Source organism: Carassius gibelio, chromosome B18 (genome assembly GCF_023724105.1).
Source record: "Carassius gibelio isolate Cgi1373 ecotype wild population from Czech Republic chromosome B18, carGib1.2-hapl.c, whole genome shotgun sequence".
NCBI classification, from domain to species: domain Eukaryota; kingdom Metazoa; phylum Chordata; class Actinopteri; order Cypriniformes; family Cyprinidae; genus Carassius; species Carassius gibelio.
The window spans coordinates 10,899,470-11,176,239 of record NC_068413.1 but is presented as its reverse complement, the minus strand read 5'-3'; the positions used below and the strand labels follow the sequence as shown (position 1 = coordinate 11,176,239).

The 276,770-nt window shown below is 37.9% G+C and overlaps 3 protein-coding genes and 1 long non-coding RNA gene across 38 annotated transcripts; 1 reads left to right on the top strand and 3 right to left on the bottom strand.

Annotated features, from left to right (window-relative positions):
- Positions 1-46,759: 46,759 nt before the first annotated feature.
- LOC127977039 (multiple C2 and transmembrane domain-containing protein 2-like) lies at positions 46,760-93,688 on the bottom strand. The gene is made up of 23 exons (XM_052581693.1): positions 92,985-93,688; positions 89,972-90,700; positions 88,362-88,412; positions 88,111-88,222; positions 82,400-82,542; positions 81,810-81,886; positions 81,572-81,683; positions 81,440-81,475; positions 77,911-78,081; positions 77,107-77,237; positions 76,165-76,351; positions 75,878-75,971; positions 75,650-75,752; positions 75,464-75,566; positions 75,268-75,369; positions 75,091-75,165; positions 74,705-74,824; positions 60,750-60,869; positions 58,677-58,718; positions 52,492-52,601; positions 51,868-51,977; positions 50,287-50,384; positions 46,760-47,418 (listed from the first exon to the last, which is right to left on the bottom strand). The coding sequence occupies exons 2-23, from the start codon at positions 90,641-90,643 to the stop codon at positions 47,350-47,352; spliced, it is 2,838 nt and encodes a 945-aa protein (XP_052437653.1). The 5' UTR covers positions 90,644-90,700; positions 92,985-93,688; the 3' UTR covers positions 46,760-47,349.
- Positions 93,689-94,109: 421 nt separating this feature from the next.
- LOC127977042 (myocyte-specific enhancer factor 2A-like) lies at positions 94,110-191,452 on the bottom strand. Of its 18 annotated transcripts, none has more exons than XM_052581700.1 (12): positions 191,149-191,452; positions 183,969-184,112; positions 157,281-157,501; positions 143,731-143,934; positions 116,636-116,767; positions 116,436-116,570; positions 114,193-114,418; positions 104,021-104,208; positions 101,595-101,624; positions 99,712-99,838; positions 99,347-99,470; positions 94,110-98,350 (listed from the first exon to the last, which is right to left on the bottom strand). In XM_052581700.1, the coding sequence occupies exons 3-12, from the start codon at positions 157,332-157,334 to the stop codon at positions 98,014-98,016; spliced, it is 1,557 nt and encodes a 518-aa protein (XP_052437660.1). In that variant the 5' UTR covers positions 157,335-157,501; positions 183,969-184,112; positions 191,149-191,452; the 3' UTR covers positions 94,110-98,013. The 18 variants fall into 18 exon arrangements, with proteins under 18 accessions (XP_052437660.1, XP_052437665.1, XP_052437666.1 ...); XM_052581705.1 differs by having other exon boundaries at positions 101,595-101,621; XM_052581706.1 differs by having other exon boundaries at positions 104,021-104,205.
- A 493-nt stretch (positions 191,453-191,945) lies between these two features.
- LOC127977056 (uncharacterized) lies at positions 191,946-194,880 on the top strand. 11 transcript variants are annotated; one of them, XR_008158087.1, is made up of 5 exons: positions 191,946-192,151; positions 193,465-193,529; positions 193,743-193,930; positions 194,022-194,114; positions 194,669-194,880. It is a non-coding gene; the product is annotated as an uncharacterized LOC127977056 (long non-coding RNA). The 11 variants fall into 11 exon arrangements; XR_008158081.1 differs by having other exon boundaries at positions 191,949-192,151; positions 193,465-193,525; XR_008158083.1 differs by having other exon boundaries at positions 191,954-192,151; positions 193,773-193,930.
- Positions 194,881-238,173: 43,293 nt separating this feature from the next.
- Positions 238,174-274,182, bottom strand: LOC127977054 (core-binding factor subunit beta). Of its 8 annotated transcripts, none has more exons than XM_052581732.1 (8): positions 273,736-274,182; positions 272,923-273,009; positions 271,222-271,338; positions 245,704-245,820; positions 245,497-245,592; positions 244,429-244,470; positions 244,090-244,137; positions 238,174-240,512 (listed from the first exon to the last, which is right to left on the bottom strand). In XM_052581732.1, exons 1-7 carry the CDS (start codon positions 273,811-273,813, stop codon positions 244,108-244,110), a joined length of 567 nt encoding a protein of 188 aa, XP_052437692.1. In that variant the 5' UTR covers positions 273,814-274,182; the 3' UTR covers positions 238,174-240,512; positions 244,090-244,107. The 8 variants fall into 8 exon arrangements, with proteins under 8 accessions (XP_052437692.1, XP_052437695.1, XP_052437690.1 ...); XM_052581735.1 differs by having other exon boundaries at positions 244,429-244,467; XM_052581730.1 differs by having other exon boundaries at positions 238,174-240,517; positions 273,736-274,181.
- Positions 274,183-276,770: the final 2,588 nt, after the last annotated feature.

Genomic DNA, 276,770 nt, shown 5'->3' with positions numbered 1-276,770 from the left:
CCATGTCTTTTTACTATGCATATGTGCTTCAATTAGCTGGCACTTGCTCAAATTGGTGCCAGACTTTATTAATGAATGAGCCATGAAGCTGATGTACCTCAAAGACGTCCTGCCTTCAGGGAGAGCAGCAGACTGGGGGCTTTTCTTTATATTCTTGAGTAGGACTTCAGGAAGTTCAGTTTGTCAGAGGAGGGGGTCCCCTCTATGGTTTTCCGTGCCCGTCCCATGGGTGTCTTTTCCAGCAGTAATGAGGCCTCCAGGACTAGAGAGTTTCACTTTAAAACAGGGAGTAATGAGAGAGTTCTGGCAGAGAGAACAGGGATTTGCACTCTTCAGTGAGACAGGAAGGTCACAGAGACAACTTTTATTTTAGGAGGGAAAATGTCAATGGCAAACAAAAAACATGAAGAGAATGTTCCAAAGACTGTTTGCCACTAGACACCTCACTGATGAGGACTTCACCTTCATGACAGTTTGGAGATGCAATAGTGCCTTTTCACAGCCCCTCAATAGTTTTATTAAATACAAAACATACAGTAGTGCACCTCTGACCTGAAGTTAATCACATATGCATTTGACATCTCAAAGACGTTTGAACGTGTTTAAGATGGTGCTACTTCAGTCAAGCACTGTAGGAAAATGCAGTCCTATGATTTGTGTGCACAACTTGAGCTGCTCAAGGTCAAACCTAAAGCTTGCATTTTTAACACCGCAAGTCAATATTAGAAGCATGAATGCAAATCAGAATAGAGGATTGTGATAGCAGCGCCTCAGTCGCCTACCACTAATTTAGCAGATGGAAGAAACAGTGGTGGTTAATCACTGTGTGCTCTGGAGCAGATTGCAAACAACGGCCTCTTTCTGCACTTCTGCCATATTAATTGACTTATTCAACTCTGGCCAGCATTTTGAATGCATCGCAACCTTTTCTGCCTATTCAATTGCAGGCACAACACTTCAGCTATTGAAGGTAAGCTTCCACACAAATGCGGCCCTTTGCTTGGCCCTGACTGAACCCGGCAAAGAAGGGGCACCTTTAAAACCTCCCGTCCCGGCATTGAATGAAGAGATGCAGTGCTCACGTCATGCCTCTCTCGCAGTAATAACAGTCGCGAGCCTTCAACCTCGCCGCATTCAGCTATAATTGCCCCCGACAGCAGGGCAAATCATCAGCACAAGGATCTGATAAGCATTATGGCCAGATGACAGCACACAGAAGTGTATTAGCAACACTGTGACATATTGCATTACTACTGTGAATAAAATAAAGCCAATATGGAACACTGTGGCAGTCAAGTGAAGCCATTCTTTTCTCTCTCCTGAGGGACTATTATGGTCCATTTGCTGATGCTGATAAGTTGTCGGCCCCCTCCACCCGCCCAACTGTCACCTTGGAGTATAAATACACACACTACGCACCGAAACAAACACTCACATATACCCAGTGCCATAAGTGTTAGTGACATTGTAGGAATCATGGGTAGGTGGACAACATTGCAGAATACAAATCAATTATTTTATTGTACAAGTGTACGACGAATTGGAATAGCTAGCAGTAAGTTATTATGGTAGTTCATCTATGAGGTCCATCCTGCTTTCTTTTTCCCCTGACCTCCCACAAACCTGTTAGAATTTGTTTGTGTGGAAAGTTTAGAAACAAGGGTCAATACCAAAGGTCAGAAAATTACCACTTGCCTCTAAGCTACCTCTTCCACACATTTTACTTGTTGAACATTGATTTAGTATTCATAACTGTTTAGCCTACATTATGTATATGTGTGTGTGTGTGTTTATATATATAAACTGTAAAGTGAAACCGTAAAGTGAAAGTTGTGACATTTGAAGTGTGGTAGGCCATACTTGGAATTGGTGCTCTTCATTTAACCTATACAAGTGCACACACACCCAGATCAGTGGGCAACTATATCCTGTGCCCTGGGAGCAACTGAGGGTTTAGTGCCTTGCTCAAGGGCACTTCAGCCATGGGTATTGAGGGTGGAAGAGAGCACTGTTCATTCACTATTCCAACCTCCCAAACTACTGCCAGCACTGAGACTCGAACCTGCGACCTTCTAGGTTCAAGTCCAACTTTCTAACCATTAGGCCACAGCTGCCCCGATACATGAAAAATTTTGAATTTTAAAGTACATGATATTTATAGTTTATATATAAACTGCATTTTTTAAGTTTTCGCTTAGTTTTCACATAATATATAAGGAAATAAGGGAAGTGGGGATCAGCAACAAACCTCAAGTCGACACTCGAAATTGGGTCACCTGAAGTGTTGCTGCACAAGGCTGTTTTGGCATCTTTTTGACTCCCAGACTACGGCATTATTGTAAGTCAAAAATTTTAAACACATCTCTGAATTTGCTGGTAAAATGAAGCTGCATTTTCACCACAGATACTCAGTGGGCCATTTCCTTTAATCGTTCAAACACTTTGGCTCAGTCTAGAGCTACGGTAACCAGAGACCTCCGATACTAGCGCAGGTCTTGAACCTGATAACTTTTACATGTTTGATAGCTGTTGCATCATAAATTATTTCCACAGACTCCTGGGCTTTGATGGATCGTATTCTGTCAGCTCTGGTTCCTGGTAATATCATTTAATGATATTAACAAATTTGGCCCTCTAGTGTTTCGGTTTTATCTGGGAAATCTTAAACGCCTCCTTGGTGAATACTTGGTTATGATATTATCGTGACCGGGCTGATTGTGCTCTGGGTGTATCGGGTGGCTATTAAGTGTGGGGAAGCAGTGGTAATAACCCAGTTTATAAACCGCTGAGATGCTTGCTTACAGCCCCACAACATTTCCTGTTGTAACTGAGAAATATCAGCTAGAAAGGCAGGAAATAACAGTCACTTTTTAAGGAGGCAGACATAAAGTTTGTTTATTTTCTCTTTTCCTTCATGGCTTCATTTTCCATGGTTAAATCCCTCATTAGCCTCCTAAACTTCCTCCTCTGCATCTGATATCAAACTCCGGCCATCATTAGCAGTGCTTAAAGAGGGCAGCCATAAGCTTGCAAGTCAAAAATGAGACCGTAGTTCACACAGGCTTCGTACTTAATTTTTAATTTACATAAACAATGCGAGCTGCATTTTGATTATTGGTCTTTGCAGTAAGAAAATTGGCTTTGTTAGTAAAAATATTTATGCAGATGTTTTTGGTCTTCTTAGATGAGTGGAGCATGGGAATTGTTAATTTCCTGTTTAAAGTGGGAGTTAAATACATACCAGTTCCAGCCTACTTTGTTAGAAATATTGTCGCTTAATTTTACACCTGGGACTCGGAGAAGTGCGTAGCGTTACCTGGGGGAGTTGCACGCGCCCTGTAGCACAAGCCAAAAACGCTTCAAATGCAGCAGTGCCCTCTCATCAGAACGCTGTCTGTTGTATGTAATCGAAAGCGATTTCTCTAAAGAAGGGGAAAGATGTAGTGTATCTGTAATTGCTGAACATCAAAAGCAGCTGTTCATTTTGATATACAGCTAGCTGAAAAGACTGAAAAATTACTATAGCTGGCTGCCACTTACACTGGTATACTCTCAAGGTCTGCAGGACATTGAGTGCTGAAAAGACTGATTAAGTACCTGACTGGTGTCTGTGATGCTAATAGGAATGTACATAGAATAAGGGGCTGCCAGAAATGATTCACTGGGACCATCCGGACACGTCCTGCTTCTGTGGCCACAGCAGACATGACACATTTTAATTTCATCAGGGGAAAGAATGGCAAAGCCCATTTCATCCAAGAGACAGGGAAGAGGGATTTGCCATGCCTAATTCAATCCGAGTTCAATGATTGCAGCATGTCAGATCACTAATAACCATAAGCAGCGTGTATGCACTGAGCGACAGGACGGATGAGGGTGTTAAAAAATAGATAGAATGGGATAAGTTCTTGTGGGCAGTGGGGTTGGCCATCCACTGGCGCACTCCCTTGTCACAGTGCTGAGAAAACTTTAAAAGGCTTGACAGAGGAGATAAGGAAGCGTAGGCAAAAACCGTCTTAAAACCAGACCTAGGACCCCGTAAGCACCGTCACCACAGACAGCTATTTATGGGAGATGACAGTTTGCAAATATCTCAATCTGTGGGAAGGCACGCGGGGTGACGCTGAGGAGTGCCGTGAAATTGGAGGAGTCAGCAGCCAGCGTTTATTTCATCAGGCTCACCAATGAGCTCCGGTCTCCTGACAGGGAAAGATTGCAGCCGGATACGTCATGGCTGCCCTCTGGACACTTTAATCCATTCTGCGTGGATCAGAATTAAGTCATCTTAACAAAAAAAAAAAGAAGAAGCGGGGAGAATGAGAAGCTAATGTGAGCAAATGAATAGGATTTATAAATTAATAATGTTGATGGCAAGTTAAGAAAGTAAAAAAATATATATATATATATATATATATATATTTTTTTTTTTTTTGAATACACGAAGTGGATATAAGTATATGTTTCCAAACATAATTTTTGCCATAAAAAAAGAGATTTTAGTTTGCATAAGGAGTCTGACAACAGCCTGAGACAGACTAAATCGAGACACTTCAAGAAACCTGCAAAGCTACAGTAGTGTGCAAAGTTTAAGGTACTTAGATTTAGATTTTATTAATTAACCTATATTAACTTAACTAAATGAAATCAACATTTGGTGTGACTACGCTATGCGTTAAAAAAGCTTTTGTCCTAGGTGCACTTGTGCATTGTTTTTCAGGTAGCCTTGCAGGTAGGTTTCTTGACGTGTTTTGGAGACATTGCCACGGTTCTTCTGGATTTAGTCTGTCTCAGTTTGTTCTGTTTCTTCATGTCATTCAGTCCAGACAGACTGATGATGGTGAGATCAGATCAGCAATGCTTGCTGGCATCGTTTATACTTTTTGACTAATTGGGTATCCAAAAAAAAAAAAAAAAAAAAACACTATAAAGCACTTGACAATTTTTTTTCTGCTTTTCACAGATAACAGCAATAATTATATTATAGCATTAGAAATACCTTACTACTGTTACTAAAAAGCTTACGTATATTGGAGGTCTAACCAATACAAAAAGAAAAAAAAAATATTTTTTTCTTTTGTTTTAATACATTTCTTAATCACTGTACGCTATATAATGAATATAGTTTAAATCTCTAGATCAAAAATTAAAACAATAAAGATAATTAAGACAAATAAAATCACAGTAATGTTCTGCAGGAACACATCGCGTGCTCTTTGATCACAGTCAGTCTCTTACTGTCATTTCTTTATCCTGTAAAAGCGTCTGATATTTATATTCAGACAATTACACACTGCTGTCCCTTCACAGTTCCTACTCCCATAAATTACTTGCACTACATGTTGACTTTTAAACCTAAATATAAATCTTGAACAACATATATTTCAAGACAATTAATGTTTTTGTGCTGAATATTGTCCCTCGCCTTTCTGTGTTCTGAATGTTTAACAAGCGCACCCGCCGCCTCGGTGCTCTTTCAGTAAAGATTTCAACTAAACCAAGACCGTTAGGGAGGGCCTTTATTCAAAAATGGAAAAGCTTGCATGAATTTGTGACATTTACATACAAAGATATGACTGTAAACAAAGTTTTTTGCACCGAGGACACACACAAGTATCTGTAAAAGTGCCTGACATGCAAGCCATTACGCTAATCCATCACCTTGAAGCGTAAAATAAATATATTGTTTTATGTTTTGGGCAGCTTGGATCACATACATTTCCTGCACGAGCTCATTATGTTTCCTCCAATATTTGTAGATGCCTATGTAATTTGTTGCGACCGGCTGCAGTTGTATGTGCACTGTGGGCAGACACAACTAATCGTTTTCGATGATTTTCATTATCAATAATGATAGATTTTATCGACCAATGTGCAGCCCTACTTTAAACCATTTTTTGTTGGTGAAAATACTAGTGGCCTAAGATTTTGGCAAAGTTCTGTGTGTGTGTGTGTGTGTGTGTGTGTGTGTGTGTATATATATATATATATATATATATATATATATATATATATATATATATATATATATATATATATATATTTATATTTATATTTATATATATATATATATATATATATATATATATATATATATATATATATATATATATAAGGGACTCATATATATATATAAAGTTTTCACCCCCCAGCTCTTAATGCATCTTGTTTCCTTCTGGAGCATCAGTGAACGTTTGAACCTTTTTTAATAGTTGTGTTTGAGTCCCTCAAATGTCCTCAGTGTGAAAAGATGCATCTCAAAATTATAAAGCCACTGCTGGAAAGGGTTCAAATATGCAAAGATGCTGGAAAACTGAAGAATCTGCAGGACCTTAAAGATTTTTCTGAAGAACGCTGCTCAGTTTAACTATTCAGAACAAACAAGGGACTCATGCACAACCATCACAAAACAGAATGACAGTGGAGGATCATCAGGTAACAGAACACAGTACTAAGAACCAAGAGTTCCCAAATTTTGAGTGGGGTTATTTTAATAATTTCATTTTTTTTTTTGTCTTGTGGACTAAATGTTAATATCTTGTATGTACAATATCTTACTTAGGACAGTACTAAATAAAATATAACATGCATTCAGTATGATCTCTCTTATTTTTTGAAAATTACTTGCATTTTCACAGATTCTGCAAAGGGTGCCCAAACTTTCGAGCCCCACTGTATATATATAATTCCCACTTTGGTGTCATTATGAAAATGGTTACATTTGTTATGCATCACTTTAGTGGATGTGATCAAGATTAATCATCTTGATGATCTCTTTGGAAAATCCATCATAGAAGTGCTATTTTTAAAAAGCTCTATAAAGAAAGAAAATAATCCAAAACAAAACACTTTCATGGTCAATGATTGGAACTTTTTTTATGAAAGGCATGTGTTGTTTTAGATTTTAATTATTTGTACGGGTCTGATTTAATTTTAGCATTTTATCATTTTAAGAAAATAAATTTCTGAAGTGACTAAAAGTGAAATTTGGTGGTTATAAGGTTTATGTAATAAGCCCTCAAAACCTGGATGTATTGTCTGTTATATTTCTTTAAATATCACAACATGTTTGCTTTCATTGTAAAAAAAATATATCCTTTAACACAGCAGCTTCCATGTCTTGTGCCAGAAGCACCTATTGCTGCTTTACAAAATGTCATGTCAGTAATAAAGTGGGGTGTAGATGGGAATACAGAAAGTTTCTTTTGAAGCTGTTTTGGTGTGTTTTCATGTGTGTGACTGTGTGTGTGTTTCTCAGAGCAAAGATCAAAGCTACATCTACGTGCCTGGCTTCCAGGGTCCCGCAGATCAGGCTGGATATGGAAGCACAGGTCGGTCAGCGAGTGTGCACAGCTTAACTGCACAGCTGTACAAACATTATTAAATAAATTTGGCCAATATTTTCAAAAGGAAGCTAATAATTCAGTGAAATAATGGAGGGGGAAAAGGTTTGGAGGGAAGACACAGGTCATAAATGACCTTCCCCAGATTACTTCCAGCATTCTGTTTCGGGCAGGTTATTTAATTGCCGTTGCTTCGGCTCTTTCAGACCCAAACATGGATACAGTGAAATGAGCATTAGGCCTGATTACCATAAGTGTAGGCATGTGTTGAATTTTGAGTCCGTTCAGTAGAACTACCATTACAGTGAACTTTGAGCTCTGACTGAGGTCAGGAACAGTGATACCGTCATCATTACAATTGCTCATGACTGCTGAATAGTTTCATTCATATGTTACATTTCTTTGAAATGTTGTCATTGTCCTCGCTGTCTCTAGTGGTCTTCGGTTCACCTGGATTCCATTGAACATGAAGAAAAGTCCTGTGCAGGCCAAAAACTCACATGTTAGCGTTTAGTTTGTGATGACATGAAGCGCTCACAAGTAAAAACAAATGTCAGTGGGCTATCACACCTGATCGTAAGTGAAAGTGAAACTAATTACAGCCCTCAAACATGGGACACCCTCACAGATACCCTTCAGTCATCTAAGGCATCTCTACATATCATTCTCACACTTTTTGGCATGCAGGACATGTCAGTCAGAATTCATCACACATGACTATTTCACCCAAAAATTGCAGTTCATTTAAAGCTGCAGTAGCGAACTTTTGACGCTCTAGCGGTTAATAAACAGAACTGCTTGCGTCTTGCGGAAGAACATCGTAGCCAGAACTACTTCTCTCTGTTTATGTCTATGAAGAATCACAAAGGTACTGGGTTACTCCGCCGCGGTACCCCCGAAGCAATCTAAAATAGTCCGAATATAAACACTTATTATAGGTGCACCCTAGTGATTCAGGACAAGCTAAAAACACGGTTTGGAAAATGGATTCATGGTGTACTCGCTTATTATGTTCATTTTTCTACATTTTGAACACAAACAAAGTTACGGACCGCAGCTCTGATTGGTTGTTTTTTACCGGGACCGCATGGCTTTCTGCAAATGGCAATAGGACCACTGGGAGGGGCCAGAGGAGCTTGATTTTTTTCACAGATTATCTGTCTCATATTCTACTGTCAGGACATAATGACAGGTTTAATAAATATGTAAAAAATATTTTTTTTACAAAAGTTCCCTACAGCACCTTTAATTGTAATTTATCTTCCTACTGAGTAATTCATTTCTACTAATGATTTGAAAATCGTGGGTCTGATACTGCTGAATTCAATAAAGAATTTAAAATTGAGGACTTGCCTTTTAGGCACAATATTACCAGTTATGATTTTTTAAATTATATTCAATAGCTAGGCAACCGTTACATGTCTCAGAGCAATACACAGTAATTGATTTGTTGCTGAATGAATCACCTTTTTTGAACAAAAAAAAAAATATATATATAGTGATTCAATTATTTATTCTAAGACAGTCACTTGTTTTATTCCTGTATGAATCATTTTGATTTTTAACACTTTAAACTTATGCCTGTTCAACAGTCAAGGTAAAACAGACAAAAATTTATTAATTGAAATGCTTCTAATTAAGTGATAAATAGAGCAACTCACAGTAGTTGTGTTTCATTGCTCAATGAATCAACAGTTTGAAAAAATTGTTGAATGAGTGATTCAATGACTCACTCAAAGACAGTTACTTGTTTTGTCCCTAATGAATCAGCGGTTTTGAAACAGTGGGTTCAGTAAACGATCCAGTGACTTCCTCAAAGAAATTGACTTGTTTAGCTCCTGAATGAATCAGTGTTTTAAATCTAGAACTGAATGATTCAGTGACTCAAGTGGGCAGAAAGACTACTAGAGTCTGTAGAGCTTTTGATTTCCATATGGGACACAATTACAACATGGTTTTATAAAATTGCAAGTAAAACTTTTACGGAAATGTATTTATGCAAGTTGATTTCCGATGCTTATAAATGTCTGATCAGTAGTCCCCATGTAACAGACAACAATTTAGTAATCACAATGCTTCTAATTAGGTAATAAGAAGCAGTTGCAGACTTTTTACAAAATACACATCTCCGCACCAATAAAATGTGCAACAATTTATGTTTTCCTTTCAATTTATATGTAATATGTAATTGAATGTAAATAAAATTTAAACTGCTTGGCTCCACATACCCTTCCAAAGCAGTATTAGAGATTTAGTGTGCATTAAGGACATTGAGCGTTGCCAGTCTAAGACACTTACAGTACTTCTGTCAAATTGACTCCCAAGTGTTTTAAGATGGCAAATGTGGGTGTTGGGATAGGCTTTTAAAAGTATACATTATGTATACAATTATGCAAATGAAATGTATTTCAATAAAAGTGTCTGCTAAATGTGTAAATGTATGATTATCAGATGCCAAGTTTGTCTTATATGCATTTGATAATAGCTTCGTGTCTGCAATGTTAGTTTACTTTAAACCTTGTTGTTGTTACTATCAAATTAGTGCAATTCACTAGTGAGAAAACAGGTAGGCTGTCTTAATACTTGCTCGTTGTGCCATTCATGCAAATACCATCTGCGAAGACAGTGAGAGAGAGAGGGAGCGAGAAGGGGGTTGAAGAATAGATTTTCTGAAACATGCTTTATGAGCGGTTGTATCCTATAGTGATATTTTTAATTGCTTCACACAAATTTGTTTTGAGGTAGGCTGCTACATTAATGTGCATTTCGGCAGATGAGCACGTAAAAGGCATGTCCTTAGGGAGACATGCGCTGTTCCCCATAATGAGTGAAGGTAATGAAAGACTTCACGCAGACAGATGTATCCATTCAAAACAGTAATAACTACTGTTAAGATGGCAAAGAGCAAATTACACCCAACTTTCATTAGAGCACATGTTTACCCAGGCACTGCAGGGACCTGTAATTTTATATCCTGCTCCCAGGAAACAAGGAAAGGGTACTAGCACTATCATTGCCACACATACAAGGTCAGGAGAGAGACAGAAACATGAGTTATTCGTGACTGGGCTTCCCTAGAGAACAGAGCGTATTCAGCGTGTAGCATGTGCTGGCGAGAGCAGGACACTTCGTTTTCTGTCAAAAGTGCACTGCGCTGAGGAAAGCCAGATTATTCTTTCTCTGATTACATAGCAAACATAGAAACTCAATTTGTGGGAGGAGATATGGTGTGTGTAATATATGTGCCTAGTCAGTTCTCTGCAGGGCCTTGGAGGGTCATTGATTTCACCCTTTGGTCCTTTTGATTATTATTATCTGCTCTCATAAGAACTATCGCAGCAGTGATGAAATGTATAAATACTGGAGATAATTTGAATAACTAGACAGTCCTTTCTGGCGTATCTTTTAATAACCACCTGGAGGGGAAGAGACATAGGCTTAGAAAGATACAGGTAGGAGATATGGAGATGTGCAGGTGATTTCATAGAATTAGCTGAATAGCTTTCAGTCCTTTCAATGCAGAATTATTTTAAAGCTTTTGTGTCTCAGTCTTAATTAAAGAACAAGATTCTAGTGCCTGTCACGTTGTATTGTTTTAAGTGGGCTCAGTTTAAAGATTCAGCATAACTACTCGGTTGTGAATCCTAGTTGAAAGTGTATACAGTACGTTCAATGAAAATCAGGCATAATTAGCCATCTTCTTGACCCCCCCCCCCCCCTTACATTGTCCAGTTTGTTTAATAGAGATATAAATTAGCACAGCACAGTTGTACTTGAACTGCCAATTAAATTGGTAACAGGAGGAGCTGTATCACACCTGCTCTAACTTTACAACAGAACTACTGCTTCATTTTGTTGTTCTTTTAAACTAAAAAATATAATTATGACATTCGGTGTCTTACTGTCTGTATGTGATCTGTATAGACACAACTGCAGCGTATAGACAATAAATTGTAGTTGTACTGTAAATGTGTTTCAACATTGATTTATGCAGTTAGCTGCTAAGCATTGCTAACCTGTATACTCTGTTACACAAAGTACATACTTTGTAGATAGTATTTTTAAACTGTAGGATATCAAAGTCACTATCAAAGAGTTGCTTGTTTTATATTATCTAAAAGATTTGTCAATTGACAGTACTATTTAATAGCGATATGTTTTCTTATTGACTTCCTTATGACTTCAGGGTTTTTCCCCCTATCATGGGGTCTTGGATTTTGTCTGATGAACTGTGGCGTTTCTTCACATCAACTGTTAGCTTCTTTTCAACTTGTGCAATATTAAGTTTAGTCAAGTAATGACCTGGATTTGTCTTTGGCTTGTTTTGTCTATAAACACTTGGGATCAGTCTACACATAGTGTCCATATTTTGACATTAAGCTTTAGTCTGGTCTTTTGTAGCTGTTGGATCTTTGGTATCCATCCCTTTGGTCCAGCACTGCTGTGCTTACATCATAGACAGGCTAGTGAGAGATTTTGGTTGTTCTATAGCTTGAATAAGAGTTGTTTGTAAGTATTTTGGGTCTGAAATATTGCCAAGGTTGAATGCCTGAGTTACAGACAAACAATGCCTCTGAGAAACATGTACTTGGTGAAGGATTTTTTTTTTTTTTTTTTAGTCGTAGTCCCACATTTATTGAATTTATGTAACAGCATTGCTTGAACTTTTCTTATCACCACCACTGACGTTGACAACCATGTCATAATTATCCACATATACTGTAATTCATTTGTTTAATGCTCTCTCAAATAAAGAATAGCTGAAATTAGGATAAGTTTAGCCTTGACTTAAAATCTTCAGGTTTGAAAATTCACAATAAGCAAAAAAATAAATTATCTAGAAACGATCTCATCTCATCCGTCATTTATCCCAATTTACATAACCGGTTTACCATAATTTCCTATGTGTTCAGCTGTTGAACCTCATAAAGGTCATTTTAACTCTGGTCATTAACAGTGTTGTGACAGCTTACGTCCCATGATGAGATGAAAGATCACACACTGCACTTGGCCATTCTACATAACTCCTCTCCATGCATGTAAGGTAATGGCCTGGGCTGGGAAATGAGAGGCAGGCGGGGGCCATGTAGGCAGGGGTAATGTGTTAATTGAAAGTTAGGATCACTTTGTGGCCATTAAAGGGGGAAACCTGAGATGTGCTAACGCGGCAGAGGCAGGCAGCACCTGCTGTCGCCAGGCTAATTGTGTTGGATTTGCCCGTGTCTGTCAGGAGCTGGCGCTCATCATGCTCCAGCCTCCAGTTACAGCTGTATTATTACCCTAGTTTGACATTACAGCAGGAGTCGCTGGGGGGGACTGGGCCACCTCACGACCCTTTCCACCACCTTTCCAGACAGATCTGCTTCCAAAAAGCCATCGGCGGAGAAGAATGAGGGAGACATTTATATCAGCACATAAACAGAGCAAGTTTTAAAGCGGCCATGGAGTGTCGCAAACTTGGGATCGCAGTCTTTAGATTTGGTGATGTTATTCCAAGAAATCACCAAGAACAAGGCATGAAGAAAGTTAGTCAGTATTCCATATTGTGGGTGGGGGGTGGGGGGGTTAAATTAATTTAAAAAAGATCACGTTCACATTTTTGAAAAAATTGTAAATAAAAAAATTCTGCCCTCTCGAATTTATATTCAACAAAGAAACATGAAAAATGTATTTCAGTCTCCACAAAAATATTAAATTGCATAACTGTAGCACCAGAGATCAACACATTAGGATCAAGTGACATTTAAGACTAGAGTAATGGCTGCTGAAGATTTTGCTTTGCCATCACAGGATTAAATTGCATTTTAAAATATATTGAAATATTATACAATATTACCGTTTTGACTTTATTTTGGATGAGATAAATTCAGCCTTTAATAATCATTATTATTATTATTATTATTATTATTATTATTATTACAGGTTAAAATGTATTTTTTTATTTATAAAATATTATTATTAAATCCGTTTAGGATTATATTAAAGGTGTTTGTGCATCTATTGGTTTTCAAAATAACATACTTTACTTGAGTTCCTTCATTGAATCTTGATTCATCAACATCAACAATCTCGAAACAGCAAGTTATGTATGTACATTCTTGTGAATCCAGCATAATAACCTTTCCACTTAAATTAAGTAATGGTTGAGGCCCACTCTTCGTAGTGTGGTTTATTTCATAGGTTTATTTACATTTGGTCATGTCAATAAATTTTACTAACTGGACAGATATTTGATCTCTGAGTTTTAATGCCCTCCAAGACTTATAAAAGATGGATGGCATTAGCATTGTCAGAAAAGTGAACTCTTATATAGTTGCATATAGTGCCAGATTAGTGGAATGCATTCTCTCTTTTTTGAAGACACACATTTATGCTGGTATAAATGGAATGTGTGTATCAAGTCAGAGAGCAATCCAGTTGCTCAAGACGCAGGAAGTGACTAAGTTTAGTCTGAATGTTTGAGACGGTTAACCCCCTTCAGATATGAGGCCAAGGCATATGAGGGATCTGAGAGCTCTTAAAGGCAGCCCCACTTGCATATGCATGTGCAGCACACAAACCAGGAGTGCTGTGCGGGTGACTAGAGATGAAACCATACTGTGCTTTTGAGGGCCAGCTAGGGGCAACGGCGTATAATCTGATTCCAACTCCTGCAACCTCCCTTTTATTTTTAATTGTCCCTCTGTAGCATTTAAGAGCTATTGATCCCCGGAAAAGCATTAAGTTAAAGAATCACTATTACTGTTCATATTCCCTGCTTAGGCAAGGCACATCAAAGGACATTTTAATGTCACCGACTTTCTGAGGGAATTTGAAGCCCAGGTTTGAACAGGCCAGCCTATGAGCGAAAAGGACACGCAATAGACAAATGTGAGGGCAATTTGCAGCTAATCAAATTGTGTCCGAGCATTGATTTCTCTATATGTAAAAGTTTACCATGCATGGATTTCAAAAGCTGACGGCATTTAAAAGTCAAATGTTATGTTCCCATGGTTAATCCTGTAAACGGCACAAGGTGGGCAAAGAGGGGAGGGCTAGTATTCATGACTTGGAGATTCGGTACGATGGAGCTGATACTGACGGAGCGAGTCGGAACAGGAGATGACATTTTGGAATAAAACTTTGGTTTGACATTATCTTTCCATTACATAAAACTTGGCTTTACTCCCCATAACAAATTAAATTTGGTTACACGTAGACATTCTACTAACTATGTTACTTTTTTAACTACATGTCAACTACCAGTCATTAAAGTATTATAAATCTGTCTGTTAATACTTTTTATTTTGATGGTTCCACAACAGGGATTCGACTGACTACACAGTAAGTAACTTTGCAAGTAAGTCAACTTATTCTACAAAATAGGATATCAAATACCACTGCCTCCTTTCGTTTTTCATTTAGAAATAATAATAGCAGCAAATGGTGAATTGAAAATGGTAAATGGTGGTTGAAATCACAATATTGCATGAACTCAACCAATCAGCATGTTTAGCGCCCAAGTCCTGCCCCCAAAAGTTTCGGAACTTTTAAAAAGTACTCCCTCGCCAGCAAGTATTGTCTGAGGGGCATTTTTTACCCAGAACTTTTAGTTCCTGGTTCCTGTGGTGGAAATAAACAGAGTACCAGCCCAAAGTCCCTAGTTCCTGCGTAAAGTTCCTGCGGTGAAAACGCGGCTATTAATTACTCACCGTCATGTCATTCCAGACCAGAACACAAATTAAAATATTTTTTAAGAGCTTTCTGACTCTGCATAGACAGCAACGCAACTGACACTTTCAAGGCCCAGAAAGGTAGTAAGGACATCGTTAAAGCAAAAATAATGACTTCATAAAACAATTTCCGTGTCAGTCTTCGACATGCGTTCTTGAGAGGATCGCGACAAATGCATCTGCTTTCTGACATAGAATATATCTTAATTTGTTTTCCAAAGATTACCAAAGGTCTTACGGGTTTGGAACAACACAAGGCTGAGTATTTAATGACAGAATTTTCATCTTTGAACTATCCCTTTAATAGTCTGCATCTGTTGGTTATGCTACCTGTCTTTTTTTTTGTGTGGGCTTAATTCACTAATCTTTCTGGATGCATTAGTTAGCTGGTAGCAGTTTCTTACATTTTTGATTTTATCACTTGAAGTCCTCATAGTAATTTGGGTACCAGTCACTGCCAGTGATCAATAACCAAGAGTCAAAGCCGTTCTCAAACTCGCTTTCTCCCTCGCACGTGTGTCTGGAAGTTTTGCAGGGATTTCACAAGCTCCCACACTTAATATTTCGGAGCATTTTTGTTTGAGCAGTCGACGTGCATCCCCTTCAGCTGCGAAATATAGCCCTTTCAAGTGAGACGTCCCCCTTCTTATGCCTCCACCCCCAGATGTTTTGATTAGCAGCGACTCGTATGCTGGTCAGATCCCGGGATTAATGATGGATAATTTGCCTATGGTTGGCACGGCACTCCGCCACTCTGCCAGGCTTTGGATGCCATATGGGCAGAAGCAGCTGTTTTCATTACTCTCCCTTGCCCAGATGTGTCAAACAGGATGCCTGCTTCAATCGGCTGTCTTGCTGGCACTTGGCGGGGGGTGCTTTGGACTTGCTTGGCAGCTAATTACTTTAATGTAGCTGAGGACGAAGGCCCCTGTGTGTTTTTTAAAGGGCTTTTTACAAACAGCTGAATGCCAGCTGTCACCTCCATGCAAAATAAGGGAAGACGGATAGGGTTCATGCAACCATTGACAAGAGACTGTAGGCGCAAATATGTTGAAGAGGAGGAGCAAATTGGGCCCAGCCCAGTGAACACAAGGAGGGTTTATCAGTCCAGCATCAAAGCATGTCAGTAACTTCATAGCAAGTTCACAGCACTAAACAGCTTGCAATAGAGTCGGAGTTCCTCTTGTGGCTTGTGCAGTAAAGTGTGCGCTTGCTATATATAAAGCATGCCAAGTCTCATTATGGACCGCACAAGCAGTTGCCAACAAAATATTCTGTTACGTTAACACTTAGTATTAGTCTTTTGCTTAAACATGCTTTAAACAGCTTTGAGTCTCTCTTCAAGTACTTTACTTGTTAAGAAACATTACCATAACAATTACAATCACTCTGTTTTTTTATCAAATACATATTTTATAATACTTTACATGTAAATATTCAATAATATTTTTGGTAACTTTATTTTAAGGTGTCCTTGTTACACGTTACATATTCTTACTATTATATTACCAATAAATGATTCATATTAGTACATGCAAGTAACCCTAAGCCAAACCCTCATCCTAACCCTAACCATATAGTAAGTACATGTAGCTAATTAATATTACTCAGTACTAAAATGCATAATTACTCCATAAAAAGGACATCTAAAACTAAAGTGTAACCAGTATTTTGCAGCTTTGAAGTTTGTTAATGATATTAATTATGCTAATAATGCTTAATAATTAACCTAGAACAATAAGCTAATTTTATGGTAATGCTACTGTAATGTCATATGTGACATATAATGTTCTTATTTTTAGTTTGTAATATTACCTATTGTTAACAATTGTGGTATGTGGTAATGGTGTATGTTATAATGAACTGAAAATATGGAATGTCGGTTGGTCGAGATATTTAAACTCATTAAATCTTCTACTTTTTTCATAATTACCATATTAACACATTCAGTTTGTTTTTAAGGCAAGGAAAGGAAATAGCCAAAGTGTAACTATTAGTTTTAGCCATTTGTGTGAATAACACTTGAATTGTAAATGTATGCAACAAGGCTCTGTATTCATTTTATTACACAAAAACAGATTCTTTACTTCTCAAACTGCATTAAAATGCATGAGAACTGGAAACATGGAGATGCAAATATTCCATAATTCCATTATAAAACAACATTCTTCACACTTTATTGATGTATGGACATTACATGTGTAAACAGCATTTCTGGGAATGACAATGTTTTATTTGTGGGTGATACTTCACTTGTTGAGTTTTGATGATAATTAAATTTCAACATGCAACGAATGCTAATTGAATAAATGCGTTAACAGCATAAAAAAAAAAAGAACGCCGCTAAACATATTGAATTAATTGCAAATGTTAACACATTAACTCTGACAGCCCTAAAAATATTAAAAACTGTGAATTGAAACATTCAACAGTGATTTCCACCAGATTAAAATTATAATAATAATCCAACAATATCCCCTTGTTCTGCATGAATGACACATGTCAAGATGACTCCTCATTCCATATTCACACCTATAGCTGTTGAAGAAATACAAATAATAGGTGTGTACATTTAGTCAATAGCATCATTACAACAGCACAGGCTATCAATAAGTCTTCATTATGATGCACTGCTCTGTCTATATTAGCCCTTATTGTGCCTAGCAGCACCATTATGAAGCAGCACTATTTGAGGGCTTTCTGCTGCTGTCTCATATTTTTGACATCCATCAATAAGGACTTTTCCACACTTGTAGGTTTAGCACCTCAAGTGCTGCCTTGACAGATAGAGTTCATATAGGGCTAATGATCAACTATGGCCACTCACTAGCTGGTGTTCATCTAAGGTGTAGCACCTTACTGGCTGTTTTTGTTTGTTTGTTTTTCTGACATTAGGTGGTTTTAATGTGCATGGTGACCCTTGAGACCATCATGCTTGGCTGACTCGAGCACTGCGGAGGGGCTATTTTCAGACGAGTGCTTGTTTGAGTATATAAAACAAAGAATTGCAAGAGAAAACAGACAACAGTGCTTTACCATCTCACCCATTTCCAGTTACAAGAGCGTTGGTTTGTACTGCTTCTGTATTGATTAGTTGTTTGTGCTCTTTATAGGGCAAAAATAGTACTTAAGTGATACAAATAAATATATTAGGGCTGTCAAAATTAACGTGTTAATACAAATTCATTTTAATGGCATTAATTGTATTAACACAGTGCGTATTTTCGGTTTGACCCATGGATTAACCCATAAATTAGTTGGAGAAATGGAGATGCTGACAGTGTTCCAACTTATCGACTTTGTCGCTAGATTTAGCAACCTTACAGACCTCTTTAGCTACTTTTTTTTTTTTTAGCACCTAGCGACAAATGTTTAGGGTTTGACTAAACCTTTTTTAGTTTCTGAGACTCGCCGGTACTGCCACGCGAGCGTGGGGTTTCTCCCGCTGCGCTTCTCTATGTCTGCTCTGTTCACCGAGAGGCAGAGAGGAGCAGCACTTTCAGTTAAAATATATGTATTACTGCATGTTGTTTCTCTAATTTCACATGCAAGTATAGCCGAAGATTTCGCTAACAACCCAAGTAATCCATACATATAAAACAAAACAAATAAGTTCAGAAATTAAGTTAACGTATTTTCCGGAACTATAAGTCACACTTTTTTCATATTTTGGGTGGTCCTGCTACTACTAAGTCAGGTACAACTTATTTATCAAAATTAATTTCACATGAACCAAGAGAAATGAACCAAGAGACAAAAACATTACTTATTAATGTTTTCTCTTGGTTCTTGGTTCTAAATAAATGCAACTTATAGTCCAGTGCGACTTTTTTTCCTCATCATGACGTATTTTTGGACTGATACGACTTATACTCAGGTGCAACTTATAGTCCGAAAAATACGGTATGTGTAATGAAATGGAATGAGAAAGGGAGAAATAATTTAACACATGAAGGAAGTGCTCAGTGTCAGTGGAAATTAATATTAGCTGCTTCAGTCCCAACACCTACAGTACCAGGATGATAAAGATGAAACAAGGGTGGACATTTCAGCAAGACAGTGATCCCAACAACAGCCAAGAAAACTCTCAGTTGGTTTCAGAGAGGGAAAATAAGGCTGTCAGAATGGCCTAGCCAATCACTTGATTTGAATCCAATAGATATCCAATCTTGGATGTTATGAAGATTGAGTACATTTTCAACAAATTTTCGTTTTTTTTTTTTGATGAACTATTTCTTTAAGAGTTGCGCTTGTTAATACAGCAACGCCATTGTGTCATGTAATTGGCAATATGTTATTTAATTTAATACTCAGTTCTTGGAGTCAGTCATGACAGTTGTAATGTCTGATTCGTGTCTCTCTTTCTCTCTAGTCAAACTCAATTTCAGCCTTTTGTCCATGTTCCCCCATAGGAGCCCATTATTATGCTGTACGTATGTAAGAGAGTGCTGGATTTTACAGCATAATCAATTCAGGACTTGACACACTTTCGTTCGGCAGCCCACTTCTTATGACTCTGTTTGGCTCCTAACCGGCATGTGTGAGGGTGCTTCATACTTTGAAAGTTTCTCTGAAATGATTTACATTGAAAGTCATTCAAAGTTTGCAGAGGAGGCAGTCTCAAGAGAAGAGGAAAACATAATAAGTGAGTCAGTCTGTAATTTGAATAGCTGGCAGTCCGTTTACAAGACTATAAGTTTTGTGCTATTGTGAAACTGAAATCTCATTAATCTTAAGTATTCAATTAGGTTTGTCAGAGATGTAAAAAATAATTCCTGTATTTTTATAAGACAAACACCTGTAGTTAATATCGCACCATGTAAGGAGTCCATTCAATATTGAACCTTAAATTTGATCCAATAGATATTATCGTATGATAATATACAGTTAATAATGTGAGAATTTCATTACGTGAAGCAAATGCATTTATGTGTTACTCGTCACAGTTAGGCTTATATTCAATAAACGGACACATAAACTGGCCCCAGGGCCCTCCAGAATTTTGAATACATATTATAATAGAAAAGCCTGCGAATGTGGTGCAGTTTCAGGTTAGGCTCTCAAAAGATGAAGGAGCCTCAACATTTCTTTGATATGTTCGAAATGAAATAATTATAATTCAAGATGGGGGTGCTGGGAAGAGGGGGAACATATTGCACCCATTCAAATCTAACTTTGTTCCCCAAACTGGAAGATTGGATTTTCTTTATTAAATTATCTCTCTTGTTCACACACTCAAGGGGGCCATTGGCTGTAGGCGCTGAAAGAAGGAGACGAGGGGGGAGCGAGAAAAGCAAGCGAGGGGGGGGGGGGGGGGGGGAATCTCGTCTGGGTTGTTGGATGCGAAGCTGGCATAATTCTGGTTCGGGGAGGAGAATGAAATGTTTTGTTCTGCTGATGCCCTTCTCTGAGAAGGGGTGAGTTTGGACTGCTTTTTTAAAACTGTCCATCTCTGCTCCCTCTCTGTCTCTCTTGTGTGAGACTTTGTTGTGTGCCAGCATCAGGCCCTGAGCCTCTCACCGCTCCGGGCCTTTGATGTAGCCCCGCTGTGCTGCCACCCCCTCGCAATCCGATTGGCGGACGGCAGGCGGGGCGGCTGGGGCAGTGTGGGAGTGGAGGAGGGATGAAAGTGAGCGGGGCAGTGAGAGGGCACCTGCACACAGAGCCTGGCCTGTGCCTCCAGCTCCAGCCTCAACTGCGTACCCTGACCGCGCAGTGAACTTCTATGTCAGCCACCATCACACGGTCGACGTGACCCTTCTCTCTCTCTCCCCACGTTTTTCTCTCTGTCGGTTTCGTTCATTCTCACTCACTGTCACTTTGTCTGTGTAAACGTGTGTGTGTGTGTGCATCTCACTTTTGAACTTGAATTTGAGCAGTTTCTACTGGAAAAAAGTCAAAATAGTTGTATTTTGGCACATTAGCTATAGGATAAAGATCATTGCATTAAATCTTTTAACATTAAAATACCATCAACTGCCAGAACTGATCTCTTTTAGCCATAAATCTGCATGTTACTTCACACACACACGTATGATCAACAATAAATAAATAGCTGTTGCTGTGCTGCCACTGTTTTACATTCTTCGATCATATACATGTGTTTTATTGTTTTCGACATAACATATTTGGTTTTCTGTGATGTAAGATTTTTTGTTGTGAATTATGATATACCTACATACCTGACTAACAGAGATGAGATTTTGTCTAAAAGTAATCTTGGAAGAACAATATCAGTTTGTATTGATTGAAAATTATAAATACATAACAGTATTGAGCGTTTATTAATATATAGCTATATAATTTACAGCTATTATTACAATATATATATATATATTTTTTTTTTTTTAAATAGAAGTTTACCTAGTCCTCTTATGCTCGCCAAGTCTGTATTTGTTTAATTAAAAATATAGTAAAAACAGCAATATTTTATAATGTAATTTATTCTTGTGTTAGCAAAGCCTAATTTTAAACAGCCATTCCTCCAGTCTGCAGTGTCACATGATCTTTCAGAAATCAGTCTAATATGATGATTTGGTGCTCAATAATATTTTCTTAAAACCGTGCTTGCTTACATTTTCGTGGAAACTGTAATTCATTTTTCAGGATTGTTTGATGAATATTAAGTTCAAAAGAATGGTATTTTATTTGAAATAGAAATGTTTTCAGTGCTATGCCCATTAAAAGATTTTACTGTCACTTCTGATCAATTTAATTTGTTGTTGCTAAATAAATCAATAAATATTACTGACCACAGACTTTGAATGTTAGTGTATATATGATTACAAATATTATATAAAATAATACTGGCCAACAGTCTTGTTAACGACTATGCTTATATCGGTAGCACTTTATTTTATAGTCCTGTTCCTCATATACATACTATGTACTTATTATAGTAATTACAATAACTATGTAATAACTAGGTACTAACCCTGAACCTACCCCTAAACCTAACCCTAGGCCATTTAGTTACCTTGTGTTACCAGAACTTTCTTAGATAAATACACTGTAAGTACACTATAAGTACATGTTAGTACACGTACTGTAAAATAAAGTGCAACCCTTATATATCATGTTGGAAATTTGCAATAGTAGAAATGATCGAAACTCTAATAGAACTGGCACAATGCTTCTTAATTTCTCCATTTAAGACTCATGGTTGTCACATAAGACTTCTGCATTGCCAATCGAAATGAACATTGAGAATCTTTGGCATAAATGAGTCAGTATCTATTTAATGTGAAGCAGATGAACACTGGCCAACATCTGTTAAGTTCCAACTGTAGGCTGATTTGCAGCTCTTTGAGCTCCGTGGGAATTTGATTAACCATAAAATGGTGCATTATGTCACTCCTATTAGGGCCATTTAGTGTTGCCAGAAGGTCAGCACAAAAAAAGACCTCATCTTCACTTTTATTGAGACATCTCAGCAAAAAGGGCTCTGTTTCAGAACAGCTGTATTCCAGGAGAGGCTCCATCACAATGAGCTTCTATGCACCCCCTTTCATCTCCCATTGCACGGCGGTCAGAGGAGCCTGTGATGTGCCCGGGCTCAGAAAAGAGAGGAATGTTGGCTCAAGCTAAAATCGTGTACTTTGTAGAGGAGAACTTTGATTTGTGTTGGATCGCTGATGCTTTGATAGTAATTTTGACATGAGTCATGATACGCCGTGGATATGAGAGCAGATTGATGGTGTTTGGCTCACAGTTGGTAGTGTTGGTAGGCTTTTTTTCAGTCGCATCTGGACATTTCTCATCCTTAAAAGTGAAAGCATCAATCAGACAGAGACAAATTATTGGGCTAGCAGGAAAAGCGCTCAGTGTGTGTAGTCCAATTAGATTATTGCTCTTCAAACATTTGTATGACCTCATGGCATTAATGGGAGATCGACAGTAATACCTCAATGACTTGCAACAATGCACCCTCAGGTACATCCAGTTGAGCTCGGCTGTAAATAACTATAATTTTACCTCAATCAGGGTCATGCACCAGCTCTCTCGGAGTGCCCATATGCAGTCCAGGCCTGCTTCTCAGGGAGCCCTTCATAATTAAGACCTCTCCTTTGGTCAGGCCTCCTTTGAGGACACATATCTTAAGCTGACCCTGCGCAAATGCAGTTGTAGCAAAGGTGACCCACTTGTAAATGAGGGTCGCGCTTCAGGTGGTGGGAGGTCACAGGGGTTGTGGCGGTTGGCTCTCTTTGTGCTCTGGGTCTTGGCCTCTTCTTCCACCCCCTCAGCAGAAATCTGTGTTCGATTGGGTTAGTGCCGATAACGTATGGAGCTGGAGGGCGCGCTGAGGGTCACCTCCGTAAACACGGAGATGTGAAAGGTGACAGGCAGCAAGAGCAGAGCCAATAGAGACCACTGAGCATCTGTCACATCAGCCAGACGAGACTGTTTGCTCAGCATTCATAGAGTAGATCATGTCTTAAAGATACTTGGATGTAGGTTACAGGGACTGGATCACACCATGACCTTATAAAAAAACATTTCAGCTGGTGTTTAATGCATGCCTTGTTGTTATATTTAACATTAATAGATACATAAATACCATTTTAAAGACCTTATGATATGACCTGAAGAGCACAGTTTACTTTCCTCTGCTGATGTATCTCCTGTTTTCTCTCCATATACTGTAACTAGTAGGTTTTCGTTAGGTGTTTCTTCAGCTTGAAAATGAAGGTAAATATCACTAGTGAACTGCATATTTTTATTGTGTGTGTCCTTTCCAGTTGAGCTGTCAAATAATGCATTGAAGTCAGTGAATGTTGTTAGTATTATATTATAGTGTGTGTGTATTAAAGATTCATAAAATGCTAGCTATGAAATTAACCTTAGCAAGGCAAATGAGTTGACCATTTCATTCCCAAGTGTGTAAAATGTAATGTCCACAACATATTCATGACCTCTAGAAAAAATTGCTAAGTAACAAACTTTTCCTATTGTTTCAACTGTTTGATATTGGGGGAAATTAAATAAACTAAAAGTGTGTTTTTAAGAAATTATATTATTTGTATTTATTTTTCTAAAACTACACATTAGCACACTGTTCAAATGTGTTAAATGATTTCAGTTTTTTTTTCAGTAAGGATGCATTAAATTGATAAAGTGACAGTAAAGACATTTATAAGGTTACAAAAGATTTGTAATAATTAGATAAGCATTATTTGAGAACAAAATCAGTTTTATCAGAATGATTTGTGACCCTGAAGACTGGAGTAGTGACTGCTGAAAATTCAACTTTGCCATCTCAGAAATACATTTCATTGTAATAAATATCATCTTAGAATAAAGTAAAATACAAAACAATTTAAAATGTAAAATTGTAATAAGATTTCACAATATTACTGTTTTAGCTGTATTCTCAAATAAATGCAGCCTTTTTCAGACTAAAACATTATAAAATCTTGAACCGTAGTGTACGTCAAAGGCGTGAATCATGATTTGTTTCTTGCTAGACTGCGGCAGGTGGTATTGGGGGAGGGACATTCTCATTGTAGAGAGCATTTGATTGGATGAATATCTGTATAGTGCAGGATGGGTCCTTTTTCTAAAAAGGTTTCAAATCTGCTAAACGTTGACTTTTAGGAGTACGCCAAGTAATGTAAATTACCAAAGCTAAAAGATACGTCTACAAGCATTTTCATTTAGGTTTAATCTTTTTACATTAGTTTTTTTTAAGCTATAATTTTTTTTCTATGGTACAACCACATGTAGGCCTGATATATAAATGTGTGTTTAGTTTGGTTCTAATCCTTCTTCCATATTTTGCTCTCTCTCCTGACTGCAGAGATCTTAAAGAGTGGAGGAGACCGGGGGGAAGTGTGAAAGTACTCCTGCATGGTCCCTCAGACTCTCATAGCAAAGCGTTAGAGCAAACAGCACTTAGGCCAAATCCCAAAGGCCGTGCCTAGTGCAGCCCAGCCCACATTAGCTCTAGCACAGCTCCCTGAAATGGACTCGGCTGAGCGGAATGAAGCCCATGAAGCAGCATGCACACCATGCCGAGGGCTTTATCAGGCACAGATCAATGGATGGCGGCATTCTCCTGGAGCTCCCGCGCTGCCAGGGCCAATACCGGGTCTTCTGGGAGTGGGGAACGAACGGGGGAAGCTGGGAGTCATTGATAGGCTTAGTCCATGTTTGTGTTTGTGTGTTTTCAGAGGCGTGTGTGTGTTCAGTGGTGTGTGTGTCTTGGCCACTTTAATCAGGTTTTTCCAACAGCAAACACATAGTGGTTAGTGAAGCGTTGTGGGGCGGAGGAGCTTTTCTCTGGGGAACAAAAGATAGGGAGATGGCGTAGGAGGGTGGGTGCGGCCCACTCTGCAAGCTCGGTTCAGCTGGCCGGCTCCAGAGCCCCCTGCCCTTCCAGCTGTAAAACTGGCTGACAGCGAAACACTAAAGTCCCATACTCTTAGAAGGGTACACACTCAACTGCAGCATTACCAGGCCTGATTGCCCCCTTAAGCAAGCAAGCCTTTTTCCCAAACCTCAACCGTTATCACACATATGGAGATTACACATGAATAAACAGCCCACGGTTGTGTTTGTTGTAAAACACAGTGAACTATGTCTTCTAAGAAGTTAAAAGATTGTTTTTTTGCTGTTTTTGACAAATACCATAAGATCATGTTTGCATTTCACAGTTGTAAAGTTTGCTATTCACAGCTATTTATAAAGTTTTGGAGGACTGCAAAATTAAAGTATGAAAAGTTCAGTGGCACTCTACATACAAATTAAAATAAAAATGCAAATTAAGCAACGTCACACTATTCCCAATTTAAAAATAAAAATAAAACCTATGCCATAATTTATTTAGCATACATTTATTTCATACTTAAACTTTTATGCAATTCTTCAAGTCCATTAACCTATTTTATTTCACAAAATAAATGTATATTAAATACTTATTTTTATTAATTCACCCAAAAATGGAAATTCTATTAGTATTCGTAATATAAAAGAAGAAATTAAAAAAATAATGTTTATTTGGACACACAATGAAATTCAATGGGGTTTTCTAATCAGGGTTATTATCATTAACTAAAACTAAAATGACAATTTACTTACTTAACTCAATATCTTATTCAACTAATAATAAAATCTAATAATAAGAACTAATTCAATATATTAATAAAAACTACAATAGTATATCAGTAATAATAAAATAACACTGGTTTAAACATTATATTGTGTTCCAGAAGAAAATAAAAAGGCATAAATGATTTTAGTTTTTGGGGTGAACTGTCCCTATAAACAAAATCGACAGTGTGATGCTTTTATACAACAGTTCATTCTTAAATATATAAGTATTACGGATCACTCTTTTGCCAATCAGTTCAGAGTATTTTAGTGTTCATTAGATAATGTTTCTTTGATAATCTTTCACGATATAGATCCACAATACCCAAAGACATGCTGTATAGATTGTTGTTTAATAAACAGTTGATATTAAAATAAAATAAAAATCTTATAATTACTTATACCACATTGTTATACTATAGAAGTGTCACTGTGTTCCAAAATGCAAATATTTACTTGTAAAGAAAATCAATTGACCTAGTAATGAGAAATTAACTCTTAAAATTGCCTGTTCGAATTGAAATGATCAAGTTAAAAGTCAGAGCATAAACATGCCATTAACCTTCCCTGTGTTTGTTTCGTCCTTTTTGGGTGCTCTTATAAGCATCAGGCTTCCTCTGTGCCCAGCGGAGTTTCTGACTTAATCAGAAATTGAATGAAAATATCTTCGGGAGCACCTAGCCTTGAGAATTAGCACCGTGGATGAAGGATTCGCAACAAAAGAAGAACTGATTGGAGAAGGGATGTGGCCTTACGAATCATCCTAAATGTATGAAATTGGCTAATGTCAAGGCCACGGCACGAGCGGCCCGATGCTCAGAGCGGGCGAACGCGCAGGTGGTGCCAAGCAAAACAGTCAAGGCCCCGCCATCTTGTTTACATGATTCTCAGGTCTCTCCTTTCATCACGGCGGCTGGCGCTCCTCCTGCAGGAGCTCAGAGAGATTGAGAGAACGAGAGAGATTGCAACTTTGGCCCTATTGTTTAACAGCGGAGGACACTGAAAATGATTCTGAAGAGCAGAAGACACACGGCGGCTCCGTAACCTTTAACTGCACTTCCTTAGCTGAATCTCATCCAATTAGACCACTGTATATTTTCCCTAATAGCGGCTGATGAGGCAGGGCGTATGAGCCAGCACGCCCGGCCCCGCGTTGCTATGCAGCGAGATGGCTGCTTAGCAGCAGAGGAGCGCTGGGGGATAAGTGAGCAGAGAGCTTTAATTTGATAGGGTTAGAATCCTGCAGGCTCCAGGGTCGCAGGTCATCAGGAGCTCGTCTCACACTGAATATGAAGAAATCAGAAGTAAATTGCTTACATCTGCTGCTGGTGGTTGGGGCCGGCTGTGATTGGCTCCTGGAGGTGGATGCCATCTCGCATGGGCTAGGCAAGGGGGCCTGGGTGTAAAGAAAGCTTGTAATTGGAGTAATTCAGCATTAATAGATGTTAAAAACACTACGAAGAGCCAAGCCTGTTTGAAATGCTTCGAGATCTGTAGCATGTTTGTTCCTGCCTTTTTAATTCTCTCGTGTTGTCACTTTGTGCCATGACTACTGATGATAGCAAGCTCGAGGCAGTGCTGGCAGCGCAAGGTGATGTGAAGGTCACCTGTCACGCACAGCAGCTAAAGAACTGTAACATTTACATGATTATTCTTTGCTCTGTATTTATCATGGTAACGTGAAGCTGTGTTTATGTGGAAATTACTTCGCTAATATTGTGGGGGTTACAGTACTCGAATGGGATATATCATTAAAGCTGTTAAAAATAGTTAATTGTTAATTGAAATGGTGCTGAAATCAAATAGAATGTGAAAAACGTAAACAAAATTGATAAATGTTGCCTATTTACTAAACCCTAATAAAAATGACAAAAGAACATAAAACTGCTATAAATAATTCTAATTAAAAGGATAAACTGATGTAATGAAAAGCTTTAAATATGTAATACAGTATGAATAATACTAAAATAACCGTAACACTGATATGTAATAAATCATATTACAGTTTCCATTACATAAACAGCCTTATATGTCCTATGAACTATAATTATAATGTATTTATAGAGAGCGAGCGAGTGAGTTGTGTGTGTGTGTGTGTGTGTGTGTGTGTGTGTGTATGTATGTATGTGTATATATATATATATATATATGTGTATATATATATATATATATATATATATATATATATATATATATATATATATATATATATATATATATATATATATATACACATACATACATACATACATACACACACATGAACACACACACACACACACACAAACTTTTTCCCCTGTATACACCAGCTTTAACACTTCCCTGGACTCATGTCACTGCTGTAAAGCCGTCTCTGCAGCCCTGTCATTGGGACTGTGTCCAATGGAAAATTAGACTGACTGTGAATTATCGCAAATGTTCTGGCAAATGACACTCCATTTGAAGGTCTTTGTCACCAATTATGTGTCTATTAAAAAACAGTCAATCAGTCAATGTGTAAATAGCTAGCTCTCAGAGGGCTCACTCGCTGACAGGAGGCTGTCGATAGTCTATCTGATATGATTTGGCCGTTAAGAAACTAGGGACTCGCCTTAATTGTGGCTTCAAGTCTCCCGACAAACTACATCTATTCCTACTCTTGCGGCTGATGGATTTAGCGAACACTTACAGAGGGCTGTAATGTCGCCTGCGTGTAAAACATTCAAATCCTGCACGGTTTGCTGTTGCCACGCTACTTTTCCTGTAAGTGTTTGAAGTTTACGTAACCCCAAAAGCTTGGTTGAGAGGGTAGAGCCCCTCACGACCCCCAGCTTCCACCACACCCCTTAACAGTCTACTGAACAGCTCCGACATGTAACTAAACAAAAACACTAATTGGATGTCTGGCTGACTAATTTGATTTCCGAAAGAGCTGAAACCGAAACCCTGTTAGCTCCTTTCGATGACAGACGCTAATATTATGTTCTCACGCTGTAACTGCAGTTTTAGTGGGTATCCTTTCCCCAATCAAAACAACCGCTGCTTACCATTATTGCATTATGTTACCATTTTGAAATAAATGACTGCGTTCTGGTTCAGGCTAGTCGCTGTAGCTTAGACAGACCCATTAGAGTCATTGTGCTTGTCTGTCTCAGGTGTCTCAGTCACTTGAGATAATTATCTGGATAGACATATCGGTGAAGTGTTACAGTAGTTGTATTTATATGACTGGATCAAATCTGTTCATTCCTTGTCATAATGCAGTTGGACGTGATGGGCCCTATTTATAAATTCTGGCGATTATTTGTTGTATTTTTAGCATACATCCTGCTTCCGCAACAACTGTCAACAGTTTCAAGGAGGACAGGCATAGAGCGCGAAAATAAAGACGAGAAAATAGGTCTAATGGTGGCTTCGGCTTTCAAGTTTCCCCCTGGTACAGAGACTTCAGCTTTCACTGTCATCTTATAAATTTGAAAATTTACATACAGCGCAGATATTATTCTGCCTTTCCACAAGCTCTCTGTTTGGAAATCTTATGAGACTAAACACATTTTTTTTACCGCCGCCGATCAAGATGAAAGATCTTCAGTACAGCATTTGTATGCTTCAGTCACTAATGGTTGATTTTTTTGATGTTTGATTTTGGCGGATGGAAGTAAATCAAGATTTACGCCTTCTTAGCTCACTTAAATTGGCCATTATGGAGCCTCATTCTTTGGAAGAAAATGCTATTTTAAAGACCATGTGGACGGATAAAGTCCCGTACTTTCGTTGCGGCGCTGTATTGACAGGTGGATATAAATATTCCCTGGGGACGAGCTTTCAAAGAAAAACAGATTAAATAAACGAGTCGCATACCTCAAAGTGAAGCTACCTTTTTGACACTACTTTGTAAGCATGATCTGCACCAAATATTCATCAAGACACAGATGATACAAATCCCTCAGAAGATAAGCACTTTCCTCAAAACTCTGCTAAAAGGATTTTACTAATGCTTTGGTCCTTCCCATCTGTTTGGATGGAAATCTTAGACTCGAAAGGTTCATCGCTTCAATTAGTAATTATATAACGTCTGATGCAATATTTCTTGTAACCTCCTTGCTAATGTTTAAAAAAGAACGAACAAGGGTTGTGCGTTTCTTCGAGCTGTAGCTCTGCTATGTTTAAGCGTCGGGACACGGTAATAGGAATATCTAGAGGTCAGTCAGGGTTAGTCAGGCTTCCTCTACAGGAAATGAGCTTTTGGTGTGCTGTGTTCCCAACGTAATGAGCAACGCCCCAGTGTTTAATCTTTGCTAATATTGTTATAATAACTGGATGAATTATTAAAAACAAGCAAATATATGACTACATAATCCTAAGACCACCAGTGTGCGAAGGGCTGTGTGAATGCTGTGCAGTCGTGTGTGTGTGTCTGTGTGTGTGTGTGTGTGACTTGAGCTTACTGCAGACTGTGATTATTTATATGGAGGTCTAATAGTGCAAACACATAGCAGCAGAGCTAGCTGTATTATTATAGTTATTTTTGTTAAATTACCAAATTTAGGGGTTATCTAAAAATGTAAACTTTAACACAGTTATTTTCCTTTAATTGTTTATACCCACATGCTATGATTTGATTGTGTGATGGATATACTTTTGAAGGTCATCATTGTTTATTTCATATTAGAGCCGTCAATATCAAGTTTCAAATCGCAAATCCATTTCCCATATTGTGTCCGTATTGTTTATATCCAGCACGACTGTGAGGGCAAAACTGTCCCCGGCTCGAGATGTTTCGCGAGTCAGCAAAAGCTAACGCTGATGTCTGTAATAGCCCGGCTTTGCTCTGAATTTCCATGATAAAGGTGGACACAAAGATGGAAAAAGGGGAGGAAGAATAGTCGCAGAAATGAAGAGGCCCTTTTCGATCCGCATAATATTTCCTTTCGTGAGCATGAAGCTCAGCGTTGGACACACTTTAATGTCGAAATCACAAATGAGCAAATGCAAGTGTTTTGTCAATAGCTTGTAAATAGTTATTCATATGATGCTAATTTTACCCGGTCATTTCCATCACGTCATTCTACGCTGGAAAATTGCAATTAAGTTTGAATAGATAAAAAAGGAAAGAAGCACCAGACATGCCAACTGCTCTGCATTTCAAGGCTTGATTGGACTAGCAGCTAGTCAGTATGCTGCAGTGGGTTTCATCGCTGTTAATTGATCCTTTTTTTAATTAATGTGGAAAGAGGAAGGCCGTATCTCTGTCCTGTCTGCTTGTCCTCTCATAACAGAATCAAACTCCAGCTCACGGAGTTGTAAGCTGTGGCTTGTAGGCAGGTGGACTATTTTTGGTGTGCTGCTTTGCAAAACCATCCATATGTGTGCTGGAGATTGTCTGGGTTCATTAACCAGGCCGTTTTCATTTGCAAGCTTTTGCCTTGTGATTCACATAAGGGTGCGTGGGATATTACACAGAGTTCTTTTCTTTCTGATACCTTTATTTCATTTTTCCCAGGCTTTTACATCCTTCCACTCAAAAAGGCATATGTGAATATCAAATTACCTCCTGTTCAAAATCTAGTCATTTGCTTTTACTGTATCATGTCCTTTGAAAACTAGTAATACATTATTTAAAACCAATCGCGAATGCACACTTTAACAATTTGAGTGGCAGAGAATCTCAAGGTTACGTCATGTAAATTACTTTAGTTATAATTAAGACTAAATCATAATTTTAAATCCTTTTTTTCATCAGTTGACTATACATTATTTGCTCATGCATCCCTCGGGCTGTGGTAGTCGAATGCATTTCTTCTAAATCATTTTCTGAAGGGAAAAAAAAGATACATTTAATAGAATCTTTTGCTTTAACTTGCCATTTTTGACCACAATCATCTTGATCAATTCAGAGGTGTGAAGCAACATTTTAACATGACTCTCCATACAAAAAAAGCTCAACTTAATTTCTATGATTGCAGTAAAAGTTACTAAAAGAGGATTAGCTGTACCCCCCCCACCCCCACCCCCTCGGCAGACGATGAAAAAATAATGAGGAATGGCAGCTGAAGACTGAACATGTACGTATCTGTTTCTGTCTAATTAAATCTGTGAAGGAGGCTCAGACTTGCTTCTGCCATGTGGTGCAGACATGCTTGCAGCTCTTTTTGTGGTGGCATACTGCCACCTATGGGCTTAAAAATAAAAATGGCTGGAGTCCCAACAGAAGGGGGTTATTATTGCCTTGACTTACGGAAATAAATGTTTCATAAATATGAAATGTAGAATTATACATTCAAAAACTGCCAAATACTATCACAGATTTTTAGAGGGAATTTCCCTTACATGCATGTGCATGAATTAATATAGTTTAGTTCAAATTTTAGTGGAATATTAATATTGTTCTTTTTTGTTAGATCTATGCATATATATCATTCGAGATTAGCTTTTCCATATCTCCTAAATAAAGGATATTATAAGAGGAGAGCAGCTACAGAAGGGTGCAGATATTGAGACTTCATTTATCTTCCAAGAACATGGCCATGGCCTTTCTATCAGGCCTAGAACCGCAAATGAAAAGAAAAAGGAAAAAAAAAAAAGAAAAGAAAAAGAGAGGCTGCAAGAGGGAGATGATGATGATAAAATAGAAAAAAAAAAGCCAAAGTATGTTTCCAGATTTTTATCCTCCCACGGTCAGAAGAGTGACTGTGAGGAAGTCTTGGCCAGGCCACCTACGCTCTTCACATCCTCTCATCTCTGCCGCTGTTTCTCCATCATTTGTTTATTCATTCGTCTGTTTTACAGACGTCCCGCGGCTGCTGTCCCGCTCTCCAGGTGTTTAGGAAACTGACAAACTTTTGATGACTTCATTGCAAAAAAATATGATTTCTTTCGTTTGTCCTCTGTTCTGCATAACATTTGAATAGGCAGTTGCAATATGGTCAAGTATTATAAACATATTCCAAGAAAGTACAGTAAAATCTTTGTTTTAAATATTACCATTATTATTGCTGTACATGTGTCTGTGTTAAACTTAATAGCTAAAACTTAATCACAAGAAACATTTGCTGGGTAGCATTGAATAATTTGTGACTACTTTTCAGAATAGTGCTCCAAGTAGAAATACTTTATCTCTGCTTGACATGTGTCGAAAAGGACACCTGACGTGTCCTGTAATTTGGTATAGGAATTCATTTTATTTCCATATTCGTGTTTTGGTGAACATTAGCTGTATGTGCTTTGCTTAACGTTTAGTATAAGCCCAATAGAAACCAGGAAAAGCACAGATTTCTTAAACATTGACATGAATAATAGAGTCAATTCTCAAGTTATCTGCTATTATCTGGAAAGTATCATGCAGAAAAATTATATTTGCGAACTCAAGAAAGTGACTTATTTTTCAGTCAATGTAATAATCCTAAGAGCCCCCTTTTCCCTGTGTCATTGTGCTGAGGCGCTACGTATGTTAACACTATTAAATCACCTCAGATGTCTAAGTGATTCAATCTTATTCACTGTGGACAAGTGAATTGAATTCCCCTAAAGTGCCTGTCTAGATCCTGTCTATGTGTGACGGGTTGCTAGGTTGCAGAGAGAGTTCGGAATCTATCCAGCGCTGTGGTGTGTGTGTGTGTGTGTCAGAAACGGCTTCTCATTGGAAAATGTCTCGCGAAGGTTGAATTAATGCTTTATCGATATCGGGACACATCACACTGATGATGTCTCGGATCTAAAGAGCTGAACACTTTTTATATGATTTACTGAAGTTTTATATGATTTACTGAAGGCTGCACATATGGTGCACATACGGGCCGGAAATTCTCAATGTCCAAGTGTTTCTAATTGCACATCACTAAGATTATGAGCTAAATTCCTAGTAATTAATGAATAAAAAAAAAAAAATTGCTTGTCTATTTCAGGTTAGCAGACGGCATGGCAAATGATGGACTCTGTGATGCAACATATTGTGATATTGGTTTGATTTCCTCTGCGTAGCCTACTGTGTATATGTGAATGTATGTTTTTATGACTATACTGTAAGTCTCACTGTATTGCATTTAATAAACATATTAAAAACACATATTATACTCGTCCACTATTAAATAAGAAGCTATAGTAGTGCTCTTGGCCTCCCTTCACATAAACCTCATGTCGTTCCCCGTTCATAGCCCTGTCCTGTCAGAGACGCTCTATAGCGCAGTGGTGCTTAGCGACCCTGACTTTCTGACCTGTTTCCCGCTCAGCCTCAGCCACTTCTGCACGAATGGCCGCTGGCTCTCCATCTCTCCGACTCGTCTAACTGATCAAGGACCGGTGTTAGGAGTGCCAGGCCACACCAGCGTGCCCATCTTTGATTGGGTTAGTTTATTATGCTCTCCTGAGAGCCCGGCTGTTTCAGCACAGCGTGACAATGCCCTCCAGGTCAGGTATAAGAATAACAATAGGGGTGCCTCTTTCCATCCTCCTCAAAGGCGGGGTCTGGGATGTTCTATTAGCATTCTTAATTGTGGCCATGCAAATGGAAGATGTGGAGAGTGAGCAGACGAGATGCTCTGCTTTTCTTTTTCTTTTTTTGTACTGTTCGCTTCGTCTGATCAGCGTGTGTGTGCTGAAATGGCAAGCATTGCTGGGTTGATTAGAGGAACAGGTGTTTTATGAACACTTAAAGGGATGGTTTGCCCAAAAATTTAAATTCTTTCATTATTTACTCGCCTTCACCTTGTTTGCGAGAAAAGTCTGAACTGAAAGTGGAACTGTCAAGCTGTATGACTTTTTAAATGTAATCTGTGTCGTTTTATGTGATGGCTCTGAAATGTAAGTAGTCTCCCACTGAAAATTTGAGAGAAGTTGTCACCATGCACATGTATGGAAAAGAGCAGTCTGAACATCTTGCTATAAATATTTCTATTCTTTTAAAATGGCATATTGGGATTTTGCCTGAATACTAGACGTTGGGTGTTTTTGACCATGTTACATTTATCCTAAAAGGAAAGTTTACCCAAACATGCTAATTTTTTTGCTCACCTTCATGTTTGTTTTAATTCAAACCTTACTTTCTTTATTCTCTGAAACACAAAATTAGATATTTTGAAGACTTCTGGAATCTAAACAACATTAGACCCAATGGACATGCATTACAAACTTTTTTTTTCCACTCCAAATATATCAGTAATGCAGATTTGGAATGACATTAGGGTGAGTACATGACAAATAATTTTTTGGGTGAACTGTGCCTTTAAATACATAGTTATTCTTCTTGGCTAAGAAAATTCAGCCTGTAACTGAAAAGATGTCAGTAATTTCATCGACTATTGTAAAGGCGGCAGCGAGGCAAGGCTCTATTACCCAGGGACTCTTAATCACAGTAGGTCCCATAAGTAAAAGCCCTTATCATGTGCGAGGAACAGCACTGCGAGTGCCTCATAGATAGAGTGGAGAGAAGCAGACATGCTCGCTCTAATTCCCTTTGACAGTCTGGGGCCTGTTTGCTACCTGGTTAAGCCCCGGCTTTTTCATTTTGTGTTTGGTATAAACTGACAAAAGGGAATATCGCAGCATACAGCTGAAGGAAAGTGGAGAGCTCTTTACGGGTGATTGACAGCTCTTGTCAGTCAGTAAGAGGCACCTGCTTAGGCCCTGGCGGAGTGCGTCCTTCAAGCTGAGGCGCAGAGGTGTTGTCGTAATTATCTGGGAAAAAAGGAAACACAATTAACAGTGAGCATTTAGCAGTGAGAGATTATTTACTGAGGCCTGTCCAACAGAGGCAGACGCAGACTTGTGCTGGTCTAGAGAGATCTGGGCTGTCCATCAAGTTGGGACGTCCAACCGGACCAATCCAATTAAAGCCGAGATGATTCCACAAACCAGCCCTTTTCTTTCCTATAATGGAATTCCTTCAGATGATAATTGGCCAATATCGTAATTTCCTCAGAGTATGAGTGTGTCGAAATCATTTTTAGATTGAAATCGTTCCTATACATCTCGAGTCAAAAATAACACTGCTGCTATTGTGTGTGCATCCTCAAAGACTGCCTGTATGAGTCCTTGGTCTAGAGCCATCTACATGGGAGGTGGGTTATTCAGAGGCCACAGGCATGGAGCTTCTGATTGAGTCGTTGAAGGAGTAACAAAAGCCATGAAGGCTTGCGACTGAGACAGGGGTCTGCCAGCGCTTCTCCGCACCAACGCAGAACACAGACCCTCCAGGCAGTACGGGGCGAAGCAAAAAAGAGGCGCTGCGATGAGCTACAGAACAGCCCTTTCACTCCGGAGAAGGGGAATCAAATGAGAGACTGGGTGTGGGGTCCGCAGGTCAGCGAGCAGGTGGGCGCGAGAGGGAGAGGGGGAAGAACGGGCGGCGGAGCGGGCCGTCACATCTGGGCTGAATTAGAAAAGGTAAAACAACCGAGGCTGAAAGCAAAAGAAAGGGAGGCGTGTGTGAGGATGTGAAAGACAGATCTGCTTTCTAAAGTAAGACCAGGTTAGCGAGGCAGCAGGGGGCCCAGATGAAAGTGATTAAGCAGCCCGGCTTTGAGAAGCAGGTGCCCCTCTGCTGGAGAGAGCTTCCCCTACACGTCTAACCACAGACCGACAGTGTTTACACTACCTACCGTCATGCTGCTCTATGACTCACTGAGAGACAACCTAGAAAATGATCAGCGTTAAAGCTTTTGCTTCGCTTTATATCAAGAGCTCAAATATCCACAGCATGGTGGACTCGATTCAAACGGCTTCAATTTTAATTACATCCACACTTTTTTCGACAAATTTAAAATTGGGATAATTTCATTATATTCAAATTTGAATCATAATAATCTTGTTGCGTAGTATCTGACGTTCTATTCTTCTTATTATGCGCATGAATAATAAAAAATGCTAATGGATTCGTTTTTAAAACATGATAAAAATCCTCTGAAATTATTGCTTGATTTATTATCAGTGTCAAGCTGGCATGAAACGGAACATTTTATTATACTGTTCTATTTAGATGATTTGAGATCTGAATTAGAGAAGCTACATTTCATGATTGTGTTTGTTTTAACCTGTGTTGTTCCGACTTTATAAAACATATCATGCTGGCTGTTCAATTATTGAAAGTGGATTACCTCATCTCACTTTACCTCATCAATTAATTGTTAAGAGAGTTATTTGAAACTATCCTGCCGTGAGATTTCTTGGCCAGTTGATTTAATGTCCTCGGTTTGCCCCTTCACAACTCCGACCGCACCGCAGAGGCAAACCATTCTTCCAGCAACCAATGAATACAGCGCTCTGAATAGTTCCATAATTCCCCATGGCTCTATAACATTCACTGTCTACCATCTTCTTGTCCTCCCTTGTTTCCCCGGCTAGGACTGACACGTTTGATAATTGATTCATCGCTACATTAACTAATGCAATAATCAATTATTCTAACTGTTTTTTGGGGGAGAAACAGTGGCATATTAAAAAGGCATTTATGTCAGCCACTCGGGTCTAAAATGTTTTGGGTGCAATGTGAGCTTTGTCTGATGATAAGCGCTTCTAGCATTTTTCCCATTTCTCTCCCCTCTTTGCCCATTTGGCTGCTAACTTAGTTAGGCAGCACAATGAAGTGGAAAGTTTCCCTGGTTCGCTTTTCCCGTTTTGTAGAATTTCTTCGCACCGTTTATTCCAACATGACAAGAGTAGCTCTGTAGGGCAGCGTTTGTTTCCATGCATCTGTTGGCTGGCGAGTGGGAAGAGCCCTGGCTAGGCTTGAAGGCCAGCGTGTAGGAGTCTACATATACACAAACTAACATATAGAGGCTATGCAAAGCAGCTTCAACAAATCCTCTAATTTAAGTGTTTTGTTGGTGTTAGTTTTTTTTACTAATTTCATTTTCTACCCTGAACAAAATATAAAATACTGGTAAAGTATTAGTAGACAGGTGCAAATTTTCTGAAATGAACAGAAACTAGATGAGCTAAACACTCTTTGGGCTTATATTAACACTCAGTTAATTCAGTTTGCTTATTGCACCATTACGCTACTCTCTGAAATTCTTAAATGGAGTGAAAGAACATTCACTTTGATGAGTTTGGATTAAAATGTCTTTGTCTATGTCTTTGTACAGATATCAGAAGAATCCCAGCTAAAGGAACAAGTGGATATTTGTTGAAAGGTGGAAGCTGTACTAGTTCGAACTGCAGCTGCATTACTTTGTAAGTAAATGATTTCATAATGCTTTGTCTGGAAATTACCATTTTATTTGTATTATGTTCTCTAAACACTCAAAACATGCAATAGCGAGGGGGGGTGGGGTTGATACTGATTCCTATGCGATGATGTTAGCCAATCATAACAGTGGCTTAAAAACAGCCCGTTTTCTGAGAGAGGTTCAGAAATGGGGTTTGAAAATAATCAGTTTCCACATATTAACTTTATTAAACTTTATTAACATTATATAAGTAAACCTTGAAGAAAAAAAAAATCCATGTTGTGACCCCTTTCATTTCACTGTGTAGTTGTACATGAGACAAGTTGTGCTGGTTGAGAGAGCCCGCCCACATGCTTTTCTGATTGGCTAGAATTTTGTGATTTTTGTTGCATCAGCAGATGTGGACCGACACATTGCTTGTTGATGGAATCTTCTCGCGTCACGCTTAATAAGAAAAGGTCCCTACCACAGAATCTTGTTTTCATGGTTCATTCAAGTCCTCCTGGAAGCTTTGTATTTACAAATTGACAAGATATAATTACGACGTCAAGTGCATTTAAGTTACTTTGGTCAGAACAAGACGGTGAATTACATTCCAAATTTATTCCATTTATGAAGGTGATATAAACTGAATCATTAGTATTATATGGTAATTATACAGTAAAATAATATTTTGTTTATGTAACAGTTTTATTGTTCGACCAAAAAATAACCATTTTATTCATTTCAACTTTGACTTTGACTGCATCCATTGCATCCCACTTGTTTTGGACTCGGAAACTCAGGGCTTAAAGGAAATGTTGAGTTTCCCACTCATAATAATGACTTTATACTGGCATTCATGTGTGTTCAATGCGTAAATACAATCAATCCAACATGACTTGAACTGAACGCACCAAAACAAACGCAGCTGGTGCCATCATGCATCAGTTTTTCAGTTAACGGAAATTACCTCAGAGGACTGTATTATTGTTGCAGTGGTTCTTCTTGTTGTTGGGCTGGTTGATTTGTAGGCATTAAGATAATGTAAAGGTAAGATTAGCCTATAAAATCAATGCCATTTAAAATGTTCTTCTAAAGTGAGCTCCTATGTGTATTTCCAGTATTGTTTCACTTGAATGGCAGTGCATAGGTTATTTTCATTGCGTTTAAAGTAAAATAACCAAATGCTCAAATTAGAAGAACATGTCAGATTGCACTTAGAGGCTTCTGCATCTGAACTTTTATGCTGACAAAATGATGTATGCAATAAACTGCAGCGGCTTGTTTAAAACTTAATTATTTCATTCTATATTACTATGTTTTCTAAAGACAACTAAACAACTTATCAGTTTGAGATCTGTTCAGTGAAATTTCTGTCGCCCTCATCACTGTCATTCAAGCCAAAACTTCAACTGATTAGCTCAAGTCATTATCATCAGCCTTCTTCTCATTATCCAATAGTGAACAGAATAGAGTTCATTACGTATTGCGAACGGCTCTACCTGTAGGTACCAGTATAGTGTTAGCCAAAGTCTTGCCATGGAGGACTCATAAATAGCTAGCTTAATTACAATTCCACACAAATCAAATGAAAGAATGAAGGAATCAATAAATCAGTAGATCTCTGGGTAGGTGTCTGGGCAGACCTTATTCCTTTATTTGTTTTCTCTTTTTACCTCTCCTCTCCTCGCCAGTGGGGAGCAGGAATCCCAAATTATCCACAGGGTTACGGGGCGCACTGCCCCGGAGCCCCTCACCCCATAGCAGAGGTAACGTATTCAATGGCCTGGGGCGAGTGGTGCTGCGAGTGAGCCCTGCTGCATACTGATGGGTGAGCAGGGGAGGCAGTAATTGGTGCAGTGGAGGAGAGGGGAGAGAAGGGCAAGCACAGGGAGATGATGGCTTTGTTTCCCCCTGTCTGTCTCATGCCTAGACTCCTCCCCCTCCTGCCATCATCCACCCAGTACCCCTCCGACACGCACTCGCATGCTTCTGTCCATCAAACTACTTAAAGAGGTAGTTCACCCAATTACTAAAATACAGTCATTGTTTACTCACACTCATGCCGTTGTTACAGTACAGAGATGTTCTTGAATGGAACGCAAAGGATAAGTCCAAGCTTCTTTTTCTCCATACAATGGAGATCTGTAAAAAGCTAGATTTTTTAATCTAGGGAAAAGAGCAGCTTTAAATTTCCCCAAAATAGCAGTTTATGTTCCACACATGAAAGAATGTCATGTGGATTTTAAATTACACTATAATTAGTAAATGACATTCAGATTTATTATTTGATTTATTATTTGACAATAAAGTCTTTACTGTCAGATGATGCACTTGGTAGACCTTCTCAGAAGGCAGAATATGAACAAATCGTGGAAAGTAGCCGAGACAGCCTGGGCAATGATCAGTGTCTTCAAAAGTTTGCTTTAAATCATTTGTCTTGAAGAACCAAATGTTTATTCCAACCACAAAGGAAGGAAGATTACATCTGTGTGAGTTTTGGACGTTTCATCCAATATGATTTTTATTAGAAACTTTCAAGCACTAAATCATCTTACTGTTCATTGGGCTTACAAATAATATAGCAACTGTCAGAATATCCACAAAAATGAGAACACTCCATGTATCATTTAAATACACATTAATTTTAACCAGTGTTTTAATCATTTGAATTCTAATTTATTTTCATATGCAACAAGCGATTTAAAAATGCCATTGTTGTTATGTACAGTTATGTAGTATGATGTGTGTCATGTACTTACATCCATTTTCCACTGCAGAACTGCAGTTCTTTTTCCCTGCAGTTCTGAAGAGGGACAGATGTGTTTGTATTCCAGGAATTATCATTTCACTACACGGTCACTGCATGTCTGAACAGTGCAAAGCACGGCTGTAGTGTAGGGGTAAGTAGAAAAATAGAACCACATAGGCCTCCACTGCTTGTCAAAGCTAAAGAGGAGAAACTAACAGAGGCTTCAGTTTGCTGGCTAATTGGGCCCTGGTGGCTGACACCGTAGACTCATGAGCAAAACAAACATCATTTCAATATCTCCACAACTGGACCCTTTAAACCATGATCACAGAGCAAAGTGGTTCCAACGCAAGACCACATCTAATTAATCTGAGTCAGGAGCTTTAAATGAAGTTAAATCTTTTTTTTTTCTTTACATCAATGGTGTGTTCAATTACGATGTGCGCAGTGGCATGCTTTAGATCTGGAGGACAGTTCATATGGCTGTAATTAGCAGGCCTTGTTAATGAAAGAGGAGGCAAAGCCTGCCCAGAGATGGACTGTACTATCAGTGGCAGTGGGCAGTGACCTTTGTAAACTTCAGTCTCCAATTATAATTGATATGTAGGTTGATTTCAGTAGCTCTGTTGATTTTTGGTATAAAACAAAGACTTTTTTACACAGTATGGGCAGACAAATGTAACAATTATTTTCACCACAGATAAGACCAACCTCTGCAGTAAATGGAAAAAGAGGAACAGACCAACAGAGAATATTCTTTGCATGCAACTTACCATAAATTAATGTATTCTACACTGATATATATATATATATACATACAGTATATACATATATGTATATACATACGGAGTTAGTAAAAATTATATAGAGTTATTATATGCATACTAACTCCGTATGTATATACATATATGTATATACTGTATGTATATAACAGAGTTAGGCCTGTTTCATACTGGAAACTGCAAGTAAGCCCTATTTTTTATATTTTTAAGATTTGTAACAGAAGAAATCGATCACACAAGCAGCACTTTCTGACTGAATTCAAATTATTTTAGCCATTTATTTTTGGGGGTTTCATTTAGTCTATAATTCATAATTTATGGCTGAAAATATTCCCTTTTTTATTCTATTGAGCTGCAGTTCTGCTATGTAGTAAAAACTCTTCTGCAGTTACATTGCTGCTTACAAACTGCTTGTGCTGCATTGCGTGAACCGGACTCAATTGTAAAAAGCAATCAATCCGATTGTCTTTTTGAACAAGCCTTTACCGTCCTGTGATTTCACCCTGTCTCTTTTGTGCACTGGCACATTCCAGAACACCAGATATACATATTCATCTGACTCCTATAGAATGTGTCAAATAGAGGTGTCCTAATTGTGTCCTTGATGAAAGGCTATTAATATTGAACACTTCTGCAGTCACCCATGTGTCTGCACTTTTTTTTTTCAACCGTGAGACAAAAAGCAGATCTCTGCTTATCTCTAATGATACCTGAATCCCATGAGGTGAGAAGAGAAACTGCGAGTGGCTCCAGTAGATTCATCAAGCCAAATATTGTGTTCTTTCCTCTGGAGGCTGAGAGTCACATTGCATTATATCACTGTTAATTAAAATGAAATATGCGGTTAAATTATTCTGTGTATTGTTGCCTGACGGGTTGTGCGCACGCTAAACACCGACCATTGAGGCGACAACAGATAGCTAACAAAGGTGTCTTTCTCTCTTCCTTTCCATCCATTCCCATATCTTCCTTTCTATCATTGCACCAATTTCCACTTCCGTAGCACTCTGTTCTCAAGGTCCTTCCTCAAGGGTGCAGAATGCAATTCAGTCATGGGATAGCGAGAAAGAGATTTCCCATGTTTATTAAGCTACATTTTTTTCTTGATTATTGTTATGATGTGTCACCAAGAGGGCTGTCCTTTTCTATTAACATTGTTTAACATTTCCTTGCTTTGACGATAAAAGGAAAAGAAAAGGATGGGGAAAGTAAACAAGCTCCTCGCAACCAGTTATCAGCGCAGAAGGGGTGACTTTGTTTCCGAGGCGCTCGGCAGCCCTCCTCATCATCCTTTCATCTAAGCCTGGCCTTTCTGATCCAAGAGCCGAGCTTGTCAGGGCCGCACCTGTAACGGAGGGACCTCTGGCCCCACGCTGCTCACTCGGCTGCCTGCCCTCAGACTCGCACTCCGTCTCTCAGCGGCACTCCTCGCCCCTGCCAATGCCCCTGAGACTGGCCACCACCCCAGCTGTTAGCCACATTCTAATGCACTCCGAATAATATTAAAGCCAAATCAGCTGAATTTATTAATCCGGACAGGCCCCTAAGAGAGATGCTTTTAAAGGCCAGTGACTTAATTTAAGCTCTTAAAGGCTATCCCAGCGCACTTGATGTATTGCGAGAAATTAGGGCTCGGTGTCAGTAAGCGTAATACGCCCACTGTATAAATAACATGCAAACTACGAGTTCGCAGAACAGAAGCGTACACCCTCAGGCTCAATTGCAGTCGTGACTTTAAAATGTAATTAATATTTGTACCCGCTTCTGACTGTAATCTTTGCTCTCATGTTGGCTAGTCTTTGTTCATCTACATACGTTGCTGACTGATCCACAGCGGCTTTCCTTCCGGAGTACCGACAGGAGATGTGGGAATATCTTCGACAGACTAAGCGTGTAGGTTAAGGTCCTCAGTTGGTGCGACCCACCCTGAGAAGAGTAAAAACAATCGGTTTTGTCATTTGGATCCCATTAGTGTCTGATTCCAGGAAAGCCCTTCTCATTATTGGTGTCAGAACTGAAGCCTGACCTCGGCGATCTCAATACAGCGAAGTTGAGCCCCTCAGCAACACGACGAGTCTCTGATGTGTTTTTATTTTGACGTACTACTAAGGAAAACAAATCAAGAGTAAAGTAATGTGACATCTTTATGTTAACAAGAAGCGTTTGCTTATCGCTGCCTTATGAAGACTCCGCAGGAATACATGGCAAGTTGAGGGAGGGTCAGTTCTCTTTAATGAAAGCACCCGCGTAACAATAATTGAGGAACAGGGGCATCTTATTAAAATGAGATTTGGTTGGCATCGCTTCTGAAAGAGAATGCGCCACCTGCAAAGGAAGTATTGCAGCAGTCTCGCTATTTGGCGTTTCAGTTTGACGCCCGCTTCGGGGCTGCATATCAGGGAAAAAAAAACAGGTTGAAGGGGTCCTTGCGCACAGTCTGCCCATGGTGCTGCCGGAAGGACTACCATGGAAACAAGGAGTGCGACAGGCTCTAGGGGGACCTGCCACAGCTGCAGGCACTTCCTTTCTGACAGGCTGATGAAGACATCAGCTTCATACCAAGCAAAACAACAACTATTGAAGGAGAAAAAGAGAGGGAGAGAATGATGCAAGCAGTGTTAACTGCTGTGTGGATGAGATGTTCATTAGTGAGTTTGGGGAACATATTCAGGGACCATATTGCCTGTTTAGTAATCTATCGAGGTTTGAGGTTTCAATCCCAGGAGACAAACTGATAATTTTTTTTAACATGATTTTGTTTGTTAGACAACACATGGGGGGGGGGGGGGGGGGGGTATTATGACATATATTGTCTCCATTGTCCTCCATCACTAGGTTTCTATCCAAGTTGAGAATTTAGTTCATGTAATATTTAAATATCGCAAAAACTATTTGTGAATGAAGCAAGTTTCAATATTATGTGTTCAGGAAAATATAAATAGTCAGTTTTTGTCATATTTTAAATCTAAAATGAAGCCACTGAGAAGGACACAGATTGAAAAATAAATAAATAATAAAATAAAATATCAAGGGCAAGTATGAATTTAAACTTTTAATTTTAATTTATTTTGATAAATTTTATTGCATGTTTCTGTGTATATTTTTTTTTGTGATCCAAAATGTGTATATAACTGTGTATAGTTAATGGATCTACAGTGCATATTTAACATAAAAGCAAGAAGAGAGGGTCATTTAATAATTAGCAATGGCAAATCTTTGTTTACTAATTTATTTTCTATGAACTTGACTATAAAACTCAGTCTTCTTAATACACCACCCCACAATGTTACAGACCATGTGATGACATAATAGTTGTTTGTTAATACAACCTATTAAAAATACTTCACAGTTGACGATATTTAGAGCGGTTTAGTTGACAGTCGAGAGCTGAATGTTAGAGGGTGTGCTAATATTTTGTGCATTCATTTTCGGCCCACAATTTGACTTTTCTAAATGTCTGAAGCATCAAAGCATAAGATGTTCATCAAGGCAGTTTACCCAAAAACACTTGTCAACAGGAGCTCTCAGAGATGAATGCTCATCGGGCCTCTCTTTACGAATGATTCCAATCGGCAGCCTCTCATTTCATCTGCGTTTTTGAGACGGTCTTGAATTTTTGAAGACCGCTGCTCTCCTCCAGCACAAACACTTCACATCCACTTAGAGCTTTGCTTTCAAGTTTTGGTGCCAACCCAGCGACAAGCGCTTTCCTGCAAGCATTGTTTAATTGGTTTCACCTCACGCAGACATCTGATGGGGTCTCATTTACTGAGCTAAGGGACGCTGGCCCTCCCCTCCTCGCTCTCCCTCTCCGTGGCCCCCCAGTGGAGTCGGTGCAGGAGTTTGTGTGTGGGATTTTTCTCGTCAGAGCGTCGCGGGTCACCTCCACTCCCCCTCACTTTGAATCGGACCCCCGGTGGCAGCTCCTGGGAGAGTGCCGTGATGTCTCTATCAGACTGTCAAAAGAGATAGCCCCAGGCTCCAGCAGGTCCCTGAGAGCCAATCAAACTCTTCACGCTGCACCAGCCGATGCTCTTTCACCAGCACCAAACTGCAGAGGAGTGAAGGGAGGGTGGGAGAGACGGAGGGGGGCAGGCTGGGATGCTGAGCACTCCAATCAGTCTGAACAAACTCCCTGAGCTGGGGTCTCGGACTCATCTGTATGGCTACGGCTATTTTTACAAAGCGTCCGCTCGGCTATTTACCTCGCCCGCTAAATTATTGAGGGAGAGCAGGCGAGCGGACGACATCTGAGGAAGTTTCTTCTATCTGTTCGGTTTTACATTTCTTTGAAAGAAACTTTTCCCAGCTCGCTCTGATAAAGTTGTCCGTATATCGAGGCGAAGGACAAAACATAGTGCTGTAAAAAAAAAAAAAAGGTGCAAATGAACACGGCACTTGCTGTTAACTTTATTAATATGTTAATAATCCCTTAATATTAATTTCAAATCGACGCTCCGAAATGCCAGCATTCAAGATGCACCACTTTGGAAATGTTGCTTTCTATAAAAATGACTCTCTGATAGCGGAGAGGCTGGAATATGTCTGTAATATGAATAAATAAGTTGATGAGGCAGGAAATCTCCATTTGCTCTACTTGAAGCCCCATCACTGGTGCTAACACTACAGAGTGATGGGTCTAGTAGAGAGCCATTAGGCACTGGAGGTGATTTTAATGAAAATGGGAGACGCTAAGTGCGGGTTATGGAGTGTATATACTCTCTCTCTCTCTCTCTCTCTCCATCTATGAGCTCTCTCATCTGGACCTTGTTATTGTCAGCGAACTACAAAAGCGGTGCATTAGCTGACTGCTCTGGACACACAGAGACTTTGATGTTTTCCTCCAACAGTGACCAGCATCCTCTTCTGAAGTGTGGGCTGGGTAATGATTCTGTGTGTAGCTTTCACAAATAACACAGAGTTAAGGATACGAGAGAAGAAAAACACATTTAAGATGTCAAACTTTTTAAGTCATGTTTATCTTCTGCATAAATGTACAAAACAGGGAAGATTCATAGAATAGACGAACAGCATGTGTTATAAAATAACGATTTTGAACCGTAGGCTGCATTTGCAGGGATAAACATGTTCAATGGCATTTAAAACTGTTTAAACAAGTATATCATAAATATGTTTTGCCCTCGTTTAAATATTCCTTGCTGTAAACACAAGCAACAGGAAGCACGTACATTTAGTTTGTTAAATGAACCAGAAAAGACATTCATATATAAAAAGGCTGTGTTGCATTTCATTGTATTTCAGCGTGAACACATGCAGAGGCTGGTGAAGCCTGTCTTTACCTTCGTATGCTCAGACACTGTGACCATGTGAGTTCACGCGGGCCAAAGGCCCCGTCAGGAGGGGCCTCTTTCTCACACACACACACACACACACACACCATATCACACAACCCATGAATACACCTCAGTGGAAATAGGGATGGTTTGGCACAAGGGGGCTCCTCCTCCACTCACATGGGGCATTATGACTTAAACAGACCGTGTCTTGAAACGGAGTCCGTCCCTTTCATCCGACACGTCCGTTCGGGTTTCAGCGCAAGCGTTTCTTCTTCGCTGGGCCCTGGTTGCCGAGCTCAGCTCTCGGCTCGCTGTACTGCACCTGTAAAAACAAACAGCTCTTTGGTCAGACGCAGGTAATCGGAGCTGAGGCCCGCTCACGGTAATGGCTCCCCTGAGGAGAGCCGGTGTAGGGGGAAAGCCAGGCGGGTGCGGCTGTAATGAATCATTTTTTAAACACAGGAGCAGAGGGGATTAATCACAAGGAGGAAAGATTTGAAAAGTCAAGGGTTCCGTACCGACACAGCGGTGACTACACCACCCCCACCTATATGGGAACTATACTGGTTGAGCAGACCCGCTGTCTTAGGTCCTCGCAAACCGAGGAGTTGCGAGTTGTGTCCTTCCTGAGAAAAGTTTGTTGGAGACTAATTATAGCAGCTTGTAGGCAGGAGTAAGTGCCTCTACGGCTCCGGCTGGGGCATTGCGGTTACAGATGATCACACACTTCCCCCGTTTCAGATGAACATGCTGTTTACTTTACTTAAAGCAGGGAGTGAACTCGGGTCGGAGGTGAAGGTCGTCATGATGAAAGTAGAGTTTCACTGAGAACACTGAATAAAGATTTTTCCTGCAGCTCACAGCTTACCCACGTACAACTACTAGACAGCAATTAAACATTCAGATCAGCATTCAAAAAGACATCTTTTGAACGTTTAATAAGAAATTGCTAGATGACTAAAAAGCCAGTCCTTGTCATTCTGCAAGAAGAATCAAGTCGTCATGTGATAATTCAAATTGTGGAAATGACACTTTTTATCCCATGACTATTAACAGGGAGAATGTACCACATTTGAAGTTGCATTCTACATGCATTTGCATTTCATTTACAAACTTGCTGGTCATTCAGTACTAGTGGTTGTCTGAGCTATTCAATACGCTATTAGATGGACATGTTAAAGGAAACGGTATATGAACAAGTAATATAGCATCTTATAGCAGACAATATCAAATTTCCTCTCATGATGTCAGCATTCAGAAAATATGCATTTATATAATTCCAACCAATCTTTAACTGCCTAATAAATATTAATTTCCATGAATCTTGCATACTTCATAAAATCACGTCTGAGGAGGACCAGTTGAATGTTTTTACATTATTTTTAACTGAGTAAATATGTAAAATAAATATAAATTTACTTGCAGCAAGTGTTATTTGCTATCTTTTTTAAAACATGAAATTAATCACTGTGATATCATATATTGGCTTTATGTTAATTTGGTCATCAGCTCTCCAAGATATCATAAAATCAATACTAGTTGACCACTACTAATAAATATATCATAAAGAATATTCTGGACACATTATCGAGCCCAAGTGCTCCTGGTTTTGTAATAACCTCCAAAAGCATTCACTATGATTTCATCATCAGCTTCTAAAAAAGGTATTTAATTCATTTTCTCTTGTCCAAGGCCACTGCGCAATCCAAACGACATACAGAATGGACAAATAATTAAATACGACATGAGGCTGATGGGACTCAAAAGCATGGAGAATGCATCCAAATGCTTTTCTTGTTTGTTTCTCCTCTAAACAATAACCTGGAGGTGTAACTGTAAGGTAAGGACTGCACACTAATTACCAGGCCCTGATTATGAGAATGGGAGATGGAGCACAAGGGAACAAAGAGACGCGGCAGCCTCAGAACATGAAACTGTCCTCAGAACTGACAGATGCTGCTTATTTTAGGACAGAGGGCCGCTGTATGAAGTCCAGTTTTGAGGGTTTGCGTTTGAAGAACAGCACAGGCACTAATTGCCAAGTCATTTTCGGAACCGTGAGACAGGAGTCAATTTGAGCTTGTAACATGCTGTTTATTTGGTCAATCCATTTTTAGCATAAATGTTTGGACATATTAAACTTAATGGTGACAGCGAGGATTTGCATACCTTTTTGGTCTTTATTGGATATGCTTAATGACCACTGTACCGTTTTATTGGCATTTTGTTCTTTAAAAAGTGGCATGCACATTTTTGCTTTTTCTAAAGATCATTCTGTCTTCCCATTTTTGGTGCGTTCCATTTAAACGAACAGCAGGCAGTTCATCCAACCACGAAAACATACTTCAAAAGGCTTAAAAACTCAGCAATGGTTTCCATCTTGTTTTGCCAACTTGCTGCTTCCACATGCCAAAACCAGTGTGTCATGCTGACTTCATCCAACCACACAGACATATGTTAACGTAAAGTTGCAGAGGTTCGTCCCGGGAGGTTCGTCTGAGCCAATCACTCAAGCTCTCCAGTCTCTGAGCAGGACAGGAAGCACTGACAACAGTTAAATAGCCTTGATCATAGAGAGAAGTATCCTACGCAAAACACTTCATGACAGCAGGACCCAGCTTTGCATCCTGACTTCAGATTCTCACTCAGGGTCCGAAAGACGGAGTGAGACTCTCAGCGTTTGGCTGCACGTCCGCGGGCGTATGATGTAACCCCCGAATGACATATCAGCCATGGATAATGTTTCATCACATATGGCGCCCAGCAGGATGGCGTTGGCTCAACACTTCATTAATCGAGTCCTCCAACCTGATGTGACGGGGGCGGCCACACTGCCAGTGTGCAGACACCGACCCCTTAGCCAATCCCTGAACCCTCTACAGCACCCTTCTTTTATCACAGGCCGACAAAACTGATAATCAGAGACAAGGCTGAAGCGTTACGGCCGAGGATAGATCAGAGCGGACCCCATACAGGCAGCCGGGTGACTCCATCAAGACATGCTGGGAAATAATTGGGCCGGGGGCCGCCTTTAAAGGCGCGAGTCCATTAATAATCAAACACAGCCAGAGGAAATATCCTGGGTAACACTTGGGAATTCTGTTAGAGCAAATAATGCAGACATCTTCAGGGAATTCCTTCCTTGTCTTTGTCCCTCCCTCGCTCTCTAAATGTAAAACTGGACCCTTACCTTTTGAACATCAGAAGGCACCCTCTTGAGGAAATCCAGTATTTCATTATTGTCAACGGCATATGGGTTGAAAAGCTTCTTGGTAAATTTGTTAACACCTGTGAAAACAAGCGTGCATTAATAAATAAAGTTATCGGCCGCACCTGCACATATCTTACTGACAAAACAAACCTTGACCCAACAAACATTTGTCACTTTATCTGCTGTATAAAACTCATACCGTTTGTGATCATACATGCATATAAATAAATACATGTGGTCTACTATACGGCCATCACTGTTCATGCTACTGTATGATGCCATATAACTGCAACAGTGGCATCATTGGTAATAACAGGAAGTTTCTTGAGCAGCTATTCAGCATATTAGAATGATTTCTGATGGATCATGTGACTGGCAGCTGGAAATTGTAGTTTTCTATATTAAAATATATTTATATTTTAAATGTATTTTAAACTGCAATAATATTTTTTGCTGTATTTTCAATCATAAATGCACCCTCGTTAAGAAAACAGACGTTTTTTAGAAACATTACTAAGCCCAAATATGTAGAATTTCATATTTAAAGGGATACTACACCGCAAAATGAATTAATAACTTCACCCCCATGTCGTTCCAAACCCGTAAAAGCTTTGTTCATCTTCGGAACACAATTTAAGATATTTTACACTGTCAAGGTCCAGAAAAGAATGAAAAGCATTGTCAGAATAGTCCATCTGCCATCAGTGTTTCAACCATAACATTATGAAGCGATGAGAATACGTTTCGTAAGCGAAGAAATCAAAAGTAACGACTATTCTTTAACAATTCCTTTGTCAAAAGTCTCCTCTGTCATTATTTTTGTTTTATTCGCAAACAAAACATTCTCGTCGCTTCATACCATTACGGCTGAACCACTGATGGCAGATGGACTATTCTGAAAATGCTTTTCATACTTTTCTGGACCTTGACAGTGTAATTTACTTGGCAGTGAATGGGACAGTCTCAAGCCCCCCGGATTTCATTCAAAATATCTTAAATTGTGTTCTGAAGACGAACAAAGCTTTTTCTGGTTTGAAACAACATGGGGGTAAATGATTAATGACAACATGTTCATTTTGGGGTGGAGTATCCCTTTAAGGCAAAAAAGTATTTTTATAAGAATGTGTACATTTTTCTTTTTCCTGCACACTATAAAACCAATCATCATAGGTAAAATTATGGGAATTAACAGCAGAATAATGCCTCCGCTCGCTCACTCTTTCTTTCTGTACTGTACATACATCATCAAACTTTCAGAAGTTTACAAAGCCTCAGTCAGGAGAGGTGCAGCTGGACTTAACCAGCCAACAGCGGATCATGTTCATGATTCTGATCAGCTGTCACAGGTAGAGTTATGGAAATGGATCACTTTTTAAATAGCTTTCGTCAGGCGTCAGTAAAAGAGTCGAGCTCAAAGCTCAGAGACAGTAAAGTGTGACTCTTTCTAAAACACCTCTGCATGACTTCCATTTAAAAGAAAGTGGAGACAGCTTAACAGCAGCACTGGAGTATCAGGCATGATTGGGTGAAAGGGCTACACATGGTGTCTCACTTACTTACCCCACACTAAAACTATGTACCGCAGTGGGATGTAGTACAAGGCGGCAGTGGTCAGAAACAAAACCAGGCAGGCCAGGAACGACAAGAACGGTACTGACCAGTTGAATGTGCTGTCGATGGAGACACAAGCGGAGTTAATTAACACACAAATTAAATGTACATACTGTACAAGTACATAAATCCTAAATTAATACATGTACTTATTAACAGTTCAGGTTAACATGCACCTTCCTACATCAGAGTTTTAGAGGAAAATAAAATACAAATCTAAGATAACATCATTCTAATAAAGCCATACAATTTTAGTGACTGAAGGTGTAATATTGCATGAATAAAGCAGACAAAAAGGTAAATTATTGTATGAAAAGCCATAAATAATAATCACAATAGGAATAGGTCACTTAAGTATTTTGTTAGTCAGGTATTTACCAATAAAGGAATCAATGAATCCACTTTTTTTTTCAATTTGTATATGCCACTAAAACAGTATTTCTAATAAAGGGTTCATTAAAAAAAAAATTATGAATGAATCTATTCAACAAAAAAACTTAGCACAGTATGTAAGCTTATGAGCATTACCGCATACATGAGCTTCATAAGAGGTATAACATGCTTTGTTCTTACTTTTTCACTCTTTCCCCAATGCAAGCCACTTCATCTAAAGTGTTCTGAACTGTAAGCACAATTTCTTGAACCATGTGGATTTTTTCCATCAGTCCTTTTTTCTCTGATTCCTGAAGAGAAAGAAAAAAAAAGACAGAGACTGATGAGGGAAGTCAGCTGCTAGACGCCGACAAAGGAAGAGCAGTTTATTTCCAGAGTGCCATCACCAGTATTTCATCTAGTCAATGGCCTGTAATGAGCTTCTGTAACATCTCCTCAGACGTGAAAATGTGTCAGCCTCTCCTCCAGAGCTGTCACGGATCTGGGAGTATTTCAGCATTCGTCAGGCGCAAACAATAAAGGTGCATCACAATCAAAGATTAAGCGGAGGAGGAAAAAGATGTAAAAATGGCAATCAGAAAGCATACAGTGAGAGAGGGACTCGGGAGTTTCGAGAACACAGACGGCATAAGACGCCAACTTGTGAGGTCGTCTTATCCGTGAGTCTCTGCCGGGCAAGTCTTGGCTCGTTTCCTGGGGTGCGAGCTTTTTCGAGTACCAGTTCTTGGCGTACGAAAGCTAAGAGTTGCCCACCTTATGGCAAGATTGAGTGCAGGGTTGAAATCATTGGATTTATCGTTTTCTGTATCCGAGCTCGTTGGAGAAAGATTGCAATGTCTGAGTGTAATCCTGTTATACAAAGCAATGTTTTTACTTCTTGTAAGAGAGATGGGAAATCCCATTGTCTTCTTGTATTTGATGCATCACACAGTATTGGGTTGCTGTGTAATTCAGAGACATGGGCTAAATGGACTTTCGATGAGAAAAAAAAAAAAGGAAAAGAGAGAGAGAAATTCTATTCCATTTTACTTAAAGAAGATTGCTAGTGTAATCTAACGTCCAAAGCAAAATGATCACATCAGAGGTTCCTCCGGCATAAGAGCCCATGAGTATAGTTCTCCTAAGGGGGAAGAGAAGAAAGAGAAAGGGAGAGAAACAAGAAGCCCTCACATCAAAAGGAGAAAATAATGACGGGAGTAATGATGGAGCGAGACAATAAATGAGAGTACGGGGAGGTGGCGAGAAAGACAAACGTGTGATCGAGCACTGTATATGTTTGTCTAAGCGACCGTCCCCCAGACAGCGGCCCCGGTGAGCCGGCCCCTGGGAAAGCTCAGCCCAGACTCCCCACTGTCACTCTCCATTTGGCCCCAGACACAGGAAACCACAGGAAGCCAGCCATGCCTCCACTCAGCACTGCAGCGGCACACAGCATGCCCTAACATAGAGACTAGGATATCAATCAAGAGAAAATCAACATGCCTCCTGTTATGAGTCATTTCAAATCCCTGCTTTGTGAGGAAAGTGTCAAAACAGGATAAAGTGCAGGAGAAGATTTATTCTTTCAGTGTATCGTCTGTGTTTGATATCAGCTCAAATGTCTTTAGTGTTTCTTTGCTTAATGAACAGCGTGACTCTCGACCAACCGCAAGAAAAATGAACTTACAGTGCTCCCAAAATATATTTGAACACTTAAGTCATATATTATATAACAAAATATCAAACCAAGTGGCATTTATTGTAAATAATCACAGTCTCTTTTCAATCAAAACATAAGTAAGTTTGCTAGGTTATAAAAAAAATAATAATAAGTTTCTGGTCCTTGCTATAGCTCAGAGATCTTAAACTTTGCTATCTGACAGAACAGATATTTACTAGGTTAACCTATGAGCACAATAATTGAGTAGGGGTTAAATGGATTTGGGGTCATGGTTCGATACGAGTTTGTTACTACAGGAAATTTATTATTTTATTTTATTTTATTTTTAAACCGATATATTAGTGCTTGTATGTAATATGGGCAGTTGGTTTTGATTTTATTTAGATTGTATAATTAAATTATTTGTGAAATTCTGTTACATAAACAAAACCAGCAGACCGACTGAATGAAAATGCTAATTTATTCTCTGACAGCAGGTGGCGCTTATGGAACAGCAGTGAGATAGCGCCTTGTTTATCACTGTAAACAATAAATGTGCATTATATGGAGGTAAGAGGAAAAGAAAATGCCAAGGAAAAATGAAGATGTCCTTTTCCTCTCAAAGGTACATTCATATATTTGTTATCCTATATTTTGAGCATCACGAACAGTGCGTTAGATCTGCCTTGTACAGTATTTTCTCCTCTTTACCGACTCAAATTACATGTGGGGAATTGATTGTAATGCAGTTTGTGTGCCATTCTTGAATAGAGATTGGCCCAAATAAACTAAAACCTGCTTCTGATTATTAGACAGTTGACCGGTGCACCTCTAGAACCTGAAACTTTCTAACTGCATGTAATTACATCTGAAATTAATTTCTGTAATTGCATTTACAATTAGTTGACCAATCCCTTACACCTTAACCCATCCTGAAACCCACCCTTACCACCTGTCCCTAACCGCACCAGCAGCAAAATTGTTTTGCAATACAAGATAAAGAGCAATAGGTAGATTGTATTTATTTGTTGATGTAACTACTGTACATAGTAGTTAAGGCCACCTAATATAAAGTGGAACCCAAAATTATTTAGAAAAGTGACATCAGTTCCATAGGCTTTTTTGTTGTTTGTTTGTTGGCTTTGCTTTAATATCTTATCTAAAATTATTTTTAAGTGTGATTCAAGTGTCCAAAATCTTTTTTATGTAACATTTGTGACAGTTTGCTTTGGTATGGCAGCAAGTTTTTAAAGTGACAAACATCAAATGTTCATATTAATGGAGACCAAAAGATAACACTGAAAGCATTCATAGAAGCACAATATACAAGTTCTCTGGACGACTGTGATTCATCTCCCTGAACCCCCTTGAAGTCAAACATCCTTTTTTCCGCCTCTGAGGTGGAAACGCATTCTTTTAGCAGAAATAAACTATCCAAGCTACACGTCTACTGATTAGAAAACCTGTGTCAGATCATATTCTCAATTCAGATGAAATTGTCAAATAACTTTTATGCTGGCTTAATCGGGAACAGATTGCACAAAGGCAAACAGAAAATGCAGGTTCATAGGCAAAATACCGCAAGGAAGGGTTCATTTAACATTCCTTTAATTGAGTAAATGGCGTCAAATTTGAATATTCATTCAAAGCTGGTGCAAATATTTGCGACTCACTTATTCCACAATGTAACAACCAGAGGAATGCACCTAAATAAAACACCTGCATTATTGGCTAAATGTGCTGCAAATGGGTTTGTTAAAGCTGACAACCAGAGTACAAACAAGCACAAAACACCCAGCACTCCCAAATGGATATGTCACAGGATTGTGCACTCTGGAATACACAATGATTATGACATCAACACTCTGTCCTTGTGGTATGTGCTGAAGGTGATATGTTAGATGTGAGGGGGGAGAGGGCTTGCGGGTTAGGAGACCACCGATGGTACCCCGGGGTGCGGCGGAAGAAGGGGGTCAGCTCTCTGCCTGTCTAACCAAAGCGTGGTACTCTTAGATGACCTTGTGCCCAGGGCCAGACATCCAGCGGGTTGTTTTCTCTTCCATCCTCTTGTTTTCTGATGCGATAAAACCAGCGTCAACAAAATTGATACTGAAAGCCGAAGGGAAGATTTGAAAATTTCCCTCTCTCCCCCAGGACAGATTCGTGCTCATAGAGGAGATCTGTTGTGTATTATTTCTGCTGTATCGCAGCCTCTCCTATCGGCTTTCTTTAGCTTCATTCCATTGCATCTGCGCCGCTCGGCTGCAGGTTTACATATTCACGTCCTCCAGGGGAAAACATACAGAAAAACGGGCGGTAATCGTAACCTTCTCCGAGGGGACAGCCTTTATCCCCACGTTAACCAAAGACTAGGAAAAAAACGCTTTTGAAGTGATCAAATTTAACACCGACCATTCTCCAACCCCAAAACATTAGCTGCGATGACTTTGATAGGAAGTGTAAAGCTAGACTGTTTGATCTGCCTGCGTGAGACTGAAGTCCAAGTGAAAAAACAAAACGGGACTTTGAAACAAGCCACCTTAAATTAGAGCTGACAACTTAAAATAAACACAGACATCTGGGTAATTAAATAAACGAAAGGAGATATTTCATTTACACAAGATGTGAAAGGGTGTAAAAAGACAATATATATATCACTAGAAAAATACTCGTAATTATAATTAATTAATACAAATAAATAAATGCACAGGAATGGAATCGCAAGGTGTAATATTTCAGGCTAATTATATAAATAAAACTAAGATAATAGAATTTTTATGACATTAGCTTAATTTAAACGCACACATTCACAATCCACATACTTATTAGACTTTTTTTTCCCCCTTGCTTCTCCCTCTAAGATATATTACAATTGTTTAGCTGCTGGGTGTGAGTTAATGTGCTTGCACACACATATCATGCGTTTCATCCGTGAATTATCTGCTTGGCTTGGATAGGATTTGGAAGAGGAAGCTGTTTTTAACAGAGGGGTTCCTCTCAACAGATGAAGCTAGCCTGCGGTCATCATAGCAGAATATATTGAGCACATTATGGATATGAATCCTAGGCCCTAGCCATATAGCGCAAGGGTCAGAGCTCGGAGGCTCAGAGCTGCGCACTTCCGCACATCCAAGTCAGAAAGCAATAACGCATTATCTTCCTGTTAACCAGTTCTTCTCCGAATCAGACAGCGTGGACTAAAATGATTATGAGCCTGCCCTGCCTCATTATGAATTTATTCAGCACTCGGCATTCAGATTTTGACCATTGTAACCGTTTACCAGCCACATGCGCCAAACAATGAAACCATACATAGGGCCCTATTAAATCCTTTTTTTCTTCCAAACTCCATTTAAATGTTTCTGCATTCCATTTTATTAATCAAAAAGCATGTCTAATTAATTGAAATCATGAAACTTGCAATATTTCACAGCAATTTATTTAAAGTTTAACAGAAAATAATTTTAAGGTCCTTTTCTTTCTCAAATTCAGTTTTGTTTTTTAACAAATTCTTTGTTTTCCATTAATTTTCTGGATTCCATTTTAATGGTTTCATTCAATTTTAATAATCAAATGCATCTTAGAATTTACATAGTTTTTTTAATGTGTTGTATATTTAGGCTACATTTTTCTGGTAAATATATTCTGGTAAATATACCCTCAAAAATAATATTTTCATAATAATTTTGTTAGTAGTAGTAGCACTATCATTAAGTAATATATTTGTCACAGTTTTTTCAAGTTAAAACAAACTTTTATTTTGACGGGTTGCTGTGAAGTACTGTTTGTATATGATATGACGAAATATTTCTCAAAAGACATGGTAAAATGCTCATTAAGTGACTCTAAGAACATTCTACATATTGTTTGTGTTCATGTACTCGTATATCGAGGCAGCAGAGGCTGGAAAACACAAGTACTGTGTTTTTCAGTGACAAGTACTTCAGTATGTGTGTAGTAAATGAAACAGAACATGCAGGATTCATATTTAAACAGTATTTGTGTGGCTTAATATTCACAGACACTAGTGTGTATTATGTTTTGATTTAAGTGTACTAACCTACTTTTCATTTATTCATCTAAAATTGGGAAAATTCCATGAAATATTGCATTACATTCAATTTTTATGTCTGGATTCTGCGATTCCGTCCCTATTGTCTACATCATGGAAATCATAGGGCCATACATACTAGCTTGTTTTTTTTTTTTTTTTTTTTTTTGTAAATAAAGATGTTTGTACTGTTTCTAATGACTGAATATTTTAAGAATAATTGGATCTAAGCAGATTCGGGAGAATTTGTAATTAATCTAATGACTCATCTTAAGCGTTAAAAAATAAAACGCAAAAAGGGGGGAGTTCAACTGCAGTCCAGCCTCCCTATTTAGCCATGCCTACCTCAAAATCCTTACAATGCCTCTATTCCCCAGCGGAAGGCAAACTTCAATTAATGATGCCGTTCTGTGCTTATTTCTGCGTTTCAAAGGACCACAGCAAAGCAACCAAATTCATTTGTCGTATGAGCGAGAATTCCCAGAGGACTAGTGTGAAGGTACTGGAGGGAAAATGGGCTTGCTGAATCGTCTGTCCTCATTTCGAAACGTATTTAAGTTGCAGTTCTGAGTTAAATGCAGTATTAAAGGTACAGCACATCTATGTAGCACCCCAAGGACAGGTTCTATAAAAGTCAGCGGTTAATCAAAAACCCACGTGAGACTGGCGAAATACCTTTTCATCCTCGTCCTCGTCCTCAGCCGCGGACATGTTCTCCTGCAAAAGAAGGAGAAAGAGATAGAGAGCGGATGAGATTGAGACACACGTGGGCAATGGAGCATTTTCTTAACAAACACCTTGTAATGAAACCTTCGCTTGTATATACACCCCCATTGGGAGAGGCCCTGTTGCCGTAGCAACTGCCTCTCGGGTGACCTCGCACAAAAGGAGGAGGTGAATGAGAGGGGCCATCCTCACAAGAGCGATGTCACAACCAAGCAATCTCATTTCTTCACAACATAAACACGTACACATTCACACACATTCACGCATTTAATCTGAGCCATTCGGGTGCCTGGATCGCTCTCTATCAAGTCATCCCTGACCCTTCGAGGCGATTGAATGTATCTGTGGCACTCTGTGTCTGCTAGGCCGAGGGGTTAGCGCGAGGTGATGCTGGCTTTAATGTTGCCAGAGAGTCCAGCTCCACCCCGAACCTGAGATACGCCGCTGAGATGGGTCGCTGGTGCACAAAGAGCTGCTACAGTACATTCTGAGTAAGGACTCAAATACAGTTTATTTAACCCACCGGAGATGAAGGTCAGTCAAAGTGTGACTGCTATGTTAAAACTCACAACCAAGGGGTCATAGGAGCATCTCAGACATCTTAACCTTTGTGAATGTCGAAATTCATAGACAACATGATCTAATTACGATGGAGTGACCAATTAATGTTTTTTAGAAATGCTGTAAAAAGACTTTGTTTAGTCTTATAATATGATACAAATTGCACCTAATGACTCACTGGAATACTTCATTCTGAGTGGTCAATTAGCAACATTCAGATGATTGTATGATATAGAAAGTGAAGATCAGGTTTCCTACATTCTGTGCTTGTTTTAAGTCACCCAAGACTCATTCTAGTTGCATAATGAAATAATTTCAATTTCAATTAATATTTCATGACTATTTTTCTCATGTGTTTGTTTGTTTGACAACTAGCCATGAAGTAATATATCATAGTGGTACAAAATATTTTTTTGTCATAATTCTAATTTATATACGTTTTCTTTTTTTTATTTAAACAAAAACGGTTCTATTTTCTATTCTTAACTGCTTGTTTTATTTAAAAAGAAAAAGTGCCTCTAACACTACCATTCCCTATTCTTTGTCTATTCTATCTTCTTCTCTTCTTATAATTTATTATAAGTAATGACTCTCTAACACTAGCATTCTCTATTCTTTTGAATTGTTCTATTTGTTAAAACTAACAATTCTGTTCCCTATTCTTTTTCTATTCCATCTACTTGTTTTCTTTTATTTATTATAAAAAAATACAATAATAAATAATTAAATAAAAAACGTTCCACATATATTGTGTTAGGCTAACCGAGACTTGTCACAGCACTTATATATCATTTCTCTTTTGTTTGTACTGATTGCTTCTATTGTCTTCATTTGTAAATTGCTTTGGATAAAAGTCAGCTAAATGTAAATGTAAATAATGCATACACTACTGTTCAAATGTTTGGTATCAGTACGTTTTTTTTGTTTGTTTTTTTTGTTCTAAGTGGTACTTTTATTCAGCAAGGCAGCATTAAATTGATCAAAAGTGACATTAAAGACATTAAAATATATTTTTATCAAGGAAGCCCCAAAAAATATATCACAGTTTATGTGATAAAGCAGCATATCTATTAATATTTCTTAAACACAAAATTGGCATTCTAGAATGATTTGTGAGGGGTCATGTGACATTGAAGACTGGAGTAATGATGCTGAAACTTCAGCTTTGCCATTACAGTAATAAATAGCATTTTAAAATAATTATTTGAAATTGTAATATGTCAAAGTATAAATGTCTTTCCTGTATCATATATTGTTCATGTTTGGCTGTGAAAAAAAGATACAAATGACAGCACTGTCTACTGTAGACAGAAAGTCTGTTCATTTGAAATCATTCTTCAATAGAATCTGTGAGGTTTAAAAGGGATGCTCATTTCTTAGTGCTGTGAGTCACCAGTGTTGACTCGGACTTATTAGGGAGCATTTTGTGTACAGCTGAGTGGGCGACATCACAGCACTCACCAAGTCCTGACTGTAGCTGGCCATGCCTGGTGTGATGTGGAAGTAGTTCCAGCCAATGAGCAGGAGGAGGAAGAGAGGCAACATGAACAGCTCCCAAAGCCACACTGTCACCACAAATATCTAATAGAGATGGAGAAAAAGAGAGGCTATCAAACAGTGTATGAGGATCACAAAAAGCACAGATAGCAAAGAGTTTACATTGAAAAAACTAGGAAATAGAAGACTTGACACCGGGACTCTAAACCTAGTCCCAAATTTTTTTTTTAATAAAACAGTGCAAGCTGTATCCGAGCATCCCGGAAGACCTTCCAGCCCCTCATTTAGAGTAGGTGCCTGTGCCAGCATCTGTGTGGTGTGGTATATGAGATTTTAATATTTTAAAAATCCATTTGCATTGATTAACACTGTGCTGCTAGTGAGTTATCTGGATGTGACAGAACAGAGCATCTGACAGGAGTGGTCCTCCACACTTGTTCTGATGCACTGCATTTAGTTTGATGCATTTCTGCTGCCTGCCTGATGGCATGCATACATGTCTGCCAAAGGGCTGGCTGTAGCATTTTACCTCTGCAGAGAGAGAGAGAGAGAGAGAGAGACTGCGAATACTCGGGACCCCTGGTAGAAATAAGATGAATAATCCTTCAGAATTCCATAAGAGAAATAGGTGCGCAACACCCAAAGCACGCCGCTAATTGGACGGTTGAGTTTAAACCCGGCTAGCGGCAATGTAATGAGCCTGAGAAATAATAAGATGGCACGCTCAGGGACGACTGTAAAACGAGACTTTTGGAGGAAACATTATTGTAAAAATGCACTCTGCCCATTACAATTCAACCAATCTGTAACATAACATCTGAACATGAGCTGATTGTGTATTTATGTCAGAACATTGAATCAGTGTTCTGCTTCAAATAACTGATGCATGTACTTGAAGACAACTAGGGAAGCACAATATATCGGTTTCATAAATCAGACATGTCCAATGTACAGTACTGGTCTGGTATCAGTTAATATTTGATACACTGTACAGTACACTGGCTCATACTGAGTGTTTAATAGTGAACCTTTCATCTTCATATTTTAAATGATGCTGAATAATTGATGTCTCGGTCTGTGTCCACACAAGAACTAAAAATAGATTTAATAAAGATGGTAATCTATCAAAACATGATAATCTCAAAATTAATATATTGGTCAGTATATTGGTCTATCGCTGATGTATTCATTACAATTAATCTGTAAACATAAGAATTTGATATTTAATATGTAGGAATGGTACCACTTTAGTTTAGGGACCAAATCTCACTATAATCTTATTGCTTTTTAGCATCCGTATTATTATAGCATATTGGCTGTTTTATTAGTACTTATAATGAAAATATTAATGCCTTATTCTGCATGACTGTATTTTCAATCCCATGATCCTACCACATCGACTAGCTTACTAACTAATAAAAAGCAGCAAATTAGCTGGTTATTAAAGCAAAAGTTGCAGTAAATCAAAATAAATGACTACAGTAATACAAGTAATAATATTTGCACTACATCAGTGTATTTTATTCTAAAACAATAAAATCAGTACAATCACACTGCATATGTAAAGTGAATTTACATATATGATTCTTACACCTGTTACTAAACCTCAAGTGACGCATCAAAAGCCAATAAAACCCATTAAATTAATTAATTCTGTCAACACTGGATGCTGCAACCTCAAGCGGTTGCGGAGCAACGCAACAACAATTGTGCCCAGTGTATGCATGGATTTAGTCCCATTTCATTTGAAGGTCACAAGATAGAGCTTGTATGATTGCACCTACACAGAACAGGCTTGCGTTTACATGGCGTGCTGGAGGCTTGTTAGAGACAATATGTTTGACTTAAGTTAGCCGGGGCCTGCAGGCCTTACTTTAGCTGTAGTACAGTACCAGCATGTTCCTGTCATATCAGCCAGGGGCCAGACATAGTGCTCTGGGGGCAGTCTACCTACTGCCACTCCCATGATAGGTTCACTTTCACACATGCCTGCACACACACACAAAGCCACCAGGGATATGAGAATCGTGCTTAATGCACAGAGCACTTGAACAACAACCCCTGCAGGCACAACAACAACAGAACACACATCTGGGTCTTTCTTTAATAATTCATTATAAATTTAGTCACAGCGTACTATCGAAGGAGATGGCTGTATCTCTAAAGCTCCTTATTCTATTGAGCACAGTGCACAGATTCAGGCTGAAAACCGTATTATAGCTCGTGAAGGTTGAACACGAGCAGCATCCCGCTGTAGTCGCTTCCACTTTCGGGACCCCATGCGGAGGGGCCCGCCTTCATCCTCACCCTCAGATAAACTCGAAGGGCTTATCAACAGGTTAGCTGTCATAAGTGATACCTTCCAAAGAAGTCGAGGTGAGCAAGTGAGAAGGCTGGGATGGGAAAAAAAAACAACAGACAGCCCAGCAGGAACGTTGAACCCGCTTGCCCTGCCTGGAGAAGCTTCTACATTAACTACTAAAGTCTAATTGCCTGGTCCCTGTCTTCCCATGCGAGTCAACAGTAGGAGACCATTCATTTGCAGCCTGGGAGTCTAGAGAGAGGATCTGTCACAGGTATTCATAATCGTCCACTAATGCAAATTTCCGCTCAACTGCTCACAGGCTTGGTGGACAAGATAAAAGCACACGGGAATACAGTAAAATGTCTCGTGTCTAAATGCAGCATCTAAATGACTAGATAAACAAAACCTGTCAGAAATTCCTTCATTCCGTCCCCAACGGTGTGCAAGTGTGTGTATATGTGGAAGCATGCTGGACTTACACGGCTTTTCCCCGGTGCTAATAAAAACAGAATAGCGAACATCTGGAAAAGTCTTGCCAATTTCAGTGCGAAGGCGGTGTCTGAAAGCCTCGAGTTAATAAGCAGAGTTAGCTGCTACTCAAATCCTGCACTGCTCCTGCTGAACGCACCGGACTAATTCTCCACTAAGTGGTTTGCGTTTTATTAGTGCAGTGATTAAAGGAAAGGAAGGAGGAGGTAAAACCTGTCGCACAATAGAGTTAATTTATACTGAAGAAGAAATCCAGCTGGTTTTCCTTTCAGATCCAGAGAACATGACATGGCTGGAATCAAACCTATGCATGGTGGCCACAGAGAGCGCGTCTTAACTGCTGAGACTGAACCAATATGTTACATGAAACAAGTGACTAAACTAAAAAAAAATGTAAAAATAAAAAGGTGGTGCAGAGCCATTATTAACAGCAATGGTAATAAATTCTTCTTGAATTACAGTATGAGCCACTGTAGTCAAGCCTTTTCTATTGATAGGATGTTACAGCGATGTAATGATGGTGACAGTGATGAAATAAATACCAAAGATGGCAACTTCTGTAAGACCATAACTGTGTTACTGTTAACACTTTACAAGTGGACTTAATTTTTTAACCAAGTGTATCACAGCCAGTGTTGCCATGTCCACTTATTATATGTGTATTAGGGCTCTTTCAGGTATAAATATGGGCAATGGTGGATTGTAATGTTTTTAGTCTTATATCCAGAAAGTAGTCGTGCACTTGGGTTTATTCAGGCTTGTTTGGTGAAGAAAGTGAGTTATTTTGAGCTTGTTTTGTCAGACCCAGATGATTGTTTTTTTTCTAGTGAGATCTGGCAAAAATGAGCCCAGACTTTGGGTTAAGCTCAGACCACACAGACAGCAACTCGATCTAAAACCTTCTGACGACACACTGCTCAGTTCTTCCAACACACCAAGAAAGCAACACACACGAGACAAGCATGTACAGTACACAGTGCAAAGAGGCTATTGCATTGTTGTCCGGTGTGTTTCCATTCACACTTTATAAATGCAAGTGAGTCGTGTACATTTAAAAGAGTCCGTTTGGTTAAATAATGCAATCATCAGTTCATAAATGTATATACACTATATTAAGCAAATTATATTCTGCTGCTGTATGAACCTAAACATCATTTAGATTGAAAGATGTTGACTGTCCATGGAGGAAAAGATCACTTTGAAGTATACTAGAGTTGCTTGCTGTAGGTGATGGAGAAGCTCTCTCTCCTCTCCTCAGGCCCCAACGAGGACCACCAGAAGACTGGCCTAGCAGGAGCTTAAGAACCGCCTGACGGATGTGTTTTAGTGTGCAGCTAATATGATTGCACTAAATGTATTTCTGAGGCCTCTGTAGACGATCCCCTGGTCAGAGGAATTCCTATACCTAATAATAAAGCACTCAGCGATTAAAAGTGTGAATAAAATAAGTCCTGGAGCTGAAGCCAGGCTGGCAGCAGTACACCACCCACGCTCTCCAGGGAGGGGGAGAGGAGAGCCATGGCAGGAACAAAAGGACAAAGACGCCCTCACTAAGAGTTTATACAATCCTGCAAATTGATTAAACGGCAAAGGGGTGGAGAGAGGCTACCAAATCAGACTACTTACTGACAGACTAAACACAAGTGGTGTGGAGGGCTGGGAAACAACACTCCACAGCTACTGTTAAATGTAAACACGCATCACTGTGGGAGTACAATAACCTCCATCCATCTGAATTTCAAAGTGAGAATATGTGGAGAAAAATATATACTCTATATATACATAGTGTAGAGTGGGGTTCAACAGTCTGAGAGCAGTAGTGAGAATGCTTATACTTAAATTGATTTTTTTATTTTAATTACAGATTGTATCACAAACACAAACATTATTTAAGTTGAAATTATTAAATTAATATGAATTTCAGAATGTCTTTTGCTTTAATTACAGCAGCACTCGAGCTGCAGGAACTTTCTTGAGTGAAACCTGATGGTCATGTTCTCCAGTTCTCCCACCTTTCAGTCAATTTTATTTATTTTTGTGTATTTTTTTTTTTTTTTTTACTTTGGATGATCATACATTTTATATGGACTACTGTGGAAATGTAGGTAGGATTTTTTAAAGGTTTCTGAAATATGTCTCTCTTGCTTAATGTATTTTCAACAATGTACTGATAAAAAAAATTATATTGTAATGTATTATTACAATTTAAAATGTGTTTTCTGTTAATAGAACAATGTAATGTGTAAAGCCAAATTTTAGCAACTATTACTCCAGTGCCACATGATCCTTCAAAAATCATATTTTTTGATGACTTGGATTGATCAACATTTGGTTTATCAGCAATGTTGAATATAAATTTGTTTAAATTCAGGTAATGGATAAAATTTGCAAAACAACAGCATTTATTTTTTGTGTTTTCACTGTCACTTTTGCTCTCTCTCTCTCTCTCTCTCTCTCTCTCTCTCTCTCTCTCTCTCTATATATATATATATATATATATATATATATATATATTAGTATCCCAGGTTTTTAATGGTTTGAGGCTTTTGGAACCCACTATATCACTACAGTACCTCGTGTATATAAAAGAACATGACACTGACTGGCTAAAATAACCCAGAATTTATAAAAGGAGATTAGTTTAGCTAAAAGCATTTTCAGAGGAGCAATATAAATTCATTCAGTTAACAAACACAGCAAGACAAACTGAGCAGGGATCATGTTCTGTAAAGTTGCTGTTTGAATCCAAGGCAGGCCATAACTACTTAGAGAATTAGCAAGATAACATTGGGCATATTGGCCTTCTCTAAGATGCATATGCAAAATGCTCAACTGTTTTGAGCTACAAGAAAGCCAAACCAACTAACTAGACAAGTCTCAGTGGGTTGGACTTATATTCAATTTAGATTTGAGCAAATGAATATTAACCAATCTCTTCAATGATTGCTGAACACATTTTTAAGATGGTTATGGTTAACTTTGTTATGCTTCTCGAAGCATTAACATTTCAGATTTGTGCATTTTGACAGAGGGGAAATATTATGTGTGTGTCTCCTCTCAGAGTAAGTGAGCACTAACTAAACCATGAGGGGAAGTTTGAGTCTCTCTTGTGTCCCTCTCATGCATTTATCTTCTGCAGCAGCGAGACGCAAACAACGGCAGCAGTGCCAGCCTGCCTTATGAGGGTCAGACGAAGGGCTGTGGACGGATGCCAGATTACATGAACGTATCTGTGCAAATCTAACAAGGCTGACTTCTGGCTGCAGGCTTAATGCGTATGTGTGTGTTCGAGAGAGCCGATGAAACCGGGCAACTTTAATGTGAACAGAGGATCCTTGCAGCATCGCCACACTTTCCTCTCTTTCTCTGGCTTTTTTCCAAGGTGAAATGGAGGGCGAAGCGAGTAACCTACATTGGTGTCTTGATTAAAATACAGAAAAAATGACAACATTTACAGTAAATCAAAGGCTCCAGTGGCTGCTAAAGCCATGCATGTCTGCATGCAAGACAAAAGAGAAAGCTTGAGATGCATGGAAAAGCTCGTGTTGTTTGTGAACACCAATAAGGTTTTGGTCAGATTGGAAATGTCCAGGATTGTATCAATGGTGTGACACCTATCAGGTTTATATTTCTACTGATATATCTAGTTCTGTTACTTATCAAAATGCTAATCCTCAAACTGGAGACACAAAATATGCAAATGGTCAATCGTGAAAGATTTGTTCTTTACGTCTGTCACGTGACTACTGAACTAAAGACTTGAGATATAAACTTATCTTTTATTTTTATTTTTTTCTCATAACTTATCTTTGGTACCCTAATATGGAATATGACCAAATATTGCTTATGTAAACATTGTCTTTTGAAACAATAACATTTTTAATAACTAGAATAAAGACACATTTATTAATGTTGCTAACCTCAGTTAATAAAATGATGAGTCTCCCCATCACTAATAAATGGTGTGAAAGCGATCATGTTTAAATATTCATCTAATAATATATCTATATTAAATAATATCCCTGTTATTCACGAATATGCCAATCAAGTTTTATTTGATTTATTTTTCAAATATATGTTTTTGAATTTTTTTTTTAGTTTAGAAAGGTTTAATATAATATTAATATAATTTGTATTAATATTAATATAATATTAAAATTGTATCTCTTAGAATGTAAATGTATCTGAAATGGTCTTAAAATATAATGATGGATGTTTTAATTCAATTATTTCAAAATGGTCTCATCTGGCTATTCCTGAAAACATTAACGCTTACAAATTACTACAAATAATTCTGAAATGAAGACAATAATAATCTGTTTATAATTCCTATCATTCTTAATCACAAACACACTGAAACAGATTCGCTGTAGCTGTTGCATATAATTCACGTTGGAACGTGATCCCACAACACACTGCGGGCTGTGAGTGTATGATACATGTTTGTGATTCACAGCAACAGCCGGCTGGACTGCGGCTCATGTCCTTATCAGCGGAGCGCTGGAGTGGACCGTGCGCCCAGAGGGAAAGAGAGTGAGAGAGGAAGAGATAAAGTCTCTCTGTCACCGGCGGTGTGGAGGCCAGCGTACAGAGCCCTGTGGTGCCTGTCAGCGGCTGGCATGCCGACCCCACCCCGTCGCACTGGCCACCAGTGTTTAATCCATGTTGGGAGCGTTAACATTCAGCGACCTCACGGGTGACAGATCTGCCATGTGAGCCTTCTCCCCTGGGGCGGGCGGCACCCCGAGTGTCAGCTCGGCTCACAGAAGCTCAAACACACATACGCATGCGTACGTCACGGGCGCCTGGGGAGAGTTGTGCTCTGTGACTGTGGAGGTGGCGAGCGTGTTAGTGCTGGTCATTACGACACGCAAACGCACACAGACATGTGCATCAGGGTTAAAGACGGAGCATGCTTGTTCGGCGGCAGTAATAGTGCGGCGTGCAAGCTGTTTATGCTAAAGCATGTTTATGCACAGATGGAACAAGAATATTAAAAATATACACAAATTATACAAAGCAAACAATGAATACGTAAACATGCAAAGCGCACATTGAAATGAAGCTTTTCATTCGTAAGTAGAGCGAATAAGTGTTAAACGGACAGACGAAGGTTGGAGCTGTCAGCGCTGCTACTGTCAGCGTGAAGGATAAGAGGGATGCGCGCGGGGTCAAGGCAGACTCGGCGTTGAGCCCCAGGAGCGGTACGATGACACGGAGCATACACATCTCAATAACAACACCGACACTGTCAAATCTCCAGCCATCACTGCACTGTTTGCGGCCGCTCAAATCCGGCTCTTTAATTATTAATCCCTTCCTCCAGAGTTTCAGGAAGAACCCGTGCACATATATCACTATCAAGGGTTCGCCCTCCTGTCATCCTCGCAGCACAAACTCCCTGACAGTTTCTTAAAGCCCACGAGGCACACAGCGGGACTCACACACACATATATGCGCACATTCGCTTCAGTGTAGCTGCTGTCCAGGGAAACTTTCAGAGTAAAGGGAAACAAAGGTGAGGGACAAAGAAATCCCAGACAGACAAAGATCTGACACAAAGACTAGGACTGTCAACCGATTAAAACATTTAAGTGAATGATATGCTTATTAAATAATCAAATGAATTGCATATTTAACTATTTGATAAGAAAAGACCCAAATTGTGCTAATTTAAAAAACGAAAGGGAACTTTTTAGCCAAAAATGAAAACCATGTTATTGTTTACTCAATCTACTGTGTTACTGTGGAACAATAAGAAGAAGGAGGATTCTGAGAAATAAATCTAATATTTGTATATTTTGTCAATATAGAGTGGAACTCAGTGGGAAATGTAATGTTCTTTGTACAATCATTCTGCAAAATATCTCACAGTCATACAGGTTTGGAATTGCATGAGGGTCAATAAATGACAAAATTTTCATTTTTGGCTCACCTATCACTAGAAGGCATTTAATAAAAAAAAAAAAATCTATATTATTGTTGGATTTTCTGTGCAAATGTTGTTTATTGTTGCCTGTCTCACCCATGACCCATCACAGAATTATCTAGGTTTTGTTTCTTTTCTAATGCTCTAAACAGAGCGTTCAAAAATACAAACCTTTATTGTTATTGTTAATTAAATTCAATTATCTTTATTATTTTTATTTATTGTTATTTTAATCTATCATACTTAATTCTTTTTGCACAGTTATAGCATTTAAAGGACAAATATGCAGCTGAACATGTCCTGATCACCCCATTTTGGTTTATATCACAATAAATTATTAAACCAAGTAAATCATTATAGATTTAACTAAAATGATTTAGAAGACAATATATTGCTTGGTAATGTCCATATGATTGAACAAAAGCCGATCAATGGTCTACAGTCAACAGTGAAGCTTACTTACAGTAGTTCACACAGGAAGTGTGACTGCATTCCATCTGCACTACTTGGTTTACAGATGTGAACAGCCATTACATTACGTTTTGCTGCTTTTTAGTGTCCCTCACCATTTTTTTAAGTGTCGAGTTCAAAACCAAACAGTTCAACTTTTAAAGACATGTCTTAAGACCCGTTGGGACTGTGCTGACTGTGATCTCATCAAAACCCTGCTCAAATGGGAAAGAAAGTTTTTTTTTCAAGTACATATTTTATTTTAATGTAATTAGCTGTACTAAATTAAAATGAAATTGACAACCCTAGCACAGACACGAGGTGCAATCCAGGAAAACCCCTCAATATCAGAAGATCATTGCGTTTTCCTGAGGACATTACACGAGTTAACTGGAATAACGAATCGGGTCGTGCAAATGCTGATAATCAGTCTAATCCTGGCTGTCCCAGTAAGCCAGTTAATAGCTTAGACCGTGCCCGCCACTTTATAGCGTTCCCTCGGGACCCGGGAACCTGCGCAGACCCCGTCCTGCTATCATGCGGTGCTGGCTGTTCTGTTAGACAGAAACAGGAAGAGAGAGAATGAGAGAGAGAGAGAACGCTCCGTCACAGCTGCCAACTGTGTTTACAGCTGCACGGCATCAAACATTCATCAGATGCCATCTTTACAGTCTGTGATGTGAAGCAATCAGCATTTCACAGCCTGTCAAATGATGTCGAAACCGCTTGCTACCTGGCAGTGTCAAAAAGTAAAAAAAAAAAAAACACATCTCAAACATACACACACGCTTACACACACAAACACACATCCAGGTTTTCTTTTCTAGTCCACACTACTGACAGACGAAGCAAGCTCATATGTTAAAATATTAATTCTACTTAAATACTTAAAACACCCTAATTACAGCAAAGCTCCAAATCAGCTTTCAAGTGTAAATAATCTCTTTTTTCCTCACACCTCGATCCCTTTCATCTTTATTGAAAATGCTTGGAACTAGAGTTCAGATGCAGCGAATTTGGCCGGTTAATGCCTGGCTGGCTAATGCTCATTTAGCCCGTGGTGGAAACTTTTTGGAGTCTGTTTGCTCTGTGTGATGCGCTGTAAGAAATTACTTTGCTTAATGTTTAGCATCAGAATTGTCAGAATTGTCAGAATTGGCCTGCTCTCAGCTAATACCTGTTCTTCTAATCGGCCCCTGAGAAGTGCATGTTTTCGACAGTGCTGTAGCTCCATCTACAGGCTAAAGTGAGACGTGCAGCAGAGAACTCTGTGTGACCCCTCTGCAGTCTCCTCTGATGTATGCCAAATTCATCTTTCTCAGTCTAAGTGCAAGCCACATCTAAAAAGTGGTATTTTATAAAGATTTTATCCGCCATGGCCCTCCTTCTCAGACTCACTGTAGTTGTCGGACTTTATAAGTACTGTTTCTAGAGTCATTACCGTTGCATAAACAAGCAATAAAAATATGTAAGTATGTAAGCAGTCTGTCTGGTTACGAGAGCGCAGATGCATGCTTTTGGGAGATATCTCAAGATATTTATCCTCAAATGCATATGAAGATGAGTCTAGTAGTGTTTAAAAACTGTGCCTTGGGTGGACATGCATGACAAATTCAAAGGAACATTTACAGGGGGATTTTTTTGGAACCAATCCACTTTCTTTCCTTGTTTTAAACATAAACCTCACAACACTGAAGAAGAACAACTATAATTTTGGAAGTTTTTAAACTTTTACATTTTAAAATGTAAAATTAAAGGTTATGCTTTTAAGCTGTCCTTTTTATTATACAATTATGTTTCGAATACAATTTACAAAATTGTAAAATGTGGGTTAGGATTAGGTGTTAGTTACTTGTCTTTTTGTGTAATTTACTAGTATTTACTATTTACTAGTATGTACATGGAACATGTAACAAGAGCACTACAATATTTATAAAAAAAAAAAATATATATATATATATATATATATATATATATATATATATGATTATTTAAACCGTGATATATTTATCTTAATCACAATATTAACTTATAGACTTATTACTTATAATTATATTACTCATAAAATGTTGCTTCTCAAGTAAATGTAGGTTTGTTGTTTTTTGTTTTTTTTCGGGAAATCAAAACAAAAACACTTATGAAGTGAATTATTTTTGCAGTGACTTTCGTTTCACATTAGGTGATTCTGATCATCCTTTACAAAGACTTTAAATATTAAAGTCATTCAAGGCCGAGTCAATCAATTAGGGACTTTACAGGTGCACTTAAGTTAAACTTCACTTTATATGCTTTCCTCCTTCTGAGGGCCAATCAAAGTTTATTTCAATAACAAAGAATAAACTATTATACAATATATGTTGTGCATATATACAGTACACATGCACAAAGCAGAGGATATTCAAACTAAAACATGCACCCACACACATATTTCCCACTCTCGGCAGATGAAAGCTGTGTTTTGCAAGAGGGAGCGTGTATATGCGCTCTGCTGTGTGCAGGTCGGGGTGGTGACCTCTGGGATTTCCAGCACTGGGGTGGGAGTGTGTTCCGGGAACAGGCGCTGCCTGTGCAACCTACAGACCTGGACAAAGAAACCGCAGCACCGCAAATGCATTTTAAGTTGCATAAAGTGTAAAAGCTAAAGGACAGAGACTCCACTGACTCCATGAATAATGCATTGTAATGTATTTTAAATATATGTTTGTAAAGTAAATAGTATCCTCTCAACACTGGCTACTTTGTGTACTACATTCCAAGTATACAGGCCTACATTATAAATTACACGGCTGACATGAATACGATGATATGGACTGGATGAGAAAACAGAGTGGAAGGCACAGACTCCTCTAATTACGCTCTTCTTAGAGGCAAGCATCTGTCAATGTCTGACTCTGTTACCTTATTACCGCAGCCTACAGATATACATACACCCATAGAGCGAGAGAAAGACAGATATGTGTTCGTTAACCCTTGAGGGTTACACGCTGTTTTATAGACGCCATGCAACATGTATGGTAATTAAACATCATGAGAGCGCACAAAAAAGCGTGAAATTGGTCTTGAAGGATTCAACCCTCCGGCCTGTTGTTTTAAAGCCTGGACAATTTACACAGGTGCCCTATTTTTATTTTTCCTGTCATCTCCATACCTCAGCATCACCTGCATAGCTCTGAATGCAGCGGGGCGGAAACAGGCCACATGCTAGTGGAGATGAGATGAGATATTCATTCTGTTCTCAAGCCCACGTGTGCAGACAACGATAGGCCCGGCAACAGGACGTCCCACGCCTCTTCCCAGCTTGACACCCCGTCTCCTCAGGTGGATGGGCGCACACACCTCCAATGACTCCCCTTCAGGGGGCACTGCTCATTCCAGTTGTGAGCCGCAGCGGCACGGGAGACTGCAGATTACACTACGGCTCCAAGAAAGCCTCTAAAAATAACTGCTTGTGTGTTATAGCAAGGCTTAACATGCTTCCTACTTGGCTACAATAAAACACAGCACTGCGTTCTGGAACACACTGGAAGGGCTCATGCATTAAAGTTCTGTCTGTTTACTGCTAGTGTTGATAGTAGTATACACAACCATTCAAAAGTTGTGTTTTTTTAATGAAATTGCTGTTTTTATTTAGCAAGGACACATGAAATTGATCAAAAGTGACAATAAAGACATCTATGTTGATAAAAACATAATTTAAATAAATGCTGCTCTTTTGAAATTCTATTCACCAAAGATTTCCGAAAAACATGAATCATAGTATTCACAAAAAGTACGAAGCACCACAACTGTTTTCTTCTTCTTTAAAAAAAAAAAAAAATGCTTCCTGAGCAGCACATCAATATATTAGGATGATTTTTGAAGGATTGTGTGATACTGAAGACTGGAATATTGGCTGCTAGAAAACATTTGAAAATATATATAAAAAGGAAACTTTAAATTGCAACAATATTTCTCATTTCTACAGAATTTTTTGATTGAATGCAGAATCGCTAAGCATAATTACAAAAGTCATACCAACCCCAAATGTATGAATGGTAGTTATTGTAACAAACAAAGGAAATCTGATGCCACTTTTGAACTTTTAGCTATTGTTTAATTTATAAATATATTAAAATCTGAATTGCACAAACAATTACGAAAGACTGACATGACCAGAGCATATCGGCCCCTTTTTGCCATTTTTCAGTTGACAAGAAAATAACTGAAATGGAGTCAAGACATATCTCAGACCAGATTCAAACCGAAATCTCTCAAATAAGCACCAGAGCTCAATGTACCCGGTGCTCCTTTTTGCCACATTTTAAACTTGGCCCAGATCTCAACCTAAAACTCCCACATAACCACAGAAACTCAATGAGGCTGGAGAACATGCGTTAACCCTCTAAACAACAACTCCAAACAAATCGCAACAATTCCAGTTAAATCCACTTCCTATTTTTTTTATAAAAAAAAAAAAAAAATCTCCTTTGTGGATTAAGTTGTGGTGGGTTTTCAATAACAGTTATTTATTAAAAAATAAAAAATAAAATAAAAGGTTCAAAAAAGAATTGATTCACAGCACTTTACAGCTGCACCCTGACAGGGCAGGGCCAAACGAACACAGTCTGTTTTCCGTCTTATGAAAAGTTGCTATTAAGGAGCCAAGCGTTTTCTTCAAAGAGGGATTACACAGATGCGTTCTCTAACCTCAGGTTACTAAAAGGGCCACGGAGTTGAAATCTTGTAAACAGTGGTATGAAGTCTTACCAGGAAGGCTGTAATACTCCTTTGCGTGTTCTCCCAGTGGAAGCAGCTTTTAATATACTGCAGCGTATAAAGAATGGCCATGCTGATCTTCCTCACTCGATAGATATTACGTGCTAAAAGCTAATGGGGACAAAGCAGTAGTTAGCAAGATGTGCCTGAGGACGTAATGCTCACAACATGACATTCACTCAGGTGTAAAGAGGCTTTTAAACTGAAGGTTCACTGGTGATAAATATTAATAAGTCAAGTCATCTTTAGTGTCTAAAGAGCTTCAGGCGATGCTAGAGGAAAAACTGAACATAATGAGTCTCTAAAGGTGCCAACAACAAATCTAATATTAAGAGAAAGTAGAAAATATGGTGGAAAATGATGTCGCTAAAGCGCACCTTTTTGTTAAACTTTGGGTTGTCCTCTGCAAACTTTTTTTCCTTCGGCTGGAAGGTTTTCACACCTGCTCTGATCTGGGGGGAAAGAAAATAATAGATTTTTTTCTCAGTAAAGGCTATTTGGTATCATCCATATTATTAATAAATAATCATATTTATTTATTATGCTGTGCTTACAGGGTTGTAGAGAACATTCAACTCCAGTGTGATGCTTCCTTTGCTTGTCCTTGATAGATTATTATTCTTCAGCGTTCTGGTTATTTGTTGCCCATTAGAAATCTAAAAGCAAAGCAGTGGTACTGTATGTTAATATTGGCACAATGATTACAAATTTGCAAAACTGATTATGAAAACTTCTTTATGTGGTATTTACAGTCAACAGTGGAATGGCCGTTTTTCCCAGGACGTCTGGAGCTTTGTCCCCATCATCGTGATAGACTGTGAGCACCAGAACATCATGGATGTCCCTAATGGGACTAAGGACACCAAAATCAGTGTGATACCAATACCATGGACATGCATATTGATACGAGATATCTACAAAATCAGCATAACTTACAATGTTAGGGCTGTCCTCCATTCAGGATTCAAGGTTTTGGGTATGGTTTGAGTTTGCAGTTTGCTATTACCAAGCTCAAGGGTACAAAAAGGGTCACTTTTACCTGATAAAGTTTAGATATTCCAACATCATTATGACTGAATACATCTTTATAATAGGCTATACTTTAACTGACTGTACAATATCTCCTATATACATTATGGCATTATATTTAATACAGATAAGTACCACTTAAATCTGTCGATGGAAGATCTGTGGCTTTTATTAACTTGATTTGAAGATAGCCAACATCCTTCAAGTCCCGCAGACAGTTCAGCGTTCGCTGTAAATACAAATGATCTTTTAATGATCTTAACGATAAAATGATCTTTTAGCTTAAAAAAGTCAAATAATCATAGAAATGTAGAAATATGTACAAGCTATCCAAAATAATTTAGATGGACTTGGGAGGTAACAAAAGAAAGAAAGAAAGAAAAACAGGAACCTTAAAAAAACAATGGCAATGTAATACTCACATATTTCTCCCGCATCTTCTCAAAGGTTGTGGGGTTATCTAATGGAGCTGATTGAATGTCTGAGATGGACGCACCAGAACACGGAGTCAGTGTGACCAAAAACACCAGTCGGCCCTTGTTTGGGTCCAGCTCATGAGTGTATAACTGCCTCTGATTGACAGAAAGTCTGCTCAGGTCAATATCTAACCTGAGAAGAGAAGAACCTATTAGAATTTCATCAGTGGATAGGCATGTGTTACTAGTAAAAAAAATAATGTTACAAAAGATTTTTAATTCAAATTACATTTTCTATTCATCAAAGAATCTTGGGGGGAAACCGTATCTGGTATCACAGTTTCCACTAAGAAGCACAACTCTTGAGTTGTTTGCAACTCTGATGATAATAATAAATGTGTCTAAAGTATCAAATCGGTATTTTGGAATGATTTCTAAAGTTTCATGTAACACTCAAGACAGGAGTAACAGCTGCTTAAAAAAACACTTTGCCAAACATAAAACGTGTACAATCTTGCCACTGTAATAATATTTCACAATATTACTTTTAACTTTTTTCTGATCAAATTAATGTAGCCTCAGTAAGTCATCTTGCCAAAAAATCGCAGACTTTTCGAAGGGTTGTGTATACTGCATGTTTATTTAAAACGTCTATCTTTTACATATCCGCTAACGGCTCAGCTTTTAGTTTAAGATAGCACAGCTTACTTCTACTGTTGTGTCACTGGATCACTTATATTTGAGATTTCATATGTGTATGGCTTTATGCTACAGGCACATTCTTCAAATTTATTTTGATAGCAGACATCCTGAAACACAGTCTATTTGAGCATTTTAGTTCTTTTATCACATTTCTCCCTGCCAGTTGAAGAGAAAACGGTCACTCCTTGCCCCCGTCTTTTCTTTAATTTTTTTCAAACTTTGTTTAAAACGCTCCAGCAAACTTACACTCCCCAGCACTCCTCTGACTTCCTGCCCCTCTTGCAACAAACCTCCACCGCCAGATTCTCCTGAGCGTCCTGGAACTGGTTAAATTCGAAGGACTCTCTCCACTGCGGGTTTGCTTTAATACACAGATTCTGAGACAGAGAGACAGACGAGCACGGAAGAGAGAGACGGAGAAAGTCGTGTCAATTTTAAGGCACTCAAAACGGAGACAGCTAACATGACAGGTGTATTAAGCCTTATTCACTAAGTCTTCAATAAGACATGTGGTGGAGGAGGGGCCACACATCCTCTCTTCTCGCTGGGATTATAAACTCTGACAGCATCCAATTAGAACTAGTTTTGTTCAACAAGCAAACATGCCCAAACAGAGCCAGGGGGCTCTATAAAAAAGATGACATGAGAATACAAGACTAGCTGGTTGGAACCATTGGGAGGGGAGTGGGGGGGGGGGTTGAGCAAGGCATTCTGGGCATGCAAATGAGCCGAACAAGACGCTGTAAGAGAAGCATCAGGAGAGACGCCCTGCCAGACACGGCCGATCTAATGAGTAGCCTCCTCTGTCAGCAGAGCAGTGAAGCCTGGGAGAAGCGATCTGAAAGAGGGGGAGGAGGAGGAAGGAAGGTGTGTAAAGTGGACGGGGATATCTAAAGCGAGGTATGTGAACTACTAAGAAAGTATGGGAGGAGGAAGAGGGGGAGGGAAGGGTTTAATGAGGTATTGAGAGAAACAAAGAAAGCACGATGATGTAATGAGCATGGCAGAAAGAGAAAGCAAGAGAAGCCAAAAGAAGAGAGAGGATGTCACCTTGCTCCGGACCCTCTGGTCACCCACTCTGAAGCGTACGTAGACGTCTCCCTGACCGCAGTCGGGCATCTCTTGGCCTTCCACCAGGATGACAGTGTAAATTCCCGTCCAAACCTGATTCCTCTGTTCACACATGAGCTTCATAACCTGCGCCTGGGTTATCGGCTGTCCCTGGAACAACAATAGACCAGTTTAGGCCAACGCTTGTTGATTTGAAACATGCTTTTACAATTTGCAAACTGAAAATTCTGTGTGTTTAACATTGTTGCTACACAATCTGGCGATTCGAATATGTTACCAAGGTAACATATTATACTTGGCTCAGAAAGATGAGGATTTGATGAAATTGCGAGAATGACTCGTGATAGTCCTGGAGCCAGGTTTTAAGTGAAGAAATGTTTATACTGTAAAGAAACATTTTTCATCAAACGCTATCATGTTACAGTTAGGAATTTATAGATTGCATGTCTCAGCTATTACTGGGGGAAAAAAAAGAAAAAAACACTGAGAATCAAGTTTTCAGTCGGTAAGATTTCTGAATGTTATTGAAATGGGTCTCTTATGCTCACCAAGGCTGCATATATTTGATCAAAATAACCAGAAAAGTGTTCAAATGTAAAATCGGATGAATAAAATGTTTTCTAATTGAACATATTTAAAAATGTACTTTACTCCTGTGATGGAAAAGCTGGATTTTCAGCAGACATTATTCCAGTCTTTCAAGCAAAGTGATCTTTCAAACATTGTAAAATGCAGAATAGGTGCTCAAGAAAAAAAAAACTATAATATTTTTTATTTATTTATTGTGGAGATCATGATACATTGGTTTTTAAGGATTATTTAACAAATAGAAAGTTAAAAGAACAGCCTTTATTTGAAAATAAAAATTTTACTGTACATTTTTATCGTTTAAATGTGTAATTATGAATAAAATAATTTCTTTAAAGAATGAATTTCTGTCAGCGTTAAAATTTGGTCAAATCTAAAAGCGAAGCGACACATAAAACTTTTTTAAGCCGGGGTCTTCTACTTCTGTAAATAAAATGTTTGCATAAATGTGTTATCTTAAAGAAAATCGAATCCGTTTTTGTAACAAAATATATTATGAAATAAAAGCTTCTCAGAACAGCTAGATGAAATGCGCAGGTGATCCCGGCAACTCGGAGAGCAAAAAAATAAAAGAGCTCCATCAACAAGACTGCAGATGGATAAGTGCACAGTACAGAGATGACTTGTGGGTTGATAGCCCTGCACTTTCAAAAACACAGCATCAGGAAGAGGCTGGACGGTTCTGCCAGTAATCACAGACCAGAGAGCTGTTTTCCCACCTGGCTGCTCGGAGAGTGTGACTGAGCCTTTGCTCCATTAGAATCACACACACACACATATACACACACACTGCACAGCAGACAAACCAGCATTAACATTTAATGTAATGGCCACATCTCCATAAACAAGCCTCTTTAAAGAGAGAGCGAGGGATAAGAGGGGAGAGAGAAATATAATATCAATCCAAGCCAAGTCTTCCCAAGTGTTTATTTTGGACAAATTTGTGATCGGCGTGGCCAATAAAACAATTCCGCTTAAGAGTAAGTGGCCCCTAAAGAGAGGCTATTCCTGGTGCTAAAAGAGCTGGGGGATTGCCTCCATATGGTGGAGCAGCATGGGGACAAGGGGACAAGCCCAAAGCCGTACCCATTTGGCTAGAGCTTCAGTGCTGTCCGTCCACAGCTGTGATATTACATCCCAACATCTGGGTTATAGCTCACCATGCCTGGGAATGAGCCATCGCACATATCCTCAGCATCTTACACTGGCATAGTGCCTCAAAGACTACACACACACACACACACACACACTGTCAGGAAGAAGAACCACATGCTATGTGCCAATACTGCTGCCTGTTTCCATCTCAAAGGCTGTGAAGAAGGAAGTGTGATCGAGGAGGAGAGGTAAGAATTGAGAGACATGTTCTGCCTCTACTGATAGGTGTCAAATAGAACTAGATCCCGGTTGTTTTGGCGGAGGACACACTGTGGTGGAAACACCAACAAAACACATACTGATCTATACCTGATCATATAATCTAGCAGGTGTCTGTTTGAGTCAGTCTCACAACCACTGACTCACTGAAATGTTGGGGACATTTTACTCTAAAATCAAATGAAAGAAGCAGGAAAGGACATTTTGCATAATGACATAATTAAAGCACCATGTAAAATGTTCAGAAAACGCATTGGAATTACTCTAATTTGAATCAGATTTTAAAATTTTTATTATTTTTATTCGATTTTGAACTATATATTTAAATCGTAACATGCATTTTAAAGTTGGCATTACATTTTGCTGCCTTTTTGCATTTTACAATAATTTTAATTGTGAACAATACTTACAATGTATATTTACAACTGAAATTTACTGCGCATTTTACAACTTAAATATAAAAAATAAAAATAAAACTATTAAGTGAGTACAGTCAATGAAACTATATAAACTTACGAAGTTTGTAACTTATGAAAATGATTTTAGAAAACCTCTGTATGTGTATACATTGACCTTTTCCACTCAAATAAAAAAAATAAAAAAAGTCCACACAGGGTGGTTTTCATCAATATTTCAGGCTAAAATATACTTCATGTCAGGAAATTAATGCCACAATGTAAAAATCTTTATAATCCCAAAAGTAGCCTTTATTCTCATTTACACAAATTATAAATTTTTCTTTCTTGCTTTCTCTATATTTCATTTATTTTTACCTTAATTTTGGAGTGATATTTAAACCCAGGAACTTCTTTAAAAGATGCACTCTTTTTAAGACAAGACTTTGACTACATATCTAACAAAAGAAGCATATCTAGTTCTTGTTAATATTATGTATTATGTCCAAACTGGCTATAATACACAGACTTTTATTCTTTACTGCTTCAGTTTAACTGAAATGAAATTCAATGCTGGGCATGAATAATAAAGTATAATAAAAGTAGTTTCTCTGCACCCCACTCTACAGTAGAATGCGTCGGAGATTTCAGAGAAATCTTAAATCGCAAGCTTTGAACAGCCTTGAACAATAAAAAGCTATTCACTGTGAGGTCAATAAACTCTCATATAAGAACTGACCTGCACAAAATGCAAGACAGACTCGTTCTTTGTTTAAATCACAGTGATACGTTTACTTTGGAAATCACGGATTGGTTCAGCGCATCAGACAGCCGCAGCCACAAACAAAAGTTTCTCGCTCTGTTGAAGTTCTGGAATTTCTAACTAAGTGAAAGTGAAAGAAAGGTAAAGTCAAGAAATTTGCATAAATGTTGCACATAACATCAGTGAAGTGTCTGTGGAGAAGATGGTGAGGATCTACTGCCCTCCAGTGGACAGATGTGATACATGAATAAAGTTACTGCTGGGATATTTGTAGCAAATAAAATAGTTTAACTATAAGTTAGTTTCAGTGTATTGGTAACGTTTCATTCTTTTAAGCAGGTGGAACACCTAGACAGAAGTTATATGGTCAATATATAGAATGACATACCTTATTAAAGCTTCCCTTTCTTCTTAGTAGCCACTTCTAAAAGATGCATGACGAAAAATGAAAAAGATTTTAGAAAAACTCTTTTGACACATGACTCTTCCCACTAAATAAGTGTGTTTTCAGGAGCCATACATTTCGTTTGGCAGGTTCCTCTCGGATGGACAGGCAGGCCTCTAGAATGATCACCCCCATATCATCCTCTGCACTGTTAGGGTCCTCCAAAGCTAGTGTCACTGGAATTATTCTGCACAGAGCAAATTCACAAGACTTGGTCTGCTCATCTAATTCGAATGAAATTCTTTGAGGTAATCAGAGAAACTTTTGTCTGTACAATATCATGGAAGTTATGGAATGGCAAAGTTTTCCTCACCTATCCAACTCCAGTTTATAGAGAGGAAAGCTGCTTGATCCCATGAAGTCATTGGATCGGAGGTCACGATCATATACCTGCATCGGTCATAATTTTGAGATGATGATGCCTAGTGACTAGTGTTGACTGGTCAAAGGTAAGTTTAAATAGTGTTTAGAATTTTTTTATACAAACTACTTAAATGTTAAATAAATATGTACAAAAATGCACAAACAGAGATTATATTATTTAACAATAGGGCAAAAGCAATTTTGTCAATGACAACAACAGCACCAACAAAAATATAGTTTTCATGGAATTAATAAATTCTTCCCTATTAGGTGTTTCAAATTTAGATTTTGTATGTATTTTTGTATACATGTTGTGAATAAATTATTGTGAATAAGTATTTGTCCCAAAGTACTTTGAACTGATGAGGAATTTCAAGATATCATATAATAAACTTGAATTACAATCTGCATTGATTGTTTACAGACTTTATGTCTTTTCTTTGATCTTTTGTATTTACATTAGAAATAATCAAAGAGATACTGAAGTACATAACTCAACAACTGTTCACAGTTAGGTAATAATGCAAACACTTCACAAACCTTCAGGTGAAGAGTCTGATCGAGGTCTCGGACGGGAAAGGAAAATGATTCGTTCCAGATGGGATTCAGGTTCTTGTTCACAACTTTGCTTTTGTAGATGTTTTTGCCATCTAATTTGAATTTGACGAACGGGTCGCTTGTACCTGTTGAAAACAAACGGCTATCAGTGTTACTAACAAAAAGGGAGTCTTTTTTGCTGCATTTTTGCCAATGATTTTGCAGATGAAGGAAACAAGTTTAAATGTATTTATTTAGTTAATGATGATTAACACCACAAATGCTGTTGATTGAGCTTTATACATATTGAACCTGGAACATTTATTTAATGACAAAACCTGGTGCAAACTGGTTCATATCATCACACTGTACGAGAACTCAGTCGTCCAGACACTGAATAATCCAGAAGACTCATTATTTAGGCGACCGTTCTTAGCACAGAGAGGCGGACGTTTTGTCTCTTTTAGAGTGATGGGAGCTGGCTGATTGTAAAAGAGTAAAAATTACAGCCAGCGTGAATCAGTTCATTTAATACCGCTGCATTAAAAACCCCAGAAACTGGGAGCAAGCGGTGTTAATCTCCAAAGCCTGTTAAGGAAGTCTGTCTGCGAGAGGGGAGGGAGAGCCGTCCGTCTTTGTCTATGCTGTGGTATGCAGATTGGCTGGTAAGAAAAAGAAGAAAAAAAAGTGAGAGAAAAAGAGTCCGTCGCTTCATTTGTATGGATGGATAAAGGAGTGCTTGAGAGAACCTGCGGGGAGCCTGGAATCACATGACAAAAGCCCTGTGGGGACGGGCTGTCAGGCCTGTCAGCTCGCCTCTCCAAATGAACATCTCCAGGAGGCAGCTCCTCCCTGCCAGCCGCTGACAAGGAAACCTCCAGGCAGCTTGACAGGAGGAAAGGGGCTCAAGCAGCCAGGGGAAGAGCTCCGGCGTGACTGAAAACGGTGACGGCGGAAATTAACAGAAGGAAAATGGAGGACGGTGAAGAAGGGAGGGAGGGAGGGGACTCGCGGGCCGCTTTTCCGATGTAGTGTCAGTCGGGGTGCAAGCTGGGCGTTAATTGTTAGGCAAATATAAGTGCTGGAAAATGCACGAGAGGTGGACTGCATCACCGCTGTCACGCTGTCAAGTCAGACTGAGTGAGGACTCAACTAATAATGCAAATGGTTGCAGATCGACCAAAAACATTTTTTTCGGACAATGTCTGAATCTTATTGATAAAGCATTATGGAAGAAAGGGTCTAACTGAACCTACAATAAACAATAATAAAAAAGTAAAATATCAGAGCAAGATTTTCAAAACAAAAGGTTTTTGTGTCCATGAAAAGGTTCCATAAGACACATTTGACCTAGAAGTTATGCAATAAAATAGACAGAATATTAGTCTGTAAAAGAAAATATTTCAATATGAAGAAGAAGAATTTTCGCTTGCTTCATTTCATTTGCTGTCGCTGAGAAGCATGGAGTAAAGTTCTGTTTATAACTCTATTATCGACCTGAGGGGGTGTGTTATTCTCAAAGACAGCCACACGAGGTCGCAATTTCCAAAGATCTAAATCTGTTTTTTTATTTTATTATTATTCATTTAATTTGCATACGCGTATTATTATGAATAAATTACTGTATATGGTTTTTGCACAGTTATCTCACGGTCATATTAAATTGTTAAAGCTTTTCCCTTCTTTGGACAAAATATTGAACATATAACCAAACAGTTGAGAACATGGCTCTTTAAATCAATATTAGGACTACAATTTACATATCTGTGACCCTGGATTCACAAAACCAGTCCTAAGTATCATGTAGCAATAGCCAACAACACATTGTATGGGTCAAATATATATATTTTAATTTTAAGCCAAAAATCATTAGATATTAAGTAAAGATCGTGTTCCATAAAGGTATTTTGTAAATTGCCTCCCGTAAATATATCAAAATGTAATTTTTGATTAGTAATATGCATTGCTAAGAACTTCATTTAGGCAACTTTAAAGGCGATTTTCTTAATATATTGAATTTTTTTTTTTTTTTTTTTTTTTTTTTGCACCCTCAGATTCCAGATTTTCAAACAGTTGTACTGTATCTCGGCCAAATATAGTCAAATCCTAACAAAACATACATCAGTGGAAAGCTTATTTATTCGGCTTATATGATTATATGATCTATAAATCTCAGTTTAAAAAAAATTACCCTTATGACTGGTTTTGGTCCAGGGTCACATTTGTCATGCAGAATATATCCTGAAACATTTCTACTAAAGTCACTGGCCAAAATACAGTAACAACCCACTAACAGCTTCAATACTATCTTAAATGGACAAAGAAATGACCTTGGATTGGAAATGAGGAAATAAAATTTAAATAAACAAATGGCAATTCAATCTTTCTCTTCAGGTTTGTTAGTTACCGGCATTCAGTTTCTCCATCAAACAGAGAAAGTGGATAAAAAACAGTTGCTTCCTTATGAAGTTATGAATCACAACTGAAAAGTGTGATTCATAAGAATTCCACTCGGCATTCCAGTGTCTACAATAAACACACTATATTAATAGTATTATTTTCAAAGCATTTACTTATTAATAAGGATATTGTGTTGGTATTAATATTAGGTTTCTATTGAAAACAATATATAGGCTATACAATGTAATTATTTATTTAAAAAAAAAAAAAATGTTTTAAAAAATGTTTTATACTTTCTCCAGCAGGTGGCAATATATCCCATTTTACTCTAAAAGATATGAATAGTGCACATGCTTTCACAGCGTTTATATAAAATAGTAAAAGTTTTTTTTTTTTTTTTTTTTTTTTTTTTATGGGACAAACAGGCACAATCATTTTGGTAACAGTGAGGTAGTTTGGGCTTCAGTTCATTTCAGTTCAGGCTTTGAGGAAGCACTTGTCCCACAGGATATCTGGCGTGCCTGTGCCACCAGTAACCTCACCAAGTCTATAGTGTGCATGACCATTTCATTAGATTCAGTTGGCAGAGAGGAATATCACTGGAATATATTCTAATTATGAAAAATAATGAGTTTGAGATGGTAATTAATAGCCTCTGGGCATACACCTGTGACTTTGAACATGAGAATGAGCTGCCCAATCAGCTTGGTCAGGCCTGCCAGACACACTGGCATTACGTCTGAAGAACCGCTCTGGGTATCAAATGGAAATTCAGTACAATCATTTGCTTGTAGGATTTCAGTAAACCTTAGGCTAAATCCCTCTTTTCTCTCTCTCTCTCTCTCACTCTTCCTTTCGCATCTATCGCTCTCTCGCATTAACAAAACGTTATGAGATAAAGCGGACACATTTTGCATCGTGACACCAGGGACTGTGAACAGCCTCTAGGTAACAACACCTCAACATGACTCTATCTGCACTGGCTCTGTAGTAGGAAAAAGAATCTAGGCCAGCTCATCTGTTTCCCAGCACTAGTTTGATAAAACCGACTTGATTCTGTGCAATCAAGGTACAACATTTGAACAGCTGATGAGTTACAAACAGTAGTTCCAGAAGTAGTTGTTGTTAGTTTGTTTTCTTAAATGTAACATGGTTACAGAAGCAAGACGGAGATGACAGAATGAAGACTTTCTGGTCCGACAGCATTCTGCAGATTAGGAATGACTAGGCTTAACTGAAGTAACTTGGAAACGTTCCATCTTTAAAAAGTCCAGTCGTCTCTACTTCTCCTTTTATTTTGCTTTTTGATTGTATAATGCATTACATAAAAAATATTACTCAGCAACACCTCTCTAAATTGACTCGATTTTATTTTTATTTTAAATTCTATTTTACTTAGTTTTATTCTTCTAAAGTAAGCTTTAAGGATCACTGAGCCAACATCTTGAACTTTGAGATGACCGACAGTGAACCTAACAATCTTCACAATCTGAGGAATTTAGAATTTAGAGGACTCCAGAATATTCCCAAACAAGGTTTCATTTACATGTTTACAGTACAAGAACTCCATCCATCAGCAGTTTCACCTGCTGGACTTCACAGAAAGCTCAGTTGATTGCCACAGAATAAATGACTCTCATGTGTGTTAAATACTGACTCATTTAATTATACTGACAGTTATCAATTAAAGAATCTAACTCCTTTCAACAGATATCCCTCCTCTTAGAAAAAAAAAAAACCTTTCATCTGATAAACTTTACACTAAGAAGGTAGATATACTAGACATAATCAGAATAAGGTACCTTAACGAAAAAAAAAAAAATAAAAAAAAACTTTTTCATCTGATAAACTTTACTCTAAGAATGTAGATATACTAGAAATCATTAGAATAAGGAACCATGACTGAAAAAAAAAACACATTTTCATCTGATATTCTTAACAGTAAGAATGCAGATACTGTATACTAGAAATCATTAGAATAAGGAATTTTTCCGAATGTTTTTGAAAGTCTCTTATGCTCATCAAGGCAGATTTTAGAATGTATTTTACTCTAAAATTACAGCAAAAACAGTAATATTGTGAAACCTTATTACAATAAATGCAACTGTTTCCTATTTTAATATTAAATTGTAATCTATTCCTGTGAAGGCAAAGCTGAACTTTCGGCAGTAATTATTGCAGTCTTCAGTGTCACATGATCCAGAAATCGTTCTAATTATTAACAATGTTCAAAACAGTTGAGAATATTTTTGTTGTTGTTGTTGAAATGGTGATACATTTATATATATATATATATATATATATATATATATATATATATATATATATATGTATATATATATATATATATATTTGCAGCATTTTCAGCACAAGAATGAGAACATTTAGAGAACAAATTTGATTTGAAACAAAGCTTTTGTAATATTTGAAATGCCTTTACTGCTGCTTTTGATCAATTTACCGCATTCTGATGAAATATTTAAAATGTATTTATGTTATTTTTTTTTTTTATCTTACTGACTCAATGCTTTTATACTGTTTGAGCAATTCTGGAAATTTGTATTGTGATACTTTTCATGGTACTTTTGTCCAAAAATGAATTATCTTTGTTGAAGCATTGCTTATTTGTAAATCACTTTGCATAAAAGTGAGTAATGTAAAGTATCTCAAAAGGAAATGAAGACAGACAGCATGGGCAGAGATGTTATCCAATCCTCCAGGCCCAGGCTAACCCACATCATACTAAACCTTGAATAGTCAACACTAAAACAAGTCCAACAAGACTTTTTACAACTTTTATCAAGAACTCAATGGTCCTCAGGGTAAAGCTAATCACAAGACACAGCACCTTTCAGGGTGATGCAACAGTGCTGTCACTATTCTGTGCAGTCTGTGTATACACTTTCAAGACTAGATAGACCATCAGAAACTTTCTGTAGAGCAACATCAAGCTGCATGTAAAGAGACATTTCATTTTAGCAGCCAGCTGAACAGAAAGAAGTGGAAATGAAGGTACTGTAACATCAAGACAAGTCTCTCAATGCATGAATCATTCCTTCTGATGCCAAACCAGGCAAAACATGAGGGGGTGGCTTATACAGATTCAATGCCATTCTTTAAAAAGATTTTCAAATCAGACTTTTTTGAGCTGATTAAGACGTATGTTCTGATCTACTTATAATATTACTCATTCATTTATAATTACAGGAATGAATTGTTTAATTATGCAATTAAAGTCAATGCAATGTCTAGAGTAAAGCACCCCACCCAGCACCATCGTAGATTAAATATCTGTATTAGTCAGAGGTTATTACCTGAGCGGTCCCTGATAACCAGGTTTTTGCCTTCCTTTAGGTTGATGGTGAGGAGATACTGGACCTTCTGCTGTGCTGAAGCACTCTGGCTGTCATTTAATCCTGCTGGGAACTGACAAGTAGAGAGCTAAAGACTTAGACCTAGTCAGTGTTGGATGATAATTATGATTATGACAATTCTGGAGAGAAGCACATGTGTTTTTATTTCCTTTTGTCTTCAAGACAGCTCTTCCTCTTATTGAAATACTCACGTTGCGTTCTTGTTCAAGTGTATCAAAGTCACTGCTTTCATTGGGAATGTCCTGAGAAAGAGATGAATGTTTGTCATCCATAAATCATGCATTGTCGTCTTCAGTTGGAAAATTCAGAATTTGGCAGCATGCATTTATTTTTGATGTCAAATTAAATAATACTGCAAATCCTCAATAAGAGATTTGGTAGCACTTTATTTTACAGTCCTGTTCCTCATGTACATACTATGTACTTATTATAGTAATTACAATAACTATGTAATAACTAGGTAGTAACCCTGAACCTACCCCTAAACCTAACCCTACTCCACTGTAGTTACCTTGTGTTACCAGAACTTTCTTAGATAAATACACTGTAAGTACACTATAAGTACATGTTAGTACACGTACTGTAAAATAAAGTGCAACCAGAGATTTTTATGCATAAAAGCTGTATTCGGAAATAATGAAATAATCGGCCAAAATGTATCTTTTTTTGCCTCCAAAACATGATTTCATTTCATAATGTTCATGAAACATGCCGATGGTTGCTCTGAGCACAACAAACATCAGATGAAGTGAGTCGTGCAGTTTCTATTCACTTTTAACTTAATATTCAGTATGTTCACTTTTTGCAGCAATTACGTCTTTCTGGCAAGATATTTCCTGAGAACTTCAACACTAATGTTATCCCATGCCTTCTGTAACTCAAGCCAAAGGCTTTCCTTTGAATTTACAATAGATCTGTCCCGTTTATTTTCCAACTTGCCCAAATTTGCTTAATGGGGTTGAGGTCCAGACTTTGAGGGACCCAGTCCATCATTTTCGATATTCCAGCAGATCTTTACGCTGTAGGTCATTTCCTGCAATAGTTCCTTTTATGGGTCTTGTACTGGCCAATTCAAAAGAAAACAACTCAAACCTCTTAAATATGCCCCCACTGTATTAAATTGTGTATCTGAATTCACCAATTGTAATGAATTGCTTGGTACAACAACATCATTATTATCATTGTTGTTGTTTTACTTTTGAAAATTGGTGTATTTTTCTAGAACAGGAATTTCTAGTGATTGGCTAGGCTGATTAATTGCCTAAAACATTTTAATATGTGTACATCTGTACACGTTATTTGCACAGAAATGTACAGAAGACATTATAACCACACATTCGACCTCCACCATTTCGTTCTAAAAGCATGTGTATGTGTGTATTCACTACTGTTTAAATGTTTGAGCTCAGAAAGATGTATTCATCAAGTCTCTTATGCTCACCAAGGCTGCATGCATTTGGTCAGTGTCAAGGGCATTTCAATTTGTATAGCAGCTAAACAATGTGAATGCTGACCAAGGTGTGCAATAAAAAAAAAGATTTATTAAGAATGAATTAAATTATCTAAATCTATAAGACAAATGAACAATAAAATAGTCAAATAAAACTCACAATGGCCAAATGAATATAACTAGTAAAACATGGCCTTAAGTTAAAATTATTTTTGTGTGAGTGTTTTCAAAAGGCAGCATTTAAATTGAAATCTTTTGTAACTGTGACTAACGTAAACTCCACAGCTTTTAAACGGTAGAGCATATTTATGTAGTGATAATACTTAAAAACATAAACTCTGTGAGACTTGCCATGTCCTCAGCTGACCCTGCAATGAACATTTCCACTGGAGAGGATGGCTGGTGATTAGTTAGATATTTCTCCTCAGGTGGAGTACTGCTGATTGACTCTGCGGTGGTTTCATATGAAGCTGGTGCAGGAGGTGTCTGACCTGCACCAGCTCTACTAAGGGCTGCAGCCACTCTGTCTGTGGGATCTTTTGCTCTCTGACCAGGCGATTTTCTTTCAGGTGCCATCTGTCTTTCTGTAGCTGGATATACAGGTACAGCCACTCCATCTAAATCATCAAAGTACCACGTCGTGGCTCTTTGCCGCTTATCAGTTTCCAATAAAACTGGAAAGTCAACGGGCACTGATCTCACTGATGGCGCGGGGCTGCAGGAGTATGGCATGTCAGCGACACTTAACTGCTCAGATAAGGCAGTACTGGAGGATACACTTGCTGTTTCATCCAAGTCACATGAACCCTCAAAGAAGACGGAGTCTTGACCTGGCGTCCTGGAATCATCCTGCAAATCCAGCATGGCACTGGGATTAATCCTGAGGTCTGGTACTGACATACTCCTCCTGTATTTCAGAGGGGTCTTTTTCTTCTTCCCCAGACCCTTCTTTCCGATCTTCAGAATTAACTTGGGTTTGGCTCTCTCACGGAAATTAGGCCAGACTTTCTTCTTTTGCTCCATCGTGACTGCAGTCAAACTGCACTTCTTCTCAAATTAAAACAGCTGTCAGACAAAAAACTGAAAGAAGGGAAAAGAGTATCAATTTGAGAAAAACAGTTTAAACAAAGTAATGTAAAACAAAAACAAAAGCAATGTGAACTTACTGTACACTGTTGTTTAAAAGTTTGGCCTCATATATATATATATATATATAAATGAAATCATCATTTCAAAACTGCATTTTACTCTGATTATCTTTGTGTAATATTCAAATTTGTTTGTTGATTTGAATCATTCAAGTGAGACAAATGTACAAAAAAAATATTTAAAAAAAAAACTTTTTCACAGCACTGTATACAGAACATGTATGTACTGTAGTACACATAATGTGCACATCTGTACATAAATCTACTGCTTATTCCATCTAGATGTATAATACTTTCAAGTTAAGTTCATATTTAAATACATAGAATTTTTCCCCTTTTCTCTTACATACCATGATTGCATCGGGTATGTACTTCATATAAGTCTCCAGAGTTTTTGGGAACCATAAATAGTATAGAAATAATATGGAAATCACTAGTATTAGCATAATAGTTTGGAGAGACATCATTCTATAAAATTTCATTAGCGAGTGGTGCTAACGTTTTGGCAAAAAATGGGTACAACTTCTGTTTCTAAATGATTGCATGGTGTTAGACTGAAGGAGAACTTCATTTCTAGCCTTCTTTTTGAATTCCTAATATCTTGAGCTGATTTCTGAGCATTCGACCAGATGCGGTAAGTTTATGGGTGTTCAATATAGCCCCTGGAGAGCCAGCATCCTGCAGTTTGGCTCCAAGTTGCCCTAAGTTGTAGTAAACCTGAAGACCTTGAATAGCTGGTTCAGGTGTGTTTATATGGGATTGTAGCTAAGCTCCGCAGGAAGCAGGACTGGTCATCCCTGTTGTATGTGATGCTTTACATATGAAACTATTAATAGAGCAAGTGAGGCAAAGTGCATGCACACATGTAAAGTGCAAGATGAAGGGGGGAAAAGAGAACAACTGCACACTCACTTAAGCATAGGCTATTCATTCTCCAACGTTTCGTCTAGTAGACTTAGTCAAGGCTACTACTTTGACAAACGTTGGAGAATAAATAGCCTATGCTTAAGGGAGTGTGCAGTTCTCTTTCAATTAGATTACATATAAAACACAGATAATGTCAAGCATTTACACATTGACATGAAACAGTGCGTGTGGAGGACAATGAACTGCTACGGCAAAGTATGCAGAAAATGTGCCGATTACACTGCCACATCACAAAACATGAGGCCATATTTGTTGTGGAAATGAGAAGTTTCTCGAGAACTGGTCACACTGCTAAACTTTTTTTTTATTGAGCTGAAAGGTGTTTGGACTAATTTCTTATACTGTATGTAAGTATAATAAACTAAATCTGAAGATTGTCACATGACAGTGCAGACCACTATGACATGCTTTTCATGTCTAGATCATCAAACACAGAATTGATTATAGTGATTTCTGGCAGTTTCTTTTAGTGAGGGTCTGCTGGGGACTGAGGGAAAGTTTGAATTATGTCAAAAATGTAATTGAGTAATTATTGCTTTTTAATACACTAAGATAAAGTAAACCTATATTAACTATTGAAATTGATCAAATCAAGAGATTGGGGACATGTTTTTATTAAATTATGTTTCATGTGCAAACTTTATAAAGCAATCTATTACATCACATCCTCAGGAAGTAATACAGTAGATTTGTAAATTGTAAATTAAGCAGCAGCAGATTCAGCAAGAATAATTTGATGTTGATCAGTAAAATGGACAAAACAAGTCTTGATGAGCAAAATTGTATTCATATTTCACATGAAACTGTGGTAATAATAACGATTAAAGCAATTTACCAAAAGAGAATTTCCAAAATTCAAAAATGGCATTTCAGAGCATTGCTTTTAACACCACATCCATTGTATTTTTCAGGAATAATCTTAAATTTAATTTACACCAACACACACACACACACCATATAATGCTACTACAAATGAAACTGTTCAAGAGGTGAGGTGTGTACATTATTTAAGCACGTTGGTTGGACAGGTTTTTGCATTTTTGTTGGTGTAATGTTCAGCCTCTCAAAGGATTAGCTCAATTCGCTTTAACAAAGTTTATCATACTAACTCATTTAAATAAACTTACAGCAACATACTGTAAACGCTGTTACTCCCGATAGCTAGGCTACTTAAGTAGATAAATACATCTATTTCTAATTTATTATGTATTGAAAGTCGTAACAAAATCAGTTATTGTGCCAGAATGTTACTTATGTTATTATTTTTTTCCGAGAGTTTAGGCTCTTACCTTTTTCCAGATCAATTACTGGACGTGTGTTCTTCTAGAAGACATGACTGACAAGAGCAGTGAACTTGCACATCCAGCTGTAAGTGTGATGTCTGTGGAGGTTTCTGCTTGGACCGGTTTGTCTCTGTAGGAGGGTGGAGTGATGACTAGTTTTGAAACACCGAAGTTTCGAAGTTCGCATGCAATGTGGCGTTAAATGCTTTGTGTTTACTAGATTATTTTCTAGATACTTAACGTAGGCTACTTAAATGTCAGCGAACCCCAATGAATTTATATATGGTATGGATGGTCGTGATTTTGACTTAAAACATAGTACCTGAAGAATTAGTATCTTTCCAGTGTTTGTTGGGAATAAATCTGTGTGGTGCAGACAATATCCATAATTGATTTGGTCTGCATGCAAACTCAGTGCCACCTGCTGGCCGCTTTTCATATTGCATGTCTGTGGATCAGTGACGTGACGCTTACGCTCTTTTCTTTTCTTTTCTTTACAAGTGATTTAGATTATTTGAATAGCACTTTAATATTTTTTTTTTCATAAAAAAACAGTGGTGAAACGATTTTGTTAGAATAATATTTGTATTTCATAATATATTTAAAGATATTGTCTGCAAACTGTGGTGTTTTTATGTAAGAGGAAAACAAATGTATTGCCATGCTTGTACTGTGTATGTTTGTATATGTAATACATTTTTTATGTTAAATTAAAATGCATATAGACCTTAAAACTTGCTGATATTATATATATATATATATGTGTGTGTGTGTGTGTGTGTGTATATATGTGTGTGTTCAGTGTTTATTTGTTTAATTTATTTCCTTTTCTTTAACATTGGCATGTATATTTGTCACTGACCCACGCATGAACCATCAACATACAGAAGTTTTTTTTTTTTTTTTAAATCTGTTCCAATAAACATAAAGAGCTATTCCGTGGCTTTAACAGTGTATAAAAATGAATTCCAAATAACTTTTCTTGCATGTCCATATTCTGGTCTATGAACTCCCAAACTAGATATGGGCAAAATAAATCACTATATATGTGTCACTTCTATATTCTGAAGTTCCATGTGCACTGACTGTGTTTTTCTCAGAGATGCAGTATGAAGGCACATAGAGTGAGTATTTGAGGGTACAATGAGGTTTTTAATAAAGCGGACAGATTCTAATGTTTGGGACTTCACATGTGGACAAAGTCTACTCAGATTCAGAGAACTGTTCACTTCAGTTTGCACAGAATAAGCGAGAGAACCTATGTTACACAATAAAAGCCAATATCTTTACTTTAGTGAATGCAGAATACAAATTTGTACAACAATCTCTAGCATAATATCTTAGTCATTCAATAGAAAGTTCACTAGAATATTTATTGTATAATGCAGATAAAACAACACATTCAAGGGAAATATAATGCAGATTAACTTAAAAGTTCTCTCTCATGTTTTACTCTTTTTTTTTTCTTCTTTCTTTTTCTTCTTTTTTTCCTTTTCGAAACATCTTATTTCAGTTATGGCAACAAAGTCCAGCTTGTGCCGCCAAACGGTTTGAGCATCCAAACCGCAAACAGCTTCTTGAAGTGAACTAGTAACTACAAACAATTACCAAATACATAACTCTGATTTAGAAAAAGCCATAAAGCAAAGCAGTGTACTCTTACACAGCAAAGTGAAGAAAGTACGCAACAAACAATTGTTGTTTCCTCTTTATCCCTTTCTTCCACATTCAACGGTTTGTGACACAGCACTCTGCGCCAAAGGAACAGCCTCCTCTCTTCAGATCTCTTATGTATTTCTCCCGTGCATTTATAGGAACCCCTAACATGAGGGCGATTTTGTTTTGATGAAGTCAAAATGTAATGAGTGATATATTTGATTCTGAACACCAGCAACTCTTTGGAATAAGGCTCTAATTGTGCATGTAAGCAGAGAAACTCCCTGATTCCTAATCAAGCACTAATGTTGAGTGTTCGTGTGTGCATGTTTTAAGGCCGCAGTGCTTTCATAACACCGGGCTGGCATTATTGCTTGTCTAACCTGAAAAGCTTTGATTGTGATCAACTTTAAATGATTTTGACAGACATCAGAAAACTTTCTCATGGGCGTTTCGATTCAGCCGAGCCAACAAAGCTTGTACACATCTGAGGTTAAATCTAAAGCTAAACCTAAAGCAGTGCTTGGATGGCTCTTGTGGATTTCATATTTAGTCGGTGTGCCTTTGTATGTAATCATAGAAGGATAGTTCACCTTTAAAAAAAAAAAAGAGAGAGCATTTAGTCATCTTGTTCAAAACCAGTTGTATCAATGCTATGGGCAACAGCTATAATTGCAATTTTGTAATATTTTGTGTTCCAAAAATTTAAGTTTGGAACTACTGAGTAAATAATGAGAGATTTTTCATTTTTGGGTGAACTAAAGCACTTAAGGACAAAGGGTTAACAGTCGTTTTCTCACCTGCTCTATAAAGAGCACTTTATTCATGAACTAGGCAACATTGTGTAATTAATGAATATGTGATAGTATAATATGCATGCTTAAATTTTTTTTTTCCTCTCAATTTATTATTACTATTAAGAGATCGTTCAGCCCAAAATGAAAAATCTGTCATCATTTTCTCCCCCTCAAGTTATGCCAAACCCGTATGAAAATCTTTCTTCTGTTAAACTTAAAATATTTTGAATGTGGGTAACCAAACAGTTGATGGTCCCCATTGACTTCCATAATATGGGAAATAAACAGTATGGTGAGCATCAACTGTTTGGTCACAACATTCTTCAAAAAGCCTCTTGTGTTCAGCGGAAGAAAGAAATGCATACTGGGTAGGAGCAACTTGAGTAAATGACAGAACTCTTGTATTTGGGTAAACGATCCCTTTAAAAATTCCACTTTTAATGTGAATGCTCTGTGTTCCTGGCTATGTGTGGGTTGGGGACTGCATAGATTAATATCAGCTTATTGCCAGTTGCTGTGGTGCTCAAGAGGGCAGGGAGGTATGTGCACAATGACCCAATACATAACAAATCTAAAGAGCAAAGCGTCCGATGGCAAACTTGAACAAACAAACTTTTGTTTTGCAATCCGTTAGAGAGATCATGTCCAAGTCAGTTTGCATTGTCTAGTATTTCCATCTTTAGCTTTGACACCTGAGGGGCTGTGAGGTGTGATGCAAGCCGGAGGCCACTGCTACCAGACGTTTGTGCCGCAAAAAACAAACAGCCACATGTGAAGAGATATGCACACAGAGAGCAAAACGCGACGGCGGAGAGAGCTACAGCGCCCCCTCTTGTCCAGCAATACAGAACGTTGCGACGGATGCCTCCTTAATGTGTCTCCTTTACATTAGGAAATCTGTAGATGAGCCAATTCACAAAATAACTGGAAAGGTGTTCTGTACATAGTATGCAGGTGTGTATTAGGGTTACCTAAAGTTATGGTATTTACAATATATGAGGGATTTGGTTGAAATGAATTTAGTAACATGAGCTTTTTATTCGAACTTGGGGGAATGTCTGTATAGAGAAATGTGTCTTGTACTGGATCTCAATGAATAGTGCATCTAAGCCGTGATGGGTTAAAGTAGGCAGTGTATTCAGCAGCTGCAGGCTAATCCCTCACAAAACAGTTGTAAGAAATGAATCAATATTTTTTTTTTTCTTAGCATGGCGAGTATCGTTTTACAAAACAAAAAAAATAAAGACAGCCGAGCTTGAATCATACAGCTCTGTTGTTACAATTTCTTATGGACAGACATTCACCACCATTAAAGGGTAAACGACCCAAAAGGCGACCTTCTTGGGGAAAAAAAACCACACTTTGAATATTACCAATAATAGTCAGATTTGAAGAAAGTACAGTATAGTTAACAAAATAGTAAATATTAACCAGTGAATACTCTACTTAATAAGGATCTCGCCTTGTAAACTTGGCAGTAATCCACAAAAATATACTTTTTTCTTGAATCTGGTGAAGGTACAATACATACGTACTTACACCAAAAGTGATATATATATATATATATATATTAAAGTTGCTATGTACATAACAAAAGAAAAAAAGGTTTGGCTCAAATCTTTAATTTACAAACAGAACAGCAAGTGTTCATGGCTTTAGATATCGTTTCAAGATCTGCTTTGCATGTTAATCGTTTTCCAATGTTTGTAACAACGCACACTATGACAGAACTAATATGAAACAAACATCGAGAGAGAAATGCTGAAAAATCCCAACCTACAGTACGACAAAATGACATAGAGGCTTTGGCTTGCGTTACCATTGAGTTGTTGGAGCTGCATGAATGTACAATGACTTGCTATCTGTCTTTAAATCGACTGGGATACCTGTTCTTTTCCCATTTGTTAAAAACGCTGTTTAAAAGGGACTGAAAATTCAGATTGATATTAATTTAGAGACATTTTCATTTCTTTCACTTAATGTCTTGACTAAGGTGTAATGTGATCTCATTTTAGATACAAGCCTTCCCCCGTAAAACTGATCCAAATCTATCATCAAATACCTTTAAATAAATTAATAAGTGACATACTTCATACTGTATAGGGGCGAGTGCAGATGCAGATTGTTTAATACATGAGCCCAGAAGGCAGAAGCTTTCAGACAGAAAGCCGCCCAGAACTTTCTTTGATTGTTTGCGAAATCAACAGCGAAAACAGCTAGGAGTGTCAAACTGCTCCAGTGATGACAATAATCGAAAAAGGTTTTCTTCAAACATTGGACTTTTACGTAATACAATTTGCATCAAGTACCTGATAACACCTGTTTGTTTGAGTACACCGTTCATTCTGACTGCTTGACTTGAGATTCTCTCTCTCTCTCTCTCCACTCATCTGCTTCATTTCGATATGTCAGGACATTTTCAATTTCTTTCCCCATCTACCTACTTACAAAAAAAGTGAAATGACGTTAAATTATAACAATAGAATAAACACAATAATGACCCTCCCTGCTGTCACGCCTCTCTCCCTTTCCCCCTGCCCAGCCCTGCGTGTGACTGACTGGCTGTCAGGCTCGGGACAGCTTTATGTCACCCAGGTGTCCATGCGCATGCGCTTGACCGTGGGGCTCTCCCTCTCTTCGGCCCCGGCGGCTGGGGGTCGACCCAGGCCGAGTGGGGAGTGGAAATCGGGCCGGTGATCCTCCCGGTCGCTTCCGTCGTAGGAGGAGCAGGAGGAGCTGAGGCTGTCGACGGGCGAGCGGCCCATGTCAGGACGGCCGGAGGGAGGCTGCTGCTGCTGGGGTGGGAAGCCGGACGGGGTGATGCGCTCACGTGGAGGAGAGATGGGCTCGGATTTAATGTTGACATTCTGGCTGGTGTTGATGGAGAGATTGGAGCCCTGAGGTAAGTGACCGCCACCTCTGAACAAAGAGAGGAAATTACAAAAGGAAAAATTAGTACATAAAACTATGTCTGTGGACTGCAGAAACTCCTAAACTCAGCAACTACCATGTGACGCTAACACAGAGACCCAGATAGCCCAGTAATAATATCCCACCCTCCATCTGTTTACTCAATGGCGCTTGCAGCAATAACAGCACCTGAATCATTTTAGAGGGTGGTATCTAATTAGAGCATGCCAGGCAGAATGTGACGGAAACAGTTCACTAATGTTTTGATGGCACAACCACTGCATTTAAATAAAAGCTTTCATTCACAGGCTCTGGAAACATAACATTTGAGTTTTTTTGTGTGTTTTTTTTTTCTGTCTGTGAGTCACGCACTCTGAAATTACAGAGAATCTACACAGACATATAGTTATATAAATGCATATCTTTCTATACCACCATCTATCTATCTATCTATCTATCTATCTATCTATCTATCTATCTTTTTTTAAAGAATTTAAATCATATGCATAAAGAAAAACAAACTTTTTAGGACACGATTTGTTAAATTAATTAAAAATAAATATTTAAATCTGTATAAATAGTATCATGACATTAATATTCATTACATTATGTATTCATTACAAATCTAAAATCTAAAACCAAAAATTTAAAAAAATAATAATAATAATAAAAAAAGTTCCATACAAAAAGGTTAAAAGTCAAATTTTTTGGCTTCCATGCTGCAAAAAAATATAAAATAATACTTACTGAATATCTTTAAAACAAGATAAATTTCCTTGACAAGCACAGTGACATAAGCTATTAATACGTGGCAAAACAAATAGTCCCACCCTAACCTCATGCCACTGGTTTGTCTCTAATATTAAAACATCAATAACCCTTCAGGTATATAATAAAATAAAATTAAAACATATGGCAACTAAGAATGCGTTTGACCTCGTGCCTGGGCACATTGGTTAGTGTTCTGCAAACCTGTGTGTGACTGCACACAGCTTTGTTACTCACACCAGCGAGCTGAGAGCTGCCTGGCCCAGTTGATGCTGTTGCCATGCCGACATTGAGCCTATAGAGAGCCCTGGAGAGCCAAAGCCTTGCAGAGAGGAGAGCTCAGCACTGCTCAGGGAGTATTCTAGAGCAAAACAACACAACAACAATCAACACCAGAGTTTATGAGTCACTCAAACACCTCTGCACTCACACAGTCAAGTGTTTCAAATAGTTTTGTTATGCGCTGAGCTCGGAGCTGGATGATGTCATTAATTGTAGGGTCTTACTCTTGTTTATTAAGCCACTCAGAGAAGAATGAAATTAAATCAAACTATGAATGAATGCATACATTATAAAACAAAGAATGACTTTTTTATATTCACCAGAGTTGTAGGCAGTGGGCATGCCTGAGTAGACCAGGCCTTGTGGTGGCAGACTCGGGGTGGTGACAGAGACCACCGGCGTGGCCAGAGGCTGGGTCGACTGGGAAATGCTTATCCTCTGGGTGTTCTGTACAAAGGGCAAAATACACAAACTTAATGAGATACAAATCCCATCATAAACATACATGCAAACACTAACCAACCATGTTAAGCACTGTCATCAGAATAGTGTGATGTTGGTGGAAATTACATGGTAATACCATTTTCCGCCAATAAGAGGCGCTGCAGATTCATTCTAGTTAGAAATCAAATTGTATTGCAGGTTGCCTTCAGTTAAACAGATTCAATTCAGAAGCCCCTGGACAATGTAATAAAATATTATATAAAATATAAGACTCTACAGAATGACTTAGAAATGTGGTACGACTGTCTACAAGATCTCTGCACATTTTTGGTAAGGCATATGCATTAAACTGACTTAAACACACGGATACAGGCAAGTCCAAAACACATTCACATATAAGAAAACAATACTCTCTTTCTGATTACTGCCAATGTCTCAAAAATGTTCTTATCAGTAACTTGATCGGTTTCCATGGAAAAAATGCTCAGAGCTTGCTCATTCAAAGCTGTGGGACAATTATGAGGAAAATGTTCATATTTAAATCTGAGCACAGTTTGAGACTCAGTTGTGGTTTCTTCTGAAACTCTGGGGAGATGTCAGATAAATGTAGTCTTTTTCTCAGGAGAAACAAATAATATATTACTGATATTAAAGAAATCTAAGTTTATTTATTGGAATCCGAAAATTTATTATACAAGTATCCAGCAAGCAGTGAAATTACATAGTCACCCCAAGCCAAACGTGTACATGCAGTGCCCTCACACACACACACACACACACACACACACACACACACACACAGAGAGAGAGAGAGAGAGAGAGAGAGAGAGAGAGAGAAAATAACTTGGAGATGCATATTCAATTCAGTGCAATTTTGCTCAGTTTTACATTAGCAGATGAATATTCAATCTACATTGAGTTTGAGAGGAACATTATGTACAGTCTCAAACAATATCTAAATTATTTAAAATATTATTAGAGAGGTTTTACTTTATTTTAAGTGCTTTATAAAATAAATAAATAACAGTGTAATGCAGATTCTACAGAACAGTTGTATTGGTCCTAATTTAAGCCTGGATTTGTTTCAGTATTGTAAAATGCATTCACATTAGTTTCCTCTTGCTAGTGAAAATATTCTCTGACAGCATTTGGCATTCTCCTCAACTGATTACATCATTTTGGACTCGACTCCATTTTACCAACATCATCACAAGTAAAGCAATCACTGCCCAGGCCAAAAAAACAAGAAACACAAGAGAATAAGAATTTGGGTGATGCTCAAATATGTTGAGTGCAATAACATTTTTTTATGTGGATTGTGTTTCTTAACATTCTGCTTTGATTGATCCACACTTTTATGTTGCTTCAATATTAAAACTAATACCAGGTTTATTGGCGAGATCTTATGGGAATATTAAATAATTACTGATGATTGCATCTTTGGGAATTTTATGGATACATCATTCTCCTTTCTTCGAATACACCCACAACACTCTTCCTTTAAAACAATACGTTTCTGGACATACTGTGGGTCTTTTTAACTTCCTTAAAAAGGCTCAGAACATGCAGTGTGAGTCACAAACAACACAGACCAGACATCCGCACAACACTCGTAAGTTCATCCAGTTCATGGCGGGTTTAGTCGATTTTCATCGCAAGCACAGGAGTCATTTCTCTAAGCTAAGTGTGGCTTTGCTTGTTAAAGAAGTATTATTTTAAAAAGCTTATCAGCCCTCCCAAGGCATTCTGTGAAACTCACCACCAGCTCCATCTCTTCCTCCTCCGACTGCTTCCAACAGAAAAGAGCAGATGCTGTCAGTATAGAGCCAGGTGGCACACCTATAGCTCAGCAGGGTCAACCCACCATTCTCACCAGGACGTGCCTTTAAACTAACTTATTCAAATTCAGAGACAGAAGCGTGAACCGAACGCTGCCTCAGGTTACTTGCAGTAAAACTGGAAATTCAAATTCAGAGTCAAATTCAAATGAAAAGTCAAATTTGTTGGCACTAAATAGACAATGTTTTTATTCCTTATGGCCATGTGGTTTGTCCGACACAGCAATTAGGTAAATGCAAGACAACTTCCAGTGCAAAATGCTGAACAAAGGGAGAGTAATAGTGGAGTAAGAGGAAATAATAGTTTATCTTTCTTTTTTTCAGTCCTTAGAAGGAAAAGAAAATCATTAAGGAGCTTGACCTCAGAGCTAGGATGTTCTTAACCTTTCACCTCAGACACTCATCTATACATGAGCTTGTGTGTCCAATAGCTCCATCAATCATTCATCCATTGGCAGAGGCCTCCACTTGCCTTAATTGATTATTTACAAGAGGCGAACAATAAACACTAAGACAAATGAAATGTAGAAAATGTAGCTGATAACTCATGAGAATATAAGAATAAATGAGCATATATACATACTGTATATGATATATACATTCACAAGTTCATATTTTAAATTATGTAGAAATATTTCTTTGTAATTTTATAATACATTTTAAATAATACTAATTTTGTATTATTTTTATTATTATATATTTTATTATTGTTGTTTAAATTAAAAAAAAAATATATATACAGTGCAAAAGTCTTAAGCCACTAGTATTTTCTTGAAGCAGCTTGGAGACATTGCCACAGTTCTCCTGGACTTAGTCTGTCTCAGTTCGTTCTGTATGTAAATGTAAACTGTTATTTCCTACTGACACACTACAGCAAAAGATAACTGAAATAACTGACCATTTTTTGTTGTTTGTGAAAATACTAGTGGCTTAAGACTTTTGCACAGTTCTGTATGTATTTGAACAAATAGTACTATTTTTCCAGGCAATAGTAATGTCACTCCAAATTGCAAAACTAGACTTTTTTTTCCTGTTCTATTTCTCCATGTATATTCAAGTGTTTAATGTATTTTATTTTATTTTTTCATTTTGCAAAAAAAAAAAAAAAAAAAAAAAAAACCTGTTGCAATTAAGCATATTAAATGAAACAAAACAATTGCATTCAATAAAGTATGAAAATAAATTAAATCCAGGAAGTAATAACCATTAAAAATAGAATAGATTGGTGATTACAGACAATAGGGGAAAAACAAACTGTCAACAAGATTATATCACTTACTTTTTCACTGTAATGTGTACTTTTGGCCCAAATTAGAAGGTGTTAATTTTCGTCTCTTATCATGTGCATATATCTCTTTGTTCGAAGCCAGCTGACTGAGTAGAGTTGTACTGTATCGAGGACATTAAACTTTCTCCTCAGTAGTGCGGGGCCAGTGCTGTCTTAATACCAGCACTCAATCAATAACAGTGGGGAGACACGACAAGGGCGACAAGATATTATCTGGCTCACACTCTGGGCTTCTGATTAAGCCTTCATCCCCACTCTGTCACACTGTGATGTGATTAATTTAATACCATTATGTTCTAATGACAGCCTGTCTGCAGGCACACTCACAGGCCTTGCCTTAGTCTGTCTGAGGCAGTTCATTATCACACACACACTCTCAAAAGGACACTCGCCATATACGCAAATAAACATAAAATGAATAATCCTCTGGGCTTCTTACTACTGATGACTTCAGATGCCACGAGCTTGGCATGTGGGATTTGTTTTGATTCATGGCTGGTAAGAAACTGTACTGCTTCCAGATGCTGGCGTGCTATTCCATACACTCGCATGCATATGTATATTTACGCTGAGCTAAGAGAGCCCTGCATAACCTCAATGCTATTTACCAAACAAGATTCTGTACACGTGCAGTGCTGCGGAAGAAACCTGAGCGGCTTCTACAGTTGAAACAAACCAATTATTGACCGTATTTAAACAATAATAATCATCATCATCATCTTTTTTTCTGATTCCCATTTTATATCTGAGTGATTAATGAGGCTGCCAGCCGGGTGTAGCCTCCGGTGCTGAATGTGGCCAGAGCTCTCTGCACCTTAATTATAATCATTCGAGAGGCCCTCTAATTTCTAAATGAATAATAGAAGGAGTGAGGGTACCTGGATTTCTGACTGCTCTGCTTGTTGTTTCATTGAGACTATTTTAGTGTCATTACACTGATCTGATGTAAAGACCATCATTTTAAATGCTTGTGTGCTGATCGACATCTTTTTCAAGCATTTTTTTGAAAGCAACAATCTCATGGGTGTGTGGATGAAGAATCTATTCTTCCATACTCACCAGGGGTGGCATCATGCCCTTGCTGGATGGGGGGATGACGACTCTCAAGTCTGGCTTGCGGCCGCCGATGCCCATGTTGCCCCCCGGTGGCGGCGATGACTTCGCATGCATGCCTTTACCAAGCCCGTTCCCGCTGGGTGTACCCAGAAGCCCCGGCGAGCCCCTCGGGTTAACGAAGCCGTTTCCTGCTGAGACACACATACGGGTGGAAAGCATCATGGGATTGTGCTCTAATCGACCAATCCCCAACAGCCATCAGTCGATTGGACAGCATGCCATTTCCCAGCTGCAGTCGTAGCATCTCATAGCACGCAACGTTAAGTGTTCCCGACCCTCTGGGAAAGTTCTAATAAGACTCTGCTAATTATCCCGCACATTTACGAAAATAAAACATAAATTTTGAAATTGATGAGCCTTTGGTTCTGTTGGTGTACAATGGCGTCAAAGCTGGCTTTGTGTGTCCCAGGATGAGGAAAGCAATTCAGTTTAACAAATGTAGTGTGACTTGAGCTCTTTAAGAAGGAATGGCTAAAGTCATTACAACTGAGTGCAGCCATTCACTGCTATCAAAGGCAATTAAAGTGCCATTTTAGAGAAGAAATCTAAAAACTTTGGTAGGGTGTCAATGGTATGTTTACATCTGCTGTACTTTGCCATTCCTACTTCGAACTGCAGCTACTTTTATTGGGAACTTTCTGAATCTAGCGCAAACGGGGGATGTTTAAATGTTAGCACATGCCGTAATGACCCAAAAAGGCACAATGAGAGGAACCCAACATCAGTCTGCAGAACATCAACAACAAATACTGAACAGTTTGTGAGCGAATGAAGTCATCACATGAGAACGAACAGGCTAATCCATCAAGTCCGCACCTGACTGACCTCACACCCGTATACTATATATATTGCGGGTTTCTGGTTTCATGTGAACGTCAGAGCTTTACAAAGATGTCTTTCTACCATCTGCTGGCCCGCATTGTTAGCAAGTTCCTTCACACAACCATCTGAAATATTCTCTAACAATCATGGGTCATTTACCCACACAATGCGTAACCTCCAAAGACAAACACAGGAATTACAATTGGCCGACGTTCAAACCCAAAAGCACAGTCACCCCTAAGGTCTCAGTTTCGATGTTTTCTTTGTCAGTATGAAAAACGCTGAGCAACTCAACAACAGCCATCAGGCAAACAAGTGCGATGCCTTTTGGTCTTCAGTAAAGGTCCATTTAATTTCCATTTCCTTGGAAATGTGCATACAGCAAAGTGCAATGTCATTTCCGTGTGTTTTTCTCCACAACAGCAGCTTGATTAAATGTTAGTCAAGGGGCTTTTTCTGCCCCCCACCCAATGCTCATTTCCTGTTGGGGCTTGATGTGGGACAGCGAGAGAGAAGGCCATCATCAGAGAGACAGAGAGCAGAGACATGCACCCACTGTGTCTCCGTTAAAACACCTCTGCTGAGAGTGACACGCACACGTAATTCTCACAGCTCAATTTTTAATATATGCTTTTTATTTCTGGGCTATAGAGAGAAATACTCAAATACAGACAGGAAACAATCAAGAGAAGTGGGTTCAGGAAATGACCAAAGCGAGATTTGAACTTACTTGCAGATAACATGTCCGTGCAAGTTCACTACTCACCGGGTCACCAAGGCGTCTCGCCTCAATACCAGATTGCAAGTGAATTTCAGTTTAAGTTAAACCTTCATGCAGTTTTCTGTGTTCTCTAGATTCTCAAACCCATATCACTCATCTAACTTGGATCAACAAACAAAAGCAAACTTTTTGTGGGCTGTAATTAAAAACTTGAGGACTACATCAGATGTTATGTCAGTTGTCTGAGAATAATAATACCATTCACAAAACTAGTAGAACATTAACATTTAGCCTATTTATTTTGCAGATGCTTTTATTTAATTTGACACAGAAAATTAAGAATAATTCAATATAAGTAGAAGTAGAAATATATAATGCATACATAAGGCAGAATAGAAACATTTATGTTCATTGTTCTTACAGATATATTTACCATGATAAATAACTGAACTGCATAATTCGATTTTTTTATTATGTAATATCCAAATAAAAAAATATAATAACTGCAAGTTATAAATTCCAATTATTTTTACATTTGTAAAAGAAAAAACACATTTACAACTATATTATCTATACTATATAATATAAAACTCATGCATACTGTATATAAAATAATATATGTGTGTGTGTGTGTGTGTGTGTGTGTGTATTCTTTGTTACCCATGTAATACTTTGATGACTAAATGCAGAACAAGCAGGTGTCTTTTTTTTTGGCTGGTACTGTAAACGTTCACTCAGTTGACAGGAAATATAAGAGGAATATGAGCACTGGAGTGTGTGACCCTGTAGTGAGAGGGAGGAAAATATCTTGTAATTACTGTAAAAAAGCACAGCGGCAGTGCATTATTCAGATAATGATCAAAAGGAGGGAGGATGATATCATTACGTTGAAATGCTCCCAATTTCTGAAAAAGGCGCCTGCTCTCAAAAAGGTGGAATGTGTAACTGAGGCCCTACTGAGACATAAGCTGCTCTGATTCTGAGCTGTAACCAGCGTCCCCACCTCTTCGCTCTGTGTAAGTCGCATACTGAATCCTCTCAAACAGATCAGAGTGAACCCAGTGTCACAATTCCTAAATGAACACCAAATACAGAAGAGTAATACCTGTCTTAAACAATACTGCTTAACCTCAAAAAATAAGTCTCTCTTTCAGCTCTGAGTATGATGCATGATCCTATGAGAGCATGGTTATATAATGACCCGCTTTTACAAAACAAATCATTTGTTTTTTTTTGTTTGTTTTTTTCCAAAGCAAGCAAGGCTGTTTGGATATAAAGCACCAGATACGTCCTAACCATTTTTAAGTCATCACTACATTCAGCAACGTTTGTGTCTTCAAAGGGGCAAAGCAGAAATGAATGAGAAAAGACTAATGGATTTCAGAATCAAAGCTTTACCTCGCTAATAGATTAAGAGGAACAGAGTCCAAATTCTAATTATAGTCTTAATTAATGAGGCTGAACAGTACCTCTTCAACGGGTGCAGCCATATTGTTTTGGCTCCGGAAATCATGCACAGGAACAATGTGAGCTGGGAAAAGAGTTCAAACTGTTGATGCAAAAAAAAAAAAAAAAAATCCAATTCTTATTTTACTTGGAGAGCCCTTTTGTACAAAAAAATAAACATAACTTGTAATACCTCCATGGAGGAATCAAAAAAAAAAAAAAACAGAGCACTGGATCAGGATGATGTGGACCTCAAGTAACTGGCATATAAATGCTCTTTCAAGAAACAATCTTTTGACACAAAAAAGGGCTTTAAATTGCTCCCCAACAGCTTATAATTCTTTAGTATTAATGAAAGACGTGGTGTAGCTTCTAGGCACATCGCATAACAGAGTTACAACTACAAACACACCCTCATTTTTAACAGAGGGGGTCTTGAACGGCCAAAAAGCACATCTGTGCACGCTACTCAAAACTGAATTCGAGATGGCCACAAAGATCGGCTCATCAGATTGCTAATTGGTGCTCATCAGAACACAAATGATGTATTTCTGGAACCATTATGTTTGCATCACTTCCTCTTTGTGCACGATCACGCATTGTGCACTTCGGCATGATCTGCAAAGCTGAGATCTTGCTCTTGTCAGCTTGAATAAGGTGTCTTTAACACATCAGGTCATAGTGCCAAATTTATTGCAATGCACTAATTGAATGTGTGGGATCTGCTCTTCCACTACTCTTCAGCCACACCTCTATGATCCCATGACGAAAGCACATCTAATTTTCTAAGACTTCAAATCGTTTCACTTTTAATTAAATTAGGCTGCCACACTAGCAACTTTGCTGCTTGAACATACTGAATACAGGGCAATTTAGCTCTTTAATACTTAAAACTCCAGCATTATGAGAAAACACAAGGTCTCGACATGTTACGTACTCGTGGTTATCCAATTCTGAAGCGCAAACCCTTACACAGAACTTAGAAGTGGTGCTGTTCAGATGGAGATGATCGAAAGCTCCCTTGGATCAAAGGAGATTGAGCACAAAACATTGAGGACTAGTTCACCTTCTGGAGTTGTGGGCTCTTGAGCCATAAGTGGTTTTGTGCTGGGCTGTCTCCATTCTGTATTTACACACACACAAATAAACATCATACAGAACTGCAGAACCTGTGCTTAAGGAACCAGGACAGATGTTAAAGTATGCTGGGACAACAGACAAAAACATTTAGTTGATGAGTTGCCATATGCAAGTTTACTATGTACTGCTATGACATGTAATTAAACTACACTTATATTTTTTAGATGAATTAAAAACAGTTTAAATGATGATAAAAAAAAAAACATATCAATAATAATAATAATAAAAAAAACAATTATATAATACTGTATGTAATTATAATAAATAAATATATAATGGTTACTAAAAAAAATATATACACAAATATACAAATATATTCTACATTTAAACTAAATAAAATAAATAATACAATTTTGTGTAACCACTGCTTAAGTCCGGGTCTAGATCGACTTTAAAATTCACCAAGTGGGAAGAGATATTCTTCTCTTTCAGATCAATTTTAAAATAAAACATGCCGATGATTTGTTAGTCAACAATGGAATCTGGGTACTTTGAGAGAAACTAGGCCTTCTGTTCCCTGCAAAAGTCAACAACAAAATAAAATCTGAAACGAAAATGATCCGAAACCAAACATTCTGCTGGAACCGTGCTGAGCTCCTATATCAGAGAACTCTGAGGGGAAACTAAGCCATTTTGTTTCACAGTGCTGATGATTCATCCTGACCTCCAGCAACTGTACATAGTTAGGTAACACCGAATCGCTTCAAAAGAGAAAGAATTTTGCTGCAACACGAGCCTGATATTTCACGAACAAAAAGATTCATTTGCACCCCAGCTGGGCATGTCAACATGATGAAAAAGCTTTCTTTCACTGAAGAGGAGAGCCAGTGTATGTGCCTGGATTAACGCTTGGATCCTCTTCACCATTCCTTTGGCTTAACTGGTGATCAGAGCACTGCACTGAACTCATTCAGGCAATATGAGGTCGCTCTACACAGCGGAGAGAGCAGAAGAAGAGTGCTGTGAGCCGCATTCCTGCAGGCTCTGCTCTGAGATGTCCCTGCTCCCTCGGTGCCTTCTGCTTGTGAAAAATCAGAAGTATGCAAGGAATGGCCATCTGACAGGAGCACTGAAGTGGTTCCTCTCCAAGGCAGCCACGCTGGTCCAGGCTGTTTGGAACAAACAGCAGCTGCGCCATGTGATCGGAGATCTAAAGGCTGCGCTATGTGAGCACAGAGCCAAAGGCCTGAGACCTCTGGGCACACGCTCCTCGCCACACCCCATAATGCCACTGTCAACTAAGCACTGTACGTCCAGTACCTTAAATCCCTCCAGACACTGCGGGCTGGGCAATAGCCCCAAATCTTTCCTAAATAAAAAAATACATTAACTTACAATTACTTTAATTATGGGCAATTAATAAACAAACTACACCAAAAGTATATTAATCTATAGCAGGCCTAAACATTCTTAACATTTATCAAACTAGAGGCAAAACTAAATGCGGTTTCATGCATTTGAGATGACAGCAAAGACCGCAGCGTTCCCGTGGGCAGCACAGGGTGCCGTCCCTGCATAGATTCACACACTCCATTTCTCTACCACTCATCTGCGACAGTTCCACGGGACTGTGCTCACTCTCTCGGAGCTATATTTTGCTTCTCTCTCTCACTTCTGCTGCTAACTGTTTGCCTATGGGAAAAGCCTTTGCACCCACTTGAAGTCAAAAGCCGGGGTTGTTTTGGCACCGTACTGTGTGTGTGTGTGTGTGTGCATGTGTGTGTGTATGTGTATATATATATATATATATGTATATCATATTTTTTTTTTATTAAACAGTGGTTTACTGAACAAATTGCTCTTTCTTTTTAAATAAATTAGGTTATAACTAACGTGTATTAAAAATAAATCTACCACAACTTATGCTCTAAACTATAGGGAACCCTTTTACATTACTATAAAGTAATACTATTAAAAACATTAAAACATATTTAATTACTATTGTTTTTAAACATAATAATTAACACTCAACTTAATGTATGCAAACATGTAAATTGCACATAATGCAGTTTTAAAAATTTGTTCTTCTAAATTGTAAAATTTCTATTTGTTGTTGGAATATATTCATTAGATAGTGGCTGTCATAACTTTCGAAACAGAATAATTTAAACATGCTTTAAATAATTAAGACATCAGGTAGAGGTAAAGTAAAATATAATTTACAATTTTAATATTAGAGTATACAGTCTAATATTTAGTGAAATGCTCTTCTCTAGACTTAATTTCCCTTGCGAACTAAAGAGCTGTGGACACTGATGACTGATTGCCAGAGGAATTTTATACTAATTGTATTTATGCAATTTTTTTTTATAAATAATTTCCCCAGTTCTCTTATTACATAATGCAATGTTTAGTTTCATAATACATTTCATTAAATGTCTTTTTACCAAACCTTGACGGCAGCATTAATAGCTAAGTTAACATTCCTTTACAATACTGAATTATAATTTAAATGGTGCATATATTTTTACATTATGATATAGCACTAATGGTGTCATTTATATCTCGATATCCCCTATCTCGCAACATCCTTGTTTCAAATCTCGAAATATTGATTTTTACAGAGATACGCTACTGTCGCAAAGGGACTATGCTTGTGGGGACTGGCTCATAAATGTCTGACAATTATTAAAAGACTGATGCGAAGCATCGGGCGCATAAAAGCAATGAATTCTCCTTTATGTTACTGAAAAAGTACTCAGAGGTATTCATTACCAAAAAGCTCTGAGTGTTATACTATACACGATCTCATAAGAGACTCAAAAGCCAATATTACCTCCCACTGTGTACATTCAATCAAGTGAGTCTCGGACATTTAGCACTCAGTAAGTGCATACCTCTGTGTGTGTGTAGTTGGCAAAAAGATGGTTAAATACCACCTGTCCCTGCCTCTCATTGCCACAGAATGCTTATGACAGGTTGCCTGGTCATTGTGCACAACAGTCTTAGAGGGATGTCATGGTCCGAATGCCTGCAGGCTTCTGCTGGGTCAGGCATCTAGCAGGCTTACGCCAGCCTTATAAGGACTGCTACAGTACCAGGAAAACAGATGCACCTGTCAATAGGGGGAAGGAAACTCGAAGGGGCCAGGCGGGATGGAGACAGAGGGCCGAAGCCTTAAAGGAAATGCTGAGTTTATTTACCTGCCTGTCTGAATCAGCTGCTGAAACACAGTTAACCGTTTCATGCACAAACACAGACAAAACGGAAGCTTCATCTAATCTGCACCTGCACTGCGTCTGATGTTCCTGGTTGACTTCTGTAGGGATCATTTTTCAAAGTTTTCCAGAAAAAAAAGCAGCAAATTAGGGCTGGAGGAATCTTCAAGATCATGTGAGAGAGCATGAATCTCATGGCCTGTTGTTCCAGCAGTCACGCTCTTGTGCTTGGGTGCTTTGTAATGTTGAAAAAGTAGCCCTAGTCTATCGCTGACATAGACAGAGCGGCCCACTAGAGTACGGAGGCAACCCTTGTATTTGTAACTGTCAGGGAGGAACAGTTGGACACATGACCTTTTGAGCGTCCTTGGTGACTTGACAGTGTGTGTACACACCAGCAGCGGGGCAGAGACGCTTGCAGCTGCCGCCATTTCCCATCATCACATGACTGTTTACACCCGCTCTATCAAACGCCTGAACCCACAAGTCAGCTCTGGCACAACTTAATGCTCTTCTATTTGGGTGGAAAATTCGGCTCAGAGGCCTGTGACACAAAACCTCTGAGGTTTTCTGTGAATGATAATTGTAATATGCTTTTTTTTTTCATGAGAAGCCATAGAAAAACCCTTGATAATATCCTTCTGATGTCCTCATAAAGGGCAGAGTCACTTCAACATCCATCACTGGCTCATAACGGTTTGGCCTAGATTTCTAAATATCAAGAGAGAAGAGGGGGTGGTGTGCTCTACTGTAACATGCCAGTTATACTCTAAGCAGAAGAGAAGTGATTGAGGGAGACCCGCTTATCTGGTCGCAGGCGGTAAAGATGGTGCCGCTCCATTAGGACGAAGAAAGAGGACGGCATATGTCCTGAAAATGATATCCCCTATTACAAATCAACGATATCAATCATAAAAACAGGAAGCGGATTTAAAAACCCCTGTGAAGCGAAACATCTATTGACACAGGAGCTGATGCAGTCACTCCAGAGGACTTACCCACAGGGCTGGAGCCGACACCGCTCGGCACTGCGAGCTCTGTGAGGGGACCCAGCATGTCACCTAATGAGATGCACAAAATGAGATGATTAACCATCTGCATTTTTTATCTCCGAGTGTGTTGGTACATGTGTGTGACAGGCCAGCCTTCACACGCAGCGTTCAGCTCCCTTCAGTGTGTCAAACACATTTGAATGTAACACCATTATAAGGAGTGAAACTGCTAACCTGCGAAAGCAAAAACTGATATTGCTCAAACTGAACAAGTGTTATACTTTGGTACACATCTTTGTACTTCAGACGTAAATGATTACTCAAATCATGTGGCTTGCTTAGCAAGTGTGATACTATGCATCTAATTGATCTGACCACTTTCACTTGCCAGGCAATCAAAAAACATAACTGAGGTAGAGGCCCGGGTCATGAATGGGGCATACAGACTTAAGGTAGGCCTTTCAACAGCCACAAAACAACAACCACACAAACACAAATCTAGCATCTAGAACACGTTTACAACAGTATAGCAATGCCCAGGCAACATATAGAATGCAACCTTAACATTTTAGTACATACATTACTATATATGTACATAATACTGTTCAATTACTACTGTTTCCACAAATATATTAAACTGCTTTTAACATTGATAATATTTCTTGAGCACAAAATCATCATATTAGAATGATTTCTATAGAATCATGTGACCCAGAAGACTGTTGTGATGATACTGAAAATGCAGCTTTCCCATTACAAGAGAAAGAGAGAGAGATAAAAAAAACAAAAACATTTTTAAATATATTAAAATAGAAAACTTTTTTATTATTTTAATATTTTCAGTTTCACTTTCAGTTGTCTCTAAAAGATATTCAGAAGGCAAGCACTCATGAAAACGAGCAAATCAACATCAAAGCTTAAAAATGTGAACATAAACAAATCTGAATCAGGGAATCTTAGCTGCACAAGATAATCTCAAATCTTGCGGTTGTGATTTCAAGCAGTGTTTGTATGTTTGTACTGACGAGTACGACCTCCAGAGAGCGTGTGCCGGCCTGCGAAGGGTGAGTGTTTGGATATTGTTGAGGTCAGTAATGCGTGTTGTTGGAACATCAAACATTATTTTGCAGCGACGCAGCGCAGCAGTGTTTTTGCACTTTACTATGATCATGCCTCCCTCCTACATAGCAACAGAGATAAAAGGATGACTAATCTGTCCAGTGCAGAAAAACATGCATTTAACACTCGTGTTATAACTTGAAGACGTATACGGCGTACAAGGGCCAAATGCAAAACAGCTATTTATGGATTTTCAGGTTGCAAGGTTCCTCATAGGGGTTCGGGATGAATCTAAAAAGCTTTCTGTTGCATCTATCGTAACAGAAACACATTTACTGTAAATGCATCCACTATTTGCATGAAACTCATTCTGTCTGTCTATCTTCACACTAGGGCTGGTGCGGCCCAGCCACAGAGCCCACTGCTGTCAGACCAGCTTAAAGATCAGATGGTATTAAAGCCTGCTGTCGTCATGGAGACCACTTCCAGGAGACTACTAATTGATCTCACTTCCGTTGCACTCATCTCATGCTTGTGCTGAGAAGGTGTGAAACACAAAGAATAACAAGAAACGTATAGATGTCTGTGCATAGCAACTGGGAAACAACATCACTCTTCCATTATTACAGATTTCTCAATATGAGACGTAGACAAACAACATCTGTATTGAATTTTCCAAGCAATAAGACAGAAAACACATCTCTTGATATACAAGCCATTTCAATCTCAGAATCCCAGAACCTGCCCCACTTTTGCAGTCGAGGGAGTAGCACTAACCTGCGCTGCCTGTGCTGGAGGGCCTTTGTGGGGGTCCGGCAGACACTACGTTTCTGTGCAGCGAACCCTGAGGAGGAGACAGCATGGCACCGTCACTCAGAGAGGCAGCGGCGGCCGACAGGCTCTGGCTGCTCAGAGAGGCCCCGGGGTTGTAGGACATGGCGTTGGGGTTCGTCACTGGCACAGCCACATGCATGGAGAAGTTCTGCGGGGGCAAGGCCGTCGGCTGGAAGAGAGACACACACACATAGGGCTTTATGTGGGAGGCATCAAAGACTCTTAAAGCAACCTGTCATGCTTGTATTTCATCTAAATATCGCAGTAACAAAACTGACATTCACACAGATAACTGAATTATATCTCAACAAGAAACTGTACAATCGGAGAACGGTTGCGGGTTGGTTCTGTTCAGCGCTCGGATTCATTTAGCCTGGATATTCAGGTAGAATGGCCTATAATGGAACGCTGCACATATCTTCAGGCTTTTACTAGAAGTGAAAGATGACCCCTGGGCTTTGGTGCTTTTATCATACAATGGAGGAAAACAGGAGATAGATTGCAGGGTGGAAAAATGTAATCTCAGGAGGGAGATCTCCGGATCACCTTGGGCTGTCCAAAAAGCCTGGCATGAAGTGAGAAATACTCCTGGAAAACAATTCTCCTATTGGGAGTCATTTTGACTGTGCTTGGAAGACCAATTTTGACCCAGGTTTAATACATAAAACAACATCTTGGGATGAGAAATATTACAACGGCATGCAAATTTAGGAAACATCTTGAAATATATTGGCTATAGCCAGCATTGTATTCAGCCATTTTCATAAAGTAAAACAAATAAAACACACACACACACACAAAAAAACCCCACACTTTTTAAAAAATCTACATACATTTTATATTGGGGAAAAAAGAGGTGAAACAACTGCATCATTTGACGGCAACGTTGGCATCTTAATCATATCAACTATCCATCCAGTCATCCAGAGTGAGTGTGAGCAGGGTCAGTGTCCATTCACTTAATAGTGCAGCGAGCCAGTTAGTGAGAATATTAGTGTGTTAATGACACAGAACTCAAGCTTTGTTCATGTTCATTCGGTGCAGTGAAAACAATCATCTGGCACCCACTATAAGGTGCAGAATGTTATGGTCACCACCCAATAAGATCACTATTGTCTCAGTAAAAAAAAAAAAAAAAAATAATAATAATATATATATATATATATATATATATATATATATATATATATATACGTGCAAAAATAGTTTTTGTAGCTAAATACTCCCAGGTTTATTTGTATATGTTACTAGCTTGGATTTGAAAATGGTTTCAGCTATTTGATTGTGCTAGGACTCTGTTCTGGAAGGGCTAAAGAAATTGTCCAGGGAGATGAACAAACAAACCCAGGTGTTGCATCCCACCAGAAAGAGTGAGACTAAAAGAAATCAGTTCTAATGAGTGGAGGAGAAACGGTGAGAGTCTCTCCATCTTTATACAATGGCAAATCTTCTCCATCACATGACCTGGACAGAGCACAGCACCGCGAGAAAAGATTCAATTTCCAGATCTGTTGGGGCGAGTGCTGGGAAGAACACATCAATTACCTCAACCAATGAATCTGTCAGTATTCTTGCCAGAAGGTGGACACAGAGACATTCTGTCCGGATTCGGAAAAAAATATATACTGTAAATAGATTACACTTGTACTAAACTTAAAAAAAAAATGAAGCCCAAAAATCCACACCTTAAATATGCACAATCTTTTACATTCATAAATTTGGTCAGGTTTGTGCAGGTTAATATAAGCTAATCGGTGATGTTAATTTAATCCTAATTTAACTTTTCACTTAAATTTTATAATTTGTCATTTAAAACAACATACCTGTACTTGACTAGTAATAGTAAAAATCGCAATTTTATACCTCACTTGTATGTAGTACTTAAAAACTGTTTATTATTTTAGAATTTGATCAAATAAGGTTGTGATCTTAATAATGTGAAAGGTTTAAACAATGTGATCTTATTAGGGTGAGAGAAAAAGGCTGCAAAATGAATGTGAAAAAGTGCAGTTTCAAAAAAAAAAAAAAAAAAAAAAAACTAAGAATATGCTTTAAAAAAAAAAAAAAAAAAAAAAAAAGTCCTTAACTGTTGACAGAGGTTGCAGGGTGAGGCAATGACAAAAGGGTGGGAAAGGGGGGAGTTCCTTTCTGCCACAAAGCCAAGCAAAAACGTTGCATTTACTTACGATTTTATGATTTCGCATCATATTATCAAACTCTTCATTAATTTTTTTATATTTTTCTTCTGTGTGAGGGGTGAGGACATATGAGGCGTCAGGATCCGGGCTATCACAGCCTCTGTGTTCTTTCTTGTTAAGCGCCTGTAGTGAACATCAACATAAAAAGAGGGATCAACACAAAAAGGCAGGGAGGAAGCAGTACTTACACCACAGCGCTTGTACATTAAATCACTCTCTTCGTTTAGTTTGCCGAAACGGTCGTCCATGAGGGGACTGTGACCGAAACAGTCATCTGGATCAGGACTGGCACAGTCATTATGGCCTTTGTTTCTTAATTTCTGAAAATGAAATTGGAAAATTCACACATAGACATACGTAAACCCAAACAGCTGTTATCGTTGGGTTCATTTAAACAATGAAAAAACAATTGATTGATTAGTGAATAGGACAGTTAACTACTTAGATAATCTAAAGCAGAACATGTTGATAAAATGCATAATTCACAGAATGGAATAAAGAAATAAAGTTACTGAACTTTGCTACAATTGCATGCTGTTTAGTGAACACAGAAGAGCTGAGATCAGGATGTTGAAATTGCACTGGTAACAGTTCAATGGATAATTTGGCAAATACATTAAGAGCTAATACGCTGATGGTTGCGCCATGCCTACTGCATTAGCCCCTGGGGAGGAAATTGAATTGTCACTCCTTATCCTTTCCCTTAAAAACATTAGGCTGGGGAAAACCAAATAGTATTTTCTCTCTCTGCGTTTTTCTCCCTTCCTCCTCTTTGCTCTCTTTCTTAGGACCATACATTTCCCTCAGCATGTGTGTGTTGTGATGCATATTTCATTATCTTTCAGTTATCATAAGCCACCCAGCTGGAAGACACACACACACATAAGAGGATCCCAGAGTGCAGTGCTTTAGAAGCTCTCTCGCTGTAATTCAGCACACCTGCCACTCACAAGAGCCTATCAGAATGAAAGCAATGTACAAATTGAACAGATTATCAAACCCGGTCACTAATATTTATTTAAGTGTGGAGAGGACTGAATATTCTAAGAGCAAAGTGCAAAGGGCAGAGCACATGCTGTAATATCAGCCCTTTTACCCTGAGGGAACGGAAGCTTTTTTGTAGATTTTAATTTAAAAAAAGTCTGTATTTCTTTTGTCTATTGGTAACACATTAATTAAGGCCTATATAATTTGTTTTAATATTTACTTGGTCCTTAAAATACACAATTCATGGAAAAAGAAGATGCATTACAGAATTAATTACCATTACAAATCTTCATTTGAAGCCCTGGTCTGTTTCTAAGTACTGTACACAGAGCTCCTGTACCTCAGGGTGGTTTGGCAGCAGAGGTTACATGTTAAAAAAGTCGTGTTTGGTAGGAAGTGAAGCAAAGCACATATATACTAACAAGCCCCTTAGTCTTTGCATCTATCACTATGTGTGTGAGAGTGTAGGTATGTGTGTGGGTGTGTGTGAGAGTGCCTTTAAAGTGCAGCTGCTGTCCTCTGGTATTTCTGTGATGTAGAGTGAGATCTTTGTTGATCCTTATCTACTTTATTTAACAACATGCAACCAACTTCTGCACGGTGTGAACTCAAACCTAAGAGTGCATTTACACACATGCACAGGAAAAATCAATACATGTACACAATGTGCTTATGCCTAAGCAAAACACAAAATGCAAGTGCTATACAGCTTCTAGCTACAGATACATGGCTTTTCTGGGCCCATCTGAAACCATAAAGTTATTTAGTGTGGTGCCGAAGGTGGCTCTTGCTCGCTTTTTCTGAGCAACGCCTTCCCCGGTCATTTCCTGTTTACAGGGCCCTATGTGGCTCTGTGAAACACTGTGTTTTCCAGTGAAACTATGCACTTTCTCCCCCAGAGTGCCACAAATTCCATTGGGACCTGCAAATTATATTCCCAACCTGCTCATTATGTGGCAAGCGCTGTGGCTGGAGCTGGGCAGCGAGGTCTGTGTGAGCAGGGCAGGGCCGCTGACTTCCACAGTAACCCTAGGGACACACCCGTCCGCTGGGGCCTGAGTTGGCAGGGAGGGGCCCCTGTGGAAATCACAGACCGCCAGGCCGGCCTTCTCATGGGCACACAGTGCTGATGAGCACAACAACATTTCCGAGCAAAGAATGTGATGGAACTACATTGTAGACCCTAATCAGACCAGATGCCATATTGAATTTTACACATATGAAAATGGAGATGTGAGAAACAGAAACAATTTTACAGAAACACAATGCCATGCACTGTATAAAGGTATTTTTTTTATTTTTTATTCTGAACTCTGGTTGAGATTTTGACTACTGAAAGTCCTTTAGAAATACGTTTTGTCAGCTGAATAATTGACATGTTGTTAACCAACAGTGCACTGTAAAAAATAAAACAAGTAATAATACTATTTTAATCTTGCTACTCAAAATTTTCATGTTTAATTCAATGTGTTACTAGCCGTTTCATCATAATTATTTGTAAAAAAATATATATATATATATTTACTAGCATTAACTAGCATTTACTAGCATTGTACTTTGCAACAAAAAAAAAGAAAGAAAAAAAAACATTCAAAGCTTTAAACAAAACAAATGTAAGATTATTAGAATATGTTTTACAAGAAAATACTATTTCAATTGTTCTACTTCAAAATTGCATATTTAAAGTGTTGAGTGCCATTTCTTTTTAATGATTTGTAAAATGTACTAGCAATTCCTGAGTCCAAGTTATTTCAAAGAAAATCTTACACCTTACACCAATGAACACGCTAAAGTTCTGTCCCTCACAGCCTCGTTTTCATTTCCTGTCAACATTATGACACTAAGGTCTACTATCAATAGAATCAATCATATTGTGAGTCAAAATCATAGACGGTGTGACATATGCTGAAATAAAGCAACACAATAAAACTAGTAAGGCCTTTTGTCTTGCAAAAGAGATCACATTTGTGCATTTCCATACTGCATCATGCCCCCAAGTGCTTTGAAGTCTGAAGGACTGGGATGGCACGCTGGTAAGTCCTTCTTAAATGGCTTGGCATGTTTTGGGTGTCCCACAGACACTGCCCGCAGCTCCAGTAAATGGATCACTAAATCAGCACATGTCCAAACAGGTGTCCCTCTCCCCCAACACCTGTCAGCCCCCTTCACCTCACGAAGCAGCCAATCAGCGGCCTCCACACATCAGCACGGCCATAAAAGGGCGCGTTATGCATAGTGATCAAAATCTGTCTACAGCAGACAATAAGACGTTGCCAATGAGCGACTCAAGTGAATCCATTAAATACAAGCACAGATGGGGGCATGAGGTTGATCACGAGTTTGATTAAACTGGATCATTTGCATTCTTAATTACACCTTTAAATGTACGGCTGCCATGATCTCTCATCAACAGGCAAAGGTGGCAACTGCATGCAGCATCCTTTCAACCATTGCAAAAAAAATTATAAATGATGATGGTTGTGAATTGCCTATATCTACTGTATTAAAGATAAGTATACAAACTAACATTTTCTTAATCAGTTCTAATATTGTCTAATATGGTACGTTTTGTCAGAGAAATGGAGTGTTATTGTTATCGGAGTGTTGGGGATGGCTGGCTCATTTGGTGTGTGTGTGTGTGTGTGTGTGTGTGTGTGAGAGAGAGACTGAATTGTGAGTGTGTGAAAAAGGGAGAGTGGGCAGTGCTGGCGTAAGCGGTTCTGGAGAGGGAGCAGAAAACTCATATTGTGTAATCTGTTCAGCATGTCCCGCATGGCTCAGAGACAGGACAGTGGGACAACTGCCAATATTCATGCCAATTTCTTTTTTTTTCTTTTTTTTTTTTTATAGAATGCATGCCAGACCTGTATTGATAAGACTTTGGCAATCCGCACGAAAAATGAGACACTGACGTAAAGCCAGCACGACATAACTGCGTAGTGAGTGCATTTAAATCTGTGAGTGTGTCTGTGTTGGAGATAAAAGGAGAACTAAATAGCGAAAGAAAGGGACAGAGAGACATACTTAGAAACCAGACAGTTTAAAAAGCCCTTTATTCCTCTTCTACAACACACAACTTCCCTCTCTCAGACACTCCCTGAACAGACACTGGAAAGATTACTGGAAAGAGAAACACTGTTAAACAACTTAAACCTCTTGCATAAGAAAGCATAATCAAGCTCAATAAAAAAAAAAAGACATGATTTGCCAGAAATGTCAAACTGGAGAAAGTGTTTATCAGCAGGATTGCACTAATGTTAAAATTCAGACAAAACCCTAAAAACCTTACACAAAACACATAAAGCATGTGCACTCCATATACTGACTCCAAGCTTTTGGATAGTGTATGTTTCAAAGCTTTTTTAGATTTATCTTTGGATCATTCTATTCATCAAAAAAGCCTGAAGTACTCAGGTTTACTCAAATGTACTCAACTGTTTTAAATATTGATAATAATAATTTAAAAAATATATATTGTTCAGCAAATCAGCATATTAGAATGATTTCTGAAGATTCATGTATCACTTTAGACTGCAGTAATGATGCTGACAATTTAGCTTTGATCACAGGAATAAATGACATTTTATATATAAATAGAAAGTTATTTTAAATATAAAAAATAATTCACAATATTACTGCTTTTGGTGTATTTTGGATGAAATAAAAGCAGGCCTGGTGAGCAGGAGGGAATTCTTTAAAAACACAAAACATGCATTACTTTGATCATAAAAAATATATATATTTCTAAATAACTTGAGAAATCATTCTAATATTCTGAAATTTTCAGAACTCTTTGATTAAAATAAGGTGTTATAACATTATAACAACATTATAAGCTGTCTGTCACTTCTGGTGCATTTAAATACAAATATGAAACTCCTGTATAAGCCTCATTCATTACCTACTCTCCCTTACAACTCTCAGTAAAATTGCGCAAGCAGTATACCTCGAAAAACCATTTTACTCACACTCCCCATTCTGTCAAAGGTCTTTTGTATTTGAGTTATTCATGTGCTGCACACGGATAAAAGGAAGATTCAAATATAGACAGAAAATGTAGGCCTAAAAGCACAGCATTCAAAATAAAGCAGAAGCTTAAGAAAAAGTAAAGAAAAAGAGAAAGAATGGAGGATGATGATAGAGTGCGAGCTGTGTTATGGGTGGAGTGAGGGTGGAGAGCTTATCCTCCGTTTCTGATTAAATCATACAGTATGGTGACGCAGCTGTGTGTGTGTGTGTGTGTGTGTGTGGAGAAGGGACTGAAAAAGAGAAAGAAGTGGACAGTGTTTTATACAATCTTGGCTAAGATAAACCATCTCTGCTGTAATGTTTGCACGCTCAATCAAATATTATTGCATTCAAAATGGAGGCCCGGTTTCTCTCTGGGCGGCTGGTGTAATATGTCCTAACCTCATTTCCAGCAGTCATCTCCATATCTTTGGCCCTGCAGAGTTGTGAAGCAGCCGCAGTCCCTGTAGCAACACTGAGCAGCATGCTAATCCTAATGACATCACCACTGTGTCCAGTGCATTTTGTTTAGCATGATTATTAAAGCGGAGAGTGAGCAGTACCCACAAAAATCTATGTTGATAGGAAATCTGTTATCTGTTGAGGAATACTGCCCTTAACTTAATGCTGTAGTCAACTCTGAGTGCAAGGGACGGCTCTTACACTTTTATTTGTCCTCGGTTGCATGTCGCACATGTAGAGTGTCACGGTTCGATACGATTTTGGAACAGAAGAAAAAAAATAAATCTACTATGCTCAGTTTCTTTTCATTGATTTTGAACGGAAAGTAGTATGAATAAAAAAAAATTCACATACACTTCTGCTGGCGGCCGGTTATCAAACAGCGTTGAATTGCTGTGGGCGCCCCCTTCTGGATTGGAGTTGAATTGCCTGTATTTGTTATAAGGCCTCATGCACTGAACAGAGATGTCCGTACCATGACGACTCGGTACGAATACATGTATCGTCCCACCCCTAATATATAGTTAATTCTACTTTACCTGTATGCATACATTATTTACCTGCATACATTCATGTAAAGCAATATATACCAATATATACCATATAGCAAATCTCGGCTGTGTGAGTAGCAATATTTTCGCTAATTGTAAACAGTGTTGTCGCACAGCTCTCTCTCTCTCTCTCTCTCTCTCTCTCTCTCTCTCTCTCTCTCTCTCTCTCTCTCTCTCTCTCTCTATAGAGAGCTGGGTAATAATAATGTGTGTGTGTGTGTGTGTGTGTATGTGTAAATATATATATATATATATATATATATATATATATATATATATATATATATATATATTAGGGGTGTAACGATACGCGTATTCGTATTGAACCGTTCGGTACGACGCTTTCGGTTCGGTACGCGGTACGCATTATGCATACCGAACGGTTCGTTGGACTAATTAATTATATTTGAAAAAAAAAAAGAGAAATATAATGATATGCGTTCAACAAGGTAGCCCAATAACCCAAACGACGTAACAGGCAACGCCCCTGACACTCCCGAAGAAGAAAAAAACACCAACTTATGTTTATGTTATGTTATGACTCAGTCAGGCGCTCGCTCACTCAGTACGCGCTGAAGGCTCGTTGCAAAATGGCCAATGCGTTTAACAGACTAGAAAAAGAAGATGACTCTCAAACATATTGTTTGAGATGCATGATTCCATCTATGAGCTGCTCGATCAGAGTGACATGAGAGCCCCTCCTTAGAACATTATTTGTAAATCCATGTTATGGTAAGTGTGCACGTGAAGTCTTTGCACACTTTCTGAAATCCACACTGTGGCAAGTTTGCACACTACACTAGTGCTCTGCATTCTATCTAAAATCCTATATAGTGAGGGCTTCGCGCGGTTGCTTCGTTGCTTTAAAAAAAAAAAAAAAACACCAGCGTGAATACTTGAAACATGTCAACTCATTTACGCTGACATCACCTTATTGTGTCAGTATCTGGGAAAAGACGAAAAAAAGGAGAAACATGCACGCAACAAACTATGCCTGCAGCATTTAGACACCAGTATTATAGCTTACAGGGAATCCAAAGTGCACCCAAACACCAGACCTGTTGGTTATTTTAGGATCTTATATTTCTGGTCTGTTAAATGCATTAGACATTTTGCAATGAGCCTTCAGCGCGTGCTGAGTGAGCGAGCGCCTTAGGGTCCGTTCACATATCGCTCCTAAAAACGCGTGGAAAACGCTAAGCGCGTCTTTCTCCTCCTTTCCATAGCGCTCGGGCAGAAGCGCTCATGAGGCGTCTGCCTTTGCTAAGTAACAATGACGTGCTCTCTCCATGAGACGCGGAAATTTCAGCGAAGGATAAATGGATTTGCAGCTCTAAAAATCGCTTGCAGTAGCTCTGCTACTAAATTTATTTCAAAATTGCAATCCATATACAACTATAATCAGCTGTTCCTTCATCTTGGCTGAGTTTTCAACGTTGTTACGGGAAAGGATGAAGCTGATTGGTTAGTTCTTGTCACATGACCCGCGGTGCGCTTGCGGCATTCTGAAAAGTTGAGATGTTTTTGCATTTTGCTGTATCTAAAACGTACCGAACCGAACCGAACCGAACCGTGACATCAGTGTATCGTATCGAACCGAACCGTGAATTTTGTGAACCGTTACACCCCTAATATATATATATATATATATATATATATATATATATATATATATATATATATATATATATATATATATATATATATATATATATATATATACATACACATTATTATTACCCAGCTCTTTGTATACAGCTGGAAATAGATAGATAGATAGATAGATAGATAGATAGATAGATAGATAGATAGATAGATAGATAGATAGATAGATAGATAGATAGATAGATAGATAGATAGATAGACAGAGTAAAATATTAGCACCCAGCTCAATCTGCTGAAACTGAAATGAATATTAAGATATTATAAACATTAACATCACAATCTGTCTGTAAATCTGCTATGAAACAATGTGTATTGTGAATATGACTTGACTTTATGCCTTTTCAATCATGATAATATGACTTGGCAAACAAATAACAGCAATAACCACTCTTAATATGAATGTATATGTGTAAAAAATAGCTTTATCAAGAAATGTCTCCGTGTGCTGCATTTTGTCAGATCTCATTCTAAGGGCTACTGAGTCATAAACCAGGATGTGTCCTCATGCGTGTCCTTCCTGCCTCTGTACTATTGTCTGAACGGTCTTCTCAAAGGAAGCTGGACTGCAGGGGCTCGTTTTCAGCAAGTGAGTCTGGTTGAACGTTTGGTAATTACGATCTCTGTGCAGCTGTTTAGAAAAACAATATACTGTGAAATCCATGCTGCCTCCCACCCGACAAAATCTGCCTCACAATGCATGCCGCATAAACGACAGTCGTTTTAGCATCTGATGCATCTCTTTCGCAATGTACCACAGTTAATTACCGCCGGCTGACCGCTGAGAACGCTGCTTTTATACGAATATGCCATTTCATATTAGCTCGTAAGAGTATGTTACACTTCCAGGAGCAATAGTTTCCCACAAAGACAAGCAGATGTTCGCAGACTGTACGCTGGTGGGTTTGATCAAGCTATTAGCAGCCACAGCGAGGGAAGGAACGCTTTCACAATCAAGGGTATTTTGAGACATGAGAGCAGATTGGGAATTGAAACCAAAATTGAGGTGAAGGCATATCAAAGTCATCGCTCAAGTTTCTTTCCAACGATGTTGCTCTCCAGTCCCACTGGCCTAAATAAATGATCTCATCTATTCAACAGTCAAATCTACAGTAAATCTATTACAGTTAATGACTAACAAAGGGAGGAAGAGGTAGGAGATTTCAATGAGACAAATGCATAGTTTTCCTCATCCTTTGCCATAGCCATTTCCTCTCGCACACTCGTTTGTCTTTCTTTTGCTCACTACCTGTCTGTCTTTCCTGACCTGCAGACTGGATCATTAGCCATCAGAGCCCTTGAAACAATAGCACCCCCCCCCCCCCAACCCTCGAACTCCTCCATTCCTGCTCTCCTCTAAAATATTCATAAGGACAATTAGGAGTTCCGATAAGGCAGAGAGGAGAAAGCAGAGAGGGTAGGTCGTGCCAGCAGGACGTCTGCTCTGTAACACTCTATACCCCTGCCACGGAGCAGGCCTCATCAATCTGTGAGAGCGCACCTCTCATCACGCACCTCGGCCCCTGAAAACCACAGCCTTGATACTCACATAGTGCGGTGCGGTAGGTCAAAGGACCGGGCGCAGAGGTGACGAATGGGCTGGCAAACATATTTAACAAACAACCCTGTGGGCTTGTGGTGGACTGATTCAGACAGGCATTTATATATGAGGTGGTCGGTGGTTTTGCCTTTTTTCAGGTCATCAACACTGAACAATATAATTTCCTGAACTCACAAAGCACAGTGGTTTCAGGTTGACTACTTACATGTAAAATGACAAGCATGCTGTCTTTGATTAAAAAGACACTGGATACAGATACTGTAAGCACACCTACAAGTGTCTGTAATCCTGATAAGCCTTAAAGTGAAGTGCATAGATGCGTAATGATTGTTTAGGCTGATCTGAGAAGAAACGTTACTTTGAATGCATGGTTGTCTTTCATGGAAAGAAGACAACGAGTCCTCCTACACATGACTCAGACAGCACTAAACTCTGGTTTCCATGAAAAGGGAGGGCATTATGGGAGAGGTTATTACTTTACTCTTCAGTAAACCGGGTGTTCTGTGCTGTGTTGCTGTCCTAAAACTAATTCAAGCGGAAAGGAAGAAACCGAGTAGGTGTGTATTTTCTTCGCTTTGCTTGCGTGCATAACTCACCAAATCATTTCTTGTTTTGCAATCTCAAATTGGTTTTGTACAATTAGGTACATGCAACCTTAACACATCTGAGACATTTGGAAATGTGTTAGACATAAAACTTTCTTTGAAGTCAACTCCGTGGTGAGCCGCCAAGTTTTTACTATGAATCAAAGCATATGCAAAAACCAAAACATAAGCAGTGTCAACTGATTTAAAATCCTTCCTCAGGCGGTCCAAATCACCACTGAGATCAGTTCAACCCACTCCTGCAAAGAACAAACAATGCATTGCAGAAAGTGAAACAATTTTAATTGAAAGCATAACATCTCTACATGTGCCAGTTCCTGAATGCCGAATAATAATTTCACCAAACTCTGCCCCCTCTACATTACAAATCATGCTGGAGTAAGCAAACATGATCTTTCACTTCAGCATTGAAATCATTACAGAGGCTATTTGGCCTTACGTCACCTGAGAATAATTCATGGCTGAAATCGGTAAACACGTGCCAGATCACTGAGCTGGGAACAGTATCTGAGGTAGAGAGAGAGAGCGAGAGAGAAGGTCCAATTCTTGCTCTTATTGAATTACATTCAATCATGTTTGCCCGTGTCGGAGATGCGTTTCCCCCCTCCCACTGGAGCGTAATCAATAGCCAAAGAGGACACTTCCATTAGCTTTTGCGCCTGCTATCTAGGGACTGGTTCTGATGGTAACCAGGAAAAAGAAAGGAAGGAGAAGAGAGTGTTTTGTTAAGTTCAAGTAGACTGGGCCCTTTATTGTTTCCAATTTTGCTTCCATTTACTGCATCTAAACACTGACAATGACTGAAAACCTCTTATTTGAGGCCATTTTGCAAAGCATACCGGCCTCAAAACTGTCCCCTTTTCAGGACCTGTTGCTTGTTATCCTTGGTTGTCATGTCCATACAGCAAGTATGAACAATGTTATAAGAATGCAAGAATGTCTCACAAGGATATTTTTCTGTTTGTCAATCAATGTGATCTTTTGCCTGGAGGACCTACAGAACCCATTGAGGAGAGGGCAGGCATGGATCTGTCATGGGCACACCTATCAGGATTTAACAGGGCTGAGAGCACAAAGGTGAAGACAACTGCCAGATGTGGCTGCTCTAGGACTCTTTTTCATTCTCTGCTTCACAATGACTTGAGAAGATAAACAAAACAAGGAAAGGCAGTCAAGAGACCCCCTGAACATGCCAATTTAAGGATAAAGCAACTAACTTATAGAAAATGAGATTTTAATTTTAATTAATTTTAAAACATTTTTATATCATTATTTTATGTCTATTAAGTCTATGCTGTAATGCATAAAATTATTATAATTAAATTATTTAATATTATAAAAGAATGGAACCATTTACACAGGACTATGTATAAAAATGTAAGGATTGCTGTCTTGAGTGGAAGGACGGTTTTACTGATTTCTGCTCATTAAACTATTAGCAGATTAAACTCAATAATTACTTCGGTTGATAAACTGGCCTTTGATAAATGGTAGGAGCTTGGATTCAAAGTCGAAATCTTGGTAATACCAGACCAAGGCTGGGTCTCTCTTAAATGAATGGGAAATGTTTCTACGTCAGTCAGATAACTGTTCGGAATTACTGGACAGTCAATACTGAAAATCTTTCAATGTCTCAAAATGGCTAAACATATAATTTGTCTCATTACCAGTAAAAAACGTTATAGTCAGTTCAGTAGTTGCCATATGAAGGCGAGGAAAATATTTAAGGAAGTTCCAGTTGTAGGTCGAGGAAAATATAGTGGGTACCAATTTGCCTAATGTTCCTCTAAAAGCCTAAAAAATGTTCAGCTACCTAACAATGCTACTCTAACAAAGCGGACAACTAGTGGTATCAGCTTCAGTATAAAAAAAGAGAGAGAGAGAGAGAGAGAGAGAGAGAGAGAGAGAAAAGATGAGAAATTCACCCTTAACTAAATACGTTTGTAAATCCTGAAGTACAGATTTACTGGACAGCATCGAGATGAAGACGAGAAACAGCGTATTTATCCAGTGAGCTGAGAGTGAAAATGATAGTTTAGAATTAGTCATTCATTTGCAGCGTGCTTCGTCCCCCTCTTGTTTCCTCTGTGAATAAGCACCAGGGTTATTTGCTCAGAGTCAGCGCATCTATGTTCAAGCACTTGAGATTAGAGCCTGCCTCATTAGTCTCATTGGAGACTAATGTTTACCAAAGACCCACCTCGCTCTGGGCCTTTTGTTGCTTTGTCTTCTTTTTATTTCAGCCTCTTGAAGAAAGCCTGGTTTTTAAATGAAATATATAAGTCTTGCTAGAAAATGAGAGAGATGGTGGGGGGGGTGAAAAAAGAGGTTCTGACGTCAATGAGGCACGACATGTGCTGAAAACAAGAATCTCTTGGCAGTAACCAGGTAACAAGCATCATGCTCAAAAGGGAGCAGGGACGTTCTCAAAGAGCACTGCGAGAGGGTACGAAACCGGTGCGCTTAAGGGTTTCACGTTCATCAATTCAACACAACCCCTAGTGCACCTCGTCTGTTAAATGCGCTCTCCTAAATGATGTGTCATTGATTATGTTTCTATGTACAGTCCATGTTTGGTAGGAAGTATAAAGTTTGGCTTGATGTGGCACGCAGCCTTACTTTAAATCCTTTAATGTCTTACATCCTGTATATTCACTTCTGGGAGGGATACTTTTAAGTAAAAGAGAAATAGTCTGTTGCCTCTGATTCTTGCTGGTCTCTGTTGTGAAGTAAACACAAAACTGTGTTTCCACAGCAACCCGGTCACACTTAACATGTGAAAGAGAAAAGAACAACAATTACCACGAATTCAGACCTTGCATCTAGAGAGCTGTCAGAGACATAGAGTCTTATAAAGTGGCTATCAGAAGAATGAACCAAATGTAGCTCTTTGTTTCAAAAGAGAGAGAAAATGGCTTGTTCCAAAGAGGGGCTGTGCTCTTGTTCTAGACTGAAAGCCCAGAGGAAAGGGAGTCCTTGTCCTATAAAAAAGGGCACTTTGAAAAGCTGCAGGAGGCTTGGTTCAACACCATTATTGTTGCAGCTCTTAGTGTGGTATATTAAGACTTTTTTAACCCAAATTACGTGCTTCATTCCAGTAGGAATAGACCATTTGTTTAGAAAATGGGACTTTTTCACCAGGCCGTTGAAGAGTAAATGTACATTTCCATGCAAATTAAAAACAAAATAAATTTGCAAAAACAAATTCCACTTTATTTTATGACACTGTCCACTAACAAAATGTTACAATCTACTGGTCAGTGTCAAACTCTTTCTCACACTCGTTTAAATATCAATAGCATCCAAAAGTTGTATTGCTCAAAAGTGGCCTTTTTAGAATTAATAGATAGATAACATCAGTTATGTTTCAGTTAAGTATAAAAATGATTGTAGTACACTTGTCTGTAGACTTATCTTAATCCTTGCACTAAACCTAAACACTTCTGATTCCTCTTATTATAATTAGCAGAAATGACAACACTTTTCTCCAGAAAATACCAAGACCATGCTTACTTAGAGAAAGCAGTGTTTGTTTTCAGCGGGTAGATTGACAAAACAGGTGAACTGTTGCCAGAGTTTGGTCATTGATTTACCCCAGTGATAAGAAAACCATTCTACTTTAACTATTTATAAGGTAAACCACCCCCTTAAGATGAGGTCAGACATTCCTTATAAAAGCTTCATGTACAAGGTCAAATGCAGAATGCATTTCTTGTCACAATCAGACTTGGGCTTGAAGAACTTTCACTACTGACACGGTTAGACCCCAAACATGCATGCAAAAACATCTTGTTATGAACGTATCTAATAACCCTAAAATGTAATAACCCATACAACCTCTATGTGGCTCATTAATGAAGGATAATTTTCTTTTGTAAAACCATAAAACATAACAATTGCTTGTACCTGTGAATCACTAAAACAGCTACTACATTATCAGGACGAAAACACTGTTAAAACGTCATTGTTCAGGTTGTACAATCTAAAGGATAGCTGTGAAAATAATGACTAAAGAGTCTAACTGAACTGTTAATTCACTCATCAGCAAATTGAAAGTTCATCAAACCATCCAGAACCCCCCGTAAAACTCTGCATGAGCATGCCAACGATTATACTGAAGGATCTGAAGCGTTCAGAATGTGTGAAAGCAAAACTATAATTTGCCAAAAAGAGTGACCCAGTTGCAATGAGGGCAAAGATTCTGTGGTCAGATGAGACCAAGATAGCATATTAACCAACATTCAAAATGATGTGCAGCAACTCGCCGTTCACACCTCAAAACACCAACGGTGATGTTTGGTGGTGACGCTATGGAGCATATCACTATATGAAAATGGTGAGAAAATCAAAAGTCAGGTTAATAAAATAAGTCCTCCTTAGTGTATTAAAATATAAGGTTTCAGCTCATTATTAAAATTCATATTGGAGGGATATTAGAGCACATATATCAGAATATCCTAAAGAAGACACCTTTCCTTTATGTCAATACTGCTGACATTTCGGTTTGACTTAATAAGCACTTTAATATGAAGACAGCTACAGTAGATGTGAGAGTAAGCAGTGGAACGAAAAAAGAAAAAAGCTTTAAAAAATGAAGGAGGGAATGGATAAGAGTGGCAGTAGATGAGACGTTAAAGAGCAAGCAATGGGAATTGAGAATAGAATGAAACGGAGATTGCTGAAATGAAGTGATATGTTACAGATCATGAGGGAAATTAGACCAGATTTAATAAGTAGTTTATCAAAACAGTGTGAAAATCAGATATGCCGAAACAGAACTGACAGCTGCTAAACAGGGACAATGAAGATAATGGAAATGATTAACTTTATAAAATTTTGTTATCAGTGAAATCTAGTCAAAAGTTTTTGGAAGAGCTTTAAAAAAAATTGCTATGGAGTGAGTATAAAAAAAGTAATGGTATCATTTATAAATGCATTTCAGAAAAAAATGAAGACACTGTCGGTTTCATTTTAAGAGCCACCCAGGATGAGCGGAGCAGTGTAACTGACCATGCATCCCCCTTCAGCCTTTTCAAATGTCAAACACGGCTTTAGCAGATCACATAGTCAATCTGGCCCCTGGCCAGCCCAAAGTCAAGCCACTAAGTTAAGCGTTTGCCAATTAAAATGCAATCTTTTCTTGCGTGTTGTCATCTGTGCATATCAAGTGCAAATTAAGCCCCTGACCCCTTTTGGATTAATCCTCGCAGACTAGGTTAATAGCCCAGAACCATAGGGGTCGTCGTCCGCGCCAGAGCGTGAGGTGAGTGGCGTCATTGTGCGAGTGAGTGATCCCTTAATGGCGTGCCTGCCAAAACCTCAAGGAAGGACTCAGATGCCCCTGCTTTCAGAGTTTGCCCTATCACTGAATGAACTTTCAAAGTGACCTAATTTACTTGACAGTGTTGAAACAATCACATAATCGAATTAAAAAGATGGACTAGGTTATGTTTGTAAGATCTTATCCCTGGGTTGTCTTTCCAATAGTATCAAATGATTACTTCCTGATATCTTGTGAACAAGAGAGCAGAAAGAGCTCCGTTATGTCTGGTGTCCCCACATAAGGCAGGGCAAATGTGACTGGAAGTACACTCAGGCCTGAATATGGTGCCTGATAGCAGGGCTCTATTATCTGGGTGTCACCATTAAAGATACCAGCACTCCAGCCCTGATCTGTCTCAGAAACAGCACAGACAGGCCCCTCAGAGACACGCTACCACTAATGTTTGGAAAATGAGCTTAGCAGCTAAGTCTTAATCAACAGGGCCCTATAAATAATACTCCCATTAGACTGTCACCTAAGCTTGCTAAGAGAGGGATGAATTTGTCATTTTCAAGGTATTAACAACACGGTTCTCTCTTCATTACAGAAGGCTAAAATGTTGACAAATGTAAAAAGCAATTTCGGAACGTCGCTTGTGAAACGGATAGTTCCAGTCCTGGATGCTGATTGGTCACCCAGCAGCTACAACACATATATGACTGTGCAGCATCTGTAAAATTATTGTTCACTTTCAGGGACATTATCTTCTAGCATAAGAATGCCACTTCAAGGCATCATCATTCAAAGACTTAAAATAAGTGTCATCACTTACTCAATCTAATGCTAAATCTCAATTTTTCTTTCTTTTGTAGAGTAAAATAAAATAAAATATAACATTTTTGTTCTTAATATTTTTAGCTTGAAGCAGCAATTTTACGAAAAAAAATAAGGCACTCAATGCTGTGCTGTATTGTGAATTAGTGTTGTTTTCAGCGGCCTGTTTTAATTTTAGTTTTAGTCTAGTATTTGTGTGAAGCTGTCATTTTAGTTGTATTAGTTTTAGTCACGTTCATACTCTTCTTAGTCTGCATTTTAATCTAGTTTTAGTCTACGAAAACTGATGACATTTAGTCTAGTTTTAGTCAATGAAAACTGTATTTTAGTCTCTTTTTAGTAATGCCATTCTATTTAACCCAGTCAATATAGTACAAGTTCCTAGCAGTATAGATTAAACCAAAATTTTCTTTTAGCCAAACCCATTTCAAGCAAGGCTATTATATTATTGTTACCTTATAGACTGAAGAATAAATCCATTCCAGACACGGAAGACTATCTGATTTTAATTTACAACATTTCTTTTACCAATCAAACATGTTATAAGTACACACACATAAATTTAAATAAAAACAATAAATAAAATAAAATAAAATAAACGTAACTGTAAAAAAAATCAGCAAATTTTTCTCCCAAAGATGAACCCCAGCTGGCCGGAACATCGTCCCTTTCTCTGTGTCAAGGCTGATTACTAATTGATGTGTCCACAAACTCGTGCAAACTCATTTCGCGTAGCGGAGTGCACAGCATTTTTTTTACTTTCCAAATAGCTCCGCATCCAAACATGCAGGTGTTCAGGGCTATTCTAGCCGAACATGCACGTCTGTGCCAGTGTTTGAGTGAAACAGAAGCAGTTTAATGTGAAGTTTAAACTCCATCAGGTGCTTTTTGATGGGAAATATATATATATTAGGGGTGTAACGGTTCACAAAATTCACGGTTCGGTTCGATACGATACACTGATGTCACGGTTCGGTTCGGTTCGGTTCGATACGTTTTAGATACAGCAAAATGTAAAAACATCTCAACTTTTCAGAATGCCGCAAGCGCACCGCGGGTCATGTGACAAGAACTAACCAATCAGCTTCATCCTTTCCCGTAACAACGTTGAGAGCTCAGCCAAGATGAAGGATCAGCTGATCATAGTTGTATATGGATTGCAATTTTGAAATAAATTTAGTAGCAGAGCTACTGCAAGCGATTTTTAGAGCTGCAAATCCATTTATCCTTCGCTGAAATTTCCGCGTCTCATGGAGAGAGCACGTCATTGTTGCTTAGCAAAGACAGACGCCTCATGAGCGCTTCTGCCCAAGCGCTTTGGAAAGGAGGAGAAAGACGCGCTTAGCGTTTTCCATGCGTTTTTAGGCACGATATGTGAACGGCCTATAAGGCGCTCGCTCACTCAGCACGCGCTGAAGGCTCGTTGCAAAATGTCGAATGCCTTTAACAGACCAGAAATATAAGATCCTAAAATAACCAACAGGTCTGGTGTTTGGGTTGGATTCCCTGTAAGCTATAGTTTCTAAATGCTGCAGGGATAGTTTGCTGCGTGCATGTTTCTCCTTTTTTTCGTCTTTTCCCAGATAGTACTGACGCATATATCCCAGATATTCCCGCTGGTGTTCTTTTTTTTTTTTTTTTTATTCCCGCTGGTGTACCCTGTCATGTTGCAGATGCGACATACCGTTGTTTTTTTATCCACCACTCTCTTGCCATCACCATTATAGCTTAAAGGGAATCCAAAGTGCACCCAAACACCAGACCTGTTGGTTATTGGAGGATCTTCTCATTTCTAGTCTGTTAAACGCATTGGCTATTTTGCAACGAGCCTTCAGCGCGTACTGAGTGAGCGAGCGCCTGCTGAGTAGCCTAACATAAACATATAAGATGGTGTTTTTTTGTTCTTCGGGAGTGTCAGGGGCGTTGCCTGTTACGTTGTTTGGGTTATTGGGCTACCTTGTTGAACGCATATCATTATATTTCTCTCTCTCTCTTTTTTTTTTTTTTTTTCAAATATAATTAATTACTCCAACGAACTGTTCGGTATACATAATGCGTACCGCGTACCGAACCGAAAGCGTCGTACCGAACAGTTCAATACGAATACGCGTATCGTTACACCCCTAATATATATATATATATATATATATATATTTGCATAGTTTGCCCAAGGCTTCTTATTTGAAGTATGTTTTATTTTAATTTATAAAACAGAATAAGAATTAATTTAGATATTAATTATACACTATTTGCTTACAGTTGTCTTGTGTTTGATGCAAAATACAGCCAATAGTTTAAAATTGTTTTAAGTTTGTACATAAAGAAATGATTAATTAATCAACTCATTCATCACAAGACTTGTACTGGCAAATGACTTCTTCTCACCGGTTTTAGAGGACAATTACTCCTCATCGCTCCCCTGAGGTTTCAAATAATAGTACAACGACGAACATTGAGACCTGATGCAGCCCTTTAAAGAGAGACACAGGAAACAAAAAATACTGCAAAATAATAATAAATGTTATATAAGCACCTTGTTATAATGTTATAACAGCATATTAGAATGATTTCTGAAGGATCTTGTGACACTGAAGACTACTAAAATGTACTTTTGCCATGAAAGAAATAAATTACATTTTAATATATACCTATAGAAAATTATTGTTTTAAAGGTAATTTTACACTTTACAATACTGTTAAACATTTTACAATATTACTGTTTGTACTGTATTTTTAATCAAATAAATACAGACCTGAAAAAAATAAGAATAATAAAATAAAACACCTAACCTTTGAACGGTAGAATAGCTGCTAAAAGAATTTTAAATGCCAGAAAGCCAAATTTAGCATAATGAAGTTGCACATCAATGATGATCAAGCCCAATGATGGTCGATCTACATGCTACAAACAAATCACAGACTGGTTTTCCTGAAAAACGGATTTAAGGATTTAAATTTCTCTTGTCAAAGCCAATTTTACATCTGTGCTGCTGAAAGTGTAAGCATGTTTTAAATCATTCCATCACAATCAATTTAGTCTAATCAAATCTAAAGAGTTTATTTTAATAGACAGACTTAAGGGATTTGGACCCAAGCATTCCTCGCCATCTCTCACTTCTCGCACTGTTGCTTTTCTTTCTTTCCGCCACTCTCCCTCCATCCTCACATCAGCAGGAGGAGGATAATTGATCAATCACGCTAATTGAACAGTCTGGCCAGCTAGCTCACAGAAGCAGATGTGCCAATTTGCATTCATTAAGGCAGAGTCGGGTCTTAATCACCGCATGAGCTTTGATTGACAGCACAAACAATTCAATGCAAAGCTCCCAACAAAACAGTAAAGCAGCTATAAAAATAAATGCAATTATCTTGTAAAGAGTGCATATTTACAGAAAAGAAAAAAAAAACTTCACTAGCCTACAGAGGCGTTGTAGCACTCGTACCAAAGTGCTCGGATAAAATGACGATTGATTTAATAGCTTTGGCTACATAGCTGACATAACACAGAGTTGTGTGTTGTGTGGTGGATTTCCCAAAAATCCCCAGACCCAATGACATCAGCCATCCCCTTGTGCCACCCTGCCTTCAACCAGAGTAATGAATAAAAGTCCCTTATCAAAAATATCTCCCTCCCCCAGTCCCACAGCATAGCCTCATTTCCTTCCTCTCCTCCCCAGACACCGGCTCCTTACTACATCCACATCCAGAGCCAATAGAAACTGTAAGCGAGCTCTTGTTACAAGCTCAAGAGCTTCTGTACGAACATGAATATGCATAGAATAGCTAATACAGTTGCGCGGCTGTTTGGAGATGCTCATATGCCGAATGCAGCTTCAAAGGTTCAGATGAAAGGCAGAGTGACTGCTTTTTGTCCCGTGCTTGTGGTAAAACAATGGTGTTATTCACACGGAACAAAACAGGAATCTCATGGAGAACCGACAGAAGAAGGGCTGACATTTGGGAATGGTCAAGATTTACATATCCTGCGATTCTCGAGTATGTCTTTGCCAGGAAATAATTCTCAAAAGATGTCTCGAGACCAGTTACAAAGACCATTTTCTAAAATTCTGTGAAAATTATTTTTACCTCATATGCACTTTCTGTCATCCTTTAGTATTTTGAATAATGACAGAATTTATTTTTGCTTATATGCAAAAGTATGCTTATTCCATTTTAGCATGAAAATGTATCAACTTAAAAACAATATGCTTGCTTTGTTGAAATATTCCACTTGTAATACCAGTCTTCTGTACTGGTCTGTACCTTTGAATATTTCTTTAGGAGAGAAAAAAAAGCATTTGTTTTTTAAAACCACACACAACAATGCAAACATCTTATGAAGGCCCAAAAACATTTGCCTGAATCATTCCCTGATTTGCTTACTATTTGAACCAGGTAAATTACACCTCAGACAACAACAAACCAAGTATTGCAAATGGTCAGCCAGCCGTTCACAACAACAGACACACCGGTTCGGTTATTTGCAACATGGTGACAGCGGTGGAAAAAAGTCACACATGTAAATCTAACCAAAGCAAACATATGCCATATGAATACAAGTCTGCAGCTTCCACACTTTACCCAGCATTCAATAGAACGGCTGTCAGCTGGGACTGCTAATGTGTTCAAACCATGATAATTTGGGCTAATGAGAATGGACTGATATCAGCACGGCTGAGTAATACTGTCGAGAGCATCAAACAGAGGCGAGGGGGTAAAAGGGACAAATGGACGCCACATATCTGCTGTGAACTTGATATCTGATTTCAAGGAATCCTATGTGCACACTGAGCGGCCTGTATTCAGAATACCAGCATAGAGCTACCAAGATTTCATTACCTCCAGTTGGAGAGGAACAAGAGGAAGGATGATTTAATTATTTTAATTACCTGCAGCAGCTTTTTCATTTGGAGCACAAACAGAATTCAATTAGAAAAAAACTGGAACTATCAAGACTTTCTTTGGACGGGACAATTGTAAAGACTGTACTTTTGCTCATTCGTAATATTGTCTTTGTCTGTCTACCATTTTATTAATTGAAATTGACTTACAGTAAGAGGAAATTCCATAACAAATCAAATTCAAAGGAATTAAAGGAATGTATTTATACAAGTTAAGCTCAATTTTTTCAGCTCGTCCATTAGTTTGTCAAAACAAGCAATGTCACATGTGCACTTATACTTTTACCCTGCACCAGTATTAACATTATAAAGAGTTTTGAAAGTATACACAAGGCTTAAACGTTACGCATGTTAACCTGAGATTAGTGTCATAAAAGCCATTTTCATGTAAAGTAAATAAAAACTAAAAATTTCCCATACGTAAAAAGATATCAGAAAATTATTTATTCACCTGTAAGCCAATTATTATTTTCAAGATATGAGTGTCCATGGAGTTTATGGGAAACAGCTTTTCCATAAGCGCCACCTGCTGTCAGTGAGTGGATTTACAGAGACTTACATTTACGTTCAGCCTGTGAGCAGTTTCTGTCTGGACAAAAACTGACAAAATTTGCATGTCCTGCTGTAAATTTTGACCGGTTGATGAAAAACATGCTTATGTCGATTCTTCACATTTAAACAATTCAGATGAGTTATCTAGATTTTTTTATGGAGCAGATAAAATACATATAATCATTTTTTTATCAATTATCATTTTGACTTTACCCTTTTCATTATTTAAAGGCTGAAATGTGAGGTTTAGCTTAGTTTGAACATTTACATTAAACATTTGTACATGCTATTAAACTATTGTCGGTCATGTTGTCATTTAAAATCCAGACATCATTGTTAATGTTATCATTTTAGTGATTATGCCAACAGAAAGTCATTTTATTGGCTGTTTGTTGATTTTTTTATATATAAAACTTGAAGTGATTTATGTGTTGGTACTTTTTGAACATCTTCAGCACATTTTAATAATACCATGTGATAATACTGATAACCGTGTTCATTTTGGTCTCTATAATCGTAATTTTAAAAAATTTTTACCGTCACATCCCTACTAAAGACCGCATTTTAAGTATTATAAAATGATTGCTTTTAACAATTTTAAGTGAGAATTAGATTACCAAAAACTGAAATGATCATGCACAATTTAGGATTCAATATTAAAAAACTCGAGCCCAACGGAAAGTGGTTTCTTTTTTTTTTTTTGTAAACTGAAGAATCCAAATGATCGTCTGTGCTAACAGCATGTCTCAGATTGCGTCGATAGAGCTTAACTTGTTTTGAACCCAGAACATCCCTTTACCCTTTTTTCTATTAGAAAAAGAAACACATTGAATATGGCTTAAAAATCATCAATATCCTAACTTATGCTTTCACAAAAGGTCAGAGAACTTTGAGGGTCTTCGAAAAGTGAAATGTGTTGGGCTGTGCTTTTATCCACAATCTCTAGACTAAGGTCCATCATACATGAAAAGTCCTTTCAACTCCACTTCCTTTCACATTCTCCGAGCAATGCAAAAGGTGAGAACAAGGACAAAGTGTACTAGTGGAGACGCAATACTGTGGAACACCAGTGGTCCTTAAAGACCCCCGCGAGCCACTGAATGGACATGCTGTAACCTCTGAGGAAACGCTCCATCAATCCTGCGCTGCTACTCAGTAAATAAAAGGGCTTGCTTCAGACCCACAGCCTTTGGAAAGGGAGACACAGATGGGATCGCGGCCACTTTTAATCAGACAGAGAAGTGGACAGGATCCACAAAGGGAGATTTCACGCAACGCTTCTCCTGTCGCCTAGAGCGTTATTGAAGTTGAACCATGGTGTGGCAGACGCGCGCACACACCAAAAACACACATGCACACACTTCTTTTTGCTCAGGCGTGGTGATCTCGGTCTAGCGCTCCGGTACCGACTGCGGTCCAGACTTGAGACAAAGTCCATAGCCCTGAGCCTGGTCGTCACACTGTGCCCCGCTCACACATCCATCTGTGGAAAGCAATACATCTGTTCCTCTGACCACACAAGGCCAGGCCTTTTGCTGCAGATGGTGATGGCAAGTAGGAATGTGACTTTTGATTTGGTTTCTCACATGGAACAGGAATTTATGCTGTTCAATGAAAAAGCAGCAAAGTATGCATTTGTTCTACAGGGTGGAAAAAGGACAAATGAGTAAAAAAAATGTTGATTGTTTGTGTGGCATTTATCACTTTAACACAATCTTTTTATTTAGATAAGTGCCTCCATGTGAAACACATTTCACCAGAAGAAAGGGCAACAGGAAATGGAAATGAGAGGTTTAGAGAATGGTGTATCGATTCTTTAAATAATTGTTTAACTTTTCACCTTTTTATGAGAAGCTTTTGCATAGCAAAAACCTAAAAGTAAAGGTTCAAATAACACTGGATCTGTTAGAAGGCAGTTTCTATAAAGCTGGACAAACAGTCAGAAAGTTATTTCAGAATCGATACAAGGACAAAACGGATGAAATGACAATGCATAAAATGACACCTGTAAGAATGAAAGCACCACTATTTAGTCAAAACAGTCGAAACAAAGTCTTGATTCTCTAGAAAAATCTACAGAACCACCTTTTATAGCCTGTAAAATTAGGGATGTACCCCTATACAAAAGAATAATGATAAAGGAATAATGAGGATTATGTCTCAAACCGTTCATGAACGGGGCAGTTTGCTGAGCAAGACATGAGGCAACAGCATGCAGTAGAGCTTACAGAGACCCATTAAAAATGTATTAGCCTTTTATTAGCATTCTCTAAAAACACACATGGCATGAGTAGACTCGTAGCTTTAGCTTCATCATGTTGATGTGGTAAATGCTTTTAGAAACACAATTGTTTATACATTTAAATAAATAAATATATATATTTTTTATTTTTGGAATATCATTTGTGTCTCCATGCCAAAAATGGGGGGTGATAGAGAAGGGGTTAAAATTCAGGCTAATACTGATATTGAAGTCAATATTTTTTATTTTATTTTATGTCCAATAACTAATTATTGTAGCATTTAAAATGATTAAACTGTCTGAACATTATGTACGCAGTATGCAAGATCTATATATAATTTTCTAAATTTGCTATTGACAGTTTTAAAGGGATATTTCACCCAAAAAAGGAAAATTCTAGCATTAATTACGTTCCAACCCCGAAGACAAATTAAGATATTTTTGATGCATTCTGAGAGCTCTCTGACTCTCCCATAGACAGCAATGTAATTAACATAATCAACATCCAGAAACATAACAAGGAGGCAAATTAATTTTACATCATTGGTTCAACTGTAATTTTACGCATTACACAGATTCTTATTTTTTTATTTATCAAAGTGTAAATAAATGTAGAAAATGTATCCGCATGATGCAGCTGACACAGAACAGCACAGGCTGTTTGTGATCATTAGATACTCTCCAAAATGGTGCTAGGGTGGCGCGGAAGAAATTAATTGTTGAATAAAGTAGTTATTTATTTATTTATTTATTTTTTGCATAGAAAAAGTATTCTCATAGCTTCGTAAAATTATGGTTGAACCCCTGATGTCACATTAATTATTTTACCGATCTCCTTGCTACGTTTCTGGACTTTGATTGTGCTAATTACATTGCTGTATATGGAAGGCTCAGAGAGCTCCCATAATGTATCAAATATATCTTAATTTGTGTTCAGAAGATGAATGGAAGTCTTACAGGTTTGGAATGATATGAGGGTGAGTAATCAAATAAAGCAGCAACCTTAACAAATCAATTTTGATAAATCTGTTTTAAAATGAAAAGTTTTGACTAATTTACCACAACTGAACTAAACAGGAGCAGAAATTGAGTACCTATATTGCAAAAAGCATTGTCTAGATGGCCACAGAGTGGTCTGACTTTTCTTAAAAGGGCTTTTGGTTACTTCCTGCATGTACATGCTGTTTGATTAATAATATCACTATATGGTATCCTCTTTCAGAATGCAACACTGTACAATATGAGAACACAGGCCTGTGTTTTTATGGATAAAATCAATATTGCTGGATACTGATATCCTTTGGCTATATCAGTATACTTTATAACTCCTGCACAGATCTTTACATGTGTCTCGATGGAGTCCTTCTGCTTTCAACCAGAATCAAAGTCAACAGAAATTCTGATGGAAGTCCAAGGCAGATATCTCCGCTCCTGGTTTCTCCAGCACTAGCCGGGCAGGAAAAGAGAGTGGAGGCTTCACTAGTTTATTTCTGCTCTGCTTATTTACGACTGAATCAAGGCCACAGAAAGAGAGCTGGCTGTGGGCGATCTCTACAGCTATGAGTAGATGCTGGCCCACTGAGCAGGGACAAGGCTGCTTTGTTGGGGTCCTTCATGCAATGGGTCAGGCTTCTCCACAGCGGCCGGAGGGCCAACGTGGGAAAAGCGGCATCTTGCAACCAGCCTGCATTCCACATCACTAAGCATCAGAAAGAAATCTGCTGACGCCTGATTCTGTGCATGTACAGTACATGTCTCTGCATGTGTTTGTTATTGTCCTACAAGACACTTACAGGATTTAACTAACCCTTTTTCACTTTAAAAAGACATTGAGAGGCAATCCACAACAGCAAAGAGGCTCTCTTTAGTGCTGTATGAGGATGTTTTGCAACATTGAACATTGCGATTTCCCATTCTTTAAAATCACAGAGGGAAAGACATGAAGCCACTGAGAGGGGGCACAGCATTCCCTTTAAAAGCTGTTGTAAAGAGGTAAAGCTGACATGGGGTGGCTGTTACATAAGGGGAGAGTGTGGCCATTCATTTTTAATGTAGGTGAGGGCCCTCTCTGTGCAGGGAAGAGAGCAGATGGGCTGCTGATGGAGAGCTCAGGCCTCATGGATGGCTCTGTGCATTCTTCTGCATCTCTGCCATGCAGGCAATTCACCAGCAGTGTCATCAGCATGAATAAAAGATAACTCGGCTGACTTCTTTTATACAGTTTCAGACTTTTTTTTTTTTTAAGTAAAAGATTTTAAAGGGGTACTTCACCCAAAAATCTCAGCCTCATGTCGTTCTTGTGTGAATTTCTTTCTTCTGCTGAACACCGTAAAATGTAAGTCAGTGGAGTCCAATATTATATGGACATAAAAAGAAAGACATTTTTCAGAATATCTTATTTTGTGCTCTACAGAAGAGAGAAAATTATTTTACTTAAAAAAAACTGCATAATAAGGATTTTTTTTAATTGCATTACAATTTTACTTTACACTAGAACATATCTAATGCATGAGAATGAATAATATATAAGTACCATGCAGACAACTGAGAATATCTGAAAGCATACAAAAATATTTATACATCATAAGCCAATTTGTATGTATACTTGATAAAACCATTCTGTCCATGTTATAGATGCCACACTGACATTTTTTATTTATATTTAGTAAGGGATTGAGAACTGAATGAATAAAATTATTTCTAAAATGACATCAGAGAGAGGTTTTGAATGCATTCTTGTTCTTTGCTCACTGATTTTCTTGACCTATAAAACTGGAACGCTGCTTTGATGGATGAGGACAGTGCGTGCATGGCAAATCCTGCTTCCTGTGCACTGAACACTACAGTAGCATGGTTTTGGTTTGCACAGCATTCATTTGGCCAGCTGGGATGGCTTTATGATGAGCAAACAATTTTACGAATTGTATAAACAGAAATTTTTACACACTCATTAATTGAGGCAAACATGAATGGTGGACAAAAAAAGGATGTTCTGTGCCATGTGCCCAGTAACATGATCTATACCCCTTTGTCAGTTGCGGTGCTTAAGTACGACTGGACTTATCAGCGGCTGCAGACGTCCTGAACCCTATCTAAGCACGGATGAGAAGGAAACTGTTATACTCTGTCCAGACATCAGTTTGTCCCCTATGCCACTATGGGACACACGTGCTGAATATTTGTGCATAGATAATTTCTGAACTTCAACCTAAAACTGACTGCTGAACTAGATATTGATAAAAGGCTAAATATTTTGAGGCAATTACAGTCTCATTTTTTGAGTCTCAAACTGTGAAACAAATAGATTGACCCCAAAAAGTATTTGGACTTTGCACATTATATAATAAAATATCACCCCATGCGATTAACTTATGTCATACATTAAAAAACATAATAAAATAAAATCATATTGGGTCAAAAGTAAAGCAAAAGTTGTTAAAAAACGTAAAAAATCCAAATGTATTTGAAGGGATCTCTTGGTTTGATGTTGTGTTACCGAATTCAATAAGTCAAACATTTTAAAATGTCAATGTCTAAAATTGTCCAATTACTTTTTGTGGCCATAGTACATCTGAAATTGCACTACAGTAAATGGAAACATCATGAAATCATTAAAGATGGTTTGTTACAGGAATGAGAAGTAGGCCACACTCACCTCTACAATGTCAGAGTTGGTTCTGCTCTCGTGGGGTTCGTTGTATTCTGTGTACTTAAGTAGGACTTTGTCCATGTCAGTGCTGGCATACTGAAAGAGTTTGTTCGAGCTGTTGAATATGATCAGAGCAATCTCACAGTCACACAAAACGCTGAGCTCATAAGCTTTCTTCATCAAACCAAACTTCCGTTTTGTGAAGGTAACCTGTGGAAAAAATACAGAGAAAATAAGAATGCTCAGTAAAATGTTAACACATATACACCCCAAAATTTGCATTCTTATTAGTATATAGAAAGTCAATCAAGATTATCTCGAGAATACAGAGGAAAATACCATACTGTTGTAGTTCATTAGCCCAACAATTAATACCAATAAAAAAGGAAATCTCATAAACGTTCCATGTTCACAACAATTTACACTTAAATAAAAATTATTTTCTATGTTTTGCCACAAATACTGTCAGTTGAAACAGCCTTTGTGGCAAAACATAGAAAATAATTTTAATTAAAACAAATAATAATGAAACATACAATTCAGGAACTTTATTATACTATATTATGTATTACTATACATTTTCTTGTCATCTGGAATTTAACAAAGCTTAAATAAAAAATAAATAACTAAATAAATAAAGGTAATACATATGTTACGGTCTATAAATTATTTATTTGCCAAATGACAGTAATATTCTGTAAATCTGTGCCAGGATGGAATTTGGTTGAGCAGACATATAATAGCTATAACTCCTACTCTCTCTTGTCATGAATCGTCATTACTGTTCCGCATTCTCATTGGTTTGTTGGAATGTGGTAAATCCACGCACAAGAAAAGCTGTCCATGATTTGTTCACAAGTGGAAAAATGCGCTGTTGCTACTAGATCTCAATCATCAAAAATCATAGTGTACTTGATGCATAACTAACATGACTAAATCATATGAAAAAATAAATAAAATCACTGTATATTTTCCTGAATCAAGTTCACTCAAAATTTAGCTTCTTATGTTTTGGCCTAGACTAAGCATGCTGAAGGTATACGTTTTTTGGCAACATGCTTGACCAAACCAATTAAAGTGAAAATATTAATATTAAATTAAAGTGGAATATATTTGCAGGGATGCGTAGCACTACTTGGCTAAAGAATACACACCTTATTTATTCAGTAATATTGTTAAAAAAAGGGACCAATCGAAGTCATTGTTTGATAGGAACACAGGACATCCCTTTAATAGAAAGCTAACAAATACTGAAAATATAACTTTAAAATCACAGATCAAAATAATTGTGGTGGCGACCCTTACAATGGTTTTGGACTGTCTTTCGGGATCTGATAAAGTCTAATTGTTTTAGTGGTGTCCATCTATCCTGGGCCATGTTACTGTGAGATAATGAGTCAAGCAGACAGCAGAGCTGCCACACTGATGTCATGGCAGGTCAGACAGAAGGTCAGCGTGAGGAGCGCAACAGAGGCTCCACAGCCTGTGCAATCAGCCCATTAGGGAGACAGCGGGCTCCATCAGTCCTGCCTGCATCCTCTGACAGCCTCTTCCTGCAGGGCCATCGCTGAAACATGAGCCGGCTTATATGATTCTGCAGGTCGCACATACACGCCCATAACTATCTGACTTTTCTAGAGATGACCAGTCATTATGCACCAAGCTATACAGTGAGCCAAGCCAAGCATGTGTCCTATTATCCACGAGAAGCTCATTCAGGATCCTTCAAAAGCCTGAAAATGAATTATACATTTGCTCAGCTCTCATGTTTAACAAGTGTTGAACAGCGGAGATAGCAGCAGATTTACTTGCATAATACAGAAGCGTCAGAACGACATCATGGATGAGCATATGAACACTCAAGATGAGCAGGATGTGTCGTGCACATGGCAAAACTTACAGAGATGGCATGTAAAGCTGTGCCTAGGGCGAAAAGAAGTTGGAGAGCGTGCGCATGCGAGGGAGAGGGGGAGAGAGAGAGAGAGCTGTATGATTACTTCCGCCAATTTCACTGACCTACAAAGCAGAGCTGAGCAGATGAGCTGGCTTTGTTCAACTTTAATTGGTCACAGCTTGCAGAAACCCTCAATTCAAATGGTGCAATACAATATAATCCAATGAGCACCACACTATCTCTGAATCCATACTGTTTTCGGTCCAACTGTATGTTACATGTTCTGCATTACAGGTAATTACAATGCTTAATTGTGTTTTCAGAAGAACAAAACATTTGAGAACATGATTTAACCAATTAATGCATAAAAAGGCAGCTATATGATGTTATTATGAGGTAATCAAAAAATAACAAGAATTAGAATTAGAACACAGGGTAAAACATATTGTATATAGGCCTACAGATATATAACTGTTCAAAAGAAGAAAAAAAGTATTTCATTTGTATGCTAAATAAAAAATCAGGAATATGTTAAATACAGTAATACTGTGAAATATTATTGCAATTTACAATAACTGTTTTCTATTTCACAATATTTTAAACTGTAGTTTATCTCCGTGATGAATTTTCAGCATTCATTACTCCAGTCTTCAGTGTCACATTATTCTTCAGAAATCAATTAAATATCCCAACTTCGTGCTAGAGGAACATTTCTTATCATCAATGTTGAAAACAGCTGAATAATACATAAAAGCTGAATAAATAAATGCTGTATAATATTTCTATGGACACTCTGATAAATTTTATTCAAAATTATCAAATAAATAGAAAGTTTAAAGAACAGCATTTATTTGAAACATACATACATATGCAATACGTATGCATGCATATGTATATTTACACATATACTGTATAGTGTACAGTATACAAGCATGCCACACTTCACAAGACTGCTCTTGCTGCTTAAAATTCCATGACAGCTACTGTTGGACAAAATCAAATCTGCACAGGACAAATGTTATGTTGATGCACATTCGTCCAAATCCATTCAACCTCCAATGACATGAGGCAATGACACACAGCAGCTTTCATTATCAATAAACGGAAAGTGAACGGAGTGTGCTGGCGAAGCAGGACTGTATACCTGAGCAGTCCAGGGAGAACAGTAAGTTAAGCTCAGGCAGACAGCAGTGTGAATTCCCAGAGCCACAGAGAGCTGCTCCCTCCCAACTGTCATTAAGACTCCGCTTGCCTCTATTGCAGAGCAAACACAAGGCAAAGCAGCCTCCAAAATCTCTCTGGACAGACCTTTTCCAAGTATATCATGATTAAATGCTCCTTCATACCAAAAATGGCAGATTTAATTGTGCAACTTAATAGTGGAAAAAGAGATGGGAACCATAGTCCAAATAGGTGGCATAGTTCAGGTTGAAGTTGACCTCTGAGGCAGCAGAAGAAAATGTCACCTTTAGTATAGTCTGTGTGGTGACATTGTTCCACTCCATTTCTGTTCAGGGCACTTGCTTGCTGACCCAGAGTAATGATTTATTCCAGCTGCAGTGCAGAGCAGTGTCATACGTGTATAGATACACATAAAATATTCACATTCAAACAAGAGCTTTTAACTTCATAACTTATCATGAAAAGAGCAATTATACTCTTCTCAGCTTTGGGCAGCACAATACACGTCTGTGACTGCAGTAATGACAAATGCAGTTGTCATCTGTATGATAAGTACAGTGTACCAGCCACAGTATAAGAATGCCACAAATAAGCACTCTAGATTCAACCAGGGCTTTTGGGTGAGTCTCTAAACAACACCCCTAGTCTATCGGGTCACTGCTGAGCCAGTGAAAAGCCAAAGAGATATCTCTGGTCACTAGGGCTTTTTTTCCCACTAGCTTACAGAGAAACACACTCACACAGCAGTTGGGCTAGGGTGTGACTGATTTCAGACTTTTTGTGTTCCAGTTCTACATAACTGTATTATACTGACCTAGTTATTGTCATATGTGTTAAGGCTGGACAATTAACTGAAATTAATTAATTTGTCTGCAGTTTTCACTGAAAGAAACACTTGTGGTTTAACATTTGAAACATACTGTATACTGTGTATTTTTTATTATTATTAACATGATATTCTTTTTTTCTTAACTATTTTATAATATATTGGTGAGAATATCCATTCCACAAACAGATCTCGGGAGCACTTCAACATGGGGGGGGGGGGGCAATATGACCAAAATCTTATATCACGGTATGACTAATTTTATATCATGATAAGTATATACTTTATATCACGATATAGTTATTTATTATTTTTAAAAAAGGTTATGGAATTAAATTAAAATAATCTTTGATATCTTGACAAGTTACAAAAGTGATTTGGTCAGGAGCAGTGAGAGATTTTCTCTCACTGTTGTTTGATTAATATTAATGGCAGACAGGAGGAATATTGGACAGCTTCCCTTTTAAGACCGAAGTCCAGATCCAATATACAGTTGCATATGCATTTTCTTTTTCAGCTGTTTACTCTCTCTCAAGACCTAAATCAATGCGTTTATGAGGATACTTGCAAAGATGGGGATTCTGACACATTTAAGTGGGTTTATGTAATTGTTCCAAGCCAATAAAGCAGCAAAAAAAATTGCGCTGTGTTGTTTGTTTGCTGTTTCAACAGGATACGAGACAACAGACTTTTTATTTCATCCATCTGATATATATCATCATATCGCACAGCCCAACTTCAACACAGCACCCAAACTAAAGTGTAAGGAAGTGATGCTATGAGTCATGTTTTGTGCTCCAAACTTCTCTTTGTTCCCTCTAACTTGTGGCAGTCTTTGATAAGGTCATTCTATCCCAGCCATCCAGTAATTATATTAGCATTTCTCATCTAATTGTACAGCAGGAATAAAAACGCTGACCTTTTCACAACTTTTTCAGCATATCAGGTAGAGGCTGGGCTACTCATTCTGCTCTGCCATCGTCTCTTTCAAGTTTTATCTCTTACTTTTCTCACTATGTCCTCTTTTTGCTGCCAGCGCACTGGGCCGACTCGTATACCACTGGGCATTGTGGCTTCTAAGAATTTCAAGATACCAGTGAATCAAAGCAAATGAGGATGTGTGTGAGTAAAAATAAACCCTTGCTCCCATAAATGAGGAAATGGGCAATATGTGTGGGTGAAAAGTGTTGCAATGCATTTACGCATTTACTTGACCAGAATCTTAAGGAATTCCTTGTTGTGGGTTGTGGTGAAACAAACTAGATCATGAGGAAATGCACCCACGTAGATGAAGCGTATGCGAATATGTTTACATCTGTATGTGTTTGTTTCACCTCAGAAAAATGACAAGGTCTGGTTTGTCAGTCAAAGACTCCATCACAGGCTGTCCTTAGGGAAAGGAGTCAACAGGAAAAACAAGCCATGTTGGCCTGTATTGTGCTCTGTTATTGGAGATGATGCCTCTTATATCGAATCGGAGCGTGGTAAGGGACCAGGGGTGACATATTATTCAAAGCAGCAAGTCAGCTTCAACGGTCTTGATAACAAATGGCAGGAGGTCTATGAAGTCCAGAGAAAGTCTCTACCATAGCACCAGCTGGCAGAGTGACCCAAGCCCCCTGGCTCCTGCTTCCCAGCAAAGAGCACTCAGGCTTGGGAGACAGGCAGCGGTCCCTCCCTCCTGTCCGGCTGGATCAGCTTTCACAGGACGCAGAGGAAGCCCTGGGTCCACAGTTCACTGCTGGGTTCTGAGCATTCGAGTACCCAAAGGGCAGAGCCAGCCAGCTGGGACTGTGCCAGTTGACCTTGTAATTAGACTGATTTCTATGCATTTATCTCTCACCCCCATTCACGACATGAACTTCACCTGTGATAATTGGCCTCTTACACTCTGTTCAAAGTCAGCTATCAAAGCAATTAAGGCAAAACAAGCCAGAAAAAAAACGGTTCATATTTTCAAAGGTACTTGAATGCAATGTGATTCCATAATCCAGTGAGATGCCTATAAAGACAGAATTGTAAAGCATCGTTCAAGCAAAAGCTATTCCTAAATGTATGGAACCTAATTACGCTGCTGTCTCAAATACATTTGGGGAAAAATTCTAAGCAAAATTGTTTTCATCAAGAAGGCAAACACAGAAAGTGTCTATAACCAGCAAGGTAAAATATATTTATAATCATAATTAAATGACACATCCAACAGATTTATAATTGATTGATTTAATTGACAGATTTATCAAATAAAATCAATGATGTTATACAAAACGTTTATTATAAATGTATATTCTTATTATAAACAAATATATAGTGAATCTATTAATAAATAAATAACCACTCGGAACAGATCTCGTTTAGTTTCTTGAATGAATAATGAGGCCAACAGACTTGACAGGATAAGAAATCATTAAAGGGACAATAAGTAACTTTTTAGGTATTTTATTATCTAAAATCAATATTTTTATTCATAAATATGCCCTCAATGGTGTACAAATACCTATGCCAATGTTTAAACTAATCCTCGTAAATGAAGAATTTATTATCTTTATATACATGGGACGGGTAGGTCGACGGAGGCTTCCATGTGGTTCCGCCATCTTGCAAAACTATAATAGCAGAGAGGGACAAAAAGTACTAAGCCAACGCGTTTCCACAACGCGTTTTCGGTCAGAGCCAGAAACGCAGGTGCAGAGCAGTGAGAGGCGCTTGAAACTGCACCGGCAAGTTTAAAAGTCTGGATTGCATTCTTATTATGGACCATACATATGCCGCGCCACAGGAGAAGAAAACATCGTCGCCAAAACAGTCAAAAATAGAACGTAAAAGGAAACGTGACCGTAGATTACAGAAAACAAGAGTTAATGTCGGGGAAGCTTTTTCTAGGTGGAAAGAGCTAATGCTGGATAAAGATTTCAAAAGAGACGCTGAAGTGGCCAGTTTTCTTCTCGACAGGTAAGTCAGTGTTACAATCTATATTACAATATTTTTTTTATATCTAACAATGCACATTATTCAGAAAATATAACGAATAAAGAAGACATAACTACTAATTACAATATTTCATGTTTTCCACAGTCAGTAATTCATACTGTAACATTCGTTTGTTTATGGTCATGTTGCAGTTTGTTTGAAATAACACACCTGTTCACCTGAAGGAAAACTCGACGAAGTGCTATTAGAAGACATCCCGTCAAAGCTTTTTGGTACATATCGCCTAACGTAGATGCAACGCGCATTTGAAAAAGCGAGGCGCTGGAGAGCAAAATTAGTTTGAATGCAAAATACAATTTCACCACTAGATGGGAGTAATTCCTACTTAGTGTCCCTTTAATCAGATTATTTCGGATATAACGATCATCTGCATTACTAAAATATAACTCTGTTGTTGATATTCCTCCACCACTATGAATAACTGAAGGGAGGTGGGTGGAGTTTTCATCGTTCAGAGCGTTTCATTGTTGTTGTCATCAAACATGAATTACAGACAGAAAACCACCCACATTATTTCCCATTACAAACCTACAGTACAGCTATACTCTAATGCAGTTTAACCAAAAACAAAACTCCCTTTGCTTCAAATAATCAATTTTAGCTGAAATTACAGCCTATCAATTGAGGACGCCCAATATTGGAAAGGACACGTTAAGTGAACACCATCTTGTTTTTTTTTTTTTTTGTTTTTTTTTCTATTGAAACCTTTTTTTTCACTCCCAGGTTTCTAAACCATGTTTTCATCATTAAAGAATAATGGTGTTCTCTCAGAACCTTTTAGAGACAGAGAAGAAGAGGAGTCTGATAAAATGGAAGGATGTGCATCACTTTTTTCCAGCAAAAAATAAATAAATAAATAAAAGGGATGAAAAAGAGCTCACTCCTGAACATGTGATGTGCGGAAGCAAAAGTAAGCCAAAGCAAGGGCGGGCGACACTCCACCCAGCAGTGAAATCATCAAACTTTTAATGACTTGGGTAATTACCCCTAGTGAGCCTGCTTAATGGCGTACGGCGGACGTCGTTAGGCACAGAGGTCCAAACGCACACACTGGCACACAAACGCAGCTTTGTGAGAGCATGTCGACTGTATGGAAACAAAGCCAAAAGGTACCTGACGGAATCTCATGTGACAATTTTTCTCTCTCAGCTTAACAAGGAGTTTTCCTGTGTGTGCGTTAGCAGAACTCTTCCCTCGAGTATTTACACTAGCGTTCACGATAATACTTTCCATCCTCTGTGAATCAAAGAGCTGTCACAACACAATCAGAGCTACAATCGAGTAATGCTGTTTCCACACTGACAGGCAGCACTCATTAGGGTCTTTTGAGACCATCACCGTAATTATACGTTTTCTACTAGGGGAGTAATTCAAAAGCATGTTACTACCGCTATCACATGAGACAGGTGTGTGACATCATCAGGACAAATAATTACAGGTTTGAAGAGCCTTAGAGGAAATCAGAGCTTATACCGAGTGGACGAGGGACAGGTGGAGAGCGAGAAGGAGTGGGGATACAGGATCATTCTGTCCTCCTGCGCTATTATGGCAGTTGTTCCCCTTACACAGCTTTGCAATTAGCATGTCAGCCTGAGCTGTTCAGTGAAACTCACCAAATCTACTCCTCTTCTTCTTCTCCTTTCACTGTCATTCCTTCCTCTTCCTAAGGCTGCACTTAACAGGGTTTTTGGTGAAAACTCCAGAAGGACAGGGCTGCATGCATGACAGGACCTCCAGCTCCTCCATATTTCATAAAGTGTGAGCGCGCTGCCGAGTGAGAGCTGAGACGCTCGGTCTTCATTCTCATAAAATAATGCATTCAGTTCTCTTTCTTCCACTGATGGGACTCAATCAATGCTTCAATCGACATTTGTTGTGTATTCAGACTTTTTCCTGGTGAGTTTCCTGGTGAATCAATCGAAGAGCTGGATCCAATGCTCACCAAGATCTTCCAAACCCTTCCAAGGTGAATAACATTGCAAGATGCGTGTACAATGAACATCCCGTGGCTTGCCTCTGAACCTATTGTTTTGACAGATACTGCAATTGTGGACCTCTCAACCCCCGCTACGCTCTCCTAAATAAATCCTGATAGGTCAACAGGCTTTCCAGAGCCCATCTCATAATGATACAAGACACCCCTGCTGAAGCTGTGCTGCGTGCAGTACTGCCACTGTATTTAATTAGGCCACTTAAGGCATTCTATCATTCTATTGCAATGAATAAAGATAGCTCCCAGCACAGGCGTGCAGATAAGGATTTTAATTGTCTTCTTTCAGTGTGCCCAGTATGCTAATGGCCATCTCCCCAGGGTGAGGAGAGCACCCTAAAGCGAGCAGAAGACTGGGTTCACACTAGCAAAGGGGGAAGCACTTTGTGGGAATGCACGCAAAAGCTTGAATAAACGGCTTACATCTTTCTCCATTTGTCTCCAAAAACTCTCTGGTGAGCAAGTCGACCACACTCACGGCTGAGCCTGTGCGCCACTGATAACCGCTCTCTCCAGTAAGTGCCGTGAAATTTGGATTCTGATGGACAAGAGTGCTATTAATTACTGTGTGGTGTATTGTCTCTCGTGCTTGGGTTTATATGGTAATAACAATGGAGAAAAGAAAAGGTGTTATTGTGATATGTTTAAAGTTTATGAGCCACAGCAAGTATGAATTTTTAAAGGGATCAAATAAAAATAATTTACACCCCACTGTGTCCTTCCAAACATGTTTATTTTAAATTTTTTCAGTGGAACACAAAAAATATCCTAACGTTGCAACACAAGAAAAAAAGGTATTCACAACGAGTAACAACGGATTCCATTTTAAAAATGATTCTATTTCTGCACCTCAATTTGGATGAACTGTCCAATTAAAGGGTTAGTTTACCCAAATAGCAAAATTATGTAATTAATAACTTACCCTCATGTTGTTCCAAACCCGTAAGACCTCCGTTTATCTTTGGAACACAGTTTAAGATATTTTAGATTTAATCTGAGAGCTCTCAGTCCCTCCAATGAAGCTGTGTGTACGGTCTACTGTCCATGTCCAGAAAGGTGAGAAAAACATCATCAAAGTAGTCCATGTGACATCAGAGGGTCAGTTAGAATTTTTTGAAGCATCGAAAATACATTTTGGTCCAAAAATAGCAAAAACTATGACTTTATTCAGCATTGTCTTCTCTTCCGTGTCTGTTGTGAGAGAGAGTTCAAAACAAAGCAGTTTGTGATATCTGGTTCGCAAACTAATCATTCGATGTAACCGGATCTTTTCGAACCATTTCACCAAAACGGACTGAATCGTTTAAAACGGTTCACATCTCCAATAAGCATTAATCCACAAATGACTTAAGCTGTTAACTTTTTTAATGTGGCTGAGACTTCCTCTGAGTTAAAACAAACCAATATCCCGGAGTAATTCATTTACTCAAACAGTACTGACTGAACTGCTGTGCAGAGAGAGCTGAAGATGAACGACTCGTTCATGAGTCAAGAACCGGTTGCATCGGTTTTCAGATCACCAGTACTTCTTTCGGACAGTTTGATTCAATAAACCGGTTGAAGAAAATGGTTCGCCGGTTCTTTTGCACTCGACGTAATGGCGTCATTGGCGATGATTTCCCTTGATTTAAGCCTTCAGTTTAACCGCGCTCATAACACTAGCACAGAATCAGTTCAGAATCAATCACCAAAAGAATCAGTTCGGTTCAGACGCTCTGTGTATCAGTCTGCTTCACGCTGAATCACACATGCGCAGTATCATCAGCTCCAAAGTTCTCAAATCTGACGCATCTGACAGAAACGGTTCTTGACTCAAGAACGAGTCAGTCTGTTGTTTGTTATCTGGCTCAGCTCATCAGTTCATCTTCAGTTCTCTCTTCACAGCAGTTCAGTCAGTGTACTGTTTGAGTACATGAATTACTACAGGATAATGGTTTGTTTAAACTCAGAGGGAGTGTCTGCCACATAAAAAATGTTAACAGCTTAAGTCATTTGTGGATTAATGCATATTGCATATTGGAACTGTTTAAAACGATTCAGTTCGATTTGATCCGAAAAATCCGGTTACATCGAATGATTAGTTCGCGAACCGGATATCACAAACTGCTTTGTTTTGAACTCTCTCTCACAACAGACACGGAAGAGAAGACAATGCTGAATAAAGTTGTAGTTTTTGCTATTTTTTGACCAAAATGTATTTTCGATGCTTCAAAAAATTCTAACTGGCCCTCTGATGTCACATGGACTACTTTGATGATGTTTTTCTTACCTTTCTGGATATGGACAGTATACCGTTCAAACAGCTTCAATGGAGGGACTGAGAGCTCTCGGACTAAATCTAAAATATCTTAAACTGTGTTACAAAGATAAACGGAGGTCTTACCGGTTTGGAACAACATGAGGGTAAGTTATTAATTACATAATTTTGCTATTTGGGTGAACTAACCCTTCAAGATCGGTTGAATATAATACACCGAATCAAATAAACAGCCAGTCACAAAGTGATTTCACATTAACTTTCTCTTTTTTTCCTGATTCTTTCACCCCTCTCTTGCTTTTTATTTTTTATTTTATTTTTGCTGATGTTGTAAGCCGGGGCAGATAGTGCAGATGCTGATGTTTCTAGTAGACATCTTCTCTTTGCCTGCCATCCTATTTGGATCCCACCCAGGACCTGGTGTTATGCTGATAATTGGCCTGTCCTGTAAATTCAAGTTTCTCACTTGGCTGAACTGCTACCTCCACAGTAACTGTCAGAGAGGTGGGAGGAGAACTGGGGGCAAGGAGGGAGGAGGGCACGGGCTGTTATGTTATCACCCTCAGGAGAGTGAGGAAAACCTCAATTAGCTTTCCATGAGCATGGCAAGAAAGTTATTTCACCGACGAGACAGTGCAAATGATATTTTGAGCGGGTGTGAATAGGTGCATCAAGTCAAGCAGGAGAGACGTAGACTGACGCATACTTTTTTCATTATCAAATCCTTCAACATGTCAAATGGAGTGGCTTCCCCTTTCAAACAGACATTAGACATGCCATGTATGTTTGAGAGGAACTGTACGTGCCCCACATCTGTTTTATATGTGTGTTTTCCCTTCCCTGCAATGACAGTGACCAGACAGGACTGTGTTATGTTATATATATTTAGCACGAGTAGACAAGGGTGAATTCCAGTCTGTCTCTGTCGCTGGCCAGATCACTGGCACTTTTCTGAGGAAAGGACAGGAAAATAGAGAGAGAGACAGAAGCAGAAAGAGGAAGATGGAGAGAGAGAAGGGCACAGCGTGTCCCACTGTCCCTCCTTGTAATGAGAGGGTGCCGTGGTGCAGAGGCTGCTCCTAATTACTACCAAGCAGCTGCAACCACAGGGAGAAATGGGCCCCTACCGGGACCCAGCACAAACCCACCAGTGTAGAGAGAGAGAGAGAGAGAGAGAGAGAGAGAGAGAGAGAGAGAGAGAGAGAGAGAGAGAGAGAGAGAGGAAAAAGGCCTATAGTTGCCCCACTTCACCCCAGTCACCCCTAGCACAGTGTCGCTGCCACACTGACTGGCTCGCACAAGCTCTGTCTGCCTCATCAGATTCTCCGGACCGTAATTGCAGGGTGGTGTGTGGGAGCCGCGTCTGTAAATATGGCTGTAAATGTGTCCCAGTCCCTTTTTATGGCTCTTGCTGTGTGTCTATCCAAAAATGCTGGGACAACATGTTTAGCCAATGAACAGATGGCCCAAACTAAGCAATAATCAAATGGGTCTTTCAGACCTGTTGTGTTTGCTGTGTACAAAATCATGAAGGCATTCAAGTTTTATTAAATCAATCACCATTACTCTTCTAGTTTTCGGTGTCACATGACCCTTCAGAAATCATTCTAATATACTGATTTGCTCAAGAAAAAATTGTTATAGTTATCAGTGGTTGTGCAGCAATATTTTTGTGGAACAATTTTTCAGAATGGAATTGATAATGAAGAGAAAATTCAAAAGAACAGCATTTATATAGAAACTTTTTAAACTTCATTAACATCTTTACTGAGACTTATAAACTATTAAATGCATCATTGCTAAGTAAAAGTATTAATTTCTTAAAAAAATAATAACTTTTTGAATAGAAGTGTAAGTATTCTCAATTTGACCCTAAGCTATACATTTACTATCAAAAACTAGAAAAAATAAATATATATAAAAAAAATCTGAATTAAAATATAGAAATTTTTTCTTCACAGACATTTTCTGTCTCTGGATTTCAAATGCTCCAAATAAAAGATGGCTGATTAAGTTATTTGTGGCCAATATTAAAATCCATTTTGTCTAAATAAATTAAACACTGAAAACCTACTTTTTATAAGCTACAAGTGAATTTCGGAAACATAATATTATATTTTACATAATGAAAAATGAATGTCCGTTCATTTTGCTAAAGATGACATTTTTAAGTATTATAAAATTTTTTGTGTTATTCAAAAATAAATTTGACAGCAAACGTAATCTAAATGTAAAAATAGAGGATACAATTAATAAAAAGTATGTAATATCAATCAATAATCAATTTGGCACCAATATATTATGTATGCCACATTCCTAACGTAAAAAAATGCTTTTTAGCTAGCATCTCACTAGATTCCAAGATATACATAGATACTGTGGGAATAAAAGAAGGATGATGTGTAAAGGAGCTACTGACCTGCCGGTTCCTCTCATCCATGATCCGTGTGATCTGTATCTTCTTCCGTCCCATCTTGGCGTCCTGCTTGGTCTCTCTGACACCCCGAGAATATCAGAAAAACACGAGAGTTTGTCTGCCTTCACTCCCCTAGTACATTGTACTTCACTCTTTCTTCTCGAGTCTTTCTCTCTCTCAGTCTTTCTTTCTGCGTCTTTTTCTTCAGGTGTCCAGACCACGATCTGTGAAACAGCATGAGAGTGAGAAAAAGAGACAAAAAGAGAGAAAACGCGTTAAAATAATTTGCAAAACTCAAAAGAGGAGGTCTGATGCAGATGAAAGTGACTAAATGCAAAATGTTCCACTGCCTGATACATGCAGGAAGGATATAAGACGGAGACCCACAATGATTTCTTATCTTTACACCTGCTTCCCTTCAACAGCTGGAGATCGGCCCACTCACATGACATTTATCATTAGCCTCAAATTCTAAAACGCTGGATAGCGGATCTGTAATTGTGATGCTCCTCCACCAGATTTTTCTATTTAGATTACCACTGTTGATCTCTAACATTGAATCAGTCTGAAATATTCCCACGTAAAAAAATAAATACGACCTCACATTGTTTCAGTTACGTTTACACACTGCCTCCGAAACATTTGTGTGTCATAAAAAAAATTTGATCAGGTTTGATTTTTTTTTTTTTTTCGCAAATACAAAAAAAACTTCATGCATACATTTTGGACTCAGTGTGCAAAGATCTTTAATCAATTCTAATAGTTAAAATTGTACAATTATACTTTATATTACATTACAGTGAATGTAATGCAATCTCAATAATGCTGTGATGCCTAAACTTATCCAAAATATTGAATATTTGTCTGATATTCTTAATATAATGTAATTTTGTCTGTTATCACTTCACATTCCCTACAAAAACATCTGTCAAACGCCCCATCAGAGTTTTCTCTTAACTGTAGTCTCACTAAAAAAAAAAAATCTTTAATAAGCATCATAATGGTCTCCTGTGGCTGATTGACAGCTATGTGGCAGACAGTTATCTGAATGAAAGTAAGCAGACTAATAAGCCAAGATGAAAAACATGTGGATGCTTCCTGCTGACTTCAGGCTTAAAGAGAAGCAAGCCTTAGCAGATAAGACAATATGACACCAATAAGCAGGTCATAAAGTCATCAGTCTGGTTTCAGAATGCACATGGTGCATAAAGTCTCTTTGGTCGTCTCGTCCTGTTTTCTTTACTCGTTTGCCTCCTTCCCACGTATCTCTCTGTCTGCATCTCTCTCTGACACAGCCTGGGACACAAGCACACACACCCTGGCTCTGCACAGCGTCTCAGGAGACAGCAAGCAGGCCTCATTCTCCCTCTCATAACCCCGGCTGCTGCCAGCTCTCGCTCCTAAGATGATTAAGAGTGCACCAAGTCTCGGGCTGACATTAGTTTAAATCCTCTGGGCCAGATGAGGCAATTCACACATGAGAGAAAGCGTGGAAGCCAAGTCAAGAAGGTTCAGAGCACAGTTTGCCCCCGGGGAGCACACGAGTCGCCCTCTCTCCCACTTCTTTCCCTGTCTCCCCTTGCTAACCTGCCCACAAAGAGCCGGCCATCTCTCAGAGGAAGCATTCATCATCTCCGTCCAGCATGGACACTGATGAACACGTAAATAGAAAATGCCTATGTAACCACATCTCACATCTGAGAGACGCTGAGGGAGGGCAGAAACTCTCTCCTCCGGAGAGGCCGAAAGAGCGCCACGCGCTTTGTAGCCGCATGATGCCAGCAAAAAGATGTGGAAGTTGATGACCAGGAGGCTGTGAGTGACCCACAGGAAATAAACACTATAATTACTGGCTGAACAGAAACGGGTGTTTAGGTGTCTGCAGGTCTCTATTAGGAGTGAGATCACGCTGTCTGTCCACAGAAGGAAACTCTGACAACAGGCAGGCAAAATCAGACATTTCCCTATACTGCATCACGCCAGGCCTCTGAGTCCAACACTGTTCTTTCTCAGTCACCATGTCCCCCAGCAGGAAGGAAAAACAGACATGGGCACATTGTTTGCTTTGAGTGCTGGGAATATTCAAACTTTCACGATGGAAATGTGTTTAGAAATCCTACAACAATGGATGTTTTTCCAGGGTGATCTGAGTTAAGCTGAAAGAATGCAGAGCGGATTGACAGAGAGATTCTTCATTACTATTATTAATTATTAATTTTAAAGATATACACTATCATTGACAATTTGTTTTTTGCTTTTTTAATTCAGAAAAAAAATATTACAATTTAAAATAACTTACTGGCTTATATTTCAGTATATTTAAAAATTTAATTTATTGAACTTTCCGCAGCCATTACTCCAGTCTCAGTGTCACATGATCCTTCAGAAATCAATCCAATATGCAAATTTTTTTTTTTTAAATCAATAAAGAATTTTTCTCATTTTCAATACTGAAAAAACTTCATGAAGGAAATGCGTTTACTAAAAAAAAAACTACAACAATGGGAGTTTTGGGGAGTGGGGGTGATGTGTATTGGGCTGAAACTATATGCTGGATTGACTGCAAATACATCATATTCTATTCACTGTCGATGAACATCTTTAAACTTGGGAGATTAAAACCAAATGGTTTATTTGTTCACTTTTTAATCAGTCATACTGAAATGGAAACATTTGGATTAACCATCCGAAGCTTACGAGCTCCTTGATTGAAAATGTACACGGTTTGAAGTTGAGGGCTTTATCTGTGTTTGTTGTGTGCGTAACAATGCTGTTCTGCTTATCCAAACACAGCACAACATAATTACATGTATCCAGGCTTGTAGCTCTAAATCGTATTTGTGAGCTGTCATGCTCGTCTCAGAGACTGTGGGTCCAGAAGCGTAATGCATTGTGTCATGACATTTCTGTCAACTTAACAGACATAGACAAGCTACGGCAGGCTGGGTGAAGCTCTGAATGACTTGAGTAGCGCACGCCAGAACGGGACTCTATTACCGCACTAAAAGTCTGTTTTGTTGATGGTGAGTCTCTGTTTATTTCTCTGAGACATTCTGGCACACTGGTGGAGTGGTAGTGTCTTGTACGGAGATACAGGGGAATGGATTTGTCATTTGGCCCTGTATCATAAGGCCTGGTTTCATTCAGGTTGTCCATGAGCCTAGACATTTGTTTAGACTATAATTTTAATGTAAAATTACAGAACGTGCACAATTATAGAATTAACTGAAATTAATTATAGACAGAATTACGAAAATGTCAAATATATTACAGTTAAATTGAGGTTGGTAAGTTTTTTTTGTTGTTGTTGTTTTTTTTTTTCGTTTTTGAAAGAAGTATCTTATGTACACCAATGGCACATTTATTTGATCAGAAATGGATTAATTAACATTTATACTTCATTATACTTCAAAATGAGAACTGCTGAAAAATAATGCTTAATATTTTTATCAAAGCCATGATCGTTAGATCTGGGTGCAACAATGTATCTAGACGCATTTAAAACATTAAAAAGGGATGCAAACAGTCTGGTGTACACTTGTTCTCCAATTATCTCGCTGTGCTGACTGTGTTGATGATATATTGTACATGGTTTATCTGCTACAGTCATGTTTAACTGAAGGGAGCTTTGTGAGTGTATCTGATAGAAACAATGTTTGTCTAACACGTTTACAGAAAGCGGGAATGTGCACATGTAAGTAATCTCTCCTCCAACCAGCCTTACAGATTCTAGCTTTCATGACAAATAGGGAATTTCTCTATGAAGAAAAAAGTACCAAGAGCATGATCATTTAACGATGTCAATCACAATGCTAATGATATATAAATGGCTGCTTAAACCTCATTCCAATGACAGCGCTTCTGGCATCCCTTCTCATCCCTCACTTCACCTTTATGCCCTATAATTAATCTGGTCCTGTAGAGTGTATTACAGCTCAAGTTCAGTCTTGTGTTCAAGCCCCTTCAGACAGCCAGAAAAAAAAACTGTTGTACTCTTACATCACTTTCCAACTGCTAGTTTGCCTGAAAATGAAAATTCTTAAATTATTTTACAGAACACACAATATTATATATATATATATATATATATATATATATATATATATATATATATATATATATATATATATATATATATATATATATGGGATTTAAACAACAATTGCCACTTTATTAATACACATTTTAAATATATTTTGTGTTGCACAGAAAAACACAAACACATAATTTAGTAATGAAGTTAAATAGGCTACTATTTAGCATATCTAAAAATAATTCATTTAGACAAAATAATTTATTAATATGTGAATTTATCGGAACCAATTCTCAATATTAACTAGTTGCCTATTAGCATGCATATTATTAACTTATTGGCTGTTTATTAGTGTTTATAAAACACATATTCTACATCCCTAATCTTAACCAATACCTAAACATAACAACTACCTTACTAACTATTAATAAGTGGCAAATTATGAGTTTATTAAGGCAAAAGTCAGATTCGATGGTTTGTAAATAACGAGGGACCTTTAATTAAGTGTGACCTAATTTTTCGGTTTGTCATTACTGCTTAGATAGATATCAGTGCATACACATTAAAGATGACAAGAAACGTACATGAAATTGCATTTTTTGTGATTGTGTTCAGTGTGGTTTATCACTGTTAACCTCAGATCATCAGAGAAGATACGGTATGTAGTGACCTCACAGTTGAATTCAAAAGCTGAGTTTATCGAAATGTATGGTGGAAACAGTGGGGCTCACAAGCTGTGGGTGGGATCCACTAACAGTTCCATGACACGGGAAGCAGAGCCAGCAGAACCACTGCCGATTACATCAGCTCTCCTAAATATTACACACTCTTTCACTGTATACTATCAAGCCAAAAATGAATGGCAGTCGGCAGAGAATGTAAAACTAAGTGAACATTAAGATAACTGACATGTGATGTAATTTGTGGCAACAGTACATTTCTTGAGAAAAGCATGCTGTAATATATTTGCAAAAAAAAAAAAATGCATTGACACGGTGCACCTGGTCAAAAGTTTTTCTTTGATTTAAACCAGTCCAGCAGTTTTGAAAGCTGCTTACAGAACATTTGCAGTCACTATGATCAATAAGCAGGGAATATGTCTCTATAGGAGCAACTGCCGGGGCCTGACATGAAAATCAATAGGGGTACATGACCCACAGAATGTGCACAGCAAAGCCGATCTCTAGTGAGACATGTCCATGTGCTCACTACGCTGACCCTGACCTCGCTACACACGAGTCGTTCACTTGCTCACCAACGAACACAGGTGCACATGCAGTGCAAACACACTCACACATACTGAAACAGGGGACAAAATTCTCTTGGGTTAACGTAATATAGGTTTGGTTTGCATGTGAGTTATGAGTTATGCATTTATCTCACACTGCTCGAGATGTGAGGAGAGGCCCCACCTGACATGCCGATGCTCCCTTGTCTTATAAACAAGTTAACTCCCATGTCCTTCATACTGCTCGGGAGGATTGTGTATTGTAACTGAGATGATCCCATGATGAGAGGGTCTATATAAATTTAAATGATTGTGCTGTTTGTGCGTGTGTGAGTGGGAGTGGGTGTGAGCGTGTGTTAGTGATAGGCCTCTCGCACTCTCTCCCTTCAGAACGTGCCAATGTGAGAGTGGGAGGGCTGGTACTGGGGTCAGGCCTTTTCACACTCAATAAAACATGTCCTACTCCCACTGTAATTACCACACACATATACACAGCGTTCCCTCATCTGCCCGCCAAACCTTTACTACCTCACTTTTACACAAACCTATCATTTTGGAGAGTGCTCCTCTAATCCCTTAACTGTATAAACTGCGGTTTCCTGAGCTATATTGAAAACATATCAAGAATATGAGTGACTACGGGCTACAAATTAACTTCCACGTACTGTATATTTATAGAACTCAACAAGTGTGAAAGTGTTTTCCATTGAAGAAAATGAGTTTACACATTAAATTATAAGTATGAAAAGTATTGAAATGTATAAAGTACTACAACAAGGATTTTTTTTAACTGATATTTAAAATAAAATAAAGTTTTTATTATTATTATTATTATTACAAAAAAACAAAACTCTTTCATAATGGCTAATTTTGAATTCTTTTTTTATTTTACATTTAAACTGGTAAAAAAAAAAAAGAAAAAAAAAAAAAAAAACTTAAATAGAGCAAACATATATACATTATATTAATGCTGTCAATCGATTACATTTTTTACTAATTGACCACACATTTTAACCACACATCTAAAATGAATCATGATTAATCTCACCTAACATTAAAGTTTGTCAAATATACTTTTATATTTTAAATTATATTTTCTGAACCACTTCAAGTCTTAAACGCTGACGAGTTAAATCGGGTGTGCTAGATGAGTGCTGGGTTGCTCCAGGACAGTTTTGAAAACCATTTCAGAGACATGTTATTAAATGTGACTCATAAAATATATTACATGCATACACAGTTTAAAGGCAGCTTAAATCACCTCTTTGGTAACTTCATGACTTGCAGTAATTGACCAAAATATTGCATGCACATAGTTTATTTTCTACTTTGATATGAATGATACAGGCTACAGCGTGCACTGGTGCCTTTCTGCATGCATTTGAAGAGCACGCGCTGCTAGCACAGTACCGTATCCACACTCGTTTTGACTCCAGCCTGGCGCTGGAGTGAAGTGGAGCATGCGTCTGAAATGTCTCCCATTACCAGTCGTTCTGCGACTGAATAAATGCACTTCTTGTCAAGAGAAAAATCTGATAAAGGCAGCAGTTGTGAGTGGGGTGTTAAAACCTAGCCCCGCCCCTCTGTTAATTGCATTAAATATTTTTAATGTGTTAAAATGAAAAAAATAATCTCCTGTGTTTCATTAAAATAACACTTTTTTTTATAAAATACATATACATACATATATATACATATATATATATATATATATATATATATATATATATATATATATATATATATATATATATATAATTTTTCTCTTTGTCATTCCATTTTATTACATATAACTTAATTTCTGATCTTATTTGTTTTGTTTTCTTTGTATGTATGGATTATTTGGGTTGTTACTGACATCTGGTGAAAATTTCAAGTCAACAGCAACTTTAGAAATATATATACTAAGAAAAATGTTGACGTGTTCAAAACTTATTTTACCAGCTGTACATACTCAACGAGTAAACCGAACTACTAACAGGTGAACGGCTTTTGGCAATGTAATTGCAATATCAATAGAAAAAAATCTTCCCTACCTTACTTCAGTGGTGTAAAGTAAAACCTAGTGAAAACACTTGAAAAAGAAGAGAGGGTCACTACTTAATTTTTCTACGTGTCCAGTACCTCGGGCACCATTTTGACAACGCCGTTTCCTGTGCACAGGCTCCCTGAAAGCTCAACATCCCAGAACAAGCCATGGGCAGAGCGCTCTCCCTACATCCTGCTCCGCAACTTCCTGTTTTTCACAACTCTTCAGATGACCAATAGCAGCTAGCCAGAGACATTGGTAAAAGAGCTAGACAGGGTGGGAAAGAGAAAGCAAAAGGCAGCGGTAGAGAGAGAAGAAAGGGGGAAAAAGGAGCCATTGGGACAAGCATCTGCTCTGATCCTTCCCCTTGTTATCTTCCTGTCTGTAGGAGACTAAACAACTACACAAGTCCATCTCCTGTGTATTCTCCCACCATGTTTATTATGTTTACAACCATGGCCATTTCACAGGCGACCCCAGCACGCTCTTCCGTGCTATCGCTCACATTCTATTCTTTTCATTCAATGTTTTTTTTTTTTTTAAACAAGCAACACCAGGCTTCCCTTTTTTTGGCCTCCACTGATAAGAAGCTCAAACCTTCCCAGCTTACATAACGATGAATCACCATTCGCTAACACACCAAAGAAGGATGAAGCCATTAAATGGGACAGATCTGCAGTATACCATGTAGAACTTTGAAATATAAATGACCACACTGACCAACCACAAACAATCAGCAGATTCCTAACATAAATTGATTGAGTTGCCTCTATTTAGTGTGGCCTTGCAGTTGCAGGTCTAGTGGGACTTTTGCAAAAAGACTTTTAGGATTCATTTGGACTGACACACTGATATAAGAGCACAAGGAAAAAGGGGAGGGTGGAGAGCCTGGGCTTTTGTTCTCCGGCCTCTAAGAGGTGGCTGTGTACCTGCAGATGTGGCGGCCCTGGCCTGGATGGGGAGGAGGGTTGCTGGTGTCTGCCTTTGTGAACATGTGCTTATCTTCCTCTCCAGCAGTCCATGGTAAAGCATCCGGCCCCGGCAGCTTTGTCGTTTTTAATGTCTCCCGATGCTAATCTGACAACATCACTTTCCTTTCTTCCACCCTACACTTTCTCTCTGCTGTCTTTCTTCCTTGCTTCCTTTCTTTGTGGCTCTCATCTTCTCATTCTTTCCCTTGTTAAGTCTCTCAGTTTCCTCTCTCTACATTCCCTCACCTCTGTTTCCAAGGCAACTAATGAGATATAATTAATAAGATCCAGCAAAGGGGTGTGCGTGAAGAAATGAGTGAAAATGAGGCTCGGAGAAGGAGTGTGAGTGAGCGCAGATGGAATAACGCTGCGCGCGCTCACTCATAACGAACTTTTCACACCATGTTAACTTCATTTTTAAAACATGGCTTAAGGTGATGTTACGCGGCAGGACAAATGAGGGTGAAACACATTCTTCTCTAGTTGAGATGATCAGGATATGAGCAGTGATTCAGGAAAATGGTACATATGTACGTCAACAAAAAAAAAGAGCCCTGGAGGGGAGACTGAAATATGAGGAATCTTACAAGAGATTTTCTACATTTATATTTTAGCATTTCATTATGCAAAATATAATAAGAGAACAGAATAAAAGAATAGGGGACAGTGTGTAGATAATGATGGAGGAGAAAAACTAAATGATCCTGAATAAAATCTCACATGGTTTCAGAGGTGTAACTGGATCAATCCGATAGATTTTGCGATATATTGGCACACAATAAAAATTGGGAGGCCACATTTGCATGCTGAAGTCACTGAATGATCTCTTCTAATTCTAAACTCGTTGTTGTCATTCAAAGCTGATGTCATGGTTAAATCTGGAAACTTGCTGTTTGCACAAAAAGGAAGGATGTGATTAAAAATAAGTTTCATTTCACACAGTGGAAAATGAAAGAGGAGGTGAAGATTTCCTTAAGAGCACTTTATACAATACTATTTGTAAAATATGATCTAAAGACAAGTCCCTAAAGCTCCAGGTTCCTATGTATGTGTCGCGAGACTGTGTCTTTCCTTGGTTGACCCAAACACTGGGATATTTAGAAAAACCTGTGTAACCATAAAAATGTATTCCCAAGGAAACAAGATGACACATAACTTGAGCCATTGGTATTGCAACCCCCTCCATTCCATTCAAACCATCCACCGATGTTCTAAGCCCGGACTTGTGTCATTAGGCATTAGACACTCATTTTGCTCAAATATTTTGTTAAAACTACAAATATATATTTAATTTTCCAACAAAATTCCATAGTATTGTGCTTAATTAACTTAAAGGGCCCTATTTTAATGATCTAAATGCAAAGTGTAAAGCGCACGGCACAGGTGCACTCAGGGCATGTCCAAAATCCACTTTTGCTATTTTAACGATGGAAAAACAATCCATGCACCGGGGCGCATTTCTGGAATGGGTTGTACCTATTCTCTTAATGAGTAATGGGCGTAACGTTCAATAAACCAATCAGAGTGTCATCTCCCATTCCCTTTAAGTGCGAGATGTGCTCGCGCCACGGCGGATTGCTATTTACATGATGGAATTTGTTGGCGGAAAAGCTGAACACTTCTCAAGCGAAGAAACCGATCTGCTCGTGCGCAAAGTTAAAGCACGCGAGCAGGTCATCTACGGGACAAGCAGGAATTGACCAAAGCTTCATCCAAACGATGAAGTAGAATTTCATTCATCATTATAAGTAGTAACAGACTGAATTGCAAATAGGTAGCCTAATTCTAATACACGCTATGACTATCCATCATTACATTTTTATATGTAGCCTACACAATAATATTCTTTTACACTGTAATCCTTTTGTTTTTAATATTTGGCATGTTTGTTTGATGCGTATCCCTTTGTGTAATAAGCAAAGTCAATGCACACTGTGGACCCGCCCAGTGACGCATTTTCTACCAACGTGCTCTTTAAATAACAAAAAAATATTGCGCCATTGACTTTAGACTAGGTTTGAGTTGGTCTATAGCAATCTATTTTCAGCTCCTTAAAATAGCAATGGGCCAGCAATGCGCCTGAACACACCTCTTTTTTAGACCAGCATGCCCATGGGCACACAAATGGGCATGAATGCATCTGCTAATTAAACAACGTGGAGCTGGACGGGAAAATGCGAACAGCACTGGACTGAAACTAGAAAACACACTTGCGCTGCGCCTTGACTCGCATTGCGCCGGGTGTATGATAGGGCCCAAACTGTTTACATTTCAACATTACTTATTTATCACTCATTAAACTAACATAGTTAATTTCGCCATTCAAAAACTGGATATGAGGATTTCCAACGCATTTGATGAAGATGACGCATTTGGTGCAAGGTGTCTGTTTTGGGGTGCTTTTAGTGTTTTCTTTTCAAATTAGGGCTGGGCGATAAATCGATTTTATCGATTAACTCGAATTTGACGTTAAGGGCGATTTGTTTTTAATGAAAATCGGTTTTCTCTTTAACTTCCACCAGCGGCTCTCCCCTTATGGGCCTTACACACAGGACGCGTTATGCTTGCCGCTGCGCTATAAAACCCATTCATTTCCATGGCTTGCGCCGCGCAAGGACGTTTTGTTGCTGCGTCGAACAAAGCGCAGCGTTGCGCATCATTTGCGTGCTTGCGCGCATGCCGCAGTCAAAGTTCAAAATAGTTAAACTTTTGCCGCTGCGCTCTGTGACGATTACCAGCGCGACCAATAGAATTGGGGGATCCAAACAAGCACTGAAATCAAAATGGATGAACGGCTAGTACTGTGTGTGTCAGAATTTCCTGAGCTGTACGATACAAGTTTGAGGTCGTACCCACAGCCTATTCTTCCTTGCTTCTCTCTTAATTCTCATCAGCAGGACTAGCGCTATCGCTCACTTCTTACAACGGGACAGATATATGTTTGCTGCTGACCGAAAGGAGGAACAACAGACTATGAAAGAGCTCCCGCTTAAAGTTTTTAACCCTCTCAAGGCAGGCGTTGCTGATTTGCAACAGTTAAAAACTAACTACCTTATTTTATGTATCTGGAGTACTAAAAACTTGTTACTTAAACTCAATTTGAGCCTGAGAGGTTTAAAACTCCGCCTACGCCATAGTGCAGCGCAAATCGCGTTGTATCTGAAGGGCAACGCTGAACCCAGCGACAAGGGCCGCGAATACCGCGTCCTGTGTGAAAGGCCCATTAGGCTTCCGTAGTTCAGAGTGGGCTCGCCCTCCCCCCGCTTTCCTTACAGCCGCACACAGACAACATGACAGTTTTGTTTGCACTTTATGAATACCACTGTGACAAGTATGTATTTTTATAATAGATCTAATTTTGTCATTTTTGTTACATTTATTTAACCAAAAGTGTTTTATCAAAGAGGGACACACAATTTTATTTTTTATTTATATTTTAATTTATTTTGAAGATTGTGTCACTGTAAGTCACACAAAGGGGAAATTTAGATTAAACTGCATAAGCGAAAACAAAATAAAGAGTACATTTGTTTTGTGCAATTTCTTTGTCGGTTGTAGTAATCGATTAAAATCGAAAATCGGGTTTGGTGTGAAAAAAATCAGAGATTTTTTTTTTAAGCCATATCGCCCAGCCCTAATTCAAATTGTTGAATTGTCTTTATTGTTTCTTTTTTTACCTACAAAAAGTATTCTCGTCGGTTCATAACGTTCAGTGGTTGAACCACTGATGGCAGATGTACTATTCTGATGATGTCATACTTTTCTGGACCTTGACAGTGTAATTTACTTGGCAGTCTATGGGACAGTCACAAGTCTCCTGGCTTTCATCCAAAATATTTAAAATTGTGTTCAGAAGACGAACAAAGCTTTAAGAGTTTGGAATGACATGGGGGGAAGTGATTAATGACAAAATGTTATTTTTTGGGTAAAGTATACCTTTAAGGTTTATAATCAAGAGTAGTGTGTGATTTTTCTCTTTGTGTCTTGGTGTTGATAATTCACCCCAAAAAGTTTTATTTTTATATTTTATATTTTTATTTTATATGTTGAAGAATGTAAATAAATAAACAGTTTCTGAACAGCGACTTCCATAGTATTTTTTTTTCCTACTATCAAATTCAGTGTGGACCCCCAACTGTTTGGTTACCCACATTCTTCAAAATCTATTATTTTGTGTTCAGCACAAAAAATAAATTAATACAGGTTTTCAGGGTGCCCTATCCCTTTAATTGGAAGCATGTTTAGTTCTGTCCCTTTAAGAGCTGCATGCATCTAATATACAGGCACGCATCCGTTTCTCTCAATTGTTTACTTAGGCCTATATTTTAGACATAACCAACTGAGTTTATGTGTAAACCTTGTGTTTTTTAACAGTATTAGGGCAAAAGATAACTTTGTTCAGTAATCAGGCACTGTTTGACAGGGTTTTTAGTGTACACGTTTCAGGTACATGCCCAGAGAAAGCGCACGTCAAAACATCATGTGAATTAAACTTTAACTGGCAAGGCTTTATAGCAGATGCAAATAATGTATGTTTGTGACTGCATATAAGTGACATGTTCTCTGGAGTAACTCTACCGCTGAGTTAACACTGATGTGAATGTATGTCGTTATGCAGTATCTTGAGACAGATGAGCCAGAACTGCTGCTGAGTGTGCGCTGTAGCAAAAAGCAGATCATGGAGACTTTTTTATCATCCATGATCAAAAAACGTCCTATCGAACACCTCTATGTAAAGGCTAAAATTAATTAATGTTGTTGCATACATCTTTAGACTAATGGCATTGAAGTACCTAAATGAAAATCCTAGTAGTCCTAGAGAACATGTTTTTTTTTTTTTTTTTTTTTTTTCAAGGATCATAAATGCTATGGTAAAGTTACACAAGAATTTAAGAGTACTCCATCCTTTTAAATATCCTCTCTAGGATACAAACATAGCCAGCAGGTGATCCAGAAGACTAATGGGAATATACTGTATGCTATATGATTTGAAGGTGCAGACATTGAAGACAGGCCTGCAGATGTTGGAGTGCTGGAAGATACATTTTTCAGGACCTTAGCAGTATACCCTATATAAAACCATGTCTCTGGGACTGATATTAAGACTGAACTTGAGTAACCATCCTGATCTCAGGTACACATCTGAAGTACAGCAGAAGCTATTTCTGGAGCCAGTTCCTGTTCCTGGAATAAGGTATGATTAGTTACCTTTAAATGGCAATTAGGAAATGACAGTAGTTTAATATTTCTGCTATTTTGTGCAGTTTTTTAATATGGTCTATTTAACTGTGTGTAACTGTATTTATTGCACTTGTTTAACAAATACACTGATCATTTGTGATATTTTGTCTTTTATGACTCATTACAAGACAATCACACACACACACACACACACACACACACAAAATGCTTTGTTGAAGGGAGTAACTTTATATTAAAAGTATTTTGTTAAAGTAACTTAAACTAATTGGATGGAACCATTATTTTAATTAATTATTTAATTAATTTAAAGGAGTTGTTTGAAACAAACATCCTTATGTTGATAGAGTGAAAAACATTTGACCACTTTTTAATCAACCAAAACATGTTCACTAAACTTATCCAGTTCAAGTTACAGGGGTGTGAATAAGTTGTTTTGATTGGACATTACTATTTCACATAGTTTCTTCCTTATTCAAACGTGTTGTCGAGTTTGCAAAGATAATAAAAAACTATTTGGTTGTGTAGAACCACTATCCATAATTGAATTCAGTTAGTTTAAAGGATCTCTTTTTTTCTTTTTTTGATTTAAGAGATAGATAGATGTTCCTATAGTGTTTGTTTGATGAGCAGCTCTGATACTGCTGAGCAGACAGTCATCGGATGCTTAATCTCTGCTAATAACGACATACTTCATTCAACAAATCTCCTCTGAACCCGCTATACTCCCTGTCAGGATCAATGCCAGCCGAGACAAATTTCTGCCCAGCTCGTGTATAACTATAACACAGGAAGCTCGGTGTCAGAGGCAGGGAGGTGAGTGAGTGGAAGCCACTTCTCACCTCCAGAATGCCATCACCACATCTAAACTCTCCCAGGCTTGAACAGCAGTAATAACAGTATATGGTAAAAAGAGAGAAAAATTCCCAAAATGCATGATTAATCAGGTCCCTTTCTATTCTTAAAATGTGAAGAGGCATTTATAGGTAAGTGTCAGTCATTATCATCCATGTCATCTCAAAATGTCAAATATTTTTAAACTGAATAACTTCTGTTTGCTTTGTTGCTGCCTTTTAACTTCCTTAATCTGTTTCTATGCAATTTTGTGGATTTAATGCATCTTCATTTATTGAAAAAAATGAGCAATTAAAACAGCAAATTATAAACTAAAAGTATAGCCACAGAAGATTCTTTTATCAATTAAATCAAAAGTTTTCAATTCAAGTTTATTTGTATAGCGCTTTTCACAATGCAGAAAGTTAAAGTTTTGCATGTTGTATGAGGGTTGGCATCATCTGAGGTCTTCTAGGGGAAATGGCATCATCTCTTCTCAGGTGTTCGGTCATCTGAGATCTTTGTCTTTTATTAAATGTCATCATATATATATATATATATATATATATATATATATATATATATATATATATATATATATATATATATATATATATATATATATATATATATATATATATATATATATATATATATATATATATATATATATATATATATATATATATATATATAATAATTAAATAATAAATTAATAGAACATTTACTGTGACCCAATATATGTCAAGCAGTTTGAAGAGTGGATGGATAAATGAAAATTAATTTTTATATGCAAGCTGGAAAAGTTGGTCACATTTTCAGGCTGGAATACACTACATGACTTCAAGACAAAATCTGAACAGATTATAAAACACTAGGCATCATACACTACTGACTTTAAAGTCGCTCCAATCACAACAAACTCACAAAGAAACTATGAAAACAATATGTCTTCTAAAACTGGCTCAGAATATGAAATGTTTGCTATTCTCTGACTGGACAGATTAATAGCCTGAAGCCAAAAAATAGAGTCTGTGACCATCATAAACCAAGCGATTTCATACTAAATCTGTCAACTAAGATTCTGCAGAATGGCTCTGACTTTCGGCAACCAGTGTCAACTTCTCCAGACAGTAAATCAGGGCGAATATCTGGGTAAAAACATAACATTTTTCAACTAATATTGCAAAATTCTAATAAAAATACACTAAAAACCATGCTATTTTCACAAATAGAATGTCTATTACTTCAAATTCTAAAACCAATACAAACAAGCTACATTCACAGTGAAAGAATGCAGAGCGTTTAAAACTAGACGTGCCCGCAATCAATCAAGGATTTTAGCAAGGTCGAGAGCTGGGAGTGGGGCGGACTACACAAGGTGACTTTGACTAAGAAGATGCCTTGGGGGCCGTGCTGAAAAAGCCATGGAGAAAACTTCAATATGGCTCTTGTTCCCACCGCTGTCCCCTCCTTGATCAACCATTACATCATTTTCTTTTAGCTCTCGCTAAATGTTCCACAGAAAAAAATGACAAAGACATCTGTAATTGTAGAAAGTCAGAAGCAGAAAAGAGCAACAAGAAATAGTGCAACTAGCCTCACTTAAAACTACCCTTTGATTGCACAGTTGTTAGGTGTGACGTGCTACTGTGAAGTTCACTCTTCAGCACATGGTAAATGTCATGACTGATTTAAAGCAGGCACTCGTTGTGCACTGTCTGTGTGTGTGTTGTGTGTGTGTGTGTGTGTGTGTGTGTGTGTGTGTGTGTGTGTGTGTGAATATGACAAGCAATAAGAAAAGGACAAAAGAGGGGGAAAAAAAAAACTTGTAATGAAACAAGTATCACTATTCTCTTCACCACCGCCCACCCCCCTACCCTCTGGTCGTGTGCGGTAGCAGCGTTGTAACATAATTACTGCTGGGACACTCATATTCCCAGTGATCCATTTGCGTCAGTCAGGTTTCCAAGCCGAGCAGATGAATGGATTCTCAGTTTCTCAAGGATAAAGCGATGACCCTCTCCGAATATTTCGATCCATTCCATTTGGGGAGACCACTGTGCTGGGTAGGTGAACGTTTGCTCATGTTAATTGTGATTGGGATCTGGGTTTTTGGAGTTTATAATAAAAGTGATGGAACTCCATGCCATCAGTTTAGTGCAGAAGTCTTTAAAAGGGTATCAACTAAACAACTGAATATTTGAAACACACTGTGTTCAACATTTATATCTGCCAATTTCCAGCTCAAATGAGACGAGAGATTTTAGCATGATCTACAGTAAAGACAACAAAATAGCAGAGACACATTTAGCTTCCATTATGTGACATTTTCAAATTAAAACAATTTCAGAGGGAAATTATCTTTTTTTTTTCTTCTTTTTTTATCATTCTCTTTTCATAATAAGTGACCTTAGTCAAAGCATCAGAAAAGTAAAGTAATTTCAAAAGCGAAGCAAGTTATTACATTTCGATAATATATATATATATATGTGTGTGTGTGTGTGTGTGGGTGTGTGTGTGTGTGTGTGAAAACACAATCATTTCTTTACAGTAATTTGCTTTGAAGAATCCCTGAGATTGGACATTTATTAAAACAGTATGTTTTTAAAATACTATTTTAAGCAAACATTGGTGGAAATGGACAATCAATTCTGGAAGCCCACTTTTTATGGTACAATCAATTTCTGATACATAATTAAGTCATGCTCTTATTTTTTTCCTCAGTAAACATTATTTTACTCCGTAATGTGTCGCATCACAGCAGCAAAATCAGTTACTCATTCAAATTTTTTTCTTTAAGTAGGTAACTTAAAGCTTACCAACCAAAATATCAGGGTCTTTGATTGATGTGTGATCGTCTTTGACATCGTATCCACACCAGCTCACTAAACATCTCCATCACAAGACAAATCAAAAAGAAAGAACTGCGAGCTTGTCTTGAAAATAATGTCATCACCAAAATCCATTATGACAGTATGTCAGTATGCCGACAGAATGTCCTGACACAAAAGTCAGCATTGGATTTTTCTTACTCCACACTTTGTCGAGTCTCTCAAGATTATGCATTATTAAAATGTATTTCAATGTGCTCTTTGACTATACTTATTCTTTTGTAAAAGGTCACAGAGTGTAAAATTACAGCAGGAGTTCACAGGTCAAACTTTGGCACTAAAACTTTCAGTCTTTTAAGTTTTTTTTTTTTTTGTTTTTTTTATGAATCTGTCGATAAATGGAACTTATGCTTACTGTGATTCATTTCAAGTGCATGAATTTTTCAAAGATTTATTCTGACTTTCCTTTTGTTCTCTCACACACTAACAGCTTGATACACACACACACACACACACACAAAGTCGGTGTGATCTCTAGATGTTTGCATGAAAGCATTCTTCTGGACTTGTTGTATGAAGTGATGGCATGTGTTCCTGGCTCTCTTTGCATGACTGTCTATCATCACAGAGAGAAAGAGAGTCATCACCAGAGATAACTAATCCCCCACTGATGCACAAAGTGTCTGCCCACCCTCAGAACTACCCCCCATTTTGCCCAGAGCCACCCTGTGAGCAGTGTTAACTGGCATGGCGGTCTTTTGATGTTGCGCAGATCTCAGCTCAGAAATGATAAACAGTAGAGATGAATTGAGATTTTCTCCTCAGGGAACAGTGGCGCGTGAGTATTAAAGATGCTGTGCATTAATGCATAAAGCACACACAACTCAAAGAAACCTCGCCTGCACAGACAAATCACTCACAATACTGTAACTGCTTTCCAAAATCTTGTGAGCTGCCTACTTAGAGTACAGATGTGCTTTACAGGGAATGGATTTAAAGATGCCACTTTTACCACAAATCATCTAATAATTTAAACACAGCCTGCTGTTAGCATGCTATTACTATGCAATCTTAAAGACATATAAAAACATAGTGTGATAATAGTGCGATACCTAAGGTAATCTCAGCAGCCAAATACAACAAAAAATCCTCACTTTAGAACTCCAGCTGTCACAGCAGACAACAAATGATTTCCTCTGCCTGACCTGTGAGATACTGTAGCTTTTTACAAGAAAACTTTAGAGCGGCTTACAATAAATATTTGATACTATGCTCTTTCCCTATGACATTTCAATCCTCTTCAGTCCCACTGTTCTACAATACTCCATTATGTAAAAGGTTTATGCAATCCGGGCAGCATGGATTCCAATGACTCATAAACTGGAAAAGGTTGTGAACTGATGAGATTTGTGCATCAATTGTGTATCAATCTTTCTATATATATATATATATATATATATTTATAATGTACAATAATCTCAAAACAGACAAACACAGACAGCGTAGCAGATAAAAAAAGACATTCTATGAAAAAAAGAAAAAGAATTGAGTAACAATGAAGCTACATGTAATTTGTTTGAAATCTAAAGCAAAAGGATGTTCAGGATAAAAATGCTTCCCCTCGTGTGATTTTTCAAAATGACATGATGGCAACCCAGCCCATAAGCTGCATCTCTCCGGGGCCCTTGAAGAAAAATGCAATTGCATAGTACCCTACAATTCCAAGAGAATGTCAAAAAAAATTTATATTTGGCAAGTCAAACTGCCTTCTTTTAATTTCACTATGGGATGAAATGGTAGAATCCACTTAGTGTTATTTAGCTGGATAATGCTGTTAAGTTTTGCAGAAGGTTAAAACCACTGACTCTTTGTTTTGCAGAACAAGACCACCTGATGAGAAATGGTTTGAGACGAAATGAGAGGAAAGAATGGTCGCTGTGGCATACATGCTCTGGAGAGGCTGCTGTGATGATTTTTACTTCCTCCATTCAGTGCAACACAATTTTAAAATATAGATATGCTCCTATATAAACGTCTGCTTGAAGCTGTGCTGGTGTTTATGCAATGCACTGTACAATGGGGGCACTTCTTTAGAAAATGCTTCTCTTTAACTAATGGACTCTAAATGCAGTCTCTCTTAACTCCACACAATGAACTAAGGTTTGAAGTGCACAGATATGTCTGCGTATGTTTGCTTTTCGGTTAGCAGGAATTCTTCGGTCTGTGTAGCATAACAAACAATACTTTCTTTAGGTAAGGCAAATCTTTCAGTTATATGCAGAGAAACAAAGTGCAAACATTGGTTTAGGAACACGATACGGTTATTCCTGAGAGCGACTGATAAACTAATTCATTACTGAATCGGACGGGATTAGCACGCCGCTGACAACATGTGCCACCTGAGGTCCGGGCGCACCAGTGAAAGAGATCTGGCATAGGGGTTGATGGGAAATGCTGGTTCGATCCTGACCACCTGACATGTCTCATTTCTACCATCAATGTCAATAAGACTAACTTTAAGATGGAGAGGAAAATCTAAAAATAAAATACAGAGACAAAAGGGTCTAGCGTGACACCGTGCCAGCGAGAGTGAAGCCCTGCTGTTTGCCTTCCCAGGAATCTTTTCAGCCCAACTGTTCCCTGATAGCCTGTGGCCTGACTGGGTGGTTAGTGACGGGCTAGCTCTCTTCCCATGTGTGCTCTGAAGCAGGCTAGCAGCTAAGCCACTGACAGACAGCCGATCGGCGAAGAGGGGGAGAGGGACAGCCGAGTGAGAGATAAGACCCCGGGTGTCAGACATGCTGGCCAAGTATGGCCACAGAGCAGCTGAGATACCAAGCCCCGAGTTATATTTCACCTGGATCAGCAGAGAGAGCGAAAAAGCTGGCAACAAGCAGAACGTTACGCACTTACGCGTGTAGTACAACCCAAGAGTTTGAGAACACAGTTATATGACATAGTACACTTGGCGGAATCAATCACCATAGAGTGCAACCTCAATTTTCTCACTAAAATACCGGAAAGATTTATATATAACCAATTATAATACTTGAAACAAAGTAACATGTGCATCTTATTGTCCTGGGTACTTTGCTGTGTTTTAACTGCTCAGACTTTTACTGAGGGAGTGGCGTCATGTTTTCCCTCACTGTAAAGTGCCAGCACCAGAGGGAGGGTGATGTCATGCCTGTAAAACTGATACCTCCCTGTCCTGGCTTCCACTTCTTTCTCCTTACATGGCAGAGGTCAACTACTTCATATCGGCCTTTCAGCCTGTACCAATCTCGCCATGCTTCCTCTCCGATATCAGAATGGCAAGCCGCGTGATAAATAGACGGACACTGCTGACCTGTGAGAGTTAATCTCATCAATGTGCAAAATCAATGAAAGGGGAAACCTAATAAAACATGTACACACTACAGAGATTTACTATAGTTAACTATTCACAATATTCGGTTACGGCTCAGAACAGGATACAAGACCATGGAGAGAAAATCTCAACGACAGCCAAAGCACCTGAAGCTAGCAGATACTTTTCTCAGTCAAATTATGTCATACTGGTTTTAAATCATTAGGTTCTGCAATGAAATGTGCTGAAATCGACTTAACTGAATGGACAGAAAACAGGCTGATGTTTCTCTGAAGCTTGAGTTTGGTTCCATCCGGCAACAGAACAGAACTTAAGATGGAATAGGGCCCGCTATAGTCAAATTCTTCAGCTGAACACCAGTGAAATAAAAGAGCCCATTGAACAGCGTCGTGTTGAATATAGATCTAAGAGCACAGGCAATTTCCCTCTCAGCACAGTTAAGACAAAGAGCTCCATTTACATCTAGTAAGGAGCTTTTTACATGGACATCCTGCTATCAGTGTGCTGCAGACAGTGGAAAGATGGAAAATATTCCAGGAGGCCTTGACAAATCACTGCAGTCATATGTTACTGGAATTACGTCTTCACAAATTCAGGGGATTAGGGTAATTTAAAACTACCTCACCGTTAGATGTGACAGCGTGCCAGAAGTATATCGGCAGGGTTCACAGCCAGATCGGACATGTGTTTAGGGTTAGAGAGGAATCGCGCTGTACAAAAGACAGTAATTTAACATTTTATATTCTGAACATATCTGCCCGTCATTACAATGATATAATGGCCTCCTCTCCAGCATGGGTTTCTCTTTCTTCTTGCATTGGCTCGTGATCAGAATAACTCAGTGCTAAAACTTCAATCCAAAAAAGGAAAGTCAATAATTATATGTCCACTAATAACAATTTACAATACAGCTCTCTGATTGTCATGTATCACATGTTCATATCCTTTTGCAACCACAAACTCACCAAATCGCTCCAACAACTGGGAAAAACACGGATGAGGGCCCCTTTTCTTCCTGTTTGTGGAGCACAGCTGCATTATTTCCTACTGTGCCACAGGTTCTGACATGACATGACCGCAACAATGTTCATTCATGATGAAATGATACAGTGTGACAAAACAAACTTTTTTTCCCAGTAATTAATTATAGTTTTATTTCCTTCAAGACTGGATGTGTTACTCTATCTAGCATTAAGGTTTTATAATTTTCAGGTTAGTCAAGTGAGTTTAAAAAGAGAACTATGCTTCAGGCAAGAAGGAAAAGTCTTGTTAAACAAAAACAAACGACACACCCAGGACAAGTAGATGGTTTTGCTATTATAATTTACATGCCAAACATGCTTTCAGCTCATTGTGACATAGGGCTGGGCAATTTATTACATTTTCACAATTTATTCACAACGCTTTTGCTGCAACTATAAAATGAAGCAACCTCGTGATAAGTTTAATGCACTTTTTACCTAGCCTCTGATGTCAACTTCATTTTAGTTGGCAATTTCATTTCATTTCTGTGAATCAAACTATATATTTCAATTAACTTATTCAAATGTATGCTTAATGTAGTATTAGTCAATCAAAGAATTAATCCGCTGTCTCTGTGACTTTTTTAAGTAATAAATAAATAAATAATAAATATGCAGACATTTAATGTTAATTATTATGCATTTTGTTAAATCATTGCCTATATAAACAAAAATGATTAGCATATTCTTCTTTTAATTTTTTTTTCAAATTTAGTTCAAATTCTGAAAAAAAAAATGCCTTGTTTATTTTTATCTAGATTATTTGTATACTGAATTTGACGGGGTTTTTTTTTTTTGCATTAAACTTTTCAAGTTTGCTACAGTGGTTGTTCAGTCGCATTTACTGACAGTTCCTCAATTAATAAATATTAAGATATTATTAATATTAATATAAAATACTAAGAAATAAATATATCATCAAGAGCTTTTTTCTAGTTATTTCACCCAGCACCAGTGTCTGATTTAAACTGAAATTTGTGAATATCTGAGGGATCACTCAGAGAAATGAATACATCTCACTTGTGTGACTGCAATACAAACATTATATAGTACTATGCGTTACTACACCGTGATTTTACCATCACTAATTGTGAAGGAAGTCTAACTAGTAGAAATAAAATAGTGGTATTGTATCTTTTTAAAAGAAGTGCTTGTCACTCTGGCATTACAACTCTGTCATGAGTGACAGATGATGTGCCATTATGCGATAACAATTCCTTAAAACTACAAACACGGTGATGATAAAAAACAATAATGTGGCATGAAAACAACATCACATTCAAAACCCACCCACTATGATATAAGAGAAAAACAACAAGCCAGAAGGGATGTCGGCTCAAAACAATATATGCACAACATTACTTTATGGTTCCATTGAGACACGTTTCTCTTAGGTGTGTCCACGATAGCATTCAATGCTGATATCCTGAGCACGCGGAGCAGCGCACGACTGCAGTTTGACGCACATATGAGTGCCCACAGAGCAGAGGTAATGAGAGACGGTGGGGGGGTCGGCGGAACACAGGTGCAGTCTGCATCACTCCTCCGAACCATCAGCTGTGCCTGTCTCAACCACGCATCCACACAAGCCCACCTCAAAGCCACACTCAGTGACATCACGTGACAAAGAGAGAGCTGTGAGAGAGAACTTTCACAAGCTTTTAAAAGTTATCCTTTCACATATGCTCTGTCTCACACTCAAAAAGTAATTCAAAGCTGCTACAGGTCTTCAATGTCAATGATTCTTTCTTGAAACTTCAAAAGAACAGCTTTTATTTAAAATATAAATATTTAGTAAAATTATACTTATTTACAGTCATTTTTGATCAGTGTACTGTAAAACTGTTATTTCTATAAAGCAAAAATAAATAAACAGAGGACAAAAATTATTTGCTGGGTCCCAGAAGGAAAAAGAGCATAATAAGAGCATAATAAAGAATAAACATTTCTTAAGTTTTCTGTGAATATCATTATTTTTTTTTTCAGCAGTCTTTTATATTTCTTCTAGGATTCTTTGATGAAAGCTCAAATCAAAAACATTTATTTGAAATACAAATATTTGGTAAAACTGATACATCTCGACTGTCATTTTTGATCAGTTTACTATAAAACTTAAATAAATAAATATGTCCCGACAGAGGACAAAAATGATTTGCTGGGTCCCAGAAGGATAAGGAGACACTCTGATGACAACAGATAATAAAAGACATAATCCTGATCACAGTGGCACTTCAAGATAAACCGGCACTCATAGGAGTTCATAATGAAGCTTGAGTCAAGGCTAATCGTTGACCCGCAAAATGAGATAATCTACGGTAAGTTACCCTCCATGGACTAGACGGATTAGTGTTCAGCACTTGAAGGTTTTTGTTTTGTTTTGCTCTGGTGTTGAGTAACATGGGACTCCTCCCTAAGCTGCCCTCTTAACCCTGAGAGGGCAGTGTGGTGGCAGGGTGAGGAGGCAGAGAGGAAGAGGATCAGCAGGGAAAGAGGATTAGCAGCTTTGGGCTGCTGCTCTGGTTCCAGCCTCACACCCGTGATGCTGAGGACCCAGCCACGGCCTAGAGGGACTAGAGCGACCAGGTCGTCAACCATGACTTTATCTTTAGAATAGGCGAAGGAGACCGAAAAGAGGCCGTCGGTCCTTAAGCTTCTCTGCACTGCTCAGCAGGACATGTGCTGAGTAGACCGTATGTGTGGCTTACCACCAGGGGTCACAACCAAGGACGGGGCAGTCAAAAGGTCAAGGCTAGCTGTCTCTTTAGACAATGCAGGCATAGTTTTCAAATTGTGAGGCACTAAAGAGATAGATAATTCGCAGCAGATGATATCTGCTATTAAACATGCCATTACATTAAACATGTATGGGTTACTAAATTGTCTCTATGCATGGAAAAAAATTATTGGTCGGTCAATGCCAGTTAAAAATTACAGACTGAACCTAAAAATACAATGTTTCCAAGTACCTCTAAAATGCTTACGATATTAAAAATGATCATTATATTGTTTAAATAGAAATTTGATACAGTGTGGCTATGGCACTCCGGGACTACAGAGTCTCCATTAAACTTCTGACGGTCATTAATGTTTAATAGCCTTTAATGAATGTCAGAAGTTAAATGGAGGTTATTGACATACTGAATAAACATATTTCAAACTACAAAGATGGAAGTTTTTCTTTACAATTGTTTTGGTTGGGTCACACTGACAACTTATCCCAGCATTCTCTCCTAAATTTGGTTCTTGATGATCCAGACAGACCCGACGGCTTTTCTAGGTAGTGACAAATAGAGAAACATGAATATATTCAGCTGACGTGTGTCTAGCCAGATAATTCTCAGTTGTAAGTCCCTCTCACATGCTCTTATTTAATTATAATTTTGTGCGTGCTTTTTTTTGCCCCAGCCGTTCTGCAACGCTGGCTATGCACTTTAAATACGATTTAACCAATATTAACTCTGAAATCTTATCCTCATGTCAAAAAGTGAGCTGTATTTTCATGTGGTGAGTAGGCCTCTGCCAATTTAGATGCTAATCCCCGGGCCAATGGTTTGGAAATCATCATCGCTACATATTAAGAAGCTGCCTAATAAAGCTAAAACTGAGGAGCCTAAGAACCTGATAGATGGTTTTATTTGGCAAGTGCAGTGGAAACCTATTTACGGCTTGCAACAGACGCAGTTGTGTGTGCATGCGAGGTAAATGAGGAGCTAATATTTTGATACGCGTCTTAAATTATGGCTTTTCTGTTTGCCTAACATGTTCCCCATATCCTTTAGTAACTCATTTAGAATCGAAAGTGTGGCAATGTGGTGTGGTGGTGGGACAGGAGGCAGCCAGAGGTTTCTGGTTTTGGAGCTGCTACTTATGGGGTGACCCCGCTGGGACATCGTACATTCCGCTGGGTTAGAGAGCCGATCCAAAGACCGCAGATAATAGAGAGGGAAGTCAGCGCAGACTAAAATCAACTGAATATATGCATGTGGATGCATATTCATAACTCTGCCCTTTATGGTGATAAAAGCGGCCCATTTATACGCCTTTTATCGAATAAAAAAAATCCTCCGAGATGTTCCCAGAGGAGGGAAAAAGGTCTGTATTGCCCACACAAGCAAACTATGGCTTAAACATTATCTGCTGGGCTCAAGATTCTGCATCCTGCCTCCAGGTCTCACGGGAGAATGCTGGAATCTCCAGCTCAATGATAGGGTTCCAATAAACAATGAATCACGCTGCTCTGAGCAAGCGTGAAAGAGAGCCGTTGCACAAAAAGAAAACCGAGCGTGATTTAATGGACATGGTGCAAAAGTACGGCACATTCCACAGGGCTGATCTGAAAAAATATTTAGAACAGAACTGCTAAAGTGTCTTCACACTCTGGGAAAAAGAATAGGCCTGCGACAAGAGCATTCAAACAAGTAATGAGCATGACGCGTCAAATACAGAGTCATTGACGTCCCCTTAAAACGGCCTGTTTCCAGTAAGGATTGCACAAATGTGTCATTGAGTGGTTTTGTTGTTACTTGTTTTGGTTTATATTGCAATGACAGCAAACTAACATTTCGAACATTTCATGTAAGCTCAGTCAATTTACAGATAATTGATGCAGACGAAACATGCAGATTTTACACAATCTGAGTCTCTAAATAATAGATTGCATCACATTATCAATAGTGAAAAATAATAAATGATTAAACCTTGTTTCTAAAAAACTTACAGACCAACAAAATTACATACCAGTACTCTTGTTTTTTTGTTTGTTTGTTTTTTTCTAAAGGTCCAGCCTCTGCTTGTTAAATAACATTTGTGGCTAACTTTGAGACTGAACAATGCCAGTTGCAGCTGACTCAAATAAGACACTTAAAAACAGGGTGTTTCACTTTAAATTCAGCTAACGTGAAATTAAACGTCAAATTAAACACTATAGCTTCTTTATGGCAAGTGTAACTCCTATTTGGAACAAGACAAACTACTTGTTTTCAACAGAATTTCAGCATATAAATCATATCGTGCATGTAGAGTACAGCAGGCACTCAACATTAGACGTCAACTGACCATATGGCACTGTATCAAGTTTACTTCATTAGATTTGATACAAAAAAAGTGAGCCTCTGCGTAATTAAAGCAGATGCAGCATTGTTTGACAGGAAGAGAAGAAGAGCTGGGCTTACCCTAACAAACGAAGCCGTGCAATCCTCAGTCCTGGACCCAAAATATCCAGCTCAGGTCTTATTTACGTTCTTTCTTCCTTCCCTTTCAATGCTTCTCTCTACTTTCAAGCTTCCTGGTGCTTTCTCCTCCTCGGGTAAAATGCCCTGTTTGAGGGGGAAGGGAAGAGAGGAAAAGTGTTTCGCTCAGTGATTCAGAATCATGGTGTAAACGCCAGCCTTCTCTTTCTGACAACCAGCGTTAATTGCAGATCAGACTCGCCCACACACTCCAGACTCTCTCTATTCACTCTCTCCTGGAAGGAGCTGAGGGCAGGCTGTGAGATTGGAGTGCTATGAACAGCACAGTGGGAGATGCTCTAACCCCCACCCTGCCCAACACCAATCACCACCTCTGGAGCTCGACTTCACCATGGCTGACATTATTTCACAAGAACGGAACATTCATAGACAGACGCCCATGGGACGACGCACACTGACAGTGCGTCTGAGTCCATCGTATAGCATACGTTATAAATCTGTTGCATTATACCTGATGAAGTGTAAACTACAGTCCTCAAGCCTATGGGAGAAATATTAAGAGGTGGCCCTTTTATAGCCAAAAGGAACTCAGAGCTCAAGATGCAAGATGCAAAAAGTCACGTCTATTAGAATGACTATTAAGGTGGCAGTATCTAGTAATACAGAAACCATACGTGAACAAAAGATGCTTTATTAACAGAGCACAGCATGAAACCAATTTCAAGTGTGATGTGGTGCTTTATCGGATTTGAAGAAGGGGATGTAGGGTGAACAGCATTCAGAATATTAAAAGAATTCCTTCGCTGACTAATTCATTGTCGAGTGTGTAAACAGAAAGCTATTGAGTTTCCTTGTGATGTTTTCAGTGCTGACTTTGCACCCCGTGTTAGTTTGGGCTTATTAAACTATAATGAAGTCGCACAGAAAGCCAGATGGAAAAAGTGTGATGACATTATGCACTTGACTAGGATATTAATTCTTTACAGTGTACCTCAGATGAAAATGAGGGCAGCAAAACAAATTTAATTAAAACATATTTTAATGTGATTTGCAACAAAATAACTTCAGTGTGTGTTGAACCAAATGGTTCATGAACCAATATTTCAGTCACAGTGCACAGAGATCAAACAATCAAAAACAACCGATTCTGACACTGAGGCTGATTAAAATACCTACACCGTTCTTCACAAATACACACATACAATTATATTAAACTTGGGTCCAACTTTTTTAAAATATCTTTAACAACTGCTTATGTTAAAAAAATACAAAAAAGTTTGGTACAATGTTCTTAGTGTGTGTACTGGAAAATACTTCTACTGCTACTGAGGTGAAATATGTGTTATATGAATTCTCTTAAGGGTGAGTTCAAGAGTATAGGGTAGAATCAACAGTGTAATTATAGATTTGATAATTATAGTATAATTACAAAAATTAATTACAGATGTAATTACACTTTTTTACAATACACAAATGTACATAATTTAGTAACATACAATTTTTTTATTACATATCTCTACGAAAACACGCAAGCACTAAATAAGCAATCAGGTGCAAGATTTTTTTTCTATTATACCAACTCTGTTTGTGGCTTGAAATATTGAACTAATCAATGAATCTATGGTGTGCTGAGCCCTGACCACTGGTTGTAAGCATCTTAAAACCCGAACAATCAGTGGGACAGAAAAACATTATTCCTGATGTCATTTTCATCATGATGTACCGTGACCTGACTGCCTGCCTTGTGTGGCTCATAATTACAATGCTTGTCAGACACAAGCAATGAGCAACCCTATGAACATAGCCCCATTTAGCCTTTGACATTCGGACAACAGTTTGAGACATTGTGGCTTATTGTGGTTTTTATTAATTTGATATCTTTATCTATTGATAATTATTTTAATTGTTAATTATTTATGACTTATGTTAAGGTCAAAATGGCATGTCATCTTGTAATATTGTGTTTAAGGTGAGTCTAAGGCACTTTGGCGATAACTAAATGGCGGGCTACAAGGCCATTAACAGAGTCATGTGTAATCTTACAAGCACAAGTACTACAATCTCTGCCTCTGGATGATTAGGCTGTTCCTTCTCTGTGCATGTCAAAGTCAGCAGCTCTTAAGGGGGGGGGGGGGGGTTTATTTAACCTTCCTTTATAGTTTGTCTAAGTCCATAAGTTAAGTAAAAATACTAAAGCTAACGTTTTAAACAAGCATTTATTAAGGTGATGAGACAAATACCAAACAATAAATTCAATACAATCAGTTGTAAATTTCATAAAGTGAAACACTATTAGTCTAGGGTTTTATTTATTTATTTATTTATTTTTTAATAACAGTTACTAATTGTTGGTTAATGGCCAAACTAAACATGAATGAAATTAAAATCAGATTTAATTCAATAACTTTAATGCAGTAATGACCTTGCATGTGAGTCACAATCGGGTACCGCACAATAGCTAGACCTCCCACTAGTTTGTAACAAGAACTTGTGATTTCAAGAATAACATTAAATCACAACTGAAATTAATATGCGATTATAAAATAATTGATCGCATCAATTTACACTTGTCTCAGTTTATACACTAACATACATTATAGAGACTCCAATAAAGCCTGCGAAGCTTCACCTATGTGACACTTCGTGCTGTTACTGGTGCTAACTATCCCAAGCTCTGCAAGAGACCAGCACCATCTAGATTTCACAGAGAAAGCTATCTGCAATAACTTCCAAATTTCAAAATAAGTTTCTTAGTTCGGCAAGATAAAAGATCAATAACTTTCCTTAATATTCATAAAGTAGTCGGACGTGCTTTAGATGTCTACGGAGATAATATATTTTAACCCTGTTGACTTGTGCGTGTTTTAATGTGTATTAAAATGTAAAACATTTACTAATCCCTTATTATAATGTCCGAAGTACAGTAAATTAGTAGCTGTCTCTGCTCCTTTGGATGTTTTAAATAATTGTTCCGTCCAAAAAGCAAGAATGCAATTCCTGCGACTTCTACCAGTCTTCGAAGACAAAATAAAGTATAGAAATATTATGTCACACGGGTCCTGAAGTTGATCTTGTCCTGTTTTGAAGTTCTGAACATTTGCAGGTGATCCTCTTCAACTATATTCAGAAGCGAAAGATTTACGGTTTGCAAAGTATATCAAAACAATTTCTAATTTTACATTAAATATCTGCTGGCTTTCCTGACTAATATCTGTCTTTTTCAATCGCCCCTCCATAAATATTTAACACCACCCGGAAAATAATGAGGCGAGACTAGAGCGCAACATTCGCCAAGTGTCAAAGTGGAACCCAAAACCACGCACGAGCACCACTTCACAGAGAATTACGAGCACGAAAAACATTGTTGTACTTCAGTCTGGAGCCTGCGACTCGGCAACAAACACATCCAAACGTGTTGCCGAACACTGAGACACACATATGACAAACATGTTTAGGCTTCCCAAACGAACTGTAACGCGTTTAATTTGCGCTCATCCAGTCTCACTCCACGACTCCCTCCTCTCTCTCCAACTCCGCTGCCGTGTAACATTGTTGCTATTTTTGAGACTCACCTTTTTTGCTTCGCGGTCCCCCTCGCTGTATATAGATACTGTGTATCAGTGACTCCCGTGGATACACTGTGACATAAATGTATTTTCAGTCACACTGACACAAGGCTTCTATTTTCGGGAGCTGAGCTGACAAACTCAGAAGAAGCAGCAGTCGCTCTTGTCACAACATAAGCTCCTCCCCCAATATGACGAACACTAGACGGAGTCAACCTCCTGCGGCAAGCCTATTTAACATATATTCTTTTAAACTAAATGGTGTCTATCGCCACATTACTGTTACTTGTTTTTTTAAGGTATGAAATAATGACTAGGTTCTTTTTCAATTTCACCAGTAACTATCCCTATTAACCATGCCAGATTACTGGAATCTATAGCTCTAATAGTGATTATTTATTAGATAGTAGACCTACTGTACCTATTTTGAAGACACATTTTTAATAATAATTTATGCAATGACTTATCAAACAAATTACTTGTATTATATTACATATTAGTGTCTAATAAATAGGTACTAATTTATATGCAATTGCTACAAAGAAAACTGGAATATTAATAGGCCTAAAGCCCCGTTCACACCAAAAACGATAACTATAAAGATATTAGCATCCACACAAGTGGACAATATTGTCTCTTTATTCTAAGCACATGCTCATCTGCCCCTTTAAATTCTTGAGCTTGTTATTGCAGGATGGATTCTGATTGGGTGTCAATGTTTTTCTATCATTCATCAGCTGGAGAAAAATAAACTGTCTGAAAGTGATTTCAGCAATCTTGTTTCTCCGTGCCTTTATCGTTAAAGCTTTGCTCTAGACTTTGTTATTCTTTAATATTGAGAATGATTTTTAGAACTATCTTTATCGTTATCTTTATAGTTATAAGTCCTTGGTGTGAGCAGGCTGTAACTATAGAAGTAGGCTACTAAAATGACTAGTTACTAGCTCTAGTTCCTAAAGATGTCATTTTACTTAAAGTTTATTTGATTACTAGTCAAACAGACTACTTTATAGACTGATTTTAATCTTATAAGTAAAGTTTATATTTATAAGTAATTATCAGAATGCATATTAGAGTCTAATAGGTACTAATATCTATTTAACTGCTATTTAAAAAAAACGGAAATACTAGTTGGCTTAACTATTGGAGTAACTAAGACATAGACAAATAGTCCAATAAAGTAGTTACAACTAAAACTGGAAAAGCAAAAAAAAGTGCTATTACAACTGAAAAAAGTAAGCAGTTTAAGGATGGTGGCTAGTAGCCAAAAAAGGTCAAACTATGGGTCACTAATGGATTACTTCCTAGTTTTTTAGGCTACCTAGTACAATTAAACAGATTATAATAGTCTTAAGAAATAATTGTTACTACAGCTTGCCATAAAACACCGCCTCCTCGTCCTCCACCTCCTACTCTACTCGTGTCTCATCTTCAGTTTAAAAACAAACATTAAAAACTCAAGAACAGCGACTTAAAAATACTGAAAACAATACGAAAGTACTTCGATACTGTGTTTTTAACACAGGTAAAAAGCGTCAAACCAAGTGAGCGCGCGAAATGAAGTGAGAAAGGAAATGACTCCCTAACCGCCACACCATGACATCACCGTATTTAACAGTTTCAGAAAGCGAGGAAACAACGCGAATAGCCAACTATATGTGCATGTCATCGAATCGAGGAAGTGACAGGCTCTGTCGCGCAAAAAGTTAACAAAGACGTCACTGTTGAGTAAAATCATCCACAACAACGATAACTGGCTGCCTGCTAAAAGCCCATTACGTCCAGAGCAATTTTAATATTTATTAGGGTTGTTAGACTGGCGCTAACTTAGATACGGTTGACGTAAGTTCTATAAAACAACAGTAACAATAGGGTCAATGCTTATGAAGTGACATGTTTCTCATCCAATCGAATCCATCAGCGGCCTGTCAGTGACCAATCAGAGAAAAGAGGTTGGCTGCGTTTTACGTTGCATGTGGCAGTGTCACGTGTAGTTGTAGGATCTGTGGAAGAGGTGTGGTACTGAACATGAGTTGTTTTTGCTGGGACTTAAAGGGAATTTGTATTACCACCGCTTTACCGCATGTGAAATGGGACACGCGGGAGATCAAAGGAATTACCACGTTAAAACAATTCGAAATGGATAAACAGAGACCAGTAAATAAAACAAAGCAGAATGAGGCCTTCATAAATTATTTACATTTATAAAATTACGTTTGTTTTACTTTGAAACAATAATTAGGCCTATCTTAATACTAAAATAAAGTGAGAGTTTCATAATTTTCATAACTTTCTAATCCACAGTACAGTTTAACTTGTGCAACAATACAGATAAATTTACCAGGTGATTACTAACACACACTGACCTTTATATCCAGTGTTTTAAGCACTTTCAAATTGCACCTTGACATAAATCTTGAAGGTAAATATGAGCAATCATGGATTGCATGGATGCACTTTATATTTAATCTTAATAACATTTTTAACTTGTTTTGTTTTGTCAGTTCGTTTTTTGTTGTTGTTGTTGTTGTTTTTTTTTTTTTTTTTTTTTTTTTTTTTGCACTTTGATAATATTTATTTATATTTTAGAATAATTGTAGAGATTTTAGATAAATTAACCAATATTTTCCTTACTGATTCTTCTTCACAACGTCCAAAAATGTAAAAGTACTTAATTATTACGTTTCTTAAGACAAGAACCAGTGCAACATGAAATAAACTACAATAGAAGATATAGCCATAGAATCCAGTGCAAACTCCCTGGAAAATGGCTATGGATATTGATGAAATCCTTTATTATGTGCCCTCTGTGACTTCACATTTTTTCACATTCTATTTGAAGCCTTGTAAAGCTGGAGCTGTACATAAAAATAGTCCCATCAGGGCAAGGCACATACTCCGGATCCCCTGTGCAAACACCCACTGGCACCAGAACCTTAACAAACCACACTGAACACTCAGCCACCTGTGGTCTAGAGATTAGCTAGACAAAAACACAATTTGTACTTAAATTTAGTGTTTAATCAGCTGTAACTGAAAATATTGTAGATAACAGCCAGTAAGCAGAGTGAAATGATCATGAAATGTATATACTGTATATGTATATACTAGTTTAAGTTTACAGCAATTAAAAAAAAAAAAAAGCTGAGCCCTTGAAGGAGATTTCTTTAAATAATATTATGAAATGTAATGTAGGTATAGCTGTACAACTGAAATATTTCCATATATATTCATATACGTCAATACTGAACCAAAATTAGATGATTCTTTTAAAAGATCCTACTAGAAAATTGGTTTCCTCTATGCAGAGTTTAAATTTGATTCAAGTAAAATGAAGTGGTGCAATCCTGAAAAACAAAAACAAAACTACAACTTCCAACATTTCACTTTGATGATTTTAAGTGTAATTATGATGATGAAAACAGAATATATAAAGTAAACAAAATACAAAAAAATGTTTTTAATGATTATGTCCATCTTCATTCCATCATTCTATTACTTACCAATCACCAGCAGTCAGGTCATGTGTTAATATTTTGTATACAATGCATCTTCCCCACTGCCCCTCCCCATCTGTGAATGGCTGTGTGTCTCACCTGTTTCTTGTGATGATCGATTAATTTCACAGAACCTGCTGCTAGCCTTCCTCAGGTATCTCTCTCAGGTGTGCCACTCCTACTTTCTTAATTTCCCTGGTATTAATTGAATTTTCTCTCTTGTTCTCTGTCTCTCTTTCTGTCTGCCTTCCTCTCTCACGTTCTCTCATTTGCTTTCTATCCCTTTTTTGTTCCTCAAAGCCAGACCAGCTGGCTTTGGACGGCTTTCTTCTTGCCCCTGTGAGGCCTGACTTCACACTCTCGTCCCTGGGTCTTTCTGCCGGAAGGGAGCTGGGCGACAGAAGTTTGAAGGGTAGGATCCCAGATGGACGCTGACATGCTGGGCATGCGTGTATGTGACAGGGCTTGGCTCAGGGGAGTGGTGGACCAGCCGCAGCTGTCACTCACCAATACTGAGGGTGTTAGAGGGTGTTTTGTGTTGTTATTATTATTAATAAAAGTGAAAAATTGTTCTGATCGGAGAACAACAATGCCTGACTTTTCACAAGAGATTCGTTCGTTTTCTCATAATACTCATAAGACTTGCCAGTGCCGGCACCAATATTTCAAATTGTCTTTTTTATTTATTTACTTTTTGCCAGTAGAAGTCATCTAAATAAGAACCATCAATATTTGAGCAACATTTCTATAGTTTATTGCCATAAAGTTTTAGGTTCAACAGAGTAGTGAAAACTACACTGAAAAAAGTGCAACAGCCCTGTCATTACTCTAAAGCACATTTTATACTTAATCTGACTTAAATTATTTAATTTTCTGTCTTGTTCTTGATCTTAAGTAAATTATTTACTTTAATTTAAAGTAAATCTAAGTTTTGTTGGTTTAATTTAAACTATTTGCTACACATCAAATCAATAATTTTGCGTTCTGTGTAAACCACGTGACCACTGACGTAATCGAGGTTGGGTTTGAGAATTTTACGATCGACGGCCATCTTGTTTCCCCTCACATCCAGACTGCGGCTGACAGCAGTTCCACAATATCGGTGAGTAACTATACAAAATGCTTTAATTTACTGTAACTGCATCTGATAAATATGTAACGTTATATGATGCGTTTGAATAAGTTAACTGTTTTATGGGTGCGTTTTGTCACATGTACATACACCCACGCATCTTTAATTGGGCGGATTGCATGAAGTTACTGACACAAAAATTAAGAGCTTGATTATTTTAAAACCGCTATTAGCCGCGAAACAGAACTGAAATCGTTAATCCCACAAGGGCTTTCTGTGCTTGTACACCGGAGGCACGCGCACGAGACCCACAGCGTCAGTACTGTCTCCTGCCGTTTGAATATTAAAATATATACACAAAATATGTCGAAAATGTCCGTCTTAATTAGCTTAAATATAACACAGTGACTTATGAATTAAGAGAGTGTAAACTTTTGGGAGTACATTAGATTTGAGTCAATACACTGAAAAAAAGTGCACATGGCATGTCATTACTCTAAAGAAGTCGTTATAACGTTACTTGATCTAACTCAAAACATTACATTTTCTGTCTAGCCATCAGTGTTATGTAAATATTTGGTCAATGTAAAATTAAAAGAATGTATTGTTAGTGTAAAATATACATTTCTGTAAATTGAAATTTAAAATATTGGTTCCCATTGTCACGTGATTTATAACGTAATCCGGGGTCATGCGTGAGGACGTTCAGCATTCTTGTTAAACCGCATGGATGAACTCGGCGTGGTAAAACGTGAATAAAGAAAATTGGTAAGTAATTTTAAACGTACATCTGGGCCGTATTATTAAAATTATACGTGTATGATTTCATAAAATGTTATGTTTTACTGGTGTTTTACATACGGTTAGTATTAACGTACTAGTTTGACTGCTCTAAATCGTTTAGAAGGTTTACACGTTTCCCTCATTACAATGTTAAACCGAGTGGAAATAAAATAATACAAGAAAACTGCTTCAGGTGAGATGGATTGATATTGAAACGTAGTATAAAGACTGTTTCGGGTATGCTGGAGTGCGATACTGTACTGCTACATGTATAAAGTACATGCACGCTTCAGACACTTGTATAGACTTAACGTTTTTATGAAGGTATATATTATGATGATTTTTATTGATTTATGAAACTCATGTTCGCAAGTTATTCGCTCTGCTTACTTGTATGGTCTCTCATTCATGATTAACATTAGCTTTACATGAAGGCCCAAACACATGTCTTTAGTGACATGCCTAAACACTTATTTTAACTCATTGTGTCGACCAGCATACTCGCAAATAAGTGATCTGTTTATGTGAGCCAGGTGGTTAATTCATTTTGTCTTTTGTAGGACGGGGTACTGCTGAACAACAATTAGGACAGGTTTTGAATAATCCAGCCACATGAAAAACGTAAGTAATTTGCACCATTTAATTTTTGCTTTGGAGGATAAGTCTTGTTATTTATCTTTCTTCTCTCCTATGCTCTACCTCACCATTCTCATTGGCAAGTAACTCAATGTGAAAATGTCTTGGATGCCCTAATTATATGTTTTGTTGTTTAATGCATTGTGTGCATATGTCTTTTACAACTAGTTCTCAAAGTAATTTTTTTTTTTTTTTTTTTCAGAAGTCTATTTTCTGTTTCTCTTTCTTACAGATTAATGCAGAATTTTTTCGCATCACGACCTTACCTCTACAATCAAGATTTATGGCCTCTTTGGACAGACAGACAGCTCTCAGCTTCTCCAGGTTATCAGGAGCAAAGGTGGAGCCCTCCGTGAGAAAACTAAGGACACTATTAAAGTTATGGATCAGGTATTGGTTACATGCAAACAAATTTGCTTGTGGTGATCAATTTAGTAGTGTATTGGTCTAATAAAAACAATACATCTTGAACATTTTGTAGAGTTTGGACATAGACATCAGAAGAGAGTGCCTGCTGAAGTGCCTGATCACATACCTTGGTGAAGATGCAAGCTGTCTGATCAAAGAATACCAGGTAATATAGACAATGTAAACTACTGAAATATTCTACAACCATGTTTGCCTTAAAGTTATATTTCACTACCAAATCAACATTTCCCTATGTTTTACTCGCCCTCAAAGCATCCTAACTAAATTTCTATTTGGTAGTGACATATCACTTTATAGTTAAATTACTAAATTGTGTTATCATTTACACATCAGCCTGTGTGACTTTCTTCCACGAATATGTCTGTGATTATCTACAATGGTCAACACATTGTACGAGCGTTTGCTTGTACAAAGTGTTTAAAAGCATTTTCAAAGCTAAAGAAAGTGTAAAAGTACATCTTCACCCAAAAATTTTCATCACTTACTCTACTCTTGTAATAAGCCGTTTACATTTTATTTTTATGCTGGACACAAATGAAGGTATTTGAATGAAAGTTAGCAACAGACGTTTGGGCTCTACATTGACCTCCATAGTAGGAAAGCTAAATAAATTTTGGAATTTTCAGATGAAGGGATATTTTTTGTTATTATTTTTTTTTTTTTCACATTCCCTCAATTTACTCTCTCCTATGTTTTTAGGCTGACCAGAGGGAGGAAGCAGAGAGAGAATTTGAAAAGACCACCATGGCGTTTTTTGTGATCCGTGAAACTGATGCTCTTAGTCGTGCACTGGACATTTCCATTGTCATTGACGGTGTGGAAGTACTCAATTAATTGCCCTCTGTTGCATGTGCCTGTGCATGTGTATTTGTATCAGAATGTTATTATGACAAAATAAACTGTCAAATGTTTGAGGCTAGAAGTCATTCATCTTAGTTGATAAAATTACACATTCTGAAAGTAATTTTTGTTTTCATATTACATCAATGTTTTAAATTGTATTTGTTTGGATATTTGGTTAGATAGAAAGTAAAATAATTAAGTTAATACAAAGAAAAAACATTAAGACAAAGTATAATTTGAGATCTCATTAAACTTAAAAATATTATTTGATTCAAAGATACTTTTTGCTTTGGCTAAGTAATAGATAGTTAATTCTTTTCAAAGTAAAAATTTTAAGTTGATAAAAAGTAAAGTAATTAGATGTAACAAGTTGACGCAATTTTTTTACTTTGATCCAATGAAACACTTTTTTCAGTGTAAGGCGGATGAAGGTCTTATATTTCCCTGCCAGCTTTAGTTTAAGTATTGTATTGATAGGTCATAAAGACCCAGAGAATTGCAGTGGGGTTTATAAAACATACTCAAATAGAAGACAGCTGACATTTTCAGCATTGTACCAGACCACAAATAGCTCCAGACTGCTTAGATACTACGCCACCAATTAAATAAAGGATCTTATAATATCGCTCATATAACAGGCTATTAGAGCACTATAGTCAAGTTAGAGTTTCTGTCTGAACTTTCTTTTTGAAGAACAGCAGGCTCGTTGGATTCATAATCACATTGTCTTGACAGCAGATTCTTGATTAATACGTCGTTACAATTAGAACTAGCCAGAACTAAACTAGCCAAACTCTTTCAAATAGCCCGCTCATTGTCCAGAGTTCCCAGCTAATGTTTCTCAGTGTTAAGTATTACCTGACCTATACAAAAAAGACAATAAAATATTCATATATAAGGTAAAAGATTATCTCGATACAATAGTTTACACTTGTTAATGCACTAGGTATCATCAAGGTTAATGTTAAACTCCATAAACCAATATATTTGAGCATTTCAAGTAAGTTATTAGAAATGAACTGAACCTTATAGTGTAGTGTTAATAATAACGCCATTCTTCACTTGATTTTTTCTCCATCCACACACTTGTTGAAATGATCAGCAGACAGAGCCTAAAGGTAGGATGACAAAATAAAGAGATGAACTGGAATAGTACATCGGTATGTCTCTGTGCAGATTGAATCTGTGCATTAGATCGCTTTGCAGAGGCTCTAAAAATACCATGTGTCTCACAGTCTGGCTCTGTTCTCTCATTACCGCACGTAATTAACACTGAGCATGCCCTGCCAGCACCGAGTAGTGCAGCACTGCACACAACTGTCGCATACTCATGCATCTTTGTAACATATCTAATCAAAACCTTAGAAGTTTTCACCAACTACTTTTTCTCCTTTTGTTCACTCTAAGTAACTATATCTGAGCTCTTAATTATACACCTGACATTCTCACAACTTTTATTTTCCATTTATTACCTCACATCTTATAAATGTAGTAGGTTAGCGTATTCTTCAAATCGTCTCGGTTTCAATGACTTACAGACAGCTGCTTCCAGAGACAATAAAAGCCCTTTAATTTGCCCACCATTTGTTGAAGTTACTGTACAGCACCATTTATAAGAGAGAGAGAGCCATTTTGTACGAGCCGTAGCGAGTTCATTAAAAATTGAGCAAGGTCAGAAATGAAACCATTCCTCCCATTTTTCATTCAGTCCTTAATATCAAGAATCATTTAATTAATCTCGCAAAATGGCCTCAAATTAATTTACTTTGACACATAGCTGTCGGGTAATGTGACTGGAGATCTACTTGATAAACAAGATTGAAACTGAGGTGCATCAACAGAAATTATCTTTTGTTAAACGATGTAAGGTTCTAGAGATTTCTATCTCTTTTTTTATCTCCCATAAAAAGTCTAACTGTGTTAAACTGTTCACTTATAGTTATTAAATGCAATAAAACTCACCTAATAATTATATTACCACATACATGCTTTCAGGTTTTCCAAACCACTTGTTTGTTATTTTCAGATCCTATCTAATCTCCAGTATACAATGTGTAATAAATCATTCATGTTTGCCTTGACACAACCTTCATGATAATGTTTTGGCCTGATGGCCTCTGCTTGTATTCAAGTGCCCTCTTTCTAATGGAGCCTGTTATCAAGCAAACTATTGAACACCTTTCTCTAAAAAAAAAACAACAAAAAAAAGTGTAATAGGAACAATCAATATCTTTGTGCACTTTACAGTACCTTAAGTTAGGACAGTTTAGGACTACCTTAGACACCGTAAAAAGCATTTGATCAATAAGGCCAAACACAGAACTAAAACACAGAGGCTTTTATCACTTCACAAAGACCTTGTACTGAAATCATTAACACACAACCAAAGAGTTTTCAGAGAAGATGTTCATCGAACACCTATTGTACATCCCTTACCTCTCAACCCCAGTGCAAAACTGTCATGGCATACTAGGAATAGATACAACCAAAAGGGGCATTACCAATTAGAAATTCTTTACAAGGTAAAATCACTTTTATACGTATGTGACCAACACCCTGATGGGATAACCAATAGAAGTCTTTGTGTTAATTTATAGTGCCATAAGACAATATAATTTTTTTACTTAAAACTATAATTTTTTCTATTTAAATATATATTTTTAAGATTAATTCCTGGCTTAAAACTGTATTTTCAGCAGTAATTTCTCTTCATTAACTTGATCATTGTAATATGGTGAACTGCTCAACTTATCGCAATGGAAACCCCTGAAATTATTATTTTTTTCTTCTTCTTCATGGTTCTTTGATTAAAAGAAAATATTCCCTGTAACTTTTGATAATTTTAACACATCTTTGCTATTTAAAGCACAAACACAGAGATGTTGAAACAAAATGTGTTAAAACACTCCTCCAACTATTAAAGGGGTCATATGATGTAGCTAAAAATAACATTATTTTGTGTATTTGGTGTTATGTAATGTGTTTGTGCAGTTTAAGGTTAAAAAAAAAACAAATTATTTTCCACATACTGTACATTATTGTTTCTCCGCACTGCCCCACCTTCTGAAACGCATTGGTTTTACAAAGCTCATCAGTCTGAAAAGCGAGGTGTGCTCTGATTGGCCAGCTATCCGGTGCGTTTTGATTGGATGAATTCCTCAAGCATGTGACAGAAATGTTACACCCCTCACCATACTGTGATGACGTGTGTCCCGGCACGACAAGACAAAAACAATAAAACCCATTACAAACGAGACAATTGTTGCATCCAGTGCGTACATAAATACTTATTATTTCATACTTTTTAATACTTATGTCTTCTAGAATAGTATGCATATTTGGCGTTCTGCCAAGGGAGACGCTGAGCGCTCCCAGCCGGAACGGGTCAATGGTGAGGAGTCGGGTTGGTGGAGGGATGCTGAAAGACTGTAGAGAATGAAGGTAAGGCTGCTATGATTATTTAGAGTGGTTCTCTCTTGTGGTGGTTGGATGGATGTTGCAGTTATTGATAGTGACAAGTGGCCAGATTATCTGCTGGTGCTCCTCCCAAAATGTGTTAATAAAGCATCATGTTGTAAGCTACTGTCACAGAAAACACTCCTCATCCTCTGTAAAATGTTCCGGAACAGTGTTGTGAATACAACTTATCCACTGATTTCAAGTTGTGTCCTCTTTTGGAACGCCATACAAAGTAGTTTCTCCACGACGTAGTAGCTTCTCCACGACATTGCACAAACAGCAACAGCGAGAATGAAAGTTATGCCTTCTTTTTTTGCGTGAACATTTGGGCGGCGTTGTGCAAATCTTACCACATTGTGACGTAGACATGTGAGGGCATGTAAGAATGAGGCGTTTTAGGGGGGCGTCTTAACTTCTTAACTTTTATAAATAATATCTCTTTGGATTCGAGACTTCAAGAGCTTATAACACTCCAAAGAGAAAGGAAAAATTTAAATCGCATCATATGACCCCTTTAAAGTCTTGAGCACAAACCAAACTAAAGTTTCTGTTTGCTTTTCTCCTGAAGCATCCCAACATACTCATACTGATTCACATTTAAAATTCGTGTAAAATGCAGAAAGGCAGACCCCCAGGGGAATCTCCCATGTGATTTTCACTGCTCTTATAACCTGACTATAATCACTGTGGCTTTGTCTGCAAAAGGAAAGATCTACGGATTCGCTTGTCTACATTCCAGATGTTAAACCCAGAAGTAATACATCAAATAACCATGCTTGAAAGCATAGACAATACATAAGCAAATAAAACACAGCAAATATTTTTTTCCCCTTGTGTTGGGATTAGAGAGGTAAGCTTTTGTTTTATTAACCTCCTTCATTTAAAACAGCCAGTTGCAATCAGACAATTTGACTCATACCACAGACCATTCATCTCATTGCCAACCTAATCCATGAAAAGGACTTATGTATTCATATCTTAAAAATGTGCTTGAGTAAAATCCTTTGGCAAGAGCGAGGCGGCGGAAGAAAGAGCTCTCTGTGCTGTAATAAGCCCTTGAAATTAACCAGCCTCGTAAATGCTTTGTCTCTCGCACTCAACGAGCATCCCTACGCCAAGTGTGAAGTTTAGCAATTGTCCTCCCCTCCCCGTTCCCATCCGTATAATTTTTTTCTCAGAGGAGACAGACAGAAGGTGCTAGGGACATGTTGTTGTGCATCTCACACAGGTAATAAATTTGTGTGTCAGGCCTGCGCGTCACAGATTAAGTGTGTTTTGTTTGGGAATGATTTATGAGAGTGATGTCGGTGATGCACTTGGCAGTGAGGAGCTGAGCTCCTGATGATGGTGCTGCAGTAGCAGGTGGGGTGGGGTGGAGAAAGGGGAGGGGAGCGAAATGTCGGATTTGTATTACAGGAAGACTGATCTGTAGGTTCTCAGAGGATGCCTGCTGTAGCGCATACCTGTGCCATTAATCACGCCGAAGCCTCCGGGCCCCGTGCGCATGTGAGCAGCCCCGGCCCGTGGTGCACCTCCTCCACCTTTTCTCCACAGGCTCATTCTATGTGTTGCCTGGAAACTGCAAGAAAGTCTTTTCGGTCTGGTCTCGCCCTCTTTGGGGGTTTGGGAGCCCTTTACTGCTCCCTTAGGAAAGGGAGGCTCACTACGGTTAGTATAAACTCTTCGCACACCAAGTTTGTGAGAATAACAGACGTGAGACACGGACTCTCTCCCTCTAGGTTTCCCCCGAATCGTGGACGACCAGCGATGTTCTGAAGATCTGCCAGTATCCGTCACTCTGCGCAAATAAATGGGAGAGTAAATTAGGCCTGAAAAGTTAATCAGCCGTGATCCAATCCAATCATTTCAGCCTCTTAAATTCATATTTCAAGCTGGTCAAAAGACAGAGACACATCTTCCTCCAAGCTCACCACGAAAGCGCTGAGTTTTCTCATCTTATCAGAACTAGATGTGGCATATTGTAAACTCAATGCTTGAATAGTTGGTTGGTATCTGGTGGCACTTTTATTTCAGAACCGGTTGGTTTTCTAGGCTGGAGTGGCTCTTGTTTTCTGAGTTTGCAAAACTGGAAAGGGTGTCCTTGAGCCTGACATTGTTCATGGACCCACAAAGGACACCAACCTCATATGACTAAGATATGATGAGCATGCTTTTTATATAATGAATGGTATGTGTTTTAAAACACCCAACACCTAACTCTCTGGCTAGCATGTAACTTTAAACAATTCATGTGTAAAATCCAATCTTATGTTAATTAAGCACTCAAATGTTAATGTTAAGTCATTCTGAGCACAAGTAAATAATTTTTCTATCATAAGTTTTACTTTATATATTGAGCTGACAACTCTTTATTTTGATTTCTGTTGGAGTTTGGGAGACATGAATCAAGAAATTAATTCATGCCAAATGTCCTTAAGGATTTCAATTTTTAAGCCTTTTAAGGGCATTAGTGTAAATTTCTTGGCAACCCACTTTACACAGCGTTTCTCTGTAGATCCCAACAAAGGAAGGTTGCTGAAACATTCCATGGAAACTATAGGAGGAATGTTGCAAAGAGAAGATGACTGTCACAAGATTATGGAGGTAATATGATTTTCACATGATGTTGGTTGCAGTGCTGTATTGCTATGCATGTAGCACGGCTTAAAGATAAATAATAAATGTACTCATGATGAATATTATATTATATTATTATTTACTAGTAAATGTATCGTTTGTTTGTCTTTTAAGCCATGATTCATTTACTATTATTTTACAGATATGTATGATGTGCATATGTGTGTACAAAAAATAAATAAATGCAAATGTGCTTGTAAGTATTATAAATCATATTCTCCTATGAAGTTTCATGGGAAAAGACCCAGTGATGCATCCAACATCATGCCAAAAACAGCTTTTTGAATGTAAACTGCTGTGTCAGTTCACATTTCATGCCACTCTGGCTTTTTGAAAGATCTCTGTAATATATTCAGATGAAACGTGTCAGCCTGAACTGAGCATAACGGTTACAGTTTTTGTAAATGGTATTTCTGGGTTCTAAAAAGATATGGTGGATAACATAAATGAGCAGAGAGTAAACATATCTCAGTGTCTCACAGAATGCTAATTATATTCTTCCTGACTTTACATACATTGTTACATACAGTCAACATTCTATCATTTCTTTAAAACTGAAAAGGATATCATTTGATGGCAATTCTGTTGTGAAAAAAGTACAGCATAAAATACTCACAATATAGATTGAAATATGCCCAGTACCTTGAAACATCTAAGGTTACCAAGGTCTAGATGAATTGTACCTCCATGCTCTTGTTCTTCTTTGTCCTGTGCAGAGGACAGGAACTTCACGTACTCTCCAATAGCAGACCCTTCAGCAGGAAATAAATGAATATAGATAGGTAAAATGAATATGAACAGGAAGGAAGCCTGTCACAATGGTAGGAAACTAATTTTCTACCTAGATGAAAGCTTGAAAAGCCTCCTAAAATGTGCCGCCTTTACACAGCAGACACTGTGGCAGCAGCTCCTAGACCTCAAAACATTTCTGACAAATGTTTTTAGCACGACGCCATGTTAATAAATCATTTAAGCCATCTAATGCAAGGAAAATTATCATAACATCGAGACTGGAAGAATAACCATCTGTCCAAACACGACCTGAGAACACAAAGCCACTCTTTCACTGAGGAGGGTCAGATATATGTAGTACATAATCGCATGCACTGTTGAACATTTACTTCATTTAATATACCATTGCGGTTTGTTTGTCGAAACATCCCGAGCAAACAGATTTAATGTGTGCACGGGTAAATATTTGCAGCGCTATTTCAAACTCGGAAGCTAAATTAGGACTATCACAGAGGGCAAGTGGGGTCCTGAGTTAGCCGCCAGGGTTGTTTGGCTGACCGCGCTTCTGCATTAAGACGGGCCTATTAGTGAGGCTCGCATACACAATTACAGCCTTATGAGTTGTTTTCATAATTTCTGTGACATCTCTGTAACTTTCAAATGGTGATCAAGCTGCATGCAGGCCTTCGTAAATTTTCCACCGCATCCTGTGTGCCCACAGCTGATTTTGAAACTGTGCAAATGTGCTGTGGTAGATGAATATGGGCTTAAATTTCTGGAAAAAAAAAAATAGAACTGTTGAGTCTAAAGCTCAACAAGCTTATGACACAAGTGTTGAGAATGGATTGTGCCCCCTCTCTTGCTCTTTGTAATGAGGAGAGCTGAACTCTGCACAGATAAGGCAAACAGGATTGCCACAGAGGTAGCACTGAGAGACAGCGGCCAGGGTCTCCACAGCAATAACTACAATAACCTGCGGTATTAAACAATGTCATGCCTTGATGTGATTCACTATTGCAAAATAAAAGGTCTGTTACGGAGCTAAATATTCAGATATTTTTTACAAAGAAGAAATTTCTAATATCCCAATGGAAATATTTGCTATTATTGCTTCTTTTTACTTCAAACCTCACAGGTAACAAGCCTGTTTTTGCTAAATAATGTGTGGTTGTAAATCGTGAGGAAGAGGCAACCCTCATGCAAAGAAAATCTTTATTTTTTATTTTTATCAACAATTCATATTTTAATGAATGTGTATTGAAAATATACTAAATAACATACTGTGTAGTGTGTTAAAGGGGTGGTTGCCTGTTTTTATTCTAGGCTTGATTGTGTTTATGGGGTGCAGTCTAACATCTTTTCATGCTTCGTATTTTAAAAAATGCAGAATTTTTTCACATATTTTACCTTTATTCCACACCGATCTGTCCCTTCTCTGACTAACGCCATGATTTATTTCCTGTTATTATGAAGCCCCTCCCTCTGAATTACACGATGGGCTGAGATTGGTCAGCTGGCTCAGTGCATCTGAACATCCCGCCCCTCAAGCTCAGAATCTATATTGCTCAAGCCTCATTGTAACAATATAAAAACATTCATAGTCACAGGAAGAAGGAGGCGGGAACCGGTGGACATTCAAATCAAACTTTAAGTTTTACCTCTTTGTCGCCATCTCTGTTTGAAGTCCTGCAATTGCAGCTGTTTGTGGAATTATCTTCCTTGCGTGGGTTGTGCACCGGCATGGCTCCAGCACGGATGAATCTAATATTTTGAGGAGTATGTGTGGCAGTCAGGCACCGCACCGGTGTGGATATTTACTGTACTTCACGATCACAGATTCTAGCCTACATCTTGTAATATATCACCCCAAATAAGAATTTTCATCATCTGAACGAGTCTGCCACGTTTGTTCTGACCAGCTGAGAAAAAAGCGTTACAATAAATCACGCTCCCAATGGTGATTTAATCTGAATTAGCTCATTTCACATCAAACAATCACAAAAAAAAAAATATATATTATTATTGTTATACTTTATTCTCAAATTGTTCATGTTAACAACATCAGAATTACGTGACCATGTGAATATAGTGTGTATAAGCGAGTAGATTTCAATTTCTGTACAGTCTCTAATTTATCTTACCACTCAAATTGAATATTAAGAAATTATTTTAACACAGAGGCACATTTAAAACTGGAATATAATTGAATTTCATTCACATGTGTTTCATAAACACATAATTCTTTCTGGATTACGATCAGCCATCAAAATGATACATTTAATTATTCTAGTTGCTGTGAGAAAAGGCTACCTGCAGGATCCTCACATGTAGTAGCCTAATAGCCAGGACTTCTTTATGTTTACACACGTTACGTAATGGCAAGGGAGCATGCTCAAATTTCCCACAAAACCTACCAGTACCACTCAGTTTACAAAACATTATTATAAGCTAACCATTGTGAAACAGGCTAAAGTAAGGTGATAGTTTTGAGAATTGGCTGGTTATGTACTTGCTCAAATATTGATTTCGGATCATTTTTAACCCCCCCAAAAGGTTGTTGACTGCAGCTTTAAATTAATCTTTTAGTACTATGCACTTATTTTGTAACTAGTTTTTACATTGTACTTATGTTTTTACAAAAATACCTGCTTATAATTACATCTATAATACATTTCTGTAATAACGTTCATAATTACCCATCCTTAAACCCACCCATACCTCCAAACCTATCCCTAACCTTACCCGTATCGCACCTCAACAGCTACAATACAATATGAACACAATAAGTAGCCTACATTGTTTTTATTTTTTGATGCAAGTACATAATATTTAATGCCACCTAACTGTAAAGTGGGACCGTATTATTTAATATTGCTTTCTATTGTCCAGTTTATTCCCATATATAGTTTTGTTTTTATAAGGGAAAGGAAAGCACTGTCAACAAAACACTGTCATACGCACATGTGAACCACTTCAAACTGCAATAGACTTCAGGTTATTCCTGTAAGCCGGGAATTCCCACGACAGCTCCTGCTCTTGACCTCATATCTATTGTGTTTGTAAGCGTGTGTGACGTTTTGAGCAGGTCTGACTGGCTGGCCTGCCATTGTTTTGTAAGATCAGACTCAATGAGGTCACACTGTTGTTGTCATGTATCCCTTACATCTGTGAGTACAAAAGCAGGGAAATATTTGAGAGCATGACATAGAATGCTTTGTCAGGCAGAAGTGTCACAGTGCAAATGGGGTTTCTGAGTAACTTCTGAATGGCAAAAAAAACAACAACTCTGGTATATGCTACACAATTATGGTAGTTAAAAACATTCAAATTGAGCTGTACCTTTTCTGCAGACTATTTGCTTTAAGCTGGCGCACACTGCACAATTTAAAATAGTCTTTACGATTGTATTCGTCAGACTATGAATACGAATATGATCCCAGCTATAAGCCATGTCACACTGAGATCTCTCAGTTGTCATTAATGTCAGTCAAGACTCATTTAAAAGACTCATCCTAATTTTTCCATCATCAATCTGTGACACGTTTAATGATTGCGAGCTGCATTTACATGTGGAATTTAAATTGTGGCTGGCAAAACAAAAATAATCTCTAGCGTTAATAGTGCTTGCACATTTTGCACTAATTGTGTCACTGGGTTATGTGCTCCTATTGGTTTTTGATTTGATGGTAATTGTAAGAGAAACCGCACAGCAGGACTTTCACAGACTACAGATTTTGGCTAAGGATCAGAGGAATCTCAAAATTATTCTCAAAATTGTACAATATGCTTCGGCTTTAAACAACAAAATCATCACCCACCTTAGATCGGTTGAAACTCTTTTTTTTTTTTTTTTCATATATATCACTGAGATACTATTATTGTTTTATTAATATTTATAATTATTTAATTAATAAATTTGTTATCCAACACCTGCTATCACCCATGATAAAAAAACTAAATGCCCCTTTAAACTTAAAATACTTAAGATACTGCACATACACACACACACACACACACACACACACACACACACACACACACACACATATATATAGATATATATAGTTTGAATCCACTGTGAGACACCAATGTGTCCCTGAGCAAGACACTTCACCCCTAGTTGCTCCAGAGGAGTGTGACCTCTGACATATATAGCAATTGTAAGTCGCGTTGGATCAAAGCGTCAGCTAAATGAATAAATGTAGTAAATGTGCTCTAAACCTGGATCTGCTTACATGTTAAAGGACAACTAAACCACATTTTTGCTGCATTCTTATTTATTTTTTACATTACATTATTTTATTTGTTTGTTTACAAAAGATGTCTAAATAAAATGTGCTAGTAATAACTATATAAATATTTACAATAAAAGAAATATATATATAATACATAAAAGCATGTTATTAACATATTTTATTCGAGTCTATTCCAGAGTAAACAATCTAATTACACCCACAAAACTATGTGTCTTCTAAGCAACAGCTGCACAGTTTTGCTTTTTATAGTGTGTGTGTCGGCATGTATAGTTGGACAGAATACCATTTTAACACAATTAAGAGACTGTTTCTAGGTCAGCTGTGCTATACCTTTTCCAATCCAAGGTCATATGAGGGTGAACTGGAAAGGGTGCCACGCTATCCAGTATCTAGGCAGAGGAGTTCAACAATTGCTGCCAGCTGTCCTTCTGCAGAAGCGCTGCCAATATCTATCTGTGGATAAATGACTGGAGAATAGCAGCACAGGGCTTTTGGCTGCACAGAGCACGGAAGAAAACTGCAAGCCCACAATAGACCACCACTCACCTTTGGGAGCACACCAATCTCAGCTGCAATTGTGTAACGTCTCAATTTGCAGATGTCGAATTCAGAGGAAGCGAGAAATATATAGTTCAACCAGTCTGCGCACTTCAAAGAAAAAAGCCAAAGTGGGGACAGCTGAACTCGAATTTTAAAGAGCAATATTCCCTCTTTTATCTCCCTCAAACACAGATGATTAAAGATTCAATGCAGCAAGTAGACTAATGACTCCATAGGGTGTGTGAGGCAAACTTGAGAGAAAAGACGGGAGAGGAGGAAGAGGCCTCTGGAGAATTCTTCACCACAGAGGAAAAAGTTTTAAAATATACAAATGTATTCATCTGAGAGTCTGCCGAGGCTCTGTGGCTTCAGGTAGCACGTGGGAGAGAGAGCGAGCATGAGGGAAGAAGAACTAACAAGCTCTTTTCACACCTCTTGAGTCAAGCATGCTTATAATAATGATTTGTTTTCCGGTATGACACGCAGTCTGAGGTAAACTGAATGATCAAAATGCACACAGATGACTCAGCACAGGTATACAACAAGTGCAAAGGCAAATGGCAACTACATGTTAATGCTGAAGGAATCTTTTTCAATGATAAAATATTTTCTCCCATCTTACCTGGAAGGCAGAAAGGGCTAAGTAAGCTATTCGTAGACTGATTTCCCTGAAAATTATTAACATTTTGGCTCTATGGCATCATCAAAACATCACTCTTTGGTTGAGCTTCCTAATCAGCCATACATTGCAACATTGACACAACCAATAGAGCGCCGCAGTGATGATGTATTTTTGCAGACTAACCCAGAAAACATGATCATTGTGGATCCCTCTACAAAATCCCAAAAGGATTTTTCGATTATTGCAGAAAATAAGCTCTGTGACCAACAAAAGTGTATGATTATTACAAATTTTATTCAGTATGATAATCTTCACAAATGAAAACCATTTATGAAGCTTAGAAACAATTTCAGAAGTAAAAATCTAAACGTAGGCTATAAACAAAGTACACCATAACTTTAACATCACAACTATTAAACTTCCAACAACTCTTTTAGTTTCTATTTCAAGGCTGTAAAAGCAAAGTAGTAAGTATGAGCTCTGCTTGATGTGATGACGTTTCATTTATATGACAATCTCTCTATTCCCACTTTCAAGACAAATAATGGTTTTAAAAAGAAGATCACAAGAGATTATCATCAATGCATTTTATGTTGTAAAATAAACAATATCTTGAGCTTGGCTCAACCAAAGACCCATTCAAACAAAAATTATAAAAATAAATAATAATAATAAAAAAACAGCTGGAAAAAAACACCATGATTACCATTGTTAGCCATTAATTTATCTGTGGAAATGAGGAGAAATATCACATAAATGTGCATATTTTTACAACAAAAAATAAAGCTTTTTTTCCGTTTTGGTAGTTTGTCCCCTTCAGTTTGCTAAAATAAATAAATAAATAAATAAATAATGGTTTGAAGTAAGAATACAGAACAGTTTTTCCATATGTTTTTCAGTATGTATATGTATTTCTTCACCTCTTTTTCCTCAAAGGATTGAATGGGTACCTATGGTAAAAGGGATACATTTTCCCCTACAAGTCCTCATTGTCTGATGGTTTGCTGACACTGTCTATAGGGCCAGGTTGGGTTGGTATCTGTTTGTTTGACCAATGATATGTACAGAAACCGGTTCGAAAACAGTCATCATTTTTGCTGTTCTGTTTGGAGATGCTAATAGCACAATACTTAAAACACTTGACCAAAGCATATCACACAAAAATACAAGAAGTTCTCACTGATGAGAGGCATTGATCACAAAGACTTTGCAGCCTTAGTTTGAAAAAAAAAAAATTGCGCCATATTACTGTACAGTCCTAGAGAAGAATGGAGATTTTTTTTTTTTTTTGCCAGCCCTGCAGTGTCTGCAGCACATTCTATAGATAAATGGTCCTTGTCCTCTCCCATGTGAGAGCCAATGGGTGACAGAGTGACAAATGGAGCCGGCTCCCCTGCCCAGTGAGCAGAGATTATTGTCACTCACTGTAGGGGACGGGATTAATGACCTGGACCCAGTGGCAAAGGCTAATCATGGGAGATTAGGGGACGGAAATCCTGTAGGTATTCAAGGAAGAGAAGGGGGCTACATCTTCAGGTCTACAAGGACGTGGTATTGCCTGTGGTAATCAGGGGGAATTCGTTTAAAGGCTCGGTACAAAAGTTCAACATGGCTTCCTCACTTCATTTATTATCCTTTATCCTTTTTTTGGTGTTAACTAGTTTAGTATAATCGCAGTAATTTTGCTTCGTGCAGTTGATCACATGATCTGATTTCCATGGTGGTGCATAAAGGGGAACATTGATGATGTTTTTTACCGTACAAGCTTAATGCAACCCATTGTGTGCACAAAAAGGGAGGGGGTTTGCAATGGGTGATTTTGCCCCAAGCCACCAGAGAATTTCACCATAAAGAGGGATTTGTACATGGACCATCTCTCATCCCTTGCCAACACCTTGGGAATAGCCCTCATGAATGACCCAATTACGTACCATTTGTTTTCATGAAAACTTTTCAGGGCAACAATACTCTGAGCATGATAAAGGACTGCGCTGAAACTGCATGCTTTGCAGCTGTACAAATTGAACGTGGTGGAACTTACAGTTTACTTTGTCATCTAGACCCACCTTGACCGTATTTGTGATGATAACTGTACTTTGTGACCAGCAAAAAAGCATGTGCAAAACCCCCCAGAGGCTCCAATACTAGATTCATACAGCTCAATTTAGCAAACAAACATGCACATATTACTTACAGTAAGTTATAGTCACTATTGATTTTAGCTGCAAAGCTTCATGATTTATTAACACCCTTATGAACTTAACACTTGATTAAATTGTCACACCTAAACACACACAACATATTTTTATAATCTATATTATATTTGCTTTTTCCATAATGCATACTTCACTAGCAGCTCTGGTTAACACATTTCGATGTGTATCTGACGTTACAAACTTTCAAAGAATTAGCCATTTATTAGACTTCTCTAAAAACACGCATGACAAGAAAATGTTTAATAAAATGCATAGTTTTAGAGGTAACACCCACAGATTTGAAATGAAGCATGGGCAACCTTCAGATTCGGCTTCATTGTGTTTCTAAAATCATATACCTCATTTAAAATATATATACGTATTATTATTATTATTTTTTGTTTGGATCTTAAGTATCTCCATTTTCATAAGAGTCTAAATATTTATTGAACAGTAAATGTTCAAGTGTCAGCTTTGTAAATATATGTTGTTATATATCTAGTTTAATAAGCAGCATCATTTCTTATTATGGGTATGTCATGTAAGTTCCCTTGTCAAAATGGGGGGAATGCTCCAGATGCTTCACCACCCCTGAAATGGAACTGAAATGTTAATTTAAATTTCAGTCAAATTTATCATTTAAGATATTTTGTTTAAAATGCCTTTGCAAGAAACAAACTATGATCATTTTTAAGCTAACTGAAACAGAAATTCACCCATCTGTTTTCTTGGATATGTTATTGATCTTTTTGTGAACGATTCCTCTGTGCATGTTGATTTAACTCGTAATTTTTAAACAAAATTTCATAACTCAATCTTTTGGTGAAAATACTGGTGAAATATGCCCAATTATTTTGTCATCATAAATTCCTTCCCCTTTCTCATCCCTTTCATCCTTTCTACTTTAAGCTTGCATCCAGATCTGCCTCCATCCAATAAACAACCAATGTTTAGGAATAAGTCCCTGTCCTACATTTTTTTCTTCAATAATCTCAGATGTACATAATACAGGAAACAAGATGAGTCCCTATTTCTATGTTGCATGTAGATCCTAATATCTTGCTTCCATTTTTCAATTTGCTAAAAAAGGAATGTTTTATGAATCAAATCTTGTAAGTTAAGTCTAAAAAAATATTTAGTACTACTATATATTGTACTGCAGAAATGTAAATCAAACATCAACCTAGTTTACAGCAACACTGACTATGAATGATTTCCTCAAAAAAATAGAAAAAATTGCAAGTTATCTACTCTCATCCAACAACTTTGATTCTAATGTTAAAAAACAGAATTAGAAACGATGCACAAGAACAATTCAATGCAATATTATCGGTTCTATGCGCATGTGTATGAGCTGGCAGGGGGCACAGACATGGGGTGTTATCCCGGTTTTACTGCAGGGCAGAAGGCATGCGGCGAACGGCTGCACACTTTCTCCCAGCAGCAGCTGTGACACCATCTTTGTATCTTAAGGTGGTGCCTAATCACCCTTGCAACTCTAACTACATCTCTCATGTTTTCAATCAGCCAGGCCCATAAATTATTGTCAGCAGTAATCACAGTCGTCCACTCAGGGCCCGCTGAGGGGTCCTTGCCTGTCTGTGTGCATCGATTCAGTCCTTTCTGGCACTAGACTAACAGATCTGAGGGGAGCCGGGGTCTGAGTGCTCGCCAAGCCAACGTACCACTGACAGCAGTGGAGAGGAAGAGGTCTCTCAGAGGAGGTGGTGTTAATGAAAATGATTAACCTATCTGCACAGCGCTGGATGACAAAATCAGAGCTCATTACATCAAAACTGACATGCCCGGCATGTGAAATTATTTAGACTGTGTGCTGCGCTATTCGCTCCATCCCCGAGCCCAGCTCAATGTGTTCATTGTGATCTCTGGTATTAAGTCGGCAAGGGTCAGCCCTTCGCAGCACGTTGCTTTAATTCCTTGCTCTTTTTCATTGAGGGTACAAAATGGAAATATATGCATCTCTCTTCTTGTTTCTAATAAACTCATCCGGCAGCTTTGGCAGGCAGCCCAAGTACTCGCAGCACAGCCTGGCTTTTTCTCCACCGCACACTTTTCTTTATCTGTGAAAACTGCCAGCATGGGGTGGCACAGTCACTTCTGGCGAGGGGGTGCTGTCAGTCTAGATCAGTGAGAAGCAGCCTTCTATTTCAATTAGCTCTCATCTGCCCTAGACAGTCACCATGACGGCCACATTAAGTCAAGGACCGGCGTTAAGAAGCAGGTGGGTGGAGAAGGGAGGAAAGATGTCGTAACGGGGCTTAAAATCAGGGACTGGAAGACCTGTCATCACAGCGTTCTCCTGTAACGGAGAAACCGCGAGGTTGTGGTAAACACAGCGCAACTCCATGCATATGCTCTGTTCAGTCTGTGATGGAGGACGGGAGCAATGAGGCATGTAATCTCCTGGATGTAATGGAGAGCAGAGAAGAATTTATTATATACTGAAAAAGAGCCATTCTTTCTAGTTTTTTTTACTAGCAATGTGCCTGAAGCTAAATATCTTATTCATAAACACAAAAATAAATAATGTTTTTTTAACAAGCACAGAATATATTTTTTTGAGTTATTAATCAAATTAAAAAATATATAATTGTTAGAATTTTATTTAATTTAAAGAGGTCATTCACAGAAAGGTGAAAATTCTGTCATTAATTACTCACCCTCATGTCGTCCCAAACTCATCCTTTTTTAATTTTAAAAACCCAAATTAAGCGGAGACACGGAAGAAAATAATTGTTGAATAAAGTTGTTATTTCTATTCCCTTTTTGCGCACAAATAGTATTCTCATAGCTTCCGAAAATTATGGTTGAACCATTAATGTCACATGGACTATTTTATCGATGTCCTTACTACCTTTCATGGGCCACATCTCAGTTGCAATGCTATCTATGCAGGGTCAGAAAGCTCTTGGATTTCATTAAAAATATCTGTGTTCAAAGTTGAATGGAGATCTCACGGGTTTGGAATAAAATTAGGAAGAGTAATTAATGACAGAATTTGAATTTTTGGGTGAACTATCCCTTTAAGAAATAACATAACATTCAAAAGGCTGGGTTTAGCAAGACTGAGGTTTTTGAAATAAGTGTTTATGCTGAACAAGGCTGCATTTATTCTATTTAAAAAACATTAATTACATTAATTAAATAAACATTAATATTGTGAAAGATAAGTGCCATTTAAAATAATGTTATATATTGTAATATATTTTTGAAAAGTTTATTTATTTACTTATTTCAAATTATATAAGCCATGTTTACTAAATGGAAGAAAAAAACATTATTTTCATTCAGTTTTACTTTTGAACTCTGTTTGATCTGGATTTAGATACAAATAATTCCAGTCACTGCAATATATCCTGATACATACCTGTATAGAGATGGCTTAACTGCACACCCCCATTTTCTGATAAAGGCAAGGAAACACACACGAGTTTACAGTTACATGTCCCCGTAAAAGAAATAAAAAGGACTTCTGGAGAAATCTTGAGGTGCTCTTTATTGGAGCAGTATGAAATCTTAGTAACCGGGTACAGTCTGGGGAGAGGAGGTGCTGCCCGCAGGTTGTTTACGTGAGCTCCTGATTCAGGGGAGGATTCGGTGTGCTGCACCCTTGTTGGGCATGAAGCTCTCAGTGGGGAACAGCCTGAGGTTGAGGGTGGTAAACATGGCTATCCCAGCAGACATTACAGGAGCTTCAGCAGCCACCTGACAATGACAATGGATAACATGGTGTTATTGAGGGACTCTCAACATGTAAAACAGATATAAACCATACAGTGAGAACAACTGTTTTTGTATAAAGATCATGCACTGTTCTGTGAATATGATGGGAAATATTAGGGGAATGAACTGGTGTCATTATCTGTTGCAATTACTAAACTGAGGTCTGAATAAACCGGATGTGGGCTTCAACAGAGTGTATAGCAACACTTACTGAAAAGTCAATTTTAGATGCAAAAATAGACTTAATACTTTCCAAACTTTCCATGACGTCCATAAAATGAAAGTTTATTAAATATTTCATAAAATTATGTATTCTAAGTTTCAACCATTATTTAAAAGCTTTTCAAAGAAAAAGCAAGTGAGGTACAGATACTGCATGCATATAGTGGAACATTTTAACTTTAATGCTTTAATGTAACTCTTGACTACTTCGGATTTCTAAGGAGATGGAAGTGTCATCTGATTTGAATTTGCACATTTTCAAACTTCACACTTTAGTCACATTAGCTTTTTTTGTAATTGTAGATGCATATATTACAATTCTGCTTCATCTTTGTGCTTGTTGGATAATCAGTCATATACTTTATATGTGACACATAACACCCCTGGAGGGAAAAAGGGAATTTTCTCAGGATAAACATAGAGCACCAGAGGACCTTAACGTTGTAATCCAATGCAAAGCACTTTCAGCGTCTAAACAGTCAGATCTTGCCAAACACATTGCACAGAACCAGACAGTATGAATAAAAAAAGATAGAATCTGTTCCAGTATATGTTCCCAGACAACCTTTCTCCAACAGAAGATGAGATGTTCCACTGTAATGAACTCCTTGTGGTTGGCCAGGCTACAGAAGTCAATTGTACCAGCGCTGTGGCCAAAGATCTACTATCTGCCACCTGTAAAACACATATCGAGGCAACATGTGGTCAAAGACTTTTCATTGCATGCCATTTAATCCTTCGATGATTGCCTAAAGGCATGATAAACATTACACCAAACTGAGATTTAACACTCTTTCCTCAGTCCATCAGTGTGAAAATTACCTGAAAACAACCTTTGCGCTTAATTCCCACACATGATATAAATAATGCATCTGTGCTTACTTTAGGTAACAGTATAAACATGCCGCTTAACAGGGAATGTAGCATTCACACAAAACTAAAAAGAAGGTCAAAGAGCAAAGAAAACAAAACTGGAACTTACTATAATGGGTTCTGAGGTCTAGCCTCGGTGGATTACATCATACCATTGTTGTTATGAGCGGGACGCATATGATCACTGTTCGTTTCCAAAAGGATGTATGTCCGAGCCAAAACACAGTCTTGTTCCATATGCATCCTGTTGGATCCATGTGTCCTTCATATCATCTCTATTTCACTTTGTTCCCCAGCCACTGAATGTCGATCATTTTGCATTCAAGGTTCAATCCATACACTATTAGCTGTTAGCAGAGAGATGGTTCTCATATCCTGCTTGGACTCTGTTGAAGGAGCGAGAGGGCTGGGGGAATTATTTAGTATATGTGAATTTAGGATGGTGAACAATGGCAAGTCTTTTGGCTTGTAATGAAAGCAAAATCTCAAGATCCAAAAATTACTCTTGAGAATCCCCATGGAGTTAAAGAATTATTAGGGGTTCAGTAAGTTAAGCCCAATCAACAGAATTTGCGAAAGAAAGAAAGAAAGAAAGAAAGAAAGAAAGAAAGAAAGAAAATTAATGTTAATGTTAATGTTAAAGGGGTCATATAATGCGATTTCAAGTTTTCCATTCTCTTTGGAGTGTAACAAGCTGATTGTGCATAGGTAAGGTCCCTGATGTTCCAAAGACTAAATTCACAAATCCAAATTGATATTCTTTATCAAAGTCAAGACTTTATGAAACAGCTCATTCAAACACGCCCCCACATGTCATGTGAAACCTTGACCTAGCTCACACTCTGCACTAGATCTGTTCAAAATTGTCACTATGTGGAAATATTTGCCGCCTAAAATGATACACATAGAAAGAAGGAGTGTTGAAGAAGCCATGTCAGGGAGATGCTGTGTGCATCTAGATGAAAGCAAAAGCACTTTATTTGGTCAAAAGTAAATGCATTTAGGAATCTTTAAGATTACTTACAAAAGAACAGCAATGCATTTTATGGATGACCATTTCATGATCCTTTTCATGAACCTAGGAGAGGAGGTTATTCTGACTTTGCTATGAAAATCTGTTGCTTCTGAATCAGCTACTGTAAGTATGTTTTGTTATGAGTTTAATGGGCACGTGAGAGAGAGAGAGATAATAATAAAATAACACTGGATTGAACTTAGACTAATACTTCACCCAAAAATGATAATTCCGTCAGAATTTCTTTTAATTTCAAACACAAAAGACGATATTTTCTGAATATCTTTTCATTCTTAGGTAAACTATCCTGGAGGTCTAGAAAAGTGAGACAGAAAAGTGAAAGAGGACAAGAAAGGACACAGAAGTAAAGAGAATCCCTATCAGGAGCATGATGAAAGGCAGAAAAGAGGACGCAGCAGAGGACAGCGGGGCAGACGTGGTAGAGGGCATCAGTCTCCTTTACTGCGCGATCACATTACAGCATACACAGGATGAGTAGCCCTTCAGGTGAGCGCGGTTGTCAACAGAGACAAACTGCAGCTCTTGGGACTGCCCCAGATCTGACAAATTATCCCCCTACATCAGTCACCTCATTTGATTCTGCGAGGCAGCCTGCGCCCCGCTCAGGGTCACACCAAGCAGCAACCACAAGCTGTTCATCTCCAGGTGTCCATTAATGATGTTCTCCTAGATGCCACTCTCAAGCACTATTCAGTGAAGTGCAATGCCTCACCCTGCTAATTACGAGCGAGAGGACAGGAAGTGTGAAATTCACTAATGCTCCGCTAAATGTCAAACAGTAAACTGCTGACTCTTTATTTGTTGTCGAGGCGGCTCATTTCGCTCGAGAACTGGTGTTGGCTTAATGCAAATGCAGCTGAAAAGTATGTGTAGGAATGTCTTTGAAGTCCAGGGCTGTAGGGATGGTTGACAAGGACAAGACGATGGAGGTGGAGTGAGGGGGGAAACTGCTGAAAAGCTCCACCCCTATTAGCATATCAGGCTCATTAGCATCCCACAGGCAAAGACCCCTGGGAGAGAATGAAGCCATCTTACTGTGAAATCTTATCCTCCCCAATCTAAGCGCACTCTCCATATCCTTCCCTTCAGCTGTGCAAAGTAGGACGACCTGTAGCACGCTTCAGAGCAAAGCTCCCCTAGTTTCGCATGAGTAACTGCCCCCCTCTCCATTAAGCTGTTAAGCCACACAGTCAATTGCTCCGGCTCAGGGAGGTGGCAGTTCATCCAGAGCCGGAGAAAATGATATGCTTTGGTGGACCGGCAATAAGAGAGGAGGGTGCCGTGGAACTGTGTACTCAAGCCAAGCGATTTCTCATGAGGAGAAGGTAAGGCAATTAGATGCTTCATTGCCTCTGGTGTTACATAAAATCTAAGGAGGATAAAACGAAAGGCCATAGGTACATTTTGAACTGTTATCACTTGGTTGTCTGATTTACAGTTCCCCTTGCAGGTCTACCCTTTAAAAAACCTGGGTCTGGCCACTTGCTAAGACATTAAGGGAACTGCACTGCTGTTAAATTTTATGTTATTCCATGGAACAAATATTTTGAAGAATGCTCATATTCCTCTTGTTAATGCAAGAAAATGTCAGTCAAGTTCCAAAAAATGCACTATAAAAAATTCCATGCAACCTCTGGGTTTATAATCATAAACAACAACAAAAAAAAAAATACAAATTGTTGAGACTGGGACACCAAAAAATAAAAAAATAAATGAATTAATAACTTTTATATTATATTGCTTGACACCTGTAGTAAACATGAAAAATGGCAGTAGACTGCAGTGAAAAAAACTGTTTTATACAGTTTTAAAATTATATATTTTTTTATGATACACTCATACTTTGTCAACTCTAATGTACTAAAACCATTTTTAAAGCCACACACACACAAGACATTTGAATATACATACAAACTACACTGTAAAAAATAAGTGTAATTTTAACTGTAAAATTTTGTAAAAACGCTACGGAAAAAAACTGATAATAGGTTAACAGTAAGTTCCCGTACTATATACAGGGAAAAACTGTAAAAGATCTAACAAAGCATTTAATGTAAATTTACAGTAAAATTCTGTTAATTATACAGCTTTTAGAAGTAAAAAAAGAACAAATCAATGTATAATTTACAGTCTAAAACTGTAAACTGATATTCCCAGAATTCCCTGCGTGACACTCCACGTTTGAAAGTATTTTGTTTAAATAATCATGTTTTTAAATAGTTCTTGTTATCAGTTATGTACATTTGAGCTTTATATTACATCTTCTGTTGCTTAATGAAAGTTTTTTGCATTATTTAAGTATCACGTGTGTTACCATGATGGTGTTTTGTGTTTCCATAAATGTGCACCTTCTATATGTTAATATATACTTCTGCTTGTGGTGAAGCTACTTGTGATGAGCTTTGATACTTCATGTGGCTTTCTCTTATACAGTACCATCTTTATTATTATGGTGGTTGTCAGTATTTTCAAGGTACAAAACAGATTTAATTTTGTGTGTTGTTGAATTTACTGGTTTATATTCACATTTTCTTGTTTGTAAATTACAGCTTTATATTGTAAAATTAACAGTTTTTGACGTAAATGTGTTTACAGTTTTCTGTATTTTTACAAAATTATTCTGGCAACCACAGCTGCCAAAAAGATTTTGTAAAAACAACAAGAAATTTTTTACAGTGTAGACTAAAGCGATAATATAATTTTTAACTATACAACACTTTTGCATGAGAAACATACCAAATAATCATTATTCACTGAAAATCTTGTCACTTTCACATATTCAAACTTGACATGTGGCATTTTTTCAAAACATGTAAAAGCCAATGAGCATTTGGCATCCCTTCCATCACATCTGAATATATGCCAATTTATTGCTGTTGTGTGGCTTCAGAAGACTTTGAAAACATTCTATAGATTATAAGTTGCATAGGGTGCTTATTTGAGAACTGTAATGAAAGTACTGAAAAATTTTGTCACTCGAATAAACACTTTAAGACAACATTTACTTGAAGCAAGGTCTGTTCAGCACTCAACTATGTGTGACTAAGAGACAACCAAATCTTAAAGGCTCTCATTCAACGTTTGCCCTGCTACACAACCTGTGATGCACATCTTGTTTTTATGATTATTCAACCACAGACGGAAGCTGTCCATCTCAGCGCAGAGGACTCAGAGCACAAAGCCACAAATGGACTTTTTTTCTCCATGTGGCGGCTGTGAAAAACACCACTCACATCTGAAACATTTCCATTTTCCCTTTCTTCTGCAGACATTGTGCCACTCCAAGCCGCTGTTCCCCTGGGCTATGACCAGCAGCTACTGGTCCCATTCTTACAAAACACTACTTCTTCACCCTATACCATTAGCATATGCCATGCACATGGCTGGCAGGGAACAAAAAACACACTGTAGTCGACTCATGCTTTTGTTTGAAGCCGCTTCAAAAGGAATGAGTGAGGATTTAGAGTACAATGTGGAAGCAACCCATTTAACAAGCTTCCCCTTGAGAATAGAAGAGAGGGGGAAATCACTGTAGACCAAAAATCTCCTAAACCCTGCGCAAAAAAGAGACGTTCAGAGTAAATAGATTTACTTGAGTGCGCTGGCTCATGATTACGCGAGTGTGTATGCTTTGGAAATATGGGGTAGCGTGCAAACAGCCTGTGAAAAGAAAGTTATTTTCCATTTCTCAAATAACTGTACCTGTAATCTGCAAATCACACTTAGTCTAATGGGAAAAGTGGTTGGGGGTTCTTAAAAGGCATCAGTGTTTTCCCAGGATGTCACAGATAGTCAGCCTGGAGCAGAACTGTGAGCTATCAAGAAAGATTTGAGAGATTAAACATGAACCTAAAGGGGGTGGGGGGGGGGGGGGCATAATCAAGAGTGAAAGAGCCATTAAAATCGTAACATTTTGAGCACATAACTACAATGCTGATGTATAATAATGGGAGTAGCTAAAGGCTTAAATGAGTGAGTACTGTCTAAATCAATAGAGTCTCTTCTTAATCAATAGGTCTTGAGAAGCAGAAATGCTGTAAAGATGAGATCACAGCCGCAAACAGTTGCATCACTATGTGGAGAGAAGCTGCTTGAAGTCAAGTTCTGGACATGACCCCGTGGAGGTCTGTCACCGGGGGCTTATGCCACATGTGTTAATGTCAGCTTAGTTCACAATTAGGCTATGAGTTACTCTGTATAACCACAACTAGATGTGACTCACAGCTTCACTCCAAGCAAAGGGCAGTGTGCACATTTTCGAAGGGGAAGAGAGTTGAATACATTTACACCTTGAGCAGACTGAGAGAGAAATAGAAAGAGAATTGGAAGGAGCTTGGTTGTGGTTTGCCAATTTGAAGCAGAGATCATAAATGCATTTGTTAGGGGATATTTTTGGAAAATACCTTTAGGTTACTCTTTCCAACTAAGGAAATTACTTTCTATAATGATAAAAAATAATTAATGTATTATGTTTTTAGTTGTTGTTGTTTTGTTACACAGGAGAATTGGGATAGTTTTACTAGGAGAATTGGGATAGTTGTAAATCACCAAGTGATTTAACACATGACAAAATTGGTAAGTTTTGCAGTTTCATTTTATATTTCAAATTTGCTCAAATCTTTAACCTAAATGCTACACAAACCAGATACATCTTATCTGAGCAGACAGGTAATACCAACACTAATTTCTCAATTTACCTCTGCTGGACAAAGATTCAATTAAATGCGTTTCATATTTTAACTCATTAGATATTTCAGAATAATAGTTAAATTTTTTTTTTTTTTTTTTTTACACTTTTTTTCACTTTATTAATAAAATAAGTTGAGATGGGATTAATTGTGGTAAAAAAATAAAATAAAAAACATTAACAAAATAAATGCATGTAAATTTGTTGCAATCATTTTACCTGAAATAAATTCATACGGTTTAGAAATTTTAAAACAACTTAAATTTGCAGCAGATAAATATGGGGAAAAGGTTAAAATGTATGCATTTAACAGACGCTTTTATCCAAAGCGACTTACAGTGCAATTTTTTATTTTATTTTTTTTTTTACTTACAGTGCAATATCTTTACAATTTTTACATATCATGTGTTCCTGGGGAATCGAACCCCCAACTTTGTGCTGGATGGCGCAGTGCTCTACCAATTGAGCTACATGAACACTATCAAACTTTGTGATTAATAATGAGTCAGACATGAAGGCAAGTGTTACAAATATCTCTTGTTCTCCAGCATAGCTACTGCTGTTATTATTTCACAGCGCACAGTTCTCAAAAGAGCAAGAGAGCATTTGTAAGATGTCTCAGAAAAGCTTTTGAGTATCAGGCCTTTTTCAAAAGACGCTCTAATCAATCAGACTGGGTTTGCCCTTCTGAAGAGACAAGCCCAGTTTCCCTGAACTCATCCGTCACAGACAGCCTCTGCTTGTCTTCTTGGCTCTTTTCACACCATTCCTCTTACTCCTTCACTACATGATGACTTATTATGTTTTCCAGTGGCTCGATTTCCTCCTTCTCGTTGTTTTCACTTTCCCTCTTCTTGATGGAGAGCAACGATAGCCTTCTCTCTGATTTTTCCATCTCAATAGCTGGAGAACCAGCTCCAAATGTCTGGCATAGACTCAACCAGCAGAGAAACCTCGAGAGCTCAGCACACAGAGGGCGTTTAATCATAATTTCTCCCTCCAATAGGCCTCTTCCGTAATATTCATCCTGACAGAAAAACATCTGCCCTATCAAAACACCTCTAGAGATGGAGGAATCAGTTACATGCGAGGGTGTTTTTGTTCAAGCGAACAGTGGGTGAGGAGAGGCGCTTCTCAGTGGTTTCACACACAATTATCCATCCAAAAACTGTGAGGCAGGCATGAGCAAAGACAACGACTGCCACCTAAGATGTGTAAGAGGAACAGAGGTAATATTACAATGACGGTGTAAAGACTTCTTACATCTGAGAGCTGAAGAGCAAAACAAGACGTAAAAAAAGCAAACCTTCGAAACTACAGAGTTCATGCCGTTTCCATGGAGAATCAGATTTCCAGTCTGCATCGCCTGATTGTTGTATGTGATGCAAATTAATCTTATCCTGACATGTGAGATATGCAAAGAAGATACCGGAGTTCATATCACACTGGGTTTCAGTCATTTCTCTGAACAACATGCGTGGGAACAAAACAGTGATTAGATAAGATTGTAGAGAAAACAGGCCTACTAGTATGTAATATGTTAAAAAGTGGTCTTATACTGTACTTAACAGGGCAAAGGTCAAGCTCTGATCTGGGTAGCACTTTATTTTACAGTCCTGTTCCTCATGTACATACTATGTACTTATTATAGTTATTACAATAACTATGAAAAAATTAGGTACTAACCCTGAACCTACCCCTAAACCTAACCCTACCCCATGTAGTTACCTTGTGTTACCAGAACTTTCTTAGATAAATACACTGTAAGTACACTATAAGTACATGTTAGTACACATACTGTAAAATAAAGTGCAACCCTGATCTGTATGGTAAATAGAAACAGAAAAAAGGTGGAAGGTCCATAGAATATGTCATCTTGGCGGTGCTCAATGTCGTTCCCGGAGATCTACTGTTTTGTACAGATCGATCCTACCCTAATCAAACATTTATTCATTAAAACAAAATTACAGGTAGGCATGCGAGTGCAGGCTGAAAGAAGGTACATCTCTGGGGGCCATGTGCACCAGTTCTCTGCAAGTTACTTAGCCTAGTTTTAGTAAACACTATTATATATTTGAGTGATGCATTACACTTCATATATCTAAACTTAATACTTCAAGAATCCTAGAACCCACAAATGAATTTCACTAAATATTTTATATACATTCATGACCAAAAGTTTTGACAGTGACATACATTTTGTGTTTTGAAGTTTGCAGTTTCAGCTGTTGTGGTGTTCATTCACATCGTTTCTAGATTATTGTGCAGAGTGATCAGATACATTTTAAATAAATGATTTAATTCATTTTAAATAATAATGCATTTTTTAAAATAATTGCTAAAACCTTATTTGGACAATAAGACAATATTATATATATATATATATATATATATATATATATATATATATATATATATATATATATATATATATATATATATATATATATATATATATATATATATATATATATATATATATGTATGTATGTATATATATTGTTTTTTTTTTTTGTTTTTTTTTGTTCTGAAACAAAATGTCCAGCTAAAATTAGTTGACTAATCATATCAACAGCACATGTAAAAATGTGTTAATAAGTACTAGTTAGGTGAAATTACTATCGTACTAAGTATATTGTAGGAGCAGATTGATTGCTATAAAAGAAGGGAAGAAGAGCTTCCAATCATGGTGTTCTTGTTAGCTATGGTTGCCTTCAAAATAACATTTGCAGCCATCATTGCTTTGCATCAAAATGATCTCACATGCAAGGAAATAATCTACAATGAATTTTCCACATAGAAAGAACCATTTACTGGATCATCAAAAACTTCAAGGAGAGAGGTACGACTGCAGTGAAGAAATCTTCAGGATGTCCCAAAGTGTCCAGCAACCACCAGGACTGTCTCCTCCTCCAGAGCCCTTTTCACACTGCACGTCGGACCCGCAATATTTCCGGAACATTGCCGGGTCGCCTTCTGTGTGAAAGCAACAACGTCCCGGGATTGATTACCGAATTGAACCCGGGTCGGGGACCTAGTAACATTGCGGGGTTCGACACGGGACGAACGCTGTGTGAACAAAAGCCAGATCTAAATCCGTGTCGAAGTGATGACGCGCGTTATCGCGCGACTCTATTACCGGCTGTTTTGAAGGAAGATCAACTTTTGCGACGAAAACACATGTGCAAACTGTAATAAAGCAGAAATCAGTTAGTTCCTCACTTTCCGTGCTGACGCTGAGATTGTTCGCTTGCTTCAGTGAAAGTATAACATGCCTAGCGTGGTCGACTCGTACATTACACGTCACGCGCTGATGTCACGTGTCGTTACGGGATCTTCAAGGGTTGTGTGTGAAAGCACGCACATATCCCGGGTCATCACTGGCAGTGTGGAAGTGCAAAATCTAGCGCCAGGGAACAATTGCAGGAACACTTTACCCCTGTATTTGCCGGAATGGCAGTGTGAAAGGGGCTCAGGAGTTGTGTCCCCAGCAATGCAAAGCTTGCTCTTGAATGGCAGCAGGTTGCTGTTAGAGCATCTGCACACACAGTGAGGCCAAGACTTTTTAGACAACGGCCTGGTGTCATGAAGGGCAGCAGAGATGCTACTTCTCTCCAAGAAAAAACATCAAGAACAGACTAAAATTCTGTAGGAAGCACACGGATTGGACAGCAGAAGACTGGTGCAAAGATATTTTCTCTGTTGAATTTCTCTTCCGACTGTGAGGGAAATCTGGAAAATCAATTGTTGGGAGAAGGTGAACCCTACCCTGAGTCCTGTGTTGTGCCAACAGTGAAGCACCCCCAGACCCCCATGTGTGGGGTTGCCTTTCTACCAAGGGAGTGGGCTCTCTCATAATGCTGCCCAAACACTCTGACATGAATGAAGAATGAGACCAAAACGCCCTGCAAAAGTGACTTTCTTCAAACGATCCATGAGCAAATTGGTGATGACCCGTGCATTTTCCAGCATGATGGAGCTCCATCTCACAAAGCAAGAGTGATAAGGAAGTGGCTCGAAGACCATGACATTGAAATTTTGGATCCATGGCCAGGCAACTACCCCGATCTCAATTCCATAGAGAATCTGTGGTCAGTCCCCAAAGGTGAGTGGACAAGCAGAAGCTCTCAAATTGTATTTAACTTTGAATATTAATAAGGCAAGAATGTATCGCCATCAGTCAGGCCCAGAAGCTAATATCCAGCATGCCAGAGCGAATTGCAGAGGTTATGAAGAACATGGGTCAACACCGTAAATATTGACTCATATATATATATATATATATATATATATATATATATATATATATATATATTTGCCAAAAAAAAGCCTATTGTTATGCTCTTTTTTTTCAGCATAACGTAGAACCGTGGAAAAATAATCAACAAATATTAAGCAGCAAACTTCTCAAAACAAAATTTGTCACTGCCAAAACTTTTGGCCATGACTGTATACATATACATATTTTGTAGCAAATGGTCCACTGGAGGTGAGTTGTGATGAACCCAAGATCATCTTTTATTCAAAAGTAATCCACAATACAACAAAGACTTGACTTGATCAGACTTGATTTTAACAGATTTGACTTGGCATGAACAGAAACACAAACTCACCAACAACAGGTTACACAGATCAATACTCAACCAAGGACAATGGCAACATGAGGGCTATTTATACCAAACAATACAGGTCACATGACAAAGACAACCAATGAGAACATGTCACATGCACCAAAGAACCAATAGCAGCATAACATGAGGCCAAAGGCAATCACATGACTAGATAGGAACCATGTGTAAACTCTGCGACGTGAAAACATGAACATGCCTTGTCCAAATACCCACACTTACACTCTTGGCCACTTGAGAGAGTGTGTGGGCAACAGGAAGTAAGTGTGCAAGACTGTCCAGATCTTAAAAACACCAAAGCGCAGTGCCCTTAACACACACTAAATCCACACTATCTCGAATACTGCTCCATAGCGGAATTCAAGGCTTAGTGTATCCCATCATGCATCATGTTGTGGAAATAAAATCGCAAGACTTTTTGCTAAGTTCGCGAGAAGTCACCGAAACCTTTCTAATGCAAGTTAAATATTAATAATAATTAGATATTACATATAATACTGAATACTGTTTGTAAGCGAAGAAAACAAAAATAACAACTGTATTCAGCAATTCCTTTGTTTTCGTTTTGTTTTTTATTAATGCTCAAAAATCAAGAATAGTGCACATAGAATAATACAATAATCAACATAAGAATGGTAGACAATAACAACAAAAAATAAAGTAGAAACAAATAACAGCAACAAAAGAACAGAAAAAAGGGAGTGTTAAAACATAAAATTTAGACTTACAGTACGTCATTAAAAATAAGAAAAGAGTTACAGACAGTTAAAGGTTTTAAGGCTTTTTTATTCTTTTATACAACTAGATTAATGAAAGGTATTGCTCAAAATGTGTTATAGAAACAAAGAAAAGATGTCTAGAGCTTGAATATTTGTATCTGTGGATGTGAAATTTAGTAAGAAGCTAAAACTGTTTCTTTTTAGATTTATCCTACTCAATAAAACCCAATACTACATCTTTCCTAAACAGAATACATCCATTATAAATGTTACTCTTAATGAAACTTAAAACATCTTGCCAAAATGTCTTAGTAAATAGACAGTTCCAAAAGAGATCAACAGAGAGAACAACAGTTTCAACAGTCATCCCAAAAAGAGCAACTGGAGGAAATATCTCTTTTTAATGTAATGCTTTGCAGGATAGAAGATATGAATTATTTTGTAGGAAATCTCCTTTATTTTGTTAGTTAGTAAATAAGTATGAGGAAGCATCCACAGTTTTTTTTTCCAGCAGATGTTACCCACTGCATTATTCCAATAAGCAGTCACAGCTGGCAGAGTAATAATATTTTGCTGAAATAATGAACAAACTATCCTATTATTATTTTAGCACGGAGATGTCAACAATTCCTTTGTCAACAGTTAATTTTGTTTTATTTGCATACAAAAAATATTCTCGGCGCTTCATAACATTATGGTTGACCCACTGATGGCAGATGCTTTTCATACTTTTCTGGACCTCGACAGTGTAATTTATGATGAACGAAGCTTTGACGGGTTTAGAACAACATGGGGGTAAGTCATTAATGACAAAATTTTCATTTTAGGGTGGAGTTTCCCTTTAAGGTAATACTAAACTGCAACTACACATCACTTTACAAAAAAAGTACAACTTTCTAGCTAAGTCTTGACTTAAAATTAATGGTACAAATCAACTGATAACAGTTAATTACAAATAAACTAGTATTACTTCTAGTACTATTAGCTCCTCCTGTGATTTTTACATCCTAATTTAAGCAAGACCTTATGAACAGCTACTGCAATCCTTCCCAGGAGAGAGATTGAGCCTCCTGGACTAGCATGTAGCTACATATATTTCTCTTAAATGCAGACTAATGTTACATTGCCTCAGGATCTTTAGATGTTACCTCACTTACACAGTGCAACAAAACCGTATCAGATACAGACATCAAGAAGACTTCACAGAAGTTTCTGGGTTGCTGCAGGCTGACCCCCCAGACAGTTCTGTATCAGACAATTAGATGGTTAACAAAGCCCGAAGCAGAAAGCCAAATGTACAGCAAGATGAGAAAAAGCAGCACTGAGGAACCAACCAATAGAAGGACCAACAAGCATCTCTCTAGGAAGGCCCTGCAGGTTTGTCAGGCCCAGGAAAACACGGGTAATGTGAAGGTCGTTTAAAGAGCGCCAGGCTGTGTGGTGCTGGAGGGGAGCTGGGGGAAAGCATGCGGGGAGCCTGGCTGTGAATGTGTGACGCCTGGGCTGGTGCTCGGGCACTCTCCCTGGTGCTCCTCATCAATCTCTCCCCGTCCGCAGAGAGCCTCTCCTGACCCACATACAGTAGCAGCCATACAGCAGGGAGGCCCCTTTTTTTTATTATTGATACCTCTGCATCACACAACTCCAGCGTACCTCCAGCACCACAGCAGAGGAGCCTCAAAGGTCAGAGAACCCCATGCAGACTTTTAGCCTGGAAGTCTCGCCCACTGGCCACATGACCTATGAGAATCAGACAGAAACATCATAATGCATTTTTTCACAAAAGAGGCTTGATCATTTAATGATTGTTTAGGTCAATTACATGACACATTGTCCATTATGAACCTTTTATTAATTTTATTTTATTTTTTTCAAAACCATCAGGATGATACAACTCTCCTGATATCATGATAAAGGAAAAAAATAAGGATACATTTTCTGTACGTCTTCCTGTAAAGGGGGCACTTTTATCTCACATTCTTTATGTAAACTATTCATCATTTAAAGAAGAGATTAATTTAACATGAGGTAGACCAATGCCCACATAAACTGGCAAGTTTAAGGAGTGACAGATGCATTTAATTACTAAATCTTCCATGAGTCACTCCTAAAGTTGACTGACAGTCATAATCGTAACAACAAATTGGACAAAATACCTGACTCACAAGCCTATGTCAAAATAAACTTGTGCATTGAGTGTTACTGTGTAAATGGAGACTATTACATGTTAACAGCAAGATAGAAAAGCAAGAAAAACAAATCAATGTTTTTAATGAGATACAGTATAATAAAAATATAAATATATTCAATAAATTATTTAAACAATACAGTACGTTATTAGAATTAATAGTTAACATTTGTATTTGCAAGTAGTTTTAACAGTTCATTAATACCGAGTTACTTCAATACAATAAAAGTGCTCAGATTGTTTTAATAGTCATTTTGAATCCCAAAGCAAAACGTGAAAACATAGCAAATGAGATCATGAGTGGTCCAATCTACTGGCTGAAGTGCTATTTTAATGTAATTTTCCATGTAAAATTGTTTGTTTTCCACCAGGTGGTGGAAATCATCCACTAAAGCATGGCAAATTTGTCACGTTATCTCCATGAATGAAAATGTGAAATGTAGAGTCCTTTAAATTTAATTTTACTGTGCAATTCTAAAGTAAAAAAAATAAATAAAGGTTTCAAATATTATAAAAAACAGTCCCTCGGAGGATTTAAAGGAAATGTAATCTTTGTGATATTTTTAAACCCTGTAAACAACAGTTCTTATTATTGTGTAGCTGGTGCATGAGATGAAGTTTAAAGTTCGGATTGTGATTAGTGACATTGATCAATGATATTGAGCTAAATAAACTAAATGTACAATGTTAAGCAATCAGTTTTATGTTCCTGCAATCTGCCATTTTGGACAAATTAAGAAAATTTGTCTGGCAAACAGATATTTTTAATGGTTGGATTTCGTGTGCTCTGCTTTTTTACAATTTACGGTAAAACAGCAGCTGTGGTTGCCAGATATTTACCATAAAATAATACGGTAGCGACGTTTTAGGATTTACAGATTTAACTTACAGATTTAACCATATTTCTTTACCTGATGTGAAGTTAATACACCAACCTAACGAAGTTCTGAAATCTGTTTTTTATCTACACTGATAACCATCAAAATTGTGATGAGAAAGTCACATGATGAACCAACGCTTTTTCACAAGCTGAGAAGGTCAGTACTAAGTGAAATATATATATATATATGGTGCACAATGTCATTTATAAACACTAAACACCATCATGGTGAGACTCATTAAACAGAAATGTGCAATAAACATTGATTTAATAACATTAGATATAACATACAACCCTAGTAAACATAACTGTTAAGAAAAAACATATAAGACAGAGAACAAACATAGATATTTAAAAGAAAAAAAACATCAAAACACCAAATACCTGCATTGGACCACTTCTGGGAATATCCGTTTAAGGTTTTTCCCTGTAAAGTGTACATAATTTTTCACTTCCAAAAATGGGAACTTATCGTTAACCATTTAACAGTTTTTTACCGTTAAAATCGCGTTCATGTTTTTTTTTTGTTTTTTTTTACAGTGTATGACACTGATATTTGTATTCCTTTTAATCTATTTAATTTCTGTGAAGTTTGCATGTGTTTTAAACTAGATTTTTTGTTTCTTTATCAGGGTCACTCCTATTTGTGTTCAACTCTAAACCCAAAAGGTGTACTCTACAAGTGATGCTACATCAAAAACGACCGCCTTCGATGCTCAGAACAGCTTATCCTTTTTTATATATATATATATATATATATATATATATATATATATATATATATAGTTGTAGAAGTTTTCTCTCTCCAGCCCTTCAGCCATATTAACTGAAAAAAGCATGCCGTTTTCACCAAGGTAACAAATTAACCCAGCCTCTTGAGAATGCTTGATTTCCTTGGTAACACCATGCAGTTGTGAGTCTACTCTGTTGCCACGCATAGGAGGTCCTAATCTCACCTTTCCCTCAGATCGTGTTAAACAAACCGACTGTAAAACTAGACCAGTCGCAGAACATCTTCCAAAAGAGAAACAAGGGGAGATCTTTTTTTGCTTTAGAGAATTCAAGCACATTTCCACAGCCCAGGCAAAACAAACGAAGCTCTATGAGCCAGCCTGACAGTGTGGCACAAGTATAATAAACGGCAAATTCCTAGTTCCTTCAGCATCACTCACATCTGACTGTGGTTAACACCGCAACGACACAAGAGCATGGAAGAAAGCCAGGGTGCACTAAGGACGCAGGACTGACCTGACTGTTCCTGGACGTCTGCCTCGACAGGGATTCAGAAGAACAAACACTCAAAGAGGAAGAGCTTCCCTCTCTGCTGATGTTGCTGTTAGACATGCCTGAGGTGTAGAATCAGCTGGCTGGCTCTCTCAACAAAGCCCTGCTTCAGTAAACAAGCGTCTCCTTGCTGACAAGACGTTCACATGTGCACTCCTCCAAGCATGTTAAAAAGTATCTCTTACAAAAGCATTTACATACAGAGACAGAACAAAACACAGCGGCTGGTTTATTACCCCATTGTTGGCGTACGGGAAGACAATGGCACCTTGAAAGCTGGCGCTAATCTTCCATTCTGACACGAAGCAAGAGATGGAGCTAGGAGCTTTGGTTTGGAAACAATCGTGTATTTGTTCTCTGCTTATGTTTCAAAATTTAGGATATGGTTTTAGGAGATAAACAGCACTCTAAGCAATCTAAGACATGGGCGGCGTGAAACACAAATGGAGTTGAATGTCGAACTATTGCAAAGCTTTGAAGCTGGAATGCAATTCTGGCTTTGCGTGGAGAAAACACAGCTTATCTCATTGTAGCTATCGCAACCATTACTGTGAACAGGCTGGCAGGGTTGGTGACAGCCCCTGGCTAAAGTGTTTGGCTGATTTTGTTCCTCTTAACTACCTCATCACTTGCACAAACACCTTGTTTAAAACATAGGGTAAAATGTTGCGCGCACGCTCTGTGAATAGCAGTCTTTATCAGAAGTGCAGCAGCTGTGAATGCATTAGCATACGTGCTGTGAGTCAGAATAAGCCACCTTTGTTGAAGTGTTAAACCACTTATGCAATTTTACAGCCAACTAACTGTGCTCTCGTTCCAAAATATGGTTGCAGTTCATTATGAATAATCATAAGATTGAGATCGAGGGATTACATGATACGAGGTCAGTGTATTTCACAGAGCTGGAGTTTCCTGCCCCTCGCTTTTATTTCGCTTTAGGCCAGAAAATATTTTCTGTGGTGCAGATGCGGATGGCTTTGCTTCTACTGAGGTTGGAAATTCCATACGTTTTGTAAAACGAATCAACTTCATGATGGCTCAACAAATATCAATACCCTTAATTACAACACAACTATGATGTGTATGATATAAGTGGATATGTGAAAATCTTAGAAGCCTAGAGCCAACAAAACAATGGAGAGATTTCTAATAAATGATCTGCATATGTTTGACAATCAAAAATCATAAATACCATAATAAAGCTGATTATTTGTTATTTTAACAATAATAATAATTTTATAAAAAAAAATAAGTCAAATACAAACAGAAATGAAACTTAAATTTTAACCTATTTTTAAATCTTGCCGTTCATAATGATAATAATGCATTAAAATAAATTCAGTTAAATACAAACTGAAACAAAGCTTTAATAAAAGCCTCTTTACAGTCGTGCTGTAAATAATTATAACAATAATATTAATAATAATAATTATAATGGTTGAGCCCCAGATGGTGACCAAGAGGCTCTAAAGGAAAGATAAAATAAATATTTAATAAAACATTCTGTTCAATACAGCCAACTATAAAGCTTCAATATAAGCATCTTTACCGTCTTGCTGTTCATATTCTATGTATATTGTACTAGGCAGTATATTTCACATTTCAGTATCAAGTTCCTCATTATTTGTCTATTAAATGTTTGTGGCCTTTTGAAAATTAGGAACAGATGTGTAATTGCTAAAAGGTCTGTTAAGGCAAACTGTTGAAAACCAAATAATCTTCAGCGACATAATATCGGCTCAATTACTTAAGAACATAAATGTGGATCATTTACGCTGAGTATTTCCGTTGGAACAGCCATCGGCCATTATTCCAAGATTAGGACTACATGCATCATTTTAGCACAAGGAGTATTTCATAGTCCAAGTCCAAGTTCAGGAGGGTTTAAAAGCACCTCTAAAAGCTCACTGAATGGCGAGCATATGTATACAAAATGAAATCAAACACTACTAAGCAGTTGATTACTACGGTAAATATCATCAAGAGGAACATCAAGAATAAAACTCACATAGTGAGAAAAAAGGAGATGAGTTAAAAGCAGCAAACAATGTAGGGCAATTACATTCTTCATTAAGAAAGTAAATACTCCCTATTGTATGGAAATCCATCATCTAAAGTGTCAGGCTGGTATAGACTCTCTGGAAAAGATGAGATGATGGTAATAGCTACAGTAGATTAAGATCTGCTAAGTGTTCACAAGTTTCTACACCTACATATCAGAGCCTACGTGTGTATCATGCTGGCATCTAAGTGAGCATGCTTCAGTGGACTGGACACTGAAGTCAGCACATATCCAATGGTTTATTAACATCATCTAATGTAGTAGTTAATGTTTTTTTTTTGGTACAGTAGATTAGTTATCCTTTGTCATGATTTTCAGTAAGAAACAGCACTTTCACATGTAAGCGGGGGCATTTCTGAGGCTGTGCTATGTAACTATATATAACCACAAGTTTATCACTTCGCCCAAATCACCAGACTGGGTTTCAGTTTGAATCTATAGATGTAGGTAAAAGTTTGTAACAGAGGCTGACAGTGTGCGTTAAGGACTTTGGAATCTGTAGAAATTTCCCCCTTGATGAAGTGTGCGATTATTATTGCTTTATGTCAGCCAAAATGAATTTCCACTGGCCCCAATGTCTCAATGGAATTTGTAAAAGCAATACCTTGGGTCATTATTCTGTGAACTGTCATTTCACCTTTTGTGTATAAAAAAAAAAAAAAAAAAAAAAAATATATATATATATATATATATATATATATATATATATATATATATATATTCACAGAAAATTATGCCACATGTCTTGGCTGGACAGATGATGTCCAATACTTGAACAAATACTTTTTTGAGTTGACATTTTTCAATGAATTGGTTGATCCATTTCAAACACAGGTCTAAATGATTTGTTTATATCAACTCAAGATGAACTAATTTACTCATCGATTTGGCCAGTGGAAGTTAAGGTTGTCTGTTAGTAATGACAAATTACAATATGGCTTAGACTAGCAACACAGTAAACAAATCAGACCAATTTTACAATACTTTTATGGTGCATTTGTGTGCTTTTTGGAGCTGTTTAGTACCAGAGTGGCCAGGTTATTATTATTATTATGTTCCACCAAACCATCAGTTATACAGATTTGAAAAAAAATAAGTATAATTTATCAGAGTGAAGGTCTGTTCACACCATTGACAATAACTATAACTATACAGCTTTAAGAATCGTTCTAAATCTATAAGAACAGGGTAGCCACACAATAACTTAATGTTAATGGCACAGAGGACTATCACTGGAATCTTTCAGAATGATTTTTCAAGCAGATCATTAACAGCCAATCAAAATCCACATGGCTTTTAAAGTGATTGAGCATTTAAAGCGTCAGACAACACGTGCAGTGCGCTCTTATTATTAACAGAATGTTATTGTGCGTTCATGTGGACACTAATGTTATTACTGTTATTGTTATCTTTACAGTAATCGTTCATGGTTTGAACAGGTCTTAAGTCATTCATTTTTGGGTGAACTATTCCTTTAAAACATAAACAAGACACCAGGTCATTTAGTTCAGTGCGATTACATCATGATCACCCACTCTTGTAGATGACCTCACCCCACTCATGCTAGCTGTCCAGGTCAATGAATCAACCATATATCAAGACAACAACACACACAGGCACAACAATACACAAAACGAATGGATTAATGAAAGCATCCTCTGATCTGAAAGCACATCCTCCTCCACATCCATACACAAGTAAGGCTGCAGTTCTAAGATGATCCATCAGACAAAAACACACATATAAGATGTTAGTTGCTGTCTGCTCCTCATATGATCCTGGATCCCAAACAGTACATCTTCAGCATAGTCAAGAGTCTTGAGGTCTTGGTGCCCTATGTCAGCTGCTGGTCTCCTACATTGTCTCACGCCTGTGCAGACATGAACAGATGACTCAGAGCCCCCAGACACAGCCAGCAAAGCCTGAGGTCTCAGACAGTCCAACCACACATTCACACCCCTAGAAAGACCTGTTAACTCACACACACAAACACACACACACATTTTTTTAAAAACAAGGCTGAACAAATACGTATGCACATGTATGCATAGACACACACACACACACACACTCTCTCTCTCTGTCTGGCCTCCACCCCCACCCCCTGCCCTTTCACAGTCTTTGAACGTGCACACGCACATCTATACATGTGGATTTTACTTTGTGCAAAGCTGCTAAATTCATATGCATCTACAAATTCCAGTTACTAACAGCAGCTATTGATCTACACTTAACTACACATCTGCACGAAAGATCAGTTGCGAAAGATTAAGACAGAACTGTTCACGTTCATCTGAAAAACACATTTATGCAAAACAGGCTATTTGCAATAATAAGGCGAACTACACGCACGTTTTACCCCTTTTGTTGTCTTCATTAGTAAGGTTTAGGACAGAGACCCCTACAATGTGACAGGAGAGTGAAATGAGTCAAGTATTGCTGATCTGTTTGGTGTGAGATACATAATGCTGTTGAAGCCATATAGCCTTTCACTTGAAAGAAGATTTTTCAGACAATTAAATATCACGTCTATTGGAGTATCCTAATGTAGTGATGATGGTACATATTGTGTGTCAGTGTTGTTCAATAATCTTTTTAATACTGATACATTGTTTTTAAGACTATAGATGTGCTATAGAAAGCCAGAGCTGTGCTGTGGTTGTGCTGTACACTGCCATCTTCTGGAATGCCTGATCTCAAACCCCTTCTCTTCTCCCCCTCCTCACTCATCCTCTCTCTCTCTCGCTCTCTCTCTCTCTCACTCACTCTTCCCCTTTGGACGGCAGCCTGACATACCAGACCCTGTTCGTTAGCGCATATTTTTACCCGCCGTTACTAAATTAGGAAGCCAGTGAGCGAGAACCATGGGTGGCTGCCAAGAGGAGAATAAGGAGGGTCTGCTGAGGGCCTTGCCAGCCCAGCCACTAGCATCAAGAACCACTTAGAGCTCTCCGAAACAAGAGCCCTGCAGGAACGGAGGCCAAGCAGAGCCCCAGGATATCCTGGCCAAAAGACCAACCAGAATAAACAAACAAATCCGCCGCTTTTTAATGAACACCTTGTCCACTGTCAACCAGGATGGTCATTATAAAAAGACAAATGACTAGAATATGTCCCAGAGTAGGATTAAATAGCCTGACCTGAAGATTTTAAACTATTTATGATAAACTAATTTTGCCCTTTTTTTTCACTCAAGAAAAACTTGAGTGCTTTTTCCACAAATATCTCTTAGGCAGTACACAGCATTTATAAACAGCAAACATGCCTTTTCTGATGGAGGAGTCTAAACTTTGACACATGTACACACCAACAAGTAACAAAGCCTTATCAGTGGACCTCATTACCGTTCAGCCAAATGAACACAGTTCATGGTCATTATATAAGGTGGTGGTCCGGCTGACAAATGAGGCTCTGACCCTTTTATTCCCAAAGAGCTGAATACAAGTTCCCGCTCATCGCTTTCTTTCTCTGTATCTCTCTCGTTCTGTGTGGGCGGCTCTCTTCAGTGCAAATCAATATCTCTTCTCTTCCCATACACGCACTCACTCCCCACAGGTAAGACATCCATGTCTTCTAGGCCTTTGGAGGCGGTTTAGACGAGACTCTATACATACTGCAGGAATGACCGGGATCGAGACCTGTCGACCTGAAACAATCATAAAATAACGTCAATAAAACATGATGGATGTAAAACCATGAGTGATGTGATGGATTTATGATAATGTATGTTTTTGCATGTTTTATCAATGTTAGAAAACCAAACTACTGATATACGTATTGCACTGAATTGCACTATATATATATATATATATATATATATATATATATATATATATATATATATATATATATAATACAGAAAACTGGGGATGATTCATAGAGAGGAAGAGAAAGAATCAAGGACAGATGGAGAGCGAGAGAGTAGTTCTGTCCTAGAACTGTGTCACTTTGCTGTTGGGTAACAAAATGCTATTGTGAAGACAAATAAACAGGACAAAATAGACTCTGTTGTAATCTATAAATAACCAAAGAGTCAGGTCAAGTCCATGTATTTTCTTAATGAATCAAGAATATTGTACTATATATATAGTTATACTTACCTGCTGAGCTCATGAAGGCTGGAGTTTTTATCACTGCTAATACAGTGACATCTAGTGGTATTTTACAGTAATGCACCTCAATTCATGCACTGAAGGATATATTCTACATCTATTTCACCATCAAACACAAATATGCAGGAAAGAGCTGAAAAACAAATGCTGCAATAACAAAATGCGGCACAGTTCTATATTACAGTGTATTTTTTGTACCTATTTCCAAATATCTGTGGAAAGTGCAAGAAGCTTCTATATTCAACGTTAAACCACTACAACTTGCATTTAATCATATTGTATATGAGTTATTTAAATTTCTGAATTGTGAAAACATTTGATACTGTATTTCTTATTTCCACTTTTTGAAAAGATTTCACTACACTTGTTCACTACACAGCTCCTTAAGACAGATGAAGTTTACAGCCACAGAAGGGGTGAAGAGATCTCTATTAGAATTGAAAATCTGACTGGATCTGTCAAGGCTTCTCTGATCTTTGACCTGACAAACACATGGCTTTCTTAACAGTGTGCTTACTAGTATACTATATGAACATCTCCAATAAGACCCTCAGTAGTATCACACTTTTGGGCAGGTTATATTAAACTAAATCTACCTATATGATACCTGCCAACAAGAAAAAAAAAAAAAAAACACTCATTAAATAGAACATCAGGTATTAATGCATTTGAAAACAGGTTTTTAAATAGCATTTTAAAAACTTTTAATTCAACAACCTTTGATCTTCCTATGTGACATCAGTCAAGATTCCACAAGTTATGCATTCGGTAAAGTTAATGAAGTCATGTTGTAGTATTTTCCCTCATAATGGATTTAAGGGTGACATAAAATGTTATATTAAAATGAAAGAGTTTTAAAATTACAATTTTCTCACATTTTCTCATATCCCCTTCTTTTTCATCAAGGTTAGTAAAGGAACAGGTGCATTTTACCTTTCACTTTCCATTAAAGTCAGGCAGCTGGAGTGTGCGCGCATAGTTATATATATATATTAAGAAAAAGGTGTCCAATCACCAAATACAATACTTCTATGATGAGAAGTCCTAAAATAAGTACGATGGCCAGTCCAACTTTTCCGTTTCAAACAATGAAAGAGTGCAGGATCTAGTTCATTTCTCTAGGAGATGGTGAATTTAGTTACAGTGATGTGTAATTTTAATCTGATCAGATTTAATTCATTTCTATATTTTTATGTTTACACATCTGTGTCGAGTTGTAACCATTTGTAGCTACTGGTCTAATTTTCAATGAGGTTCTAGGGGGCATAAAAGTTTAAAAAGTGTGTTGAATTCCCAATTTATATAGTATTATCTGCCTACAGTAAATGCTATTTTATTTATTTATGTTTACTTTTACTCTTAAAATAAGGCCATGGCCAGACTTTATGTATCTTCTCTACATTTCTCCGTCTCAGTGGGATATCTCACTCCACTCATCCCAGTGCTCAAAGATGGCTTTGTCATGGAGTTGGACATTACAGGTAGTAAAGGAAACTTTGCACATCCATCTTCGCCTGCCGTTCACCAATGCACATGGGGTTAGGTGCCTTATGAGCCTGCTGGGTTCCTTTCCTGCCTTCTTTCTTTCCTTTGACTTGCTTTCCAGCTTGCATCAAAGCAGCCAACAGCCATCATTTCATGTGCTCCAGATGACATCCTCATCCCAAATATCAGTAAAGGCTTGGAATCTCTGATTGCAAAAAGAAAACACTCAGGTTTTGCAGTATTGTCAAGAGTTCTTGTCCTTTCACAGTGAGCCAGGCAGGATGCCAGATCAACCTTCTAAAGCTCCACAGCTCCTGAACTATTCTCTCTGGCTTCTCCTCCTGACCCCAGTCTATTACTTTATCCTATTTGTCCCACGACACCCAGTAGCCATTGTCTGCCCATGAGACGGAGGACTGTATTATAGCTCTATGCATTGCTAGCTACACAACTCTGATTTATTATAAAGAAATATGAATGATCTTACCAGAACAGTGATTGTGCTCAATTTATATTTTTCAATGGAATCCAGACTACCAGCTTTGTCTTATTATTTTATGGTCAGCTGTGAAATTGTCATTACTGCTTGTTGCAGCTTGTAGCAGCCAAATATTGTGTTCAAATATTAGTCTACATAACAAGACAATAATATAATTTTATAGTGTGTAATTTAAATTATGTTATAAAGCATGTAATATATTAGATAATTGTGTTCACATAGCAACAAAAAAGAGTTTTATTTTAAACATTTACATTTTATTCCATATTTAAGATGTTGTTTTATTAAACAACATGTATTCAGAAATGTGAGATCACATTGTGGAACTACCTTTTTGAGTTAACAAATTGATTTGTCAAGCAGTAATTTTTAGGACATAACATGGTTATTTAAATCTGCACATGATATGCTACAGTATGTGACAGAAAAAAAAGAAAAAAAAAAACCTTTTTCCACTGCATAAAAAAAAGACACAAACACATACACTACAATGAATGGGAATATGGTTTGTAACAAGTTTAATAAGAAACAAATCAACAATAACACTTCAGTTAACAGTCCTCCTTGCTTAAAATTAAAAACAGAAAAAGAGCTAAAACCAAAGACCATATAAAAGCATCCCCACTTCTTTAGGGGGGCAAAGGGGAAAATGAAAGCAATATATCAATACAGAAATACAAATTTCATCATAGCGGAACCTGATAATGAAACAAACGTATACCTGCATCAATAACTTAAAACAAATAAGAAAATAAACATTTTATTTATTCATTCGTTAAAAAAGAACCATCCACTACCTGGTGTGTACTGTATTTTGCCTTAATGCCAGCATTAAGTAAAGGGGCGAGAGAGAAACTAAGAGAGGGCCAGCAAAGGTTACTTCTTTGATACACAGCACAAGACACACCTAGAAGCAGTGAGATGATCTGTGAGACTAATTAAAGCAGGACTGCTTTGCCGACTCTGGTTTGGTCAAGTTCTCGGTCTCTGGCATCTTCAAAATATATCCCGACCCCAGTTTACCCTTCTGGTGCCCAGTCTCTGACCACTGTGTGCTATGAAAGCCCACCTTCCAACTATATAAAGCTTTAACGTTCTACTAAACCAACATTAGCTTTTCTTCAAAACTCTGACAACATGAACTTGCTCTCTATAAATAAGCTCTCGTTTGTGTATATTTGGTTTAAGCTAGAGGTAGGCCATACCTTCTGACTTCAGCATCCCACCCAAAAATGTATTCTTGGCCCTTAAATTCTTACCACTGGATGTGGAAAATAAAAAAACAGCATAGAACGATGCACTCGTTAAATATTATGTTCATAATCAAATGTCACTGGATGACAATTTGTGATTCCGTTTATGTCATATAGCTCTGTTCTTGTTCTGTTACAAGCTTTAGTGATAGAGTAACTTGGTTTCTAACCTGTCTTTCCTTCCCTACTTTCTTTTCTCTTTATCGCTGATTTACCTTTAACAAGTAACATCCAATCCAACAGCACTGACTGTCCCAAAACTTATCAACTTAAACAGATTTCAGGACCTTGACCAAAGGGCACACTAATGTCTTCTATTTGACCTGGTGGAGAATGTTTTATCCCAGTTTTATGATTAAACTTACTTGCATATACAATAACAGAGACAGATGTAAAAATGTTCAGGAATTTTATATCTGTCTGGAAGTCACAGATTACGATTTACAAATATCACTGTCATTTTTTTGTCTTTACACCTCCTATCTGAGTGTTAAAAAAGTCCTATCTGGTATATATTGTAAATTGCATAAATTCACCTGGTTTTATAAGAATGGAGGGAGTTTTAATATCAAAATCTCGGTAAAAACCAAAGAAAACAGAGAGGGAAACAATTAAGTTGTAAAAAAAAAAAAAAAAAAAAGTGATATTTGACAAAGTTAAAAGTTTTTCCATTTTAGAGAATTTTTTCAATGACTGAAAAATGCATTTATTTAACTAATTTTAAGTATTCCAGAGTAAAATAGCCTGTGCAGCAAAACACTGCTTAAAACTAAATGGGTAAAACATTGACGTTAAAGAAAGGAAAAGCAAATTATTTTGTGTAGAGCACGCTCAGAGTAACACTGACCTCAAAATTCACTTCCTGCTTCTGGGTTCACGTTCAAAGCATGCTTCAACTGACTGTTACAGGAAGAGAGCGGAAGACAGAGCACATGGAGAAGGATGGTAGAAGAAAAGACCTCCTCGTTCACAACATCAGCAGCCTCTTTCTTGATTTTAGACATAAAAACAAAATTCTACTCTACTGCATAAATCTACCTAGTGAAATTGACTAGTTTCTCCTACGAAGCACAAGGACAGACATGTTTATATATAGAGGAAATGAAAATACAAAAAGTAAACATCCTGACTTTCACACACAATACAAATAAAATAATTAAAAAATGCCATTTCATTACAATAGGATAAAATAAGATGCCTTGCATAGAGGGGGAACATGAGCAAACATAAGTAGGAAAACCATGCATACCGAAAGGCGATATGGGGGAACTAAACTGAACATATCACATAGTGCAAAAATCCCAAGAAGAAACAAGGGACTAAATCAAATGCGAATGAATCTCGGACTCACATCAATACCAGCCCAGCCCAACCCACCCAGCCCCTTCACCAAACAACCCATCTGAAAATCCCCACCAGTGTGGACTTTGGTCTGTCCTGTGATAAACAAGGCATCAGGAGATGAGATTGCCGTGGTGTTGGAGGTCTTGTGACCCTATCCCTGCCCACTTTGGTGAATGGCGCTAGCGCATCTTGTGATCATCAGTGTTGCCCATGTTGGAGCCAGGGCTGGGGTCCTGCTGTCGCCTGGGCTGGGTCATCACACACACACACACACGCAACCCAACAAGCAAACCAAGACAGAGACAAAACACAGTTAAAATGGTTGTGCTGTGCTTGAGTCACTCATATGTTAGTTCTCAAACTACAAACACAATACAAGTAATAGGGTGCAGCCAACATGCAATTGCTCTTTGTGTCCAGCAGGGGATGGCAGAGATCAACTTCAGTCTACTCTAGACGCTAAAAATTGAGCTGCTTTTTTTGGTTGAAGTGGCAGACATTAGTCATTAGTCAGGGGGAAGAGTCTTCAAATCACTAGCCTTAAAAATAAAGATATGACTGATGGCCTTGTCACAGATAGCTACATATGTTTATGTGCCTATGTCTAAATCTCTCTCTGACATAAATGTCTGAGCACAGACAGGGCAGACGGACGGACAGACAGACAGGCAGACGGTGAGAGAAAGATAGATGAAAAGGCAGACATAGAGTATCTCACATAGTGTGAGGTCATCATGTGTGCAAACGGCGATTATAGCGTTCTAACCCTAGAGCTACGCAAGGCTGTTTTTACTCGACCCGACGCCTGGGAATCCCATCTTTAAGCGTAGGCATTAACAGATGAAGCTGTTATAGCTGTCATACACACAGCAACAAAGCAGTCTAGTGCATAAACTTACTGTAAACAATATGCTTGAGCGAGCTCTACATGATTTCGATGAACTGCGGAGTTATTTATTCACTACTGTTCAAAGGTTTGAGATGAGCGAGACTTTTTTTTCAGCAGGGACACATTAAATTGCTTCTTTATGATGAATCATTTGTTGTGTTCCTCATTTGTGAGTCACTTTGGATAAAAGCATCTGCTAAGTGAAAAAAGGCAAATGTGTGACAAACTGTCAACACTGAAAAAAATGGTACTTGAGTACCAAATCAGCATATTAAAATGATTTCTGAAGGACTGCTTGATACTGAAGACTGGAGTAATGGCTGATAAAAATTCAGCCTTGCCATCACAGGAACGATTTACATTTTAAAATAAATTAAGACAGACAACCTTTATTCTAATTTGTAATGATATTTGACAATATTAATGTTTTTATTGTATTTCTTATCAGCCTTGGTGAACAAATTTTCCTTAGTAGTGTATATATATATATATATATATATATATATATATATATATATATATATATATATATATATATATATATATATATATATATATATCAGTGATGTCAAATGATTAATCCAAAATAAAAGTTTCTGTTTGCTTAATATGTGTATTCTGTGTATATTTATTATGTATTTAAAAATACACACACATGCATGTATATATTTCAGAAAAATATGTTGTTTATATTTTTATATATTTATTTTTTATAAATTATATGAATATAAATAATACAGTCATGTTAATATTTTCAAAATATAAAATGCATGTGTATTTATATATACTTAATAAATATACACAGAACACGCATTTTGGATGCAATGAATCACGATGAATCGTTTGACAACACTAATATATATATATATAGTCAGACCAGGCTGACTAGGTAATCCCAACAAATCAGATTTAAGTTTCTTTTCTTTTCTTTTTTTTTGTTCAGCAGGGCAGTAAATAATAAAAATGCTGCACAAAAGCAGATGTTGTATATATCTATAGGGCTTTATAAAGCACAAAAAGCATTTTTATGTTTGCTCTGTAGTATTTAAGCTTTGAAAAAGTGTTTTTGTGTGGATGAGAGGACGCAGCATCGATCATACGGAGCCCAGCTGAAGCACTCTCCTGTACCACAAGTCAATAGTGCTTAGATTTTGCCGGGCAGACAGCGCTGCTAATGAAAAAGATCAATACTAATGACATATTAATACTTGCACTGGCCCAACATCACTCATGCTCTAATCCCACCTGCAGTAAAGGCCTGGGTTTCATGAAAAATGGCCTATCTATTTTTCATCCATCTCTTTACCATCTATCACGCAGAAGGCCATTACACTCTCCGATATCTTTCAGCTTTGATTCGCCCCCTTGGACTCCCTGCATAGACAAACAGTGACGGAACCGCATTAAGACACGCCGAGAGAGGACAAATAAGTGTTTACGCACCGCGAATGTTCCTTTTTGTCTCTCGGTGAGGTCATAAGTGATTTTGAAGTCTCTAAATGCATTGTTCGTCCTTTTGAAACGAACCTGGCCCACTTTCCCAGAAAACGCTGGCTTTCTGCTGATCCAGCCTGCAATTGTGCTGGTTTTTATCCAATTACAGATGATGGAGTTTGAGATCTGACCACAGCTATGTGACCATTGTACAGCGTGAAAGCTCAAGGTACGATCCGAGCTCAAGTACTATTCGCTTTCCAAAATAAAGGCGACCAAAATGCAGCTCAAAAACAAGCTTTGAACGAAGATCAGACTTCACACAGCTTGCTTTGTTTGGAATGCAGTATTCTGCATTCTTTAGATTATTAAAATGTTATTTTCAGTAAAAAACAATGATTTTATTTAAGATCTTTTCAATGAAACGTTCTTTGGGGGAACAAAAAAATATTCTTCTACAGCATCACTGTGAAAAACCCTTTTTGGAACTTTTATTTTTAAGTGTTTACTATTTGAAAGTTTGGAGTTAGTAAGGAATAAGTACTTTTATTAAGCAGGGATGCATTCAATTGATTAAGTGTGGCAGTAAATTCATTTCTAATGTTAAAAAGCTGTTCCTATGCATTGTGGAGTGTAATATTTGACCTCAGATATGTGCGTCGTCGTGCAATATGTAACGAGAAGGCTAGTGGCTCGATCCGAACTCAAGTGCTATCCGCTTTCCAAAATAAAGCCAACCGAACAGTGCCGCTCGAAAACAAGCTCTGAACGAGGGTCAGACTCCACACTGCTGGGATGAGAAAGCATGAATTATAGAATAATTACAGGGTTTCATTTTTCCACCGCTCACAGTGACTTTGAGCTTTGAGGGAAAAACATTTGGCCCGTGAGTCACAGATCGCCTGACTGCAATGAGGAAGAAATTTGATTTTCATAAGCAGCCAGATCTATTTAAAAAAGAGACCTTGGCATGATTGATTTTGGAAGAGAGGATGAAGAGAGTGTAAAGGAACGCCTGAGGGTGTAGATTAGGAGGGAGGGATATAAAAGCGGCGGTTCATAAGGGGAATCTTTCTGGTCATGTGCTGCCAAGCTGTGCCTGAGAGCTCCCAGAGGGCTTTGCAGCAGGGGAGTGGGTGGGCGGGGCAGTGAGGAATCTTGGGATAGAAGTCTGGTCTCCATTACAGAGGTCTGAGGAGAGCGAGCTGGGGGTCTATCGCGCCGGTAGAATGTTTTTTAGCGATTACTGTATAAGACCCCCAGCCCAAAGTTGCTTATAGAAGCCTAAAATCTCACTCGATTGTAAAAAACACACATGTACTCACTAACACATACAGACACGGTAAACACACACACACACAGAGTAGAGTACATAAAGACACAGAGATGCTCTTTCATGCACATGCTCTTGTGAAACACACTCACGTACACACACACTTACAGACAGACACGGTTTAGTGCATGACACAAGGATAGAGAGAAGCAGAGGAGACAGACCCTGGTCCTTGAAGGCCATCAGTCCCAGATTTTTGATGCCACAGGGTCCTAAAAAACACAATTTAGTTTTCATCTTAAGAGTGCAGTTTGGATTGACTGTAGAATGATTATATTTGAGGACTTACAATGCAAAGACAGTTCATGCACTAAGCCATGAGTAAACAAGTAAAGCACTTCAATAGCTTACACGTACACCAACTCACATATATGCAAGCAAACATACAAAATCCTAAGAAACACACATGCCCTTCTTCATTATGCTTTTGTTCTGAATGATTTATAGTAAACAGAAAATCAAGGCAGCAGTTCACTACATAAAATCCTAAATTGTTGTCTTACCTCCTGAGTTATTAAATGACTGAGCTGTGCCATCGGCATCTGCTAAATGACAAGTGATCAAATCAGTATTGCCCCAGACAAGCTGTTTAGCTACGTCAAGAGCTCTCAAGACATCAGGGAACAGACAGAAATGTTGTTTATTTACCTGCTCCTGCAGTGCAATTTTGAAAGGAGACAGAACTACTGTTTTCATGTAAAAATTACTTTCAGAGATGAAAGATTTCATGTTGAAATGCTGTTTAGTAAATTCTTACATGACTTACAGAATGAATGGAACCCTTTAGGTTTAACTGATTTTATTTCCATGACAAATAATCATATAATAATAATAAAAAAAACATATTATTTTCATTTTTGTAATATAAAAATATACAGTATATAATCAATAGTTTAATTAATATAAACAAAAACAATTGAGATATCACTTATACTCTGATTTGTCTTTTAAAAACTGCAATTTCTTAAAATATTAATCATCTTTGAGAATAATAAGAATGACAAAAAAATCCCTCAAAAGTCAAATGTCCGGATGCATTACAGTAATGACATATTTTGGTTAATTGTCATGAATAAATAATGGGACATTGCAGAAATATCCTAATAAAAGGCTTCATTTCCCTTGGCCAAAATATTATGCTTTTATTTTGGGGTGAGATGTGATCTAGATATGATTTTGTGAGAGTCACTCTTTCACTCTAGCTTGACCCATAAGAAAAGATGCCGGTGGCACCACTTCATCATCTGCCTGCTCGGGAGCTACTAAAAAAATGGTATTTTCAGTGAACTGCTCCTTAAAGCATCAAATATTTTGGCGGTGACTGTCAATCAAAATATAAGCAAGAGGAATTAGGTAAAGATTATGCATAAAAAGCACATATAGAAGTATTGTACATGCACAAGTGGAAGAAACATGTACACATTTGCACACACATAGTATACAAACACACACACACACACATACACACTCAGACGAGAACTTCTATAAGAACATATCAGATTTTCAGCATGCACTAACTGATCGAAACGTCAAACACTCATACACACATCCTCACTCACTCCAGCTCTCACCTCCATGTCCTCACGGTGCGAGCGATCCCTGTCCTCAAAATCACGGGTCCTTCTGCGGGCTTCCTCAAAGGCTGCCTGGGCTAGAGCATCCTCTTGCTGTATATACACACAAAAAAGACAGGAAGCCAGGCAGTGGTCAGTCATTTCTGATGTATGTAAGGCACCAAACAGTTTTACAGCACATGGAGGTTTGTCTGTAGTCTGTACCTGTGCCCTCTCATCATCGTATTCAAGACAACCCATCCCATCCAGACGCTGAAGATCAATCCAGCCTTTCCAGATCACACAAACTCCATTCAGGATCATAGGTGCCTTCAGATAAACCTGCACACATACACACGCACACACATAGTTGTAATGGTTATTATGACATATGCACAGTACAATAGTAATGAATATTGCAAAAAGCAAGAAAGAAAATAAAAAGATGAGAAAGAACCTGAGAATTTTTTTTAATCTGAATCTTGATTTTCAGAGTAAATTTACAAGGGAAATGACAAAAAAGGGGTCTAAGGCCCAAGGGATGTTAATCAATGACATGCCACACATTTATTTAGTTCGCATCAATTAATATATATATATATATATATATATATATATATATATTATGTTAGAGCATTTTTAACTATATGTTTATTATATAAAAGATAAAGAGCATGTCAAAATGCCCCCCTTTCCCCCCAAAAAAAACATTAATGTTATTACAATATTTGTAAAATACAAAAAAATACTTGTATTTAATAATAAATATATAATAAATTAAATGTTTACTTATAATAAATATGATGTAACTAACAAAAAATAAATAAATAAATAAATAAATTATCTTCATATTAAAAACCTAAAAATAATGATTAATAGCCATGCCCTGCATGCACATATTCTAGATGTGAGGAAAAGACTACATTTCTAAGAAGTTGGCATTTGAAACTTTTTAAATAATTGCCCTTTTCTTTATCTCACATGTTCTTATTGTCATTGATTCTTCTATAGACTACTATATACCTCAGATATAACTAACTCTCTAATAAATCCACCTACACAGACACAACAAGCCTTTGGAACAGGTGAAATGCCATAACCACCTACTCCACAGTTGTAGCCGCAATTGAAAACCCCCTCTCAACGTCACTCCCGGCCATACAATGGCTCATTTGAATTGTAAAACACTTTGCGAGTTGTTTAGTGGAAGTCACTGCTGAGAATGGCCTCACAACTGGATATACATACACACATGTAACCATTACAACTTTATCGGTTTCTTCCTGTCCTACCTCAGTCTCAGCTCAGCCAAAGAGTATAGGGCAGCCTCCAATGTTTGCTTCCTGTGCTGAGAGGGTTTATTTATAGAGGATAGCGTAGTAGAGAGTAAGGGTACACCGATGCAGAGACAGGCAAAGCCTGTCTGAATTTATTTATACAAAGCATGGCCTACAAATGCAGCGCGGGCAACACATGATTGCATCCGTGTGTGAGACTCAGATGGTGGTGGGGGGGCTATGTATAAGACAAGGTGGACAAAGAGTGAGAGAGATGTGGAGACAGGGGTATATGACTGTCTGACTGGCTCAGAGCCACAGGAATATCACATCTCTACCACTGAGGAATCCAGGCTGAGACAAAAGTGTGCAGTCTGTCGGTCTGTGGGTGCTGTTTATTTCTGTAACTGCAGTGAAAGAGGCCAGCTATAAATGCATACACATATGCACGTATCCTCAGTGTTACCCGCCAAAACCAACGAGCCACCCGAGTCACCAAATGAGGGTGAAGTTCCACCTTGCTGCTCCAAAAAGCAGAGGAACACAGGAACACTTCAGTGTGTTGTTGGATACTCAAAAGTACCCCACTGGGCGCTAGTGACTGCTGGAGTGACCTACCAGACAAACACACTCCGTCAAAGCAGACACAACATGAGCTTTGTCTGACTTTACTGCCGTCCTTTGAGCATCCGTGTGTGTGGAGGAACTGCTTTTGGAGTCAGTTTAGAGAGTAAACGGCTCTCTGCCCTGGTTTCATACCCACTAAATTCACCACACTGATGTGAATGGTGTCTAGCATAAATATAGCTCACCAATTAACTTGTCGAACACTAACTTTTCCTATTCATGAAAAAAGGCACATATATGTATTAAATATACACTAATGTTTATTGTTTATAATGTTTATTATACACTAAGTTATTGTTTTTGAGTTTTTGAAATAAGTATTTTATGCTCACCAAGGTTGACTTTATTTCATCCAAAATAACGTAAAAGTACAGTGAAATATTATTACAATTTAAAATAACTTTATATTTTAATAAAATTTTTAGAATGTAATATATTCCTGAGAAAGCATAGCTAGATTTTTAGCAGCTATTACAGTCTTCAGTGTCACATGATCCTTCAGAAATCATTCCAATATGCTGAATTTGAGCTTTAGAAACATTTTTTATGAATATCAATGTTTAAAACCAAAACCCAATACACACCGTACCACAGAAGAGAAATAACAATCTACCATACGAGTGCCAGCTGTGCAAGATGGTTAATGGCAAAAGATTTCAACTGAAGATTGTTAAACGCACTTTAATGGCATTAATAGCAAATAAATGTTTGTAACTTGTACCTTTAAGCTAAATGGTGTTCACGAAGGTGTTTTGACTCTCAAAATACAGAATTAATGTTGATATATAAATGCGAGCCATGGATCCAGCAATAATGATTATTTCCAATGTTTGCAGATTGAAGAAAGTTATTAACAATATCGAAGCATCGTTAAAGTATACTCCTGTTACTCATGTTAACTAACATCTATTTTTTACTAAAACCAACAACTTTGTCAAATATCCAAACGAAGTCACCACAGATGTATAAACACCAATGTAGCTCTTGCCTGAAGATATTTACTGTTGTGCAACCACTAAAAGGCCACTATTATGAATGACACTGATGAAATGTTTACCAAAATCAAAAGATAAACCACAACCGTGCTACGAGTCTAAATAACAAAGACACCAGACAAGGAGTCTCATTAGAATCAATGATTCAATAAACCACTACTGTTGGAGTCGCGGTGTAGCAGTAGCGCATGTTCACAGCACATTAGAGCTGTGGTGCTCCCGCAGGGATGCAGATTTGAATCCTAAAATAAATAAATCAGTAAATAAAAACTAAATCCAGCTGATCGCTATTTAATTTGTTTGAACGTGAGTTTTTAAACTTTTAAAAAAGTATTTCCATGTGTAAAAACATCCCAAAAGGTGACGTGAAAAAAGATGTCAGTGTTTTCACACCTGAGGAAACGGCAGCTTTCCTGTCAGCAGCGAAGGGCTGTTCTGACTATGTTCCCTTTCGAAACCACCTCACTGGAACGGTTTCCCAAGCACAGCTCCGTCTGCCTCTTCCACCCCCACACCTGCCCTCCCGAAACTCCTTCCCCATGTTTCCTTACAGGATGTGCCGTGTGCTGTGATCTGTGTCCCCCTCAGCAGTAAAAGGCAGGTAGGAAAAATAAAGCGTGCTCAGCTCTGCGGCAGTTTAACTAAACATCAGGGAAGTCAACGACCGGAATGAAATCATATCCTCAGCCGCACTGTGATTTTAACTGAAAACATGCCGGTCTGTGAATACTCAAGTAGAGATAATACTAGGAAAGTTATACAATGTAATTAAAGAGCAAATTTACAACAAACTGCTGAGGAATCAAAAAAAAAAAAACATAATCTTCCAAACATAGCAGAAATACGATATCTCAGAGGGACGAAAGGAAAATCGCCCGTTTCTGAGAAGCGCGGGCACAATGGGCCCATACATCTGAAATAAATACTGAATGCGAATCTGAACCTACATGTATTTTTATCATTTCGGATTGTTTTGCTCTCTCATCTGTCCAACTCAAACAGTTTCCTCTCCCAACAAATACAGGCCTTATAGCCATTAATAACATATTTAAAAAGCCTTCCTGGGTTTCATCCAGAAAGAACATTCATAACTCCATCAGCCTAAACACACAGTTTTCACTGGGAGAGAGCCAACAATGCAGACATATGAGAAAAGCAGTTCTCTTTCTCTCTTCCTCTGCTGTTTTTCATTGGGTATTTCTAGAAGGTGATGAGTAGTCAAGCCACCCCCTGTGGATTGGTGAAGAGCTAGGTAAAAGAGCTGGGATGGATGGGTAGTTTGTGAATTGTTTATATGACATTTCAGCCCTAAAGTAGTTCCTCTAAGACTGCAGGTCTTTGTTTCTTCATAGTTAAAATCGGCATGACCTGCTTCTTTTTAACCCATTTTACTTGTGTAATGTGTGTATTTTCGAGTGAAACATGACAATAAACAAGAAAATATGTTGGGTGGGACTTTGTTTTTTTCCCATCGGGAATTAATTAGATGAGAAAAGTGGGCAATACATAGCAGAATGGAGCCAGACCAAACGCAAATGTGCTAAATCTTAAGGAGAAATGTCCATTCAGAAGAAGAGCAAATAATCATTCATTAAAAAAGCTATTATTCATTCATTAAATATTACAATCAGACATTAAAAAACAATTATTACTGACTAAATTAAAATCTGTTTATACACTAATCAAAAGTTTGGGGTCGGTAAGATTTTTTCATGTTTTTGTAAGAAGTTATGCTCAACCAGGCTTTATTTATTTATACAACTGTAATATTGTGAAATTTATATTGTATATATGGTATTATATATGATATATATATAACTTTAGTATAGAGACCAATTTTCAATATTAACTAGTTGCTTATTAGCATGCCTATTATTAGCATATTAGCTGTTTACTACTACTTATAAAGCACATATTCTGCATGTCGGTTTTCTACATTCTATTCCTAAACTTAACAACTACCTTACTATTAATAAACAGCAAATTAGGAGTTTATTAACATAGTTAATGGTTTGTTGATGGCAATAATTGGACTCTAAAATAAAGTGTGACCTACAGTATTTTATATATATATATATATATATATATATATATATATATATATATATATATATATATAAGCGTATACATGTATACACACACACATATATGTATATATATATATATATATATATATATATATATATATTTCATACCTGTCAAGTATCCCGTTTTGGCCGGGAAAGTCACGTATTTTACCCTTCTTTCCCGCCGTCCTCCCATATTAGTATTTTCCCGTAAATCTCCCGTATTTTTTTTTTTTTTTTTTTTTTTTTTTTTTTTACCTGCGTTATTAATAAAATAATAATAATAAAAACGTTCCCAATCTGAGCTCTGTCACTAGTCTCGCGATTACTCCCACCTGTAGTAGCCTGTCGCGAGGGGTGTGTGAGGTCAGATGACATGAGTTATAACGTGGGAAAAACAACAACAACAAAAGAAAAAACAGAGACGGATGATGGATGCTACAATAGAGAGTGAAGGCACACCTGCCAAAAAACCAAAACCCATGTGTAAATACCGTGATAAATGGGACAGCGAATTTACTTTTTTTAAAGAATGCAAAGTCTGCAACAAATTGGTAAAACAACTCACTAAAAGAGTAAAAGAAAAGTTATGTGAAATGAAAAGAAAAACTGTTAAAGAAAAGCAATATGAAATGAAAAGAATGTGTGGAATTAAAATAAAATGTAAATGTAAAGACATCAATGTTAAATTAACAGAAAATATGCAAATAAGCCTTTAAATAAATGCTCTTCATATATACCCTTTTGTGTTTTAATTTGGGCTATAACACCTGTCTTAAAATGTAAGGGATACTGGAGCTTTGTTGGGGTGGTGGGACTGCTCGCAATGGGCGCTGGAAAATTTCCCTTATTTTCAAATCCAAAACTTGACAGGTATGGTAACGATACGCGTATTCGTATTGAACCGTTCGGTACGAGGCTTTCGGTTCGGTACGCGGTACGCATTATGTACCGAACGGTTCGTTGGACTAATTAATTATATTTGCAAAATAAATAAAAAATTGTGAAATATAATGATATGCGTTCAACAAGGTAGCTCAATAACCCAAACGACGTAACAGGCAACGCCCCTGACAACCCCGAAGAAAAAAAAACACCAACTTTATATGTTATATAGGCTACTCAGTCAGGCGCTCGCTCACTCAGTACGCGCTGAAGGCTCGTTGCAAAATGGCCAATGCGTTTAACAGACCAGAAATATAAGATCCTCCAATAACCAACAGGTCTGGTGTTTGGGTGCACTTTACCAATCGATCGGGGCATCCGAGCAAGCACGGAAATCAAAATGGACTAGTACTGTACTGTATCGGAATTTCCTGAGCAGTACGATACAATTAACAGGCCTGCACGTTATTAGATAGAAGAACTGTTATAAATAGAACGTATGCACGGGCAGTTTTGAAAACTCCACCTACTTTGCTCTTGGCATAGTGCAGCACAAATCGCGTTGTATCTGAAGGGCAACGCTGAGCCCAGGGTCCAGCGCCGCGCGTACTGAGTAAGCGAGCGCGCTCTGTAGTGGAAAACGCAGGTTTTAAGAATATGCTTAATGTAATTGAGCCCCGTTACAATATTCCTTCACGAGCTCATTTCAGCCAGACCGTAATTCCTGCTTTGAGCCAAAAAACAAAATCCCTATAGAGAACCAATTGAGTAAAAACACACTCAATGTAAAGAGTTATAGAGTTCCATATAAAAAGTTACATCTTTGTATTTGTTCATAACTACTACAACAATAATATAAAATTTTCATTTTTTTTTTATAAGGAGCTGTTTTTGTTTTATACAGTATGTTACTAAGAAAACACCATAGAAGATGGGTAAAGAATAGCTCCATCATTGTTCAATGTAAAAAAACATACTTTGTTAGTTTTAATAAATATATATTTTTTTAAATCAAGGAAATGTATCTGCCAATTTTTTCTTTTTGCTGTATCTAAAACGTACCGAACCGTACCGAACCGAACCGAGACACCAGTGAATCGTATCGAACCGAACCGTGAATTTTGTGAACCGTTACACCCCTAATATATATATATATATATATATATATATATATATATATGTGTGTGTGTGTGTGTGTGTGTGTGTGTGTGTGTGTGTGTGTGTGTGTGTGTGTGAGATTACACCATTATAGTAAAATGTTCTAAGAACTGTGAATATTTTTAAACAAAGCTCGAAATCATGCTAGCTTTAAATCAAAAGCAAGTTACATTATAACTCAAAGAACATTTAGAAAACACTACAAACACCTTAATGCGTCTACAATCTGGGACCTATAAAGACCATGAGCCATATTTAGCCAGTAAACACGTGTGAAAGATGTGAGGTGGCCGTCAAAAGGAAAGACTGTGGAGGTACAGTGCTGGGTGGGGCAGCTGTATGGATAAGACACAGAGGATCTGTGTGTGTGTTTGTGGAGCTGAGCAGAGGTGGGAGGGGGTGCGAGAGCACGAGTAAACACTGGGATTGAATTCATCCGCGGAGGCTTTTGATTCAGACAGCCAAAACAATCCCGGGCCCTGCGTACAGCCTATAGGCCCCAGACAAGACAGACGGGTTTACATGCATCTGTTCATCTACCACGCTCTCTCCTGTCCTCTATATTGCTCTCTTTGCCTCTGTGTCTGCCTCTCTTTGCAGTGCTTAGATTAAGTAAACAGTCATCGTACCTGTAGCGATTTAAAACCGTGGGTCTCACTGACATGTTTTGTCTGTGTCACTGTGCCATGACTCAGAGCGACTTCAAAGACTCATTCTCTCTTGTAAACACAATGGCACAGTCAGAGAGAGCAGTCTGAACACGTTCATACCCCAGAGTTTACATGTACGTACCAGTGTGTTAACTTGAGACAGGAGGGAGCTATGCACAGCAAATTAAGTTTATTAACTATATATACACACACCTTCTCTGTGTGCTAAAGTGAAATCTGTAAGTAGTGAATATCTGTGTGGGCTGATTTCTCAACATGCATTCATAGAGATTTTAATATGATTGTTCGTGAGTCAGCAGTTCAGTCACTCCCAACAAATGAGCGTGGCATCAACTAGCATTCAAATATCATAGATTTGCATATTTATCCACAATTTTTTTATGGATGCCACATATGGTAATTTTAAATGTGGATGAAACCGGAAACAAAGTGACCAATAGAAATTAAACAAAGTTCAGAGCAATTCAGAAAGTGAGAAGCAGAAAAATTATGCTCCCCCACAGCTGTATTTACAGCATTTCCAAACGAAAGATTTATTGGAGTATTATATACTCCACTCTTCAGTATCACATGATCATTCTAGTATGTTGATGCTTATTTGGTGAAACATTTCAAACAAGTAATTTTAAACCCTTTTCATTCAGAAGCAAAACAAGTGAATGAGTCACTGAATCATTCATTCTACTGATTCATTCAAAAATGTTGATTCAGTCAGAAAGCAACAGAGCGAAAACATATAAAATAACTACAGTGATAATGTGACCAGAATAATAGTTACTCCATAATAACTTCCTTGTTTATTGTAGTCTTGCTTACTAAACTGTTGCATGACAACAATACAGATTATAACTTTCCTTACATATCACATATCACAGCCATGTGGAAAAACAGCACTCTTGCTCAAGGGATATTGCTAAAATTATTATTTATAAACAGCTATTTTCATCTATGAATATGACATGAAAGAACTTCAACAGTTTAAACCGAAAGCTCGAGAGGAGCTTGTTCATCTAGTCTGTCAATCAACACAAGGATATCCAAGCGTCTGTTTTCTCACACATGTGACTATTCCTCCGCCACCCCACAACCACTCCATCTCTACCTTTGTTGTTCATTTCGACTACATTAACCAACTTTATTAAGTATCCCACGGGTTATGTAGAGGCATGTTGTAAATTCATTTGTGATTTCACAGCCAAATATCTACATGCTGACTCATGTAAACCTGTCAGCAGGGAGTAACTGACAGACAAGGTTTGTAATGTAGCTCTGAAATTATATAGACAGAGTGTCCTGGTTATCAGGAGGCCCCCACTCACTGCCAAAATGTGACATCAACCCAGCAGGGAAAGCTGATAAACTCTACCTGTGGGAGTTTGCATTAAACAGGCCATTAAAAGACAAAATTAGACTATCAAAGATAAGAGATACTGTAGAGAGAGACCCAGAAAAAGTGCAGAGTCGAGACGTGCGACCTAGTGGCTGACATCCTGTTTCCCACAATGCACCTCTCCAGGGAGCAATGGCTTACAAGGAAGAGAATGAAGATGCTGGGGGGGAAGGGACATATCAGTGGCAGATGTGCAGTCAACAGCCATGTGGAAATGATCAATGTGACCAATTAGAGGCAGAGCGGTGCGATACACACAGCACGTCTTCTCAATCTAGTGTGCATGTGAGTGTGTATACTACTTTGACGACACACTAAGTATGTTTCCAGCCTGTAGAGTTCCGTCTTTACCACTGAAAAAAGTATTTTTGCAAAGGTAAACAAATATTCCAGAATAAATTAGAAAATGAAAACAGGAGCTGAAAGGCGTTGTCAGATGTGGAGTGGGGCGAGTTTGTTTTTCTGCTGGATGCATGAGCGGTCCCACGTTCTTGCCGTTTTCCTGAGCTATTTCTAGCCCGACTAGCACAGGGGTTTCATTTACGAGCGGGCCAAACCCAAGGCCTTCCCAGGGTGCTTTGGGGCAAGGGGAGGCTTTGACGTGCTCTCACATGGACCTGAATCCCACGCTTCACAAACGAAGCCCTGCCTCCCACACTCACACGCTCTCCTCTAAAATGATTTCCACATCTGTAGAGACAGCCAGACTTTTTTAAGCGCAGCTAGATGGAGAAGGAAAATAAAGTGGGGGGGTGGGGGTGTAGAAAACTACTTGACCACAAACTTCCTCCTCAAAACGAAACGTCAGCTCCCACATCCCCCACACTCAAAAACGAATGCAACGGCAGCCCCTCACACATACACGTTCTTAGATTTACAAATAATATGAAGATACCAGATCATAGCCTTGCGAACTTAAACTATGCCTTATGAAGAGTATAAACGAACCCACTAAGTCCTAGCATGTAATTTAAATGTTATTATAGCAAAGCGACACAGTGCTACTGATTCAGGCTACTTCATTGTCCGCACATCTACGCAGGAAATGAGATGAAACTAGCAGAACGTTACTTGCATAGCAGCCAATGGTGGCAGCCAAGTGCCTTCTTCTCTTCAGAGAGAAAAAAGAGTGAATGGGTTTGAGAGAGAGAGGAAAAGAGGCCTTCATTAGAAGTGTAGGCCACACACAGCACTGGATCAACTATTTAAGCACACATTGCAGATGCCTTTGAATTAGTGCTTTCCAATTAAAGGACTTTGAAGAGAAAACTCTGATTGGGATTTGTTTACATCATCTGCTGAAGACCAAAAAGAAATGTATTGAGAGTTACAGTACAGGCAGGGATCTGGCAACCCACACAAATGAAACCAACTCTATTCTATTAGTTCCACTTTCATACCTTCATTGAAAGTTGCAAAATTAGGTCCCGGATGAAATTTGTTGTTCAAGTATGACAGTGTTTTAGTGCCATTTTAATATAAATTAATTTTGAGAATAAAAATAGAATAAGTAACATAATAATTATAAAGTAAACATTATTATTATAATGTTACATCATTAGGATATTAAAGCAAAAATATTAAAATATTTAGAAAGTTTCTAGTTTTATTCTAGAAAGTTTAGATTTTATTTCTATGTTTTATTTTAACATTGGCATAGGACACTTAATACAGCTCCAACTTCATTTTAATTTAGGTATTAACTTTGTCTGAGATATATGTCATAATTCTTAAATAATTCTTAAGATGTGGTTAACAACAGAATGTATAAATGGGATAGTTTGGACACTACCGTTTATGGCTTGATTCATATTCAGTTTTTTTTTTATATATAGTTTTTTTTTTTTTTACAAATGGAATGAAATACTTTTATTCAGCAATTAGTCATCAAATGGATCAAATGGATCAAAAGTGATGGTAAATATCTTTATAGTGTTACAAAAGATTTCCGTTTCAAATAAATACTGTTCTTCTGAACTTTTTATTCATCAGAAAATCTTGAAAAAACAGTTTCTGGACAGTTTCAGCATGATATGCATGATATTGAAAATAATCAAACGTTTTACTGTATTTTTTTACTGTATACAGCCTTGTGTTGAACATAAGGGACTTCTTTAGAAAAAGAAGAAAAAAGACCCCAAGACTTTAAACTGAAGTGTAGCTCAAATAATGCGGACAAAGTTGATGAGAAATATTTGAGTTCATAACCAAATTTCTGACTTTTTACTTTAACAAAAGTGCTCTTTATTTAATCACCTTGCTGTATAAGAAACAAATGAGGTACTAAAGTGGTCTCACCTCAGTTCTAAAGACATTACATATTCAGTTGAGACTCAAGCGTACAACACGTAAACCTGATTTAAAATCAACTGAATTATAATGTGTCTGAAAGTGAAAGTACTGATACATTAAAATAACATGAACTGAGATGAATGAAGTAAAACTGAATTGAACTGAATAACTGGGCAGTGGGGAGACCCAGGGCTGGTGGCTGTGGCAACAGTGAGATGTGTGACTGGCGCACTGGCAGGCTGCCTCTCGTTCACACACGTGCCAGGCCATCATCAGCAGATTTGCAGCATGTGAGGGAAAAGAAAACCAGCAGAGAAGCTTTTGAAGCCAAGAGAGGAGGAGGCTGGTCCAGTAAGAGAGGGGAAGAACACACACACACACACACACACACACATACACGAATGCTGACAGAGGGGCATTGTGTCCCTGCACCTCATGAGTGGAGCTTTTTGTGAGTAAGAGCGTGTGTGTTTGTGTGTGATCCCACACGAGTGCTAATTATGTGGCAGTTGCTGATCACTGGATTATTCACACATACAAACATAATGTGTCTGATGAAACTGCATCTGTGTGTGTGTGTGTGTGTGTGCTTCTCTATATGTGTGAGTCAGTGCCCTCAAAGGGCCTTTCCTGGACTTTCCCTCTTTATGTTCGGAGAAACAGAAAGAGAAAGACGGCCCATGAGAGCTTAATTTCACATGTCACAGTAAATGCTGCATCAGCTCTGTGACTCAAATACCAGCGGTCACACAGATTTGTGTGAGTGGTACTACAACAAAGACAGGTTGACACCGTGACCCACGGCCCATATCTAATCGAACTAATGTTCTGAGTGTATTCCTCCGTCCCTCTTAGCTTATCCTGTGACAGTAGGACACATTGCCTATGCCTATTTAAGCACTCAAATTGCCTAAAACGCTCTTGTCTTATGACTAAGCTGCTGAGGAAGAGGAAGTGACAGAACATTTAATTGCCCAGTTCCACATCAAGTGGCTAAAACACGACCAAATGTTAATAAGCTACATAAGTAAGCTTACCATACCCACTCCTTACAAAAAATAATAATAATAATAATCTGCATGAATGTCTATAGTGGTCCAGGGTTGTTTATGCTGGTTGTGGTTGGTACCTGTCTAGCTGGTGGACCAGAATACTGTAGCCATGCTGTTAACCAGCTGGTTGACCAGAATGGACTTTCTGATTGATGATGGTTGGCCAAGGTAGTTGTTGGGTCACACAATTAAGGCACTTGGCACAACAGCATTGGAAATATAACATGTTCTGGTGACCAAAAAATATTTACTTATAAATATTAACAAGACACACCTGAACTTAATGACACAATCAAAGATGAGGGAAAACTGGGTCACAGAACACAAGAGGAATAAAAACCCAACAAAAGTCCAAAGGGGGTGTGACAAATCCCACCCAATAACTAAATTTAAAAACTAATTTGCTAACTATTAATAAGCAGCAAATTAGGAGATTAATGAGGCAAAGTTGTAATTAATGGTTTGTTAATGGCGAAAATTGGACTTTTAAATAAAACATACCTGATATTATACATTTCATTAAAAATATGAATATTAAAATATAGCTTTCAATAGTAATTAAATTAAATGAACCTTATAAAAATTTAACTTTTATCCTGAGGGGCTACAAAGTTGCAGTCAAACCAGAGTCTTTTTCCCCATGAGAGAATCATTGCTCAATATACCACTAGCATATGTGCTAACCACTGCAATGCAAAGATCCCCAGCAGATCTTTGTTCATCCTGGTTGTCATACACTTGCCTGACTCATGGCCCTGAGAACGGGATCCTCCTCCTCAACAAAGACATGACATACGACTCTCCATGCACTCAGGGAGACTGAGTCATATCTGTGTGTGTATGAGTAAGAGCTAAAGGCAGCTGTTCTTTCAATAAAGAGATACTAACAGGCCCAAAGGACACACACACTCACACAAACAGATACACAGCAGAGCAACTACCGGTAAAAGAGGGAGGAAGTGAAGGTTAACATTTAAGTGTGGGAGGCATAGCTGCACTCCTGATGTCTTACAAAACTGATACATACACTTCTTACTCTATTTTATCTCAAAATATTTACACTGTAAAAATTATTTTACAAGAAGATACTGTTTCAGTATTTCTGTTTCAGAATTTCATGTTAAATTCAGTACATTAGAAGTGCAATTTCCAAGTTAATTTTTTTTTTTTTTTTCAGTCTGGGTAACTACCCATCCCTATGTGTTTAAAGTTTTTCAGTCTGGGTGATATTATGCAGACACCAACTTACTGAAAAAGTGTGTGTGAAGTTGCAGTTGAGCTTTACACACACACACATACACACAAAACAGGTGCGGCCCAGTGCAGGTGTTGAGCACGCCTAGGCAAAGCAGCCCAGAGAGATAGAGCATGCTTCTCTGTGTAATCAGAGAAAGGCTGAAACTAAACGTTTGCAGTATTGTTTCACACACACACACTCCAGACACTCCCACGTACGCATATCCAAATTAACAGACAAAAGCCCTCTTTTGTTAATGCACTTGCACAGAGGAAGGCAGAAGCCCCACAGGCCTGAAGTTCTCTGCCCACGCCACCTGCCACAAACACAAAGACGGAGGGGAGTCAGTCCATTAGGGTCGTGTCTCCTCCCTCAAACCCTACAACCTACAATTAGGCTACACCTTTCTCCATCAGGATAAACCCCCTCTGGCCAGCTCTGACACGTACTGCACCACACACAACTGCTGCTTGTTTTTCAGACATAAGTGTAAAATACAAACTAGTTCATTTAGATATTTTTGGGCAGTTGGGTCAAATGTTTAATTCAACCTTCTGGGTATTTTTATTTAGCTCAACTTTAGCTTTAAAAAGTACTATATTTTAAGTACTATTATTTATTATAATTGAATAACAATTTAAATTGCTTATTAATAAATGTTCACCATTTGGCTCTAGCAATTATGAGTTCATATTAAGCCAGCCATGTAGTCATTTTTAAACAATAGTTTAGCTAAATAAAACTACCCAGATTTGTCTGTATTTCCCCCAACTGATGTACTTAACCCAGCCATTTTTTAGAGTGAAGAACAGTAATATTGTGAAAAATGATTACAACTTGTTTTCTTTTCAAATTTGTTTAAATGATACATTAGTAATATATTAGTAACTTAAAAAATGCATTAGATTAATAAATGTTTTATTAATGAATGTTTTCTAGTCTAATGTACAAAATTATTCATTCATAATTTATTAGTAATTTATAAATAAATTAGCTTTATAAATTGTAATTTATATTAATACATTTGCAATTAATTAAATAATGCATTATTATTATATTATTTAGAAATACTGTAATATGCAAATTCAAGCTATATGCTGATTTGAAGAAACATTTCTTATTATCAATGTTGTAAACAAATATTTTTAAGTCTTTTCTGTCACTTTTAATGTATCCTTGCAGAATAAAAGCGTTAATTTCTTCAAAAAAGAAGGACTTTTTTTATATAACACATCGCTATAATTGTATTCATTTCTATTTGTTTTAGGATAAACTAAATGGAAATAAGAAATGCTTCATGGTTTTAGTTTTGTTAACTACTTTAGTAGTAAGACAGTCATTATCCATGTAAATTGCTCCAAAATAACACTGACAGTCAAATGGTTGCTGTCTCTGTCTGTTGAAGTCTCCAGACAACACAGTTTCTGCTGACATTGACGGCTGTGATTGTAAAAATGAATCTTGGAAAGAAAAGGCCAGACCTTGGCGACATGACCCAGCCACACTGTCTCTGTCTCTGCTCTCTCTCCTGTCATCTCAAACTAAGAGTTTGGAGATTAAATTTAACTTCAGAAACTTATTTACAGATTGGACAGGTGCACTGGAAAAATACACTGCAGTTCTGATGTAATTCAATTCCACTTGTAAAGGCATGTGTTTCATATTATCTATGATTTATGTGAATCTTTATGGCGTGGGATAGATGTAGATATTGAATGGAACATAAATTGTACTTTAGATACAGGACATTTTATTATAATAATATGCTGCCATGGCACAATGTTTAAAAGCTGCTGCATTTAAGAACCAAAATCAATTTGGATCATTTCACTGCTAGTGCTAATTACAAAAAAACTCTTTGCTGTATAACATTTTGACACGTAAAGTACGTGTTTGCTTGTGTGAAACATGCACACTCAACAAATGTCACCAGAAATAAGTATGCCCATACATGTCACAACATAAGTGCAGAGAGATGTGAGTGGATGGTGACCGCGCCGGTCGCCCACCTGTGTCCTGAGAGGAGGCTCTTTCCTGGAATCAGCCGACAGGAATGGAAAACCACACGAAGCTGCTGTATTTCTCACCTGGACCCTTGTACAAGTGCAGAATAAAATAACCTTCACCCAAAAAAAGATCTGGACCAGCCAACAGCACTGTCAGACACTGAGTCAAGAGCAAAGGGCTCTCACAAACAATTGAGAAACCACTGACACTCAGGCTCCAGCCCTGGACCTGCCATTCCCATACACTCTAACATCACATCTGCTAATATTTTGAGAACGCCAATTCTCTATTTGTTTGTCCATTTGTTGTTTCTATATTCTTTTTTGCTGCATGCTACATCATTTTGAAGGACACTTTTTTGGAGAACTATTCGGGGAATAAGATACATTACAGACAGACAGGATTGATTGTGAATGAAAAGCAGGGGGTTTGTGAGTTAATTAAAAGCTAAATAATTATAATGAATAGTGAAGTGCGGCACACATGTATTCAGTGTCTCAAAACGTCTCTGGTTACAGTAAACTGAACAAACTGTACATGTGCTCAACATGTGCTGACAGTTTTACAAAATAAAAGCTTCAGGGTTTGTCTTCATCTTTGTAATAGTAATAATGATTGCTGATGTTGTTATTATTATTTAATCTGACTTGGTTTCTTAAACATGGTCACACTTTATTTTAAGATCCAATTGTCATAAATAACACACCATTTTGCCTTTTGACTTAATAAACTAAAAGTGTACTGCTCATTAATAGTTATTAAAGCATAATATGTGCTTTATAAGTACTAATAAACAGCCAATGTGGTATTGCTAATAAGCAACTAGTTGGTTTCTATACTAAAGTGTTACCGAAAACAGTTACTTAAAAAGATGAACATGCAAATATGTTATTAATTTACTTATATATTATTTTAATATCAGGAGGTATTTAAGTAAATATTGTGCATTTAAGGGGTCTGGCTAACAAATATGTTTTGGAACCCCTGCTCTAGAGCTATACATGCAATATTAACACATCATATGAATGAATACATTTATGGAAATATTGCTGTAGACAATCTTAGCTCAGTACATTTTATTCTTTCTCAATATCAAATGAAGAAATGGCACCTTCTGAATAGTGTTATGAGAGGAAATCTTTCACAAGAGGAATGGCAGGGAGAAGTCTGCATCATCACCAGGAAAAACACATTTTGCATAACATCCAGAAAGGGGACAATCTTTTCTTTTTTCCTTTTTCTCTCCCTCCTTCTCACTTTCTTATAACGATCCAACTCAAACATCAGAACTGGGTTTCTGAGCGGACCTCCATGTTTCCGAAGGAAAAGAGATGGACCATGTTCAAAGAATTAACACGGCAGAAGAGTTCTACCACACACACCTCAGTAGTAACAAATTATGTATATAGCAGTTGAAAAGGTCACTCAAAAATGTAGCAAGACTATAAAAACTTCTGTCCCATACATTACTTTAGCCTCTTCCAAAGATGAAAAAATGTGATGTATCACACAATCAAGTTATGAGCTGTGACAGAACTGTGGGTGTAAATTTTATGCCGACACGTATATGAAGAAAATAATGTGCTACCGTTAATTAGACATTAGTTGTTTTGAAGTTGCAGTTTCAAGCAATTACACAAGAAGATACACACAAATATGGTGCAACTACAGTTAATTCCCTAGAGCTTGAAGGGTTTGAGTCCAATTTTCCTGTCTGCTTGGCTGAACATTGAAAAGTTTAGCATTTCTTGTAAAGACACTGTAATGAGCTTGTCCACAACGAGATATTTCCAAAAACAAAGTGAGTGTGACACGTGAGCAAAAAGGAGGGAACCTGGCCATACTGAATGGGCACAGAAAGAACAACTTGGTGATGATGTTGTGCAGTTTATTGATCAGAGGGATGTGACTGGAAGGCCAAGAGACGGGCCTGAGAAACCCGAGCTGGGTACTATAATTGAATCCCTTTGGGGGAAGGCAAGAATATGATGGACAAAGCGTCCACCCTCTGATTACATTCCTCTCAATCTGTTCAGAGCTACACTACTTGCTTTCCATGAAGATCTTGCTTGAGAGTCTGTTGCATGGCCAACAATGAGGCCATTTTTCCCTCCAACTTCAAACAAATTGGGAGCAGATCAGAGGCATGTGAGATGGCAGCAGCAGGAATCAATTAGCACAGGCTCTTTGATGATGTCATTGACAAGCAATCGGTGAACAGACCAGCTTCCGTTTGAGATCGCAGGAAACATGAGACTCCACCGCAGCCCACTGAATTTTTACGGAAACCGTAGTTTATCATCCTACACATTGCTACAAACTTGGAGCAGAGTTCACAAAAGACACGTTATGATTAACTGAAGTTTAACTAGCAGGGTAGCTCCTGTCACAGTTCTGAAAAGCGTCAAAATTAACAATGAAATTGATTAAATGGTATACACTTACAAGTTAAATTCATTATAGTGAATTTATTAATTCCAAAGAATCACTTCAAAAATGATTCACTGATTCATTTGGGTCATCACTCAGAAATATCCATCTTTATATTTACATTCAGTTAACTAGCCCAGTTTGTCAAAGTTTTCAATTAGACTGTTTAGATGTGGTGTTGTTTATGGGTCCAATATGTCACCCGTCTCATTAACAAAAGCTTTGAGAATGAGTTCAAATGAATCATTACAAAGAAGTGGTTCAAATAAAGCAACAAGCCACAAAAGACTGTGTGCAGCGGTAAAAGCACGAGTATACAATAATTAAATGTACTGTATTATTATTAATTATTGGAATAAACAATCATTTAGCCAAATAAAAACATTCATTATTATAATAAAATGCAAGCTGTTTGTGGTTGCAAAGCTGTAGTAACTTGACACATTAAAGGGAAAGTTCACCCAAAAATTTTAATTCTGTCCGTAATTACTCACCCTCAAGTCATTTCAAACCCACAAGACCTTCCTTCATCTTCAGAACACTAATTAAGAAATTTTTGATGAAATCCGAGAGCTTTCTGATCTTGCATAGACAGCAACACAACTACTATGTTCAAGGGCCAGAAAGACTAAGGTAAGGTCATTGTTAAAATAGTCCATGTGACATCAGTGGTTCAGCCTTATTTTTATGAAGCTATATGAATACTTTTTATTGCACAAAGAAAAACAAACATTTATTCTCTTTCAACAAATGCCCTTACTACCTTTCTGGATGTTGAATGTGTCAGTTGCATTGAGTAAGAAAGCTACTCAAAAATATCTTAATTTGTGTTCTGAACATGACCGAAGGTCTTATGGGTTTGGAACAACATGAGGGTGAGTAGTTAATGACGGTGAGGTCACATTTGCGTCAATAGTTATTTTAAATGGAAGCTCATCCAGTTAGAATTTAGATTTAGAACTATCCATTTTAAAAATCTGTTTGTGAATCAGACCACAACACTGATTTATGATTGGAAAACTAGCAAATAATGAGAAACGCTCCACCTCAGCTGAATGGCAAAAGGAGAGAGGAAGATGAGAGGCCTTCATCTGCTCCTCGTTTGATTTCCTCTAGTGAGAATCGGCAGCTGAGCGTGGCTCCATGAGCATTTCCCCCATGTGTTCGGTCTAGGAACTAACTGTCAAACTGGCGCCACGCAGCTCCACAGCATGTTCCGCGGTACTTGACTAGTCATGAATATGGAGATCTGCTTGCTAAGCATAGCATGTACACACATAGGAAAATGTATGAAAAGCAGACACACGCATATACAGATTAATGGATAGTCACCAAACCTACACAAACATATACAATAATACAAATAGGGGTGCAGAATGAAGTGTACACCCACACTGAATGTGAGTCAGAGTCGGCATCTCAACACACACACACACACACACACACATACACACACATCAAACTTGGAAAACTTGCTTAATCGTTTTGGAAACGCAAAACTAATAAAACACCAATTCCTGTGGTGAGGCCTCAGACTGCAGCCTCTTTCATAATGGAGTCATTTAGTCCGATTCTTCCCCGTGCTATCTGCCCCCGAGCGAACATTCACAAAAACACAGACATGCTGAAGATTTATAGCGTCTGAGAGAGAAAAACACCACGCCCCAGTGTGGCTCCGACACAGGGGCCTTCACACAGGCACCGAATCGGAGGCACACACGCACTGTATACGCACTGTTGCATTTTTTTATCACATAAATACGTTGAATACAGAAAAACATGTTATTCCCCTAGGCCTTTCAAAAACTAACAAGCATGCAATCACACACTCGTTCAAGGTCACAACTATCTGAGGAACTGATTAATTGAGAAATTGTTTTGCACCAAATATTCTGACTAGAAAATAAATCTATTCAAAAATGTATTATTGTTATTTTATTTATTACTGTTCTTATCAAAATACAAGCATAGGTTGTTAAAGTTGGTAAGTATTTAAAAATACATATTTCAAACACATCTGAAACAACTTTTTCACAATTCTTTTTTATAATTGATTACATTTTGTGTTCGAGTTTTTACATTAAAGGGGTTTTATGTGGCTACAAAAGGGTTCCAATATGTCTGCAGATTTGGGAGAAATAAAAACTAAAATAAAAAGTATTTTTATATAAAAATGTATTATTTATATTCATATTTATATTTATATAAGGCCTTTTTACACTAAGGACAATAACCATCTAACAACCAATAATGAATCCATTCTGCTTTAAAGAGCTTAAAGATTCAAAGTGGCAAATGACAAAATTAAATGGCATGTTTATAATAAATAATAAACTTTATTGTCCATTGGTGTGGATGCTAATATAGTTATTTGTATAGTTATCTTTTTTTATTGATGTTCTGGTTGTGAATGGGCTTTTAAACTTAAAACTTACAAATTATATTTACTGTGAAAAGCAAAAATAAATGTTTGGGTAGAAAAATTTAGATTTATTTTTAGATATTTTAACAATTTTGCTTTGCACTCAGTACAGTAACAATAAAAAGCCAAATATTTAATTTGTCAAATAAAATGTAGTTTATAGACTTATAGCTTTACCATTATAGTATAAATCCTTATATTAAAAAAAAAATTGTACTATTGATTATGAAATGTGTGTTCCATGGTACCAAAATGTGTCACAGTCCAATATTTCCCACCAAAATGTATCAAAATGCCAATCCCTACTAAACTGTGAGCATGGCAAAGCTTATTTATATTTTATTCCAAAAGCAATCTGTCTGTCACACAGATTGTAGTCCAGAGCTCTGAAAGCCCACTACCTAGTGCACTGTGGAGGGTCTCAGGGCAAAAGCTGGCTGCTGTTTGAGACTCTCGGCCAATCAGTTTACAACTCTCTTGCTGCACTCCCTTCCAAAGTTAAATGACAAACCAAAGCCTCTTGGCATGGCCCGAGCAGACGGACCCAATTTCTGCTTCGCATAAAAAAAGTCAAAACCACACACGAGCGCTACGAATGAAAAGAGGAAAGAAGGAGGAGAGGAGGAAACAGGGCCAAGCATCAGATCTCCTTAAAGCCTTACAGCTAAAGCCTCCATCTCCGAGGAGATCACATTTCAACAAGATTGAGTTTAAGTGGTGGAGACAGAAGCTGCATGAAAGGGAGGGAAGGAGAGAAAGAGAGTTTCTTGCTCTAGTAATAGTAGTGCAGGAGAAACGGCACAATATAGTTAACAGAGAGCCAAAAGCTACTAGACTAAACTGAGTGTTGCATATAAAAAGTGGATTTTTTTCTTTTACTTAAGCATGGTTTATGATCTTTCTAGATCAAATGGAATTCCCTTTACTTCCAATTTGCCTTTGGAGGGTATGTACATCACATTTTACCTTGTCAGATCGCCAATACAGCACTAATTCAGTGGACTTTTGGGCTGATGGAACACCTCAGGGAACCTTTGCTTTGGAGTTTCTGAGGAGCTCTGGCTGGGACAGGGTTAAAGTCTCCTCCCTGGGGCTGTGCTTGCTACCGCTAAAATTAAACCTCCCCCACAGCTGGTTCCCATTAGCCTGCAGTGACACTAGGAGCCTGTACTTAAGCTGTGCTGCGGGGGCTCCGCCGCCCCACTCAGATAATACTACTGTCCCCTGCCACAGGCCAAGTTTAAACTGGCCCTTCACAGCTTCTGCTGGCAACCACTGTGTTTTCAAACCAGGGGAACAGAAGAGGAGAGAAAGGTGAGAGTTATGGAGGGAGAACAGCATGGAAAAGATCCCTTCTCTCATGAGTGGTGGAAACCGTTGGGTCTGTCATCACGTTGGAGTTCGGCAGAGGAGAAAAACATTTACATGATAATGTGAAAGCCATAAGGAACCAAATATATGAGGGGGGGAGGAGCATATCTGCTATTATTATTACGTTTTTTATTACTTTGAGAGGCTATTTAATTGTACATACATTTCTTAGATTTTCAATGTTATTTTAAAAAACTATAATTTAACAGCACTGTTAAATGTATATTTTTTAATTCTGAATATTGTAATTGTTGTAATGCAGAAAAAAACTAGTAGCAGTAAGGACAATTAATTTTTGTATTTTATTTTTCATTTATGCAGTTTTTCTGTATCAGCCAGGATCAGATAAAAAATGCAGAGCGATTAACTAACCCCAAAAATTTGAGTTCATAAGAGTTCATAAACTTTAATGTTGCCTCGTAGCACATTTTAAAGTTATTATAATGATTTTTTTATTTTTATCAAGCATATCATCAGATGGCTGCTTGTGAACTCGTATAATTAAGGTGCTCTTGCCTAGCTTTGATTCACATATTCTTTACAACTTTTATCTCTAAACTGCTTTTGAGGTTTGGGAGTCTTGGCAGGGAAAAAAACACAGCATGTGCATTGTGAGTAACAACTGAGACGTTGATGACTGATTTACAGCGTGAGAAACAAACCAATTGGCAGTCTTGAAAGGACACCTCAGCCAATAGGCAGACAGCAATCACACATTCCTGATGACAGGCAGCACATATCTCACATGGTTTTGCATGTTGGGATCAACTGCAAGTCTGAGCGCTTTCCGGTTAGGGTAATACTTTAGCCGTAGTCTATTAAAACCATAGCTCTTAAGAGGGATCTGTTTGTGGAAAAGGTTAACAATCAGTTTAATTAGGAGCAGAGGCTGGGGCGCACGCATGAACTCTCCCGGTCTGACACTCACCGCTCTACAGGGAATTCACCATGTCAGACGTTCACCGTTTGAGTGTGTGTAAGTGTAGAGAAGAAAAAGAGACAGAGAATTAAAGGATGAAAGGAAAACAGAGGGGATGTGAGTGAGGAGGAGGAACAAAGTAAGAAAGGAAGGGAGGACAGACCTTATCAGCAATGTTTGTCCATTCAGGATTTCCTTCCAAACAAAAGAGAAAGGAAACTCCAACTCCGAAACGTGTTAGGTGGATATAAATCTGTCAAGAGCTCTTGTTAAGGTCATTGCATTTTTATGCTTTTTTCAACAACTTCTAAAACAGTTTAAATATCTTCTTAAAAACAATGATACACAGGACACAAATCCAGATGAGTATATAAATTACACTTTTTTCAACAACTATAGGTACAAATGTGTTAACTTAAAGACTATCTGATCAATCACTTAAAAATACTTTCAATGATGCAACCAAATAAAGGTCAATATTTCCTTTAAAATTTTAAGTATACTATATATAATGTATAAATGTATACTACGCAAATAATAATAACAACACTATGGTTATAATTATAATACTTTATGGAAGTATTATAATACTTTAATTATAATACTTTAATTCCAACTTATAATACTTTAATTATAATAGTAACATGCACAAAAAAAAAACTAAAATGTGCTTCATGTGGCAACATCTAAATGAACTGATTTTATCCAAACACGAAATATATCAAACATATTATCCCTGAATCAACCTAAATAGGTCACACAAACAAAACTACATTTCAAATTTTGTACCATTTTACTCCAGACCAGTGCACTGTTAACTAACATGAACAAACAATAAAGAATTGCATTTTTATCTAACATATGCTGTAAAAGTTGATGTTAGCTAGCGCATTGACCAATGTTAACAAATAAGGTACCCTTATTTTAAAGCGTTACCTTAATATTTAAAAGAACTTACATACCATGTAAATGATTTAATAGGCTCTGAATATGATCTGATACCATCAAAGTACCACGGCACCAACACAGTACATTTTGACAAAGGAAACTAAATGCCTGCTGCACAGAAAAGCCTTTCATCTCTAACATAGCAAATAATTCTTGCAAATGCAAAGAAAATGCTCTCAAAAGGATGTAAATAGTACAAAACAAGCAGTGGCAACAATCCAACATCTCCCAGTGCAGTGGTATGAGTGTGTGAGTCGGGCAGGATCTGGAAAGTGTAGGGGTATGCGGCGTGTGGGCTGTATTTTGAAGGCAGACGGTGTGAGGCTCATTAAAGCTGCATGGATCTGAGTTCTGGCAGAGGTGACAGACAGGTGGATAGGATTTCCAGTGAGCCCAGGCTCAGAAACACGCATGCTCGGCCGCCCGTCAGCACGCGGATCGACACACACACCCTTCACGCCTTTTTAAATAATTAACGGCCAAAGATTAGTCCGTCAGCCTCGGGGCAAAAAGGTCCATTGATTTCTCACAGATGCATTTTTAATGAGCGCATCTCAGTGAGGCAGCGTCCGTGAAGAGAGGCTTCCTTGTCCACAACAGCACAAGAAACACCAGCAGCTTTGCGAGAGGCTTGTGGTAAAAACACAAACAAAGCCTGTAAGTGCCTCTCTAATGTCTCACACTAACGTTCTTCTACACAAAGGCTTGAAGGGAAAGGCCTCAGGGGTGACCTTAAAAGAACCTATGGCAAAATGCTATTTAATCCGGCCCGAGCATTTCCTTTAATTGGTCTTGTGCGACCATCCATAAAGCTGTTGTGCCGGCGGCATATTTCCTAATCAGCTTTTATGAACTGTAAACATCTCGGCACCAGTGTCTTTAAAGCACTAGAAGACTTGAATTAAATCTGTATCACATTTGGTGGTTGTGACAGACACACTAAGAAAGTGATCACTGCATCTGTGGACAAGCGCGGCTGACAGAGTGCATGATGGTGTCAATCACGTATTTCCCTTTCTTTACAGTGTCACAAGAGATAGAAAGAAATATTTACTTGGGAGCCTGATTTACACTCTTTCAAAAAAAAGGTTCTTCATTGGCATCATGTATGATTCCTTGAAGAACATCCGCTTGCAAAAATTGTATTTATAGTGGAAAAGGGTTCTTTAGATTGTTAAGATTAAATGTTCTACCCACTAAGAAGAAAAGGAATTTATTATTTAAGCAATGTTCCGAATGAACACGGTTTTTAAAAGTGGCCTTACAAAGGTGACAAGGGGAGAGGTTATGGATATATATGCCTCTGACAGGCACGGACAGCTTTGACTGGAATAACAGAAATAAATACAATGTGGTTATAAATGAAATGAATGCAGTGCAGTGTGGTGTGGTTTTATTTTACATTCTTATGGGTATAGGGGAGCTATGCATACCTTAAATCCAGAGAAACAAGAGGGAGTTGTTGAAAGACCAATTCAAAAATGTAAAACCACTGAGCATGTCTGAAATAATACTGCTATAGAAATAAAATTGAAAGTTTCAACATAAAATGGAAACCTGTGCCATGTTTCATTCAAGTGAGACTGTTTTTCTTGCTGTCTGCAGTGTAATATTTCAAGGGTTCATTTTTCCTTGAGATGTGTATGAGAGAAACATATCATTATGGAAAATCAAAGCTTTTGCCCAACTTAACCATGGATACGTCTGGTTTGAGAAAGCGACACACTTCCTCTACTTTGCGTAAAGGAAGGGAAAGACAAAAGAGAAACAGAAATGACTTCTTCAATAATTTCTCAGATTTCATAAATCATGCAATGTTTTTTGTTTTTTTGAAACTGACTAAAAGTTTTCATGTTACTATTATCCTACATTTGTATGAAAGTGTGTATATATCTTTATGACCTGATTTAAAAAAGGGGAGATAAGGGGAGAATTTGAGAATTTAAATGAGGGCAGGAATAACTGCAAATACATAAAGAAAGAGTGTTAGGACTACCTTTCCCGTCTCCCGCTCGAAGTCCACATATTCTCGGGTGGGCGCCTGCCGCTGATCCCCATGAAGGTTGGCTGGGAAGAACTGCAGCGAGAGGTTGGTGCCGGTCGCCACAAAAGCCTTTTAGAGGGAAATCAATACAAACAGGATAAGAAAGCCAGGCCCGAGCATAAATTATGCAGCCCGTCATTTCTGTTTTCACATCAGAGAGAAGAAGAGAATGCCTGGAGCCAAGGCCAGTGCTCAAAACATCAGGAAAAGAAGGGAGGGGGGATGAGGGGGGTGCACAAACGCAAAGAGAAAAAAAACCCAAGTCATCATTTTCTCTATTTGAGGTATTGAGTTACACACATCTGATTCTATTTTACCAACGCTCATTGCTGGCAAACTGGGCTGCACCAAACTGAGTTTGAGAGGAGACAGAACGGAGGAGTGAATGAACAGAGACGGAGAGGATTACAAAATCAATAATTGTTTTAAATTCAGCCCCTCGCTTACATTAATAGCAGCAGGACTGATGTAAAGGTTTTGAATTATGGTATAATAACTCAATAACATTTTCAAGGAGCATGAGCAACAACAACAAAAAAACTGAATTTTATCTTACAGAATTCTGATGGATTTTAATTATATACAAAAAACTTATTTATATCAGTATAAATACACAATATTGTGAACTATTTGAACCAATATTCAGCATCATTGTAATTGGCATGCAAATATATAAAGGCACAAGGAAAATGATTCTCTGTAGCTTTGTAATAGGCCTGCTTGCCAGTGATCCTTAACATTTAATCTACTTTTTGACATTGGGGCAAATAAGGCCAAATGCATCTACATCGTACTGATAAATAAACCAAAAAATATTAATATTTTATTAGAAAATAGAAATGCTTTAGTAATGTTTTTCATTATGCTACTGGTCAGTTACCACTATCAGCTGTAAGGCCTGTAAATCGATGTTTTGATGAAATTCTGCCAGAAAAAAAATCTAATTAAATAGCCTAAAAAGTGACATCAAACATAAATAGTGGAATATATTTTATCTATCTAGTTTATAATGTTATAATAAACAGAACAAAATATATATATTATCAGAATTAAAGTAACAGTTGTCTCATCTATTCTTAGAAATATTATGGATAGCTAAATCTATCTCAAAACAGCCCTGAAGACATGAGATATTAATAACGAGATAAACAAGCCTCCCCATGTTATCAAAGCAGTCCAAAAAAGGGGGGTATGAAACAAATGAATCTAAAACAAAAAATACCAAATATAAAAATAGGAGGGGAAAAAATCAAACAGGCGAGAGATTCTATATAACATGCAGTCTCAGGGTATTTTCAAAGAGACTGTAAATTAGACACGTCCGAGTTCATCTGCACCCGCGAGACGCGTTTCTGATGATAATTAAAAGAAGCCGAGAGGCACTTTATGTTTAAGCATTGATTAATTATTTGTAGTCCTAATAATACAGCGAATTAAATAGCAACAAGTCGGTATAACACGATATGGATCATAAATGTTCTCTGCAGTCTTTTGGCGCTCATTACATATGAGGAAGTATTTTGAACATCGTTTTTTGGTGACAGCGCGACAGTTCCGGATGTTTAATGACGTTCATGTATTTGAGTATTGAGCTGGCAGCGATGATGCGGGGTCAGTAGTCCCTGACCACTGCTGTGAGGTGCGTGTACTCACTATCTCTGAGCGGCCGTCACGACACGCGTTCTGGAAGCGCGCCTGCCTCTCCTCGTGCGGCCGATCGCGGAAACCCGTGTATTTAATCTGTAAACAGGGATGAAAGAGTCACTAAAGAAACAGTGTTGTTATAAAACAGCTTCATTAGAGTACACTGTAAAATGTTTTAAGCATTAATAACAACATCTTTATGTTCCTCTATTTAACTTGTCACAATGTCTTCCATTCTTTATGCAGTTTTATGGTAGGTTTTGTTTACATTGCAGTTCTTCTTTAGTTTTCAGAGTTTGAATTTAAAGTGGTCAGAAGAAAGTAACGAACTTATTCTTGCAGGTTGCGACTTTGATGCCACTTTGATTTCAGTTAATATTAGTATGTGGCCCGAGGTGAAAGTCAATTGGAATTAAAACCGAATAATGAACATAAATGCAAGCTATCGGAAATTTATGTTGAGAAAAGAACAAAATGCGCACGTTTGAAATGCAAATTGCTTGACATTGTTTTAAATTTTGATAATAAGCAAGCATATTTTCTTTACTGTAGCAGAGTTAAAAGATGAGGTACAGAGGTGCGTCTTTCAAGTCTTCGCTGCATCTGTATTTTGTTGATATATGCTTGCGATATATAGGCTCAAAAGTAATTTAATAATTGCCGTGAATGGAGGGTTAAAAACTTTTCTCATCAGCAGCATTGGCGGTCGCTAAACAGAGGCTGTTAAAGAAAGGCAATGACACGCTTGTTTTCATGTCACGCGAGAGGTGCAACTTTGTTTCCGCCACTTTATCAAATGTCTCTCGGATGAATCGAGCTCACCTCGCACTCGCGGCTGAGTTTCCTGAAGAACTCCTCGTTCTCGAACTTGCTCCTCTGATCCGGGACCACCCGAGGCATCTTGAACGCGATTTGATCAATTTTGTTAATTTGTATTTGTGTAAACTTGCGAAGAGAGTGAAGCGTTGCCTTGAACCTCGCGAGTCCCGCTCTTATTTCCTTCCGTCTTTTATCTTCTTCTAATGATGGAGTATGTTGCACTGTTCTTTGTGTTCTTTAACATGTAAAAGCTCCCTCGGTGTTCGCCTGTTGTGGGGTCCGTGAGTTGTACGGCACTAGATTTGGCAGTAATTTGCAGTTGGCGTGTTGTTCTTCCTCACTCTCGCGCGTGTGATCTCCGACTGCTGACAACAGACGCTCGCTCGCGCTACTTTATCCGTCGCATGAGCTGCATGGCTCACAGTTACTTCCTGGCTCCTCGGAGTCCGACTTATGACTGTACACCCAAAATACTCCCCCCATTCACAATTCTCTCCACTATGGACCGTGTGTGCGCAGGCGTGCGCGAGATGCTTGCTATTTTTCTTTCTTGTAGTCTCAAATGGAACAAACAGAGGTTAAAGTTGTTACCTGTGATAGAGATTCTGCAGACTGGAGTTCATAAACAAGCATTGTTAGCATAAACTGTTAGAAACAAAATAACGTGCTCCGATCAGAGAGGATGTTCACATTGTTATAGATATGAAACACAAAATGTAAGATATTATCATATTACAGGCCTCTATTTTTACTCTTATTATTTCCTAAGTCAATTTTGAGACATCCACATCCGTTTGTAATCTGCTTAAGATAACCAAACGTGCAGATAAAAAGATGGATGGATGGATGGATGGATGGAGGGACATATGGATGAATGAATAGATAGATAGATAGATAGATAGATAGATAGATAGATAGATAGATAGATAGATAGATAGATAGATAGATAGATAGATAGATATTAACTTATTTCTATAATGATTTTAGTATGTTCTTGGGAAGATGAGTCTATTACAACATCTGTGGTAAATATTTGGGTGTTGAGACATATCTTTCTTTACTGTGCATGTTTTGAAGTTGCAACTTCCCTCAGGACAGAGGGGGAGGTAGAGAAGAGACAGCGAGAATGGGGAAGTGAACGCAGCACCAGAAACATTCAAAGGCCTCCAAGCCGTGTCAGATCTAGCAGACAGGTTGCATCACTTTTGTGCGGCGTACCACAGCTATCGTGTGCGACTTTCAAATGTTATAAGTGCTTCAACTGTCAGAATGTCGCTGCATGTATGATACTACGGTTAAAAGTAGATAGCTGATGAGTAAAGACTGTTCTGTCTTTACTGCATTTGTAGCTTGTTCATTTTGCCTGGGTTCTATACTTTTTACATCGTTTCTTTATTATTAAACACAGCCATCTGTTTCTGGCTGTCACATTAAAGATGATAGTTATGTGTTCTCAGTAATTGATACAAATCTGTCAGATGGAAATATATTGGTATAATCCCCACCTAATTTAATTCATATAAAATTTTTGTATTGCCAGTGCACATACATTTTTAGTATATTTTTTTTATCTACAAAAACCATTTGCACTAAATTCAAATTGAACTGTAAAGCAAGTGTACAGTGTGTGTGTGTGTGTGTGTGTGTGTGTGTGTGTGTGTGTGTGCGTGTGTGTGTAAAGGCCCATGTAAAAGCTTACATTACCCAAGCAATTATTAGTTTAGCAACCATTAGCCGTAACTGGGTGCACATATTCCCTCGGCCCTCTAATGTATGTTCTCATATTAACACTCCTGGTGTGTAGTAGACCTGCATTAGTGCCATTAGAGTTGAACAACATTGTATAAAATGTTTTGCAAATTTTGACAAGGCTTATAAATTCTAAGAGCTTACAGTATGCGATGGGATTTCGTGCCCTGTATATGACTCCGTGCAGACTGTATGTGATGAGTTTTAGCTCGTCTCTGTTTTTCTCTCGTCCTCTTTCTCATGCATCAGATTGAGATCTGTGGTGAGTTAATGTGTTAAAAGGCTGTGCTTTGGGCCAAATGGGGCGTGTGAGTGCTTTAATAGCACCACATAACACTCATTAATTAATGAAATATTCTGTGGTTACCGTCTGAGACCCATTTTGACAGAGTGCTCGCAGTCTAGAGGCTAGGTGTCTGTTCCAATAGGTTTCAACTGAACGGACACAGAAGGCTTTACCCGTAAATATCCACTCAGGGGTCACCCGAAAACTTTGTTAGAGTTTTTCTGCCATGTCTGTGCGAGCTATAAGAGGAAAAAGTTTTGTTTGTGTAGTTCTCAGCAGTTTTGCACCTCACTGTTTCCAAATTGTTTGCTGCGCACAGCTGCGCTGAAAGAATGCATAAACAACAGATCAAGAAATCCCCCAGATTTTATACGTCTTCAACCCATGCACTATTGCAAGTGATGCGTTGATTTGAGATTGTAAGTAGGGTAATCTTTTGTTCAGGTATGATATTAAATATTAAATTGCATCAGGCAAACACGTCAGACACATAATAGCTCTGCTGACTATACAACTTTGGCTTTGTTGGTGTGTGTGTGTGTGTGTGTCTGCCAGTGAATGAAGTTTCAGGTGCTGTCGAGATAATGATGTGATTTAAAAGCCTACCAGCCATTTAGTGAAGAATCTAAACATAGCTCTGGAAGTCTGTCTCTCTCTCTCTCTCTCTCTCTCACACACACACACACACATTCTGTTCTTAGTGGGAAAAAAAGAGATAATAAATAAAAACATGACCTTATAAACCATGTAAGAGGTCTCTGGGATGTAGCTGACATTTAGCTGATTGTTGTCATGAAAAGAAGCTCTTTGGAAAGCACAAAAACCCTGGCTCTGTCTGTCTGTCTACAGTATATATTTATCTATCTATATGTCTTTATCTGATAGTAATTCTTGAGACATTTGTTTAAAAAATAAAATTGGATATCTCCATTTTTCTTCAGAATTATGACATTACATGATCACTCATGATGACCCTAAAATACTAGCTCACTGCAGATTCAAA

Excerpts from the sequence above, each read along its gene's own strand:
- LOC127977042 (XM_052581700.1), bottom strand. The coding sequence starts at position 157,334 with ATGGGACGGAAGAAGATACAGATCACACGGATCATGGATGAGAGGAAC. Across the intron at positions 114,419-116,435 it reads TGATGCGAAATCATAAAATC|CCGACGGCCTTGCCCCCGCA; the intron begins GTAAGTAAATGC and ends TCTCTCTTCCAG. Across the intron at positions 98,351-99,346 it reads GCAGCTCTCAGCTCGCTGGT|AGGTGGCGGTCACTTACCTC; the intron begins GTGAGTAACAAA and ends CTCTTTGTTCAG.
- LOC127977054 (XM_052581732.1), bottom strand. The coding sequence starts at position 273,813 with ATGCCTCGGGTGGTCCCGGATCAGAGGAGCAAGTTCGAGAACGAGGAG. Across the intron at positions 273,010-273,735 it reads AACTCAGCCGCGAGTGCGAG|ATTAAATACACGGGTTTCCG; the intron begins GTGAGCTCGATT and ends CCCTGTTTACAG. Across the intron at positions 244,138-244,428 it reads GTCATTTAATAACTCAGGAG|GACCCTGTGGCATCAAAAAT; the intron begins GTAAGACAACAA and ends TGTGTTTTTTAG.
- LOC127977039 (XM_052581693.1), bottom strand. The coding sequence starts at position 90,643 with ATGGAGCAAAAGAAGAAAGTCTGGCCTAATTTCCGTGAGAGAGCCAAA. Across the intron at positions 81,476-81,571 it reads AGGAACCTGCCAAACGAAAT|AAGTGGCTACTAAGAAGAAA; the intron begins GTATGGCTCCTG and ends TGCATCTTTTAG. Across the intron at positions 75,753-75,877 it reads TCCATCGACAGATTTAAGTG|GTAAAAGTGACCCTTTTTGT; the intron begins GTACTTATCTGT and ends AAACTTTATCAG.